The sequence below is a fragment of the Furipterus horrens genome, unplaced genomic scaffold (assembly GCF_987537825.1).
Source record: "Furipterus horrens unplaced genomic scaffold, mFurHor1.1.pri manual_scaffold_3, whole genome shotgun sequence".
In the NCBI taxonomy this organism is placed as follows: domain Eukaryota; kingdom Metazoa; phylum Chordata; class Mammalia; order Chiroptera; family Furipteridae; genus Furipterus; species Furipterus horrens.
In genome coordinates this window covers 202,345,392-202,596,903 of record NW_028327173.1, presented here as the reverse complement: position 1 = coordinate 202,596,903, position 251,512 = coordinate 202,345,392, and the positions used below count along the sequence as shown (strand labels likewise).

At 48.9% G+C, this 251,512-nt stretch overlaps 1 protein-coding gene, 1 long non-coding RNA gene and 1 pseudogene across 8 annotated transcripts; all 3 read left to right on the top strand.

Annotated features, from left to right (window-relative positions):
• Nucleotides 1-17,102: 17,102 nt before the first annotated feature.
• On the top strand, nt 17,103-19,313 carry LOC150017163 (uncharacterized). The gene is made up of 3 exons (XR_016510095.1): nt 17,103-17,603; nt 18,321-18,553; nt 19,195-19,313. It is a non-coding gene; the product is annotated as an uncharacterized LOC150017163 (long non-coding RNA).
• An 8,527-nt stretch (nt 19,314-27,840) lies between these two features.
• TTC7B (tetratricopeptide repeat domain 7B) lies at nt 27,841-243,698 on the top strand. Of its 7 annotated transcripts, XM_090271290.1 has the most exons (23): nt 27,841-27,990; nt 51,007-51,161; nt 53,099-53,267; nt 75,377-75,507; nt 88,120-88,241; nt 88,901-88,924; nt 114,907-114,985; nt 122,893-123,065; nt 130,020-130,083; nt 133,847-133,984; nt 152,293-152,376; nt 153,361-153,465; nt 155,247-155,364; nt 157,421-157,478; nt 163,737-163,809; nt 166,434-166,594; nt 180,177-180,293; nt 185,735-185,832; nt 190,208-190,372; nt 192,985-193,035; nt 201,905-202,045; nt 213,805-214,007; nt 242,748-243,698. In XM_090271290.1, the coding sequence occupies exons 1-23, from the start codon at nt 27,870-27,872 to the stop codon at nt 242,967-242,969; spliced, it is 2,772 nt and encodes a 923-aa protein (XP_090127416.1). In that variant the 5' UTR covers nt 27,841-27,869; the 3' UTR covers nt 242,970-243,698. The 7 variants fall into 7 exon arrangements, with proteins under 7 accessions (XP_090127416.1, XP_090127418.1, XP_090127417.1 ...); XM_090271292.1 differs by lacking the exon at nt 88,901-88,924; XM_090271291.1 differs by lacking the exon at nt 88,901-88,924 and having other exon boundaries at nt 190,208-190,381.
• On the top strand, nt 101,804-102,788 carry LOC150017162 (protein kintoun pseudogene; annotated as a pseudogene).
• Nucleotides 243,699-251,512: the final 7,814 nt, after the last annotated feature.

The window sequence follows — 251,512 nt, the reverse complement described above, 5'->3', positions numbered from 1 at the left end:
TTCTAGACCCCCCTGCGATAGGCAAAAATCTGCGAAGTAAGAACCTTACATTTATTTTAGTATTTATATATATTTTAAGGCTTTATAAACCCTTTCCACACACTTACAAACCGTTCCCAGTCCCTTATTAACCTTTCCCACTCCCTTATTAACCTTTTCCACACTTTTATAAACACTACTTATGTTCTTAAACATATTCTACACTCTTAAACCTACATAACTTTAACAACATACGTATACAGTACCGAAAAATCCCGCGATATAGTGAAATATCCGCGATAAATAATTAAATATAATATTTTTAAAAATCCTGTGATACAGTGAGGCCGCGATAAGTGAACCGTGATATAGAGAGGGACTGCTGTAATTAAGAAAATGTCCATTTATGTCTATAGTTATGTTGAATATATTTGGAAATGTGTAAGTTAGCTCTTCAAGTCATTTTTTAAAACTGTGCATTCAAGTAGATAAAGTATTAGCAATAGTAGAAAATGATCCAGAAAAAATGATATAATTGACTCATTGTGAATGTTGAAAACTAATGAGTTTTATCTTTATATATTTTCCTTGCTTTCTCTTCTGGAGGACTTGACAGAAAATAAAATGAGTTAAACGTCAGGCAGAGTAAGAAGAGGAAAGGAGAAGGGTAATCCATCAGCTCATGAGCCTCCCTGAAGAATCTAGAATGGGCTTCTGAGAAGAGCTCAGAAACCACTCAGAGTAGAGCCCTACTTGCAAACACCAAGCCAGCCGCGTCGGGACCGGTTTGCAGCAGCTAGCCATTGCCCGCAGGTGCTCAGGGGACAGTGAGGTGCACTCGCAGATGCGCGAAAGCTTTCCTTTACTCACGTTGAAATTAACTAAAAAGTACTTCGTGTGAAAATGTTGAATGGAAGAGCTCTTTTGGTATTAGGAGTAAAATAGAAGTAGATATAAGAAAAACAAATATATACATTAAATTCTCTTCATAGCAGTTTGGAACTAGAGTCAGATCATCCCTTCTCTTCTTAGGGATTTTTACTATACCTAGTCTTCATGCCATCATAAATCCTGGCTCATACATATCCTCTATAACTATATCTGACTAAACAGAGTAAGAAAAGGGACGTACTGGAGGGAAGAAATTTTGAAAAGACCAGTTTCTTCTAACTGCTGTGCCAGATCCTATGGCTGAGTTAAATTAGCTATTTTGAAATTCATTAATTCTTCCAAACCCCTATAAAATAATAAGTCACTGAACCACTGGAACAGAGAATCAAGTTTCCCGAGTTAATTTCAACGTGCTTGTTTGTCTTGGAGTTGCAGATTCATTTACCCCTGAAAAATTGCCCTTTAGTTTTTTTGTACTGCTGATTTCTTCAGTAACTATGTGAATGGCTGCATTTTAAATATAAGGTAAGTTATTTTGAAGAAACTTAACTAGGATAGCAGTGACTTTTATTAAATAAGGGAGTTGCTTTTGTATCTCATTTTTTAAGAATGTGTTCTCAAATACTTGATAAAAGTGCACAATTTATTGTCTGCTTGTTCGCCTTGCCTGCATTTCAAACACCTGTTATTGTGATATTTAGTAAGATTGGCATGCCTCACAGTGGTGAAAACTTCTAGATTATTGGCCCTACACATGCCTTAAATCACTTGATTAGTTTGGGGGTTTGTGTTATCACACTTCTAACATCCTTTAAGATCTAAGTAGAAAAGTTAAATTCTGACATACAGCTTACACTTATCAAAATAATTGTCTTATAGATGAGTTATTATAACATAATGAAATATCTTAAAATATATGGCTTGACCTTTATTTAATTAATATCCCCCTCATGAGCATCCATCTTCATTTGATGACTTTATTTTACACTAAAATGAATGTTTCAGGCTCTAATTAAATTTAGAATTTAATATGAGTGATTATACAACTCAAGAGTGGAAACATAATCATAACAGGAAGTATACATCAAGTAAACATTTTAAGTATAATCTACCCAAAGAATATAGCTGCTACAGCAATATAAAGGTTTTATTGTCTTAAGTGACTTAACGCTCCAACTTGTGACATTCCTAAGAGAGAATATTTTCCTTAAGAGTAGTTACTTAAATTCTGTTTATATTGGTGGGGGATGTTTTCAAGGGGCAACAGTTTTCATCTTGAGAACATCGGTTCTCCTCATTTTAGTCCTCATCTTCAGCGTTTCTTACCTTTGGGCTTTTAAGGTATTTTTTCCATGCCCTTTTCTTTGTGTGCCCTGCTCCCTGGGAGATAATTCAGTCACTGAAGCTTCCCTTCCCCAAGGCTTTTAGTTTATGAATGTATGGATTAAGCAGGTGCCAGTACTTTGCTTCTATTGGACTGAAAAGGGGTAAGAAATTGAAGTGGCTCCCAAATGTGTCTCTTAGCTTCTTTATAAGAGTGCAGAATCCGGACTATTAATTGCCAGTCATTTCCTTTCCGTTATTACTTGCGAGCACGTGGTAAAACACTTGTATTTAGAAGGCAACTTGGTTTAAAAGAGAGGATTCTTGGTGGTGGTTCATCAGGCTTCATTTTCCTGCTGTAGTTCTGCAGGGATAGGTGGAAGGACATATACTATTTCTCTGGAGTGCTGCTTGGATTATCGTAAGGAGTGATAGGTAAATCAGATCGGTTGAGTTAGCATTTAATTCAGCAACTTTTCTCCAGACACAGGGAACTGGGATGATGCTTACCATTACGTTGTTCCCATGATCCTTCTCCTGCATCACATTTTTAATTTGTACAGTTCTATAAAGTTTGTCTCTTCACTAAAGGAATAGTCCATTTTCATTCTTCCTTCCCATACTCAGCACTTGTTAATCTTTTCATTTATGTTTTGAAGTCCTATATTTAAAAAGAAGAAAACAATGAAAAGATGTCATGACTTAGAAAATGAAATATCAGTTGTATGAACAAAATACTGTGAATCTATTTTCTAACATTTCTGCTTGTGGCTGGATTGGAAAATTGTTATTTTTGTTGTTGCTTTGTTTTGTTTTAAATTCTGGTAAGACTGAGGAACTTGACATCCTTAGCTGCAGTTTTATTTTTAACTTTTGAGGAGGCAGGTCATGTCAAATGTACACTGTTTTGTTGGAAATGGATGTGTGATAATTCTCATTAAAGACCTGTTGATTATTTGTAACAGTTTATTTTAGGTACTGTACTGCTATCCTATTTGCTCAAATTATAAATACTGGTAAAAGGGGAGAATAAATGTACAATAATTACCATTCTTTTGATGAATATAAATATGCTACATTACATATTAAGTTAATGCTTTAGTAGTATAACTTTGGAAAAATCCCTAAAAACTTTACTGGCATGAATTAAAAAAAAAAAAAAAAGAGCAAGAGAAAAGCACATATCCATACACTTGGAGGAATTTTTAAAGGACTGGCATTCTAATGAATAGCAGGTAGACTTCTGTCTAAACTGGTGTGCATCCTGAAGTGTGGAATTGACAGCCTGTTGAACATGATCTGTGCTTCAGTGATCTATGTAGCTCAGTAAATTCCTCCACAGCTTCACATAGAGATAAAGTCAATGGATGATTTAAAAATGAAAAATGTTGTTTTTCTTCTCCTGTGTGGGCCATTGAAAGTGTAGTCCAGCCCCAGTTCAAATGAATGCTGTTCCCCCCATTGCCGTCTCTGTCACCTTCACTGACTTCACTCACTTTTTCTTGCACTGCTGTTTCTGTGATCCAGTTGTATGACCATGCACAACAATGTACCCACACTGAGATTCCACTCACCACTTCTTGTTTTTTAAAATTTTTATTTATCGATTTTAGAGAAAGAGGAAAAGAGAGAGAGAAACATCGACTTGTTGTTCTCCTTATTCATGCATTCATTGGCTGCAGGGCTGTTCCAGTGCAAGAGATCCTTCCGATCACAGGCCACACCGGTGTCACCCAAAGCAGGAAGCTGGTGGTGACCATCTGCATCACCACTGTATTTCCCCACAGTGGCTTCTCGCCACTGTGTCCCGGGTTCCCATGCGAGGGCACCGGGTTTATTCATTTGTCCCTTCTTACAGGAGACGTTTTTGAGCTCCTAGCCAGGCCAGGTACTGTCCTAGACACAGGCAATATAGCAGTTTATAAGATAAGATCTCTGCCACTTTGGGACTTACAGCCTCTTATTTTATAAAAACGCTATTGAAGGGTTTCTATGTTGGCCTAATTAAAGATTTTTCTTATGTGTGGGTGAGAGAGAGACAGGCTGAGACCAGGACCTTTTGCATTCTGACACCTTTCTGTTTTATACAAATATTTTCAGCCTTTTAAGTAATTCTGCCTTCCCTTCACACACAGGCATCAATACTTGGCCCAGCTTTTGAAAGCTAAGACATTAGCCTTACTTCCCTATCTGTGAGTTCTTCGGCACTCAGACAAAACAAACACCTGAAAAACTTGCTTTCCGGAGCACACATGTATGACCATCTGAGTTCAAACCCCAGGAACTGACTTATGGAAAACAGACTTAGCTCCGAAATCATCTTCCTATGAGTGTGAACACAAGATCTGCTAAAGAATCAGCCTGCTTATGGTTCCTCGTTTGTACTTCAGTTTTTAAAAAGCATTTCACATGCTATGAAGCACTTATTAAAGGCTTTGAGACACCAGTCTTCCAAAATAGGTTAGATGTCACTGTTACTGAGAGAGAAATCTAATCTGAGCACATGTCCCTGTTAAGATATTACGGTCAAATCAAGACTTTTACTCCTCTTCGTTATTCTCTCCCACTTCAGAAACTTCGCATGTTCCCGAGACGATCACTTGCACTGCCTATTACAGTCCATTTCCTTGTGATCAGAGGCAGTCAGAGACCTGGCACCGCGTCGTGCACAGCAGGTCTGTAGACACTAGGATACACTCAAGAATCCTGAGCACGTGTGGCTTGGTGTCCTTGGAGTCACAGCCCTTCAGAATGGCTTAGGGACCACCAGTGAGGGTGGATGAATCCAGACACAAAAAGTCACACGTTGTGTAATTGCGTGTATGTGACATGTCCAGAATGGCGGCCCACAGAGACAGGAAGTAGATTCATGATCTCCAGAGGATGGTGGGAGCAGGGAAATGGGGTGTGACTGCTTAATGGGTAGAGATGATGGGGTTTGGGGGTAAGGAAAATGTTCTGGAATTAAATAGCAATAATAGCTGTACAACACTGCTGAAAACCACTGAATTATATGCTTAAAATGGAGAATTTTATGTTAAATGAATGTTATCTTAATTTTTAAACACACACACACACAGAGCTAGGAAGGGCATGGACATTTTGAGGAGGTTACAGCGAACACCCTGCTCCTCCGAGAATACCACCCCCAGCCTCCCTTTCGTTGGCAGCAACTCTGTTTGAAGCATAACTGTTATTATGGTTGGAAAATCTCTTGCAAACAGAAATTAGTTCCTGGGGACAAAGCGAAATTTTTCCTTGTGGATAACACCAAAATTTCAACCTAACAAAGAGAGGTCACCTCCTCTGAATCTCCTGTTACCAGTATTAGGTAAGGTCTGGATGGCTATCAAGGTGCTATATGTTTTCATGGTGACCGCATCCAGTTCTTCTTCACTCTTATCTCTGCTCTAAAGGTCAGTCCTTTGCTTTTGCCCTCATTGTCCCAATGGGACCACCAGGCTCTTGTTTTATATCCACTCTTCTTTGGTGAATGCTTTTCTCAAATCTTTTCTTATCCTGCCTATATTAACGTTCTCTCAGAAGCCGTTTCATTTGTGCATTCAACTGAAATATTATTTTATTTATTCATGAAGTCATTTGGAGCAATTTTCTTTTTCTCAAACATAATACCACTGAAATACCAGGAAAGTATGCGACACACGACTTGGCCATTTTACTAAGTAATCAGAGGCTGAGTGTCTACCTTATAGCTCCACTGAACACAGTTAAAATTTTTATCCTTGGTAATTTATTTATACTCATTGAATGTCAAAGTTTTACCAACAGGAGGGTGAATGTATAAATCTTTTTATTCATCAACTGAAATATCACGTGAAACTTTTCTTTATTCTTGGCAAAGTATCAACTATATTAACTTCGAAATTTTCAAAATACTTATATAACAAATGTAGATAAAGTTGATATCAAATTGCCAATTGTTTTACATAAAATCTTTATGTGAAGAATATATATTACAGCACAATAAAATCAGTGCTTTTTATACATTTTGAATGATAAATGTTATGAAGGTATTTTTAAATAGTAACCAGCTATTGAAAATTCTTATTTACAATAGAATAAAGCATACTTAAGATGTATGAACCAGTGAAAGTATTTTGTATCATTAATCTAAATATATACATGTTTTAAAACAAGAATGGGCTGGGGAGATAAAGATTTGTTTATAATTAGTATTTTACTGAATCATTCTGATACATCTTTTAGATATTTAAGTAAAGTCAAAGTATTTGAATGTTTTTTTTTATTTGTGTCCTCGCTTTTGAGCCTAGTGTTGGCTTTTTAATACCAGAATATTCAAACTCTACTCACCGGAACTCACCTGAACTCCAAAAAAGTTTCTAAGGATGAATACATTCAGTGAAAAACGTGAGTCTTGGAACTTTTTAATTAGAGTTTAAGCTGGCTTATTTGGGGTATTATAAAACTTAAAAAGATAACTACTTGTGACTAATATACTAAATGTATAATCTTCATTATGTAAGCTTTAAAAATTAGTTTCTGCACTTGGTTTCATATTATGTTTTACATATGTTACCAGATTATAATAGTAAAGGCTTTTGTTTAAAATCTGCTAACATATTTAGGGATTTTGAATTATAAATTGACAATGTCAAATCTTCATTCTTGCATTACAATTACTTAAAATTAGGTTGCATTAATAGTCTAAGTATTACCTTAGTTTTGAGGAAAACATACTGTCCTATTTTCTAGTTACTTAACAATTAACTTAATTGTTACTGGATACTTAGTAGTTCAATATTATGAAATATAACTATATATGTGTATGTATGTGTATAAACACGTGTACCTGGGGCTTACACAACACCTAAACAGACCCAGTCCTTAAATTGAGTATCTGTCCTTCTGTGATCCACCTGTGCTGAAGTACTCTCTGTTATGAATGATTAATCGACTAAGAGGTGTGACATAGTTGTTCATTTCTTTTTGAATGAAAGCTATGGATACAAATATTTCAAACTAGTAATACCAGATCAGTTTCCCAAAGAACTAATATAACTGTAACAGGTGATAATATTACAGAGTTCCAGGATTATTTTAATGTAGCTTTAAAGTTAGTTAGGATTTTAATTTAATATGAAGGTTTCAGAGTACTAAAATTTGGATATTTAAAATATCCATAGCTAATAGGTGTTTGTATTTTAAAGATTAAGTAAGGAATGCATTTTATTTACCTGGTTGATTTTATCTAGACATAAATGTGATGCCCCCCCCCCCTTTTTCTTAGCTCCTTCATTGTTGGTGTCTTATAAGGAAGTTTTAGCTTGATTAACCAACTCTTTCTGCTGGGTTTAGGAGTTTCAAATTGGTTGGTTGGTTTTGGGATTTGGGTGGCAGCTGAGATAACCTAAGAAGTCTCTGCAATAAAAAACGATCATGAAATGATCTATATATGTCCCTTATATAGTCATGGCATTTAGAGGAATTTTTCAAAGGCTATGTTGGGAGATAGGCAAATTAAGCAGAACATCATAGTGAATTCTTCACAGTACATTCATCTTTTTTTCTTCTTTTAATCCTCACTGGAGGATATATTTATTGATTTTTAGAGAGAGAGAGAGACATCGATGTAATAGAGAAACACTGATTGGTTGCCTCCCATGCATCCCAACCTGGGGTCAAACCCGCAAACTTTTGGTGTAGGGGCTGATGCTCCAACCAAACGAGCCATCTGGCCAGGGCCAGAGAGAATTCATCTTACATATGGAATGATGGCATATTTAGTACTTTTTGCTAATATTCTGGGCTTCTTTTCATTGTGACTGCTTCAGAAACATAACATGTTCTTCTCTGATACGAGGTTCACTGGAATTTATTTTTGCTTAAAGATCAATATTTTTAATACGGGAGAATGGGAGTTGCACATGCCTCTCATGGCAGACTAAATCAGCCCTGTTCGTGGCCGCATTAGCTACCAACCGTACTGATGGCAGGGTTTAGTTTTTCACTAAATTTAGTACCTCACACTAAAAGTGCTTTCAGAACAGATCTTACGTTGGGTGGATTTCACATGATTGGACTAATACATAAATATTTGCTCCTTGGAAGGTGCTTAGACATTAGAAATTAATGGTTTGCTTATGAATCATGGTTTTCAGGAACGACTGTAGATGAAGTTTCCACTCTTAACTTTTTCATAGATGAATTGCTTGGGCATAATACTGTGTGTTTCTATATTCTGGGGCTCTTACTGAATAATACTATTGTTTTCTTTATATCGACCAACGTACTCTTAAAGTAGCTCTTTTTTGTCCGAAAGAGTGCCAGGACGATGGGAACACTGCGTGGTGGGGTTAGAGGCCACATTGAGTGTTGTACACACAGCGAGCCTCTTGTGAGCCCCGGAGTCTCAGGGAGCGGTGAGGCGAGGCGTGAAGCTTAAAGCCTGTGGGTCACGTCCAGCCCGGTCAGGGCCCCGGCTTTGCTCACCAGCACTCAGATGTATTCAGATTTTAATAATATCAGCATTCGAAGAAAATTACATCTGTCCTTTGAAAGAAAACATGCTTACCACCACCACCACCCCAAAAAAGTTCACTTAATTCCTTCTCTCTGCTCTCAGCCCTTGGCTTTTATTGAAGAATAAAATGTATCATGTATGACACCATGAATATTACTGATGGTTTAGCGAAAAGGAGGTGGGAAGGGGTTGGTATCATATTTCCGGACTGGTCACAGATTTGGTGACCCTGAGCAAGTCATTCAGCCTCTCTGTAAGTGGCAACAAATATACCTGTCCTGTTTTTGCCTCTGTAGAAATGGGAATAGGTATACCTGTCCTTCCCTACCTCACCAGCGTACTGAAGGATCAATTGAAGAAGAGGAAAAAAATCTACAAGGTGCATTGATCCCAAAGCTGGATAGAATGTAGATGTAAACAACGAGAACTCGGCTATATAGCAACTGAAGTTTAAAAGTGTCTTTGTTACTTATGGTCACAAATAGTAGTAAAAATGTGTGGTGTATAGTGTAAGTCTGAGTGTGGGTTTAAAATATATCATCATACTCATCTAATTTGCATAATATCTTGTTGTTTGAGCTGACTTTGTATATTTCATGGAACTACATGGTGGCTGAAATCAAACCATAGTCATAGCAGTATTCTTAGCATATCCCAGAATCTTAGGGTTTGGGAGACTCAGAAGTCACCCAGTGCAATTTTCTTCTGGGAACCAGGTTCCTTCCTGGTGACGTCCTTGACAGGGGCTTGTGTGGCCTCTTCCTCAAGACCTTGGACTGGGGATGTGCTGCTGCCTCACTGCTTTGATGTGAACCTTGGTTCAAGAACTTCTTCAAACTTGTCACGTAGTCATGTGTTGCATTAGAGGATGCAAGCCTTTTAACTTTTGTATTGAACACCATTCTTATTTAAAGGACAGATCTGTCGTATTTTCGGGGTTTGTTTTTAGCATGATTTTCCCATTTTCTCCATTTTCTTAATTATTTGAAAATATTTTCTTCCCCCTTCATTTGTATCTTCTTCCATTTAGTATTTACGGCAGCAAGGAGGGAAGGCAAGTCTGCTTTAAGAAGGGCTGAAACCACGGACTTCTGTTCTTACTGTACTATGGCAACTGCGTTGGTTACTGCCTCCTATTTAAAGGTTCTTCAGAACTAGAAGCCATTCCCTCCCATCTGTGCCTGGTAAGCAATGTCAGGAGCTCTGGGGTGGGGGAGGCGGATGGGACCGCAGAGTAGAGGCTGTGAAAGGAAGGGAGGGTTTGTTCTAGCATATCGGGTGTGGGGATTCTCTCTCTCTCTTCCCTCTGCCACTCCCCCCTGCAAACCCCCACCGTGTGTGTGTGTGTGTGTGTGTGTGTGTGTGTGTGTGTGTGTGCGCGCGCGCGTGCCCACCACCCCCACAGTACTCCCTCTGCCTTCGCCCACCTTTCTAAGAGGAGCCGTACTTGTTTTTGTCCAAGCTACCATGTTGGCAGGAGGCAGCCTTTGACCCGAAACCCGCAGCAGCTCTTATCTGGGTGTAGCTGCCAGATTACTCGTGTCGGGCAGCCTTAAACAGCTCCTTGCTGTCCAGTCACCCCAGCAATTCGGGGTCCGGGGTGGCCTTTCTGGCAGAAGCATCAGCCTCCAGAGTGGATGTGTTTCTAAACCGAGAGAGCTGTGCGCCGCGCCCCGTTAAAAACTTCACTGTTCCCACCTACGGGTCCGTGTTCATCTCTGGCCAACACTTCTCCAGTTTCAAAAGGGCCGCCTCTCAGGGTGTCTTTGCAACCATTTTGTTGCTGGCTCCGTCCGTGGCCTGATAAGCAGGAGCTAATTCGTCATTCCCTAAATAGGAGAGGAGCATCTATTATACTCAGACCCCCAGGCTGCATCTGCAGACGGCTGGGACCAAGTCCTCCTCTGTCTGTCGGCAAGGGAGGAACTTGCAGAAACTTGCTAGCGCTTTTTCTTTTGTCGGTCTTTGCCTAGCTTGATGAGGTTCTTTTTTTTTTTTTTTCACTTGCATATCTGTCTCTTTTTCTCGTCCACTCAACTTACCCCAAATTTTCCAATATGAAAAATTAAACTTAACAAAAAAGAAAGAAAAAAGCAAAAGGTACTCTTAAGCGAAGTCTACAGATCAGATTTGCTTTGGGAGCAGATGATTTCTTATTTTGGTTGTCAACCTCAATTTGGATGGCAATTAGAACAGGTTTTTAACCTCTTTGAACAAGCCCTTCTGGAGCAAAGCTTTGACAGAGTCGCTTACCTGGCCTGTAATCCGAATTTCATCTGCGTAGCTCTTCTTCTGAGTCTCTGGAAGAACATAAGACATTCTTAAGATGCAAGAAATAACATTACTCTCACATCAAGAATCAACTTTATATCTTTCTTTTATGCCACCTTCCTTTATCAGTATTAATCTACTATTAATTCTCCCAAAAGGGAGTGACTTTTTTTTTTTTTTGCTTGATACCTCCTACATTTAGTAGGTAGTAGCTTCTCTTTACCTGCTTTCTTGGAACCCATATTTATAATACTTGATGGTAGATTTTTTAAATGGATTCATCCTAGCTCGGCTAGAATCTTCAAGTAATTTATACCAAACTTTCCCTCTTCTGGGATTACTTAGAAGAGCTAAAAATTATGTGATTCTTTTGTTGCTGTAAATATGCATAGCTATATGAATGCTCTTTGAATGCTTTATCAGAGTGATGATTGGTATTGCTATTGATTAAAGGTAAACTAGATGGAGTTAAGAATTTTTATACTATTAACTATTTATTGAGAGTTTTTAGAATTCCATAGTTACTTGTCTTTAACACTTATGAGAGGCATGTATTTTTTTCCCTTCATGGTCTTAAAGTTAGTGTTCCCTTTTTTCAGGTAGGTCTGCATGAGCTGTAGTGCCTGGAAAACGCACATGTACCAAAACAGTGGATGTATTGTAGAAATGTGATGTTTTCTTGCTTCGCAAGTTTGCCAGGAAGCTGTAGGTATGAGTTTTATTTTTAACAAAGCAGTAAGGGCTTACTTTTTACCAGCTTCTCTGTATGAAAAGATGTATTTGTTCGACTTTAAGAAAAGAATAAACCTGTCAATAATCAAATACTTGGTATCTGATTTGGATTTGTGGTACGGGGGCTATTGGCGGGAAGGGTTCACTGTATATTTTTGGAATTAAGATTATTAAAGATACATAACAGTATGTATTGGTAGTTTTATGTCTTAGAAGAACAGCTCAGATTAACTTGCTTGAGCTAAAATTGTGTGCAGGTAACTGAACGCCATTTCCTATTCTCTTACCTGTGCATGCCTACTCCACCGAGGCTTGAAAGGAGAGGAAACTACCTCTGTACCGAGTTCTCTAAAGGTCTTTCTTCTAACTGCCCATTCATCGCGCTTTTTCCTGTCCTTTCACCTGACGGCTCCGGAAGAAACCAGCCCCTGGAAGAACATTAAGAACGGAATGCCTGGGTCTTCACCACCTCGACTCTTGGCCACCCACCCAATCTTCTGGGACTCAGACCTGCCTTAGAAATGACTCAGCCCCCAGCTACCTTAGCAATTATCCCTCACCTTTACCATCTGAAACTCACCTGCCTTCCATCTAAGGCCAGCTTCTCTCAGTCTTCCAAAAGAAATAGTCACCAAATTTCCTTATTTTGGAAGTAGCAGCCCTTGATGGGTTGGGCACAGGCCTGGGTACTGTATTAGTTACCTACTGCTGTGTAACAAATAATCCCAAAAGTTAATGGCTTAAAACAATAGCCATTTCTTATTTCATAGTTCCCATGGGTCAAGAGTTCGGAAGCAGCGTAGCTCAGATCAAAACCTCACATGGGATGCAGTCAAGGTGGAGATGCTGGCCTAGGGCTGCTGTCATGGAAGCCCTGACTGGGGCTGGCAGACCTGCTTCTTGAATGGCTCGCTCAGCAGGCAGTGTGCCACCTGGGCCTCTCCATAGGGCTGCCTGAGTGTCTTTACAACATGAGAACTGGTCTCCGCTAAGCCAATGATCTAAAAGAAGGCGAAGAGGAAGCCACGGCTCTTTTGCTGTCCTAATTTCAGCTGTCACAGGGCTTCCAGTCTCTCTAGAAGCCAGCAACCAAGTACGACCACACTTCAGGGGAAGAGAACTAGGTCCCACCTTTTGAAGGGACGCATACCAAAGAATTTGCGGACACATTTTAAAATCTCTGCAGGTGCAAATTCTGACTCCCTCATTCTACCAACCATGTGATGGTGGGCAACTTACCCTCCTAAGCCTCAGTTTCGTCTCTAAAATGAGAATCATACAATCTCCTCCAAGGGTAGTCATATGGATTTGAGATGTTTAAAAGCACCTAGAACAACCAAGCATGGTTGGTATACAGTAGGTGTTCAATAAATGGTAGTTATCATGCCCTGGGCGCTGGGAGAAAACCAAGGCTGCGGTCCGCCAACAGCACAGGTGGAGCTGGCCCCCCAGCGTGGTGGGGAGCGAGCGTTTGGGGGGACACTCCCCAGATCGTCCCAGGGTACCGGGAGCTCTCCCTGCAGTACCTCCTGTGCTTACTTCCGCTGGGCTGGGTCAATGAATTAGCCAAGGTGGGAGTTAGTGCGGAAGCACCAGCCTCTGAGCTAAGAGCCAAAAAAAGAAGAAAAATGAGCACAACAGTGCCATTTTTCAGTGCCTTTAGCCTAGCAGATACCACCTCCCCCCTCTTCTCACCTACATCGGGGAGCGGCCTCACTTGGGACTGACGCCTGAGAACTTTTCTCAAGACATTGTGATCTTGGGCTCTGCCAGCTAAAACAAAAGTTGGAGAGTGGGATAAGTGTGTCTTTACCTTAGAAGCTTGAGTGGAAACTTGGCCCAGGAAGCTTCATGTGTTTGTGGTTGACCTCGGACTCCCCGCATCTGGGCTGCTTACAGCACACTATTTGTTTCTAATTTGCATCACATTTGCAACATCAGGACGTCTTCTCTAACGCTTCTTCCAAACTGGATGCATGAGAAATAGCAGTGGGTTTTTTTATTTGCTGAGGAGGAAGCTGGTTTGTTCGTTGTTCACGATTTGGGAGCATAACTCTTCTTGCGATCTTAGTCCTTTCTTGTTTCTTAGAAATGATAGCCCGCCTACCTGCTTCTGGAGCCCTGCTCTCCGTCCCTGTCCCCTTCCCCTCCTTCTCTCTGGGCCCTGAAACCTCCCAACCAAATGGAACATGCTTACTTTCACCACAAAGAATTACCAGGGAATGGTAGCCAATGATTGGAGGGGGCGACAGGGAACAGGATTGCTTCCAGGGATGGTTCTCAGCCTCTTTCGTTCTTGGATCAACCCTCAAATCCAGGCACGGACTCAAACCTGGGCTTGGCTTCACATTTTGTTTCTTAAACTTTGTTCAGCTGTGTGGTGTGTGCAATTCTGAAATCTCTGAGCCAGCCCTGTGAATTATAATGACTAACCCAGGCAGGTGTTTGGCTAATTATAAAACAAAAAATAATCCCCAGTGTAAAACAAGGCGATACCAACAGCCGGGAACTAAGCTGCCACGCAGAGGTGTGGGGTGAGGGGGACAGCCTTGGACCTCCCATGTCCCAGACAGGTGGCTCCGGCTTGCTGCTGCCCCATCTGTTGACTTTGCAGAATGTTCAGCTGCAAATGATGCTGAGATCGGGTCAGGATCATAATGTATGGCAATAAGACAATGTATGTCAAGCATCCGTAGATGTTTCTAGTAATTATTAGTGTCTATTTTCTCTGACTTTCAGAGTCACAGATGATACAGCTGAGCAAAATCACAAGTCAGTACTTTCCAAATTGTATCTTGTGCTAGCTTGGGGCTGTGGCCGACCGTGACGTAGGACTCAGAGGAAACACAGATTAAGGCCACCCTGGGTCCCTTCACTCAGCAATGTGGTGTGCCCACATAGAAAACAGCCAAAACAATGGATGGACCAGCCTAGCAAATGTTAGCATCAGCCTGTGATGGAAAGTCTGGGAAAGATTCTGCCTCAAAATTCTATCTTCTTGGCATGTTTGACACCACCCCTCAATGCTTCCTGGAGGGTCAGACTTCTCAGGGCCTCAGTTTCCTCATCTGCAAAACAGGGATCATGTTATTGTTATCTTTCATTCACTGTCTCTTTGTAAGAGGCCATCAGGCTGCAGAAGACTGGAATATTCCCTGGGATAACTCTTTGTACGGTACATTCTATATGAAGTGTCTTGATAGTCTCAGAGTGCTCAAACACTGTAATAGATGTTGATAGATTACAACCAGTGAGGGAGGGTCTAAGGCCAGTAATACGCTGAGCAGCTGGAAGGGGGAGCCCAGAGTGGGAAGAGCCAGCATGACCTGAAGAAGCCGGGCGGTCTGGGCAGAGGGCAAGGTCATGGGCCTGGGTGCCATGTCAGCTTTGGGCCTGACCAGCGCCCCCCACCTTGGCTGTGTGGTTATCATGAGGATGAGAAGTGGGCAGAGTGTGCTGAAGTCAAAATTTCAACCCGACACCTGGGCCTGCCCGTGGTGACCCATTTTGGATGCAGAAAAATGCAGGGATGGGGATAATAATGTTAGCCGTTTCCTCGATCCGATCAGACACAGAAGCCATGTTTGAGTGCAGCCCGCCTGGAATTGCCACCCACCCCAAGCGTGTGAGCAGGTGGCACGGGCTGGTTTGGCGCGGGGCTCTGTGAGCGGGAAGTTGCAGGCAGCCTAACCGCGCTTCTGATGTTCCCTTCCTTGGGCTTGGCGGTAGCACACAGGTGTTCCGCCTGGTAGACCTTATGCCTTTGTGCTCACTGGAGATATTTCATAATGATTTTTAAAAGGACAACGAGGCTTAGTCCCACCAGCAAAGAGCAGCAGCTGGTGCTTGATCACACAACCCAGAGGAGAGGAACAGAGATACAGTGAGAGAGAGAGAGCCACAAGCAACTGGTTGGCATTTCAGGGGTTTTCTCCAAACTAGTCTTCAAACGCACTCTGAACAGCTGAGCATGTTGAACAGTGAAAGGCTCCTCCAGGATTAAAAGTTTAACCCAGATGAGCCCCAGGGTGAGAGAGCAGTGGTACAAAGTTCGGTTTGAGGACCTGTTGGGCTCACTCCTGCAGGCCACGAGGCCTCGGGGGCCATGGGCCCAGCACAAGTGACCCGCAGGACTGGCTCCATCCACAGGCCACTCCGAGCAGTGAGTTCCATCTGTGGGATGTCCCATCCTGACAGTGCCAGGGGTGAGGTGAAGGGCAGGGAGGGGATACTAAGATCTTTGCTCATCTGACCACACAGAAGGGTTTCCTGCTCTCCGTGTTCGGGACAGTCTTGCTTCTGTTCTCATCTCTCTGCCTGGGTCTGGGATTGTCTTTGGGTGCTGGCCATGTTCTCACATCCTTTCCCACGCCGGTGGACTTAAAAATAATTGATGTCTCACTCAGGTTCTTTGTTAGAAAGCAACAAAAACGACCTCTGAATAACTTAAGCAAAAAAGGGAATGGGTAACAGAAAATGGGACAACCAAAGGAACAAAGAACCGGGCATGGCAAGGGCAGGAACCTGGGCCGGCCCTCGGGGTCTGGGGAATGAAAGGTGGTGGATTGGTTCTTGGGGGCCTCAGTTCCGAAGGGAGTCGAAAGAGGCACGTAAGTGTGGGTGAGTATGTGTGTTTCATTGCTCTTTTACCCTCGTGTCCCTCCAAGCAAGACTCTGCTACCTGCGAGGAGGGTCCTAGCTGCCTGGTGGGTCACGTGCTGGCTGTGGCTGGAGGAGGGCCAGGCATCTCCCTGACAGGCACCCAGGCCCCAAACAGATGCTAGTCTGAGGTCATTCCTCAAAGCCAAGTGCGCACAGAACCAGAAGGTGGATGCTGGTCAGAGACCACATCAGGATCCGCGTCCCCAGGTCATTGGCTCCACCTTGTTTTCTAGTCTGACCTTTTTCACAATCCATCTGTCGCCCCAGCAAATCCCAGACTTCAGGAGGACAGGGACATTTTCTTTCTCTTGCTTCCTTAGGAGGGGCAGGGAGGGAGGGGACTCGGCACCATCCTGAACACTTGAGAGCTGCTTAATACCTATTAGGGAATTGAATTCAATGAAATGAAAGAAAAATGAAAACGCAGATCTTTCCAAAGTACGTTCTAGCAGTTAAAACATTTTTGTACTCAAGGTAAAGTGGCAAGGATTAAACACAGGGGTGAGCAAACGTAGGTTTACAGATGTGAGTATGCAAAACAGAGTTCATTCTTGTGTGATTGTGTCTTTGCATTACAACCGTGAACCTACTTGTGCCCACACCTCTGCACCAAGCCTGCTTTGTGTTTCGAGGCCTCTTTAACCCTGGAGACTACATTTTGCTCACCCCGACCTTCACCCCCTCAAAGTTGGGCCATTCCCTCTGGCGTTGCAGAATAATGGAATTATTTTGCCATTTACTGTCAAGACACTGCATCCAACAATGAGGGCTTTATTCTGAGATAAAGTTTGGAAAAAGGCTCAATAGCTGCCAAACATTGATTTCCATGTTCGAGGAAGAAAGAAATACAGATCGCGGCAAGCCACGGCTTTCCCTTCACAACTCGCACGACCGTGACTTGTCGCCTCTTGAAGGTCGGATGCGTTCTCCCAATCATGAGCACACTTCCTTCCTGAGAAGTGAGTAGGTGGCCCCTGTAACCTGGGACCCTACGCTCTCTCTGAGGAATCTTCACCAGGGGCAGCCCAGTGGCCGGCCTTCGTGGGAGCTTTGTTCACAATAGCCAAGAGGTGGAAACAGCCCTTGCCCGCAGCTGATGAATGGATGACTAAAATGGGGTGTCCACACAATGGAACATTATCCAACCGTAAAGCTGAATGACGTGCTGACTCATGCTACAGTGGGGACGAGCCTTGAACATGTTATGCTAAGTCAAAGGAGCCGGCTGTAAAGAACGCATCTGGTATGATTCCATTTATATGAAATGGCCAGAATAGGCAAATCCATTAGTGTTTGCCAGGGGCTGCAGTGGGGCAGCTAGGAGTGACTGCTGATGGGTCCAAGGTTTCTTTGGGGGTGACAAAAACGCAAATTGATTGTGGTGATGGTTGCATGACTCTGGATTAACAGCTACTGAACTGTGTACAGTATTCCCTCACTTATCACGGGTATTACGCAGCCCAGCTTGAGAGTCACTCACACACGTCCGTGTCTGTCCACAATGCCCAATAAGCCAATGGAGTCAGTTGCAGGTTACACAGTGAGGGGGAGCTGACACTAGAGAAGCGAGCAGAGCAAGCGATGGGCACAAAGTCTCAGCCACTTGTAGTGTCCACACGTGGAGAGACGGGCATCGATCACCAAGCCAGGCAGAGGTGGCAGCACTGTGGCGGCATGGAAGTCTGGCAGGGCTCTGGGCGTGACCCATGACGCAGCCCAGCTTGAGCATTGCGTGGTCAGAGCTCTGAGTTCTTAACAGCTCATGAGGTGTGGGGGTCCCATTCATATTGGTGTCCAGACTTATGGTTTTGGTGTTCCGGGCCCCTCCTAAGATGTTCCTGTTATATGTCATTACCTCAGTCTTGACAGAGCACTTGACTTGTCATGGCTGCCAGTGACTCCATGTTGGATTGTCAAAAGGGTCCAAAAAATCCCCTCTGCTCTTGCCTTACATGGCCAGGCACCTGCTGCACAGCCAGCAGCAGAGGCTGGAAATCCTTCTCGAGGCTGTTCTGGCAAGGACAGCGAGCCCTGCCACCACTACTGGACGTGGACACTCATGGGCACCTGCACCCACAGCTGCTGGAACAACCTTGACCGAAACGGGACGCAGCTGTCCCTGGACTCCAAGTGGCATCTGCCCCTCAGGGCTGAGGTTATCACCCTCATTGTAGCCACAGGGAGTCTGGCACTGTGAGCACCTGGCATTTTCAGTTTCTCCAAGAGGAGGAGGGTTCTGCCTTATCAGGTGGGGAATTCGCCAAATACAGAAAAGGAGATAAAGATCTAGGGGCCCCCTGACCAGTGTGGCTTGGTTGGTTGGGTGTCGTCCCGCAGACTGAAAGGTTGCAGGTTCAATTCCCAGTCAGGGCACATGCATAGGTTGTGGGCCAGGTCCCCAGTTGGGGGCGCGTGAGAGGCATCCACATATTGATGTTTCTTTCTCTTTCTCCCTCCCTTCCCTTCTCTCTGAAAAGAAATAATGAAAACCTTTTTTTAAAAAAAGATCCCAGGTGGTCACGAAGTAGGACAAATGGCCATTCTGCCTCCCATGAGGAAGGGTGTCTAATTCTGCTTTTTCTGCCCCCTGCCTTCCCTGATCAGCACTATCTCTGAGTTTGATCACAGTCACCCAGGTCGTCAGGGCTGAGTCAGCCATTTAACACATTCGTTGAGGTCCCTGGCTGAGAGCAAGGGTCCCACTTCCTTGGGAAAGCTCCTTAGAAGAGTGTTCTGCGGCCGTTAGGACTGTTTTCTTCTGGGCGAAAGGGTTAGCTTGCCTGACTGCAGCAAAACAGGGGCTGCAACACAAGGTGTCCTTTTATGTCTTAAAGGAGAAATCTACATGGCGTGAGGACCAGTGTAATACCTGTCATGTTCCTTCAGCAACAGACTCATTCCAGCCACCCAGTCTGCTGTCATTCATCAAAAAATAAAACAGCTTCCTGGAACAGACATTGCTGTCAGCCTCCTTCTGCTGACCACAGGCTATTCTGGGCAGTATTCTGAAAACAAAACTCACTGAGTAAAAGCTGCAACGGGAGGCACAAAGGTTGGTTTGACTGCCGTGCTGTGGGGAGAACCCTAGGCTGTGAGCCAAGGTCATGAGGGTGAGTGCCCCTGAGATGCAGCAGTGACCTGAAAGCTTAGTTTTCTTGTCCCCACTGTCCCGCCATGTCCCTGGTTGCCACATGACCCTGGGCAAGTCACTTGGTCTCAGTTTTCTTGTTTGTAAAACAAAGCTGAACCCCTCAGGAATCCTTGGACAGGTGGAAGATACAAATACAAACTGCAGCCACTTCAAAATGGAGCTGGAGCTGCCATTGGAGGAGCGGCCTCGCACATCGTACACCTCGAGCCTTTGGAATGTTAGACCCGGGCAAAATCAACTTTGGACTGGCCGAAAGCAACACCGAACTCCCAACGATTGTGCCAAGCTCACAGGAAAGCAGACACTGACTTCCAGACTGAAAATTACAGACACTCTAGAATTAGCACCACCATGTACAGCTCCAGAATAACTTCACTTACCAGTACCTATAGAAATGCTTTCCTTGACTTATTGATACCAATAGAAATTCCTTTCTTCTATTCATGTAACGATTCCCTTTTCCTTTCTCATAAAAATGCCCTCTAATCGGAACACTATTTGGAGTTCTGCCCGAATCACTGCTTCCTAAATAGCAATTCATTTGGACCTCAAACAAACGCTTGTTGCCTCTCACTTTGGCCTTTTGTTTTTAGGTTAACATTGGTAAAGAACAGGAATCCACGTGGGTCCGCTAGTAGGCATGTTCATTTTCAGAGAACAGGGCCAGGGAGTCTCCTGCAACCTGAGGATGGAGGGCAGCAGGGCCTCAGGAAGGTACGGAAAGTGATGTTTTCTTCAACAGATGTTTATTGATTTATCGCTATATGCGTCAGGCTGTGTTCAAGGCCCTGGAGATCCAGTAATGAACAAACCCATGGGTTCTCTGCTTTCGAGGAGTTTATGGTGAACCAGTAAGCAAATATGTGTGACAGCCTTGAAGATGACACAGGCAATGATGACACTGAGGCAGGCTCCTGTGCTAGAGTGTCTGGAGGATAGTCTGCTTTAGAGCGTCACTCAGAGGAAATGACATTTAAGAACATTCCTAGGCATAGGGAATGAAGCAGCGTGGGAATGGCCAGGGGCAAGAGTTCCAGGCAGGGAGAAGAGCATGGAAAAGCCTCAGGTGGGACCAAGTGTGCTTGCTGGAAGACCTGTGTGCCTGGGCCCGAGTTAGGTCTGAGAAGGGGGCTGGGGCCTGGAGGGCATCCCTGGATGGATTCTCTCCCTGACTCCCGTCTTTGGGCCTAAGGGTCTGCTTCACTCCGCTTCCTTCTGCAGACTGGCTTCCTCTGCTCCACAGGCCACGTGGCAGAACAGGGCTTCCCCGGAGTACCAAGTTCACCCCTAGGGTCTCTTTGCTCAATGGGACCACCTCAATCAATTTCTGGGAAAAGGCTGGTCACAAGCACATCTCTGGTCCAGTTACCTGTAGCTAAACCCATGGTAGCAACTGGGAGCTCCAGTGATTCTCAGGAGTTCCATGGCAAGAACAGGGCAGACGCCCCTAAATTATCTACCCCAGAAGCAGTCCCAAAGGTTGTAAGTGGATTTAAAGCAGTCCTCAAACTTGTGTATCAGAATCACCCGGAGGGCTTGTTAAAACACACATGGCTGGACTCCTGCTCAGTGCTTATGGTTCAGGAGGCCTGGGCTGGCGCAGCCTCTAAATTCGCATTTCTAACAAATTCGGATAATGCTTTAAATGCCTTGTTTCCCTTAGTGGGGTCCCAGTTTCTTCCACCTGTAGGTACCAGGCCTAGATTCCAGAGTCAGGCCTGGAGAGCGGGCCCTGAAGCCTGCCTGCTTCGTAAAATTAGCCTTCCGGACCCCACTGCACCTTCAGGGTGCGATAATCACCGTTTTAAAATGTTGCAGAGAAATGTCTTTGTTCCCAGCCTGAGTGGGGGAAATAAAAGATGATCAGCCAACAGACTTTGCTCAGCGTCCTAGACGGTTGGTTAGCGGTTAATCAGTGTGTTTTACTGGACTAAACAAACCAACCCTCCGCTTTCACCAAAGAAAATGAGGGTTTCCCCAGAATAAGTAAATCCGGCCTCTGGGGTGGGTAAGAGGTCTTTCTTCTGGGCATTTGCGTTTCTTCCTGCAGGCGGAGACCGGGCCCAACTCACTGCGGGACTCGCTGCTCAGGGTAAATGCCGGGACAAAGTTTGGGGACTCGCCTTCCCAGCTCTGACTCCGGGTCCCCGAAGGCTGCCCAGCACCCCGCCCCGCGGCCGGCCCAAGCCTTGCGAATCCACCAATGAAACGCCGAGGAACTCCATGACCTCATCGGTCCGCTCTCTCATTGGCTGCTGCCGCTGCCGCGCCTAGCCGACCCCTTTCATCAGAGCTCGGGAAAGCTGCGGGGGCCCCATCCCCTGGGCTGCAGGAGAGGGAGCTCCTCACCGGGTCTGCTAGCCTTGCCCGCCGTTTCTCAGAAGGAAATTCCGCTGACAAAGCCTGGAGCGGTTCCTTTCAATCAACCGAAGTACAGTACCGGTTTGCTGCGCTGACCCGAACTGATGCGCTGCCCGAGATCGCTGGTGCCTTTATCTTTCCCGTGCCTTCCCAAGTACCTGACAGATCCTACTTATGTCCCACGTATTCTAACCATGTATTTAAATGACTTTTGTCTTGCTTCTCAGTGGATAAATCTCTCAAGCCTGACCGTACTGGGAAATGCTAGAAATCGTGGCCCCCGCCATGAATTAACATGGGCATTAACTGACGCCCGGACAGGGGATATGACTTTCACAAGGTCACGCAGCAGGTTAGCTACAGAGATGAAAATCAGATCCAGCCTCCTAACTCCAGCTTCAGTGTCGCATGCCTCCCTGCACCCCGATCAGCTGCCTGAGAGCGAAGAAGGAGGCTGCGGTCCAGGAACCTTGGCTTGGGGGAGAATCCACATACCAATAAGTGGTAAACCGGGCTTTCCTCACATTCCACCAGCTGCCTAAGTCTTGCTTTGATAGGATGGAATCGTGGGTGGGAGTCCGGCAGCCTCCTAGAGCAGTGATCTCATTTCACGCATGAGAAAATCGCAGGGTGTCTGGTCCTAAGCCAAGTAATGATGGGTAGAGGCAGGACCTGCCCCAGGCCTCCTGCTCTTCTCATTCAGTGAGGACCTCCAGGTGCGGAAGGAACAGAATGCCCACGAGTCCCCAGGTAATCGTACTGCAAGCACCTGATTTGAGAATAAGAACACAATGGAAGTGTTTGCGAGCTTTTGTGGCTGGCTAGCCAGTCAGGTGATCTTTGCTTTGCTATTATTTAAATGCATAAGTGGATATTTTATCATAAGCCACTCATGAAGACAAGGGATTCCTATCACACAGGCGTAAACCAAAAACCAACCTGATTGTTGTTATGGAGACCAAAGGCTTTGAGAGGCAGGCAAGCGTGGAGATGAGAAGTGAAAATTCACAGAGATGGTCCAGCCTCATCCTGGGCAAGGGACACAGATTTAGGACCTGTGGGTATTCTCAGCCCTGAGAGGTGGTCTCAGGAATGGGACCAAGACAGCCCACAGAGCTTTTCCAGTTGATGACCTTGAGACTTTCCCTTCTCTTGTTCCAAGTCTGTGTTCACCAAACAGCCTCCTAACAATCATTTCAGCTTTGTACGCGTCCTGACACTAGGATCGGGATCTCCGGGTGTGGGATCCTGGGGAATGGCTTCCATCATACATGGAAGTTGGCATGAGTGTAAACAATGGTCTCTGATGAGCTTCATTAGTGGGAGAAGGTGGAGCATCCTGCAGCACCCACGTGTTTCTGGATTCACAAAGCTGGAGGCTACCCTAGGAACAGACTCTCCTTGAGTGGCGGGCCAGCCTCCTACACCTGGCTGTCCCTCTCAAATGGCAACAGATGGTAAATTAGAAACACCAGCTCAGTGCCTTCACTGAAGTAGCTCAACAACGTTCCCACTGGTTTGTCCCTACAATGAGAACCATGGCTCCAGGCAGCAGCAGGTGACCCTTGGAAAGAAAGTCAGGAGATCTTCAAGGGGGAGGGGCACAGAACCATCTTAAGCTACCCTCCGGAACCCTGCTCAAAACAACGGCACTGACGCAGCTTTTATGGACAGCAGCCTTATTTGTAAAGGCAAACCTGGGTGCTGAAGATATAAACCCGGAGGATGGATAATTCAAGTGTGGTAGAGTCCCGCAGGGAGTATTACACATCAGAGAAAAGGAGGGAACCGCAGCTACATGCAACCAAAACAAATCCAGGAACATAATGAGCAAAAGAGTAAGTAAAAGAACGTGGTGCCATCTTTAGAAAGCGTGAAACAAAATAATATCATGTGTAAGGGTATGTATTACACTCATATTACACTGGAGAGGACACTCCAGCGTCATCGCAAGATGTCGATTCAACACGGGAGGAGACAGATACCGTGTCACTCCCGAGTCGGACTGCACAGCCATTCTCGGCGGTGCAGATAGACTCTTAAGAAGCTACACCATCGTCTCTCGAGACGGACGGCTGCCGCCGCCGCCGACGACGACGACAAGGGGTGGCAGGAGGTGAGTTTTGTGGGTGATAAAACTACTTTTTTAAAAAGGCAAGGGTATAAGAAACACAAAAAGTCAAGCTAGTGATTCACTCCGGGATAGTCAGTTCCCTGGTGTTCATTTTATTATTTCATTACATGGGCACCTCTTGATTATACATGTTTTGGTAGGTAGCAAAGATTTCAAAATTAAAAACCATCCAAAGGCACTGGAGCTACCATTACTGCAGCCCCAGGCCTGTGAGCTGTGGCGTGGTCTCCAGGTCCCCCCCACCCCAACCGCAGCATTGCTGCAGCACCTGCCCACAGGGCCTGCTGCTCACAGCTCACGGCTCACGCGTGCTGGGCCCCGTGGCTCAGGCAGCCAGATGACAGGGCTGCTGCTTGGCATGGGGAGGTCAAGCGTTAGAAGTGACTGTTCTATTAGTCCACAGAGGACCTGTCTTTTCCTGCTTCGGGAATTCTGCCTGCCCCTCACACCTGACCCATCTGCTCCAGCAAGCTGATCCCCACTTCCCTGTGGGCCTCTCTGCTGGGACGCCTGGAGTCCACCTGGCCCACCCAGCCCCACCTCTCTGCTTATTCACCCACTCAACAAATATTCACTGAGCACCTACTATGTGCCACGTACCGTTCTCAGTGCTGGGATGCAGCAGTGAACAAAGCCACACAAAAATCCCTGCCCACATGGAGCATCCATTCTAGTGAGGAGAGACAGAAAAGAAATGCTAAAGTAATAAATATAAGTCAGGCGGTAACAAGAAGGAAACCACAGCAGAGTAAGAGGTTTGGGAGTGCAAGGTTTGCATAGCTGGTGAGGGAAGACCTTCCTGGGGGCGGGGGTGACCTTGGGGCAGAGACCTACTGGGAGTGGGGAGGATCTAGCAGCTATCGGGGAAGAGCCTTCCAGGTGGAGGGGAGACACAGGGGCAAAGGCCCCGGCCCTTCCTCTCACTGCGTCTGCTTCCTGAGCCCTGCCCCCCGCCAGCACTCTCCCTCAAGCCCTCTCCCTGTCTGCTCACCTCTTCTGCGAGTCTGGTCGTACAGGGAACCCAGGCTTTCGGGGGGAGAGAAACAGCAGGCGTCCAGGCCACAGAGGCGCCCCCGTTTGCACTGTCCTTGGCTCTGAGGCTGAAGTCTGGTTCCATGTCCCCAGCAAGCCGGTTTTTCTCAAGGAATTAGCCTGGAACCATCTTTCACTTAGCTTCTTTCCTGCCAGCCATTGCTAGGCCTCAAGGCTGGATTCAGCTATTGGCTGTGACTTTTCACACCCTTGTCACACCTGTAACACCAATGCCTGGAAAAAAGATGTTGGCTTAATTATTATTATTAGCACAAATGACTTCCTATTCCCTGAGTACCACCTGCAGTGCCACCTGCAGGTAAGCTCACCTGGAAAGCAATTTGGGGACCTTCTCCTCATGCAATCACTTGTCTCCCTGGTTGTCATGGTAGCTGCCAGAGCCGCCTGGGCAATGGGTGAGGATGAAAACCTTGCAGTCGTGGGAAGGGACCCAGAGACTGAGAGGCCGTGCTCTCTGGCTCTACACAGGGAGGACTCAGAAAGTTCTTTCCCTCTGCTGGGTCCGGCTGACAACGTCTGCCTGCCTTCGCTCCCAGCCCCTAGACCCCAGTGACCTCGGCGCTCAAGCATATGGTCTGAAAGAACTCTGATGGGTGTCAGTCACTTCCACGGTGGCCTGCACTGAAGGTGGAAGCCTCAGACGTAGTCACATTTGTATATTTCTTATTGGGTTAAACCCTAAAGGAAAACATTTGAAGGCTGATTCTAGGTCTTAGAGGTCTCCAGCTTCCTTTCTTCCTTCCTTCATTCATTTTCTCATTCAGGCTCCTACACTGTGCCAGGCCCTCCACTGGGTGGAAGGGGTACAGAAACACAGAATGACAGCTCACATTTCTTGCACTCTTAACATATACCAACACCATGTCAGCGCTTTACCTGTGTTTCCTCACTTAATTCTTAACCAGCTCTCTGGGGTAGGCATTGCGGCTGAGGAGCTGTAGGCGTGGAAGGCAGGCGGAGGTTAAATGTCACTGCCCAGGCGGCACAAGCTGAGTCGGGGTCCAGGCTCCACTGTGCCCTCCTGAAAGCACAGGCCTTGTTCTAGAACTCATCAGCCATCTGGGCAGGGAGAAGGACACCAATAACTTACACCACAGTGTGGCCACGGAGGTAGCATGAACACGAGCCCTTTTTGTGGCAGGTTCGTGGTGAGAAGTTCTCTCATGGAGGGACTGCCGCTGCTGTGGGATGGCACAGGGTCTGTCTTGGTGACCTTTGGGCTGAGTCTCAAAGAATGAATGGCATTTTGCTCGTGGACCAGAGGGGAGAGAACATTCCAGGCAAACGTCTGGAGAGACTGACCTCTGTGCTAGAATTAAGAGGACGATAGTGGGGCCTGCAAAATTTCTCCAGTGGAGATTCCTTCTCCTCACCTCCCTATTCCTTTTTGGTGGAACCAAGGGGTCCCCTGTTGAAACTTTACCATCCTATCTCCCCTTTCCTTGGGCTGCGCGTGGCATCTGAGGTCCATCAGCTCACCCTTTGTCACCCCGTTGGTCTTGCAAGGTGCCTGAAGGTTATGCTGGTCACATCAGAAGGCATCTCCTGGTCTTCCCTCTTCACATCTCCCAACGTCTGAATGTCAGCTTCCTTACTGGGAAGCCTGGGTCCTCAATATCTGTTCCTTCCAAGAACAGCCCCAGGGCCACTGGAAGGCAGGAAGAAGGTCCCTAGAAGGGATGATGCTGATGAGGACTTGGTGCTTCCTCACACCTGGTGTTGCAGACTGTCAGCTCCATCCGCCAACGGAGCTAAGCTCCACCAAGGCAGGGATTTGGTCTGTTTAGATCCCTGGCACCTAAAACAGTCCTAGCATGTGGTAGGTGATCACAACGCTACTGAATAGCCGAGAGAATGCACAGCTGGGACACCTGCCCCCAGCTCTCAGCCTGCAGGGCCAAGACAAGGAAACCCCACTGGTGACTTTGCATTCTGCTCAGAGGGCAAGGAAGCTGGCATCGGAGCCAGAGCGGTCTTTGCTTGGCTCAGTTCAACTCCGCAGACATGTATGGAGCCCCTCCTCCCTGGGCAGGTGCTGTGTCTGCCCGAGATGGATGACTCTCAGCACACCTGGAGCTGGGCGGCGGGCGGCGCTGCCAAGGGCAGAGGGCGGCCTGCTGAGGGGCACATGCCAACCCAGGCCCACAGGGAGCTACTGGAAACCTGAGATGGCAGGGCACGCTCAGGCAGGCCTGCCCCCCCACCCCCGCCTCATCCCAGGCCCCTGGCCACCAGCCCGGCTAGTGCGGTGACCTTCCCCCGGGTCGCTGCCCTTTCCAGACCCTCACGGCCCGCCCCATTGCCACGCCCAGCCTCTCCCTCCGTCCCAGTTCTCCCTCTCTCTCTCTCCTGGCCCCCATCTTGCCCTGACGCCCTAGCCCATGACCCCCGACTTTTCCTACCTCCCTCCACCACCCCCGGGCCCCCCACCCATTCCACCTCGGGGGTCGACCCCAGCCCCTCCAGGCCCCGCTAACAGTCCTCCCTCCCCGATCTCCCTCGCTACTCGCCCCTCTGCAAGCCCCCGGCTCCGGCCCCGCCTCCCCAGCCCCGACCCCCGCCCGCGCTGCGGCTCCAGCCCTGGCCAGCAGGGGCCGCTCCTAGCGCCGCCCGGGACCCCGCCGCCGCGGGCCGCCGCCCGCCTCCCCGCCCCTTCCCAGCCGGCGCTCCCGTTACGCCGTGGAGCCGGGAGCCGGAGCCCGAGCCCGCGGCGGCGGCGGCGGCGGCGGGCGGCGGCGAGGGGGCGCCCGGGCGACGGCGGCGAGGCTGCGGGGCCTGCGGGCGGGCGGGCCGGGCCGGGCCAGGCCGCGATGGCGACCAGGAAGGCGGGCTCGCGGCTGGAGACGGAGATCGAGCGCTGCCGCTCCGAGTGCCAGTGGGAGCGGATCCCCGAGCTCGTCAAGCAGCTGTCCGCCAAGCTCATCGCCAACGGTACTACGCGCGGGGCGCCGCGGCCTCCGCGGGGTGGGCCGGGACCCCGATGCGCGGCGCGGGGCGCAGGCAGGGGTGCAGATGGGCGGCGAGGGCGCGGGGCCAGGGCCTGGGGAGCCCGGGGTCCCTGGGAGTCACGCGGCGGCGCGTCCGGCGGGCTGGGGCTTGTGCCTGGCGCCCTGGAGTCGGCTCCAGTGGAGTCTGGTGCAGGGAGTCTGGAGGAGTCGCCGGCTGTACCTGGGTCCCAGGGGGTCAGGGGCCGGCCTTGGGGTTCTAAGAAGTTGGAGATGTTGGGGAAGGCTGCCCCCTGAAGACATGGGAGTGAATGTGGGGGCCGGGGGAGTTTCCAGGGTGTGTGGATGGTGTACTCCAGGAGTCAGGATGTATCTCTACGAGTGTTGAACAGAGACCCCCAGGGAAATAGGGTTGTAAACATATGGCGTTCAAGGGGGCCCAGAGGGACGCTCCGGCTTGGGGTGTGTATGGGGCGGTGGTGGAAGGCACGTTGAGATGTGTCCTGGGGTTCAGAGAGTAGGATGTCAAAGCTGTGGACCTGGAAACAGGTTTAGGAATATAGGGGAAATAGAGTCAGGGGAGTCCAGTAGGAGAATATTGTAGAGAAAGGTGGGGATGTGGTTGAAGAATGTCAGGAAATAGGGTTGGGTGGGTGAGGCGCTTGGTGCCAGGGAGGGGAGGGGTCTCAGGGAGGCACTGAGTAGCAACCTGGTGCCCAGAGTTAGTCCATGACCCCATTGACCCAATTGGTTCTTGTACCCACTCAAATCTCAATTGCATCCAAAAACCCCATTTCAGAGCTCAGCTCCACGTGGCCTTATTTGTTTTGGAAGCAAGTCTTGTTGATATTTGCTTGTCTTTTAGTGCCAGCCAAAACCACGGGCACCAATGGGCTGGAGAGAGGGCAGAGGTTTTGTCTCAGTTCATCTCCGGCTTCCTGAGGCTGGGTGGGCACACGCAACTGAGCAAATGAATGAATGAATGAATGGATGACCCTGATCTAAGGAAGGACATCTGCATGCTATTTTCAATCTTCTCACCTCAAACTACCCAGAAATAGAGAGAGATGTCACATGTCCCCTTCAAGACTGCTTTATATTTGGGCCTTTTATATCAATCATGCCTTGAAATAAGGACTTGGTTTTGTGTACTCTCAACTTGCTACTTAGGGCACCTGGGGCAGGTTTGTCCTGGGCGAATGCAGATGCCACGGTCCTGCCAGGGCCATGGAGGAAACACAGACCTGCCTGGGCTCAGCGTGGTAGAAACGCTAACTTAGGAAAAGGCGTTTGGGCCCATGGCGGCATGACCTTACCCTCCCTGGGAGGCTCACTAGCTTGTCCTCCTGCTTCTCTCCTCACCTACATCATTTTCTCGTTTCTTCTTGAGTTTGGACAGTCCTTCCTGGAGTTGGGTTTACGTGGTCGCTTCCCAGCCTTGTGGGTATGTAATACCTTCAGGGCAGCTGAAGTTAGGATGAAATGGGTTCCTTTGTGAGCCCCTGGTTTTTTCCTTCGGAGCCACTTATTTACTGTTTTAGTTCCTCATTCATTCAACTAGTGTTCACATGCCCACCTGTGCCGGGCACAGGCCATGGTGAGCGGCGCTGACCAAGCTCCCACTCTAATGTGCTTACCCTCCTCTGAGAGGGCAGACAATAAGCAAATGTGAAAATCTGTATACAGGACAGCATCAGATAGTGCGTGACGTAAAGAAAACAGGTGAGTTAATGCAATTGAGGATGATGGGTAGCGGAAGCAGGGCAGCTCAGAGCACAGTGAAATGAGGGGTGAATGGGCTTTTGGTGGCACAGGCCCAGCTGACCTTCATGGCCCCCTGGACTCGGCTCCCTTCCGAGGGTCTCGTCCCTGTGGCCTAAGCTATAGCCATTAATGGGTCTTGGGGGGTAGTGAGTTGTGTGGGAATGGTGGTCCATGGATGTGTGCAAGGCTGGTTTTGGGAAACTCATGAGAGATACCATATTTTTCACTCCATAAGATGCACTTTTTTCCCCCCAAAGTGGGGAGGAATTGTCTGTGCGTCTTATGGAGCGAATATTGCATCACAGACCGTGATGTGTGTTACCTGACCTGTCAGTGGTGGTGACAGCTGTTAGAAGAGGAAGCGGTGGGCCCAAGCGAAACCCCTGGGAACACTTAAATGTCCCACTTTGCTGCTGACTCTCAGGGTGTCTGGTCAGTATGAAGATGGCGAAGAAAGTGATATCAGTGATTGTGAGCCACTGAGCTTCATAGATTCTGACACTAGCGATGATGAGTTCTTGGGGTTCCCAGAAAACTAGAAGAGTGAACCTTAAAGTCTCTCCTCATTTGTTAATGACAGTGATGATGGTTCTTAATACAGCAGTCCCTCTCTATGTCGCGGTTCACTTATCGCGACCTCACTGTATCGCAGGATTTTAAAAAATATTATATTTAATTATTTATCACAGATTTTTCACTATATCGCGGGATTTTGCGGTACTGTATGCGTATGTTGTTAAAGTTACGTAGGTTTAAGAGTGTAGAATATGTTTAAGAACATAAGTAGTGCTTATAAAAGTGTGGAAAAGGTTAATAAGGGAGTGGGAAAGGTTAATAAGGGACCGGGAACGGTTTATAAGTGTGTGAGAAGGGTTTATAAAGCCTTAAACTATATATAAATACTAAAATAAATGTAAGGTTCCTACTTCGCGGACTTTCACCTATCGCGGGGGGGACTAGAGCATAATACCCGCAATAAGTGAGGGAACACTGTATTGCTGCTGTTGACTACTGTTCACTTTATATGGTTGAAATATTATTCTGTTATAGTTTATTAAATATTTTAGTACACCATTTGGTTCAGAATTCTTTTTTTTCTTGTTTTCCTCCTCTGAACCTAGGTGCATCTTAGAGTCAGGTGGGTCTTACAGTGTAAAAAATACGGTAGATTCCCGCCCCGGAACCCACATGGTGAGCAGCAGCCACTGTTGACAAAAGGTTACCTAGACTTCAAAAGGTCAAAGACACTGCTCAGGAAGACTTAAAAAAAAAAATAGCAAAGAAAAAATAGAAACAAAAGCAATTATTGTGGCTCTTCTTTGGGGTTCAGAGAGGTGATTGGCAGCTGATAGGGGCTCCCTTGAACCAACCAGTGGTGGGACTTCCTCATGGCTTTGGGGGCATCAGCTCCCATAGATACTCTTGGATGCACTAGACCTCGAGTTCTGGGCAGATTCGGAAAGATTGTTTTTAAGGTTTTATTTATTTATTTATTTATTTAGAGAGAGGGGAAGGGAGGGAGAAAGGGAGGGAAAGAAACATTGATGTGAGAGAGAAACATCGATCGGTTGCCTCTCGCACATACCCCGACTAAGACCAGGCCCGAAACCCCAGCCTGTCCCTGACCGGGGGATCAAACCGGTGACCTTTTGCTTTGCAAGATGACACCCATCCAACTGAGCCACACTGACCGGGGGGAGATTTGGAAAATTTCTTAAGCCGAAGCATTTGCTGTTTATTATTTGAAAAGTGAGTTAATGTGCTTATCCTACGAAGACAGTTACCGGGGAGGCAGCCGTAGGCAGAAAAGAGCATTCTTTGAAACCAGCCAGACCGGTGCCTGAGTCCCAGACTGTCACTTACTCTGTGACCTTGGCCAAATCCCTTAACACTCTGAGCCTCAGTTTCCTCATTTTAGAATGGGGATTAAAAGACTATGAAGGGGTTGTCAGGAAGTTCAAAGGAGCTAATTTCTCCCAGGGCTAGCCACAGGGCCTGACGCCGTGGTAGGCAGGCCACTCATTCATTCATTGCACAAATACTGAGCATTTGCTATGTGCTCCTCTCCGTTTTAGGCACTGGGGATATGTCAATGAACGAAAGAGACAAAAATAACAAACATCCCCGCCCTTATGAAGCCCACATTCTAGTGGAGAAGGGGCAGAGAGACAGGTAAATAAATGCTGTCACTAACACTGCCAGGATGGCAGATGGGGGAAATGCCATCAGAGCCTGAAGAGGGGAAAGCGCTTTGGGAGTGGGGAGGTTGGGGCACAGGGACAACTAGTAGAAAGAGAGTGGCTGGGGAAGTCTTTGCTGGGAAGGCAACCTCTGAGAGGAGACCTCAGGTCAGGGAGGAGCCTGTCCAGGGAGGGGACTTCAAGGGCAGAGGGGTGGCAGGGCCAGATCACATGGGGCCTCGCAGGTCATGGTTCAGGCTTTGGCTTCACTCTGAGACGGGAGCCACCAGAGGGCTCTGAGCTGAGGACTCCCTCGTTCTCAGGGCTCCTGCTTGCAGCGTGCCCCCCTCCCCCAGTAGCACCAGTTTCTAATGGGACGGGAGCATGGCGGTCCCTCTCCGTGAAGGGCACGACCTAGTGGCACTTGCAGAGCATGCTGCTCCAGCCTGAGGTTAAATGAGTTCAGACAGTTTAGTCAAGAGGTGGATAAGGAAGAAAAGGGCAAATGCCCAACTGAAAAGAGAATCCAGATATCCGTTTTCTGCCTCATACGCCACCATAGTCACCATTTTAATCTCTTCATCTCAAAAAACTAAAATGTGTGGCAGCGATATGCCAGGGCCCGGTGAGTCCCAGCAAGAAAGCGATCTCACAAGTTAGGGGGGAAAAAACGCCACTCAAGTCTAGGCTGTCGCTGCCTGAGACGTGGTCTGGGCGTTGGCAGAGTGGGCATCCTCTGAGGCCTCACCCCAGACCTACTGGATCAGACTCCGCATCTTAGCCAGGTACCCAGGGAATTCATGGGCATGGGGGCAGTCCGAGGTGCCCTGGCCTGGAGCTGAGGTGGCAGCCTGCGGGGGTCGGGGACAAAGATGGAGAGCCACACCTCAGAACCACACATAAGCTTCTCGCTGGCTCACAGGTAAGTCCTGGCTCTGAGAGGGCAGTCCCAGCTGCTCTCTCTCCCCAGGTTACCCTCCGGCCTCCCAGCAGCGAGGTTCACAGCTATAGGAGGAAGTGCAGTGATCTGGCCTCTGGCGCTCAATTTGGTCTCTACCTATGGCTGGCTGGGTGACCTCAGGCCAGTTACTAACCTCTCAGAGCCTGAATTTCTTCACTGGTAAGACAGAGTGGCTGTGAGGATTGCATGAGTTGACACAGGCAAACTTCGCTACATGTGAAATGCTGCTGTTCACTCCGGCTGGCTCATTATCTCTGAGCGAGGCAGCTGCATCCTAGGTATCACCTGGTTGGGGAAAAAGAGGAGACCTAGAAATGACACAGCTGAGCTTGTGCCTGGACAAGACTTGCACATGTCAATGACAGTAACAGGCATTTTGGAGGCCTGTGTCAGCCGCAAAGGACAGCCACTCCCTTTCAAAGGCAGTGTCTGCTTCTCCTCCCTTCCCCAGTTGCCAATCTTCTTAGGCACAAGCTCAGCTATTGAGCTCACTTAGAACAGTTGGGCCCCAGAGGTAGTTTCTCCTTTAAGGGATCATCGCCCTTCCGATTAGGTGTGATTTTTGAGACATTTTAAATACCTCTTGGTGATGGGTCAGTAGGGCAATGGTGCCTGAACAAAGATAATTTCTGGGGCAAAGTTTGGTGACAAATGCATTTGGACCATCGAGTGGGAGTGAAGTTCTTGCATTTGCCAATAGCTGATATTCCGAATGGTGCTTTCGTCTCCAGCCCGTGACTTCCTTCCTGGAGGCAGGCTGGCCTCCTGCACCGCTCCCAGTCTCAGACCTCTGGAGCCTTCCCTGGTGGACCAGCCCCAGGGTCTCCTTTGGAAACAAGGCTGAAGTTTAATTGAGTGTCTCCTGTGGGGTGAGAAGGTAGCACTTCTGTTTAGAATGACTTCTTCGGACACTCCCAGAGTACCGCAGTCTCCTGGGAGTCAAACCGCCCTCCAAGGTAGGGAAGGACACCAGGACCTCTGTGACCCTCCATCCTGACCTTCCCAGGACAGCCATCCTGCTTTCAAATACCGTCCTGCTGTCCTCTGAAGGACAGACTTCTGTGGTCGACCATATGTCCTGCTTTTTGGATTCAAAACATTCACTACTTTGACAGTAAAATATGGATGGTTCTCAGTTAGGCATTGGAGCTCAGGGTCACTGTAGTCAGGACAGAAGGACTGTGACCTTGTGGCTGCACAACTTGGGCCGAGATTGCTCAACTTTTCCCCTGGCCTCCTGGGTGGAGGAATTTCAGGCTCTGAATGCGGAGAGAGGAGGATTTCTGACATTCAGTCCCTTGACCAGCCAACCTTTCCAGCACACCCTTTCCAGCATGCCCTCCCTTCACCCTGGCTGGTAGGGCCTCCTCTACCTCACCTTGCGTGTTGTCTTTCCTCCTGTGCTTGTGCTGTTCCTCTCTGGAGGCCTCTCTGCAGGTCAGAAGCCTACCTGTCTGTCAAGATCTGGTTCAGATCCGTCCCAGCTGTTCTTCCTTTACAGAAAACGTTGTGTGCCTCAAAGAAGACAACCATACATTGTTAGAGCCAGATGGGACCTGAGAGATCACGTTGTAGAGCAGTTTTCAAACTGTGCTGTCAGGGAACCCCCCTGGGAACATGCTTTTAGGCCCTGGTGGCTCGGTGGGCCAGCATCACTCACTGGCGCAGTGAAACTTTTCCTTAAAGTTCCCTGTGAAAGGATGGCTAATATGCTCACAAGCACATTTGAAACTCACTGGTCTAGTCCTACTTCCCCTCTGTCTGAGAAAACAGACCCAGAAGGGAAGGTGTCTTGCTTAAAGCCACTGGGCAAGCGAGTGGCAGAAGCAGACAGAGTCGGTCAGGGCTCTGACTCTGGCCTTCAGCTATTTCAGCTTCTGAGAAACGCTCACAATGAAAACCGGGACACAGGACTTGAGCAGCAAAGCGAGGCATTTATTTACGAGTCTGCAGAGTTGGGCGCACCCTCAGCCAGGAGAATGTGAGCGCCAAGTAGACAGAGATGGCTGGTTTTATAGTAATGCGATCAGCTCCCCTTCCCTAACGTGATTAGCTCCCCCTCCCCTATCCTTCTCCCCCGTTTCTCCATTACTGGTTACTCCAGAGTTACAATCTAACGCGATTATCTAAATGCCCCTTTTGTGATTTGTAAATATGCTACTACTGTCAACTCCCTTCTCCCAATTTCCCTTAGTCTGGTGATGACTATCTTTCTCCCTTCAGGATGTCCCTTAAGACCCTCTAATTACATTTGTCCTTTGTTACTAATGATTTTCTACTGGTTTGGGAGTCACTATGTCCTTGTTTCTTACAAGCTCAAAGTGCGGTTCTGCAGTTTCCTAACCAAGAGGGTGACTTCATCTTGAGAAGCCCCGTTTGTACTATGGTGACACGCATCCAAAATCCCTTTTCTGAACCCTTGGGGCCAGATATGATTCAAATGCAGAAATGTTCAGAATATGGTACGTATGTGGGCAGTATGCAGCACTCCCAGTGGGGTTGGGGCAGCACTTCAATGTAAAACACGTTTGTGTGTTTTCTGCATCGAAACACACAAACGGTCATGGCAAAAGGGATAAATAGCCTGTGAATAGCATCGTGTCTGTTCAGTTGAGGTTTTGCCACCCAGGAAGTTAACAGCAGCAAAAACCAGCTTTTGGTGTTTAGAGAATTCTGGGATTCGAAAATTATGGATAACAAAATTGTAAACCTGTGATAATAGTGTAGGGTGGTTGTAAGGACCAAATGAGAAACAAAACAGCGAAAAAGCACCAAAATGTGCTGCCTGCAGAGTAAGCCCTCCTGCATCTCATGGCGCTGGGTGTCGTCTCCCAATCCCAGTTCAGGGCTGTTTCCCCCTCCCCCACATCGCCTATCTGGGCGTGTGCTTTGTGTCCTCACTCAAGTGGTCAGCCTTACAGGACAGGGCGTGGTAGTTCTGCTCTAACGTGCACGCCCGTAGGCTCATAGCCCATTCTGGGCGTGCTGTGTTGAACTTGCCCACAGACTTTCTGGAGGAGAGGTCCCTGAGCAGTTGGAACAGGCCTTAAGGAAGTAAGGCGGAGGGTCTTCCAAAACGGGGAGGGGGCCAAAGTACAGGTGAGATGTGGTGGCCTGCAGGGGCTGGTGTTGCCTTTGGGGCTGCTGACATCAAGTGAGCTTTGGCCAGCCAGAGGCTCCCCGGTTGTCAATCCAGCTTTCTCTACCTCCACTCACCTAACTCCTTCCCGCCTGAGCCCCGAGTTTGTTCATCGATCAGCCCTGCCATGTACCAGGTGCCATGTGCCACATGCTTCACTGGTGGTGGGTGGACCCTGGCTCCAGTGTGTTCATCCCCTTGCCTGTGATTGGTTGAGGCACGAGTATGTGGCTTAGTTGTAGCCAATGAGACATCAGGGACATTTGCTGTGGGAGGGGCTCCTGGGAAAGAGTTCCTGCTGCTTAAGATTGATATATATATGCTTAAGAGGGAAAGAGAATAGTCTCTCTTTTTGCCCTGGGAATTGTGCATGTTTTTGAGGCCTGGCACTGCAGCCATTGGCAGGCCCTCCGCCCAGGGGTGAGGCTGAGCCACGGAGGGTGGTGGCACAGAGACCAGAAGAATATGGCCCCTTGTTACATTGCTGACCTTCCCTGGACTTCCTGTTACGAGAGATAATAAGTTCCTTCTTGTTGAAGCCACACAGAGTTGGGTGTTTTGCCATTACTTGCTGCTGAAGTCCTTCTGGCTGGTACACTTCTTTACTTACCTGGAGCACCCCCAGCTGCTGGTCGGTCTTGCACTGGGCACTCCAGGAGGGATGGCCTTTGCTCCCAATTCACACTGACCTCACGTGGGTGGATTCCAGGCCCTCTGGGTGACCTCGTGCTTGGCAGGTGCTGGAGGGTTGCAGGCCTTTGACTTGGGTGAGAGCCAGTGTTTCTCATCTGAGAAGCCAGAAGAAGGGGAGAGGTTTTTTCTGAGACCTCTCAGAACCGTTCCCATCAGCCGCCAGGACCAGGCTGAGCAGTGCGGGCAGCTGGATTAGGTAGATGCCACATAAAAGATGAAGAGAAGCCACAAGCCACTGGTAACCTCATGGTGCGGCAACAGGTCCTGTCGCCCTCTGGGTTTGTCTGTCCCTGCTCATCAAGTGGAGCGATGGTGGAGGTGCCAGAACTAGGCAGGACATGTTTTTTGGTTCTTTCATAGGCCTGCCAGACCCAGGCGTTTCTCCTCTGAGCGCCCTTGTACGCATTGCTTGCTTCTCAGACTCCTTAGTTTACCCCACTTCATGGGTGTTACGGGAGTGGCAGTAGGGAAGGAGAATGAACAAGCATTTCTGAGCTTCTGCTGTGGCCCGGGTTCTGGGCATGAACACATGGATCCATGTGTCATCCCGGCACCTGCGTGAGGAGTGGGGTCGGGGCTCGTCATTTCCATGCAGAGCTTGTGTACACTGAGGCTTGGAGATGTTCATTGAGCCGGATTCCAGCTCCTTCTGCCTCCCTTATGTTTTTGTAAACTTGCCGGATCCCGGAATCAGCAAGGTGGCTTGTTAGAACCCAGATTGCCCCAGGGCCGGACCCGGCGGGTCTGGGGCCGTGAAGCCGACGCTGCTGGCCCGTGGCTGTGCTTTGAGCAGTGCAGGCCATAGGGAGCCCAGGCGATACGGATTCCCAGACCTCTCCTTGGAGTGGTGACTCCCTGGGTCCCAGACGGGGCCTGGAAATCTGCATGTTTAAATTGAGAGCCTCAGGTGATTTGTGTGCTCAGACAGGTCTGGAAGCCCCTGCCCTCAACCTCAATCCTGAGCACTCAACAAGCACCTCCTGGGAGGGGGGCCCTGCACCAGGAGAAACAGAGCGAGCGGGTCACCTGCCACGGGAAGCTGACAGCTCGGGGTAGTCACTCAGCCTCTGACCAGCTGAGTCACCGGGAGGCTGGTCAGCACCTCGGACTCCCAGGCTGGGCCCCAGCTTCTGCAGGTCCTGGTGGGCTTGGGTTCAGGAAGCACGACTGTCAACTAGCACCCACGTGATGGTGGCGCAAGGAGGTCCAGGACCAGCCTTTGGCCATGGTTGTCCAAGGGGTGGGACAGAGTGTCACCTGCAGCCTGAGGAGAACAATGACGGCATCACTTACAAGGCTGCAAAGGTGCACCTCGGTGACGGGGGAACTGAGGCAGGGCAGGCTTATGTGGCAATGGTTAAGGCCTGGCAGAGAGCCGGGGGGAAGATCGTGGGCAGAGCATGGCTCACTCATCCTAGTTGACCTGAGACTTACGTGGTTTTAACACTGAAAGTCCCACATCCCGGGGACCTCCCCCGTCCGGGCCAGCAGGGCGGTAGGTCGCCGTTGGGCAGACGGAGGTGTTTGCGGGAGGAGGCAGTGGACTCTGCTGTGTCTGACCGGGTTTGATTCCATCTGCCACTCACTGCTCCTCTGGCCGAGGCTAAGTCGCTTATCATCTGGAAGCTTCACCCTTTATCTCAAAGCTTCTTTTGAGGAGTGAAGGTGATAACAGCACCCGCATTATCAGAAGCACCCCAGCCGAATCAGGAGTATTGTGTGTGGAAGGAGGGTCCAGGTACTCCGCCCTTTCCAGGAAGAGAGGAAGCGGGCAGGACCTCCATAGAACAATGACAGCAAAGATGGGCTGCAGAGTGGGGCTGGGGTACCTGTCGTGCGGTACTGCGACTGAGGCCCGAAGCTGATGACAAGGTATTAGCTGGGTCACAGGACTAGTAAGTGTACAGCTGGGGCTCAGCCAGGTCTGACAGAGGCCCTAGGCCTCCTCTTGTGTCTTTCATTCAGCACGTCAGTGAGCCACAGACAGGATGTGGGGTGCAGTGGTGTGTGATGGGGACACAGACGAAGGAGCCCGCTGGGTGGTCAGTCCCATGAGGTAGGGGTATTTTCCCTCTTTCATCCACTGCTAAGTCTCAGGCACCAGTAGCATGTTTGACACAGTAGCTACTCAAGTAATTGTTAAAGTGAACGACTTGGCCTCTGCCCTTGAGGACTTGAGTTGGATTCGTTTACTCATGAAACGCCTGCTGAGCACCTACTGTGTGCCGGCCCCCATCCTGAGGGCCAGGAAGGCAGTGGTCACTCAGGCCATCGTGTGCTCCAGTCCAGTGCCCAGAGCCTTGGCATACACATGGTCAGGGCTGCAGTGGCGGAGGGACAGGGCTGCGGAGGCCCAGGGGAGGGAGCATCCACCCAGGGCGTGGTCCCACGTCTGAGTCCTGGTGTCGTCCTGAGGGTGCCTGCCCATGGCCCTGCCTCCTTGGGCTCTGGGTGAATTCTGGTGCTGGATTGCTCTTTGCTCTGACTGCCTGTGACCTTCTCATCCTGTTTCCGGTGCAACTGTAGGGTGGATACTTGCTGAGGGGCCCCTCCCAGGGCAGGATTCCAGCCCCCCCACTGCCCTTCCTTGTCTTCTCGGCCTGCGCACGGCTGGCTCGGCCCCTTTGCCCTGAGCCCTGGCTCCCTTGAGGACCTGCTGTCTCTGGCCTTGCACAGTCAACGCCTAACAAGAGGCAGTGTTTTCTCTCAAGCTCGCCAGCCTTGGAGGAGGGCCCAGCCCATGAGGGGTGGCTGGCAGGGGGGCCAGGTCCAGGGACCTGCAGCTAATGCCGCTTCTCTTTCCATGACCCACCAGGCCGAGGGAGTGAGCTGTCCACTGAGTCCTGGGCCTGGAGGCCTGGGAATGCTGCTCTCCCAGTCCCTCCCCAGCTGCCCAGTGGTAGCCTCTCTCTGCCCCTGCCCCCGCCCCGCCACACACAGCGATTGTGTCCAGGCTCCCTTCTGCCTGGAATCACACTGGGAGGGGTTCCTCTGGCCAAGCTCAGAACCCCGACACCCTTCTGACTATCCCTTGTGGTCTTCCCACACCACCGTGCCCAGGCTCGGGGTACCTGTGTCCTCTTAGACCCTTCCTCTCCAGGGCAGGGACTGGACTAGGGCTTTGAATTTTCAAGAGGTACTTATTGACGGTGTGGGTGCACATTTAACCTGTCTGCGTGGAGCTGGCTTCCGGAACGAGCCACTTCCAAGCCTTCTGGGCTGGCCTGATAACATGCCCCCTGCCCCGTTAGAGTCACTTCCTGTGCTTCTGAGCTCTGGGGATGGGCCAAACCAACTGCAAGCTAATGACTTTCAAGTTACCTTTTTCTCCCTTAAGCTCAGTGTCTCTGGGGGACGCGTGTGTATGCATGTGTGGCCAGCGCAGCAGAATTACTGTCTCTGTTCCCCCGTTTCCCTCTCCCGTCTCAACCTTCCAGCTTCTGCATTGTGTGTGGACAAGGGGAGGAGGCTTTGGCACGAAGCCTAGACTCCAGCTACGAAGATTTTCTCAAAATATCATTTCTGCCAACTTGCTCTGAACTCTTTAATCTTTGACTTTTGCCACCTTTGCCTTTCAGTCAAGAATTCCAAATAGCCAGGCCAGGCCCTCTGAACTGGGTCACAAGGGGGCCCTGGGGTAGACATGACAAGGCCTGGGTCTCGGTCAACAATCAAGCTCCCACTATGCGCCAGACACCCCAGGGACATGGAGAGACTCCCAAGACTAAGGTACTTGGTTGGGCCCTGCCCTTGAAAGGGAGACATACCTATTGATTCATTCCGGAAATCTGTCGGAAACACCCGCTATGTGCGAAGCCATCGAGGTAGAGCGTGAATGTGAGAGCGAGGGGTCAGAGGTCAGGGAGCCAGGGTGGTAGGTTCCAAGGATTTTGGCTTTCACTCTGAGTGAGATGGGAGCTATTGGAGGGTTTAGAGGGGAAAGGCTAAGGGAGTAAACCCCGACAGAAAATCCGGAGCCGGAGTCCCTAAGGCGGTTTGACGTTGTAGTCAACACCGGCAATTCCTGCGGCGCACCTGAAGCCAAGCTGTATTGACTCCGTCTTTCCCTTGGACCCTTCAGCTGTGAAGAGAGGGGGGGTCTGCTGCATGGGCAACAGCAGACCCTCCATATCACCCTGCCCAGGCTCTGTAGCTTCAGCTTCACTGGAGAGGACACTCCAGCGTCATCACAAGATGTCGATTCAACACGGGAGGAGACAGATACCGTGTCACTCCCGAGTTGGACTGCACAGCCATCCTCGGCGGTGCAGATAGACTCTTAAGAAGCTACACCATCGTCTCTCGAGACGGACGGCTGCCGACGACGACGACGAGAGGGGAGGGGTGGCATGGTACAACTTACATTTTACAACAGATATGGGGACAACGAATCGCTCTTTTCTAGTTGAGGTACATGTCCTTCTCTTTTCCATCCCGTTGCTTGTCAGTGCCTGTACCCCCGCTAAACCCAGCTCTGCCCCCATGTGTGCGGCCAAGCAGCCTTGTCAGCCACCGGCACCTGGTGACCGATGACCTCAAAGGCTCTGCCACTCTGCCAGTATGTCTGTTCCCACTTCCCAAAATGTCCGCTTCAGATATTCTTTTCTCTTCTTAGACTTCTTACATCCTCCCAATGGCTTCCTCTTACCCTCGTTCGTGACCTTGCCTCATTCTTTATTGAGGAAATAGAAACAATTAGGAAACCCGCTCATTTCTGACCACCGTGTCTACCCGCTTTCCCCCTGTCCCTGCCTGGAGGTTTCAGCTCCTTTCAAAGGGTGACAGCCCCTTCCTTCGCCTTTGCTCAGAGTCCCCTCTGTTCTCGCCTTCTCAGGACGCGGCTGCCGCAGCCACCTCCTCTCTCTCCTCGGTCACACCTCGGCGTCTGTCCCCTTCCGGGACCGCTCCCTTCGGGAGACGCAGGGGCCCTGGACTTTCCTGTTAAAACCTCATTCCCCGCACATTGCAGTCTAGTCACCGCCCCATCTCTGCTCCTTTTCAGCAAAGCCTTTGGAAAGAACCGCCGTGCCCTCAGCCCATGCTGGCTGCGCTTGCGTCCCTTGCACACCCCCGAGACCCCCGATGCCGAGGTCACCCCCTGATGTTGCCTCCCCGTTGCCAAATCTCATGGCCGTTTGTTCTCTTCTCTTCCTTGATATTCCAGTTGCTCGTAACCCATTTGACCTCTTTCTTTTTCTGGAGACTTGATTCTCAGTTTCTGTGACGGACATGGGCCTGGTTTCCTCTTCCTTGGACCTTCCCACTCAGTCTCCTCCAGATTTGACCCAGACCTCCATCCACCGACTTGATTTCCGTCCTTGGCTATCGAATGTCATTTAACTTGGTCAGAACAGAACTCTTGCTTTTATCCCTCTTCGCCTTCGTAAATGGCCAGATGGTACCACTCTTTACCTGCAGCCCACCATCTAATTCGTCCTTAATGCCTCTCCTTTCCTGCTCCCTGGTGCACAGTTTCCTGTGGGTATGTCACAGGTTTCCTGGTTTCAAACAATGCAAATTTGTTTTCTTACTATTCTGGAGGTCAGAGTTGGAAATGGTGTCATTGGGCTAAAGTCAGGTGTCAGCACGGCTGTGTCCCTCCTGGGGGCTGTGCCCTTCCTGGGGGCTGTGTCCCTCCTGGGGGCTGTGCTCTTCCTGGATGCTGTGTCCCTCCTGGGGGCTGTGTCCCTCCTGGGGGCTGTGCCCTTCCTGGGGGCTGTGTCCCTCCTGGGGGCTGTGCCCTTCCTGGGGGCTGTGTCCCTCCTGGGGGCTGTGCCCTTCTTGGGTGCTGTGTCCCTCCTGAGGGCTGTGTCCCTCCTGGGGGCTGTGTCCTGGCCTTTCCCAGCCTCTGACCCAGCCATGTTCATGGCCTCTCCTCCCTCTTTGAAGCCAGCAGTTTCACTTCCTCCAGTCTCTCTGTGACTGCTGCGTCCTTTGCCTCATCTCCTCCTCTGACTCGGACCCTCCTGCTTCCCTCCTCTAAGGACCAGTGCGCTCACCCAGATATCCTCCCATCTCAAGATCCTTAACTCCATTATAACTGCAAAGTCCCTTCTGCCATGTAAGGTGACATATTCGCAGGTTGCAGCAATTGGGACATAGACATCTTGCGGGGGAGGGTGCTAATTCTGTTCACTGCCCCTCCAATCCAATCCGCTAGTAAGTCTTGTTTATTTTACTTCCCAACTGTCCTCACTCGGTCTTTTCTCTCTCTCTGGGCACCATTTCTCAACTCTCACCCCCTTGTCTAAGTGTCTGTCCCTGCTCACCAGACCTCTGCAGTAACCTTCTAACCACTTCTGCTCTTGCCTCCGCCCGGCTCCAGCCCTGTGTTCATTCTCCACACAGCAGACAGGGAACTTTTCAAAACCTGTATCAGTGCATTTCATCCCCCTGCTTATGCCCCAAGACCTCCAGTTGCACTTAGAATGAATGCCACACTCTTCACCACAGTTACAAGAGCGTCGTGGTCTGCCTGGACCCGCCTCGCTGCCTGCCCTGACCCCGATCGGCTCCCTCTGCTCCAGCCACACTGGCCTCCTTGCTGTCCTTGGAACCCAGCAGCTGGGTTGCCACCCCAGGGCCTTCCATACACCGAGACAATGCTCTTCCCTCAGCCATGTGCTCAGTCTCGTCATCCACGTCTCCTCGGGGACTCTTTCCCTGATCTGACCCGCCCCCCATCTCATGTGCCACCCAGCCGCTCATTGTCATGTTTTAGTTCTTGACACACCTCTGGCCCCTGTGTGGCCCTTTCCTGGTTGTATGGTCATCTCACCTGTCCAGGAATGTCAGCTCCACGAGCGCAGGGGCCGCCCCTGTCTCAGTCACCGCTCAGAGTCCCTGGCGCTTGCAGGTGCGGCATGAATGCTGGCTGACGTGTGAGTGGGCAGCGCGCTGTGAGGAACGGGATTCGCTCAGGCGAAGCTGCTCCAAGGTGACCCTGAAATGCATCGCTGCCTGGGATTGGGCAGGAGAAGGGAAGGGAAGGAGGTATAGCGTGTTCACACTGGCACCCTCTGGTGACAGATTGCCACGGCTGGGGAGGCCGCTGAGGGCTGGAGAGTGTGCGCGGGAGAGGCTGGTGGCCCAGGGGCAGCGGGAGATGGGCTGTCGGTTGGAACTGCAGACTTACGACTCCTTCCCTTGGTTCTGAGGTGATGGACTAGGTCACGTTCCGAACCCCTCTGTGGGTGGCAGACCAGCGGCCCCAGGCTCAGAGCACACTGTAACATGGGCCATCTCGTTTTAATTTCCCGTTAGTTCTGTGTAGGTAATGAAAGTACCTGGCAGTAGCGATCAAACGATATAAAACGCTAAACCGCCTTCCTGCATCATGTCCATGGCCTCTGGCTCCCTTCCACAGAGATAACCACTCTTAGGACTTTCCTGGGGCCCTTCTAGAAATAGGCTGCGTAGCTGTACATCTATAAGGTTTATTGTTGGTCTTGTGGTTTATACACAATAATGATATACCGTACACCCTAGTTTGTGTGTCTCTTTGAGGTTGTTACCTACTGTTATGTAACAAACCACCCCAAAACGTAGTGCCTTTAAACGTCCACATTTTATGATTTTTCACGATTCTGGGCTTGCCAGGGCTCGCTTGTGCGTCCGCGGCCAGCTGTGGGTCAGCTCAGTGACGTGGCCGCCCCTGGCTGGGCTTCGCAGCTGACCTTGCAGCCTCCTCATCCCAGGCCAGCCCGAGCATGTCCTCATGGTGGCCACAAAGAAGCCACAGGGAAGCAGAAACGGGTGAGCCCTTTCCCAAGTCTGTGTACTGTCCTGCTGATCAGAGCAAGTCATGTGGTCATGCCCAAGGTCAGTGCGAGAGGCCACGAAGCCTGTGGACTCAGGGAGCCTGAAGACCCGGGGCCATTAGTGCAATCTGGCCACCATGGACTTGTGTTTAGATCTGTTCCATTTGTTTAATGGGCACACTATGTCCCATTGCATGGGGTGCACCATGATCCATCTACCGGGTCCCCTGTTATCTCTGTCCTCTGCTCTTGTATGTAGTAAACACTCCTAATGTCCATCTTTGTGCACAGGAGTGCACGTGTCTATGGGTTAAGCTACTAAAACAGGAATTTCTCAGCCAGATGGTCCAGGCACATAAATTGTTTCGTAGGTGTCGCTAAGTTGCCCTCTGTACACACTCCTGCTAATTTATACTCCTACCAACACCCATCCGACAGTGTCTGCTTTCCTGTCGATGGTCTTTGCTGGGCAGGGCGGTGACCAGTTCTACAAGCATTAAGGTACCTGTGACTCACGAGAAGCTGAGTGAAGGGAAGGATGAAGCTCATGAGGCTCTGCAGAGACTAAGAAATGGAGAACCTGGCTGTCTGTACTGGGCAACAAAGGGGACACTGAAGAACCAGCTCCTGCTTGAATAGGGGTTTGTTTTTTCCTCTTGGATCGGAGCCCCAGCAGGAATGGTTTGAATAGACCTAAATGACTCTCTATTGACATATAAACTGAGTTGTTGAGTTTTTTTTTTTTTTTTTTTTTGTATTGATATCAAGTACTCCCTGTAATAGAGTAGAAATCCTAGTTTTTTCTCCAGCATCTGATAAAATCTCTGTGTGTCAGCGGGTTACCCCCCAAGGGAGAGGGCTGTGACGAAAGGGCAGTCCCTTCAAGTGACAAAGGCCACAGCCCATCCTTCCCTGGGGATCAGAGAGCTTGAGGCATTGAGCTGTGCCAGCCACCAGGCTTATGGGATTGGGGACTGTCTATCTGGAGATGAAACGGGGGACCAGAGACCCCTACTGGGGGCTAAAGCCCATGCTGTTCTCAGGGGTGGTCTCTGTTCAATTTCAGGCTTCATCTCACTATAAGTCACTGAGGACCCGATTTCTGTGACCTCACTTACCCCCCTAACATGCTCATGGGAAAGCAGCCCCAGGCACCCCTGAGCCCCGCCTCATCCCGGTTGCCTGGGAATCCAAGCAGGGGGAGCAGGAAAGGGACTCAGAACCTGCCTGTCTGGCCCTGCAGCAGAAGGGCTAAGCCACTAGGCCAGGGTCCCACGGCTGGTTGGGAGGGACACGGGGCTCCTTCTCGTGATGGTTTGTGCCTGGCAGGCAGAGCAGACAGTGTAGGGAGACTGTATGGGTTCCAGTCCCAGCTCCAGGACAGACAGACTCTGTGACCTGGGGCATGTGGTGCACCTCTCATGCCTGGTTCCCTGTCTGCGAGAAGGGGAGACCATAGTCTCAACGCCCTTGTGGTGTTCGGATGACTAACAGGATGCTGGGAATGCGTGGCACAGCACGTGGCATTTAGTAGGCGCTCAGGATGGCTCGGCTTGTCCCAAGTGGAGCGCAGCCTCACATCCTCCTGCTGGATTGCAGGCCTCATGAGCCAAAGGATTGCGTCTGATAGGGCTTTCTGGCCCCACCAGACCCAACATACCGTTCTGGGAAATAGTAAGTCCTAAATGAATGAAAATAGCAGGAATAGTAACCAACCTATATCCAGACCTGCTTTGTACTGTGTGCATTACAGACGTTATCTCTGATCTTCAGACAGCTGGGTGAAGAAACTAAGGCTCCGAGGAGTTAAGTAACTTGCCCAGTGCCACACAGCTAGTAAGCAAAGGAGTTGGGATTCAAGCCCAGAGCTGCCTGAGGCCAGAGCTCTTTCTTCCACACCGTACTACTCAGCTTCTCCATTCTGGAAGGTACATCCCTGCTTTGCAGTCCTGCCGCTCTGCCTGCGGCTGAGAATGCCCAGGTGCACTCTACTCTGTGCCCGGTGAGTGTGAGCAGGCAAGCAGCGGGAAGAGATACTGAGATTGCCTGTCTTTCCCGAGGCAGAAATCTGATGTAAGTGTTCCCCGTCCCCCTGTTGCAGCTGGAAACCCCAGGCAATCCTAGGGCTGATGTTTGTTACCCAGTCCTCAGCGATCACTTCTCTCTGTTGCCTGATGTCCAGTGTCTTGAAAATTGGTTTTATTTAGAAATATATTTTGCACAGTTTCGTGGTGGTTTCTGATGGGAGGTTAAAGTTGGTGTGTCTTGGCTGGAAGCCAAGTTATACTGTATATTTGACTCTTTCCTCCATCTGACATTAATTTTCTTGTATGCCCTGAGGTGTCTTTTTTCCCTGTGTCTCACTGTCCTAGCATGTAGCAGGCACACTACTGGGCAAGAACGGCTGGTTAGGTGACATCTTTTTCTTTTGCTCCTGGTGGATTCTGCACGGTAACCCGTGGGGCCCTTGACCAGTGCAGCCAGGGCCGTGGAGCGTTGGGCAGGCCACCGAGCTGCCTTTGTTGTCAGGACTGAGCCTCGCAGCCTCCGTATAATTGCTCTGGCATGAGCTCCTTGATGGTTTAAGATCTCTGCCCTCCTGGTTGGGAGAGTGAGTGGCAGGGATGTCACCTTTTTGGAGGGGAGCAAAGAAGACACAGTTTGCTTGAGAGATTAATTAGGGCCTGGAAAATTTTTTAAAAATGATTTTGTAGCCACCATGCTGAATTTCAAATTAGGTGGTAAGCTCTTGGCTCAGGGTGTGCGGCTCCTTCCAGAAACGAGGAGCTGGTCCTTGCCTACCTGGCAGGAAACTCCCACGACCATTCCCCGCTCCTCTCCCTGCCCTCGTGGTTCAGCTCTAAGAAGCCACTTACGAGGTCCCCAAACAACCAGGCTATGCCATGCCTTTGCATATTCTGTTCCTGCTGCCTGGAATGCCTTTCCCTGCCTTTTCCACCTTGCAAACATACACCTCTCACATTCTTGGTGGAGGCCTTCTCTCCTTCCCCTGCACCCATCCAGGACTATGTGCATCTTCATTAAAGCCCACATCATGTTCATTGGTCCTGAAGGCTAGAACCTCCATGAGGAGAGGGATTTTGTCTCTGATCCTGAGGAACCTTTCCCAGGGCCCTCCTGGTGGTTCTGATGGAGCTGGGCTCTTTCCCCACTTGGGCAGCCAAGATTCTGGTGCATTTCCCCAGGGTCACGAGATCATTTAACTAAAAGGATGCAAATCCAGCCCTGGCCGGGTGGTTCAGTGGTTGAAGCATCATCCCGTACACCAAAAGGTTGCAGGTTCGATTCCTAGTCAGGGCACATATCTAGGTTGTGAGCTCAATCCCTCATTGAGGCGTGTACAGGAAACAGCCAATCGATGTTTCTCTCTCTCTCTCTCTGTCTCTCTCTCCCTTCCTCTCTCTCTAAAATCAATAAAAGAACATGTCTTGGGGAAGATTTTAAAAAAATAAGCAAATAGTAAAAAAGGACATAAATCCCACATAATACAACGGTAGTGGTTTTTATACTCCTCTCTAGCTATGCTGCCCTTCGCTGAAATAAACATGCCTGCAAGCACAGATGTAAAACCAATGGCACAGGAGAGGTGAGGAGTCTGGGGTCCCACCATAGCCGTCAGATGGGTTGTGTGGGATAACGGGGGAAATGGGGAATAATGAGGAATAATGTGGGATAACGGGAGAAATGGGGAATAACGGGAAATAACGTGGGGATAACGGGGGAAATGGGGAATTACGGGAAATAATGTGAGATAACTGGGAAAATGGGGAATAATGGGAATAATGTGGGATAAGGAGGGGAATGGGGAGTAATGGGAAATAATGTGGGATAACTGGGGGAATTGGGAATAATGGGGAACAATATAAGATAACGGGAGAAATGGGGAATAATGGGGAATAAAGTGGGATAATGGGGATAAAGGGGAACAATGTGGGATAATGGGGAAAAATGGGGAATAAATGAGGAATAATGTGGGGTAAGGGGGACTGAGGAATCCTTAGCTCAAACATACAGAGGGTCATATGCTGAGGTTAAATCACAGAGTTCCTAAGTCACAGACTGCCAAACTGGAATTTAAATCTAAGGCTCTGAACCCATTGTATTTTATTTTATTATTTGGAAATTTAAGCTACACAAGAAAGAAATTCAGTGTACACTGATAATTTTACCAATCAGAAGTTACCACTGTTAAGGTCCCTGTTTTCAAAGAAAACTTACAGTGTTTTTTGTTTGTTTGTTTGTTTGTTTAACAATAATATAGAATGATTCTCCTCATTAAAAATAATTCAAGTTACGAAGATGAAGATTTTAAAATTATCCCATCCTATCATTCAGAAATTCCTATCTTTTACTCTAATAGTAATCATTCTAGGTATCTATCTAGGCACAGGGACAGATATAAAGATAAGTTGGCATACTTTTATGAGCAGCAATCAGGCTCCAGTCTAATAAGACAGCTCCTGACCAGCTGAAATGTGGCAGGTCCGAATTGAGCTGTACTGTGAGCGTACAGTACACACTGGGTTTGGAAAACTTAACATGAAAAAAGAATGTAAATATCTCAAAAATTTAAAAATATTGATTGCTTGTTAAACTGATAATATTTTAGACCCATTCAGTTAAGTAAACTATATTATTAAAATTAATTTCGACTGTTTATCTTTAATATAGCTACTAAAATTTAAAAAATAACATGTGGCTTGAAAATATTTCTGTTGGACAGTAGCACTCTATTTTTAAAAATAAGGTATTGATAAGTATTCATGGGAAAAGAGAGAGCCTGGAGGAATTGTCAAGGCTCCAAATAAACGTTTGACCATGTGACATCTCTTTTTTAAGAGTCCAGTGAAGTTTTAAAAATATTGGTGTCATGTGTTTTTTTTCTTTAAACACAGGTTACAGGGTTTTGAAAGACGAGAACATGGCCCTCTGAGGCTCCTCCCGAGTTTTGATATGTTATGGTTTTTGCGTCGTATCGGTTGATAAGAGATTGTGTCTGTAACAGTAATGCTTGTAGGCATTTGGCGTTACTGTGCATGTCAGTGCCCTGACTGATACTCACCAGCAGGCTTTGCCCGCACAGCCTTTGCCCTGAGCCCAAGAGTTCCTCCTTACTGGACTGCCGCTCTTCTGGGGGCATGCGGTGTGTTGCCTTCGCCCCTGGCGGGTGTTCCGCTGGGTCCTGTCCACTCAGGTGCACTTCGTGGCCCTGTGCCCTCTGCAGGCATGGCCCCCTTGCCTTCTGGGGGAGGACTCTGCCAGGGATCCTGCCTGATGTCCTCAGTGATTTCTTGGACAACTAAAGAGTCCTCGAGTTCAGTAACTTAACTCTGCCGGTTTTGGTGCATCTCCCAGGATCCCAGGTCTTATCCCTGAGAGGTTCCTTTTGGCTTCCCAGTGCACACACACAGGCACTGCTGAGAACTATTGAATACACATTCAGCAGCTTTGGGTCACTGACCAGGGCACTTGGAAAGGCTCTTGTTCCAGCTCTTGGCCTTTGGTGGACCTACCCCCAGCCACCAAATCTCAGTCCATTTTAGATGCACAAATAATAGACATATCTGTTTTCTGTTTTCTTTTTTTCTAGGACCAGAGTGTTAAAGATAAAGATAAAGTGCATTTTGGCCACTAACCCCAGTTGAGGTTCTTTTTCCTGCACCCCAGTGGTAACTGCTCACAGGGTTTGAGGTATATTCCTCCAGACCTTTTAAAACTGCTTTTATATTTCAATACAATTATGTTCTGTCCTATCACAGAAGAAATAGATTGTGCTCAGGCTGGTGTATGAATGGTTTGGGTTTGTCCAGGACAACGTGGATGTGTGGATTCCAAAGAGCAGCTGCTGCTGGAGTGAGCTTTTCATTCTGTTAACAAATCGGCACAGACGTGAACAAAGTTATAGCTGTAGGTGTCATACTCTTAGGAATTAAGCCTTTATACAGACCCTCCCCGATATCCGTGTCCGTATGGTTTTGACTTTTAGACACAGACTGCCTGCATTCAGGTCATTTTGACACAATCGTGTTTTAAGGCTCTAACTGTACAAGACATCCTACCAACTCCTGTCCATGTAGAAGGCCACGGAGCACAGAAGAGCTAGGAGATTCCACTGCATCACTCTTGGAAAAGACATCATGTTGGGCTTTGTGTGTGTTTTGTAAAGATCATATTGAATAAATCACAAGACAACTTTGTGTTTTTTCTCTAGAGCTCTCTGTGTGTTAATATGTATTCATCTTTCTAAGACTCAGTAATTAAGTGACTAAGGATGACAATGCGTGAGCCACCATCTGTTCGAGTACTTACTACTGGAACATTCTTTACTAACGAACGGCTGCTCTGTGAGGTGGTGCCCACTTGGGCCTCGTCAGAGGTTATAAAGTTCCAGAAGGGCCTTGCTGGGGGTGTGGAGCAAGGCGGTGGGTCCCAGCGCACAGACCATGCCTCGCCCCCATTTACCTTCTCACTCTGTCCTTTGTAGATGACATGGCAGAACTGCTCCTCGGGGAGTCGAAGCTGGAGCAGTACCTGAAGGAACACCCCCTGCGGCAGGGGGCCAGTCCCCGGGGCCCCAGGCCTCAACTGACCGAGGTCCGCAAGCATCTGACCGCCGCCCTGGACCGAGGCAACCTCAAGGTACTGTGGGCCCCTGGGATGAGGGGGCCGCTGGGGAGGTGCTGGCTCCCCCTCGCCTGAGCCGTGTGGTTGTGGATGGTGCCCACGGACACCTGGGTGGTGTTTGGAGCCCATCTCCGTGCCATGCTTGTCTTCTTGGACTCAGGCCAGCTCCTTGTGTGATCCATGCATTAACTCCCAGGCAGGCTAAACGCCGTGTGGGGGCTTCCAGCTCAGAAGAGTCTCTCTGATGGGAGCCTTCAGGGACATATTATTTTGAAAAATGGCGCTAGTCTTCCCGAGGTGCTTGGAGTAAGCTGTCATACGTGACCCAGAGCCCAGCCTAACACCCAGTTCTACTACAGGAAAAAGAGGTTAATGAGGAGGGCCACTTACTGCACCCTCTCCTGCCAAAACTGGGTGGTCCATGCCTGTCCCAGGCCGCGGTGGCCCAGAGCCATGTGGGGTGTCATACTGGTGACGGCAGACCCCGTGCCTTGGTGTGGCCGGGAACCAGGACAGGAACTTCCCTCCACCTGAGCGACAGCCCTAGGCCTCCCGGCACAGGAAGCCCAGCGCCCTGCCCTTGTCTGCATCTGCCCTGTTTTCTTTCTCTGTTTATACTCGGCTTTCCGCCTCCCTCTCCCATCCTCCCTTTCTTGCTGCTTTGGGACCCCCTTTCATCTCACCTCCCCTTGCCCTGCGCGCCTCCCACCCTCCTCTCCAGGGCTGCCTGTGGTCTCTGCTCCCTTTCAAAAACTGCCCAGAAGCGGAGGCCACCGCAGCTGGAACGGCTGCTTTGCCATGCTCTGCCTGGGCACCTGTGCGGGCCTATCCTGGCCCGGCTGTAGATTACGGAATACGTGCTTCTGCGAGCTGCGAGGTCTCGCCTTGTATAGCTCAGGTTCCGAGGAGAAGGCCTGGGAGAGGGTGATAAATCTGTTTCCTTATATAGATGGCTGGGTGGCCTCTGCCGTCTCTGCTAGGGGTGGGGGCAGGGGAAGCCAGGAGTCTGAGGCTGGCGGGTGTGGCCTGGGGAAGCTGACCTCTCCTGCCGGGACAGGGAGAGCCCATCAGAGGACAGTTGGAGCTTGCAGCCTCTGGGGAGGGGACCCAAGGCCAGTCACCTTAGCGAGGTGGAATGACTCAGCGAGAACAGTTTGCCCCTGGAAAGAAAGCAAGTCCTGATTTTTGCACCAATTGAGGAAACCTCTGACCTTGGGAAATTTGGGTTACACTCCCAGCGCAGTGGGCGGGACCCCTAGGGTGCCCATGGAAGCTTCCTTTTTGGAGACAGGTGCTTGTATGTTTTGTTCACAAAGCATTCCTTCTATTTTTGCCCCAGCCCAGCCCAGCCCAGCCCAGCTGCCTAAGGCGAGCCTCAGCGTTTTTGTTTTGCTTTGCAGCAGCTTTATTGAAATACAATTCACATGCCCTATAATGTACCCATTAAAGTGTACAATTTGGTGGATTTTAAAATATTCACAGAGTTGTGCAACCTTTACCTGAATTTTTGGAACATTTTCATCTCCCCCAGAATAAACCCCTGACCTTTAACAGGCTCCCCCCACTCCCACCCGCCCAGCCCTGAGTGCCTCTGTGGAGGTGACCACACTGGCCATTTCATACATTCATAAGCCTTTTGTGACCAGCTTTTTTCACTTGGCATGACGTGTTTGACGCTCATCCCTGTTGTAGCCATGTCAGTGTTTCCTTCCTCACTGTGGCTGAGGAACACTCCACTGCGTGGTTTAACCACATTTTGCCAATCCCTCTTCCATGGATGGACGTTTGAGTAGTTTCCACTTTGGGGGCCCTGTGAGCAATCTCGCTGTGAACGTGTGCGCGCGGCTCTGTGCGGCGTGCCGGGCTTTGCGGCCACAGGTGGCTGGACCCCCAGACAGCATCCCCTGTAATAATGTGGTAGGAAAATGTGTTTCCTCTCCTTTCCCTTCTAGTCAGAGTTCCTGCAAGAATCCAATCTGATCATGGCCAAGCTGAACTATGTGGAAGGAGACTATAAGGAAGCTCTCAACTTCTACGCGCGGGTGGGCCTCGATGACCTGCCCCTGGTGGCCGTCGCTCCGTACAGGCTGCGGTTGATGGCAGAGGCCTACGCTACCAAAGGTGGGCTGCGTCGTCTGTCCCTGGGAGGGTGGCCCGCAGGGTCGTGCTGTTTGGAGCCGGCAGAGCCCCCCTGGAGCCTGCGGTTTGACCCCTGTGCCCTTGGCAGGTGATCAACTCTGACCGCTCCCAGCAAGGCCCCCGGGTGGGCCCCACTGCTCACATGGCATCATGGGAAGCCCAGCAGCACAAGGTTGCCTTGCAGCCTGGGGTCTTCAGTTATCACTGGAGAATATGAAGGAAAAACAGTTCAGGAAACTTTCCTGATAATTAATGTGCAGCGTAAGCAGGGACTTTTCTTGGTAATTAAGATGCTGCAGAACATTTACAGGGCTGACCACATTTCTATTCATTACTGCCACCTCTGTGTTAATTAAGGTTGATATATATGGTAGGCACTGTAACAGCCAGTCATGCCATGTTTAACTGGGCGCCCCAGGGCCCCGGGGATGGAAGGAAGGGTGAACATCTCCCTGGTCATCAGGAAGGAGATCGTAATCTAATGTGAGAGAATGCTGTCCGCAAAAAGAGAAATGACAGAGAGGCAGGAACGCATGTTCTTTGACTTTTTCAAGTTGCCACTTCATCTTCTGTGAAGTAGGTATAATCACATCCCCTTCGTAGTGGTGAAGATTACATTGAATAATGTATGCAAAGCGTTCAGCACAGGACCTGGCACATACTAAATGCTTCCTCGGTGGTATTTTAGAATGTCAGCCCCAAACAAGGTAGCAAGTGGTACAAGTTGGGAATGGGCAGCAGCTTCTCAGAGGAGAGGTCACTGCAGGACAGTAGGCCAGGAAGTCTTCCTGGAGGAGGAGAGACACTTTGGACTTCTAGAGGCCACTGTAAGTGGACCATCTGAAACAACTCTCCTTCCTGCCACCTGCTGTCCAAACTGGGCATTGTGACTGACTGTGGCTGGCCCAGAGGCCAGGGCCCTGGGTGGCGTCACCCTTCAGTGGATTGGCCACATGTGTAGTGCCAGCTGTCTGATTGGGTGTCCTCTATAATGCTGCACAACGACCCAGCTCGAGGCACACTCACAAGCTTTGTGATGTATGTGAACAGTCACCAAGTTTCCTGGGGAACCCCAAATACTGCCAGGTTCATCTAATTAATCTTCCAAACCTTCCTGTGGCTGCGGTGAAAAGATGCTGTCACTCTTGACAGGGCATGCTGGCAGTTTAATGGGCACAGTCCTTTCAGGCTGTCTCAGGGGGTCCTGAGGGCGCCTGTCCTGTCCTGCATCTGTCTGAGTCGTGGGGTGTGTTGGGGTTTGTGCCACACGGCTGCCCTCTTCTGTCTCTGGTGCTCACTGAGCCACCTCCTTTGCCTTGGGCTTGTGGGAACTGTGTTACTGTGTGTGTACACGTGTGTGTGTGTGTGATTTCAGGCCAGGAATGATATTCTACAATGAGAGCGAAGCTTCCTCTGGCAGTTTCTAGTCGTCTGATTGACGTGGGGCCTGGTAGATTGTAGCCAGGAGTCGGTTTGCTAATGGGAGTTGGGGGGAGGCTCCAGGGCTGCTCAGCATCAGGAGCTCAGGTCTTAGCGTCCGCCTGAGAGAGCCTGTCTGCAGGTGGCACTGCCAGCCTTGCCTCACCGCTGCCATGCAAAGGGAGCAGGGGATACAGGAGACTTGGCCCCTGCGTCTGGCCCTGGGTGACATGTGGCTCGCAATGGGTCCCCAGCCATGCAGCTGAGGCACCTGGCTCTTGGGACACACTGGCTGGCTCATGGGAGACCTGGCCTGGCTAGTTTCTAACTTCTGTAGGCACCCGCGGAGTTACATGTGTATAGAGAGAGGGAAGGGCCACTTTTGCCTGGAGGAAGTGGCCTGCAGTCCCTGGGACGGAAGCCCTGAGAGCCTGGGGGGCCAGGTGGGAGGCTGAGTGTGCTGATAGTTGTGAGCACCAATGGTGAACTGCCTGCCTGGGCCCAGCTCCCACCCCGCAGTGTCCTGGCCGAGCAACCCTGTGCAAGCTCTTGACGTCTCTGCCCCAGTTGTCGGGTTGTCGTGAACAGTACATGAGATGGTGCGTGTCAGATGCTTAGAACAACACCTGGTTCATAGCGAGCATCATGTAAACGTTAACTTGCAAGGTTAAGTGTTTAGTAGGGGAACCAAAAAGTGACTTAAAATAACATAAAACTGCCCCTCCAGTTCCCAGAAATGCCCAAAGATAGGCCCGTTCTCTGAGGATCAACCGGCTCTCGGCTGAGCTGTGTCAGAATATGTTTGGTTTTCCTTTCTTCACCAGGTCCTTGAGAGTTTCTAAGGGAAGCTTGCCACCAAGGGCCTGATGAGCGTCAGTGTGCAAAGGACTCTTAAATCGGAAGTTAGGAACCACTGGCCTGCGGGCACCTGGGGCAGGGTTTGTTTAGTCTGTCCTGTGTTTCTAGCACTTCTGAATTAGACAGTTGCTAACGTTTCCAAATCAGGAACAAGTAACAATTTAGTTTTCCGTCTCCTTGGGAAAGACAGAAAGAGTTCTCCCTTCATTCTCCCAGGGCAAGACCAGGCTGGAGCTGAGCGCAGCTGCCCCTTGGATGGCCATGCACCCCGCCACCGCCCTCCCCTGGGCCACCTGTGTACTGCTGTGGGCGGTGGCATTGACCTGCACACGTTTGTGGCTCTTGTAAACTTCTCCATGGTCTCCTGAGGCCTGGGAATGTTAATGAACTTCTGCATCGAATTCTTCCAGCTATGAGCGGAGCTCTTCTGCTGGCCAGGTGGTTAGCATGATTCATTGGGAATCAGAAGCCACCATTATTCAGTTATGGAGAACCTCCTATGGGCCAACACTACGTTAGGGCGCTTCTGTCTCTCTCATCCTCTAAACCCCACGTGACAGACAAAGGAAACAAGACTGGCGAAGTTACCAGGAATGATGTCAGCGCCTCCTCTCCGCCAGGCGCTGTGCCCTTTACATGGGTATCTCAGGCAATTGTCGCAACACCCTGCGAGGTGGCCGCTATTATTCCTTCCATTTCACAGATGAGAGCACCGGGTGCAGGGAGGTTAGGTAAGCTGCCGAGGGAGCTGCAGCCAGGAGGGGGCAGAGGCACGACCGGCCTCAGAGACTGTGCCAGGGCCCCTGCTCTGAGTGGCAGATGGGGACTTGGACTCAGCCTGGAGCGCGTTCAGCTCCCGGTCCCGTGTTCTGATCACTGTGCTCTGTCGGCCTGTCGATCAGAACTCTGTGGGGCCAGTTAAGGTTCCTCAGGCAGGAAAAGGGTCACTGGAGAACATCCTACACTTGCCCCCACCCCCTCTTCTCAGCCCCACACCCCATTCCTCCACCGTAACTCCTTGCCCTTGGCCAGATTTCTGTGAGTGCTGTCCCTCAGGCTCTACATGTTCTGTCTTCTCTGAAGCCCTCTGGGACTCCCCTGTTCAGAGCCAATCCCACTCAGCACCACCATAGCACAGGAGAGTAGGGACACTTGGAAATCATCGGAGAATTAGCTGTAACACTGTCGGACACCCCTGCTAGTGAGTGCGCACCTCTAAAGGGAGAACGCTTGCTTCTGTTTGTTTGCCATACCTTAGCACAGTGTTTGGCATGGAAGTGGAGCTCAATTATTGAATGAAATTTATAAAACTTCCCTTGCTTCGATTTCCTCCAAGATGCCCATCGTGCAATTCAGGTGATTCTGGGTGTCTTTGCTTTAGCCTGCCATGTTCAGATGTTGGGTTTTTTTTTTGTTGTTTTTTTTGTCTGTAAATAACATTCTGAGCATATTTTGATGATTCAGAGTCATTGCTGCCAATTATGGAACACCTGTAAGAGCACGCTGACATCTCTGTAACAGCTCCTGACATGGGTCTCTTCCCTAACGGTGGTACATTTCAGTTCATTTCCATTCCCAGGCAGCTCCTAAGTGGATCTCAATCCCTCCCTCATCCCCCCAACTCCTGCCTCCTATCTCTTAAACTTAAGTCAAGAAACAGAGTGGGAATAGCTTCTGGTCGTCGTCGTCGGCGGCGGCAGCCGTCCGTCTCGAGAGACGATGGTGTAGCTTCTTAAGAGTCTATCTGCACCACCGAGAATGGCTGTGCAGTCAGACTCGGGAGTGACACGGTATCTGTCTCCTCCCGTGTTGAATCGACATCTTGCGATGACGCTGAAGCTACAGAGCCTGGGCAGGGTAATATGGAGGGTCTGCTGTTGCCCATGCAGCAGACCCCCCCTCTCTTCGCAGCTGAAGGGTCCAAGGGAAAGACGGAGTCAATACAGCTTGGCTTCAGGTGCGCCGCAGGAGTTGCCGGTGTTGACTACAACGTCAAACCGCCTTAGGGACTCCGGCTCCGGATTTTCTGTCGGGGTTTACTCCCTTAGCCTTTCCCCTGAAGAGGTATGCCGCAAGGCAGCGGAGGTTTTTTGGAGTCAGAGTTTTCCTTCTCTGATGTACCCTGACTGGAAGATCGAACCAGCGACACTTAGCTCGCAGGCCGACGCTCAATCCACTGAGCTAAACCAGCCAGGGCATAGCTTCTGGTAGTACTGGGTTAATCAAGGGAGTAAGAGATCTTTGCCCTGGGTGCAGACAGAAATGACAAGTGGGTCTCCAGGATGCCGGGTGGCCATAGACGTTCTTCCCACATGGGGAGGCTTGGCTTGGGGATACTGGACACGTGGCCACCGTCTATTTTGGGACCTATATCTGCTGGGCATTGGGTAACTTCCTGCAGCTAGGACAGTGGGAGCTGGAAGTGGCTTGCCTTCCTGGAGATGGCCTTTATACTTGCCTTGTTGTGATAAAGGCACCAAAATGCATTGGCTGCAGTATGAGGGGGTCCTGTGAGAGTCCATCTGGTCAGGGCTGGTGGGGCAGCTGTGTTTTCAGAGGCTCCTAGTCCTCCCCCATCTGCCGCGCGCAGTCCAGCTCTGGGCGATTGACGCTGGGTTGCTGGAATGTTGCAGCTCGTGGAAAGAGGAAGAGAGCCATGCCCAGGGTACGCGGAAGTGACACATCAGTCTGCTGACAGTTCATTGGTGGGAAGTTACTATAGGGCCACAGCCACCATGAACCTCTGTTAACATTTTAGAGTATTTCTCTATTCTTATCCTATGTGTGAATTTTAAAAATAAAAACGTGGTTATCCTGCGTGCACTGCTTTGCAACCTGCTTTTTCCACTTCACTAGAGATCATAAACACTGTCCGTGACAAAAGGCACATTTGTGCCTCGTTCCAGCAGCTCTGCAGAACGATAGTTCATCGTGTGCTGAGCTCTATAGCAAATGGAACCCAAAGCCTCTATTTTTGGACTCATGGGTGGCTTTCAGTTTTTCACTGTTGTACATAAGGCTGTGACCGACGCCCTCCCAGCCTGGCCTTTGTGCTTGTTCCTAATGCTGTCCCTGGGAGGGCTCACTGGAGGTGGAGCGTCTGGGTCAAAGGGAAGGGTTTCCAGACTGCCCTGCAGAACGGCTCTACCTGTGTTGCGTGCTTTGCTGCCGCCGTGGGGGGACCAGCCAGCCACCTCTCATTCTGGCTGACACCGAATGGAATCCCTTGACCTGAAAGGGAACATGTATTTTTCAGTTTTTTGTTGAGTATGGGCTGTCTGGAAAATAAAGAAAAACATAAAACAGGATATAAAATGAGTCACGATACTGCCATTTGCACTCGTTAACCACTTCTAAAGATATATGTAGATAAAAGTATATGTACCATCTATATACATGATATATAAATATCTTTATATCTTTAAATTATATGTATTTAAGTATAAAATTTATAAATATATAAAGATATATTTATATAATGTTTTATATATGGTTAGGGTTATTCTATACATACTGTTTATATTCTATTTTGTCACTATATGTATACATATGTGTGTCCAATTATATTTCCATGTCATTAAATATTTTTGAAAACACTTTAATGACTGCACAGTGGTGTGCCCAGTGGATATTTTTTGAATCAGTTGTCTGTGGAACAAATGTGTTGTTTCAGTTTTTCATATTACCAATATACTCTATAGCTTTTTTTAAAAAAAGATTTTTATTTAGTTTTAGAGAGAGGGGAAGGGAGGGAGAAAGAGAGGGAGAGAAACATCTATCACTTGTCTCTTGCACGCCCCCAGCTGGGTGCCTGGCCTGCAACCTGGGCATGTGCCCTGACCAAGAATCCAACCTTTTTTTAAAAAAAAAAAAACTCGTCCTATTTTTTTAAAATAATTTATCTGTTTGTTTGTTTGTTTGTTTATTTATTTTTTGAGAGAGGAGAAAGGAGAAAGAGAGGGAGAGAAACATCATTGTGTGGTTGCCTCTCACTTGCGCCCCCAACTGGGGACCTGACGTGCAACCTAGTCATGTGCCCTGACTGGGAATCGGGAATCCGACCTTTTGGTTTGCAGGCCAGCGTTCAGACCACTGAGCCACACCAGCCCAGGCTCTATAGCTTTTTTACAAAACAGCTTTATTGAGATATTCACATACCATAAAATACAACCCTTTACAATGTACATTTCAGTGGTTTTTAGTACATTCAGAGTTGCGCAACCATTACCATAATCAATTTTAGAGTGTTTTCATCACCCCAGAAAGAAGCCCATACTCATTAACAGTCACTTCCCATTACCTGATTAATGCCCCCGCCCTGGTCAACCACTAATCTACTTTCTGTCTCTATAGATTTGCCTATTCTAGACATGTTATATAAATGCAGTCATACAATATGTGATGTTTTCTGTCTGGCTTATATCATTTAGCATAATGTTTTCAGGTTTCTCTTATGGTACAATTTATATCATTCCTTTTTATGGCTGAATAATATTCCATTGTATGGATATACCACATTTTATTGAGACGTGCACCAGTTGATGGGAATGAGGTTGCTTCCACGTTTTGGCTATTATCAGCAATGCTGCTATGAATACTGGTGTACAGAATTTGGAGTAGATATATGTTTTTATTTCTCTTGGTTATGTAGTTGGGTCATGTGATAACTCTGTGTTTAACTTTTTGAGGAACTACAAATTGTTTTCCAAAATGCACTATTCTGAAGATTCCGGTTTCTCTGCAACTTTGTCAACACTTTATTATTTGTTCTTTTGATTACAGTCATCTTCGTATGCGTGAAGTGGTATCTCACTGTGGTTCTTATTTGTGTTTCCCTAATGACTAATGATGTTGAACAATTTTTCATGTGCTTATTGGTCATTTCTGCATCTTCTTTGGGGAAGTGTCTATTCAGATCTTGTCCCCACTTTTTTAATTGGGTAATTTGTTTTTCTATTATTGAGTTATAATAGTTCTTTATAGAATACAGATACAAGTCCCTTTACAGATACATGTTTTCCAAAATAATTTCTCTCATTCTGTGAGTTGTCTTTTTACTTTCTTGATGGTGTCCTTTGAAACACAAAAATTTTTAATTTTGATTAATTCATTTTTTATTTTCTATTATTTTTTCTTTTATTGCTTTGGTGCTTTTGGTATTGTATAAGAAACTGTTGCCTAATCAAGGTCACAAAGATTTATTCCTGTTTTCTTTGAGTTATATAATTTTAACTCTTACATTTAGGTCTATGTCTACTTCAAGTTCATTTTTGTATATAGTGTGAGGTAGGGGTCCAACTTCATTCTTTTGCATATGGATATTCAATTATTCCAGCATCATTTGTTGAAAAGACTATTTTTTTCCCCATTGAATTGTCTTGACATCTTTGTTGGAGTCAATTGAACATGCACATGAATGTAAGAGTTATTTCTGGACTCTCAATTCTATTCCATTAGTCTATATGTCTGTCCTTATGCTAATACTACATTGTCTTTATTACTGTAGCTTTGTAGTAAATTTTCAGATTGGGGTGAGTCCTCTAGCTTTTTCTTTTCTTTTTTTTTTTTTTTTTTTTTTTTTAAGATTGTTTTGGCTTTAATGAGCCCCTTATAGTTCCATATAGATTTTAGTATCAAATGGTCAATTACTGCAAAAAAAAAAAAAAGCCTGCTGGAAATTTGATAAGGATTATACTAAATCTGTAGATCAATTTGGAGAGTATGGCCATCTCAACAATCGTAGGTCTTCCAGTCCATTAACATGGGTGTCTTCTTTCCTTTCTTTCAAAAATGTTTTATAGTTTTGAGTGTATAAGTCTTAACATTCTTGTTGTTAAATTTATTCCTAAGTATTTATTCTTTTTGATGCTATCATAGTGAAATCTTTTAACCTCATTTTGAAATTGTTCATTGCTAGTATATAGAAAATACAACTGATTTTTGTATATTGATTTTTTACCCTATAACCTTGCTGAACTCATTAGCTCCAATAATTTTTTTTGTAGACTCTTTAGGGTTTTCTATATATAAGATAATGTCATCCTGTCATCTGTAATTAGGATGTTTTCTTTCTTCCTTTCCAGTCTGGATACCTTTTATTTCTTTTTGTTGCCTAATTACATTGCCTAGAACCTCCAGTACAATGTTGAATAGAGGTGACCAGAGCAGAGGTCTTTGTCTCAGGGGGAAAGCTTTCAGCCTGTCGCTAGTAAGTACGATGTTAGCTGTGGGTTTTTCATAAATGGCCTTTATCAGGTTGAAGAAGTTTTTCTATGTTCCTAGTTTTTGTTTTTGTTTTTTTTTTTTTAGTGTTTTTATCATGAAAGAGTGTTGGACTTTGTTAAATACTTTTTCTACTGAGCTAACCATGTAATTTTTGTGCTTTATTTTTCTACTGTGGTGTATTGTATCTGTGGATTTTCACAGGTTAAACCAGCCCTGCATTCTTGGGATAGATCCCACTTGGTCGTGGTACATAATCTTTTTATATGTTGCTGGATTTGGTGTGCTAATATTTTGTTGAGGATTTTTACATCTATGTTCACATGGGGATTGGTATATTTCTCTTGTGATGTCTTTCTCTGGTTTGGGTACTAAGGTAATGCTGGTGTCACAGAGTAAGCTGTGAAATGTTCCCTCCCCTTCCATTTTTTGGAAGTTTGTGAAAGATTGGTGCTAATTCTTTAAACATTTGGTAGGACTCATCAGTAAACCATCTGAGCCTGGGCTTTTCTTTGTAGGAGGTTTTTTGTTTGTTTGTTTGTTTTAATTACTGATTCAATCTCTTGCTCCTCTTTCCTTTAATAGAGTTTAATAACCTTTCCTTGTTCTGCACTTTCTTCTACATGGCATCTTTCCATTGGAGCCCTGAGCCTCCCGGTCCTGGCCAGCAGTCCTAGTCAGAAAGGAATTAGGGTGGATGACTTTGAGGAATAGTTTCTGTTTTCTTCTACAGTAATACCTTGAGTAGCAGCGCATCCCATGTTATGAAGTAAGCTCAGTATAGTCAAGGGAAGTAGCATTTCCTATACAGCAGTCCCTCTCTACATCACGGCTCACTTATCGCGGCCTCACTGTATCGCGGGATCTTTAAAAATATTATATTTAATTATTTATCGTGGAGTTTTCGCTACATCGCGGGATTTTGCGGTACTGTATACGTATGTTGTTAAAGTTACATAGGTTTCAGTGTAGAATATGTTTAAGAACATAAGCAGTGTTTATAAAAGTGGGAAGGGTTAATAAGGGACTAGGAACGGTTTATAAGTGTGTGGGAAGGGTTTATAAAGCCTTACAATGTATATAAATACTAAAATAAATGTAAGGTTCCTACTTCGCGGATTTCCCTCTATTGCGGGGGTGGGAGGAGGTGGTCTAGAACGTAATACCCATGATAAGTGAGGGATCACTGTATTTGCAATGGATCAGCAAAGCCAGCCTGGTGGATGAGTCCTATTTTTTCTGCAGGAAACTGCCAGCCACTGCCAGGCTTTAAGGAGGAGGACTTAATCAAGTTTATAAGTGAGAAAGATCTTCCTGGCACAGAGTGGAGAATAGATTAGAAGGAATTAAAGATTATGGGGAAGGAGGCTGATTGGGGGGGGCGGTGAGCTGGCTTTGGGCTCTTCCCCTCTGTTATTCTGCATTTCAGGGGGTCTGACTTGGACGGGCTGTTTCTAGGGTACTCACGTCAATTCATTTCTGCCTGGGTTTGGCCAACAGGAAGAGCTGGTGGGAAATTAGAGGGCAGGAGGAGAGGGAATCCAGGGTAGTTCTCTTTCTTTACCTCAGGCAGCACCTTTGACAGCAATTTGGTCTCTTCAGTTGCTCCAGCTTAGGTCATACAAACCCTCCTCTGCGGTTTCAGCTTCCTTGAGGGACCTTCTGCTGGGTTCTGTTTTCCACCCAATGGCTCCAGCTTCCGGGCTCTTGTAACTCCGCCTCCGCCCTTTGTCCTTTCCAGCCCCAGGGGCGTTAGTGGCCTCCTGCTGTTGCAGAATTCTGGGATGCGATGCCATCCCTGTTTGTCTTCTCATCTGTTTCATCCCTGGGTAGACAATCCTATCCATTGTCTCATTTATTTGAAAGAACTAGGTTGGTTGCTTTGTCCTAGTTGGACCCTGACAGATGTTGCAAAAGCCTGGATTGCAGGAGGCCGTGGGACAGTGTGTGTGTCGGGGAGTTGGTGTGGGAAGGTGGTTGAGAGAGGGGTTGAGATGCCGAGGCTTTTTGCTTAGCTCACTGAGCAGGCGGTGATGTAGTTAAAGCAGGTGAGGAGTACAGGCAGCGCCAGGCTGGGGCTGAACGTGATGATTCCTCTGTGACCACAAGAGGGCGTGTCGGGGAGCTGGTCTAATTCTGGGGCTGCTGCTCTGCATAAGGGGCTCTACCTAGGCTATTGGTTTTTTGGTTTCAGGATTTAGGAATTGACTGTGTGTCGGTTTGGTTACAACCCAGGGTTGGCTGAAGCTCACTTGAAGGACCACAGAGAGTGAGGAGGGCAAGAACCGAGGCCCCAGCATGTCTTCCTGCAGGCAGAGTGCCTGCCAGAGCTCCGGGCTCATGAAGGGGAGGAGGGATGCAGTGACACAGAGCTTTCCCCTGGGGACCACAGGGAACAACATACATGAGCATGTGGACATTTGTGGCAGATATTTGTTCTCAAGTAGGTTGAAGTTAAAATGTGGTGAAGGCAGTAATAGACAGTGGCTTGAATGCCAGATTCAGTCGGTCTGAGGTTTAACCTACCATGGAAAAATCCACACTGTGGTAATCAAGAGTGAATATCCCTCTGCCCCAAAAGTCATCTTGTCCATCATTGTGGAAGTTTGGGCTCCGGGTGAGCCCTCCTGCTAACCACACAAGTCTCAGCATGGCCGTGCCCTGTCCCAGATTGTGGAGGATGTGCCACCCACACTGCTCCTGGCCGCCTCCTGCCCTCGCTGCCACCAGGCCCACTCCCTACCTCTGCGTGTCTTCTCCCTCCACACCTCTTCCCTGAGAGGAGTCCACCCTCGGTGACATCTGCTGCAGCTCTGTTGTCCACTTCTTTTCTCCTTCCTCTGATCCATTTCTATTTATAGTTAGTACCATCCAGTTTGGCACTCAGTTTTTGTTGAATTATTTCACATCTGTCACTTGCCTCTCTCAAACGAGATTGTATAATTAATTCATTAAGTCAGCAAATAAGTGAGTGCCTGCTCTGGGCTGGGATCCGGGGCTGTGCCTCATCCAAGCTGCTTGCTCTCTATTCCTCGCTCACACGAGGGACAGTGCCTGCTGCGCAGGGTGGTTCTGCAGACATTTGCCCCCGGCACCCAGGGGCACACTACTGAAGATAAACTGTGTCCAAGCAACAGACACGTTGCTTAAGGGAAAGTGAAATGTTTGCAGTGTATGCTGAAGTCCTCTCATTTTCAGATGAAAACAGATTTTGTTTGGGGCCTGATATAAAGCAAATAATCTTGTCTGGAACTCCCCTCTACCCGCACTCAGCTTCCGGCTGGGTCCTCCCAGTTTGTGGGCTGTCTTTCAGTGTGTTTGGCTCTGAAGAGCCCGTCTCCTGTGGCTCGTATTCTCTGAAAGCCAGTGACTGCTCAGACCTCTTTAATGTAGTTTTCTCCCCTGCATTGTGCGCTAGCTGCTGTGTTTTTCACTCTTGGGATTTGGGTCCTTACTTGGGGCCAGGTTATAAAAAATTCACCTAGCCCGGACTCCCATTTCATGTTTTAAAACCAGGACTCGTGACTCCTAGTTCAGTGCTCATCTGCCACCCCCTATAACTTAGCGTCTATCATTTTCAGATCATGTCTGGTGTTCGTTTTCTTCCCCCAAATGTTCCTGATGCTTTGGGAATGAAAAACGTATTCACATTTGGAAAGCTCAGAGCTCTCTGGGGGCGGGAGTGGAGCACAGACTGTTCTATGCAGAAGGAGGGTGTCAGAGCTGGCTCTCCCGGCTGTCCCCAGTCACCCTGGGGCTGGGGCAGAGGAGCAGGAAGCTGGGTTGGGCTGGGGCTGGGCCTCCAGGGCCTTGACCCGTGAACCAAACAGAAATTCCTTGTAAACACCCTCTAAACACTTGCCCCTTAACACCCTTAACCCTCACAGCAGTGCTGAGGCAAATGAGTAGGCTCCCCATTTCACTGGAGGAGGGAAGGGTGGATCCCCTGTTCCAGCCCCAGTTCTTTTCCTCCGTGCTGTCATGCGCTAGCCTTGCAAATTGCGGCTGGCGTGTCCTTTGTGTAGGCACCTGTAGGTGCCGAGACCGCCGCAGCCCGCTGGGAGAGGCCCGGGCGACCCGGGGGCTGCGAGGTGCCCGGACTGTGCGGAGTGGCTCCCAGAACCCGCGTGCACGTCGCAGGAGGTCTTGGCAGACGTCTTCTCCCTGGACAGCACTCGAGCTTCCGATTTACACAGTAGGGTTCTTTGGCATTCCGGGCACGTCCAAAAACCGGGATTCCACAGAAGGCCGCCGAGCAAGTCACACGCCAACAGCCCGGCCTCGGGCCGCACCGGCTGGGCCCTGCTGCCAGCAGCCCTCCGAGGTCGCCCCCGGTGTGCCGGCCGCGGCCGCCAGGGGGCGCGGGAACCGCGTCCTCGCCCGTGCGCTCGCGCATGCGCACAGCGGCGCGGGCCCCTGCGTCCCGCCGCTCTTGCCCCCGGAATGGGGGCGCCCAGCTCTCGCAGGCCCTGGGATTTGGGAGGTCAGGGGTCTGAGGAAAAGGGCGGGCCTGATAGCCTTCTTTATTAGCTTTGGATCAGTGAGCCCCCTAAGGGAGTCCGGGGCTGTTTCTAGAAGGCTGTGCCTTCCGTGTGCCTGGCTGGCTCTTCTGGGCGCAGAGGCGAACCTCCGCCATGCGCACGGTTATCCTCTGCGAGGACTTCCACGGAGGCATGCAGACACTCAGTGCACTGATCACTTGAAAAGAGAAAAGGATTTACAGGTGTCTATTTCCGGTAGTGGGGCTTTCGTAGGGGCTGACATGCCTCCTTTTTTCCATGGACCGAAAAAATCCGTGGTGATGAGCGCTGCAGAAGCCCAAGAAGGATTTTCCCGGAGTATCTCTCGGTAGATGAATGTTCAGGCCTTGAGGCGACAGGGTCTAATTCTGGCCTTTATGGATTGGATATGTGCTAATGACCACGACCTTCTTAGGAATCCTGAACCGCAGGACAGACCAGTAACCGCTGTCGTGCTTCCTCTGGGGCAGGGGGACCCTGCAGTCTGCTGGGGCCGTGTCCGCTTGCTGGAGCTTCTGGAGGGAAAAGTCCACGTCCTGCTCTGGGTAGCGCGGGCCTCGGCAGCTCCGCACCTGGCTGGTGCTCCGCGAGAAGTTTTGGAACGGAGGAGGGACGGGCGCATCTCTGCCCTGGCAGCTCTCATCCTTGGGCAGCGGGCGCTGCACTTGGCACCCAAGGGATCTCCTTGGGTGATAAGTGCAGTTTTTTAGGAAAGAAACCAGAATCAGGACCCAAGTGTGCATGGCATTATGTGTTATTGAGGTCGAGGGTCTGTGCTGCAGTGTTAACTGTGCTTGATTCAGAGTGGTGGGATTATGGGTGTTGGTTATTTTCTTCCCCAGGCTTCTCTGAGTTTTTCAGAAACCCCTCAAAAAACTGAGGATTGCCAGTGCCCTAAGGAAAGGTGGTTGTTGATATTAGTAGTTACATTATCCAGTACATACGGTACCTATTATATGCCAGGCCCTGAGCTAAGCCTCAGATTGATCAGTTGGAGCAAATGCTCTTACTCTCATTTGCTTGCTGTGGAAACAGAGGCTCCGAGATGCTGAGTAGCTGTTCAGAGTCACGGGGCTCATAAGTAGAGAAGCCAGGCTTTGAATCCAGGTCTGTCTACCCAGAAGTCCATGTATTTTCACTTCTTAATATTTTACCCAGCAGTTTGGGAATTGGATGATAGGTGTGATTTTTAGCACAAAGATTAAAAATAATAAAACAAAAAGAAATTGAAAAATCCAGTAGAGGAAAGAGTTCACATTAGAAATTCATCTTAAAACTAAATCAATGAAACAGGATCGCCATATGACCTACCAATTCCATTCTAGGTTTGTATCTGAGAAAATGGAAAATATACGTCCACCCAAAAACCAATACACGACTATTTATAGTAACATTCTTTGTAATATTTAAAAAGTTTAAACAACCCAAATGTTTATCAACTGATGAATGGATAAATAAGTGTATTCTATTCATAAGACAGAATATTACTCAGCAATGAAAAGAAATGGGGTGTTTGAAACTAGATAGAGGTGGAGTTGTACAGTATTGCAACTATAATAAATGCCGCTGAATTGTTCACTTTAATGTGGTTAATTGCATGTTATGTGAGTTTTACCTCAATTTTTTTAAAAAAGGAATAAAGTTCTGATACTTGCTACAACAGGTATGAACCTTGAAAACCTGCTCAGCGAAAGAAGCCAGATACAGATGGTCACATATTGTATGATTCCATCTCTCTGCAATAGCCGGTACAGGCAAATCCATAGAGAAAGTGGATTAGTGGTTGCCAGGATCTGGGAGGAGGGTGCACTGAGAGTAACTGCTAATGGCTATGGGATTTCTTTTGGGAATGATGAAAATGTTTTGGAATTAGGTAGTGGTGATGGTTCCGCAACTATGTGAATATACTGAAACCACTGAACTGTACACTGTAAAAGGGTGGATTTTGTGGTATATGAATAATACCTCAAAGCTGCTATTAAAATATACACTTATATAAAAATAATATAACAAATGAATAAAATGTTCCCACTTGGAGACCTTCCAGCCTACTGTTACCTAAAGATAATAGTGATGCAAAGAATAATTTTAAGTGTCTGTTATGTGCCAGGTACTATTTTAGGCACACAGTATTTTACATATAAAGTCAGCCATGGATTAGGAACCAGGGAGTCTGGCTCCAGAGCCCACATTCTTAGCCACTACCTGGCACTCCTTTACATATAAAGACAGACAGACAGAGCAATCAGAGGGATGGGACAGTGTAAGAGAAAAGCTACGAGCAAGAACTCAGGAGTCAGGGTGTCTGGTTGGAGTCCTAGTCTGCCACCTACTAGTTGTATAATCTTGGGTGAGTCACTTAACAGCACAGAGTCCTGTTCCCTCATCTCGAACACGAGGGTGACAGTAAATCCTCCCTCATTTTTGTGAAGGTTAGAAGAATTATGTCGAACGCTCTGTGTCTGGCATGTAGCTAGCACTCACTACATGTTATTGCTATTACGTGGTTACTAAGCAAAGACTTAAAGAGTACATTCACATTGCAAATTCTCATTTAGTGAGCATTGCAGGTTGAACGAGCATCTCATTTGCTCACAGAATTGTGGAAGGGCCATTGAGAGATGTGCTCTAGCTTGTGAATGTCTAATTCAGGTCCTGGCATGCCCTTCTTTTGACTGACGCGAGCGTGTGTGCGCGTGCGTGTGTGCGCGTGCGTGTGTACAAGACAGCAATTTCTAAAAGCACGCCGAAGGGCCAGCCGCAGCTCCCAGCCCAGAGACCACCAACAGTCACAGAAGCTCTGTATTGACAGGGACTTCTCAGGAGGTCTAGGGCAGCTGTAGCATCCCCTGCCCCCCGCCCCCCCGCCCCCCAGCATTTGGTGGTTTCCATCAGCTGTCTCCTCTCCATGCCCTGTGGGGTCTTGTCCTCTCTGACCCCGGTGGGAGTGCGGCCATTCTCCAGATGGGACCCCAGGAGCAGCAATCTGAGCGCTGTGCCTTGAGCATCTTGAATCTCTTTTCCCGAGTTTTTTTTTCATCCTTGGAAATTGAGATCCCTGGAAATAGTCCTAATGCGTTTGAAGTCCATACCACAGGGCTGGGTCACCTGAGATGTGGTATAATAATAAAGTTTTTCTGGTATTTCCAGTTACAAACTCCCCGGGGGGTCATGTTACAGCCGAGCAGCGGGGTGTACCTGTCCTGCGCCTGGCTTCCAGAGATGCAGTTAAGAGAAATGAGGAAACTGCCCCTAAGGTTGTGGTGCATAGTTCACAGAATTATAATTTATATAGCCTTTTAGTGTGGTGCATAACTTCATAAGAAATTAATTCCCTGTTCACGTGAATGCGATTATAAACTCAAAATATTTTTTTTGACTGTTAATCTTCTAAAGTTACGCAGCTCAAGATGGTGCCCCTGGAGTTCAGCCCTTCGGAGGGCAGACAAGGAGCGGGGGACCATCATCCAGGGGGCTGCCCTGCGCGGGGCAGCTCCTGGTGGGAGGAAAAGTCACTGCTCCAGGGCTCTGGACTTTGATTTCTCTGCCTTTACAACATGAAACTCATTTTTATTGTCCTTGCTGCTATCAGGCCCTGAAGATGCTGTCAGCTCTGGGAGTGACACAGGATATTGTGAGCAGGGTTTGAAGCCAGACAGACCAGGGTCCAAGCTTGGCTTTATCACTGACCAGCTGTGCAGCCCTCAGTTCAATCTAATCTGTAAGGTGCTGTTAGCACCTTCCTTGCAGGGTGGCTGTGGCGATTGTAAATGGTGCCTGTCAAACCCTCAGCAAAGTGCTAGGTGCTGAGTAAGGCCTTGATGAAGGAACCTTTTGTATTATTGAAACTGTTCGGTCTTCTGTACCCAGACTGGGCTCCCAGCTGAGGGATCCTGAGAGGATTTTGGGTTTTTGGCAATGAGATGTGTAGCTCTGCACTTCCTCAGCCAGAGCTCCAGGGATGGATGGCGCTTGGGGAAATTACAGGGAGCTCCTTTCCACAGATGGTGAAACCGTGGGAGGAAACAGGGTGGAGCCTGGTTTGCTGCATTGTGTTCTGTAAATCACACCTAAACAGTACACCTCTGCAGCGCAGCGCACTTGGACTTGTAAACTGCCTGGGTTCCTCAGCCGGTCCTCAGTGGCCTGGCACGCCTCCCCCTGTCACCCCCCAACCCCCCGCCCAAGCTGTTGACACCCCACCTGCCCATGGGCATCCGTACGGCACCTGGGCAATCCCACGCTCCAGCCTGCATCGGACTCGGCAGGCCTGTTTCCTTCCAGAATGCTACCGCGGGCAGCACACACTTGCCCCGCTCCTGGGCTCCCTAATAATTCCCAGTGCTGGCCCCCGCTCATCACACCTGAGGCATACCTCTTCACTTTGCCGAGACTCTTTCCCGCATCATTGGCAGGAGATAGCACCCATTCGACAGGACCAGGCCAGCCACTGCACACAGATGAGCTCCAAAATCATTTCCAAATGATTTTCTTATCAGTAGTTTATTCAAAATGTGTTACCCTTCATAGAAAGGTAACATCTTTCAGAAGTGACTCTCTGTGGGGATTCCCTCCTGTGGCAGTTTTGGGTCCAGCAGCTACAAAGCAGTCTTTAAGTCACAGCAAGTGCTCAGCGCTCCCCCCACCCCCTTTTTTTTAACCAGTGCTTTGAAGTTGGCCTTGATGATGGGACAGGCAGTGCTTAATTTCTACTCTTTTTTGGTTCTAGACATGCAGAGCTTATTGAGATGTTCATTCGGTATTGCTGTCACACCAGTTATTTATTCAGTCTGCTTTTTGCTTTTTTTTTTTTTCTTTGTCATGCATTTCTCTGGAAAAAAGAAAGTAACTAAAGACATTATTGATGATAGCTTTCCAAATTGACAAGGCGGCATCTGACATTTTAACGAGGGCCAGTTTGGGCCGTGACCTTAGCACTCCGCTTCTCAGACAATGTTGATCTGATCCCAGACACTTGAAATTTTATCGTCTCGTCCAGAGGTCCTGTAAGCAGCTTTTGACAGAGAACAATATATCCTGGAACTGAACTGCATGGCCGCGAATTCGCTGGTGAATCAAGACTCATCTATTGCTCTGATGTGTGCCCAGGGGCACATGGGATGAAAGCCATAGCACTGGGGAGAAGGAAAGCGACAAGTTCATCATACAGAACCTCCTACCCAAGGATGGACTCCTTGCTGGGGACCCATTTGCCAGCTAAGACCTTGGGTGTCCACATATCTGCCTAATTAGAACACAAACCCATAGAAGATACCAGTCTCTTCTCACAGTGAATGGTTAAGTTTTATAGGTTATTTGGTATTCTTACTGACCATGAATGGTCATAGATTGCAGCCCTAGATGACTAGGTTTCAATATTTCAGAATTCAAAATGCAGATGACAGTCAAACTGTTGTGGATTGGATTTGGCTTTCCTTTGATCCAGTGGGCTTGGCAGGTCCTGAGGGCCTGGGTCATCTCAGTGCGTCTTCGTGCTCGGAGTCCCCCTGCAGGGGTACAGAGTGCCGGAGAGCAGACCCGTGTTCTCCCTGGCCCGTGGACACACTGGAGAATCTGTTTTCTTTATATTAAGTCTCTGATATCAGTTTGCACAGTCTTTGGTTGCTTCTCACACAGCAGAAGGCAGATAATGAAACAGTTTCTCTCTTTGCTGTTTTCTGGTGGTTATAATTTTGCACAAAGGAGAACTTGGAGCCCATTGTGGGAGCTCCAGTCAGGAGCTTGCTTTTGAGTGGTTCTGGAGCTATTTTGCCAAATGGTGAATTTGTTCAGTTTATCTTTTATTCTTCAAAGAAAATTTGCAAGAGATTGTAACAGACTTCACACTGGAGAGGCTGCTTAGTGATTTCATTTGCAATTGCATAAACAATTTTGGTTCCAAATGAAAGGGAATTAAGCACCTAGGACATTAAAATGGTTATTGCAGCTATACTCCTTATGTTCAAAAAGTTTAGTAGAGGCATGGAAGTTAAAAATAGACCCAAATCACATGTCTGGGTAGGAAAACTACCCTGGATGTGATTAGGCAGATTAGACATTGAAGAAAAGATTAGTGAACATGAAGATGAGAGCAATAGAAACTCTCCAAAATGAAACAGAAAGAAAAATTAAAAAGGAAGTGGAAAGAGCATAAATGAGCTGTGGGGCACCTTGGGGTGGCCTAACATGTGTAATCGGAGTCCCCTAAGGAAGGAGGAGAGTTAACAAAAGAATTTTAAGAAATAATGTTGGAACATTTTTCCAATTTTATGAAAACTATAAACCCTTAGATCCAGAAAGCCCAGAGAAGCCCAAGCACAGGAAGCATGGAAAAGACTAAACCAAAGCACTTCATCATCCAAACTGCTCAGCAGCAGTGATAAAAGAAAACCTTAAAAGCAGCCAGGAAGAAAAGACACATGATATACAGGCGGATGAACAAACACACGAGCGATGGCAGGGTTATCGTCAGAAGCCACGCAGGAGCGGCTACGGGGGATCAGACATTTAGAGCTGGGGTCAGGGGGCAGAGGAAGCAAACTGCCCACCCCGAATTCCATACACAGTGACGATATTTCTCAAAACTGAAGGCTGAACAAAGCCTTTTTCAGACGTACAGTGACGGAAAGAAATTATCACCAGCTGAGCTGCACCGTAAGGAAGGTTAAAGGAGTCCCTTTCGGGAGAAGGAAACGTGAACCTCCGCAGAGGAATGGAGAGCCCTGCAGGCCGGGCTGTATCGGTGGCTTCACGAGTATGAGGTTTTCCTTCTTTGTTAAATGGCTTTAAAAGATAATTGACTATCTCGACAAAAATAACAAGCATGTGGGGTGGGATTTATAACCCATTAACAGTAACATGTATACACGAGACTAAAGACTGGGAAGAGGGGTGGAAATATGCCGTGATACAGGCGTTATACCGTGTGTGAAATTACTTCATGTCACTCGAAGGGGGCGGGGCTGAGGGAAAGTGTCACAGCAGCCACTGACAGGCAGGCCTACGACCTCAGTGACTGAGAGGACAAATAGGCGGTCCATAGGACAGAGAAACCTTGGAACAACACAGTCGCTTTGTCAGTAAGATGTGTTTGTTAGCTATGTCTGACAAACATATTCTTACTATACAACTCACCAATTGTGTTTCTTGGTATTTTACCTAATGGAGTTGAAAGCTATGTTCACACAAAGACCTGCACCTGAATGTTTATAGCAGCTTTTTTTGTAATTGTCCCAACTCAGAAGCCATAAAGATGCCTTTTAAGAGATTAATGGGTAAATGGGTTATTATTTAGCAACAAAAAGAAATGAGTGATTAGGTCACAAAAGGACGTGGAGGAACCTTAAATCGGCGTAGCTAAGTGAAAGAAGCCTTTTTGCAAAAAACGTTGCATACTATGTGATTGCAACTATATGACATTCTGGAAAAGGCAAAGCTACAGAGACAGTAGAGAAATTAGTGGTCGCCAGAGGTTCAGGAGGAGGGGTGTAGAGATGACTACGTGAGACAGGGGACATTTTTAGGACAGTGAATTTACTGTGTACAACACCGTAATGGTGGATATTTGAACAACATTATCACAACATTTATCAAAATTCACAGACCTGCACAGCACAAAGAGTGAACCCAAACGTAAATGATGGACTTGAGTTGATAAAAAATTAAATAAAAACAATAACAACAATAATATTGAAACATTGGAAAAATGTGTAGTTTGTTACATGTCGATCTTACCCCTATAAAGCTGTTGAAACATGTCAAAGTCTCTGGCTGAGCTGCACCCACTGTGACAAAGTGGTGACCTTGGAGCTTGCGGGTACATGGTCCTGAGTTTCTGACTCCTTGTGAGTTGAAGTGGTTTCTCCTCCTTCCTGACAGTGTGGCCGTCTCCTGTGGTTTCCTACAGACCAGAGGGACTGTCACTGTTTAAGAGCAACTTGGACGAGGCCATTGTCAAAATGACGCACAGGAGGCTTTGGCTCGTTTCCTGTGTCTGCAGTGTGTCTGACCCCCTCTCGGCAGTGTGTCCTCTCTGAAAGTCAGCGGCAGCCTTGATGGGTGCTGCGTGGGAGGCCAAAGGCCCGGATTCTGGTTCCCGTGGTGCCATGAACTGACCTGCAGGTTTGGGGCAGGCCGCTTACTTTACTTCCCACGGCAGACCTCAGCTTCTTCATCTGTAGGACTCTCTGTGGCCCCTTCCAGTTGCAGACCCCGTTGCTGTCAGTCGTAACCCTGCTCCCACTTTCACATGGAGCGGAATGTGTGTATACGCCTATCCCAGGGCACTTGATGCAGCAGGAGCCGTATTCTGTATCGAGGTCATGGAGACCCTCTGTACAGAGTCCCCACTGCCTCCGGTTGTGGGTAGAGCCCCACTTGCTCCAGGCTGGATGCCCAGGGCAGGGGCAGAGGCAGTGCTGGGTTCCGGCTGCAGCTGCTCCCCTCAGCGTTTTAGTTATTTCAACCTTTCCTACACCCCAGCCCTGACGTCTCTCTCGGCTGAGAGTATCTCCTCCATCTGCAAAGAAATGCCCACAAAGCGAAGTTGTGGGTGATTTCTTAGCCCAGGACTGAGAGGTGGTCTGTAGTATTACCACTGCCACCGCAAACTCCGGCCTTGGAGTTGGAAGGTTTTCCTGGTAACTGAGCCTCCCGAGAGCATCTAACATCTGTTTATGTTCAATTGGTTGAATGTGCGTTTTGAGATAGAAAATATTCTTTAGGTAGTATTGTTCTGTGAGCCTAAGTTTACTTAAAAATTCTTTAAGGGCCTCGGGACATAATTGATAGAGAAACTCCGTTAGGTGAAGAGGGTCACGTGATCAAGTTCTCCATCTGGATATCAAAAGTCAAGCGGTGCTTTGTGCCTCTTCTGTCTGTAACTATGGATATTCTTTGGGGGCTCCATTTTGATGTCCTGTTTGTCCTTAAAGAGACAGAGGACAGAGAATCCGCTTCTCTGGCAGTCTGTGATTCCCTGGGACCACTTTCTGGCCCTCTAGAGCAGTATTTTAAACATTAAGCCCCGTGAAAAGCAACTAACCCAGTTTTTCTATTTGATGTTTTTTTTAGGACTTTGTTTAGAGAAGTTGCCTATTTCCTCTTCTACCAGTAATCTCCACGTGGACCGGGACCAGGATGTCATCACCTGTTACGAGAAAGCGGGGGACATTGCACTTCTGTACCTCCAAGAGATTGAAAGGGTAAGTGAGGACCATGTATTTGCTCCCATGGGAGATTTTTTAAAAATCTCAAATCAAATTATAGACAGCTGTAGTCGACCTCTGGGAACCCTTCAACTTGCCTGTCTCTGGGCGTGAAGCTTTTCTTACTCTGATGGTGAGGAGAATCAAGTGGGGATTGGGGTGCTTGTGAAAATGGATGGGCCAGTGTTTGGGAAGCATTTAACATCCTCTGGACAGACTGACAGCGCGCATCTGTTTATACCCCTGCCACCCTGAAGCTGGCTAATCACTCCTGTTCCCTTCTGCAAAACGGGTTGACCTTCATTTGTCCTTGTGTGGACTGCCTGTGCATCATGGAGAGGGTGACACCAAAGGTCCGCTGGGGACTCTCAACCGACCTACGTGGAGCAGGTTGTGGACCCCCTGAGACCACCTGGGGGACAGTTCCTCCCAGCGGTCACCGGTTTGCCTCTGGCCTGGGAGATGGAACCCAGCAGCTGGCAGGGGGGCCCCTGGGCAGAGAATGAGTGAACAAGAGACTCCCAGCTCACACCCGCACGCAGGGGAAGAGGGAGGCAGGACGGGGCCTGGGACCTATGTGCCACTTCCCTGTGTATAAGGATCGCTGACTTCCGGCTCTGCTCTTCACAGGTCCTGCACTTCTCAGCCCCAGTTTCCCCGTCTGTAAACAGAGCTTAGTAGTAGTTCCTGCCTCATGGTGTTCTTGTGGGGATTGTAAAAGGTCATGGAAACAAGGCCCTGAGCCCAGGAGTCTTGACAAATGTCACTTATTTTTACTAATAGCAATAGCTCCTAGCAATCTCTGCCCCCAGCAGAGATTTCTGGAGTTCTGACTGGGGCTTGGCATCAGTGTCACCCCTTCAGACCCAGAGATACATCCTGCGAGGTACTTTGAAACAATTGGAACTCCTGTGAGACCGGAAATGACCTCAGTCTTGTTTCCCATCAGTTTTATAGGTCCTCTGTCTCCATAAGGTGAGAACAGAGAGGGGCTCCCGAAGTCTTGTCAGTTTTTGTTATTTTATAATATACGGACTAGAAGTAATTTTTTTCACAAATCTTTGTATGTTAACTTATGTGATGAGAATCAGAATTGCCTGGTAAGAGGCAGGAGATGATATTTGTCCTGGCTTGCACCAAAATGGATTGTAAATCATGGCTTGTCATGTCTGGGAACATACGGGGTCTGTCCGGAAGGTATCCAGCCATATAATATGAAAAATAGAGACATTTATTGAAGAAGATACAAGATACAAGAAACATTACACACAGGACAATGACGCCTCAGTCCCCTTCAAAGTAGGCACCTTGGGACCTCACACAGTTCTTTCTCCCAATTGCCATCAGCTGCCCCGTCGTATTTTTCAGAATTTCATCAACAGTCTGAAATCTCTTCCCTTCCAAAGGGGATTTTAGTTTTGGGAAAAGCCAGAAGTCGCAGGGCACCACATCTGGGCTGTAGCAGGGCTGAGTCACCTGGGTGATTTGATGTTTCGCCAGAAAAACTCTGCACGAGACATGACGCATGAGCAGGCGCGTTGTCAAGATGAAGCTGCCAATCACCAGTTGCCCAAAGCTGAGGCCTTCTGAATCATCCAAATAGTTTCTGCGGAGGAACGTTCAAGCTTAACACAAAATTTGGTGCAGATTCATTGCTCTATACGCTCCGTCATTTTGAATGTGATGGCCACACGGTACACATGCTCACTCAACGGCATCTACCACCCCCACTGACTAGTACAGGGAAGTTGTCATTGTTCACGCATGTGCACTCCAGCCCACTCTCCTTGGCTGCCAGGTTACATCGATGTCCCGTAAATAGTTCCCATTATATTAACAATGGCTGGACCTTTTCTGGACAGACCTTGTATTTGGCCATCTGAAGGCTGCTGTGAGAAAGGAATTTTTTTGTTATTTAGAATTTATGATAGGCTCTTTAGAGAAATGATCATGCTTTCAAAATCCCCTTTACTTCCACTGCCTGCCTCCTGGACAGCCAGTGACGGGCAGTGGGGACATCTGCACACCCCAGCTAAGCTGTTCTTGTTCACCCCACGGCCCCCACCACTCAGGGGCCCTTATTTTGCACCTCACCCTCCAATCATTGTCCAGCCCTGTCATATTGGGGCTGCCTTTTCGGGCTGGGAGAAAGGAGGTTCATCTGTTTCGTGTGCCTTTCATGACGCAGGAAATGGCAAACCTGGTTTACTTCCTGTCACATTCCTTTTATAACCACCTGTTCACCACTGGGTTCTTTATCCAGACTGTCAAGGAGACCCATACACCCATAGGATATAAAACAAGTATTTTTTATGGGTTTGGGGAAACAGTGATCATAGGATGCTAGCTTTGGGGAAGAAAATGCAGGCCCAGAAAGGAAGAGCCCAAGGGCGCAGAGGAATTTAGGGTCAAAGCTAGAATGACAACTTAGCCTTTTCTTGACCGAGTTCAGCGCTCACGTCCGGGTCCCGGGCTACTGTAGGTTCCCACTCCCTTCTCTGTAGAAAGTGCTCTGTAAGGGTTTCACCAGGCGCACCATAGGTCTTCACAGCGTGGGGGCGGCTCCCGGCCCTGAGGGGACTTTCACGGCTCCGGCTCTGATTTTTCAGCCTGACTTTTCCTTCACGGGAAACTGCTTTAAGCCTCCCCAGATCCAGCAAGTTGAGAAGCTATTGGCAGTGAGAGAGACAGAGTGAACCCAACATCGATTTTTGACTGTAGGAGGAGCTCAAGAAATTATCTGTTGATTGATGAGAAGTTTGGGAAAATTACCTTCCTCGAGTGACCTTTGGACCTGGTGAAAGTTCAGGGGCTTTTGAGGCAGGATAGTGGGTGCTATACAGAGGAAACCTGCTTGGACTTAAATTTTTTTTTTTTTTAATTTAAGTGACTTTTAAGAATTATGCTAAATTAAAAACTGAAATTTTAAGGAAATAGAATCTGAAATAAGTGTAAGACTGGGGTGAAGTTAGGCAACTAGTGCTTTGACTCTCTGGGTAGGCGGCCCGCTTAGAAGAAAAGCTCACATGCTCTGCCCTGTGTTTGTGCTGCTGGGTGGACGCAGTCAGTCCTTCAGTGGTTTCCCCTCCTTTCCCAGCCATTCTGTAGAGAAGGAACTTCTATTTGCCGGGAACTTTGGCACTTTGCTTATTAGTGTTGGCTCTTAACTTCATGCACTAGCAAGAATAAAATTTGGGGAGGACTTTTGAGGACAGCTTGGAATATCGTGGCCAGTGCTTCTTCATCATCTGCGACCACCGAATCATATTTCTAAGGCAGCGCTGTTCTCTGGGTTTCCCTAATAGTGGGTATGTTTAGCGATGTTCCAGTTGTTCGCTTCCTGAGGGGCGATGGCTCTTCAGAGAGGGAGGTGACCTTGGCCTCCCGTGGAGCTAGGTTATTAATCTGTGGGAGACAGCAGAGCCCGGCAGTCAGGCGACTATTGGTATTGGGATCCTGGCCTTGCCACCTCTTAGCTGTGTAACTTTGGGCAAGTGACTCAACCTCTCTGTGCTGCCTCAAGATCCTCATTGGTAAAATAGCAATAATTGCTAGACTGTTGTTATCAGGATAAAGTGGTTGACTCATGTACTTCCCAGGGAGCACATGGCTGGCACACAGTAATGTTAGTTTTATTGTCATTCTCTGTTCCCATGGCGCCTGGCAGTGGAATCTTTCCTAACCTTAAAAGATTTTATATATATAGGTAAAAATCTGGAATATTATAAACACACTTTTATTTAAAATGTTAAAGAATTTTCAGGAAAGGTTTGCTTGTTTTTTCTTGGGCAGAAGATAATGGGACATTTTCCCCAGAGCCCCTATGTGATATCTGCGTTCCGGACCACTGTTCACTCCTGACTGATTGACCTTGGCACAGTCATTTATGTCAGCTTTTGTTTTCATGGTGGGTCTCACACAGCCTGACTTGTCTGGGGCTCGAGAACCAGCGAGTCTCCAGTGTCTTCCAGCCAGTACGCCAGGAGCTTGTCCTGGGCTCTGCTCCCCTCGGGCCAAACGCAGAGGCAGGGCCGAGGAGGATGGGAAGCCACGGAAGCCGTGTGCATTACGTATTTGCTCCGAGTTGTCCTTGTTACAGAGGCATCTCCTAATAATTTTCTCTGATAATTTGTTCTCTAAAGGGGAATAAAAGGTCCCTCTAAAATTGTGCCCATGAAATAATTTAATCAAACAAATCAAATTAGAGCAGATAGAATTAGAAAGGACGTGGGATGGCCTTGATTAGTTTATCTTCAGGTGGTGGCCTTCTGCCAGCACTAAATAACGTTATCTGCCCCGCAAGGAGCTTCTAGTGGTGCAAGACAGGAATAAAGATGACTTCATCCTTGAATATCATAATGCGAGCTCCGCTTTTGGCAAATGAAATCACGCTGCCCCTGTCCTTTGCGTGCATCAGCCAGCCAGCTGGTGCTGGCTTTCTCGAGCCGAAGCGGTGCCAGGGTGGAACTTTACCTTCCGCTGACAGTTCATTCCTTTACACCCTCTTTTGGGAAAGAAGGTAATGCTAAATTACGGGCCATCCACAGACTCGATACAGGCTGTGCGGCACTAGAGTTTTGAAAGAAACCGGACCCCCACGATGGCAGGGTCCAGCCCCAGTGCCTCTGTTCGGTGGTCGGCATGGTCATGCCTGGGTTTACGATGTCCCCCCAACAGGGAGGATTTGCAGGGCGTAGCTGAGGTGTTGGACTCAGAACTGGATGAGGTTAAAGTTATTGTGTGTGCTGAATTTAAACCAGACGTCCTACCTAGGAAAAGCACTTGGTGCTGCTCATGAGAAAGGCCGGGTGCGACTCTGGAGGTCCGCGTGGCTGCGCTTCTGGCTTTAAAGTGTGAGATGCTAGGAAGGGGACCGAGTCTCCCTCCCTGTTCCTTTCCATGGCAGCCACAGCAGCAGGCCCCGGTCCACAGCCTAACACAGCACATCTGAATGAACACTTCGTCAAAGAAGTATCCAGAAACCGGCTGCCAGCTGATTAGCTAGAATGGGAGACTGCACCGCACTTGAAACTGAGTTAGAGACAGTGGTTTGTTTTCATTTTTGTGTCTCCTCAGTCTTTGCCCTCATAATGTTACAGCACTAAACTATTTTTAATCTGTCTTTTTTTCAACTCAACATTATGTCAAAACCTTGACGTGTTTTCGGGGCTCTGTAATATTTCATCAGTGGACGGCCTCTGTGATATGATTAACTTACTGGTGGGCGTAACCTATTATAAATACTACTGAGATGCCCACTTCCTTCAGGTCGCCTTTTGTTTTGCTTTGCATTGTTTCTTAAGGGCAAGTTCCCAGAAGCGGGAGTATTTTTTAACGTTCTTGTTGCTACATAACGTGTCCCATTGCTTTCTATAAGTCATACCAACCTCTTCTACCTTTGGTGGGGCAGGAGGGTAGTGGATTTTTTGCAATATAGACAGCTATTGCATAAAAGTTGCTTTGCTGATTTGCTAGGTGGAAATGGTACCTTGCAGTTCTAGTTTGCATTTCTTTGACTCTCAGGTTGAACTTTTTTCATCTACTTGTTTACTAGTTATTTTTTCTTTTTATTACAACATTGTAAGATATTTCGACACCATACAATTCACCCATTTACAGTGTCTATTTCAGTGGTTTTTAATATAGTCACAGGGTTGTGCAACCATCACCAATATTTAATTCCAGAACAGTTTTGCCACCCCAGAGAAAACCCATTGACCTCCGATCTCCCCAGTCTCTATAGATTTGTGTGTTCCTGACATTCCCCATAAGGAGAGCCATACACCTAGTGTTCTCTTACCACCGGCTTCTCGGCTTAGCATAAGGGTCTCAAGATTCATCCATGTTGCAGCAAGTATCAGTACTTCAGTTCTTTTTTATTATCAAATAATGTGGCCATTGTGTGGATGTGCTACCTTGTATTTATCCATTAATCATGTTGTCATTTAACTCTTTGGCTATTATAAAATGTTGCTATAATTCATAGACAGGATTTTGTGTGGACAAACGTTTTCATTCTCTTGGGTATATGCTTAGGAGTGGGTTGGCTGCGTCAGATGGTAACTTTATGTTTAACCTTGTTATATCTTTTTGTCTCTTTATACTTTCTGTTCAAATCTGGGATGTAGCCTTTTTCTTACAATGTGAACAATGTCTTTATATCATAAATATGTTAACCCTTTATCATACTTACTCTGAAAGTGTCCTCAATCAGTAGTTTTTCATTAATTAATTTCAGTAATTGCTCATAAATTTTAAATGTGTACATAGTTGAATCTGATTATATTTTTATTATATTTATTTTATTGTTTTAAAGCTGAAATTTTGGGATAAACCCCCTCTAGGATTTAAAGAGTTTTTAATCATTTTCCATATTTAAAAAATAACTTTTCATTTCTAAATCTTCTGGGGATTTACTTTGGTATATGATATTAGGCATGACTCTGTCTTTCCCAAATTTCAGTGCCACTTTGAGATGATCTTATATCTCTTTTTCCTATTTTCTGTCATATATTTTAAGTCATTCAAAAAAGTGTTAGATACAACAGTAATTTCTGGCTTTCCTGTTTTGTTCTGCCATCTTATATTGCACCAATATGACTGTTTAATAAGAACTTTTTTATGATGGGTTTCAACATCTGAAAGGCATAGTATATGCTTATTCTTATTTTCAGAATATCCTTTGTCCTTTTCTGTTAGTACCTCTAAATGAATTTTAGAAATTTTGTTGAGTTCTAATTTACTCACACAAATATTTATTGAGTGCCTTCTGTGTTCTCTGAACTGGGCCGGACCCCAGAGACTCTAGAATTAATAGGAGCAAGTCCTTAGGAAACTCAGGATCTCATGGGGACACAGGAGGGGACGCTCAGAGGAAGCCACACGCCCAAAGAGGGGCTTTGGACCAGTGGGGGAGTTTAGGGTTGGTTCCCAGAAGAGATGATACCTGAGCTGAACTTGATGGCTGTCAGAGACAGTAATAGAGGATTATTAACCACAGCATTGAACTCCACTATAAAACCAGTGTTGATTCTTTTCATTTTTGTGAGCCCGTGGATATGTGGTAGAAGAACGGTTTTCGTTGTCGTTTCTTCCTTTGTAATATTTTCCATCTTATCTCTCTCATGGCCTCTCTCCAGACTTTCTAAAACAATGTGAATAAATAAAGGTGGTGGAAAATATCCTTATCTTGTTCCTACTTGAAGATGTCTCTTTAATGTATCTCCATTAAAGATTATAGTGTTTTTATTCTCATTAAGTTTCTCATTTGCAACCTATAACAGACATGTATTATTATCCTCATTATAAGAATGAGGACAGTGAAGATCTAAAAGGTCAAAGGAATTCTCCTCTAAGCTCGCCCAAGGTGAGGAGGTCAGAACCAGATCTTGAACCTGGGTCTTTCGATCTAAAATATCCCGCCGCTGCCCACTGGCTACCACGCTTCCTCAGCCACTGGGTGTATGCATTTGCCAGAGCTGGGTGCTGGTTGGCATCCTCTCACAGGGACATGTTCACCCACGGAGCAGTGGTGGCTTGCATGCTGCCAAATAATGCTCCCACCCAGGCCCTTGTGTTAGAGGCTCGTGGTGAGGAAGGGGTTGAGTCCGAGATGCTGGGACTTCAGGGTCATCCCCGAGCTAAGCTGTCTCTCTGCCCCCACACTTGCACCTTTCCCATTTACCACCCAAAGCTTCGCCGTGGGAGCCCTGAGCTCTCGTCAGCCTGCGAGCAAACGCAAACGGACAGGGCAAACGGGGAGGAGCCAGAACGCACAGTCAGCTGGCCCCGAGTTTCGGCACGAGCCATAACAACTGCTAGCCGTGGGATCTGAGCCACTCACTCAGCGGAGCAAAGTCTGAGTGTCCCCTTCAGTGAAGGGAGGATAATAGTGTCTCTTGGTGGGTTTTTGTGGGAGAACAAACGAGATCGACTCTGTGCCTACAGAGTGCCTAATGCAGAGTAGGTTACTTCTTGTTGTTGTTTTTCTTCTGTATTTCTGATTGGCCTTGCAAATCCATTCATTCATTCATTATTCATTTACTGCACATTTTATTTATTTACTACATGTATTGAATGCTTACCCTGGAGCAGACATTATTACCGGAGATACTAACGATGTCAGTAAATGAAAGAGATGTGGCCCCTGCCAATAGCCAGTCCTCAAGTTAAAAATTGCATTGATAAATACAGTGAAGGAGCAGACTAGGTCATTCTCTTGAGAGGGAATAACAGAGGCCGGCTTGCTTTATGTCACGTGGTCAGTGCAGGGCCTTCCGAGACGGTGACAGTCAAGGTGATACCTGAGAGAAGTGCCATGACCCAGACTGTGTTATCAAAAGTTACTCAGGCCCTGACCAGTGTGGCTCAGTGGGTTGGGCATCATCCTGCAAAGTGAAAGGTCACCAGTTTGATTCCCCATCAGGGCACATGCCTGGATTGCTGGTTTGGTCCCTGATCGGGATGCATACAGGAGGCAACTGACCGCTGTTTATGTCTGGCATCGAGGTTTCTCTCCCTCTCTTTCTCCCTCCCTCTCCTCCCTCTAAAACTCAATAAATAGAATCTGTAAAAAATATATAAAAATATTATTCAGGCTGCTTGCAGAGAGTGAAAGGGAAGGAAAGGAGCAAGAGAGGATGTGGAGACTCTATTTAGGAGGCTGTTGTAGAAATGAACAGGAAGTGGCAGTAGCTCAGATGAAATAATGGTTCTGGAAATGGGTAGATACGGACACATCTGAGAAATAGCTTGGATACACATGGTAAGAGGTTAGGTGTAAGAGTGTCGAGGTGTTAAGGCTCACTTCCCAGTGTCTGATTTGGGCAGCCGGGTGGATGACCATATTTATTAAAATGGGGTGATCGTAGAGGCTTCTGTTTTGAGTTCAACCTAGACTCCTAAGAGTGTAATGATGCTCACAGTTTTCCTGGGCAGGGGATGGAAGTTAGGTGGGACTTGCCTGAGGAAGGCATTCTGGGAGCAAGGAGGGAATGCCCAGAAGGGGCCCTAGGAGTGAGCTCTACCCTTGAGGTCCTGGGAGTAACATAAAAGCACAAAGGATAGGGGAGGGAATGGGCGTATGTTGTTATCAGGTGTTTGTTTATGAATTGGTATAATGTTATTTAAAGATGTACTGTGATAAACTAAAGAGCTATATTGTAAACACCTAGGACCACCACTAAAAAATAAGAAAAAAAGCTAATTGACCATTCGATAGCGGAAATGAAATGGAATCATCAATCAAAAAAAAAAAAAATAGAAAGAAAGAAAAAAAGAAAAAGGAGGAGTGGCACAGAATAAGAGAGAAAAAAGGAAGAAAGAACATAAGGGACAATAAAAAACAACTAGAAAGATGGTTCCAATCATGTCAATAATTACTTTAAATGTAAATGGTCTAAACACTCCAATTAAAAGGCAGAGATTTTCAGATTGGACAAAAAAGCAAGACCTAACTATATACTATCTCCAAGAAAACCATTTAAATATTAATATATAGGTAGACAAAAAGTAAAAGTATATACTATGCAAGCAATAATGAAAACAAAGTTGGAATGGCTGTATTATATCAGAAAGTAGAATTAGGAACAAAGAATCTTACAGGAGAAAAAGGGAGATATTAGACAATAGAAGGAGTCAGTTCATCAGCAAGACATTATAATCTTAAAACAGTGTTTACCTAATAATAGAGCTTCAAGATATATAAAAAAGTGTACAGAAGAAGAATTTATAACCTTAAAGGCTTACGTTAGAAAGGAAGAAAATCTCATTTAGTCCATAGGACCATGCTGAAACCATGTTCTGTTGCCACCTTCATTTTACCACTGAAGAAACTGAGGTCTAGAGAGGCTGTGACTTGCTCAAAGTGGCGGAGCTGGGCTTTGAACCCAGAGTGGCAGCTTGACTCCAGCGCATTGCTTTATACTACAGATCTGAGTTTGTAGACTGTGACTTGGTTCTGTGTGCTAAGAACGGACACAGTGATGAATGGCAAGGCAACTCCTGGTAGATGTGCTAGACTTCAGGGGGAAAAAGGATTGCTCTTTGCAGGCCGTCTGCGCAGGAAGAACAGCGAGGCTGGCTTCCGAGTCTCCCCACCGGCTTTCGGTGTCAGGAGACCGCAACATCGCCTGCCGTGTCTGGAGGGAGAGAACGCGTGAAGCCTGAGGGGTCCTACACAGCCAGGTTCTGAGGAGTGGAGGCAAGACACAGACATGCTCCCGCATCCAAGAATTCAGGGCCTGGAGCTCCCATGAGCCCTCTGGGCAATATTCTGCCAGCCAAGAATTGATTTAAAATAAAGAATTTAAGAAGCAGTGAGTACATTTTCATATAGAAGTGATGCAAAAGCAATTATGGGGTAGAACCTTGGGCACCGTGGCAATATTAAAAGTCATGTAACAGAAGTAAGAGGCTGAAGAGAAGGCGAAGTAGAAGGCAACACAAGTATGAATATGTTAATCTCCTCATCTTTACTATGACTCTGTAGATAGTGTATAAAGTTGAAATATGTAGGTTAAAGAATCACCTACTTTCTCCTCTCTGTCTCTCTTTCCCTATACCCACTCACACACACACATAATAAATATGAAATATTTTTAACTTTAGAGAGACCTCTTATGAATTGTGGGGGAAAATCCACATTTTTCTGAAGTTGAGTGATTACTTTGGTTGCACTCTAGTTTTTTCTATGAAGTTTAATTAAAATTAAATGTAATGGTTTAAATTTAAAACTGACATAGAACACAATCTGTTTCTGTAAAATTATTTTTATTTTTCTCTCCTATTGATACATATGTATACAGAAATATCTCGACTATTGTTCAAGCAATGTTAACTGGTTATTTCTGTAGTAGAATTTTAAGGTGATTTATGACTTTCTTTTTGAACTATACTAAATTGTTTTGCTTTATAATAATCATGGCATTCTTTGAAATTAAAAACCATTTTCAAAAGCACACGAAGGATAACTTTTAAAGGTTTCAGAGTTGGAGTCCAGGTGGAGATGCCGAGGAAGTAGTTGGATATGTCAGCCTGGAATTCAGAAGGGAAGCCTGGATTAGAGATTATGAATTCGGGAGTTGGCAGCATGTAGATGATTTTTTTAAAAGATTTTATTTATTTAATTTTAGAGAGAGGGGAATGACAGGAGGAAGAGGGAGAGAAACATCAATATGTGACATGCAAGAGAAACATCCGTCGGTTGCCTCTCACACGCCCCCACCCGGGGACCTGACCCGCAACCCAGGCATGTGCCCTGACTGGTAATCAAACCGGTGACCTTTAGTTTTGTGGAACAAGCCCAACCCACTGAGCCACACCAGTCAGGGCTGCATGTAGATGATTTTTGAAGCTCAGAGGGATGAATGTGATCATCTTGGACAAGTACTCAGGACCCTGCTCTGTGCATCTCCGTCACTCAGAGGGGAAGAGGCAGGGGGAGGGGCCTGCATTAAAGACCAAAACACGCATGCTTTCTGGAGGTAGAAGGAACACCTACCTCTCAGCACTTGCAGAGCCAAGTGCTAAGTTATGAAGCAGCCAGGCAACTTTGATAAGATGCTGGGATGCAGCTCAAATGCCCACGTGGATTTCATTCCAGAACATATTGTTCACTGAGTGCCTTCCACTGTTCTTTTCCCTAAAGCTTGCAAGTTAGAGAACTAGCAATTGCTTCATATCCATTTGGAGAATAATTGTAAGACCACTGGAATATTTGGGGTTTGGCTAACTTCTGGGTCTTTGAAGAGCTGCTGACTTTCAGCAAGCGTGGGCAGCGTTCGGAGAACACTAGTATGCTTTCTTCCTGGGCCATAGTAGCTTCTGTGCGATGAATGCTTTATTTGACTTGTGAGTTTAAAGAGAGTAGTGTCTGTAACAGTCGATATGTGGGCCTACTTCATTATAACCCACCCAGCTTGCAAGCCTTTCTCCTGATTAGTCGGGAGCATTTATTGCAAGGCTAAAAATGTAAACTTTTAAAACCTCATTATCTGTTGACAAGAGGTCGAGATCGAGAGACAGGAAGCTTAGGTTTTTCTCAGCTTGCGCCTTCAGAACAGATGACCCCCGCTCAGTCCACAGGCCTCACTTCGGTGGCCCGGAGACGTGGCCCTGCCTGGTTCATTTTTGGCCCGTGCTGATCACGGCGCTCCTCGGCTCTCTTTGGAGCTCATCAAGCTCTTGTAGGGCTGAAGCTGCAGTCTGCTGGTCTGTGGCCTCGGCCTTCGGTGCATGAGGACTATTTCTACCTGTTGCTGAGACCTGCTTCTGGGTCACTCAGCCTGTCAACATCCCGGCATTTAGGAGACCCGCTCCGGCCCTAACGCTGCCCCTGGCACCACACATGCCTCAGCGCCCTTCCCTCCGCAGACCCTGGTGCCCGGGGGACCACATGAGCCCCTGTGTTGCTTGGTTGCTTCCCGTCCCATGGAAGTCGCTCTCTCTGCCTTCCTAACGCTGGTGTGTCTGCACCAGGGCCTTTGCACTGACGTTTGTTTGCATAAGGAAGTTGATTTTTCAAGTTGTGCAGTACATTTAGCGACAGGGTTTGAAGGAAGTAGACTTGCATGTGGATCTGATTAGCTTTCCGATTTTCTCCCCTTCTAGGTAATACTTACTAATATTCAGAACAGAAGCCCTAAGCCTGGCCCTGCTCCCCACGATCAAGAACTAGGCTTTTTCCTAGAAACAGGACTTCAGAGAGCCCATGTCCTCTATTTCAAAAATGGGTAAGCCTTCTTCATTTTTTCTAAAGAAGGAGACTAGAAAGCTTTAGAATACTGTCTTCAGTTTAGTTATTATAGAAAGAAAACAATTTTAAATATGAACTATAATTGGAATTTTTAAAAAAAGAATGAACATAGGCTCGCTCTTCTCTTCTGCACCTGGCCCTCTCACTTCCCCATGAGATTTGAATGTGGGAGGCGGGGAGGGGGCTCCAATGGGAGCCTGAGTCGCAAGTAAGGAGCACCAGGACCAGAGGGGGGGATCTGATGGGAGCCGAGCTTCATGCTACCCTTCCCCATGGGAATGGCACTGTATAGCCCCCCTGCCCCCCCACCTCACCCCTGGGTCGGGGGAAGGTAATGAATGGGAAACCCTCGCCCCCCGGGAACATCTTCCTTAGAATGGCTCATCAGTTCAGAGACTTGGATTTGCCGAGTCTCGGCGGTTTTGATGGCAGCGAGCGCGGCTGTGATGCCCACAAGAACAACTCCCTGAGCTGCCTTTGAAGAGGGTTTGAGAAGGTCCCAGAGCCTGGATGCGAGGCACAGGGTTCTCTAGTGCATCTGATGTTTGTTTTCCTTTCTGTGTTGCTCTGATGAGAAATGCCACGATTCGGTTCCAAATCTCTTCAGCTGTCCCTTGTTTTGACATTGTGCTGCAGGATAGATGTGCATGAAGACCAACAGTAGGTATCCGGTTCTCCTGTAGCTCCCCCGGGCTGTGCATGGGGGCCTCTAGAGGCCCGTTCCCTTCCTCTAGGAAGTGGGTCCCAGTCTTGGGATAAATGAACAATGGAGTTGCTCTCTCTTCATTGTTATGAGCTTCAAACCTTGGGGCGCAGCTCAGGGAAGCGGGATTTCATCTTCCCGGCAGTCCAGAGTCACGTGTACCCACTTTCCATCTGTTGGGCGTGGATACTTATTTTTCAGATCCTAATTAAACTGTGGACAAGGCCTGCTTTGCTCCAAAGGCCACTGGTCCAGATTTCCGTAGTCACAGCAAACACCCCAAGGTTTGGAATGGCTTGGTGGCTTTGGCACAAAGATGTGCTCAAATCTGATCTCATCTGACATCGATTGAGATCACCTGAGCAATGGTGCATGCCCCCTGAGCTGAGTTTTGAGTTCTGATTTCTCTGCTGTGTTAAATAGAGGGAGGGAGGCATGAACATGGACTGTTTTTCTGGTGGTCTGTTTCTTCTCCCCTTCACCATAAATGGCGGTCATCACAGAGGACCCCTGACCACTGTGCCCCCCTCCCTCTAACCTGTGAGTGTGTGCAGTGGATGTGCAAGTCCAGAGACTGGAGTGAACTCCCCGGGCGCTGTCGGGTGCCACACTGACCCCTTCTTTTGAAAATGCTCAGTGTGGTGACTGATAAGGGTGGGCCAGGCAACACTTTCTCCTGTTAAGGCTGTTTGCTAAGGAGGGAGAAGCAGGGCTATTGGACTCTGACCACCAGCTATGAAACGTTGGCTGCCCACTGAAATCCAGCTAAGAAATACATAATGACCATGAGAGGTTTATTATTTATCACTGGATAGTGGATTCCATGCCGGGAATTGCTTACTGGCTCATTTCTCCTTTTACCCAAGTTCAAGGAGATTCCCACTGACGTAGCCAAAGTCCTGTCGCCCTTCTCTCTGGGCTCTAAAGACCAGGGGTGGCAGTGGGTTGGCTAGTCTACAGGGTCCTTGTGAGCTGCAGTGTCTGAAGGCTGGGATTGTGCAGCAAGAGATTACTTTTGGGGGAGGTGCAGGTGAAGGCCAGCTTTGAGATGGAATATGGACGGAAGGAGAGAAGCCTGTGGGAGGTTTTGGACAAGCCAAGTGCCATCAGGGCTACTCGGGACCCAGGAGCCACACCTGGGGGTCATTTGTCAGTGGACGCCTACAGCCAGCACCTCTCTGGTGCGAGTGGAGGCACCCGGAGGTGACTGCTGTCTCCAAGCACGTGGCTTCCCATAGTTCCATCTGATGTGTCTGCTCCTCGGTTGTCTCTCCTTTTCTGTTTTTCTGCATTTAAAAAATATGCATCTGCCCCTGACCGGTGTGGCTAAGTGGGTTGGGCGTCCTCCTGCAAACCAAAAGGCCGCCGGTTCGATTCCCAGTCAGGGCACAGGCCTGGGTTGCAGGCCAGGTCCCTGGTGTGAGAGGCAACTGATCAGTGTTTCTCTCCCTCTCTTTCTTTCTCCCTTCCCCTCTCTCTAAAAAATAAATGAGTAAAAGCTTTTTTAAAAAATCATGCATCTTGTAAGATACAATGGACATGGTTTGACTGATCTTCAGGGACAGGGAAATGCATTAGAGAAGAGTTTTGCAATAAGAGGTAGAAATTGATAAAGCACATCTTTTTCTTTAGAACTATACTTAAGGATATTCAGCTTTTTGGGTATCATCCCTGAGGACTTAATGAGTTACAGTAATAATCACTTGTGTTCTTTTATAATTCTCCATCTTTGTGAAGAGTGACCGCAAGCTGGTGACCTTGAGACTCTTCCAGAGAGAACCTGACCCGGGGCCCCTCCAAATCCCTTAGATCCCGGTGACACTTATGTACGAAGTACCTTTCCTTCGTCGTCCTTGGTGCTCACAGTGGTATCTCGTCGGTGGCCACTGTCGCCTGGGAGGTGGGCAGTGTAAGTCGCACTGCCCTATTTACCGACGGCGCACTGGCTTCCAAGTGCTGCCTTCAGTGCTTTCGGCCCTGCGCCCCTCTGTGCGGACGGGCTCGGTGGGACCCTCGGACAGTGGCCTCGGCCAGCGTCCCGCCTCTCGGCGAGGGGGCACTCAACCGTAGTTCGAGACTTGCCAGGGACGGCTCCCAGCCTCTGCTGACCAGTGTTTTCTGTCACACTCGTCCTCATGCCTCCTCTGCAGCACGTCGCCTCCCCCTGGGCCCTCTCCTCCCCTCCTTTTCCTCTCCCTCTCTTTCCTTCCTCTCCCCCTTGGTTCCCTTCCTGGTCGCCATCCAGCCCCACGTGTCCCTGGGCGCGGCCTGACTTGGAACGCACCCACAGCTGTGTTCTGCCACAGGGGTGGGTGGCAGCAGCAGGCCTGCGAAGGATGAAAAACAATCCTGCTCAGGCTCTGCAGAGGGTGCAGTCACAGGGCCTTCGGGTGCATGCATGGGCTCCTCCCCTTTGTCTGTAAATCAGGGCTGATCCCACCTCCCTCCAGCACGGTGGGAGCCGGGAAGGAAGCTCCAGGCAGACAGCAAGTGGCAAATGGTCATTTCCCGTCCTGGTGATGCCCGGCTCATGGCTAACTTTCCAGTGGGACATGGGACCGGGTGAAGGTCAGGCTCCAGCTGACGTGCAAGTTCACGAAGCAGGCTTTGGTCCCTGAGCCTCACGCCACCCGAGTTTTCAAGGAACGGCACTTACTTTACGCTACCGGTTAGGCGAAGTCTGCCCGTGCAGATGGTTACCGGTGGCTTGGATGACGCCTTATCACCCACGGCCATGCCAGGGTTTCAGAGAAGGAGGTCGGCTGACTGCTCTGACGTGCTAGTATTGGGTGCCCTTTGGACAGGAAAACAGCCTCAGCGTGGGGCTCCCTCAGCCTGCTAAGGGGAAGAGAAAGGTCACAGCCCCCCTCACCCCCGCTTGAGCCTTTGCAGCCAGAAGTGCCAGGGAAGCTTGCACCTGGGATGCTACTTCCTTCCTGCAGCGGTCACATCCTTGGGTCACTTCCCCCATCTAAGCAGGTGCCCCCCGTTATTTGCTCTCTCTGCACCCACTCATTTCCCAGGACTTGTTACAATTAGTAATTATATGCACCGGTGAACTTGTTTATCATCTGTCTCCCTCACTAGACTGTATCCTCGCTGAGAACCTGGATGATGTTTCTCAGATTCACCAACGGAGTACCGAGCACAGTTCTTGGCACGTGGCAGACTCAGTGAATACTTGCTGGGTGCTGAGCAAACCCACGGCAGCAGGTCCTGTGCCAAGTGGCCCACATACCCGTCGGGTAGAAGGAGGCCACTCCGGGGTGGGGGCGGTGGGCGAAGGTGTCTATGCAAATCTTGTGGATTCCTTGAGAATTGGTTAGATGGGGAGGGGACACGGAGAGGGACAGACTTGGAAATGCAGATGTCACAGGCTTTCCTTTGGACATGCTATGTCTGAGATGCCTGTGAGACGTGTCTAAGTGGACCCGTCAGCCAGGGAGATACGTGAGCACAGCGGAAGGGTTGGAGCTTGAGTTGTACACTGGGAGTTTCGGCAGATTGATTATATCTAAAGCCCTGGACTGGATAAGATCAATGAGGGACAGTGTAAAGAGAAGCAGACAGCCCAGGACCCCGCTTGGAAACCTGCAGGCATCAGATGTGGAATAAGGGGGGGACCTGTGGAGGGGCTGCCTGAGGCAGGGGGACACCAGGAGGTGCTGGGGTCGCCGGTGTCCGACCCAGTCACTGCCTTAGGGAGTTTACAGTTTGGTTGGGGACACAATAAATGAGGCGATAGGATTCACTCAGTGTCACACAACCGGTCTGTGGCCGAGCTGGCGCCTGCGCATCCTTTTCTGGCACCAGTCCAGTTTTCTCAGCACTCGGACCGTGTCGCCCATGCCTGGGTAGGACTCTCCTCAAAATGCAGTACCAAGCAGCAGAGCGCGAAGAGATATACGCTATTACACTTAGGAAATATGGACTTCCAAAAGCGAGTCTAGACGTGACTATTTAGGTAATAAAAAGTGTCAGCCCATTCTCTGTTTTGTTTAAATGTATACCAGGTCTGGCTCATTCATCCCTTAATGCCATCAAAACTTTAGTATGGGAACGACGGGAACTTTGTCCACTTTCAGTACGAAACTCCAAGACTGCAGTCAGTGATGAATTCTGGGGGATGGATCATTGCTTCCCGTGTACGTCGTAAGTGCTGATACTGAGTGAGTGTAAAGCGTCCTGTGCCATCTGAAAGCTTGGTCGGTGTGCGGTGAGGTGGGTGCCTCCGTGTCCGTCTGTCCTTGGCTTCACCGGAAGGACCGGGGGGTTCATTCTAGGCTTCCAAGGTGCAGGGGGCGGGTGGGGAGCGGGTACGACACCCGTGTACTCCGTTGTGTGCTCCCCACCTGAAGTTTAGTTTCCTTCCATTACCAAGTATGGGACCCCCTTTACTCACTTTGCACCCCCCGTCATTTTTCACATAAGCAATCTCACCTAGCAACATAATTGACATTTTGTCTTTATTAGGTTTCCAGGGGAATGGAATTGGAAAGTTAACCTGAGGTCAGATTCTCAAACAGAAGAAGAAAGTAATTTGTTGCCCCGTGGTCCACATTGCGTATTTTCTTACCTAACTTGTTTCCTGCCTGTCTCCCAATGCTGGACTGTAAGTTCCACTTGGGTAGGAGCTTTGTCTGGTGTGGCTGGGGCGGGGTCTTGAGCAGTGGCTGGTGTATAGTTGTCCGTGAATGAATGAATGAGTGAGTGAACTTTTCGTTCTCAGCTCAGGTGGCTCTGGCTCACGGATGCCTAACAGTTGTGTGTTTTCTCTACAATTAGTTAATGTGACATACATTTATTGAAAGCTAGATATATTCATTGAGCACTGTGCCAGGGCCTGGGGATGTAAGGATGAGCAGAGCCCCCTGGCCCGGCTTCATGGAGCCCACTGTTGTGATTACTGCGACTTGGTGGTGACGAGGGAGATTTTCATTGACCAGCTACGGTAGGTTTCCCTGCGTATGCGGGTGAAGGGGGCCAGGTGCCAAATGATTTTCTTGATCTCAGAATGAAATAATACATTTTCTGGGTCTGCTCTATCTCTGAGATTGGGGGGGGCGGGCAGGGGGGCACTTACAGCAATGGTGGCTTTAGTATAAGAAACTCCTTAAGCAGGCCTGGCAGACTCGCGGTGCTGTAGGCGTCCTGGCTGAAGCCTACTTCACACACATCTGGATGGGATTCCAGAGTTCCCACAGCAGAAAAGAGAAGTATCTTCTTCTGCGGTTTAGCTCCCAGGGCCTCCCAGGCCCACATTTAAAAAAATAATAATGTAGCTCTTCAGGGTTGAACCCTCTGGGATTGGAAGAAATTGGACACCGAAGCCCAGGAGAAGAGTGTGTCAGTGTGGCCTTTGTAGGCAGCCCCTCACAGGCAGCCCGTTGAAACGACACGTGTGTGCTGGGAGAGAGGAATTCACATCCTGTTTGGTGCAGAGGGAAGCCAGATTTCACCCTCGCTGACTGCGGGGAGCTTTCTTGGTAATTCAGTGACGTCTGTGCTGCAGAGCAGGTCCTGCTGCGTCTGCCCTGGGAGGAGGGTGTGGGGAAAGTGGGCAGCATCCCTGTTCTGCTCTTTGTTAGCCCAGGGCTTCCCTTCCCTGCCTTAGGTGTCAAATGCATTAACATTTTACATGAGGGCAGGGTGGGGGTGGAGGCCTCAGCTCTTTTCAGGGGATATCTTACCTATTCCTTTTTTAAAAGTATATTTTATTGATTATGCTATTACAGTTGTCCCAATTTTTCCCCTTTGTCCCCTTCCGCCTGGTACCCTCCTTCTCTCCAACCTTCCCCCCCCCCGCCGCCCACTTTAATTCATGTCCATAGGTCATGCATTTAAGTTCTTTGGGTTCTCCATTTTCTATAGTATTCTTAACATACCCCTGTCTGTTTTGTACCAACCAATTATGCCTCTTAATCCTGGGACCTTTTCCCTCATTCTCCCACTTCCCCCTCCCAGGTGATAACCCTGCAAATGATCCCCATACCTATGATTCTGTTCCTGTTCTGGTCGTTTGCTTAGTTTGTTTTTGTTTTTTAGATTCAGTTGTTGATAGTTGTGAATTTGTTGTCATTTTAATGTTCATAGTTTTTATCTTCTTTTCCTTAAATAAGTCCCTTTAGCATTTCATATAATAATGGCTTGGTGATGATGAACTCCTTAGCTTTACCTTGTCTGGGAAGCACTTTATCTGCCCTTCCATTCTAAATGACAGCCTTGCTGGATAGACTAATCTTGGTTGTAGGTCCTTGCTTTTCATCACTTTGAATACTTCTTGCCAGTCCCTTCTTGCCTGCAAAGTTTATTTTGAAAAATCAGCTGATAGTCTTATGGGAACTCCTTTGAAGATAACGCTCTTCTTTTCTTTTGCTGCTTCTAAGATTCTCTCTTTATCTTTAACCTTTGGCATTTTAATTATGATGTGTTTTGGTGTGGTCCTCTTTGGGTCCAACTTGTTTGGGACTCTCTGTACTTCCTAGACTCATATGTGTATTTCCTTTGCCAAATTAGGGTAATTTTTCCTCATTATTTTTTCACATAAGTTTTCAGTTTCTTGCTCTTCCTCTTCTCCTTCTGACACCCCTATGATTCGGATGTTGGCACTCTTGGAGATGTCCCAGAGTCTTCTCATTCTCTCCTCATTTTTTTGTCTTGTTTCTTCATTTTGTTCTGGTTGAATGTTTATTTCTTCCTAATGTTCCAAATCATTGATTTGAACCCCAGCACCCTTCCCTTCATTGTTGGTTTCCTGTGGATTTTCCTTTATTTCACTTAGTGTAGCCTTCATTTCTTCCCTTATGCTTTTACCATATTCAGTGAGGTCTCTGAGCACCCTGATCACCAGTGTTTTAAACTCTGCATCTGATAGGTTGGCTGTCTCTGCTTCACTTAGATCTTCTGGCGTTCTGTTCTGTTCCTTCATTTGGGCCGTATTCGCTTGCCTCCTCAATTTGGCAGCCTCTGTTTGTTTCTGTGTACCAGGTAGAGCCACTTTGACTCCCTGTCTTAGCGTACCTGCTAAGTTGTATGGGCGGAGTCTTGGGTATTCACCAGGGCGGGGTAACTGCTTCACCGCTTTGTGGCTCCTTGGGGAGGGAGGTGGTCAGAAAGGGGACAGTGTCACAGCTGCCTGAGTCTGGAGGCTTGCCTGGCACTCACCCCATTTCCAGTCACTTCACCCACTTTCTGTACACAACTGGCACCCCTCCCATTGCTGTCCTGGTGGTGGTTCCGAGCGTGGGTGGGTTCACATGCCTTCTGGCCCATGCAGTCCCTTTAAACGGACTCTCCTGAGAGACAGGCCATTTCTTCCGCCACCCCCAGCCCCCACTGTTTTTTACAGCCAGAAGTTAGAAGGCTTTATTTTTCCTGGCGTTAGAACCCTGCGCTGCATGGTCTGGCCTGGGGCCGGGATGGTTTCTCACAAGGTACTCCCTCTGTTTTTATCCATCATGTGTGCAAGTGGGACTGCCCGTCCAGCCGGCTGCCACCACCTCCTCACTGCCACCTTGCCGCTGCCAAACCACGTCCTCTCCGACCCGGCTCCCCAGCTCCACCCCTCCTACCTGTCTGGATGAGCATGGCTTCTTTAAATCCTTAGTTGTTGGACTTCCATACAGCTCGGTATTCTGGCAGTTCTGGGTGTTTTATTTTGAGGTTAGTTGTTCTCCTTATGGTTGCACAAGGAGGTGAAGGGTTTCTACCTATGCCTGTGTCTTGACTGGAAGTCTTACCTTTTTCTTTTTAAATCATTGTTTTTCTCACCTTTATTTTTCCAGAGGCATTTTTGGTTAACTCTTTGAGAGAGATGGAGCTAAAGGCCAGAGAGTTACTGAGATATCTTTGGAGGATTTCTGACTTTTTTAAAGGAGATACTATAACTTTCTATTGAAAATGAGAAGGGCCATAACTTTTCTTACAAACATTTGCCTTTATACAATGTTTGAATGAAAATACCTGTCATAGATCTGTACATCAATAAGGAAATATACAATAAAATTCTATGCTCTCATAGCAAAATGTTGCATTAAATTACAAGATTTAAAAAGTTAATGAATTATGTTTTTAAATTGATATTTGGTTTTTCCACCTTCCTCTCTATTTTAGGCTTGAATTTTTACTTTGTGTTCACAAATGACTGGGGTGGTGATTCTCTAGGCCCCGCACAGACACACTGCGTCTTCTTGCTGGCTGTTCCTGTGGCCTGTCTGTGAGGGCAGGTGCTTGGTGAGTGGGTATGGTAGCTGGTTCTCCTTTGAATCTGGCGAATTCACATCATAAGCAGCAATCTCTGAATGTTAGAAACAAGCAGTCAAAACATCAGGAAGAACCCAATGCTGTCTTTCTTCCCCAAAATACCCAGAAAAACTAATTAGCCAGACTTGGTAAAATCTCTGAATTACAGATTATTTTTTAAAAGATGCAGTTTTATTGCTTTTCAAGTAGATTTGGAGCTAGTTAAGAAAAACCACCCTGGCTGGTGTGGTCGAGTGGATTGAGCGCCGTCCTGGGAACTGAAGGGTCTCCAGTTCAGTTCCCAGTCAGGGCACATGCCTGGGTTGCAGGCCAAGTCCCCAGTTGGGGGCGTGCGAGAGGCAACTACATATTGATGTTTCTCTCTCTCTCTTTCTCCCTCCCTTCCCCTCTCTCTATAAATAAATACAATTTTAAAAAAGAATGAGATAAAAAGAAAAACATATTGCCTACTCATATCCATGAATGTTATTGAGAGGCTGCTAGGGGCTAGTCACTAGTGGAAGCGCTGGAGATTTGAGATGAATACAAAATGTTCTTTGAGCTCACAGGGAAGATAAGCGTGTCAGCAATAAGTAACACCTGGTGAAAAGCTGGGGCATGAAAAATGGGATGGGGTGGGGGTGGCGGGAGGAGAGGAAGGAGGAAGAGGCTACTTGCCTAGCTGAGTTTATCAAGTTTTCCAGAAGAATTGACATTTGAACTTGGCCTTTAAGGGAGGGGTAAGGTTTACCATATGACAGGGTTAAGATTTTCACATTTTAGGGAGGACTGGGGGGACAAGGGGGTTAGTTATGGTTGAATGCTAGATCTACCAGACTAGATACACATACGCTCCGAAGAGTCAGCATGGTCTCGTGGTCAAAGGGCACGGACTCTGGCTCCAGCTCCCTCTTGCATTTACTGTGACCTTGGAGACTTATTTAACCTGTTTCAGTTTTCTCAGTTGTAAACTGGGGATAATAATAGAACCTACTTCATATGTTGTTGGGCGGATTAAGTGACTTATTAATTATAGTGTGCTTGGACAGTGTCTGGCCCCTGGTAAGCACTGTACCTGGGCCAGATGAAGAAATAAACAAAACCGTGCAGAGGGAAGGGTTGGTCAGCTCCCTAGAAGGAAAGATGAGAGTTGGCAGCTGAAGTCTGGGAAGATGATAACAACAGTGGCAGCAGCGTTTTGGACCTTCTCATATGTCCACATAAAAAAGACACGGTAACCAGATAGGAAAACCAGAAACCCATGGACAACATTCACACCAAAACTAGATGGCAGGGTGTCCTCAAGAATCCCTAAGAGCAGGCTGATGGGGACAAACTGCCAACAGCAATAGACCAGCATTGCAATTTGCATCTGTGTGGGTGACAGCGAGACGCAAGGGGGGCGCATCTGATGGACCCGAGAACAGGAGACCCTTAAATAGCCAGCGAGTATTTATTGGCAAGCCCCTCTGGCTGGATTAGCAGCTGGAAATGAGAGGCCTTTGCCAAGTCCGGTCTAAGGGGCTGGGGCAGTCCGGCCCTTCTGACCCGGCAGGCCTCTGTGCCGGAACGGGGCCCACAGGGAGCAGAGGTGGCTGAGAGTGGATGAAAATTGACCAAGAAGTGACAAAAGAAGGAAAATATAGAGATAAAAGCAGGGGGAGTGGAGAGAGCCAGGAATTACTGTAAAGCAAGCTGCTGGGTACATATATTTTAGCCGCTTTATCCAGGTATAATTTTCACATCAAAAGTTCACATGTTGCAAATATACAGTTTAGTTGTTTTTAATAAATTTACACAGTGGTACAATCAACTGCACAAGTGAGCTTTAGAACATTTCTACTTTATGCCTATTTACAACCAAACCCCACGCCTACCTGCAGCCCAGGCAACCACTTATCTATTATTTGTCCCTTGAGATTTGCCTTTTCTAGCAATTTTACATAAATCGTAGGATCCGTAGTCCTTTGTGTCTTGCTTCTTCAACTTAGTAGAATGTTTTTGAGGTTCACGCACATTGTAGCATGTACCAATAGGTCCTTTCTTGTTATTGTTAAATAGTTATTCCATTGTGTGGATATACTATATTTTGTTTATCCATTCACTAATTGACAAACATTTGGATTGTTATTATGAATAGTGCTGCTATGAACATTTGCATACAAATTTTCCTGCAGATATATGTTTTCATTTCCCTTGGATAGATTTATAGGAGTGGAATTCATGGGTCATATGACAAGTTTATGTTTAACTTTCTAAGAAACTTCCAGGCCCTGGCAGTGTAGCTCAGTTGGTTAGAGCATCATCCAGATAGGCCGAGGTTGCCGGTTTGATTCCCGATGAGGGCACATACAAGAATCAACCAATGAATGCATAAATAAGCAGAACAACAAATCAATCTCTTTGTCTCTCCTCCCCCACCCCCATCTCTCTAAAATCAATAAATAGAAAAAAATATTTTTAATTAAAAAAGAAAAAGAAACTGCCAAAAACTCTTTTTCCAAAGTGGCTATACCACTTTACATTGATGAGAGTCCAGTTTCTTTCCATTCTCTTCAACACTTGGTATTGTCAGATTTTAAATTATAGCTAATCTAGTGGGTTTATAGTGGTATCTTATTGTCATTTTAATTTGCATTTCTCTAATGATCAATGATGCTCAGTCGCTTTTTCTGTGCCTGTCAGGTGTTCTTACATCTTCTGTGGTGAAACGTCTGTTGGAATATCTTGCCCTGTTTTCACTTGGATCGTCATTATCAAGTTGTATGTCACAGATGTAGGTTCTTCATCAGATACAGCATTTGCAAACATTTCCTGCCAGTATACGGCTTGTATTCATTTTAAAAATGATTTCACTTAAAGAGGAAAACTCAATCTTAATTTAATCCAGTTTTTCAAATTTTCTTTTTATGGGTTATCCTTTTGGTATCGTAGCTAAGAAATTTTTACCTAATCTAAAAACCACAAAGATTTTCTCTTATGCTTTGTTCTACAAGTTATGTAGTTCTAGCTTTTACATGTAGGTTTCCAAGTCTATTCGGGGTAATATTTGTGTATGGCGTGAGGTAAGGGTCTGAGTTTTGTTTTTTTTGTTTTTGTTTTTGTTTTTTTGCATCTAGATACCAGCTGCCTAAGCACCATTTGTTAGAAATCTCCCCCTTCCCTGTTAAATTTCCTTGACATGTTAGTAAAAATTGACTAATTGAACGTAAATGTAAAGATTTATTTCTAGAGGCTCTATTTGGTTTTATTGATTTATATGTCTCTTCTTAAGCCAATACCACACCGTCTCAAATATATAGCTTTATAGCAGGTTTTAAAATTAGATAGCATAAGTGCTCTAACTTTGTTCTTTTTCAAAGTTATTTTGGCTATTTTCAGTCCTTGACATTTTTATATATGTTTTAGAATCATCTTGTCAATTTCTACCAAGAAAAGCCTGCCAGGATTTTGATAAGGACTGCAGGAAATCAATCTCTAGATCAGTTTAGAGAGAATTGCCATATTAACAGTAGTGAATCTTCCAATCCAAGGTCTCTCTGGTTAGATCTTTAATTTCTCTCAAAAATGTTTTGTAGTTTTTATTGAACAGGTTTTGAATTTTTTGTTAAGTTTTTGATGAGTCGTCGTCGGCAGCCGTCCGTCTCGAGAGACGATGGTGTAGCTTCTTAAGAGTCTATCTGCACCGCCAGGAATGGTTGTGCAGTCCGACTCGGGAGTGACACGGTATCTGTCTCCTCCCGTGTTGAATCGACATCTTGCGATGACGCTGGAGTGTCCTCTCCAGTGAAGCTGAAGCTACAGAGCCTGGGCAGAGTGATATGGAGGGTCTGCTGTTGCCCATGCAGCAGACCCCCCCTCTCTTCGCAGCTGAAGGATCCAAGGGAAAGACGGAGTCAATACAGCTTGGTTTCAGGTGCGCCGCAGGAGTTGCCGGTGTTGACTACAACGTCAAACCGCCTTAGGGACTCCGGCTCCGGATTTTCTGTCGGGGTTTACTCCCTTAGCCTTTCCCCTGAAGAGGTATGCCGCAAGGCAGCGGAGGTTTTTTGGAGTCAGAGTTTTCCTTCTCTGATGTGCCCTGACTGGAAGATCGAACCAGCGACACTTAGCTCGCAGGCCGACGCTCAATCCACTGAGCCAAACCAGCCAGGGCCATATATATATATATATACACACATATATATATTTTTTTTTTTCTGTGACAAAAGTAAAGTACAGTGTGGAAGAAAAAATACTAAATTTCATTTAGTGTATTTCTGTTACAATTGTTTGAATTATTAATATTGGTGAGTAAAGTTCATCTCTTTAGAATATTTCAAGCATAAATACATCCTATTTAGTAAAACAACAGTTTTGAGATTCTGCCCCCCCTCACTTATATTTCTACAGTCTTAAGAATTACTTTTTGTGACAGACACAACTTAGTGAATATTTTGAAATTTTATTAAAGTAATGGTAAACAAAAGAAGCCAAAAACAACACAAAAGTAAATATATACAGATTGTATTAAAACTAAATGTTTAACTCTCATTGGAAAGACTATACATCTATCAGAGGAATCACAAAACTTATCTCCCTAATTAAGGGTCTTAAAGGGGATGTGAGCCCCCTCCGTTACAAATTGTGCTTCTCCACCCAAGACTTAGTTTATTACTCCTTCTTTTTGCAATTTGCTCCAGAAAATAAGTTGAGTATCAAGGAACCAGTGGTTAGCATTTCTTCAAACAATGCAGTGATAGAACTGGCCAAATCTGCAGTGTGCTATGGATACTGGAGAGAGTGGTATTATGGTTCATACAACGATTCTTTGGAGGAAAGGTTATTTGTAAATGAAGAAAATGTTAATGAATTTCTTGAAGACGTCCTGAGCTCTCCATTCCAACACACAACACCCCTAACCCCACCTTTAATTGAAGTTCTTCAGGTTACTGATAGCAAGATTCAAATTCAGGCAAAGTTGCAAGAATGTAATAACTCTGAGCAGCTCCAAGAAAAGGAAGAAAGAGTCAATGAAGGAAGTCATCTAACTGAAAAAGAAAATATAGAACATCTTACCACCTCAACAACTGAATCTGATTCATCTCTAGCAGTTAAAGTACTAGAAATAGACAGCTGTGGTTCCCTTGAATATTTGCAACAAGAGTCTCTTGATGTTTCCCAAATGCTCCTTGGAAAGTCTCAGCAACCTGAGTCAAAAATGAAACCTGAATTTATAAAAAAAAGTGCTGTTTACTCAAATGAAGAGAAAGTTAATTTAAAAGAACCAGTAATGAGTGAAGAAAAAGAATTAACAGTTCACAATATACCTGGTTTTGACAACATAAAAGAAACCGATATGCAGGACGGTAATGTGCAGATTATTAAAGATCATGTGACTCACTGTGCATTCAGTTTTCAGAATTCTTTGCTATATGATTTGGATTAATTCTGTATAATTTTAGAATTTAAAGGTCGAGTAAAAAAGTTTTGGACTCAATATAAATTCTATTTCTGTTTACTATCTTAAAACCAAAGATATTCAAGAAATTAAAATTTGCAATGTTGATTCTAATCGGGAAACTGGAGATATATTTTTTTGGCATGTATATTTTTTTTGATGAGTATTGTTTTCTTAATTTATTTTCAGATTATTTTTTGCTATTATAAGAAATACTATTGGTTTTTTTATATGGATATTGTATCCTGCAACCTTGCTAAACTTACTAATTAATTCTTGTAATTTTAAAGTAGATTATTTAGGATTTTTACATATGGGATCATGTCATCTGTGAATAGAAACAGTTTTACTTTTTCCTTTCTTTTATTTCTATCTATTGCCTGCCTCATTGTGCTTCCAAGAGCCCCCAATACTGTATTAAATGCGGGTCGTGAGAGCAGACATCTTTATCTTATTCCTGTCTGGTCTTAGGGAGAAAGCACTCAGTCTTTCACCATTAAGTATCATGTTAGCGGCGAGTTTCTTATAGATGCCTCTTTGTCTCCAGTAATATTTCTTCACTTAAAGACTGTCTTATCTGATATGAATATAGCCACTCCAGCCACCTGAGGTTACTTACTGTTTACATAGTATATCATTTTTACCCTTTTTCTCTCAACCTATCTGTATCTTTGAATTAAAGCATCTCAAATATCTGTTATTGATAGCATCCAGTTGGATCTTTTTTATTCAGTATAAAAGTTTTCGCCTTTTGATTGGTGTTTATTTAATCCATTCTCATTTACGACAACTGTTGATACGATTGGGTTTATACTTGCCATTTTGCTGTTTGTTTTCACGTCTCGTGTCTTTTTTGATTCTTTGTTCCTCCATGCTGTCCTCCTTTGTGTTAAAAAAGATACTTTTTTAGTATTGCGTTTTAATTTCTCTGTTAATTTTTTACCTGTATATTTTTTGAAAATTTTTATGCTGATTTCTCTGTGAATTACAGCTTACATCTTAATGTTTCTCTCTCACATCGATGTTTCTCTCCCTTCCTTCCTTCCCCCCTAAAAAAAAAAAAAAAAAAAAGGAAGAAAAGGAAATAGAAGTAGAATGTGGAGAGCATATGCAAAAGATAAGTTTTTTAACTTTTCAAGAATCATAACGATGGTGGTATTATTAGTATTGCTATTCTGAAACATCTTGTGTGACATAGAATAGAGAAAGTGAATACTTATAGAATGCTCTAATTCTGTTATCCCCTGTGTCCTTGAGAACCAGTATTTTTGGTATGGGAGAAAGGCAAAATAGGTTTAAGACAGAAAAACTCTGAATTCCTGAATTTGAATGATTGCATTGGAAATCTCAGTATGAAGTCATTGGTATCTGTGCATGTGTACATGTACGTATGTGGACATGTGTGTCTGTACACATACAAGGTAGGGCAAAGTTGGTTTCCAGTTATGAGAATACAAAACGAGTTTATTCTTGTATTATTATTTATTATTGTATTACTTTCCATACAAACAACTGTAAACCTACTTTTGCCTCACCCTGAATGTACGTGTGTGTGTGTGTGAGAGAGAGAGAGAGAGAAGAAACAGGAGGAGGGAGGGGACAAGGGAGGGAGGTCTTACTCAGTAGTAGTGAATATCCCTAATGCTTAGATTGTGATCTTGAAGTATCTTTTATCAAGAAAAGAAACCCCATCCCAGCTCTGGAGTAGGAAGCAAATAAGATGAGCCTGGGACATCTTTGCATGCCAGACTGCAAGGAAACTATCAGAGATTTCTAGGGTCATATTAAAAGAATTCAGGCCATCGATTCCCAGTCAGGGCATAAGCCTAGGCTGCACTCCAGGTCCCCAGTTGGGGGCGCGTGAGAGGTAACCACACATTGATGTTGAAAATAAATAAATAAATGAAATAAAACAAAATAAACTTTAAAAAAGTTATTTAAGAGGATTCAGGCCAAATATTGGACAATTTGAATTTCAAGAAGGGTAAAAACTGCAACAGACTCATCAAATACATTTAAATTCATGAGCTGTATTTTAGTATCTAGCAAAGTAAATAAAAAGAACCAAACATGTATCCTACCTTTGCTATATGAACTAGCAAACCAAATACCTGATAAAGCACCTCCTTGTAAAATTACTCCAGCTAATAAACAAAAATGCAGTAAGAGAACTAGGTTGTCACCATCTTGTTAACTCCCAGTGAAGTAATAATCAAATATCTAACCACTGAGCATCAAGGGCTGCTGACATCAGAGAAAGAGCGATGACTAGACACGGCGTGCCCCCTAATGGATGAGCACACCACTGACAAAGTCTGGCAAAGGGACCGAACCTGCAGGGGCCCCTCCCCGAAATCCAGCTGCCACCTGCAAGAGATGCAGAGACCAGAGGAATGGACTGAGCTATGCCATGACCGTATCGTTTTCCAGCCAGTGGAAAGCTCTCCAGCTCTAACAGTGCTGGTTCTTCACTGATAGATTCTAAGGAAAAGAAAGAGGCAGAAAGGGAACCTATAGATTTAAAGAGATTTCAAAGGTTCAACAAGTAGGAAAAAATAAATGTGGGCAAGATGAAACTCTAGTGCAGGGATACACACAGGAGAGATGGAGCCCTAAGGAAATGGAATGAAGCGATTCCTATAAAAGTTGGTTACTTTGGGATGGAAGGAGGGGCCTGTTAATGGGGATGGGGTGACAATGGTTTTTTGTTATTGTTTTTTTAAACTTGAGTGGTAGTTACAAGGGTGTTTCTTATAATAATTCCCTAAGTGGTATGTTTGGGTTTTTATGGTTTTCTGTATCTATATTTTATACAGTAAAAAGACTAAAAATAATGGGAGGGGGACAATAAAATGTGGGACAGAGCAGTGCCCCTCAGAGGTCAGGAGGGATCCCCACACTGGGGATCACAAGGTCAGGGTGCTAGTCCTCTCTGGGACTCTGTTTCCCTCTCTGTAAGTTGAAGACAGTGAGGTCTAGCATGCCTCACCAGGTTGTAGGGAGAACCATCAGGAATAATGGGGCTTGGAGATGGCCTGGAACTGGTTAGTATCGTCTCAGCAGAAGGTGATGATGATGGCTAACATTTCCTGAGCAATGACTGTCACTTTGTGTAACCCCCACAAAAGCCCTGTGAGCCCAGAAACGCAGCTGGGTCTTACTCTGCCCTAGCACGTGGGGACCTGGCCTCTGGCCTGAAGGAACCAAAAGTCTTAGGGGACTTTCTTGAGGAGAGAGTTAAAATGACTTTTAATTATCTTGTCGGTGGTTTATTAGTAAATGCCAGCTCCTGTGGATGGCTTGGAGGGGCTTGAAAATAGCTCATTCCCTGGAACAAATTAAATATTCGCCCCACGGATCACATTTGTCCCGCTAATGTGCTTAGCACAGCTTGTTTGTATAGCTGGGGCAGAGGCACTGCCGAGCTCACCGAGTGATCGGCTGTGACTTTTCCGCCAAAGTAAACGAGGAAGGATGAAAGAATCCGATTTCGAGCCTCGTCCTAGCGCCTTGCTGCAGACTCACTTCTCTGTTGTCCTCATGTTGTCAGCGTTAGCGCCTTTGCCTGCCGCTGTCTTACCTCGGAGGTCGGTGTCCTCCGTCCCTTTGCCATCCACCCCAACCGCGGGCCCATGGAGAGGCCGCGTCTGGCACTCCGCTCCCAGATTTCACGCTGCTCTCCTGGCCATGCAGTGCTTTTGTTCTGGTGTCACGGGGGTTAGTCACAGTTTCCAGCTTGTTGGCGGGCTTCTGCGTGACAGGGATCATCTTCGGCTTTTCTGGGCGCTGGATCGGATGGGGCCTGTGTTCAGATGCCAGCTCTGCTGCTGGTGGGTGGGCCGTATGATGGTCACGGGCACGTGACATCATTTCTCGGAGCCTTTGCTGTCTCGCTCATAAAACGACTTGTTAATCGAGATGAAAAATTTCACATAGTATATTCTAGAAAACAGTTCTGGTTGTGCACTATTTTCTTCCAAACCAAAGATACACAGACATACCAGTGGCTCTTTTTGGCTTCTTCCCAGTAAATGTTGATCTGTGGAGTGGAAGACCAGATGGTTGGTGGCGGGAGGTAGCAGTGGCTGGGAAATGGGGTGTCGGACATGATTTCGAGCACTGGGCCAGGGCTTGACAGTGTCCTCTCACTCAGGCGTTGGGGGGAGGCCTCCGTCCCATTGTGCGGACCAGGGCACGGGCTCACCTGGGTGAGGTCTGCTGCCCTCGCGCTTACGCTTCCCAGCGTGTGCCGAGCGCCTTGCGCATCTGCCCTTTGCCGTGTGTCCCCGTGTCTCACATTCCATTCTCCCTTCCTCCTCCCTGTCCCCTGATCGCTCTCGACCTTTGCCCTTCTCTTCTTTTTATCCGCAACCTACAGGTCTTTCCCAGGCCCGAGCAACGTTATCTGGCATGACTCAGGAGAATGTGTGAGAATCCCGAATGCCACCATGCTGCTGCCCACCGAGCAATACTGCTGTATTTCCCCACGGCCAGTGTCACAGTATCAGAGGCTTTTCTGCACCAAGCTGCCAGCAAAGCCTCGTCGCTCCCTGCTGAGTGGCCTGGTTTGGTACAGGACCCGGCAGGCAGGCAGGCCTGAGCCCCGCCCTGGGGTCGCCTCACTCCTGGTTCCCTCCCAGCCTCTCCCCTGCTGCCGGCTTGTCTCCTGAAGCTATTTGCACCAGTGACCCCTGTGTTTAAAGGTCTTTTTAAAAAATGAGTCCCTTGGACATTATTAGTCATAGCTTTTGAAATATTGTGCCCAGAGGTTGTTTTAGAAATGCAGTTCTCCTGTTTTCTGCTGATTGAAATGGAAGTGAACATTGTGCCCTTAACTTTTAGCTCAAGTGTTGGGGTGCGTTTGGAAGGACTGTTTCCCCTTGATCTCCTTTCTCTCTCCCCACAGCCAGTTGGCCAGACAACCAGGACAGCCAGAAGCCCCTTTATCTGTGTGGCTTTGCTGCTACGAATGGATTAATTTGAAGTCATATTGGTAGCAGACCATGTCTACCTCCTAGACTGTCTTTCTTCCACTTGATGATTGACTTTTAGAATGAATATTAAATTGGCCTGGTGCTCATCAGTGATCTGTGTAATGAACGGTGTCCCTGCTCGTATTATGAAGCCCGTCATTCAGAGCCCCAGCCGCTCCCGCTGTCCTCACGCTAAAGGTGCCTGTCTTCCAGCTTGGGCTGGGTCTGGAGCAAACACGTTCCTCGGTGGAAGTAAACCATGTTGGTGCTTGGCTTTTCTCTTGTCAGCTCCGTATTCCGCTCTCATAAAACCTTGGTGATTCAACCGCCCAGACCACCCATTTGAGTCACTTACACCACCTTTAGTGGCTCAGCCACCCACGTTTACAGTTTTGAGTGTGGTCTGGCCCTGTTGATTGACTCAGGACGATCTCCAGTGTCAGCTGTGTTAACTGAGGTAGAACAAGAAGGATTCAGTTGCCAACACCCTCAGCTCCTCTGCTCATCAGTGTTGCGTTTGGCCTTGTGGCCTTTGGTGGAGGCTCGGTACTCCTTCCCATGGACAGCGGCACTCTCAGGAGATGTCCCCATCATTTCCTGGGAGAATGGCCACAGAGTCCCAAAGGAGGAGGATTTTTCTATCCTCACCTGACATCAGCTGTCTTTTGTTATTGAGGCCACGATAGGCTTTCAATAAATAGCAAAGTGAATGAAGGATCCAACTGGGGAATGTGTTTTGTTTTGTTTTTTCCTTTACAATGAAATGACTCCAGAGAAGTAAAACAGACTTTCACGTGCTATAGATTGACTGGAAGATAGACTCTCGAATTCCAAAACTGAACAATGGCAAAGTTTTGAGGATAATAGCAGTCATAATGGCAAACACCGAAAAAGCACTTACTACATGTATTAACTCATTTAATTCTTGTAACCAATCTGTGAGGTGGGTGCATTTGTTATCACCATTTTACAGATGAGGAAACTGAGGCATAGGCATGTTCCCCCCATGTCAACGGCTAGTGAGTTGCAAAGCTTGGATTTGAGCCCACGCAGTCTTGGCTCCAGAGGCTAAGTTTAGGGATATAGATAAGGTTATGGATTTCCAGGTGGATACTCCGCAGAACATCCCTGATATGTTAGATGCTGGCTTTGCTTGTTAAAAATATATTATTAGATTGAGGAGTCCCACTGTGTTAAATACTGTTTGGCCTCTGGGGTTCAGCTGAGCATCATCCCAAGTTCACGAGGAAGATGTTTGTTGGCTGGCTAACTATGGCCTCCCCCGTGCACAGTAGGCCCTCAACATATATTTTTTGAATGAGGATTGATATCCTTTGACTCATTCCCAAAGGTTGGAAAGGACGAAGGACAGGAGCTCGACGAGCCTGTCCCGTTTCTTTTTACTCAGAGATGCGGGCTTTGGGCCGGTGGGAAGGAACAGCCAGAGGGCGAGTTGCCCTTTGGCCTGAGCCCCCGGGGCAGTCTGTCCAGCTGTCGTCCTTAGGCTTCCACGCACCGTATCAGAAGGACCCACGCGTGTCCCTGTTGCGACCCCCAGCAGGCTCTCTGTGCCTTTTTGGACTTGTGCCTCGGGTGCCCGGTGGCAGAGCCTGCCCCGTGCACAGCCTGCTGCCTGGCTGGCTGACCCAGACGCCCAATTTCCTCGGCTTTTGTCACGAGGAAGCCTCCGGTGCTGAGGTAGTCAGAAAAATGTTGTTAAGCCTAGTACAACTCTCATTAGGTTTGAAATGAGACTTCCGGAAGCTTTGCCTGCTTGTTCGCATCCCAGCGTGGACGGCTGTCACGCCCTCCGTCACTATATCGAGGCTGCAGCTGGCTCGCTCCGTGCATCAGGAGAGTCCTTGCTAACGAGGCCAAGGTTGTGGGTTTGATCCCTGGCCCCTGAGTGCAGCAAGCCATCTGTCTTCACAAATCCATGTCACTGGATACGAGCTGAAGAATGTGTACGCAGGGAACAGAAGCTGGAATCCATTCTGGGAAAAACAGCTCCCTAATAGCCAGCCAGAAGTGTCCTTGTGGCCTGTGCAGGGTGTCTTTTTCTTCTCCCACTTCCCAGATCGGGATATCTGGTTTTCATTTCAGGCTTTTCCAAATAGATGATCCTAACGGTCATATACATGCAAGGGAAGCAGTTCCCAAGCTTGAGAATGAAGGGAGACAGACCCAGAGATGCATGTTATCTTTCTGTTTTCCTAGGGTTTTCCTAGTGTTGACTGTGCAGAATACTGACGGGCCTGACTCACGATGTAAGAAGTATCTGCTTTACTGGTTGTCTTGGTAATCAAGAAAACTCTTCTCAGCCAAGAGAATGGGAAAGGGATCTCAGAATATAAGACTGTGCTCACTCTTTTCTTTGGGGGGAGTGGGCAGGTGCCCAGCTCACTGGGTGTCACTACATGCACGGAGAGGTAGGTACAAAGAGACCTGTGCTCTCAACACAGTCACAGTTTGGTAGAAGGACAGACGTAAATACAAAAATCAGCGTGTTGAGTGTCCCTTATGCTCAAAATCCATGCAGACTTGTTGGCAGCACCCAGGATGAGTGCCTTTGTCCTCCTGTAGAAGGTAGGAGAAGGTTCCCAAAGGTAGCCTTTGACCAGGGTCTTGAAGGATGACTTCAAGTTCCTTAGGACATTTATGCGCATGGGCGGGAAAGTTTCCCTGAAGTGCTTGGATAATCCTCATGTCCACATGGCTGTCTGCGAGCTGTCAGGCCAGGCCAGCCCAGGGCCGCCTTCACTTGGTACAGGTGGTACCCATGCTGCGAAGCCGCTGAGGATATAGATGTATTCTGTTGAAGAGAGTGCTTTGCTGTGCTGCCTGCCAATCATATGCAGTGAGGAAGAAGGGGGCAAGAGACAGGCAGAAAGTGTATCCCCTTGGGGTCTTGGTTCATTGGCTCATCGTAGTTCTGAATTTCATTCATTCCATGAATATTTATTGAGCACTTTCTGTTTGCCAGGCTCTGCTTGAGGGATGTGGGACATGTCAGGGAGCAAAACAAAGATCTTGGTCCTCAGACGCTTACATTCTTATGGGGGATGTGAAGCCATCTAAGTTCCCTGAGGCAGGGCTGGTGGCCTTTGTTCACCAGTGTGTCCTCAGGGACAAGCCTGGGACTTGGTACTTTAATCATGCAAAAAGCCAAAGGATTTCTTAGCTCTGAGAGATCTATTGTGTTGACTTGATCTATAATTGACCTTTAGTTATAAATTCTCAGTCACAGAGAAGGAAAAATAAAATAGTGAACATAGTCCCACAGGGTGCCTTTTCCTTATTACCTGGGGATTTGACATGCAGTCCAGAAAGTATTTTATTCACTTCAGAACTCTGAGTTTGCATAACAGTGACAGTTGATATTGAAATTAAGTATATTGCTGGCCTGACCAAAGTTTGAGGTCAGAAGATAACTTGGAAGGATAAAGTAAGGGGAAAAATTGTGTTTTCCCATCTTCCTCCCAAGAAATGAAAAGAGAAAGAACAAAACAATATCTGTAGCTTGCTGTTGAAGGAGCCACCCATCATGAGGTGACGTGGTTCTCATTCTCCAAGCGTTCCATCTTGAGTTTGATTTTGGAGCTCTGGCTTCCTTCCCATATACATTTCCCCCTTGGTTTGATGGGACCAAAGCCCAGATGACAGTCTCAAAGAGCTGAGACTGTGGTTCCGAGTTGTGGAACAGAACCAGGCACCTTGGTAGGCTTGTACCCAGGATGGAAATTGCCGGGTTCAGGGGGTCAAGAGGCAAGCCACGTGCTGGCCAGCCGTGCCCGCCCTGGTGTCCGCAAGGAGGTCTTGCTTTTGCCCTGACCCTCGGGGCCAGCAGACAAGCCCTGGAAGGAAGAGATTCAGAGGGAAGTGGATGAAACCTGGAAGAAAAGGGAGGAGAGAAGAAAAAAATGGAAATAGGTCAAGGGAGAAGAAGAATGTGCCCCCATGACAAGGGAGTGGGCTTTCCTGCCAGAGACAGAGTAGTTGGCTGCCTGCGGGACCCTGGCCGGAGCTCTTCCTGCCGGGCGGGGGACAGGCAGTGGTGTCGGAAGGTGAACACGTGATTTCGCCTGTTTGTCAGGCTGAACAACTGGCTGTTCCTGAAGGGACTTGCTGGCCCTTTCTCCTTGGTCACGGCTGAGCCGTTTGGGAATCATTCGACACGGACCGAAACGCGCCCAGATCAGAAAGGTGCGGGAGGTGAACCCCAAGTTCTGACAGCGTGCCAAAGTACCCACTGCTCGGGTTGTGGCAAGAACATTCATTCTGAGAATAGTTTACCATAATGAGTTCTGACATTGTGGTCCTGTCTGTCGAGGGTGCTGAAATGGAATTAAATGGCCTCACGTCAAGGGTCGGAGGAAACCCTCAAAGCCGGGGAAACTCCTTGGCTCGCTCCTTCATTTTAGAGTGCATCTCTAAGCAACAGTTCCCTCCAGATAATGAACGGATCTCAAGATTTTAGAATAAACTGATAGCTCGGAGACATGAAAGCAGTCTGTGGCTTTTGTTTATTTCCCTCGAACTGGATTATTTCATAGCATTTAGAATATCATTCTTGCAAGTTAATTTCCTTTTCTGTTCCTTTCTATCATGATGACCCATATAGGTTTAAAAAATAATTTTTTCTGCTGTCAACAGTGAAAGTGATTGGTTGAATAAAATAACGTAGCCAAAAAAATGTGTGAGTCGATGAGAATTGTATGTATTTGCATGTGGGATACTTTTTCTTTTTCTGATATTTAAAATGTGCAGTCTTTCACCTTCAGCTCCTCCTCCTTCCCACTGTAGTGTTGCTCTGTGGTCAGACAGCAGCCTCGTGGTGGCCGACGGCGCCAGGCTCCTGGGACTAGCACAGCCCCAGGCCGCTGAGACATTCTCGGTTACTGTGGATCCTTTGTTTCCAAGCAAGGTGCCTCCCAGTGTGTGGAAGAATTTGATTCTGAATCCTAAGCTCTCTCCAGAACTAAACTAGAAACAGTTTGAGAAAAAAACGTGTACGTACTTCCAAGGTATTGCTGCTTCGGGAATACGCCCTCAGCTGTGGGTTTGGTGCGGTGAGGTGTGGGCATCCCTTCGGTCCCAGAGACTTCCTGCAGCCGTCCACCAGAGGGCCTCGGTCCTGCACGGAGAAACCGCCCAGCGCCTCTGAGGGGAGGTGAATGCATCCATCGTTTCTCTTTGGAGGTAGCAGACGCATTACCCTCGGACACGACTGCTTCACCTGGGCCGACGGATTTTCTTTTCCAGTTGTCAACTGGTTCCTAGGAGTATCTCATTAACTGTGATCACTGGAATGCATGCAATTTGTACTCTGTGTGTGTGTGTGTGTGTAGTAATTTGCATATTAGTGATACAAAACATAGCCCTGAGCTCTTGCATTCATATTTTATTCTTTCTCCTAGAGTTGCACTTCAGTCTGAGAGCTTATATTTCTTTTGCCAAAGAAGGGGACAGAGCCCCCCGCTCGCTGTCTTGCTAGGTCTGTGATCCTGAGCAAGCCATGTCACCTATGTGCCATAAGGACTGGAGAGTGTTAGGTCATTTATATCTAGAAGATTCTGTGCTCCTGTGCCTGGATAAGTAACTCCTTCCACAGGGAGGGCACAGGGACGTTCTGAACGGCCAGTTCCTGTCTTCGAGCCTCCCCTGCGTTACAGGACTTAGATTTGATGCCGCCCCTTCAGAGCCCAATTCCAGCCTTTGAAACCTGGGTCTCTGATGATGTGGTCTCGGTCCTGCCCGTTTCATGCCGTTTCTTTCGTGCGTCATAGGAGCTTCGTCTGTGGCTCTGGGGTAAAATTAGACCACTCTGCCCTGCCATCCATGTGTTAGCTGTAGCCGTTTCCTTCCCCCCATGGTACTTAGGAGAACCGAGATTCAGTCCAAAGCAGACGTGCTGTGTTGCCTGTGAACATGGATCCCATAAAAACCAGTGAAGGGAAAAGCAAAGTAGATTGCATGTCCCAAGGCCTGTTACCTAATTTTTATTCACGTCTCTGTTAGATTTCCTCTAGCGCTGCTTGGAGTCCTGAGCACAAGCTTCTCTTTTTATGCCATCATAAAGCTTCTGATCTGCTATCACCTGATATGCGTGGGTGGGAGGAATATGGGAGTATTTATGTACCTGTGCCAATAAACTCTTATCTAAGTTCTGGGGCTGTTCTTGTGAATGAGAGTTCTGGGATGTCATGGAGGTATAAGAGACGAATTAATAGCCCTTGTGAGTGTTTGTAACATACAGAACCCACATTCAGTTTGATTTAATACCTTTGTGTAATTTAAAATGTCATCCAAGAAGAGAGCCAAGTGCCTGGAGCATCTGCCACAGCCTGCAGGGCTGGCTGACAGGTTTGCACCGGCTGACCCGCGCTGCGGCGTTTTGGAAAGATGAGATGTGTTCTAACGAGCAGGTTATAAATATCCCCGAGTTATGTCATAGGTGGGAGCAGCGCTCGATGTAAAGGGACTGGCAGGCAAGTGCCGCCCGCTGAGCAGACGGCTTTCAGAGAGGACACGTGGGACCTGGATACATTGACCAGGATGTTACTAAAGAATCATTTGTCCCTTAACGAAATGTGTCGGCCAGCATGTCCCTGGGAAGTGTGTGGGGCAACGGGATGAGATGTGCTCTGAGCACAGCCAGGCAGCTCAGGTTCCATGTTCCGACGGTCGCTTGCGGAAGGGGCCTCTGACCCTTGCTTCGCTGCAGCGTGCGGGGAGGAGGGTGGGCCTGATGGATTTATTGGGCAGTGATATATGTTCTCAAAGATGCGGAGCGGTTGCTCGGTGGAGCCCCTCGCTTCTCACACCTTTTATCTCAGTCTTGCCCACAAAACTTACAAGTTATAAGAAGCCTTTCCCCATGTTGCATGCAGTGCCTTGTGGATATTCTTCTTCCCCGTTTGCCACCCGCCTTTGAGATGAAAAGACAGATTCAGTGCTGCTCAACAGAGCAGGAAAACTCTGGAGCTGTTATAGGAGTGAAGAAAGACTCTTTCCAGATCTCTTGCTTTGTGCGCGGCGGGGTGGGGAGGGAGCCTCAGAATTTGTTTTCTTGGGAAAATTTGGTTGTAGAAGCACAAAAATCCATCGGTGCCTAGGTCAACTTTTTCAGCTGGAACAAAGAGGGACAGACATGTTCAGAATAATTGTTTGCTGAAAATCTAACCGACAGCTTTTATGTAGATAAAATGCATTGAAATAGGTGTATAAACTATTTAATATTAATGCACACCAGATGGAAACCCTGTCAAATTCTGTGTGCACACAGGAACTTGACAAGAGGAGTCGGGAGATTTCGAGAGCTCCTCAGAGCAGTCGAAACAAGAACCACTCAAAACCTGCGCATGGTAAGTGTGATCAGTGACTCAGTGAGGACATGTCCCTCCCCCCCATATATATATATATATAATTAAGATATAGTTTACCTACCATACAATTCACCCACTTACAGTCAGTGTTTTTAGTATATGCACAGGGTTGTTCAGCCATCACTAATATTTAATTTCAGAACATTTCATCACCCCCAGAGAAGATCCATACCCATTAGTAGTCAACCTCCGTTCTCCCCGTGCCCAGCCCCTGGCAATCACTAATTTACTTTCTGTCTCTACAGATTTGCCTACTTTGGATATTCCCTATAAATGGAATTATACAATACGTGCTCTTTCTTGTGACTGGCCTCCTTTACTTTGGAAAATGTTTTTAAGGCTCATCCATGTTGTAGCCTGTATTAGTATTTATTTCCTTTTTATTATTACCAAATAATATTCCATTGCATGGATGTACCACAGTTTATTTATCTGTCCATTACTTGATGGACATTTGGGTTATTTCACTTTTTGGCTGTTGGGAATAATGCTGCTGTGAATATTCTGAGGCAAGTTCTTATGTGGGTATATGTGTTCAGGAGTGGAATTGCTGGATCATATGGTAACTCCATTTTTAACATTTAGAAGAATTGCCAGACTGTTTTCCAAAGCGGTCGCACCATTTTACATTCTTTCCAGAAGTTATGAAGATTCCAAGTTTTTCAATCCTTGACAGCATGTGCTATTATTATCTGTCTTCTTAGCTGTGGCCATCCTAGTGGGTGTGAAGAGCTGTCTCATTGTGGTTTTGACTTACATTTCCCTGGTGGCTAATGATGCTGGGCATCTTTTCGGTTGCTTATCAGTAGTGCTCTCTGTTGAAACATGAGAAATGGATCCTGTAAGGCAGGTAGGATATAAGCCCTCCCAGACACCATTGCTAATGATTCATACATAATCCAGACAGAACAAAGCAGATCCGACCCTGAGCAGTACCTAGTTGTTCAACTAATTATATGGACTATAAAACTTAGAAGAGAAATATAGAATCTAGTTAAAGGAAATGGTTGAGCATCAGCTTGGCTCTCCTGTTGACTTGAGTTCCCCCTCTGCCTTTTTCATCCTTTCCCTTTCATTTCTGGGGTGCTTCCTTAATTCTACCATCCTGGCTCGCCCTTCAGAGCCACAGCCATTGAGTGAGTGTCTGGGGTAAGGCCTGGTGCTAACTGGAAGCAAGCAAATGCCACCGGTCACTGCTGATGTAGCAACCCCATGTAAGATTGCAGTTTCTTTGGTCTTCCGTCGTTGGTGCTGTGGTCCTCCCTTTATCATGATTCCTTTAAATGCTGTGGAAGAGGATGCAATTGGACAAGGCTAATGGATGCCTGTCATGGAAAATGCGGCTGTATCTTCATTTCGGTGTCTCCAGAGTTTTAATTGCTCACATACAACTCGTGGGGTAGACGACTAAGCCATAGACTTTCCTAGAATGGGGCGGGTGAGAGAAGATGGATTTCACACACACACACACACACACACACACACACACAGACCACCAGCTCACTTGGTCTTCAGTATTTATTTGCATATTGATGTGATTTATAGGTGCCTTAGGAAGTTCAAAAAAGTCATAATTTTTATCCATATCTTGCAAAATATGCATAAAAATTGTTGCCTTTTTTCCCTCAAATTGATCTATTCCCAGCATTCCATACAATTTCTCAGCTGGTCAATAAGAACAGCTCCTTCCAAGCTTTGGAAGCACAATGTAAGTAACTGGTAACACGAGGTCTGTCCGGAAAAAGACCAGCCGTTGTTAATGTTAACGAGAATGGTTTGCATGATGTCTATGTAAGCTGACAGCCAAGGCGAGTGGGCTGGAATGCACATGCGTGAACAATGATGACTTCACTGTACTAGTCAGTGGGGGCGGTAGACACCTCTGAGTGAGCATGTGTACTGTGTGGCCATCGCATTCAAAACGACTCAGTGAGTAGAGCAACGAACCTCATTTTGTGTGAAGCTTGAACAATCCTCTGTGGAAACTATTCGGATGACTTAGAAGGCCACAGCCATGGGCAACTGGTGATTGGCAGCTTCATTATGACAGGCATCCGCTCACGTATCACGTCTCGTGCAGTCTTTTGGCGAAACATCAAATCACCCAGGTGACTCAGGCCCCCTCCTGCCCAGATTTGGTGCCCTGCGACTTCTGGCTTTTCCCAAAACTAAAATCACCTTTGAAAGGTGAGAGATTTCAGACCATCCATGAGATTCAGGAAAATACAACGGGGCAGCTGATGACAATTGGGAGAACTGTGTGAGGTCCCAAGGTGCCTGCTTGGAAGGGACTGAGGCGTCATTGTTCTATGCACAATGTTTCTTATATCTTTAATAAATGTCTCTATGTTTCATATTACATGGCTGGATACCTTCTGGACAGACCTCGTATTGGCAAATATTCTTATAATTATTTTAAAAGCACATTGAAAAAGCCAGGCTTTCAAACTTGCTTAAATATTGATCATTTGTTCATATTGTTGACTCTCAAAAGTATAGATTGATTCATTAAGGAAATGGATGTTTTTTTCTTATTAAAAGGAGTGAATATTAAATACACTGTCAGGATCTGCCTGCTGCTTACTTCAATGTTATTTTTCAGAATTAGAGAATATCTTTCATTATAAGGTTTATGATTTTTAAGTCAATGTATTTGAACTTATAAAAATCCTGTAAGGTAGGATTCTGAATATACATCAGGTAGGAAGACAGGTTTCTTTGATGTTTTTCTTCTTTTTTCTGGGAATTACAGTTGGGGGGACTGGAGCCACCCCTGGACTTTTTCTGCTCTTACCTGGCCCGTGTTAACAGTAGGGAAGTAGACCTTTGCTCTTGGCTGATGACCTTCATGTGACCTAAGTTAAACTGTTTGTATTCTTTGAGTGCTTAATCAAAGGTGTGTGTCAGAATTCTCAGAGGAAACTTACACACACACACAGGGTGGGGCAAAAGTAGGCTTACAGTGTGCATATGGAAAATAGTACAGTAATTAATAAGTAATTGCACAAGAATAAGCTCTGTGTCTAGGGTACTCACAACTGTAAACCTGCTTTTGTCACCCCACCCCCTCCACCCCGCCCTCAGACACGTCCCTGTGCCCGATGCCTGGTTCAGAAGTGCCAGCCGAGGCGTTCTGGGGCAGGACCGGGGCACCTGGGGATTCCGTCTCCACGGTGATTCTTTGTCCGTCCTAGTTGAGACGCACTTTCCGGGTCTCATTTACTGGAGTCTTGGCTCACTCTGGGTATCAGAAAGCTTCTCCAGCTAACGCCATCCATCCGTGTTTTCATCAGTCTTAATAACCATGTGATTCTTTTTAAATTGGCTGATAATTGCAAATTTGTGATATTCTTCTGAGATGGAAAAGTTGCTTTGTCAGACTCCATCTGGTATGAGATCATAGCAGAGAAGGATTTAAAAGTACATGTACCGCAACCTCGCTCCTAGATAAATGCTCCAAAGCATTGAACATGGGTGTTCAGACAAAACCTTGTGCCTGAACGGTCAGCACTAGTCACAGCAGCCAGAAGATGGGCACAATCCAGGTGTCTATCAGCCAGTGACTGGATAAGCAAAATATGGTCCATCCATTCAACGGAGTGTCACTTAGCCATCAAGAGGAGTGACGTACTGACACCTGCTACAACATGGATGAACCTTGGAAACAAAAAGCCACACATTATATGGTTCCATTTAGAGGAAAATACCCCAAATAGGCAAATCTATAGACAGGTAGCAGATTCGTTGTTCTCAGGGTCTGGAAGGGCAAGGAATGGGGAGTGAGGATTTAAAGGGACTTGGGGTTTCCCTTGAGGATAATGAAAATGTTCTGGAACTAGACGGTGGGGATGATTGCTCAACATTGTGAATGTACTAAATGCCATTGGTGTATACACTTTAAATTATTAAAATGGTAAACTTTATGTTATGTGAATTTTACTACAATTAAAATGCAGACAAAAAAGTGCGTTTATGACCTGGCTGGTGTGGCTCAGTGGATTGAGCACTGGCCTGCAAACCAAAGGGTCACTGGTTTGATTCCCAGTCAGGGCACAGGCCTGGGTTGCAGGCCAGGTCCCCATTTGGGGGCGCGTGAGAAGTAACCACACGTTGATTTTCTCTCCCTCTCTTTCTCCCTCCCTTCCCCTCTCTAAAAGCTTTAAAATATACATATATTTTTTGAAAGTGCATTTCACAACCAAGTTTGTACATAAAAGTTCGAGTTTTCTCTCAGGTCCCCCTTCCTCCTTTCGTTCCTTTAATTCTGAATTCTTTTGATAGTTATTGTAACAGAACCCCTGAGCTGCTCCGATCGAAACAGAACCCACAGGCTGTTCAGTTAGGGGCCCGATTGCCCGCTACCAGAATTATAGCTCTCAATACCAGAGTTTAGTGAAAAGAAAAAGAAGTGTTTATTTAACAGTTATATAGATTTAGATTATTTGCGGATTTCTGCCGTTAAGTCTTATTTTCTTTAAAACACCCACAAACACATGATTCAGCCTCCCCTTACCAAATCAGGCCAGTTTTAGAAAAGTTAGAGAAACCGTTTCCCTACTTCCTAGACACAGTTCAGCTTTACCGGTAGCTGCCAATCATTCAATTCTGATTGGGGAGGCCTTTCTGTGTTGTGGTGCCCGCCAGCTTTTATTCCAGAACCGCTTGGATTCCCAGCCTTTCCTTTCCAAAACCACAAAGGCATCCCCTCCTCTCCAAGCTGCAAGGTGTTTTCTCCTATTCAAAGCAGCATGGTGTACCTCTCTTTTCCAAGCCGCATGGCGTGCCCTCCTTTCTAATCTGCATGGAGAACCCCTTCACCAAAACCATATGGAGAACCTTCCTTTTCAAATCCGCACGGTCAGCCCCACTAAAATGTCTGCCGCTTATTTTTAAATCCCTGACAGCGTCTTGTGACGCAGTTGGCATGGTCCCCAGTTCTGACCATTCACAGAACCTCACGCAGGCTCTGTGTGCTTTTTCCATACCATCCCCTGGTCCAAGACCCCTCCCATCTTCTGGGCCTTGTATGCATTAAATACACTTGCATAACAAAGACCCTAGCCACTAGCCCCAGGCATGTGAACGCACCCTGAAAGCTGCTTCCTTCTCCCCATCACCCAGCCTGCAGGCTCTGGGGGTTTTTGGACATCTCCGTTCTGTAACATTACCAGCAGTTTTTAAGCATTTAAACTGCAAGCTAAATGAAACCTCAGTGTAACAAAAAAGGTATGATAGGCGCTGGTGATCTTGCTGATGATTCCTCATATTTAACCTTCCTTCCTGAACTTCATCTGAGCTTTCAGTGAATGAAAACAAGCATCCCATCTAATTGGTAAGGCACTGATGAGGTGATGCCTTTATAATGTGCAATCACATCAAAACCTCATTTTCTAAGTCTCCCTGGAACGTTAATACCCTGAGGGAAAAGGATTTGCTCCAGCCCTGCTGTCTAGTAGCCGACAGGCAGACTGACTACAGGGCAGAAATTTTTATAATCTTAGAATCCCTCCAGATCCACAAAATGAAGGCCTTGTTCATTTTTGTTTTTCCCTTTAACATTTTGTTTCTCAGCTCTCGTGAGTGGAGGTAATTTTTGCCAGTTGACGCTTCCAGCAGAAAGGAGTCATTAGCTTTTATGACTGCAGTGAGATCAAAATGGAACTGGAACGGAAGGGTTAGGAAAACAGTTCAGGACTCGTTTAGGTCCTGGAAATTGTGTTCTTGTGAGAGCTTTACAGATGGCTCAGCTGGGGATGATAGGAGTGATTTAATTTTACGTGTTTATAGACAGTTAAAGCCAATGGGTCTTACCTGACAATAATCAGGGAAATCGGCCTTTGCACAGTAATTCTCGGCAACCACTAAGCTAGTGATTGGGTTGCACTTAAGTTTCCTTGTGGTGTTTTAAGAGATTTCACATGGATGCAAGGCTAGCAAAGTTCTCTTCTGGAGAGTACTTATTTAAAAAGGCCCTTTCTCAGGGAAGATGAGCCCTAACACCGGTGGGAAAGTGCTGGTAGAACTTTTCTGCTGCCACCTCCGGCTGGTGTGGGGTGGCCAGAGCCACCAGAGGGGCAGTGCTTCCGTTTTCAGAGGGATTTCTTTCTTTCTTTCTTTCTTCTCTTTTATTTATTCATTTTTTTACCTTCCTCTCTTGTCAGTGGAAATGAACACATATGCCTCAGTCCACAAAATACTTCTTGGTGGATGCCTTGCGCCCCTCCCCCACGCATTACACACAGTGCTGTCCTGGGCAGTGGGGCTACAGCACACCCCTCCCCCACGTGTCACACACATGGTGCTGTCCTGAGCAGTGGGGCTGCAGCACACCCCTCCCCCACGTGTCACACACACAGTGCTGCCCTGGGCAGTGGGGCTGCAGCACACCCCTCCCCCACGCATCACACACAGTGCTGTCCTGGGCAGTGGGGCTATAGCACACCCCTCCCCCACACGTCACACACACAGTGCTGCCCTGGGCAGTGGGGCTACAGCACACCCCTCCCCCATGTGTCACACACATGGTGCTGCCCTGGGCAGTGGGGCTACAGCACACCCCTCCCCCACGTGTCACACACCCGGTGCTGCCCTGGGCAATGGGGCTACAGCACACCCCTCCCCCACGTGTCACACACCCGGTGCTGTCCTGGGCAGTGGGGCTACAGCACACCCCTCCCCCACACGTCACACAGTGCTGTCCTGGGCAGTGGGGCTACAGAGTTAGGAGAAGCATAGCAACCTGTATCTAACTCAGGAGAAAATAGATGCCTATCCTGCTCTGAAACAAGGTCTTTCTTGATCAGAGGCCACAGCCCCTACTTTGCCTTCTCTACTGCCCAAGGCCCAGGGTCCCCAATCCCAGGGCCCCTCGGTGCTGAGTCCCAGGGAGGGGCCATGTAGGGCTGGCGATCGTGGTGCTCTAAGAAGGACGGCATCCTAAAAGCTACACTGGACATCGTCTTATCATCAGGGAGGAGAGTTTTCTCAGGGATAACATCGCCTAGGTTGGGTAGGTTTTCTTTTTCCAAGTTTGGGCTTTGGCAGACATCATTGGGAAGGTGATGAAAATATTTGCTGTTTACCTATTATTTCAGAGAAGGAAAACTCTGACTTCAAAAAACCTCCGCTGCCTTGCGGCATACCTCTTCTGGGGAAAGGCTAAGGGAGTAAACCCCGACAGAAAATCCGGAGCCGGAGTCCCTAAGGCGGTTTGACGTTGTAGTCAACACCGGCAACTCCTGCAGCGCACCTGAAGCCAAGCTGTATCGACTCCGTCTTTCCCTTGGACCCTTCAGCTGCGAAGAGAGGGGGGGTCTGCTGCATGGGCAACAGCAGACCCTCCATATCACCCTGCCCAGGCTCTGTAGCTTCAGCTCCACTGGAGAGGACACTCCAGCGTCATCGCAAGATGTCAATTCAACACGGGAGGAGACAGATGCCGTGTCACTCCCGAGTCGGACTGCACAGCCATTCTCGGCGGTGCAGATAGACACTTAAGAAGCTACACCATCGTCTCTCGAGACGGACGGCTGCCGACGACGACCTATTATTTATAAGGGCTTTTGAAAAAGAGCTTAACTAAAGGTTTCAGTCGTTTCAGGTGTAAAACATGTCGAGTGTTTCGGAGTGCCACTGAGGCAGGTGGCATTTGAAGGGCCTGAACTTGTGTTTTAAAATTGTTCAAATATCTTAGTGTAGCGTGTCTTTTTTCTTTGTTTCATCAACTGATAAAACTTCATCCAAAAAATTGAATTATGAGTCTTGAAAGGGTGTGTCACCCAACGTGATGACTGAAAAATACTTACTAGATGAGTGAATGAATGAATGAGTGAATGAACGATACAAAAGAGGCTCATGGCTCTGCCATTGCTCCTTTGTGTTCCCAGACAATAGCGAGGCAGTTGGCAGAGATCCTGTTGCGGGGCATGTGTGAGCAGAGCTACTGGAACCCTCTGGAGGACCCGCCGTGCCAGTCACCTCTGGACGACCCTCTCCGGAAAGGAGCGAACTCAAAAACCTACACCCTCACTCGGAAAGCCCGCGTCTACTCAGGAGAGAAGTATGGGAGTTGATATCCTCATTTTATAGGTTGCGGGATGGGAGGGGAACTTTGGGAAAATTCAAGGTTTGAGTAGAAGTTCAAGGGCAGATATTTTTTTCCCCCTGAAAAAAAAAACCCAGATGAACAAGCCTTGGTTACCGACTTAAGAGCAATACCTCATTACTTCTCACACTTTCAGTAAGTATCTGTGCACTGGTGGGGACATTTGAAGTAGGAAATGCTCTCATCTCAGCCATCACTGTTGGTCTTTGGGATTCTCAGTCCGTTTCTGAGAAGAACCCCAGCATTATAATAATACAGCAGTCAGGGACAAAGCTGCGTGTAAGCCAGAGTGAACCTTTCTTCTTTGCTTCAATTCCTTGGTCCTCTTGCTTAAAAATTGTTTTAAATTGAATTAGCTCTATGAAGGAGAATTAAATAGCATGCAAGTGATTGGAAGGCAGTGTCTCTTTAGAACTTCTTGGTTAGTTTAGGTATTAAATTGGGGACTTGATTAACTGTGAGGAAAACTGGCTAATGGAGCACTCTGGTCTCAGCAGGAAGGGCCGGAGACCAGGAGAAGGGCCAGTAAGGAGCCTGGGACGATGGTTGACGTGTTCTTGACCCTTCCCCTCAGAGCCTTTGCTTTTCATTGTTGCCTGCTCTTATAAGGAGAAGGCGTGGTGGCTTTTCAGAATCTCTCCATGGAGGGAAGGGGATCTTGTATGATGAATAAATGCGGAAACCCAGTCCACTTGTTGTCAAATTGGAAATGTGGCCAAGAGACCCCAGGGGCTGCTTCTGAGGCTCTGGAGGAGCACTCGGACACGGGGACTAGCTTCTTACCACAGGTGTGACCTCTGAAACGGGCTGTTGCCTTCTCAGAGGGGACCGCCTGTCCCAAAGCCCCTGCCTCTTCATCCTCTTAAGCTGACCCCGGCATCTCTCTCCCTCGTCATCTTGTTCTGTTTGCATTTCTTGTGTGGGTTCAGACAAGTGAGCATATGCTCCACTTTTTCCTGGGCTTATTTTATTTAGTTTTTATCCCCCTTGGTCTTGGCCTTGTTAAGCCATGAGTTTGCTTAATTCACAGCCTGTGTTTACTCTTTAACCCCTATCTGGATTCATAGCACATCTGTTCTAGCAATTCCCAAACTCAAAAAATGCTGACCCTTCTTAATGAACTATTTAGAAACAGATTTGGGTTCATTTTTAAAGTGCTATTTATATCTTAAAAATAGACCCTAGGATTTTTTTTTTTTCTGCTTTAGATGCTTCTTAATAGACAGGCATAGAAGGTCCAGGCATATTGAGGAGCTCAGTTCCTGCTCCCTCCCCAGGTCAAGTTGGACCCATGGAGGGAGCTCTGTGTCTGTTTGGGTGCTATTCCAGGGTGGCCTCACCCCTAGAAGGCAGAGAAGCTCACGGTGCTGGCCACTTCTTTGATTCCTGACCCGCTACGACTCTGTCACTCTTCTGACACCAGCTTCCCCATCTGTACAAGGAGAATTATAAAGGCAGCACACAGCTCTAGAAAATGCAGTTACCGGTTAAAGGGAGCATTTTTATACCAGGGCCAGTGATTGAGTCACAAACTTCATGTCACACATTTGGGGGTATTATTATTATTATTATTAAATTTATTGGGGTGACATTCGTTAATAGGATCATATAGATTTTGAGGGGTTTTTAACCATTTTATTGAGATGTAGTTCACAAACTATACAATTTACTTATTTAAAGTGTACAATTCAGTGGCTTTTAATATAGTCACATAATTGTGGTTTTATTACCATAATCAACTTTACAACATTTTCATGACCCCCAAAGTCAACTCAGAACCTCTTAGTTGTCCTGCCTATCCCCCATCCTTGGCATTTTCATATGAATTTTAGGATCAGTTCATTTCTGCAAAGAAAGAGACAACCAGGATTTTGATAGGATGCATTGAATCTGGAGATCAACTTGAAAAATATTGCCATCTTAACAATATTAAAACTTCTGATCCATGAACATACATGTCTTTCCGTTTGTATAGGTTTTCTTTTCTTTCTTTCTTTCTTTCTTTCCTTCTTTCTTTTTTATTTTGTGTGTGTGTGTGTAGGTTTTTTAAATTGCTTTCAACATTTGTAGTTTTCAGGGTATAAAGGTTTTATTTCTTAACCTTATTTCTAGGTTTGTGTGTGTGTGTGTGCTTGTATGTATGCTATTCTTTCTGATAGTGAATGGAATTACTTTCTTAATTCATTTTTGGGTTGTTTATTACAATAAATTCTATTGATTTTATATACCATTGTCTTGCCAACTGTTTATTAGTTCTAATAGTTTTTAGATTCCTTAGGGATTTTTAATATACAAGATTATGTCATCTGCAAATAGAGATCAGTTTTTAGTTTTACTTCTTTCTTTCTAACCTGGATGCCTTTTATTTCAATTTCTTTCCTAATTGCCCTGACTAGGACTTCCAGGACAGTGTTGAATAGAAGTGACAAGAGTGGACATCCTTGTATTGTTCCTGATCCTGGGAAGGGAAAAGTATTCAGGCTGTCACCATTAAGGACGATGTTAGCTGTGGGTTTTCATAGATGCCCTTTGTTGGGTTGAGGGAGGTCCCTTCTGTTACTAGTTTGAGGTTTTTTGTGTGTGTGCGTGTGTTTTTTTTGTTTTTTGTTTTTTTTTTTAACCATGGAAGTGTGTTTAAGTTAATCAAGTGCTTTTTCTGCATCTGTTGAGATAATTGTTTGGGTCTTGTCCTCTCTTCTCTTGGTGCGATATATTATAGTCATTGATTTTCTATGGTTAAGCCAGCCTGTGTTCCTGGGCAGATCCCACTTGTCGTGGTGTTTACTCCTTTTTATGTAGAACCAGCTTGACTTGCTAGCATTGCTGAGGACATTGCATCAATATTCACAAATACATTGCTCTGTAGTTTCCTTGTGAGGTCTTTGTCTAGTTTGGTATTAGGGTAATACTGGCCTCATAGAATGAATTGGGGGGTATTCCTTTTTCTTCTTCTTTTTGAAAGAGTTTGTGGAGAATCGATGTTAATTCTTTTAAAAATGTTGGTAGAATTCATCAGTGAAGCCGTTTGTTCCTGTGCTTCTCTTTGTAGGAAGATTTTCATTGCTACTGGAATCACTTTGCTTGTTATAGGTCTATTAAGACTTTCTATTTCTTCTTGAGTCAGTTCTGGTAGTTTTTGTCTTTCTAGAAATTTATTTATAGTATTGCCTTATAATTTCTTTTTATTTCTATAAGGTTGGTACAGTCACATCCTCTCTTTCATTTCTCATTTTATAATTTAAGTCTTCTCTCTCTCTCTTTGAGTCATTCTAGCTAAAAACTTTTGTCAAATCCTGTTGACCTTTTTGAAGAACCAACTTTTGGTTTTGTTGATTTTCTTTATTGTATATTTACTCTCTATTTCATTGAGTTCTGCACTAATTCTTATTCCTTTAGTTATCACCATTAATTATTAACTTTCTAGTTTTGCATGTTCATAATCCTACTCTGGTTTATTAGTAAAGAGAGGAAAGCTGTTGGCTCATGCCTGTCTTGGGGCTTCAGTATTACCAAGGCAGGAGTATCTGATCAGCCAATTCTCTCCAGAAAAAATAAAAGGACATTATCACCAATTCAGTTGAGTACAAAGCAAACTTTAGGGGGCAGGATCCTTCCAGTTCCAGCAGACCACAGGGACCATCAGAACAATTGGTCATAATAGAATATAACTGAAAAGCAAACGCTGCCAGAAAGTTCCACTCCCTGTCACTGTCACCTGGATGTGAAGTGGAAACAGGATGCTCATTCCCTCCCCATCTTGAAGTTTAAAAGGAAACACAATGTTGACCATCCTAGAGAGAAAAGAGGGGACCTCTTTATTTCCTTTCTTCTAGATACTTCTGTGAAAAATGTTATTGACTTTTGTCCTCTTATTTTTTAAGAAAGCTTTTTATTGATGCATATATTGAGACAAATACACAAATCAAAAGTATAAAACATGATGAATTTTTACTGAGTGAACACATAGATATAATTAGCATCCTGATCAAGAACTGGACATTGCCAGAACTCTGAAAGTCCCTCTCGATCCCCTCTCCCAGTGACGACCCCCTGCCCAACACTGACTGTCCTGACTTCCGTCACCATAATTAGTCAGGCCTATTTTTGAAATTTATATAAATGGAATTATACATTAACAACTTTGTTTCACTTCTTTTGTCTGACATATTTGGGAGATTTACCTATGTTTTTGCATGTAGTAAGAGTCTGTTTTCATTGCCACATAGAATCCCTTTTTATTAATATAGTCCAATGTATTGATCTAGTTTTTGAGTTGTTTCTCATATGGGGCCAACAGGAATAGTGCTGTGAACATTCTTATATGTGTTTCTTGGTGCACATATATGTGCATTTCAGTCAGTTATGCTTTTCCTTTCATTATATTCCAACTTGTAAAAAGTATCTGAGTTGGCATAGATAATTATCTATTCGTTATTATTAAAGGCATATTAGATTTCATAATTAGCACAAAATAAAGAGCGCGATTAAAAGCCACTATTGTGCCAGGAAGTGAATGATGACAAGATTTATCAAAAGTAGGCATGTCAGATGTTGTGCTGAAGGTTTTGTAGGCGTAGGGGGAGAACGGAGTGATCGTGGAGCACCAAATACAGGTCTGAGCCTCCTGGTGGCCAGCGCAGAGGTTTGGGGTAAGGATGAAGACACTGATTCAAGTGTAGAGACGGCCAGTCGGGTCAGGAAAACCGCGTGCTGGCGGAGCTGCAGCTGTGCGAGCAGCCAGCTGGGCCAGGTGGCATCTGTCCTCAGCCCCGGCGCACAGCGCACCTTCATGGCCTCGTGGGGAGGCCTGTCCTCTCCCCAGGCACTCAGAGGCCCTGTGCCCAGTGCAGTGTTTTGTAGCATTCGCCCAGCCCAGCCTTGGCACGGCTCAGTGGACTGCGGCTGATCCAGCTGAAGGGCCTTTTCGCCTTCGTCATGAGGGAATTTTGACCAAATGGACTGACAAAAAAAGGGAAGAATTATGTAAAGGTCTGGGTAGTCTTCCAGTCGGATCAGCTGATCCCTCATCGTCAAGAGGCCCTCTTAGTGCTCATTTGAATCCTTGTCTTCTCTCGGAACCCCGTCCTTCCCCGCAGACCTGGGACTGACGGGAGTTTTTGCCTTGGCGTCTTTGACAGTGCGGCATGGGGTGGGGGCGGGGCTGCAGCCATTGTTGGCTTTGATTGCTCAGCTCTTACCAGGCTGGTCGTGGTTCAGGGGCTGGAGTTCTGCAGGAATTCCCTAGTAATATCGTAGCCAGGCATATTAAAATGATAAAGACACCATAACGGGCTTTGGAGTTGATGTCGTTATTTACAAATGAACTTTCTTGTGAGTGAGAGGTCTGCTCAGGGCCCTCTGCACACCTAAATTGAGTCTGCTTTGACCCCTGGATGGTGCCCTTGACCTTAGGACATGCAACCTATCGTTGGTTTTATAATAGCCAGATATGACAGAGAGATGAAATGCAGGTGGATAAAACTGTATTAATTTATTTCGTACTATTGCTTCTACCACACACAGTAGCGTTCTTCCCCTGTTGAAGAAGATTTTAAGAAAGGGCTCTCATTAGCTGAGAGCCTTGGCAAGATCATGATTACTATTCATAAATGAGGATTCTCGCCCTTGTTCCCTCTGTCTTTTGTACAATCAGATAATGAGTTGGTAAATTCATCCAAAGTATGAAAAGGAGCCAATTCCAGAATCTCACTCCGTTTACAGGCCAGCCTTTTTGTAAAATTTTAGCCCTTCAAGAACAAAAGGAACAATTCCACAGGTGGTTTTCTTACCTCTGGGGAAGCCAGAGTTGTAAAAAGAGTGCTAGGCATTGTACTTTTCCTGTCTTGCTTTTTTCATGGTCTTTTGACACAATCCAAAAGTTGCCAGCACTTCAAAGAGAGCCAGTATTTATAATAATTTGGAAACCTTTTTTTTTTTTTTTTTTTTTTTTTTTTTTTGCCATTTTGGGGAGAAATTATTTCATCTCTTAAACGAAATCATTGTAATGTTACCCCTGGGAAGATGTAAATTCGGTCTTTATTTAGTCCTCTGTAGAACACCGGGGAGGCTCTTTGAAGCAGGTTCATTTTTATCACACTCCATTTCCACTTCGTGAGAAAGAGCTGAGTTTGGCCCAACTGGTGATAACACAATTCTACTCAAAGGAGTCTACCGCTTCAGAACAGGAAAACGTTGCTCTAAGTGTTTTAAAATGCTCAGAGCGTATGGAGAATGGATATTTGGGTTGCGTTTGGTTTTTATTGTTCCCTACTCCTGAGCAACATTGAGCTTAAAAGCTTTAAAGAAAAAAGTCCAAAATGTTAGAATTCAGCCAAATTCCATAAAATTGATGAATAAGACAGCTAGCTCTTGCATGTCACCCCATAATAAAACATGAGGGTCAAGTCTGATAGCTCACTACATTCTTACAGTGTTCTAGAAATTATTTGAACTCTAAAATTGCTTCCAGTCTCTGATCTCATCTAAAGGACAACATAAGATATGCCAGTTAGCAAGAAAGAAGTAAGAAGAGTGCTCTTTACCAAAATGTCTGCAATTTACACCTCCATAAGGGGTTTAGGATAGAGCTGGGATTATTAAAATAATGTCGGTTCGTGGCAGTCTAACTTTCTGTCTCTGTAATAGGCATTTATGTTATCTGGGCTTTTAACTTAGTTTTTACAGCTTTACTTCATTCTGTTGCCTGCTACTCAACTGCAGAGTTAGAATGTATAAATTCCATAGATCACCATAGATAAAGCAAATTAATTCAAGTGTTCAGATTATAGGTTACTTTGCATGGGTTCTATATAAAAATCTTGACGCTTTTAGCATTTTGTTCTGCTCATAGTCAAATATTTTGTGTTATTCTGAAATTGCCATGTTTCAAAGTTGATTTTCTTTATGCAGCATTTTTTGTCCTCAAGAAAATACTGAAGAAGCCCTGCTGTTGTTGCTGATTAGTGAATCTATGGTAAGCAGATGCGCTTTTACATTTTTCCTTCCCCTGTTCGTATAGCCCCTTTTTTGATATGGCTGCTCCGTCAGTGTAGTGACTTTTTTCCTCGCGAGGAAAACAGAGGGGCTACCTGGGGCGGGGGGGCAGTAGAGGTGTAAAAGGAGGGATGTCACCTGATTCTTGGACTGGGTAGCATATTCCCTGCTCACGCTGGAGCTTGGAGCTTCTCTTCCCTTAGCAGTCAGCAGGCATCTGAGTTTATTCCTCCATGCACCCAGTATTGATGGGACACTCACACAAGTATTCCGGTAGGTAAACTACAGCTCAAATGCTCACCAAAGGAACCTTACAAGGGGAAGGGAGGTCCCACTTGCCTTCTCAATTTGCCTTGGTGGGGCGGGTGGGGTGGGGTGGGGGGAGTTTGGGGAGAAATCACCTGTATGTGTGAATCTGTGGTCCTTATGGCAGGAGCCAGGTGGCATCACCCCAACCTTGTACACAGGTTCCTTCGCCAGGCTCCCACCCGCTCCCCAGGCATTGGGCAGTCCTAGGCCGTGAGGGTTACCTGTTACCTGGCTCAGATGCCAAGGAGGGCACGTTTGCCAGACCTTTATATTCCTCTGAAATGTTTTCTTAGTGTTTGGCCAGGATATCAAATTTTAGGCCTAGAGTTTCATTGATCATCATTTTATGGGTTTCCACTCTGCATATTGGGCGTGAAGGCCGTGCCTTGCAACGTTCAGGAGTAATATGTGTGACGGTGGTTAATACCTCGGCAGGTAAGTCAGTGCGTGTGAGCACCTGAGCAGAGCGGCAGACTCCGGGCATTGAAAGGACCTGGAGATCCCCATGGCCATTCACTCATGTTTCACGGGGGGAACCTGAGGCCCTGAGCAGGCCCAGTGGATTCATTGTGCGGTGGTCTTCCTAGTAGATCGTACTGCCCCCTCCCACGTCTCCTACCACACCTGGTGGGCAGGAGGACAGAGAAGGAGAAAAAAGAGTCATAACTAAAGCAAAGGAAGTGCTCCCCTTCTTGCCCAGGCATACAGTTTAAATGCAGGTCTGAAATAGACGCAGGTAAGAGACACTTAGAAACGGAGGGCAGGAAGAATGCCTGTGGGCCACGTGAAGGGAGGGGCAGAGCTTTGGGCCTCCTTGTCCCGTGAAATGGCCCAGGGATGTTTACAAGACCAAGAACTGCTTGAGTTACCACATCTCTTACTGGGAAGCTCTTTGACGTCATTGGCCTTCTTTCCTCTGAAGGAAACAGGTTGCCCCATTGGCTCATCTTTCCTTGACTGTCAGCTGGTAATCCAGTACGGTGTAATTTACATCCTCTGCTCCGCATTGGCATGGTCGGGGAGGGCACGGATGCAAGCAGGCCGGCCCTGGCGCTAGGTGACTTTCTCATCCCAGCGAGTCTCACTGTGCTCGGTCATCAGCTCTCAGGTGGGGGCAGCTCATGGCGGCCTCCTCTCTCACATTCCTGCGTTCGCCGCTGGGCTCTTCACAACTCAACAGCCACGTTTCCTCTGGGCGAACCTGGTTGGTTACGTTGTGCAGGTTCTGGAAGCGTGGTGGCCACACATTTTAGATTTCTTGGACAATGGATTGAAAATATTGACTTCTAGTGTCAGATCACGTGTTCCAGTTTGGAACTTGAAAACCACGGCCTGTTTCTAAAATGCTGTGTTTTGGGAGTGGTGGCTCCTTCTCCTGCTCCTTAATTGAAGTGATAGGAACTAATAAGGATCAAAGTTAAGATCCCTTTGAGACAGTCAGATTTGGCTCTGTGGTATTTAATTTCGGGGAAAAAGTCTCTCCAGAGGCTGGTGAAATCCAATGGCGGCAGTAAATATGAAGGATGAGGTTTCCAACCAAAATGATTATGTTCACTCTGTAAATCATGCCATGATTGTGGAGGTAGAAACTGGAAACCCTTTTTTCATGCTCCCTGGCTCCCTGATTGATTTTCAGCTTTTAGACAGAAAAAGGAGGTGCTTAATTTCAGAACCAAAATGAGAGTTGCCATGGTTTTTCCAGTGTTTGGAAAAATTGTATTCTTGGTTGGTTCTGATGTTAACTTAGAAGTATAAATTTGTCCATAGTCTCTCCACCTACAAGAACTCATGGGGAATTGTATTGCTTTCTCAAATCAAATGAGTCTTCCCCAGGAGGAAAGATCTATCCACACTATATTTGCGTAACCAGCACTGACATGATATTCTTGGATATTTATTATTTGTGGATCTGTTTGAGGTTCTATACTGTACCTTTTTAATCAAAAGGTACCCATAGACTTTCTCTAAAAATTAAAAAAAAAAAAAAAAACATTTGGTATAGCTTGAAAATTTCTTTTAAATAGTATTTTGTTTTGTTTTGTTTAGTTCTCTTCCAGGCATTGGTCTCAACAGGGAACATTTATAGCAAATACATAAAATGAGACCGCTCACAGCAAGTCCTGTTTCCCTCTGAGCTTCTTGCGTTGCCTTAAAAGCCACCCCTCACAAGAAAAACTTAGAATGAAATCTTCAAAAGCAGGCTTATTTCCATAAGAGGTGACTCACTTGGTAGGAAGTGGCCTGTCTTATATATTCTTATTTGTCTTTGACATTTAAGAGCAAGGAATTTTAAAGTGAGTAAGTCCTGATGGGCGGTTAAGAGCAAGTGCCTTGGGCTCCCAAAAGGAAAGCATTTTGTCTCATTAGTGAGAGCGAAGGGTGCGCACAGCCTTTCTGAATGTCAGGCAGGAAGATAAACATCAGCCTGCCTGGCCAGGTGCACCCGGATGCCTCCTGGGTCCACTTTCACAGGAAAAACTGAGGGTCCCTTTCCATACCCCTAGGGACGGATAAATCTGGAGACTTCCGTTCATTAGTAGGGAAGAAAAGAAGGCAAAATCGAACTTGGTTGGTTCTGAATTCCTTTCCAGGGAGAAAAGGAAAACGAGCTGGTGGTTAGCGTCTGTAATGCATGGGTGTTGTCTGGAGGAATCTGCAGAGAAATTACATTTTGATTTCTAGGTAGATGAGGCTAATAAGCTGGAATGTGCCTGTTGTATTTCTCTGCTAAGCAGAGGAGATGTGAAACAGGCAAGGTGTTCTCTTGAGTCCTCTGCAGTAGTGTCTTTAAAACAAAAATCTGTTTGCTTCCTGCTGTCTCGTGTACATCTGTTTAGTGTTTCCCTAAACAAGATTGATTATGATGAGTCCCTGTAGCCTGTTCCAGTGAATATGTCATACAGGGACCTGCATGTTGCTCTGGTGGTAGAGGACGAGTGTGGCATGTCTCTGCGGGGCGGAGGGAACGCGATGACACCATTTGGTGACGGGAAGCGTGGGCCTGGGAGTTTCCTCCCACCCTCTAACGCAGAGCAGCGGCAGCAGCAGCATGTGCACGTGAGGGGCAGCGGGGCCGGACCCGATGGAGGCGTCTGCCGCCCAGAGCGCAGCTGTGCCTGCCACGAGGCTGCCTGTGACCCTGAGCCGGGGAGACAGCGCCCTGCTTTGCACTGGCTCCTGAACCTTCCTGCCCACACCTGCCCACAGGATCACACCTCCAGGCCGCCACTGTTTAGAGAACACCATGCACCACGTGCTGTGGTGCTCTGGGGGATTTTGAACAAACAACCAGAGGTGACAGGCCCCTTACTCATTCCCGCCCTTGTCGCCCAACTGTTAGGGGCAGGAGGACCTGGATGGCTTCTGTACACGTGGTGGTGGCTATGTGCACGGGCCAGCTCACCATCTGCTTGTCTCTTCCGTGCTGTTTCCAGGCCAACCGGGACGCTGTGCTGAGCAGGATCCCTGAGCACAAGAGCGACCGCCTCATCAGCCTGCAGAGCGCCTCAGTGGTCTATGACCTGCTGACCATTGCCCTGGGCAGAAGAGGCCAGTATGAGATGCTGTCGGAGGTACAGCCCTTGAGTCTGAACGACTTCCAGGTGCCGGGCGGTACGGTGGGGCCTGGTCCTGACCCCCGCTCGCTCACGGGCATCCACGCGACTTGGGGTTTCGCTTTGGTTTCCTCCTCTGTGAAATGGAAATGGGGCTAGACAACTGGGTGGTGGAGCTCACTGGGGGTCACTTCCTACCAGTGGTCCGAACACCCGCCCGCCGGCTGTGAGTTTGCGCGTGAGGAAAGGCAAGCCTTTTTCTGGAGTTTCTCTTTTAGTGTGATTTCCACCATAACCGAACATCGTTCATCTGCTGTATTAATTTCCTTATAAAATAGGCTGCATTTATTTAAAGTATCAACGTGTAACTCCTGCTGAAATGGCACTTTTAGGCCATTTCATCCGACGAGCTGGTACAGGCTTTCACGCAGATGGTGTCTCCGTTTAGGGTCTTTTGCTTGTTCAGAGGAGACCCCAGCTGAGTACTGATCACGTGCAAGGTGCTTTCATCTCCTCCCCTCAGTTTCTAAGAGACGTTTCGGGGGGAAGCGTGACTCTTTCACAGTTCCAGAAGAAGCTGGCCTCCTGGGCTGTGCTTCTGCAGAACTGATTCCGTGGTGGGCGGGACTCATCAAGTAACGGGATCACTTTATCTTTTCTTCAGTGGAGTAAACAGAAAGAAAGAAAACAACTCACTTTGTTAAAATGCTCTCTTCCACGTTATTAATCTTTCTTTTTCTAAATTTATACGCATTGCAACAGCCTCTGGGCAGGAGGACAGGGAGGGAAACGCAGCGACAGATCGGCTGAAATCAGATCAGCGCCAGCTCACCCTCTCGCCTGCCGGAGCTTCGCCACATTAGGCTGGAGCCTCAGGAGCAGATGAGCCTGTGTGGCTTGGATCTTTTTTTAGTCTTTGGTTTGGTGACTATACAGGGCAAGTGGTTACTCATTCTTCAAAAAAAGCCCCTCGCAATCCAGCTAGATAAAGCAATATGTCCTGGTGTTCCTGTCAACGCCCAGTGTACCCCACACCCTCTGGGACTCTGCCCAGGCTTGAGATTGGCCTAGATTCGTCACCGCTCCGGGTGCTTTGATTTCCTGGGACCCTCTCCTCCTGGCCAGCTTAGTTCCTGTTCGCTGTGTCTGCCATGGAGCCCACCTGCGGGGACAGTGCCACCCAGCCCATGGCGGAGTTCATCGAAGGTGAACTTCTTCCCTCCAGACAAACCACTAAACACCTCTCTGGGTCCGGGGCCGAGTGTGGCTCACATGTCTGCTTCCACCCCATGCTGTAGCAGCGTAGCCTTTCCCCAGCATGAAGTTGGCCTCCGTCGGAAACAGGTGTGAGCAGCTCGTGGTGGCTGACTTGGTTACAGGCTGGATGACCCCTGCCCATGGACTTCTCGTCATGCCATGAATGACTCCAGGGGGACGGCTGTCACCTTCGCAGCATTCCTCTGCCAGCCAGCAGCTCCCTGGCATGTGCTTCCTCCTGGCTGGGACCTTGTTTTCACCCAGATGACTTTCATCCTGATGTCACATTTAGCTTCCATCTTGTGGTGATGACCTGACGCCCAAGTCCCCAGGTAGTCTGGGTGGTTGCCGGAGCCTTTGCAATTCAGAATTTCACAGCACGAGTCACATTTAAAACAATGGCGACATTGCCCAAGGTTGCCTGGAAGGTGCTAGAATAGACAGGTGGGGGAAATTTGTTGCGGTATATCCCTTAAAGCCTTTTGAATTTTGTACCATATCTGTGTTTTATCGATTGGAAACATAGATCAGTTGATAAAATAGAGGACATTCATGTCTTCAACACATATGTTTGCCACCCTCTGTTCAGGGCCAGGGACTGTGATGCAGGCTGGGACACACGAGCCAGGCACACTCCCTGCCCGCAAGCAGCCCCCAGTCTTCAGGTGGCAGGCCATTGCCGGCTGGTGTGGCCGTGGCTAGGGAGGTCTCCGCGGGGTCTGCATCTCGTAGTAAGGGATTTGAGTACCTGGCTTCAGCCTTTCTTGCTGTTTCTACTTAGTGTTGCAGCTGGAACTTTTCCCAGCCAAGCAGTTGATGGCCCTGTAGTCTTGGCTCTTGGCAGTAAAACAGGAAGTGAACATGTGTGGCACCTGGACACAGTGGTTCCACCTTTGGCCGGCTCCGCCACTGAAGGTCGGGCTCAGTCCCCCCCGGGCCGGGCACGGACCTTCTCGCCCTTGGTCTCCGGCCACATCCTATAGAGTCCTGCTTCCTTCATTTGCTGAGCTTTCCTTTCTTTCTTTTCTCTTTACTTTTTACCTGTCTTTCCATTTTTCTCAAGACTTCAGGTGAAAAGGCAAACTAGATTTTAAAGAATTTATATAACGTAAACATAATCATTTAAGTGTCCAGTTCAGTGGCATTGAGCATATTCCCACGGGTCTGCAACCATCCCCTCTATCAAATTTCAAAAGTTTTCATCACCCTGAAAGGAAACCCCGCCCCATTAAGCAATCGTTCTTCATTCCTCCACCCTCAGTTCCTGTCAGCTACCCATCTGCCTTGTGCCTCTGCATTTACCTAATCTGGGTGTGTCATATAAGTGGACTCATCCAATATATGGCCTTTTCTTCTGGCTTCTTTCACTTAGAACAAGGCTCACGCATGTTGTAGCATGAGTCAGCACTTCAGTCCTTTTTTTATGGTTGACTTGCGTTACAGCGTATGCCTATATCACAACTTGTTTATCCATTTATCAGTCAGCAGGCTCTTGGCTGTGGTGAAGGGTGCTGCTGTGGAGGGTAACTGGATTTTAAACTTCCTGTACTACTTCCTTGGGCCCTGTGGTTGTTAATGGTTGTCATTATTATCATTCAGCACGGTGGAAGGCTACGTTTCCCTGTGTTCATCTCCTGCACCCTCACTGATCTTCCTAAAACACAGAAATTGGCACGCCACCCCTCCATTAAACGTTTGACGGCTCCTCCTCTGTCCCCTTCTTTCTTCCTCTCTTTTTATTTTGTTTTGTTTTACTTTTTGTCCCATAATGAAACTGACTTCATTGTTTATGTTTCTGCCGTATGCAACAGCCCCGTGGACTCCTTGAAGGATCAAACACCACCTACAAATATAGAAAAGAAAAGTCGCTTGGAATCCCTGTCTCCTGAGTTAACTACCCACTGACATTTTAGAGACCATCTTTTCCTGTCTCTTTTTAAGAATGTACATTTATGTAAGTTTCAAGGGATGGGATAGTATCGCGCATATTTTATTGTGGCTATTGCCAGTCACTGTTCTCCCTTCCATTGGTCACTGCCCCCTCCCTGCCCCTCCCTTCCTCCACTACCCCCAGCCCAGGTCAGCAACCTCTCGCCCCTCCTCAGAGCCCTGGGGAGCTTGTGTCTGAGTTCTGCATCTGCCATTTTCCAGCTGCATCATCCTAGGAGTTACTAACCTCTTACGTCTCTGGTCCTACTTCTGTAAACCACAGATAATGATCATACCTGTCTCATAATTGTGAGATTATTCACTAATCCGCGTAAAGTGCTCAGAACAGAGCACGCAGAGCTCGTGCGACGGTGAGCTTCTGCACAGTTCCTACCGCCAAATGCCAGGGGTTACTGGCACCCAGGAAGCAACAAAGTATACAAAAAACAAAAAACGAACTTCCAGCCTAGTTAGCGCGATCAAATAGAAACACATGACAAGATAGCTAAATGGCCCTTGAACAACGTGGGTTTGAACTACATGGCTCCACTTATGTGTGGATTTTTAAAAATAAATACCTGTGCTGTTTTCCATCTGAAGTTGGGAGTCTGTGGATGTGGGGGGGCCAACTGTATGCATTAATCTACACCATTTAATATAGGGGATTGAGCATCCACGGATTTTGGTATCCACAGGGGATCCTGGAACAAATTCCCCACAGGTACTGAGAGACAACTGAGTTTTGGGGGAGTCAAAGTTTTATGTAGATTTTTGACTCCACAGGGTTCAGTGCTCCTTACCCCTGCATTGTTCAAGGCTCAGCTGCAATCGTGAAACTGGGGAGCACTAGGGATGTTACTTGCAGCAGAGTCTGCGGGGTGGGTGGGTCAATGGGAGGCTGTGTTGGGAATTACAAAGTGTAAGAGCTGAGGGACACCCCTCAACGTCAAGATAATGAAGGTGTGAGAGCATTTGGCCTGAGGGCCCGGAGGAGGTGAGGGAGAACTTGGACAGAGAGCTCAGGCCTCAGGCCCCTGCATCTTGGTGCAGGCTGCTTGTGCCCCTCGCTGGTGTGATCAGACCACATCATCCCTCGTCTGGCCTGGGAGCTGGTTCTCTGCCTCAGCGACACTGCACAGATCTTCCTTTACACAGGCCGACCTTTCGTGAACGGAAGGTTAACAACCACAGGGCCACTGAGGAGAAGGGGCCTTACGTCCTTCTTACCGTGTTCCCAGGCTCTCCTTTGTCCTGTCCCCAGCCAGCATCCACACCTCCATGTCAGGGCATGCCGTGCATTCCTCCTGGCTCAGCTCCTCTTTGCTGACCTGAGCCCCAAGGCGCTCTGCCCTGAAAGGGGACAGGGTGGCAGTGCCTCTGCTGTGGCTCCTAACGTGTCTTCTCATCGTCTGTCCTGCTGTCATTGACACCTCTGGGTAGGCTGTGCAGCACTGTGCAGACAGACACAGGCTTTTGCAAACTGTGCTCACAGGAGGAGCAGAGCCACCTTTGCAAGAAAACCATCCTCTCTCTCTCTCTCTCTCTCTCTCTCTCTCTTTAGTTGTATTTATTCAGGATGGAAGGTTCCATCCCCATCTCCAGATGGGCTGCGTTTGTGTCTGCCCGTGCTGTGCCTGTCTTTTTCCCAGGCATTGTTCGGCCAGAGACAGGGCAAGGGGCAGCGTGCAAAGGAAATGCAAACCAAAGGTTGATCACATCCTGATCCTGACAGGCTTCAATATAAGCACAATGTTACCGTATCTCCAGTGCTGTGAGCTGTCGCGTTTTTTAAAAAAGACTAATTGTGAGCTCTGCTGAAAGGTTTGTGTGGGAAGGAACCCTTTTTCCCCCTTCAATTTAAACAGCAGCACTAGTTGGCATGACAACCACACTATTAGAAGGAAAGCACCCAGCCCTGCTTCTCTTGTTTTTTAGAATGGACCCAAGCTGCAGGGGAGGTTTGTTTCTGAAATTTGACTATTAATGGCTCCATTTTGACAGAATGTTACGGGGTCCTTTTAGAAAGTATGCCTGTGTCCCCCATACATAAACATGGCAGCTTTAAAGACAGAAATGGTATTTTTGTCTTTCTTGTTGAACTCGTATTCACTTGTTTATGATAAATCTCAATAACATTATAGTTCTGTGGGTAGGACTGTCTGGCTAGTGCTTGTACCAAAGGGACATTTTTACATCCCTAACCCAAACACTTATTAATCAGGGAGTATTGTGAAAACCACTTGAGCATCTAAGTCTGCTTCACAGGCCTACCGTTTGTTAGTTTGCACCAGAGTTTGGTGTTTCAGGCAGCCGCGCTTGTACTACGGAAACCCAGCCTTGACCTCGGTGCCTGGGTCCCTAGAAGGCATCAGTGTGCCCTGACACAAACAGACCACAGACTTCTGAGAAACAAGGCGCAGTCGTTGGTTCACGGGAGGTGCGCGATGAAAACCTGCTGCTAAACCAGTGCTTCAAGCCATATGCCTTCTCGTCCTGCACCCATTTCTTGGATTTTTTAGATAAACGCAAGGTCATTTAGCTGGGAAATAAGCAGCAGAGGAAGAGGTGGGCATATACTGGGCAGAGCGTCTGTACAAATCTCAACTCTGGCCCAGCTTTGGGGGTTGGCCCGGTAGGAACCAGCTATGTCATTTTTACATGACAGGCCTACCCCGAAGAACCTCAGCTACTGCCATGGCCGCTGGTACCTACCATCCCACTATATGAAAGCATTTTTTGAATTAAGCACCATTGCTTTCTTCTTATGGTCCTCAATTAAAAAACAAAAACAAAATACAAAAAAAAAAGTTTTTGAACTTAAAAAAAATTCAATATGCCATTTTAACCTTTTTAAAGTATATAATTCAATGGTATTAATTTCACTCACAATGTCGTATAGCCATCATGAATCTTTCTAAATGTCCCATCCCCTCGAGTAGCAACTCTGCACCCATTAAGCAATGACTCCCCGCTCCACCTCCCCCCATAACCGCCAACCATGCAATGCCTGTTCTTCGTGTCTGGCTTATTTCAATAGCTTCATGTTCTCAAGTCTGCCATGTTGTGATAATATATCCAATGGCATGTATCAGACTTCATTCCCATTTTGGCTGCATAATGTTTTATTGTATGCATATGCCACATATTGCCTATCCATTTAGACAATGGATGTCGGATTGTGTCCACCTTTTGGCTACTGTGAATAATGCTGTAGTGAACACTGGCGCGCACATATCTGAGTTCCAGTTTTTAGTTCTTTTGGGTATATACACAGGAGTGGAATTGCTAGGTCATATGGTCATTCTATGTTCCACTTTTTGCAGAACCTCCAAATTCTTTTTTTTTTTTTTTTAATCGTGGCTGCACCACTTTATACTCCCAGCAGCAAGGCACAAGGGGTCCAGTTTCTCCATATTCTCTCCAACGTGTGTTATTTTGTTGTTGCTTTTCTATAATAGCCATTCTTGTAGCTGTGGAAGGGTAGCTCATTGTGGGTTTGGTTTGCTTTTCCCTAATGACTAATGAAGCTGAATATCTTTTCTTGGGCTTATTGGCCATTTGAGTATTCTGTCTGGAGACATGTCTAGACAGGACCTGCTCATTTTTAAATTGGGTTGTTTGTCTTTTTGTTGCTTAGCTATAGGGGATCTTTATTTATTGTGGCTAATAAACTGTTAGCAGATATTTTCTTCTATTCTGTAGTTTGTCTTTTCATTTTTCTGATGATGTTATATGATACACAAAAGTTTTTGATTCTGATGAAGTCTAGTATATCAATTTTCTTTCCTTCGATGCTTATGCTTTTGGTGTCATAGCTAAGAATCTGTTGCTAATTCCAAGGTCATGAAGATTTACTTCTATGTTTTTCTGTACGGGTTTGATGATTTTTGCTCTTATATCTAGGTTGTTGATCATTTTGAGTTAATTTTTGTATTTGGTGTCATTAGGGGGTCCAACTTCGTTCTTTTGTGTGTGAAAATCAAGTTGTTCTAACATTTGTTCAGACTCTTCTTTCCCCATTGAATGGACTTAGCACCCTTGTTGAAAATCAGTTGGCCATAGATATGCGGGTTTATTTCTGTGCTCTTCGTTCTAGTTCGTCCTTCTATGTGTTTATCCTACACCCTTTTGGTTACTGTATCTTCGTTGTAAGCTTTGAACTCAAGAAGCATGAGTTCTCCAACTTGGCTCTTTTTCAAGATTGTTTTGCCTGTCCCAGGACGCCTGCAGTTCCACATGAATTTGAGGATTGGCTTTCCCATTTCTGCAAAAAAGACTGTTGGAGTTTTGATAGAGGTTTCATCGAATCTCTAGGTCACTTTGGATAGTATTGCCATCTTAATATCTCATATTTTGATGTCAGATCTGAGTTTGAATTCTCAATTCTGCTACTTTCCAAGCCAAGCATGAACTTGAGGGGTGTCTTTACCTCTCTAAACCCATCCTGTTATGGAAAATACAGATATAATAGGACCTACCTCCAAGGGTTATTGTTATGATAAAAGAGATAGTGTATGCAAAGGTGTTAATAATCTGCTTTCTAAAGTAAAAGTCCTCTCTGTAATAACCCTGGCAGATGACCCTTGACCATGAGTAGTGTCTTCCATTGCACAAGGAAATAACTCAGTGTTAGAGTCGGGCAAATCCAGGTTCAAATCCTGCCACTGCCACTGTGTAACTTAGGGAAGGATATTTAGCCCCTCTGGGCTTCCACCTCAGAGACCAGCGTGAGGCTCAGCGAGAGGACGGGCGTGAGTAGCCAGCACAGCTCTTGGTGGAGCCGCGTGCCATTCCATTCCGTTCCCTCGCTCTTTGGTTATCAGAAGGGGCTCCTCTGAAACTTAGAGGTTTTTCTTGAACTTAGAGGTTCGTTTTGCAAGAATGACAAAGAACCAAAGTTACCTCCTCGTAACTTTCACCTGGTCTCTTTGGTACAATGAGGCACATCAGTCCTGCCTCAGTGACATGAAGTGCCTCCCGAAGTCAGTCTGGGGGTTGACAAACCTTTCTAAAAAGGGCCGAATACTAAATATTTTAGTTTTTGAGAAGCAAAAAACAAAATCAAGGATATTATATAGATATAATGAGAGGAAACAAATCTCCACAAAGTCTTTATTGTTTAAACTGACATGTAATAATGACTACAATTTTTGTAACACAGGTGCATTAATAAGAGGAATGGGATTGGCTTGGGGATAACCTTTCATTTCATTTGGATGCAAAGTCAGTGTGTCCTCCCATCCAACAGACGGCAAGGGCGCATCTATAAACAGTTCTCAGCCGTTGGACCTGTGAAAGTGGCCGCATTGGACTGGGCCCCCGGGCCACCGCGCATCTGCTGCGGCGTCACCTCCAGAGGCCTTGCATTCATTCCCCTGCACTCCTTAAAGGATGCTCAAAAGAATGGGTCCTAATACTCAGTCCGTATTTACTCCTTCGTCCGAGCATTCCCTGAGCGCCCACACGGTACCTGTCCCCCCGCTGGGCTGCTGCGCCCGGGGCTCTTTCCTTCGCTCCCTCAGTCCTTGCCCGGGTGAGGTGGCAGCTGTGGCTGAAGGGTTAAAAGCGGGTGCCCCCCACCCAAGCCCGGGGAGACAGACTGAAAACAGACAGAGACCGAAAGGTGAGAGGCAGTTAAAGAGGGAGGAGGTAGAGGAATGAAATGTTCACTACTTTTTTTTTTTTTTTAATTTATTTTCTTATTGTTTTTCTATGACCGTTCCATTTTTCCCCCTTTGCTCTCCTCTGTTCCACCCACCTCCCCCCCCCCCACAGTCCATCCCCATTTAGTTGTCCATGTCCATGGGTCGGAACGTCTATTTCTTGAACTTAGAGGTTCATTTTGCAAGAATGACAAAGAACCAGCCGTATCGGCAAAACAGCAGGCGGAGTGTGGAGTGTCAGCGGAGGGCCCCGGAGACCCTCGACTCGCACGCTAGCTCGATCAAGTGGCATCGTGGAGCTGAGCAGAGGGCACGCTGGAGGGCGGAGCCCCGCCTTCGTGTCTGTGATAAAGTCTGTGGCCTTTGAAACGCGGCCCAGTCTCTACACCTCCACCGTGGCCAGAGAAAATGGTGTCTTTTAATATAGGCATTTGCCAAAGCAATAAAGCTCTGAGAGTCCTCTGCTTGGAGCAGTATTGCTGTTGTAAAGCAAGGAGAGAAATGGGAGGGGGGCTTGGATGCGGGGTTTGCTCTGTTGTATGTTTAATTTAAGGGCAGAGAAATCTGAGCAAGCTTCAGTGGGCACCCTCTGTGTTTTCTCGAAACCTGGGTTGGGAGGGGCTTTTATTGGTCGCTGAGAGCCCCATAAGCATGCTTTTTAGAAGCCTTTCGTAGGCTCTGGGCTCTTGTGGAATAGAGCTCTCAAAGTCCACTTTAATTTACACTTTACATTTTTTAAAAATCTTTTTAGTTAATTCAGAAATCAGGGCTCTGAACCTGGGTTCTGTGTGACCCTGGGCAGGTCCTGTCTCCCGTCTGGGGCTTAGTTCCCGCATCCATAAAGTAAGAACGGGTCTAGATCATCTCAAAGGTTTCATCATTCTCTCTGATTCTGATTATGTCATTCTGTGGGTCTAACATAATGGTCCCAAATGTCTAGATTACTTCGTTTCTCATTGCTAAAAGTAAAGACACAATATATTATCCACGTGCTATGTTAAACTAAAAAAAACATTGTTACACAACTGCAAAGAATTACATTTATTAGCTGACTCATTAAGTACAAAGGACTTAGAAAAGAAACTCCTCCTAATCAATGGAAGGATCTATGTTATGAGAACTCAGCATTCGGCCAACCTGTCCACAGAGGCGAGTCATGAAGACAGCTCTCCGTGTTATTTGTTCTAGTTTAATAGGGATGAATTTTAGACTGAAGCTCCAGGCTAAATTTGAGGCGAAATCTGATTTATTTTCTTCCTGCCCCTGCCTCCATGGGTTTTTGGCTGCGGAATCTCACTCCCGAATTCCGAAAATAGACTCTGGCTTCTCCTCGCTGTGGTACAGCTGTCGCTGCTGTGCGCCCAGTTCGTGGGACTGGGCTTTGCAGGCTAGGAAGGTAATTGCTAAATCCCGTTCTTGGGCCAAGAGAGCTGCTCGTTCCTGCTGCCCCCTCAGAGATGGCTGATTTATGAAAAGCCAAAATAAAAGCCTCCAGAGGATAAGCCTTTGCTCCCGAAGGAAGCGTTTTTGCGCGGGGCCTTGTGACTACCACGCAAATGATCGGGATGCCATTTAGAGCCATTATTGTTCTACCGAAACATTCATGGCATTGAGTGAACGCTCTGTGGGCTTTAGAGAGGTGGCAGCAGCGTGGCGGTTACAGCGAATGGCCCTGCCTTTCCTGGCAGAAACACTACTGCCAAATCCATCTTCTTCTCTGGTGAGGGATGATTTGAGACGTCACCTGCTGTTTTGCTTGGGTGACTCAGGGACCGGCGGACCTGGGTAGGACACCACATCCCTCTTTCCAGGCCAACACCAGCAGTGAAAAGGGCCAGAATCTCCTCTCCTCTCTCCCTTCCCACTCTCCCCTGCCACCCACGGGCACCCCTCCCCCCGCTCCCAGAACTCCTCTTTCTCCCCTGCAGGCCCCGCTCAGGTAGAGCCCCAAACCCTGCAGGGTCTGCTGCTGCTTTGTTTCATGGAAACAACATCAATAGTAACATGTTTATAACATTCATTCTGTGCCACACACTCTTCTAAAGATTTCACCAGCATTTAAAAAATTTCTTCACACAGCCCCATAACCACCCGGTGGCCGGAGGGTAGGAGATTGGATTAAGCCTGGGGCGGTCTGGCCCCTGAGCCACAGACCGCTGTCCTCGGCCCCATGTCTGCCTCCACTGCCCCCTTCCCAGCCACCAGCCATGCTGGGCCTGGGTGATTGAAGCGGCCTCGTAAATGCCCCCAACATGCACAGAACACCTGTGTCTTCTTTTCTTTTTTATTGAATTTATTGGAGTGACATTTGTTAATAGAATTATATAGGTTTCGGTACCTGCGTCTTCTAAAAAGCTTATTTTGTCAGTACTTTTTTTTTTTTAAGATTTTATTTATTTATTTTTAGAGAGAGGGGAAGGGAGGGAGGAAGAGAGGGAGAGAAACATCACTGTGTGGTTGCCTCTCATACGCCCCCAACTGGGGACCTGGCCTGCAACCCAGGCATGTGCCCTGACTGGGAATCGACCCTGCGGCCCTTTGATTTGCAGGCCGGTGCTCAATCCACTGAGCCACACCAGCCAGGGCTTGTCAGTACTTCTTTTAGACTGGAACCATTATTAAAATGTAAATGCTCTTATTTATTTTTACTTTATAGCATATATTCTCTTCCCAATACCCCCACTCTGTTAAAACTGGAAATTTTTACTCCGTCACATACAGATATGATTAAGGTGCTTAAAAGGAATAGTCAAACAGAACTGGGGTGAGCAGACACCCCGTCTAGGGGCAGAAGTTATGGACAGCAAATGCTTGAGTTCCTGTTTTCCTTAGTGGCATCCTTTGGTCTTGGGAGAGGGCCTTCTGTTGTACTGAGGTACATTGACCTGAGCTGGTTAGGGACTTACGTAACCGTGATGTTGGCAGGAACATAGGGGAGGACATGTTATATATCAAGCAGTGTGCTTGGCAGTGAGATTTCAGGAGCATCTGGAGCTGCCTGGGCACTTTCTCAGAGTCTGCGCACCACTGTCTGTAAGATGCCAAGAGCCCACAGCGAGACAGGCCTCGGCTGTGATGCCAGAGCCAGGCGCCTCGGAGCTGGGGTGAACGGCCCGTGTGTAGTTGTTGCCCTGTGTGCCTTCACGCCCTGTCTCGTTACGGTTACGAGAAAGAGGCCCGCGCTGGGAGGGGTCTGTGAAAGATGCCGCGGTGAGTGTAGAGGAAATGCGTGACTCACGTCAACTGAGCACCTTTGACGTGGGCTGGGGACGTGGCATCCTCAGCTACGGTGGGGCTGGTGGGCATTATGGGATCTGAAGTTTCTTGGAAATTCTGCAAGCTGGAAAGGCTTCGGTCCTGAGTAGCCCTGGGGGTCCCTTAAAGGCTGTGGGAGCAAGGGCCCCGTTAGCAGTAAAAAACCTTGCCGGGTCTCAGAAGGCGTTCAGGGGACCTGTGGTGTTTTTAGGGGACTCCGATGTAGCTGCACGTGGCTTCATGCAGCATGAGTGCACCTGATGAGTTAGGTGCCAGCAGCATGTCAGGCAGCAAGGTGTCGTGCTGAGATCCCCCACTAGAACCAGACTGCCCAGATCCCGATCCTGGCCCCACGAGAACCTGCTGCGACCTTGCGCAGCCACGTGGCAGTCTGTGCTCCAGCCTCCTCGTCTGGGAATGGAGGGACATAATAGTACCTGCCTGGACCTTGAAGTGCAAGGTCATGGCTCCAACAGACTCACTGTCTAGCAGAGGCCCCCTTCTGGGTTGCAGGCTGCCAGCTTCTCACTGTGTACTCAGCAAGGGTCAAGGGGTCTCGCCCCTCTTATAAGGACACTAAACCTATTCTTGAGGGCTCTGCCCTCATGACCCAGTCACCTCCCGAAGGCCTCACCTTCTCACACCATCACACGGGGGTTGGGTTTCAACATGGGAATTGGGGAGGACACAAACATTCAGTCCATGCCACTTATTAAGGAAATAAATAACACACGTATATTCTAGCCTGGTTCTATAAAGTTATGCACTATTTTCAAGGGTCTCAGATGGGATCCTTTTCTAAAAGGAGAAAACATTTGTGAAACAAAAAATTATTTCTGATATAATGCATTATAAGTTTGCATTTTTATATATTAAATTTGGGTGAAGTCATAGATATTATGCAGTTTTCTTTCTTAATATAAGACTGTTAGGTTTTAAAAAAGAGATTATAGCTAACCTTTATTTAGCACTTGTAAGCCTATATCTGAGGTACTATTCTTCTATATATGGTAGTCCCTCTCTATAGCGCAGTTCACTTATGGCCTCACTGTATCACAGGATTTTAAAAAATGTTGGTCATTTAAAAAAAAAATGTTATATTTAATTATTTATTGTGGATTTTTCGCTATATCGCAGGATTTTGTGGTACTGTACATGTATGTTGTTAAAGTTACATAGGTTTAAAAGTGTAGAATAAATGTAAGATTCCTACTTCGCAGGGGATCTAGAATGTAATACCCATGATAAGTGAGGGAATACTGTATTAACTAATTTTGCTTATATGTATTAACTAATTGTCTTCTTGATAACTCTACATTAATTACTATTATAGTTCCCATTTTACAGAAGGAGTCTAGGTGTAAAATGGTTAATTGGATTGTCCAGATTCACACATTTCATCTGTAGCAACGATGCCTAGATTATTTCTAGCTACTATTCAGGTTGTGAATTCCTATTCTGCAAGGTTCTCAGGCAGAAGCTGCTTGTTGGGGGTTGTTAGGACAGGGACCTGAAGCATCTGGCTGGGCGTACCTTCAGGACCTTGGTTTTAGTAACGGAACCTGACTAGTTAACTCAAGGAGAAAAGTCAGCTGTCGAGGATCCGCAGAAGGCTGAACAGCGTGTGTGAGCAGAGATGAAGGCGGCTGGGCTCCTGCCCCAGGCTGCTCTGGGGGGCGTATACCAACCCTGCCGCTTCTGTGGCCCCCCAGGCCTGGCCACCGGAAGGAACAACCAAGGGTCTTGCCTAGCCTCACTAGCTGCAGGTGCAAAGGGCTGGCAGGGGCGCCTGAGTGGCCCTCCTTGGGTCATGTGACCCTTCTTCTAGTGCTCCCCTCCTTCATTCACCCTTACTTAGGTTTATTGCTGGGAAGCAGGGATGCTGCTTCCCTTCTATCTAGGGTGCCCCCTGCCCCTGAAATAAAAAGTCAGAAGAGATCTGTGGTGACAGGCAGCCAAAATGACAAATGCCCTCTCCTTTGGGGACTTCGTCTGAATGCGTCCCAAATTCCCTTGTAGCCCCAAGATTCTGAGTCTCCTCTACAAGAGCTGGTGTTGTCCTGCAGCACCTGGGATGGGTGCGTTTTTTCCCTGAGTATAACGACCATGTAAGCCTTTGGCACAAAAGAAAATAAGGATCTGCACTTATTTATGTCATCTAGCTTTTGGTTGAGAACAGACTGTTTCAGCTGCTGAACTCCTTTCCTTTATCAGGAAAACAGTTGGTATTTATCATTCCCCTTAACAAAAGGAGGGGGGAAAGCATTTAAACAGCTACGTGTTTCTGTGTGTGTATTGAATGCTTAGTGGTTATCCTGCAATGGATCGGTTGAGCAGAGCTGTTGGAACGAGCCTCGGCTTTTGATCACTGTTGACCCCTTCTCTCCACCTACCGGCTCCTTTGCCGAGTCTCGGGCAGTGCGATTCATTCTTGTCTCTTCCTTCATCAGCCCTTGTTCCCCTCCTGAATCGGGTTCCAAGCATACCGTTGGCTTTTCCTTACTCGGTATTCTCCGTCACCCCTACCGCCCCCATTTCTTCCCCGCCCCTACCACCCCACACCTGCATTAGGTCTCCCCCCACTACCCCAGCTTGCCTACTTGATCTTTCCCGGCAGCTGCTTTAGTCCTTTCCCCCTGTGCTTCTTAAAAGCACAGGAACAGATTTCTGGTGCTTATCAATGAAGCAGAGCAGTTAGGAGGGCTCCGGGGTCAAGTGCAGAGTCCAGCTCTGCCATTCAGTGTCTGTAATAGTGAGAGGGGTACCCGGATGTAACTCACACACTGACAGTGACTTCACCACATAGTGTATTTTGTCCCCCACAACGAGAAGTCTGGTGAGAGGCCGCAGCACCTCACCGCTCTTCTTCTCTTTCTGCGGCCCGGCCTCCAGTGTCAGCCTGTGCCCCAGGCGGAAGGAAGGGCTGGGGCGAGGGCCAGCTGTGCCCCAGCCAAGGGCACCCTCCTCTGAAAGTCCTAGGAGGGCCTCCCCCAGGGACTTCTGCTGGCATCACACGGTCCAGAATGGAGTTACAAGTCCACCCCTGAAACTGTAGCAAACATGTTGCAGTGTGATCCCAATGAGGGACCAAGTGCTCATCTTTCTTGGGACCTACAGGTACCCACCCTATGCCATCACTAGTAGGTGCTTATTAATGGCTTAGTACTTCACTTTGTAATATATTTTCATGAGAGTGGGTTTTCACAGTAAACCAGCTAGCATAATGTTTACTGTGACCTTTTCCGTAAATACCACTTACAATTCTGGAATTCTTTTCTCTCCGCTCCCACCACCTTGTTTTACATTTAATATGTCCTCCAGTTTCTCAGCTCCCAGCCACCATCCATTAATCCTGAGGATTCTGTCATTCTCCTCTGCTCCCGGCTGGCCGCAGAGCATCAGTGGAGAAAAATGGCAGCACATGCCCCAGCTGCCACTGCTCATCCACCCCAGTCTTTGAGGCAACCCTGATGTGAGCATCCTGTCCCTTCGGGGTGAAGTTTTCTTACTGTTTAAAGCTTTTCTGTTTTTATTAAAACCTCCTCTCCCTGTTCTTTTTCTTTCTTCCCAGCAACCACCTCATTCTGTCCTTACAGAGAAAACAGTGTCGGGGCTGAACAGCCTCTGATGGGTCTTCCTCCCTTACCTTTAGGAATCTGCATCCTTGAGAGAAGACCTTCCATCAGGGGCCCCTTTGGTCCAGAGGCCTGGCTCTCTCTAGTCTTCTGGGACCTCATTTATCACCTCGGTTTTTTGTCAGTTTCCTCTTTTGCTAAGGCTAAAAAACGTTCCATTGTTTGTATAAGAGTGCATCACATTTTGTTTATCCGTTCGCCCATGGATGGGCACGTGGGAGCTGTCCCAGGTTGGCTATTGTAATGGCCGCTGTGAACATGGTATACAGATATCTTTGTGAATTACTCCTTCCAATTTGTTTGGGTCTCTATGTCATACCACACAGTTTTGATTACCACAGCATCGTAGTAAGCTTGAAATCAGGAAGTGTGAGTCTTCCAGCTCTGTTTTTTTTTTGTTTGTTTTTTTTTTTAAGATTGTTTTGGTTATTTGGAGTCCCGCGAGATTTTTAGGGTAAATTTTAGGAGGGGTTTTTCTATTCCTGCAAAAAATGCCATTGGGATTTTGATGGGGGTTGCATTGACTCTGTAGATTGCTTTGAGTAGCATTGACATCTTAATGATATTTTTTTCCAGTCCATAGACATAGGATATATTTCCAATTATTTACCTCTTTCTAAATTTCTTTCATCTCAAATGTATTTTGTTAGATCTTTTTCTTGAGGCCCCAGGTTGACTCTGATTATCTCTAGTACATCACCACATGACACCTCAAACTTATCATATTCTATACCAAAGTCACTAGTAAAACACCTTTTCCCCCCATTTCCCCTTTATTCTAAAAAATTATGTCTCTCTCTCTCTCTCTCTGTCTCACACACACACACACACACACGCACACACACGTGCACATACAGGGGCTTTCTCTGCCAGGCATACAGGTCAGAGATTTGGAGGCCCCTCCTTCAGGCTCTACCTTCACCAGCCACCCCACTCCCTTCCTCTGGTGTCCTGTTCTTGCTGATTCTGTCAGACAGATTTCTTAGTTTTGAAGTCCCTGGATTATTCTATTTTATTCCTGGCCTGTCTGTATTCTGCTCTTACACATCCTGCCCCCATGATCTTCTAGAGAGATGATGTGATCATGTCCCTGCAGAAACCAGAGACTCCTCACTGACTGAGAGTGAATGATTTGTACATTACCCACCACGGGCAGGCACCGAGGAGAGAAGGGAGTCAGGATTCCTGCGTTTGGTCACTTCCCATGATGGGGCTGGGCTGGGCTGGGGCAGGAGGGTGAAGACTGTCACATTAGCATACAGGGCGGGGCAAACGTAGGTTTACAGTTGTTCATATGGAAAATCATATGATAATTAATGAATATTTCCCCTGGCTGGTTTGGCTCAGTGGATTGAGCGTCGGCCTGCGAGCTAAGTGTCGCTGGTTCGATCTTCCAGTCAGGGCACATCAGAGAAGGAAAACTCTGACTCCAAAAAACCTCCGCTGCCTTGCGGCATACCTCTTCAGGGGAAAGGCTAAGGGAGTAAACCCCGACAGAAAATCTGGAGCCGGAGTCCCTAAGGCGGTTTGACGTTGCAGTCAACACCGGCAACTCCTGCGGCGCACCTGAACCCAAGCTGTATTGACTCCGTCTTTCCCTTGGACCCTTCAGCTGCGAAGAGAGGGGGGGTCTGCTGCATGGGCAACAGCAGACCCTCCATATCACCCTGCCCAGGCTCTGTAGCTTCAGCTTCACTGGAGAGGACACTCCAGCGTCATCGCAAGATGTCGATTCAACACGGGAGGAGACAGATACCGTGTCACTCCCGAGTCGGACTGCACAGCCATTCTCGGCGGTGCAGATAGACTCTTAAGAAGCTACACCATCGTCTCTCGAGACGGACGGCTGCCGACGAATTAATGAATAATAATACAAGGATAAACTGTGTTTCACGTACTCACAATTACAAGCCTACATTTGCCCATCCTATACAGTGATGAACTTTAGGAGCACAGAGGAGGGAAACCCAAAGCTGGGGTGGAGGGGGAGATGGAACCGCTTTGAAAACAAGCTGCCATGTCAGACTCTCAGTGGCATGGCCACAGCCCAGACCTGCCTTCCAGCCTGATTTCCACCCTCCCTGCCTGTGCACTGCAGGCTGGGTTTATGCTGGACCCCTCGCTGTCACCAAGTGAAGGCGAACCCTGTCGTTCGTGCCTGTCCCTCCAGGAGTGCCACTTCCAAGTCGTAGCTATGGTTCTCCCTTCTCACTAATCAAGGCCCAGGAGGCCACTCCTGCGTCCCGTGACCACCGTCCAGTAGCGGTTTGTGTTTCCGCTCCGGAAGCACGTGTCAGGTCGGGCCTCACGTTCGAGCGTTTGTGCCACTTTCCTTGCGCTTAGATGCAAAACGGCTCGAGATCACGGATTGCGTTTCAGTCAATAGTGGGTTGTCCCGGCTTCCAGCAGGTGCGTCCTCCCCTGTGGGGACTCCGCAGGAGGGGGTTGGTGGAGCTTGTGTTTTAAGCACTCAAGGAAGGCCGATTTCCCAGGTCCTGCCTTAGTGTGCACAGCCACAGACGCACGCGTGGCCAGCGTGACCCTGGCAGTTCTCAGGTGTCTGCATTTGTCCCTCTTCCCACTTCAGTGCTTGGAACGAGCCATGAAGTTCGCCTTCGAGGAGTTCCACCTCTGGTACCAGTTTGCTCTGTCACTCATGGCTGCCGGAAAAGTGAGTCCCCCTTTGTGACATGCAGTTCTCTACGTCAGTGCTCAATGCCTTGGAATCCCGAGGGGTGAGGTAACACTTCATGAAAGTCTGAACCAACTATTTGAAACTGCCCTCTGGTCCTTTATAAATGAGCGTTCACATATAATTATGTGGAGGTCACGTGGACATTTCATTGAGAAGAACTCTGAAATATTTCCCTTTTTTGTAGCCATTCTAACTCCGTCACGTTAACATGTGGCTTAAACTCAGGCTGGTTTCTTCACACTGAAGCCCTTTCACACCTTTGGGAGTGTAAACTTATTCCTGAAGGGGGAAATCTTCCCATTCTCTTTAGCAATTTATTATATTAGGCGGTGTATGGTATTAGCTGAAAGCGTCAGCTTCAGTGTCCAGCTGCTGGCATTGTGGTCTGGGCTATGTGACGCAGGGCAGGTCACTTAGTCCCTCAGTTTCCTTTTCAGTAAAATGTAGTCACACTAGGACCTACTTCATAGAACGGTTATCGGGTAAACAAGATGTTACACACAAGGGTGCTTAGTATAGGCACCCCCATGTGGCACATACTCGATGAGGATCATTCATTTGGGCCTCTTAGTGAATCTGCCACTTAGTGAATTGTTAAGTCTGTGATATAAGATTATTTGGGCTACGTGGAGACAGAAATTTATTATGGTATGCTATAAATTGGACCGTTTATTTTTTATAATGATATGAGCCTCCACCGTCTTTATTTTCGTCTTATTTATACAATGGCTACGCAAGGACAGAAGGAAATAAGTGTGATTCCAGAGAAGCACTGCCACTTGTCTAAACCCCAGTTTATCCCCCATCACTCAGGAGCCCCACGCTCTGGCCCATGCGTGGGTGGCTCCCCATTGGAAAACCTCATGAAGAGGGCAGCTAACTAAAACCCCCTGGGAAAGCTTTTGGTGTTTGGTCCCAGCAAAGGTTTTGAGTTTCACAGAAGTCGTCTTCTTTGCCAAGTCTGCCCGTGCGGTGAAGGTGCTGAAAGAGTGCATTCGGCTGAAGCCCGACGACGCCACCATCCCCCTCCTGGCCGCCAAGCTGTGCATGGGCTCCCTTCACTGGGTGAGTACGGCCGGGCACTGAGAGGCCAGAGCAGGGGCGCCCCAGCCTCACAGACCCGGGGCTGCTCAGAGCCCGGACGCCTGGCCTCCTGGGCATCAGTATGTGCCCAGGGACCCCAGGTTTTTCCTTTCTGCGGCCACATGCCTCAAAAGTAGAAATGCTAAGATGGAGTTGGAATTCGTGCTCAGGCACATCTGGCCGCACGAAGGTGACGTGGGGCGGGAGGGGTACGCGCCGCTCCGGGGTCCGCCCTCAGCAGAGCCCCCTCCTCGGGCTCAGGTGGAAACCCAGCTCTCTTCATTCCTCTGCCTTCACGTCCGCTCTCCTCCTCAGATAGTCTTGTTCCCGTCTGATCTGGGGAACAGCCCAACTGGCGACAGCTTTAATGCCCCTCAAAAAATGCCCTTTCAGTAGAAAGTAGAAAAGTCAGGCTGGTTACTGAGATGGAGTTTTATTTTATTTTCTTAGACTTTATAAAAAGATCAGTGAGAAGAAGAATTTTTTCAAGACAGAGGGGCCTTGCTAAGGATTTTTATGGTCCTCGTTGCTTGATATCCCCCACCCCACCCCCATTTATTCTCACCCAACAGGACAAAAGTAAGCCTTGTGAAGAAAGCGTCCTACCTGTGTTAAATTTTACTTGGTAAAATGTGAGAGGAAAAAGACATTTTGAAAGAGCAGGCTGTCACCTGAAACACGCAGCCGCGAAGGTTTGGACAGCTGGGGGCCATGGGCGCAGGAGCGGCACCGGCAGCAGCTGGCAAGCGGAGGAGGGCACCCAACCCCCCTTCAGAAAGGACGGGTTCCAGCTGTGACCCCGCTATGCCCCATCCGGCAGTGGCGCTGAACTGTTCACAACTGTGGCACTCCGGTCTCCAACGCCTAAAATGAACCTACTCTTTTTTTTTTTTTTTTTTTTTTTAAGATGAATGCAACGCATTCTTCCTGTTTACATTTTTTGCCATTTTTATATTAAAACGTCTAACCATCCCAGAGGCAAGGAGAGTAATGAACTCCCGTGTCCTGTGTCCCAGTGTTAATAGCAGCAACATTTGCCATCCTTCGAAGGGACAAATCTCACTATTTCTGCCTCCGATGACTGTGCGCAGGTCTCGTGGTGGGTGTCCTTTAGAGGTGCACATTTTCTCCCCGGCTCTGCTGATGCCGGTCCATGGGCTGTGCATCGTGAAAGAAATAGAAGGAGTTTTGACATTTTTAACAGCTTGTGGGAAGGAGAATCCAAGCCTAAATGGATTCATTATGTTGTTAAAAAACAACAACGGTGTGACCGAAACACAAAGCATTTCAAGAAGTTCATTACTTACATATATGGAGTGGGGCAAAGGCAGGTTTGCAGTTGTGAGTCCATGAAACACAGACTTTAATTTATTTTTGCATTATTACTTAATTGTATTATTTATTTGTGTTACAACCATAAACCTACTTTTGCCCACCCCTGTGTCTAAAATTCAACTTCTGGGTACCTAGCACAACCTAATTACAGAACCGCTTGGTAAGAAGTGAAGATGGAAAAGGATAAGCCCCACCAAGTGTGAGAATGACTTTGGAAAAGGAGACAAAAGGGAAACTTTAAAGAGAAAAGGCAAGGTGGGAATCCTGAGGACTGTTAGGCTCGGAGTTCTACAAAATGGGATTGCCAGAGCGGAACTGGAAGATGTCTCTGACTCGTCAGGAATCTGGTTTTGGCAGCCAGTGATTACGGTAACTCACGTTAGAAATTCTGCAGGTTATTGTTATTTTCAACTTGTCTGGTTTTTCAGTTGGAAGAGGCTGAGAAGTTCGCCAAAGCAGTTGTTGATGCGGGAGAGAAAACGTCCGAGTTCAAGGCCAAAGGCTACTTAGCTCTGGGGCTCACGTACAGTCTGCAGGCCACTGACGGTGAGAGAAGCCCCGCCCCGGGGCGCTGTGGACACGGGCAGGGCAGCCCCCGCGGCTCCCTCCGTCTTTGGAGTGCGTCTGGGCTGGGTCATTCTGGTGTGCCGTCCCGTGGGGCCCGGCTGCTGCTGTCCTCATTGCTTGGACTGCTTGGAGAATGGGAGGGCAGGGACCAAGGCCTTGTGCAAGGGCTCCCGAGTCCTCCCCAGGTGCATGGGGCTGGCGGTGCACAGGTGACCGGCTGGCAGGTGCAGGGCATCTGCCATTAGGTGTAAGATGACCAGGGTACCTTGAGAACCCATTCACCCAACCCAGCCTGTGCCTGCCTGTGCCCCAGCACTTGGTTGGGTTGTCCTCATGTGAAAGGATGCTGCGTCTTAAGCACAGGAATATAGAAGAGCTCAGGGCCAGCCGCCTCCAGGAAGCTCCCCTTGATTGGTCAGGACCTGCCCCCTCTCCATGTGTACATTCTAATTCACAGATATGTACGCATGCTGTGTGACGGCTCACCAGATACCCACACAGTGATAGCATACGTTTGGGGTATACTCGGAGTTTGGTGGACAGGCTCTGGTTAAAAAGTGTTTTGTATACTTAATGAAGTTTTCAGTTATATGTCTGCAGAAAGTATACATTGATAAATTGTTTTTTCTGAACTCTACTCTTATTCCTTTAAAATGTATTGTTAAATATAACAAGCATATTAAAAATTCAAAAGCAAATGTGTAATTGAATGAATTAGAAGACACATGTCTTTGTAGCCACCACCCAGTCAGGAGCCAGAGCCTGGCAGCCCCGGAGCCCCCCCCTCAGGGCCCCCTTAAGAGAAAAGACTGTCCTGACTTTTTATAGCACTCACTTGCTGCTTCTTTCTTTATAGTTTTGCTATAGTATTTTTTACAAGTTATCCCAAATTTTTCTTTCCTCTGCCTTAAAATTTCACATACCCTGAAGAAGTATTGCATAGCAGTGGATTTTTAATAATAGATTTTTTTGCAAACTTTTTATATACATGTGAGATAATGGAAATCCCCAGCACATTATTTTAACTATAGTAGACTCTCAGTGAAGTATAAATTTAATGCCATATGTTTATCCGTATAGATTCTGAATTTGGACTCTACCCTAATTAGTCCTGTTACACTGAGAGAGGCGCTTGATCCTGATGGCCTCACCTGGCATCCGTGATTCAGTTGGGCCCCCTCTGTGGTTCCCTCTGGCTCAGTCACTCTTGTCCTGTGAGCCACGGGTTACAGACACATCCCACTCTCTGGGGCAGCCTTCGACCATTCTCAGTGTGATGTCGGGATGGGATCTGCCACGCTGCATTTGTTAGATAAGGGCCTCCTCCAGTTCCAGCCATAAACAGGTTCCTCCAGGATGTTTCTCTTGCCCCAATAGGAAGTACCTTTTTAGTTCCTGCAACAGACTCCAAGGGATCCATTTCTCACATGCTCTGCATAGGGAAAGTGTTGCCTCACGGCAGGATGGCCTCGCACTTTTGAGCTGATTTTCCCGTTACAGTGTTGGAGTTGCCTGGTTGGTCCCTGTGTTCATATCAAGGTATTGAAAGTCCTTGCACAGTGTGAATTAAACTGGCCTTTCATGGCATCAGGCTAGTGCCCTTGGCCAAGGATCATAGCTCCTCTGTGCCAGAAGGACCTCTGAAGGCCGTCTAGTCCAACCCCATTGGTGCTTGATTGTCTTCAATGCCATCCTGGTAGAGACAGGCTTCACCCGAGAGTTACATGCCTGCACTCAAGAAAACAGACGTGATCCTCTCTGGAGTTCCTGGGTGGTCTTTCAAAGATAGCCCCCTATGCCTGGGGGCACTAAGAGTGACCACCCAGCTCACACTGTCCCCTCGGCATCGTTCCACATGGTGCCCAGTGAGTACAATGGCCTCGTCTTCCACAGTGCCTGGGACAGGACTGAGCACACGGTACCCAGGATCTGTTGCCTGCAATCCAGCTGAATGCATAGCTTTTGTGATAAGCTTTGTATTTGTGCAAAACTCCCTGATCTTCCACACCTCTGACTAATTGAACCCTTTTCTCAGCTTCCTTGCGAGGGATGCAGGAGGTCCTGCAGAAGAAGGCGCTCCTTGCATTTCAGAGGTGAGTGGGAGTTCATCTTTTTGCTCAGCTGTACAGCATGACACCACAGTATGATAAGTATAAAAGGAAGAGATATTTATAAGGATTATGTAAACAGTGTTTTACCCCTGGGAGCCTTGGTCTGAGCACTGGTTATTCAGTATCAGAACTCACTGCATTATTTGTTGCCATGTAAATCTGCATTCTTAACCTGTTCATCTATTTGGGCGCATTTTATCAATTTATAATAAAGCCGTTCAGCTCCAAGAAGATAGATACTTTGTGCGTCTAGGGAGATGATTCCTTTTATTAAAGACATTTGTCATCCTCAAGAAAAAGGATCATTTTTTCCTGGCTTTTTTTTTTACCCTGTCAAGCTGCAGCTTTTTATATTAATAAATGAAAAGGCCAGATTTTAGGACAGTCTCTGAAACACTCTAGCACACCAGGCCAGCCTGTCCCCTCCAGCCCAGCCATGCTCCACAGTGCCCTGTGCTTGTCTGCATCCGTGCACCTTCCGTGAAATCCGGAGAATGCTTTATTCTCAGCAGGCACTGGAGCGTCACAGTGCTGACACATCCCTTATGTAACCTGGTCCTCACCCCCCCGCACCGGCGAGGGAGACAGGACAAGTAGCATGTTCGCTGCAGGTAACAGACTGACATGCAGGAGTGGGAAGAGTTCCCGGAGTCACATAGCTGTTGAAGTCAGGATAGAATCAGGGGTTCCTGACTCTGACCCAGCCTTTCTGGTCCCTGCCATCCACACTGCCCTAAGTTTATTCTTATTGCAGCTCTAATAAATCACTAAAATGAACAATTGCCTGAAAGTACAGGCCCATGATGTCGGATCTCTAATTGCTTATTGACCCTTTCACTGTGAAGATAACTGAGTTTTACTGCTTCCTCAGAGTTGTTTGAGAAACTCAGTTACTTGCACCAAAATGTCATGAGGACTTCTCAATACCTAATAACCTCTGTTAGATTTCTCTCCTGGCACTGGGGTTACCTGCAGACTTGTCCGGTGTACGCATTGCTTTTCCACGGGGTCATTCTCGCTTGCTTTCACTTAGCCTGAAATCTTGCATCTCATTTCTGTTTCCTACCAGGCTTGCCGATAGTGCCTTCACCTTGCCAGTCCCAGACTGGCTCATGACAAAGGGTGCCAGCTGACATCGCAAACAGGTCTCCTGTCTCTGTGCTGAGCTTTTGTTGGCAGTCTTCAGCACAGGAGTGTGGAAAGCATTTCCATTTCAAATGATTGGGAGTTGTGAATTCTCCAGTCCTGATTTGTAAAACACATGCATGAATGCCTAAGAAAGTGGTCATTACATCTCTTTCAATTTTATTTCATTTATTTATTTTTGGCGAGGGGGAAGGGAGGGAGAAAGAGAGGGAAAGAGACATCGATGTGTGAGAGATCCATCCATCACCCCCCACGGGGAACCTGGCCTGCAATCCAGGCATGTGCCTTTGACTGGGAATCGAACTGGCTGCCTTTTGGTTCACAGGCCAGCCCTCAATCCACTGAGCCACACCAGCCAGGGCCCTTTCACTTTTCTTAAGCCAGTGCATCTTACTGGCTCTCTGAAGACAGCCATGGTGATGGTCTGCCCTGAGCCATCAGAATTCCCAGCTTCATGTTATGTAACAGCTGTTCCATTGGCCTGAATTCCTTTTTGTTCCTTTTACTTAGGTTGTAATTTAAAGAGATCTCTAAAATATTAGTTCATGTGGGAATAAAGAGTAATAAAATCCTGCGAACCTACGTGATTTGTTGTGGAAGACTAACCTAAATTAGTATTTGTGTGAAATAAAGAATATTTTTCAAAGAAATAAAAATTATTTTGTTTCAAGTACACATTAACTAGGACTATCCTAGTACATTGTCAACTTGATTTGTAAGGAAAGATTTTAAGTAAATACAAATGATTTGTATTACTTCTTAAATGTAAATGGATATTTAAAAACCACTTGGATGAAAAGTACTTTTTTTTTTTTACTATGTATTTAAATTATCTCCCCACAATGCTCTTTACACTATTGTTTGGCAATTTTTGTTTAAAAAGGAAAAAGTGCCAATATAACATGTAAAAATTAACTCTTAACTTTTTCTGGAGTCAGAATTCAGTAGATTTGCTCTGTAGTGGATTCAAAAAGGTTCTTGAAGGCCTCCCACTTGCATTTCTGCATCTTAGTGTTGAGGTCCTGGGCTGTTTGTACTTAAGTTCCACCCAAGCAGCTGCACCAGTCCATTTGCCCCATACTTAAGTATCGTGGGAACAAAAAAAACCGAACCTGTTTGCAAAGCTTCCTGAAGATACTGAGCTGAGCTGAGTGGCTCCTGCTGTGCAGGCTCCCACCTGCCGAGAAAAGCCTGGAAGCAGCTGAGAGCCCGCTGCAGAGGCTGGGGCCCAGCATGCAGACCCCTGGGCTGCTCCCTGGAGGACAGGCAGCGTGGTGGCGCTCATGCGTGTCATTCAGTGTGATGATACCCAGTCGCACGTCATGGAGCCTCTCTCCCCACTAGGTGGAATTTAAGTCTGAGTGTAGTGTGATTTGTGTGTACAGAGTGACCGACCATCCCAGTTTGTCAGGAACTGAGCCGTGTCCCAGAACGTGGGACTTTCGGTGCTAAACCAGGGAAATCCCGGGTTGGTCAAGTCGGTCATCCTGTGTGTGTCACTAATGGGAAGTGCCTGCATGAGAGATCTGACCAGGTTTGCACATTTTTATCTTAACTGAATAATACAGTAATCACATGCCCACTGTAATCTGAACTGAAGGGGACTTCAGGAGAATTGATAAACAAGGCAGCCGGGTGATAGAGTGGAGAGTCCAGGCCTCAGAATTTCACTTCCAACCCTGTCTCTTTTGCTAGATGGTTTTGGACCAGATGCTTAATAGTAGATGCTTCGTAAATTATAGTTATCCTTGTTACAATATGTATCTTAATGACCAGGGTCAAAATTGATCAGTCTTTTCTATATTGTTGGTTCAGTTCGAGAGCCTGTTGGGGAGTCTGGAGAGCACTGGGGTGGACCTCAAGGTGTCCTGGGCTGCAGACAGGTGGTCTGGGAGGCCCATCCCGTGCTCTCCAGTAGTGGCCTGGTGTGCCTGTCTCAGGGCCCTGCTCCCACTGCATTGTAATGGCCACTGTGGGTCTCCCCGGGCTCTGTGGGGGGAGAAGGGATGTTCCTCAAGGAAAGGCGCTTGCATGGTTCATCTCAGCAGCTGGCACAGGCCTGGCATCACATAGGTACTGAAACAACGTAGGTGGGTGGGTGAATGGATGGATCGGTGGGTGGAGGCTAGATGGGCGGCCTGCCGACCTAGCAATCTAACAATTCTTTATTTGTAGACAATAAATTAAATAAATGGGTATGGAGTTGCTTTAACAAGGGAGGCAGTTGGGGAGCATCCCTGCAGTTTTTCTCTGCAGCTCTACCAGATAGATGCCCGCCGTACAGGAACGGGATTTATGGGCTGCTTTGTGTTCATGAACAGAGGTCAGCAGGCTTACTGTTCTCAGGAATGTGGATGTCTTTCCTCTCACCTGCATCGCTTGGTGACACCTGTCGAGCAGGTGGGCTGTGGGCATACCACCGTGGTTTTGCCACAGGAAAGATAGCTGCTGAGTTGTTCTGCACGACTGAAGCAAGCCTTCTAGAGTCTCATGTGATCAACACCATGCACTTTTTCTTGTTTTGTTGGGCATTCTCTATTTTCTTTCTTTTTTTTCTTTCCTGGGCTAAAGTGGGCAGTTTAACACATTAGCCAAATTACATAAGTGAGTTTTTTTTTAAATGTCTGTGTTTCAGTTGTGCCTCATTAGGAATTTGGCAGTTGGACACCCACTGTTAACCAAGTTTGCAGTTCTTCAGATGTTGCCCTAATCCACCCAGAATTGCCACGATCGTTAGCACTTCTGGTTTGATTTTTTTCACAGTGCTGTGGCTAACAGTTAATAATCATTTGCTGAGGCCACGGGGGCCTGTGGTCAGAACTATTCTTATCTATAACCCTGAATTCACCAGACCATTGCCAGCTTTCCACTCAGTTGGTGTTGGGGAGAGGCAACCACACTCTGATTTAACCTTACTTGTGCACCATCTAGACTGGACTGAGAAAATGATAGCTCTGAGGAATTCTTTTTTGAGGGTTGTAGAAGCCTGGCTTTTTATCAGTTATGAAAGAAATGAGATAAAATAAAGAATACTAAATAATTCAATGTCTCTTCATAACTGATTTTGTATTCATTTTCCCTGAATAATTGGAAGAGACAGAAACCATGACATCCCAATCTTATTTCTTATGAACACCAAAGGGAAAAATTCTCTGATGTACAGATTCATGGAAAAACCAATACGGATGAAATAATAAAAACAGGAGCACTCTAGCAGAAACAAGCCATGAAAAGGGCAACACGGGCAAAGAGGCTGAGGCCCTTATTCTAAGGCGAGGAGTCCTCAGGCTGTGTCTTGAGGCACAGTTACTGGTGAAGTAACCAGGGAGGCGACTTCAGGTGCTCTGCTCGTAAGAGCAATGAAAGGACAGGCTCCCTTGCCCCTCAACCCCCACCATCCCCCTTGCCCCGCAGGCCCTCGAGTGTGCTACCGCGTTTGCCCGACCAGCGTCCCAGATTGTTGGACAAACACCTGGAAGACTTTTTAGCCAACCACCACCCCCCCTCCCACCCCGGAGCAGAAGGACACTGCCATGAAAGCCGTTGTGACGGAAGAGAGCCATTCGCGGCACGTTTGCCGCAGGTGCCTCCCTCATGGTTTGGCTTTCCTCTTTCTCCTGAATTTGCTTTCTGTGGCTAAAAGATCCTGCTTTAATCACAGAATGTTGACAGAACGGCATGAAGGTGTGTTTACTATCTGGGCCCCACTGTGTTTAATTAGCCTGCTCCACAGTGCCTTTTGAAGAAAGTGTAAGTTTCTTTTCTCTTCCCTCCAGACTTTGAACACAGAATGATGTCATATACAGCCTTATTTTGAGTCGCTCTTGGTGAAATACAATTGACTTCCACATAAAAGCAAGAATAACCACGTTTGCAAATAAATTCGGAGGCCAGCACAGCCTCTTCCCTTCTGGCATCAAAGGCTGGTTAATAAAACTAAACCCAGCCCTGGCTGGTGTGGCTCAGTGGATTGAGCACTGGCCTGCAAACCAAAGGGTCACCGGTTTGATTCCCAGTCAGGGCACCTGCCTGGGTTGTGGGCCGGGTCCCCAGTTGGGGGCACACGAGAGGCAACCACACATTGATGTGTCTCTTCTCTTTCTCCCTCCATTCCCCTCTCTCTAAGAATAAATTAAAATCTAAAAAATAAATTTAAAAAATATTTAAAAAACAAACAAAACTAAACCCAATGTTTAGCCACAGTCTTACATGTCAGAATCACATGGACAAAATAAGCAAGCTGCATGGGGCTCAGTAGCCTCAGCAGACTGAATGAGTATCCTTCTTTTCTTCCTAGAGTTAGTCCAGCGGTTCTCAACCTGTGGTCACAACCCCTTTGGGGGTCAAACGACCCTTTCACAGGGGTCGCCTAAGACCATTGGAAAACACATATATAATTACCTATTGTTTTTGTGATTAATCACTATGCTTTAATTATGTTCAATTTGTAACAATGAAAATACATCCTGCATATCAGATATTTACATCACGATTCATAACAGTAGCAAAATTACAGTTATGGAGTAGGAACGAAAATAACTTTATGGTTGGGGGTCACCACAACATGAGGAACTGTATTAAAGGGTCACGGCATTAGGAAGGTTGAGAACCACTGAGTTAGTCCATCAAAAACCAAAACCTCATTTTACAAGCAAAGCCAGGTCTTGATTTTCAGGTCGTCCCTCTGAAATCCAGAAGTTGGGATGAAGTAGCGCTAAGGCCAAGCCAAAACTGAACCAAAGCCCCCGTGGCCTCGCGGTGTCCCAGCACGACGCCTCTTCTGCTCAGCGTGCTGCGCAGGTCAAAGCTCGGCCTGTGGATTCTTCACCTCCAGGCTCCTCCTCCAAGCCGGGCACCCCTGGCCGCCACTCCAGAGGCCAGACAAAACGCAGAAACATGCTACTGTGTCATACCAACATACAGAGAAGGGAAAGTGCATCACTTTTGTTTGTGAACAAAGGTGGAGAGTTTAAATGAAACAGTCAGTAGTTAAATAGGTGGCCTTGGCATAAAAATGCAAATGTGAACACTTGTTTGATAGGGAAAGTAAAAACAGCTTCTCCCGTGTGCTCATAGCTGTAAATACTGTTTCAGGGCCCACAGTCTGTCACCTACAGACCACCAAGCAGCCTTCTACCTGGCTCTGCAGCTCGCCATCTCCAGACAGGTCAGTTTCTCGAATATTTCCTAAACGCGGTGCACGTTCTTTGTCCGGCTCCTTCAACGCTTCAGTTCGGGCTCGTAGCTGCTCCTCCACACGCCTGAGGCTGGCCTGGAGCCCGGGGCCATTCTCACAGGGCGCTGCCTCCTCACAGCGACGACCCTGGTGTCCTGGTCCTGTGTGAGCATCGGCGGGGAAGACGCGCCAGGCTCTGCTGTGGGGGCTGGATGGCCACGTGGACACAGCACAGAGCACATACCCTGAACCTAGGAGTCATCAAAGAGCCTGTGTCCCGTGTCCCATGCCAGCAGAGCCCAGTGCTGAGCCCTCAGCATCTAGTCACTGGTTGGGGCTTGGGTGCCATAAGGGTAGTGGTGATTGACAGGAAGATGCCCGCAGGCGTAGACAAAAGACACCAGTTCTTCTAAATATGTAGAAGGTATGAGCAATTCTACACAGTGGCTCCTTGAAATAGGAGAATCCACAGTGTTAGCAGAGGGACAAACTTTGCTGGCCTTCATCTTTGGCAGCTTCCAGAAGCTGCCTTGGCCATTCCCATCCCCTCCTGTCCCCTCCCAGCTGTTCTGGAGACTCTGGCCACATGTCTGCCTGCCCACCAGGTGCAAGACACTGGTGGTAACCCCAGCACATTCCTGAGTGCTGACTGGAGGGTGAACGGAAGGTCACTTCCCCAGACATGCCATTCCCCTGGCAGCCCGGGCAGTAGGCATGCATCTGACTTCCCGGAGCAGTGGCTCCCATTGGTGACCTGGGGGCTGAGAAGACCAAGCTCCCTCCTCCGTCAAGGTCCTCTCACCTGGCGTGGTGTGGCTCACAGCTGGGCTGTGCATGAGCTGCTGCTGCAGCAGCTGAGGGCTGGTGACCGGCCACCTGGCCTCTCTCCCCCACTGGGACCTCTGTCCCCTCCTCCGCAGAGCCTCTTCCTGCAGCAGCCTGCACTTCTCCTTCCTCTTACCCAGCTCTCCCATTGAGCGTCTTTCTCACTAGACTTGAGGTTCCGCGAGGGCGGGAACCTGTGTCGGTTACTGCTGTACCCTGACACCCCGAACACTGCCCAGCAGGTGGTCGGCACTCGGGAATACTTACTGGATGAAGGACCCAGCTTTGAATTCCTTCAAGTCAGCTTGCCCTTCAGGGCATCGTTTGAACCCTGTGCCAGTTTGTCCCTGAGTGCTTTGGTCATCCCTGCACATGGACACTGTGGGTGTCCCCGGCCTTTCGGCCCTCCCCCCTATACCGGGCTGGGTGCCGTTCACACCGTCCGCACTCACGCAGAGGGGTGGATAAGTACGTGGAGCCTTGTGGGTGTCAGCAGTCTTTGTGGGCAGGCAGCATGACAGCACCAGACCTCGGTGGCAGCGAGTCCATGCTGACCATGGGCAGGGCGCCTGTGACGCTCCTAGCTTCAGAGCCAATGCTCTTTGACTAGGAGGAGAGGGTGGGGGCGAAATCAACATCCAGCGCCCCTCTCGTCTCCGAAGTTCAATAGCTGGGTGACCTTACTCAAGTGTTTATTTCATCTCTGGACTCAGCTTCGTCTTGTAAGTGAAGGTTTGGGCCGATCTCTCTTCTAGCTGTAAGAGCCATGATTCTATGGCTCAAAGCAGAAGGCCTCCATAGTCAGCATTTATAATTAAATCCATCAAAAATGGGCTTTCAGAGAGGGAAAAAACAAAGCCATGGCTTCCTACTAAGGAGTGAGTGTCTGAGGGTTTGGGAAGAGGCAGGAGGGCTGAAAGGGGCTCCAGCCATGACACTGAACTTGGGAGGGGAGACCAGAGGGGCCCCAGGGCGAGCTGTGTAGGAAGCTTCAATCTCAAGCTCGCTTTCAAAATCCAGCTTCAAGTTCTAATTCTCCCTAGCTAATGCTAAACCTGCATGGAATCTCCAGCGTCCGGTGTTCGTCATGTGTGCATTTTACCAACGGTTGTGAAGAAAGTCTCGAACAGCTGTCGCATGTTTAAGGTTAAGCCTGTGCCTGGTCCTACTTGAATTAAATGTGGTATTGCCATTGCTTCTTGGATCGAGTTATTTGGGCTGTAGCTTGGGAAGGGGCGGGGTCTCTGTTCGCTTGTATGTTTATATGTTTCCTTGATGTCTAATGGAGAACGAGGGCAAAGGAAGTTGGAAGGAATCGTAGGTGCCTGATCATTGTTAAAGGTTTCGTCACTTACTAAGCACTTTAATTTCGGTAATACTTTAAAAAATGAGAACAGTTCCGCAGTTAAATTCCACTAAAAACCTCCAGCAATTTATATGTGCCTCCATTTAGTGACGTTATCTTAACCATGATCAAAATTAGATCGGTTTTGTGGAAAAAGAGAAAGGGTTTAGTTAGGGGAAAAGAAGAGTTGGTATTGGCACTTACGCAGAGGAACAGCTTTACTTCATCGATTAGACTGTTGCTTGAAGATGGTGCCTCTTCATGTCTGTGGTTAATATCCTGCTGCTTTCGTGAAGACTTGGCCTGAAATCTGAGTGTTGTACAAGGCGAAACGACGCTTGATAGTTACAGAGAAGCAGATATTGAAGAAATGCTGGCTGTGTGTGTGAGTGTGTGTGTGTGTGTGTGTGTGTTTAAAAATTCTTTTGGGTTTGTTTTAAACCAGATACCAGAGGCTCTAGGGTACGTCCGGCAAGCCCTGCAGCTTCAAGGTGACGACGTCAACTCTTTGCACCTCCTGGCCCTCTTGCTGTCCGCTCAGAAGCATTACCACGACGCACTCAACATCGTTGACATGGCCCTGAGTGAATATCCGGAAAATTTTATGTAAGTCATCCTGGCTTTTGTTTCTCACGACTCAAAAGTTATTAAATTTACTCTTACCAACTTCCTTCTCTTAAGTTCTTCATAGACATCCTGAGGGTAAATAGTAAAAAATTCCCTTTAGTCCCTTTTCTTATTCCTTGAAATTTGAAACAGATATGCAGGTGACCCTTGACTAATGCAGGGGTTAGGGGTGCCGATCCCCTACACAGTTGAAGATCTGCAGAGAACTTCTGACTCCCCAAAAGCTTAGCGACTAACAGCTTAGCCTACTGTTGATAAAAGCCTTATCCATAAATATAAATTGTCAGCGAACACATTCTTTGTATGTTATCTGTACTATATGTTGCATTCTTACAATAAAGTAAGCTAGAGAAAAGAAAATCATATGAAAGAGAAAATACCGTTACAGTATTTATTGAAAAAAATCTGCATAGAAGTGGACCCCGCAGTTCAACCCCGTGTTGTTCAGGGTCAGCTGTCGTCTGTCAGGTTGTCCTTAGGTTAAAACACTTTTTCCACTGTTCCCATCGGTACCCTTGGGGCCCACAGGACGATCTCAGACGATTGGGGATGAACATTTTTATTTTAATAGCTATACATTTTTAAATGGACCTTAGAAAAAATATAACTGCATATCAAAGTACGATTTCATGGAAATTATTGCTCAGAGGGAGAGTAAGAATTTTTTGAATGAGTTGCTTTAAAGTCAATTTAAATAAAAATATTAAGTAAATACTAATAGATCCACCTGGGTGTGGCAAACGTTATCGTGAGCAAACTCCAGGGACTGAAACGGGGGAAACGTTGCTTTGGAGCCTGTCTGTCCCGCGTGACCCCGGGCTTCCACCAGTTTCAGGTGATTGTTCTATTTTGGCAGCTTCGATCAAGATAACCAGACCTCTTTCTGCCTTGGTTTTATTCTCTAGGAAATGGAATTCCTTAAATCAGTCGCTCAGGAGTTGTACATAAGCTAAGAATTGTCATGATAAACTGCCATATGGTTGAATTACCTACTTATCTTCCTGTTCCCTTGGACTCCGTGAATCCAGGCTTGTCGGTTAGGCTTTGCTGAGAAGACACTGCCTCTCAGGCTACTTGGTTCCTATTTTCCCCTCCGTGGAGTAGCTAGGTAACCGGTACACAGTGGCCAGAAACAGTAAACAGTCCTGTGAGCTGGCAGGTTCTAATTGTCTCAGTGGCGGGGGCAGCATGGGGCGGTGGGGACAGGAGGAGAGGGAAGGGGTGGGCCCAGCGGCTCGGCGGGATCGCTTCACGTTCAGAAATAAGTGCAGCTGCACATTTTAAGTGGCTCATCTTGGTCTCGGGCTTGATTTCTCTGCCTCATCACCTCACTGTGTTTTCAATCAGTGAGTTTCAGCAGCTCCCCTTGGAAAATCCGTTCACACATTTCCATTACAAACATGTCTTTGTCTTCAAGTGAAAAGAGCACTTCTCTTCTCCCCAACGAGAAAATTCTCATTATAATCCAGGAAACCTCTGAGCAGAGATTTCTTTTGTAGGTTCGGCTACTTATGCCGAGTGAATTAAAGAGCTTGGCTGCAGTGTTTACTTCTTGCAGATCTCAAACTAGCTCTTTTGCATACCGAGTATATTTCTGGATTTTATCTGAAGCTGGTTAGCCCATGGAACCTTAAAATAGGGAAAGTACTTTAAAAAACCTTCGGTCCTTTACCCCTCAGTAAAGTAGAACCTGATGCAATTAAACTCAGTTTCTCTGATCAATATTTATAAAGCAGGCTTCCCTGCCCCCCACCCTGCAACACCTTCGTTAGATGTTAGGCTCCTGCGTGCGGTTCCTGCATACACAGCCTGGGGTGTCATCCACAGCGCGCTTATTAAACTAATAGCCACGCCACACTGTACGCAGTAAACGGTGGTGGCTAATACGGTAATGCCTCCGAGTGACAGCAGCTGACAGCCTGTTCAAGCAGTGTAAGGAACAGCAGCGGAGACATTTGAGGAATGCAGGCCTGTTATTTTAATGTTAAGCCGTAAGCTCAAAAAAGCAAAGCAGATGTCAGCAGGTCTGCGAGCAGCCGATGACTTGTTTGCTTTTTAAATATTTGTATTTCTTCCTTTGTGATGAGAAACTTCTTCCCAAAGATACTTTCTTAGAAGTGGGACCGGGTGCGGTCAGTAGATCCCATGCTCTGTTCCCAACCTGTTCCCAAACATTTCAACACCAACCTGAGCAAGACTGTGTGGGCACCTGTCGTAAGGTGTTCTCTGTTGGCTTGTGCCGGCTCGTCACCAGCAGAATTGCAGGCTCTCGGAAGCCGGGAAGCCATACCTGCCACAGACCGCATACTTGACGTGTGGTCAGCACCTGCTGGAGGGAGGTGACCCCCTCCCCACTGTCCAGCTGTGGGACCGAGAACTGACTCGGCTAGCTTCTTAGCCTGGTGCAGAGAATTACAGAACTTTCTGGTCCCCGTGAAGCTTCTCCAACATACCTAAATACCAACTTTTGTCGTTTCATGGGAGCAGTGTGGAAGAACACAGAGAGGCCAGAACTCCAAGGGCATGTAGCTGTCTTAGCCAGTGCATTTAAGGCATTGCAATCAGTGCCTTAATTGTAATCATTCCATGGTAGTCACTCAATAATTCATAGGAATTCTTATTAGTATTAATACAGTGTTTTCAAATGCAGTATTTTAGAATCTTTTAACATTGTTATTAAATATTAAGTAGAAGCAAAAGGACTTTTTGTTAAATATATTTAAAATAATGATGCCCTGGCCGGTGTGGCTCTGTGGATTGAGCGCCAGCCTGCAAACCAAAGGGTCGCTGGTTTGATTCCCAGTCAGGGCACAGGCCTGGATTGCGGGCCAGGTTCCCAGTGGTTGGCATGCGAGAGGCAACCGCACGTTGATGTTTCTCTCCCTCTCTTTTTCCCTCCCTTCTTCTCTGTCAGGGCAGCCTTGCTCTGAGAAATCGCCAGGAGACCACTGTGGGAGCAGGCAGCGGGTTTATTCAGGAAAAAAAGGGGAAGGAGGTAGAGGGGAGAGGCAGCTCTTGGACCAACTCGAAGGCCGGTAGGAGCAAGGAGAATGGGAGCAAGGGAATGGGGACTCCCAGCCCTCCATGCAGGCCCATAGGAGTCCCCCCTGGACTTCTGTAGGCACACTTTTTACACTTGCCGACCACACGTTTCACCGAGGGTGAGTTGGTCCTATCATCATTTTCAGTAGCGCCTCTGCATCCTGTTGCTATCTCCTGACCAGGTCAGTTAACATATCCTGTTGTCTGACCAGGTTTGCACCCTGGCTGCCCCTATATTCTGACATTCTCTCCCTAAAAATAAATAAATAAAATCTTAAAAAAAAATGATACAACTAATGTTTGTATACCCCTTCTTCATTTAAGAAAAAGAACATTAACATAGCCTATGAATTGCCTGTGTACCCCTCTGTCCTATCCCCTCACCTCTCACCTCACAGGTTAACCACCGTCCTGAATTCTATGTGGAGCCTTGTCTTGTGGTTCTATACCTTGTATGTTTGTGCTCCTAAATAATAAAAATTCTAACTTTGCATGTTTAAAATTTTTACTGGAATCGTACTGAATATATCTGTATACCACTTGCTTTCATTGCTTAGCGTTGTGTTCCTGAGGTTCATCCATATTGCAAATAGCAGCCATTTATTCATTTATACTTATGAATAGCTTTTCTTGTATAAGTATACCAAGATTTATTTTTCTAGTCTCCCGTAAGTGGGTACGTGGGTTGTTTCCAGCTATTATGAGCAATGCTGCTGTAAATATTCTCACACACGTCCCCTGGTGCCCATGTGCCAGCGTTTCTTTAGGTGTATACCCAGGGTGAAATTGTCGAGTCACAGCCTGGCCGCTGAGGGAGGCTAGGCTGGGGCCGCCACATTGAAGCCCACCCCTTCCCCACAGATGGCAGGCAGAAGGTACTTTTCTTTACAAGGTCTCAGGCTCTCCTAGACATGTCATTCAACAATACAAAGCATGGCGTGTCATCTTCAGAGTTCATGCGGGCGCTTCCTGTACACCTCTGGGTGCCCGGCACCTCACTCAGGACCCGGCACACTCTGGACACGTATTAGTGTTTGTTCCCTCAGTGGCAGCTGCCAGTGGCCCTGCTGAGTAGCCTGGTAGCCTGTGTTCGTAGCTCAGCACGCATCCACCTGCGTTTCCTCTGTGGTCCATTTTGGTGTTTACTCTGCCAGGTCGCACTAGGTGACAGAATGATGATGTGGCCCCACTACAAGGGCGTCACATAGAGCGCCTGCTGGGGACCAGCCACTGTGAGAAAATATCAGACAGTATAAAAGGTGTATGTCAGTTCATTCGTAGTGACCGTTTGCATTTTAGCGTAAAGTTTACTATTTAAAAATAAAACCAAAGCATCGGAGAGCAAAGAAGAGGAAGAAGAGACTCTCCAAATCTGTCCCATAATTATTCTTGTGGGAACCCTGAGCTGAATACAGCTGGAGGGGGTCAATAACCCAACTGGAGATGATCAGACTCACTGTCCTCTGAACGTTTCCCCCGGTTCATGGTTGGCTTGCTGCCAAGTGCCCGCTAGGCGAGGAAAGCACAGTCCCTGCCTTTGCGCAGCTCAGAGTCACGTGGGGGATTCCTCGGGAGGGTGCCAAGTGCCTCAGAAGCAACCAAGATGACTGCTGTGACCAGCGCCACCTGCACTGTCGGGGGTAGGGCTCCCCATTAAAGCTGAGAACCCTGTAGACAGAGGTCCTGCCTCTGGTGTCCCTTGGCACCGCTGAGACAAGACAAGCAGAACAAAACCCAGCCCTTCACAGTGTCCTAGATGGGAACACAAGGAGGTTAAGACAGAGACGGCGGGACATGCAGAACAGACCAGGTTTACAGCCGCAGGCTTCTGGGGCAAGGACTTGGGGACCCGTCAGCCTCCCATGCCAGAGGGAAGCGTTGTCCATCTCAGGTCCCAAAGAGCTGGCCCAGCTTCCCAGCACCCTGCGGGTTTCCTCCTTCCTGTCTTAAAGAACTCTATGGATCCCTTCAAGGGCGTCTCCCATCTGGGTGAGTGGAGGAGCCCCATCTATTTGACACCTGCCGTTGCCACTGAAATGGGTCCCAGGGTCTCATGTCTTCACTTGAGCCCCCATGCTTAGACTTGGGAACATGGGGAAATCCAGGCCAAGGGAGCTGCATTGGAAACAGACTGGGACACCTGCCAGAGAGATGGCCTTGGGGGGCGGGGGGGGGACACAGCAAAGCAGTAGACCCTTCTCGGGTCACCCCCTCCCCCTTTAGAAATGACCAGTGGCTTTGTGGTTCAGGAAGAATAGATGATTCTTTTCAGAGCCGGAGTAGTTTGATGGGAAGACTTGCCATCAGCTATTTCCTTGCCAGGTGGCCTCTGACACTCACTGCTCACCAAGCCGCTCAGCATACCCCAGGGCAGGCTCTCTGCTTCATCCTGACTTCGCCCCCTCTGGCCCCAGCTCCGCCACTGAGACAGCCCTCAGGAAACCGTCCCGGCCGTTGGTGTGGACTCCTGGCTGTTTGGTGGACAGCGCTAAATGGAATGACTCCCTCCATAGACGCGTCACACTCGGGCACGGGAGCAGGTCTCTGCCGCAGGGCAGTGTGACTCCTGGGTGTTTCAGCTCAGCCTACCTGTCCCGGTCATTCCCAGCTTCGCGCTGGCTCTAGGATGCTAATCGGATTACCAGCTGAAGCGGGAGCAAAAAAAATGAGCCAAACTGGGGTTTCTTGACGTGATTTATTTCAGCTAAATATGTCCGTTGTTTTATTCTAAAAATATCGCTAGGAGGATGGGGGAGTATTCCAGATTGTTGACACTTTGACTGAAATGAGAAGCAAAATGTAACTGATACAGGATCTCACAGGAGTTCCTGCCTGTCAGAGCGAGGAGACCAGGAGGCACTGCCGAGCCCTCTGGGGCTCGGACATCTGCAGCCTCCCAGTCAAGGATGAGGGGCTGCTAAGTTCTGCAGAGCCGGGGGCCTGCTCCTGTACTTTCTTTTGCTGAGTGAGTGTGGTGTCTGTTTTCCCAGGAACCAGCAGATCTGAGATCTGGGATAACAGTCACAGTGACAGCAAGGCCATCGTGGAAGAAATGCTGAGTGACCTGCCCAGACCTGCAGGCACATCAGAGCATGTCTCTATCGTGAGCAACCGTGGGCCTTAAAAGTAGTCAGATCTCTAGAACTTCCTCAGTGGTTCAGAGAGCCCAGACAGTGTGCCACCTGGGTCAGTCCCCCAACGGGGCTTTTTCCCTGGAGGGGACGCTCAGGTGAGAAGGGCCGTGCTTGTCAGATGACCTGTGAGCTGGTGTCTGCTGGTAGCGTTCCCGTGGGTCTGCGCACATTTCAAAAACGCTCCGGTTTGATTACCAGAGTGCTCTGGCACAACGCCAGACACTCCTTGGTACCTGGAGCCTGGCTCCCGTTTCCTCCCCTGGTTCTGAAGACATGAGTTTTCATCCCTAAGGATCACCCCCCACGGAAGTGATTGCTCAGTGCTCTGCAGACTCAGGACGTGCCCTCTGGGCCGGTGACAGTGACCCTCCCTGGAGACACACAGGGAAGGCCTGGACAGGGTGACAGCACAGCCATTGGAAAGCCCACCAGGGACTCCTTCCAGAAAGAAGGGACGTGTTCTGTTCCGGACCACGGGTAGGATGCCCTTCATGTGTGAGTTTAACATAAGTGGTTATCAGAATTCCCACTGGATTTAAGAAAGGAATACTCCCAAAATTCTTATGGGAAAGAAAGAAATATACGTAGAATTCCCTAAGTGTAGGGGCTATGGGAACTCTTTCTTGGAGGTCTTTCAAAAAAAATCAGACCATCGGAGGTTAGGAAGGAGAGTTAGAAGCTAGTTAGGAACTAGTGTGGGCTTCTTGAACTGAAATTTGCACATAGATCAGCTGGGAACCTTGTTACATGAAGCTTCTGACCCGTTGGGTCTAGACTGGGTGGTAACCTCACCAGCTCCCAGGGGACGCTGAGGCTGCCGTCCTGGACTACACCCTGAGGAGCAAGGCATCGCAGGACCTCTCAAGGCCTTTTCCAGCTTTTGGCTAATTGGAAAAATTCCTAGGTTTTTAAATAAGCCAATGAAGAGCATGTCCATACAGCAATTAGGTAAGTCAGGTGAAGAAATTGGGTGTTTTCTGGGTAACAGCTGGGCAGGTAGGTCATTCATTCAGGTGACAGTTACTGAACACTTACCGTTAGGGAGACCTCAAGCACTACTCTGCTAGTCTAGTGGGAGCCATCACAGGAACGGGCTCCGTGCCTCCCCCTTCCTTCCGGCTGCTGTCAGAGGGTCTTCAGGGTGGTCTGAGGTCTCAGCTGCGGGGCCCGCACAGCTGCAAACCCGCTGGTGATGGGGTCCCGTTCACCTGCGTCAGGCCAAGCAGCCCACAGGCTGCGCAGGTATTGATTTTCAGTGACAGTGACGCAGCCCAGGATCGGAGGCTGCTTGTTGCGGAGAACGCCACCTTCTGCATTTGGGCTGCTTGGGAAACCCACCCAGGAAAGCAGAGGCTCCAGGGTCAGCACACAGTAAGCCATCAGAAATATTGATAGCAATGAATTGAGGTGGATTTCCTCCGTGAAAGCCACGCTGGAACCTGAAAGAAACCCCTCCCTCCCCTCTGAAGAGCTGGTTAGGTGTATCTGATGACACCCACCCAGCGATGGGCCGCTTCTCCATCCTTTCAGCCTTTGTTCCCAGGTGACTCACCCGGCTTCCAGTTTCCCTCTCCCCGCTCCTCGTCACCTCGCGCTTTAGCACAGCCCTTTCATTTCTCCTACCGTTCTGCTCTGTGGCTGCCAAACCATCTTCCCAAGGTAGAACTTTACTGCACAGGCTTGCCCTGCCCCACCTATTATTTCGTTTACCTGGTGAAATGTGCTCACCTCCCTCTGGGTGTTTGGCAGCACCCCTGCTGCGGCCCTCAGGTCAGGCTCCCCGGGACTGAGAGTCGGGATGGTAGTCCAGGCCCCCGTGGCAGATACCACGTGCTCCTCTGCACAGCTGTTTTGCATGCCTGCCTGAGTTCACCAGACAAAGGGCAGGTTCCCGGCATGCTGAGCCCAAAGGCATACATGCATGTGCACACACACACACACACGCACACGCACGCAGATCAGCACAAAACACCAAATGTTCAAGGTTCCTGTGATTTCACTTCTGAGTCAGCTGCCTGGAATACAGCACTTACAGATCTGCTAATTGTTGAGGGTTTTGTGTATTAAGACGCGTGTTTCTTCCCGGTTGTACTTGATGAGTGCGTTTTTATACTGCCGCATCATACGGGAGGGAATTATTACTTGAGTACTTCTCTAAACTTTTCTAATTTCTTTTCCTTGAGAGGTCTTCATCAGAAAGCTTTGTAAGACATATTAGGGTTCAGAGTTTGGAAATATCTACCCCTGCAGCTCCGTCTCGGGGGCCCAGTCTTAAATCCCACACTCCAGACTCCGTGGCTGAGCTCCTGTGGACACCAAGCCTCCCGGCCTGGGCTCTGGCAGTTCTCCTGTGCCTGCCAGCGCGGCCTCTCCCTGCGCCTCTCTCACCTCAACTGTGAAAGGCCCGCTGCTTCTCTGGTGTCTTCATGACCTCCGGGCAGAATCTAGCTCCTTCCTCTTGTGCTGCCAAAGAGCTTTATTCATACATGTTGTGTTCATCCCATATCACGTGTGTTTGGCTGTGAGCTTTGGTGGGAAGATACCATGTTTTATTCCCTTTTGGAGCTTGGGTGGCATAATCAGCGCTTTAAAACTGATTGACAAAAGGATGAACAAATTCATTATCAGGCCCTGATGTATAGGTAGTCGCCTGTACAAACATGGGACGACTAAACAGATTACAAAATAGATTGTACATGTGAGACGAGGAAGGAGGTGGATTCTGCCTGCAGGTGGGGGTCGTGGAAGATGTCAGACAAGGAGACGCTCACAGTTGAGTGGGAGGGGCGCTGTCGAGGGGACTTCCAGGCAGGCAGGTGGAACACCATGAGCACAGCCAGGGACATGCAAGGATCCACAGGGAGTGCAGGAGGGGTGTCAGAACCGGGGCACGAAGTGGGTGTCGTACAAAGCTCAACTAGACTGATAGGCTAGAGTCGAGTGCCTCGTGGTTGGGACGGTTCCCAGGGAGTCAGGCAAGTCTTCCTGGGGCTGATCAAGACACATTAAAGAGGCCATAAGGTGCCCAGTGACGTCACAACGCCACATGCCCCAGAGTTGCACCAGGACCGTGACATCTTCTTCCTAACCCCTGCACTAAACCAAACATGGCTGTTATTTCAAGAATTATCTGGGGGTTCTTTAAAATTTTCAAAGATAGGGTAAAATATCATTTCTGTTACTTTTAATAAAAAGTAAAACCTTGATTAACTGGATCTTTCAAATGACTATAATTTTATATGCGCCTGACTTTTATGTGAAAGAGGCAAGTTACAGAAAAGCACAGACAGAGGGTTAGTATTGCAAGAACCGTGTTGATGTATACGAGGAGCAAGACTCTGCAGTCGAGACTTCTGTTCTGCAGCCCCACTCAAGTTCAGAGCCGTCATCGGTCCCTGAGCCAGAAGTCACACCTAACATTTGTACTCGGGTCTTGCCTTCTAATTGGACTGTAACTTCTCTGAGAGCAAGGAGCTGTATTTTATACCACAGTTCATTCCACGCAGTAGCTAACAGATCTTTGCATATTTAGGGTGTTAACTCTATGGCAATGGGTTAGAAAATGCTGTAAGTCTTCATTAGTGTCAGTGGTGTGGTTAGACTATTTTAAGTCTTTCTCCTCGGTTTCTTGTTCCGTGCCTTGGAGTCTCACGGGTTTGGGTTTCCGTTTCTGTTCTGCCGGTGACTTGCAGCATGAACTCGGGCAAGGACTTAACTCGCAACTTAACTTGCACGGTTCTTGTAAGAATCAGTGATTAAATATTTAAAGTACCTGACAGCTGCTGCTGTTATTACGTCATTTGTCTTGAAAGCAGATGTTTCCTGGCCATAGCTTATTATTCCATAGTTGAGAGCTCTCACCTTTTCTGGAATTGTATTTCCATTTGGAAACAGATAACTCCCTTTACTTAAGACTGGCTTCAGCCAAGGAGGGCTATTTGACCTGAATCCTGAAAGATGAGTAGATGCTTAAAAAGAAGAAATGGTTGGAAAAGGCATTCAAGACAGAAGAATGAGCCTGTGCAAAGGCCCGGGGGCATGGAGAAGGGCAGCACATGGGAGAAGATGATCATGCCCAGAATGAGGGTGTGCACAGTGGGCGGTGGGCAGACCACGGGTAAGCACATGGGCAGGAGCCAGGTCATGAAAGGCACTGCGTGCGAGGCCAGATTGGGGCTGTCCATGGCACGATCTGATTGATACTTTAGCAAGGTTCTCCTGTTCTTTATTTATTTCCTGTAAGTTTTCGGTGAGTCTCTAAACAAAAAAAATTTTCAATGAGGTTAATGAACTGTGAGCCAGGGATAGGGTATAGGAGTAGACCACTTTCCCAGCAGGTGGCTTCTTAACTTAGAGAAACATCTGAGTTTGTGGTTGGACTCGGAGGACGGGGCCAAGAATCGGTCTCGCCCGGCACTCGCCACGGCGCTCTCCGAACAATTCATAGCTCCACGTCCTGAAACCCCGTCCATGCTGGTTTATCCCCAGATTTGTATAACTTGTTCTCCTCAATAGATTGAATCTGTAATACCTTTGGACATCAGCTGTAGCCAACGAACGCTAGTCTTCATTTGTGTCCTCCTCATTTCTGTAACACACACCCAGCCGGAGGTTTTCTAACAGTCTTCAAGTGAGCAAGCAGGGTTTGGCAAATCGGAGGACAGGTGTCCCTCGTTCTGTTGTTGGCACTGTCTCGGCCTCAGGAACAAGCTGAGGGTTGGGGAAGATGACAGGGAGCAGTCTCTGAGGCAGCGCCTTCCTCTCCTGCCTTTGCTCCTTTGCTTTTCCTCGCCTGACTGTGCTTCCGGATCCTTTTCTCTGCCAGTCTCTCTCATGCTGTTCCTCTGCTTCACTTCCCATCATTTGTGTTCAGAGTCCCACTATTGTTCTTCCTGTCTGGTTCCCTTAAACCCAGCCCACACCTTTTCAGTTCCATATCCTCAGTCAAGTGTTGGAAAGCTGTTATTTCATGTTAATTAGAAGTTCTTTTTCCAGCCAAGAAGCCTTGCACGGTACTGTGCCCGCAAGCTGAGGCTTAGGACGGGCTCTGGCATTCAGGGACAGGGAAAGGACTGGCGGATAATTGCTCTTAGAGCCACAGCCATCCGTGCCTGTGCAGGGAAACCGTCCCCACCCGCTCAAGACCCTCCCTGGGGCAGGCACCCTCCAAGCGGGGATGAGCCAGAGGAACTTGGGATGCCTCCCAGAGAACATCACCACGGTCCTAGGTGGGGTTTCCCCTGGCCAAAATTACTCTGCAGCCAGCCCTCACCCAGGGGAGGTCTCCGGCCTCCAGGAGGTCTCCACCAAAAGTGGACAGGTGACCCCCTTTGGCAGCTTCTCCTTCCATGGTAACACGTCTCCTGGTTGGCCCCAGTTTGGTGGGAGATTCTGGTGGAAAAGTTCTACCCCTTTGTGGGCTCATGGAGACATCTGCAGGTGTCAGCTTCCGGCTCCTGAAAACCCCCTCCAGGCACCCTGAGTGGCTGTCATGCTTGTAGGTGGGCCTGGAAAGGTCTCAGGGAATTTCCACATCCTGGGATGTTTTTGAGCAGAAGCCCCGGTCTGTCCTCCTGTCTGGGCTCCTCTACGCCCAGCAGCTTGTCAGTCAGAGCCTGCATCCCTCTCCTTACCTGGCTCATAGCATCATCAGGCTTCTACAAACTCAGGGCACCCCTGGGAGCCCCCCGTGTCCCCTTGGGTTTCCTGTGTTCCGTTCAGAGGGGGTGGTTGGTGCTGACTCATCCCTGAGCTTGGGCAGCGGCTGGTTAGGACCAGCCTCATTCCATCTGGAGCCCACAGAGGAAAAAGAGGCTTTCCTCCTGCAAAGTGCCTTCAGCTGAGGTCGTTACAGTGCGCGCGTGCTTGAGGAATTCCCCTTTACACCTAACCTACGTCACTAGAAGCATATTTCTTTCTCATCTGTGATCTACAGAGCAAGCAGCTGGTGAGCAAAGGCTGATTTAAGGCCCGTTGACCTCCAGGCACAGTCCTGGGCCCTGTGGGCCCTGAGGCCAGAGAGAGATGGGTTGGGGTCCTTTTGCTGAAAGGGAGATGAACACCCTCTACTGAGAAGGGATGTTACAGAGACGACATCAGTATTGTCCGCAGAGAGGGCCAAACACAGGGCCAGGCGCGTAGGAGGCCTTCCGTAAACAGTCGCTCCTCACTCTTGTTTGCTTCTTGTTAACAACACACATCCGCTGATCTGATACATACTGAGCGGAGACTATAAACGCGTAAAGGTGGTATCAGTGGAAGACTCATCGGACGCGGTGGGGCTTCAGGCGAATTTAGGAAGAATTAAGGAGAGACGTGGGTCAGTAGAGATCGAGACTGAGGACGTGGCACGTATATTCACAGAGTTAGGATGAAGCATAACCTTTGGCCAGGAGTAGGGGGTCCACTGGGATGACATACGGAACGGGATAGTGCAGTAGGAGTGGCCAGCGGGTAGAGCACCGTATAGTACCAATGAGGGATTTTGACTTATTCTTACACAGTAAGGGCTCATTGTCGTTTCTTGGGCTAGGAGTGAAAAATTCGCTTTGGAGATCTTTATAAGACAGGATCTTAGAGCTGGGCAAGTCGGGGGTTAGGAAGACCATCAGGGAGGGGTCTGGGCTCATGCTGGGCCTTCTTGGGAGGGAGTGAGGAGCCCAGGACCAGGAGAGCTGATGTCTGCGGAGAGACATAGTAGGTTTTCCGGATGGGTAACTCGCAGGGCCAAGAAAGAGAGAAGGGTCTGAGTTTGGTGCTCAGAAGGTCTGGATGGAGGGGCAACAAAAAGAGGAGCGGGGTGGTGGTTATGGAGTGAGTTGGTGAAGTCCTGGCCCCTAAGTAGCAGGGTTGGGGGAGACCTGAGGGGGGAGGGTGTCGGGCAGGCGCCCCTTCTGCATGTGCCCTCAGTTCCAGCTTTTCAAACCGTATGAGATCTGCTCACCGTCTCGTGATGAGGATCGGTGTTGGAGATTACTTGTAGATATGCACATCAGCTAAAGCACATGTCCTGTGTAATTTTGTAAATAAATCAAGGTTAGCTTTTAATGAATTTTTGAAGTTTCGCAGATAAATTGGTTTCGTCCCTTGAAAGCACGCTCTTAATGGCGTCCCTGTGTTCTGAATAGAGTCAGCCCGACCACAGACAGTCACGTGCCTGCGTTTGCCTTCATGGTGGGACTTCGGCGAAGCCACGGGTTGAACTGGAAGTCCCGGAGCCCGTGGCCCCGCTGCCACGGCTTCCCTGCATTGGGTGAACCCTCTGGACGCTCCACTCTAGAATGAGCGCAATGGCTTCCGAGTCTGAGCCAGGCCTCTCTGTTCCGCTTGGGTAGAAACCGTCTGGTTTAAGCTGTGCTGTTGTCCCCTTTGTGTCCCCCCCGTAGACTGCTGTTTTCCAAAGTGAAGTTGGAGTCGCTCTGCCGGGGCCCGGATGAGGCGCTGCTCACCTGTAAGCACATGTTACAGATATGGAAGTCCTGCTACAACCTCACCAATCCCAGGTAAGAGACCAGCAGGGCCTGTTCCTTGTGGTTTTTGTACAGGTCCCTGCCCATCCGTTCCATCTCTCATTGGCACTTATCAGGCATTTACTCTGTCACCTTGTGCCCTTCCAGGTCACCACATGCAGCAGGTAATAATGGGGGTGCTTCCTGTGCTCCATCTTTAAAGGTATTTTTCCTCCAGTTGCTGATGAAGCCGCCAAATCATGAATTTCTTATTTTTTTTAAATTATTTGTTTGTTTGTTTATTTATTTTATTTTTAGAGAGAGGGGAAAGGAGAAAGAGAGGGAGAGAAACATCACTGTGTGGTTGCCTCTCACTCGCGCCCCCAACTGGGGACCTGATGTGCAACCTAGCCATGTGCCCTGACTGGGAATCAAACCAGCGACACTTGGCTCGCAGGCCGATGCTCAATCCACTGAGCCACAGCAGCCGGGGGCTCAAATCATGGATTTCTTTTGTTTTTGTTGCCACAGTGACCTGCTAGGTTCAGTTCACCATTGATGCCTATCTGACAATTTATGGATATATATTCCATATATATATCGTCGTCGTCGGCAGCCGTCCGTCTCGAGAGACGATGGTGTAGCTTCTTAAGAGTCTATCTGCACTGCCGAGAATGGCTGTGCAGTCCGACTCGGGAGTGACACGGTATCTGTCTCCTCCCGTGTTGAATCGACATCTTGTGATGACGCTGGAGTGTCCTCTCCAGTGAAGCTGAAGCTACAGAGCCTGGGCAGGGTGATATGGAGGGTCTGCTGTTGCCCATGCAGCAGACCCCCCCTCTCTTCGCAGCTGAAGGGTCCAAGGGAAAGACAGAGTCAATACAGCTTGGCTTCAGGTGCGCCGCAGGAGTTGCCGGTGTTGACTACAACGTCAAACCGCCTTAGGGACTCCGGCTCCGGATTTTCTGTCGGGGTTTACTCCCTTAGCCTTTCCCCTGAAGAGGTATACCGCAAGGCAGCGGAGGTTTTTTGGAATCAGAGTTTTCCTTCTCTGTCCATATATATATATATATTCCATATATATCAGTTATATATCCAGATCGGATTCTTACAGTAATACTTAAAAAGACCTGCATAGACAACAGGGCCACCTCCTGCTAAGGAAAGTAGGAATTGCTATTGGTATGAAAGTGTTATTTTCAAAAAGTAAAAGTCGTGACTCACACAGGAATTAAGCATGTATCAAAGATTTTATTTATTTCATTAACTAAAGAGAGAATCAGTAAAATGTTAAGGTCAGTTCACAGAAGAATTTGAAAAATAGATACACTGAAATGAATTTGCAGATAAATGCAAAACAATGTCCTATAGGACAATAAAATATATTGTTTGGGGTTATCTTTTCTACAAGGTGGAAATTGATTGTATCTTGACCGGATGAGATTCACTGGCCTTCCTCTGGATTTCCTACAGGCCCCCTCTGCCCTGCAGAGCTGTGCCAAGGCCTAGTCAGGCCAAGTCAGTGCAGACAATCTGGGGACGGTAGACTGTCAACCCCAGGAGGCCACTGATAACCTGTTATGGCCATTTTCAAGTCCTGGGCAGCTTTTCCTGCTGCGTGGTGAGAGTGCCAAGTGTGCCCTGCCCTGTAAAGGAAGTATTGGAATGAAAAGGGCTGTAATGATTCCAGTGAATTCAAACAACTGCTCATACATTCAGAATATTTTTCAAGCTCATAGCGAGATGGGTGGACAGCCCCCACTATGCTCTTAAAAGTCAGGGGCCTAAAAGTGTATACAGCTCAAATCGTGAATGTGTAGTAAGGGTGTGGTTTGCCCTGTCCAGCCCACCAGGAGGCAGGCATGTGGTCTGGTGGCTGTGGTCTGCAGCTGCCAGCCGGGGGAGAGAAAAGGCAGGGTGGACCAGCGGGGAAGCAGCAGAGTGCAGGTGGGGTTCCATGTGAGATCTTGTTTTACCAAAGTTTCTGCGTTTAAAAAAAAAAAGGTCAAGATCGGGGGCCTATGAAGGGGATAGGTCCTTGCGCAGTGACATGAACAGACATGACCACAGGCCCCGTGGGCAGCGCAGCTAGAAGGGGGGGAGAGCCACGTGACCCGCTGCAGAGCTGGGGAGCAAGAATTAAATGAGTGCTCCCCTCCGAACCATAGCCCGTGGCACATCACCATCTTCCTCTAGATGGAAAGATAATCTTCCCTTTTGTGGGTATGTTCTGAAAATAAAGATCATTTTAATTTTTAAAATATTCCACTTTTCTGAGTCTTTCAACAGAAATAGAAAATGCTCGTATTTATGTTCCCAAAAGCCCCTCACTCCCGGCATGTCAGAAGCAGCAGCTTTGGGGGAGCGTCTGCCACCAGCCCAGCTAACGAGTGATGCCCCCGGCCGCCGGCTTCCTTCCACTCGGGCGCACGTGCCTTTGCCTGTGGCCCCTTTAGAAGTGAGAAAATAAACCCATCAGCTTCCACGCTGCCAGTTTTCCCTCAGTTCTCCACACCTCACCCACCTCCCCACATTTCCTCCCACTTAGCAACCAAGAATATTGAATGTGAGGAGAAAAAAAAAAAATAGCAGGATTGGAAAGCTTTTTAAAAATACGTAACCAAAGGCCTGGGCTGTGTCCCTGCTTCCTCCGTTTCCTGAAGGATCTTTCAGGGCCAAAGCAGGGAGGGACCCTGGCTCCAGGCGCAGTCTGGATAGGGGGACCCATCCCAGAACTCCTGCCTCCAGCTACTCTCAAAGCCTTCCTGTTTGTTTGTTTAACTTTACTTTCTCTGGGATATAAATAAATGTTTCTCCTGCAGCCCATACCTTTGTACAAATTTATACATCCTCCCAGAACGGTTGGGGAAGACATGACCCTGGCAGTAGAATAAAGCATCAAGAGGGGAGGGCTGGGTCTTGACCAGGGACGGCGCACGTGGCAGCTCTCCAGACACGGGCAGCTCTGGGCCCAACAGCCTTGAATCTACGATCAGGTCACACGGGATTGTAGAAAAGGGTAGAATAGCATGAACAAGTGCATGAGAAGTATACCTGCTCAAAAACAAAAAACTGAGCAGCAAGCATCTGGGTAGGAGGCGGTTGGTTTCCACCTGGAGAAGGTCCACGCTAACTTCCCAGCTCACGACGTCCTTGTTTTGGAGCCTGATCAGTTGCAGGGGTGGGGAGGGAGCCTCTGCTCAATGGGCCAGCTTCCCATGGCTTCTCACCCCCTCCCAGCTCCATCCTGAAGCTGGCATGGGCCTCCAGAGCACAGAGGAAGACGTGGGCAGTAACGGGGCCAGACTGAGAACAGACCCGGCTCCACGGGCTCTGCGACTCGTCCTCCTCTTTATTTTTGCTTGAAGGAAGACCTCCCTGAGCGCGCCTTTGAGCCGAGCCTCAGGCAGCTGGCAAAGAGCATCCACCTGCAGTCGGAGAGCAAGCTGGTGGGTGGCATTCCCTCGAGTGTACATTTGGCGAGGTGTCTGTCATTTCAGAAGCCTGGATTTATTTCCTGCGGCCTGCAGTTTCGCTTACATTTAGGATAGAAATCTGTCTCGTGTTTTGCCTTCTCAGTCTCAGTAGTCTAAGGGGCCTCTCTGCTTGTGCCCTTGCCTTGGCCACTCAACACAGCGTGACTTCCGGCTGGAGTGCCCCCAGAAGGCCCAGCAGCTGCCCTGTGCCGGCACCATGCGGGGCCGTCTATGTGTGATCTTCAGCCCTGGGCCGCTAGCCTTGCAGGGTCACTGCTGTTCTTCCCACTTCGAAGAAAACAAAATCAAAGCTAAATAAGGCTCAATAACTTGCCCAAGTGTCCCCATCCAGTAGCAGAGGCAGGAGTCACACCCAGGTCTGTCCAACAGGAAAGCTCCCTCCACCGTGCATTCTGCCTCTCTGAACTGACAACCGACTCTTTTACTTTTATTTTTATTGTTTAACCCCTCTTGTCACTGCCACGTGGACCATCTCCATCATGGAACCACGTGACTAGAAGAACGTTTTTTTCTTCCTAATTCTTATTTCAATCACTCACTAGCATTTAAAGTTGCAATATTCAGATGTTTTTGTAATATTCGTGTAATGTTTACATTAAAAACACATACACAAATAGACCAATGCCAGAAATATTTAGTCAGCAATGTGAATAATGAAAATCTGTGTGTATTTTTGTATTCTGCTCAAAGACATTTATTGTGGGAATATTTAATTAGAACAGTTTCCAAAAAACATGTACCCAGTAATGTAGTAAGTATAGGCCGACGAGTCATCTTTATGGAAGCAAGTTCTCTTCCGTTTCCTGTGGATTTCTCGAACTCCATCACTGAACATGCAAACCGTGTTACATTTCATACGAAATCTTGTTTGTACCACTTTTAGCAACAGCTGCAACGAGGAAGGAAATTGTGTCCTTTATTGTAGAATTTGAACTTAACAAAAAGAAAATCACTCTTAGAGCTCCCAGATTAATACAAAAATGGATTCAAAGAAAAGGATTCAAGACTCAAACTTCAAGAGACAGATAAGCTTCCTTTTGGAGCTTCTGTGATGGAATACCATGATAGAGGGAAAAAGAATTGTTTTTGCTTACAAGCTTCCTAGAACTTAAAAAACAAAATCAAGAGTCCGTAAGAGCCAAGGCCCCTGAACTGGGTTTCATCCCAGTTCGGCCTGGTGGGGCCTCCCATGTGGGGGCAAGCTGCAGAGGGGATTCGGTGCAGGAAGCAGGCAGGGGTGTGGCCTGGAGGCAGCCCCAAATTCTGCTGTGTCCCCTCCAAGGCCCCTTCTCCAGCTCAGGACCGCTGGGTGGGGCTGCCTCTCCCGCTCTGCCTGTGACCTCCCACCTCCTTGTCCTCATCTGCTAAACAGAGGCATCGAACACACAATTCATCTGGGACACAGACGAGGCCACGGCTGCGATCATTCTTTGAAAAGTAGAGGCCAGGGGTTCCCAAATCCAGCTGTACGTTAGACCCTTCTGGGGAGCTGTGAGGAACGCTGACTGCCCCAGAAATTCTGATTTCTCTTTGTTCTGGAGTAGGACCTGAGCATCAGTGTTTTCTGGAAGGGCTCCTGGTGACATCCCTGTGCAGTGGGAGCTGAGAGGCACTGGCGTGGAGCGTCCTCAGTTCACAGGGACTTCGAGGAGGGGGGGTGTGGGCTTGATGCCAGTCAGTTTCCGCATAAGGTGGATGGAGAACCGGGCTTGTCGTTTTCATCTTTATATTTTATAATGACAAAAAAAAAAAAGAGGCTAAAATTAGCATGGGCCTGTGGGTGTGGTTTAAGCTCTGTTTGTGATACTGACTGTTGAAAGCAGTCCAGGCCCAAGCTGCTCCAGGAAGCAGGATGCTTTGTAATAGATGAAAAGGTGCCAAAGACCATCAAAAACTGCACCCAAAGGTACTGCTGCATTTCAGGAGTTGGTATTGGTTAATTCTGTCTCCTCCCACCCACCCTTCAAATGACTGACATTTGTATCTGTTGTTTTGCAGTGATTCTGGACGTGGGAGCAGCCTCTTAGATAGAACCATTGCGGACAGACGACAGCTCAATACAATCACTTTGCCAGACTTCAGTGACCCGGAGACAGGTGAGAATAAAGAGCCAGAGGGGATGGAATGGTGTCAGCCCAGGTGTGAGGCCTGTCCCCCTAGTGATGGGGGACAAAGACAGCCAGGGACTGGGGTTGGGAAAATAACTCACGCAAACCGGTTAAACTCTCAATTGAGGTGCATTGTCTCCAGCGTCTTTTTCAAGTGTGTTCATAGTGGGGGCAGTAATATTACATGCCCAGCACAACTCCCTGAGATCTTTCTATTTTTTCCCCGTGCTCTTAGAGCCTAAAATCCGAAACTAAAATTAGATTGTTCCCATCTCTGTTAAGCTTCCCCTGCTTCTCCCTCTCGCTTTAGATTTCTGCCCGAGCTGAAATCCAGGTTTTGATTTCTGATCTGTTGCACCTACAAACACATACATCCAGGAAAAGACCCTGTAGGGAGGCAGGTGGGTTCTGAGCTTCAGACGGCACTGTCCCCACGGGGAGGCCAGTAGCCTCTGAGCGAACAGTTAGTTACACGCTTTGTCGTTTGCCTTCCCACGTTGGCCTAAGCACAGAGGAGTAAGTGTACCTCTGTGATGCCTATTAATCCACACAAGCAATTCTAATAGTAATACCGACTCTTCAGTGGCAATTTGGAGCACTTAGACCCACAAAACCTACAGAAATTCGCATCACGTTGAGCCTCAAAGGTAGTTCCAGGGCATCACTGGGAACCTGGTTCTGCTGCTCCTGCCACTACCCGGCAGGGGCCCGTGTGCAGCTTAGTCCCCGTCTGGGTGTGCCTGGCCTTTTATAGGCTGGCATTTTGAGAGGAGCCTCCAGGTTCTTCTGTCCTTGTGCCAGGTCCCAACTCCTGGCCAAGCCCTTGCAAAGGAAGCAAGGGAGCAGCCCAGGCATGCACGGCCATCTCCTGGAAGATCTCCCCTCAGTTGGGATGGAGGGGGTAGGGCCTCAGGAGCCGGATGTGGTCCTCACCCAAGCCCGACCTCACAGCTGCCTGTAGACTACCTCCCTGTGCTAGGCTCCCCTTTACATTTCAAATCGGCTTGAGAAGCCCCATCCCAGGACCCTAGGTCACAAGAACATTGGGCCTTGGAAGCAGCATGAATTGCCAACTAGTGCCGTTCAGCGTGGCTCTGGCGGCCACTGCTCGTAACACAGACTGACCAGCCCCACTGACTCTCCCCCGGTGCTGGCTCCACCCGGGGGTGACCAGCAGTTCTTGGTGGGCCTAGACAGCAATCCAGGCGGAAACAGACCTAGAATAACACAGTGATGTTCTGCTCGGGGGTCCAGTCCGGCCAGAGACATTGGAACTGCCCGCGTTGCTAGCGTGGGAAGGTCGGGCTGTCAGGACAAGTCCCTGCAAGGCAAGGCTCAGACATGGGACAGAAGAGAAGGACCTGGGCTTACTATGGCCCCTGCAGCACCTGCAGCAATCCTGGCTGGTTTGGCTGCTGTGGTCACCCAGTGCCATCTTCCTCCTTTGCCCCCTCCACAGGATCCTGTGAGGGCAGCCCCGTGAAATTCGGACCCCTTTACCTCCACTGGCTGGACTTTAATTTCCTCCAGCCTTTTATGCCACATCCTGAATGCAGGCGGTGGCGGGATTAAGTGTGCCCCTCGTGATCCATTCTCCCCTCTGCCCCTGGGGACATTCTCCCAAAGCCCTCACGGGCCTCCTTCTCTGGTTAAACCTTGGGTGCCATCGCGTCTAGGTGAGATGCGTCTGCGCGGCACAGTTGGGGGGGTCCCAGTCCCCTAGTCCTTGGTGGCGTTTATGCCCCGCCCTCTCACTCACTCTGGGAGCGCAGGGGTCTGGGTTGCTGGTGCAGGTACCCCCGCACAACAGGAGAAAACCACAGCTTCCCAGGCGCTGCCAGTGCCCCGTTGTATTGTTGATGATGATGAGATGCCACCCGCAGGAACCCCCCCAGGCCGCCTTTCACCGGCCCCGCCCCCACAGCCCCGCCTGGGTGGTCGGCAGGCCACCAGCTACTTCCCTAGGAGGCCAGGGAATCTGAAAAGTGGAGGCCATGCTAGGCCTCCTCAGCCATGGAGTAGCCACCAATGCCAGTGAGACATTCTGAAATGACATTCAAGTCAGAGACTGAAAAACTAGGAAGGCTCCACGTAAAAATGGGAAAGAGGCCTCCAGCTGGATTAACAAAGCGCAGTGGCAGGACGGCAGGGGGCCGGCACTCCGACTGGTACGCCCGCGTCGGGGGGCGGGGGGGGGGGGGGGGCCCATCTTGTCAACAGCCCACAGGTCCTAACTCTAATTCGGAAGGTCGACAGAGAAGGTTTGCTCCCATCCCTGCCCCTCCACCTTCTCTTTCCCCACAGGTTACCATTTTTGTTAACTATTTTTTGTTTACCCTTGCAGTGTTTCTTCATGCAAATAAGCATAGAGGTCATTTCCCCTGTCCCCTGACATCAAAGATAGCGTAGTGCGTATGCTGCGCAGCACCTGGCATTTCTGTGTCACGGCGTGTGTCCTGGGGAGCCTCCACCTCCATCCACAGACATCCTCATCCTCCCCTGATGCACAGCCTTCACGTTCCACGCTCCCCCACCCCCGGTCCCAGCCACCCCCTTCTCCTTGTCGTGGTTGTCGGCTCCCGGGGTGCGGAAGGGGACGGGCTAACTGTGAGTCCCCACTGCAGCGCTGCCCACTTAGGGAAGCCATGGGCTGTGGAGACAGTGAGGACAGGGACCGATCGGAGGTAAAAATGGTTCCGAATCAAAACAGAAGTGACTCTGAGATCAGCGGTGGTCTGAGAGAACCCAGCCCTGGCAGGGGGACAGCTGTCCACAGCGTTGGTCCCTGCCCCACCCGGGGCCTTGCACTCTTCCCAATTCCCCAGTTTAAAGGCGCAGGCATCTGCCACCAGCAAAGCCTGACAGTGAGGGCGCAGGATCCTGCCGGCTCTGGAAAACCCGCTGTGTGGGTTGACTCCTTTGGGAGACCACAGGCCCTCTTCAGTCACTTGTTATATTCCAGAACTAAAATGTATTTCCCTTTTTAAATTTTTCTATTGTGGAAAATATTCAAATACACCAGACTACAGATATAATATATTGAATCCCCCTGTACCTACCCATCAGCCTTCAGCAATGAGTATTCTTGTTTCACCCACCTCTCCTGTCGTATTTTAAAGCGAATTCCAGACATCATATTTCACCTATTAAAATTTCAGTATATATGTCATACAGATAAGAACCTTTAAAAATATAACCATAATACCATTATTATACATCTGGGTCACTGTAGACTACAGGTTCAGTGCTCTTGGTGGTTAATAAGTTAGAACATGGTTTCTACCTCTGAAATTGTCCACATGCAGACTGTGGAGTCATGTAAGGGGACCCACGTCTAGGAGCTTTGGACAGGCCAAGGCCACGGCAGCTAATCGAGGGGAGGTTGGCTCTATTAAACGGATGTGGCAAACTGAAAGAGTCCCCCTTAAAGAACTTTATTCCCCTTCCAATATCACCCCTGGCTCTCCTTCCCCCAAATCTGTCACTGAATGGTCCCAGCCACTGAAAAAGAGGAATCAGATGGGGTGACAGTCGTAACTTTGAAGCCATGAATCACTGTCTTTGGAATAAGTTGGTAGTTCCTTAAATAGAGGATAAAAGCTTTTTTTTTTTCCTTCCTTTGGCCTCCAAAACAGGATGCAGAGTAAGGGGATTTATCTTTAATCATTAGTAGATACAACTGGACACCTATCCAAAGCAAACTAATTCTAACTTGAAAGTCTGGTTCATTTTATGTAGGAAAGTTTTAATTGTCCCTTGGTTGCCACATGGCTGTCTCTGTCCCCTGCTGTAAGACATAACGGTGGTCCTAGCTTCCATTCCAAGCACCCCACCAGCCCCGCCAGCCGTGGGCCAGCTCAGAAAGCTTAGTCCTCCACTGTCACGACGCTGGGACGGTGACCTGTCATTGCACCTCAGTGTGTCTGCACCTAGGAAAACACAAATAAACCGTATGTAAGTGCTTCTCATAACAAACGAATCTAGGAAAAGTCAAGTTCTAACACTTTGCAATTGAAAAGCAAATAGTTTCCTCCAGAATGTCCTGGGTATTCTAGGTTAAAGATGTGTTCTTTCCAGTGGATTGTACTGCTGAATCTGTGCCAGGTAAAGCCGAGTTATTTCTATTCCATGCTGTTATTGCAGAACAATTAAATAACAAGTGGGAAAAGAGCAAATTTGTTTTCTTCAAAAAACACTGGTATTCTCTTGTCAAGTAGAGGAATGATTGTGTATTACATGACCTCATTTTCTTTGCAGCTTATGTGAGTATATGAAAAGCTAGCTTATTTTTCCTTTGTGTTTCTAAAGTTTTTTGTTGTTGTTGTTGCTTTTATCCTTTTTTTTTTCTCTTTCACTTTTTTAGTGTCAGATTCCTCCTCCTCCACCTGTTCTCTTTCAAGAACCGAATCTCCTCTCCACCTGTTTGTATCTTCTCATCTCCATTCTCATCCCAAACCCGATACCTTTGTGTGGCCCCCAGCCGCCCGCTCATTCAGTGACCCGGGTCCCCGCCAGGATCCCTCCCGGTGTAAACATGGTTTATGGCTTTTCCTTTCTTGTTAGATCTGCTTCATGTGCCTGATGTCTCATTCTCTGATAATCTTCCTAACTGATAAGCTGGATAGGAAACTCCATCAAATTTATCTGAGAGAAAAATCCTGCTAATTTGAAAATCCAAAAGCTGTCTGGGGCAGGAAGAGAGGCTGGTGCTCAGGTTCCAGCCTCCTCCTCACAAAGTAAGGAAACCTGTTTTAAGCAGAACACATCAGGCTTTTCTAGAATATTGTTTCTAACTCTTAGGTACTTACTTCTGTGCTTTCCTGGAGTTGATATAAATGCATTAAGGTTCTGAGGGGTTTTTTGTTCGTTTGTTTTTTAAGGCAAATGAGAACAATTGGCAAACAATTTATTCTAAATATTTCTGGTTTTCAACTTAGAAATTAATTCAACAAGTATGTAATAATCAAGCTAGTTCTCTAAAGATAATGGTTATATATGCCCCTTAACTATGCAGTTCTCGAACTTTACTGTGCATTAAATCACAAAAGGGCTTTGAAAACTGTAGTGTAGATGCCCTGGGCCCCATCCCAGAGTTTATGATTCAGCAGGCCTGAGGCGGGGCCCAGGAGTCTGCATTTATAAAATACCCCTATGATTCCCATGCCAGTGGGTTACGCACTGCATCTTGAAAAACAAGGCTATAAATTATTTTCCATTTGCATGGAAGGAAATGAAACTATGCATAAAAATTGTACAGTATTTTAATCTAATTTCATGTTTAAATAATACAGAAATTTGAAAGTCTGTTTTAGGGTGTCTGTGAACCCAGCAATGAAAAAAAATATGCCTTTATTAAAAATGAAATACTGGTTCATAGAGTCCTTAAATGAGACCTAATATGGATTTCACCAGGAGAGTCCACCCTTGTTTCCTCTGACTCGCTTATTTAATGTCCATTTTACTGGCAGTGCCAGAAACTCTAATCTTTAGATCCATGATTTATAAGGGCTTATCTTTTTTCCAAATGCTCAGTTCTATGCTGGACAAAAGCTCACAAGGGAAACTACTGCCAGAAAGAACTGTTTCCTCTAATGCGCTCATCTTTCGATGGCTAACCTGCTGTGTTACACACACACACACACACACACACACACACACACAGGACAGAAATGAGGCTAGCACCTAAAATAAATCATCCAGACCAAGACACACTCTGACCTTACTTGTCTGCACACAAAGTGTTCAGAACCTTGCTTTAATGACAGTCCCAGTTTTATGAAATGGAAGACGAAGATAATGCTTATAAAGTGTTTGTGGTTTGGTTTTTTTTTTAATCCTCACCAGAGGATATGTTTATTGATTTGAGAGAGAGAGAAAGGGAGAGAGAGAGTTCGATCGATACGAGAGAGAAACATTGATTGGTTGCTTCCCATACACGCCCCCACCAGGGATCAAACCCTCAACCTAGGTGTGTGCCCTGACCGGGAATCAAACTCTCAACCTTTTGGTGCACTGGGACGATGCTCCAACCAACTGAGCCCCCCAGCCAGGGCTATTTATGTTGCTTTTAATCCACTTCTTAAAATAGATTTTTTTTTCCCCTTAAAACAATGCCTATGGGCAATTGCCAACTTCAGTTTTTCCATAAAAATTGTTTTTTACATTGACTTTTACCCAGCTTTTTTGTCATAAAATGGGATCTTACTGTTATGGAATATATTACTAATGTTCCTACTGCCTCCCTCCACTTCACTCTTGTTTGCACAACAAACCCACTGACCTCCTGCTAGTGTTTATCACCTTGCACCCCAAGGACCTGTGTTCCTTTAAACCTGTGAATTGGTGGTCCTGACTCTTGTCCAGTGAGGCACCCTGTATTGATTAATTAGTAAAATGTTAGGGTGATGAGCACCCGTTGGGCTTCCTGCTCAGTCAGTATATCCCAGACAGTGCTCAACTGTTCGTTTCTTTGTGACGTTATGAGTCATCGTCCCGTCCTTAGGGAGAAGCCAGCCAGGAACCAGGTGTTTTAACAAAGACTGAAGCACCCAAATCATTTCCCCCCATAGATACAGTGTTTAGTTAGAGAAAGGGGAAACATACCATACATCTGTGATGCAGGTAGAATTTCCTGATTAAAATTGTTATGAATTTGAATCCCAAGTCTTTTCGTTAGGGCAGACAGCCACGACCTGAAGTTTTGTGAATTTCTGCCTCCAATCCTTGGACTTCATAGAAAGGAAAACTAGCCAAGTCCTACAAACTCTTGGAATCATAATCAGGGTTAATGTGTGGAAAGATCCGAAAACTGCTTGTCTGATTATTTTTCCCTTCCCTTTGGAATTTCCTGCCCTGGAAACAAAACACATTACATGAACTGGTCAGCTTTCATGTGCTGGGTGAGCACTTCAGTGTAGAGGGGAAATGCCCAAGTTGGCCTTTCTTTGGTTTAAAAAAAAAAAAAAATCATTGTTAGTGGGAAAATATGTTTCATTCTTGAATTGGAATCTGATTCCAGACAGCCAGACTTACAGTTGGAAGGTTATTAGAACTCTACTTGCTTCTTTAGCCTTAATTTTGATTTTTTTTCAAATGTTTTGTTTCTTGATTTTAATTTTCGGTTTGATTTGTTGTTCCAAGGCAACTCTCCAGAAGTATACTTTCATGGTTTCCCCTCCCTTTTTTCAGTTAGTAAGTAGCTTACCAATCTATTAACCTTTCTGAGGGCCTCAGAATCCCGCTTCTCCATCATGGAATGTGTGCTGCGGCTGCCGGCTGCTGAGATGCTGCGGACATCCAGCGGCCACCTGCTTGCCCACCCCGCCCCCTGGGGCTCCTCTCCCCCGCGATTCCGATGCTTCCGCCGCAGCTTGGACCTTAAACACCGAGGAGGCAGTACTTGTCTAGGAAGGACGACAGAGGAAGGCCAGGCAGGAAAGCGCCCAAGCAAGGGCGTGAGTAGATGGGTGGGCAACCCCGCGGGTGTGGCTCAGAAGTGTGAGAACCCCGGTGTCCCCCACCGCGGGCCCTCTGTAAATTTTGGGCAGAGGGAACCAGTGGAATCTTGAAATTCCTTTCCAGTTCGACCATTATCACTATGTAGAAAAGTAATTCTAATCATTAATTTTCCTAAAATAAGCTAAACAGACATCATAAACCTTAAACAACATCTACACAAATTTAAAGGAGACTAAGCAGTTCCTTGGGTATAAGACTGGCATTTTAGGTGACATTCTTTTAAGGCATTAGTGGATCATCACGTTTTCTTTCCAAAGGCTGTTTTTTAGACCCCCGATTCTCCCTGGTCAAATATTTTTAAAGACTCACAGTTCACATTAGTGCATTAAAGGCTCTGAGAAGTCCTGCAGTTTAAAAAAATTCAAGATGCTCTTAACTTGGACCCAGGGTTCCAAGCTACCCTGTGGAATCCCTGTTCCAAGGACCCATCTTGGGAAATGCTTGTGCTCATGGTGATTTAGTGCATTTGCGATGATCGGAAACCTTTCCTGCTTGTGGCAAATAAACCTTTCAGGGAAGTGATTTTTCCTCTGAATTCTAGCTCAACCTACATGTGACTTTATTTTGTCTTTTAAAAGTCCATAGTAGAAAACAGATGTTTGGTATTAGCCTCACATTAGAATTCTTCAGGAGAAAAAAAAGAGAGAGATTTCACTGCCAGGCTCCTTTCAATGTCAGGCTCCTTGGATACATTAAAAAGGCTTACTTTTTAGAAAGTGAGATTACATTAAAATTCCCCCGCAGTCCTCATTAGTTAAAGTGGGCTTATATTTGTTTTTGAGGCTTGATGTATTTATACAAGGGACTTATATTTTCTACTTCCCACAGGCACAGCTCCAGTTCTTTCAAAGGTCAGGAAGCCTGGGTTCAAGGGTCAGTTCTGCAGGGGAACCCAGGCAGCGAATTCGGCCTCCCCAGTCCTTAGTTTCCCCTTCTGGAAAGATGGAAGTTCACGTGTCCTCATGTTCACACAGGCCTGCGTCTGTGGTTGGCCAGCAGCTGGGCCTGATTACAGCCTCAGTCGGTGTCCTTCTCCCCAAGTTGCGGTCCAGGCAGGTGGGGTTTCCGGGGGGAAGCTGCCCAGGGCCTGGTCCACACTGCCGCTGCCCGCCACTCCTTAGACTGCTAGACCCTTGCGCCCCCGACTCGTGGGCTCTAGCAGTCACCCTTTGAGAAAAAAAGTGTTGACATTTTATTCTCCTTTCCGAAAACGTGCTGAAGTCAGGAACGCCAACTTGGGCTCTCGACTTAGTTTCTCGTATCACTGCTTCTGCTGAATCTGCTGCTCCTCTAGAAATATGTAACCAGGAGGGGAGAATAAACAGATCAATGAAAAAACACACCTCTCAATGGAAATAAGGTTGAGAAATAAATTCAAGGGAGTAAGGTTTTTGTCTTTCTTTTATGCCTAGCATCTTATTATTGACTTTGCATTTTCTAACACTCAAAAAATGGATGTTGTGATCAGGAAGTAACTAGTCAGGTGGTATACTTTGCCCTGTGTCCTCACCTGATAGAACTAAGTAGCTTTTTTAAAATCTCTCTATGAAAAACTTCCTCTGTGGCTGACGCCGCTGCATTCGAAGGCTGGCCATCTTAAAGGTTCAGCCCTAATGATTCAAATATAAACCTTTTCTTGCTACTTTAATTCAAATCTCCTTCATTAGCTCTGTGGTGCCTTTCTTGAACCAAGATTGGGTGGGATTTCAGGAGATGGACAAGTCAATAATAAATGGCTCTCAGAGAAAAGTTGAGGAGTCTCTGTCCAGTAATTAGGACACCGCCCAGACCTGGGAGGCTATTCCCAGACGCTGCCCGCATTCAGAGGCAAGCACAGCCTTCCCCGGGCAGAAGGAGGGGCACTTCAGCCTCAGGAACATGCAAAGCACCGGAGGGTTTTGATGGAGATGGGGCACCTGCCCGGTGTGGTCCTCCAGCAGGTACTGTCTCCAGCCCAGGGCCCCGACACCTGGCATCTTCCTTGCATGCACGTGAACGGCGTCCCTCCATGCTTCCGTGTGACCACCTGGCCCCGCCTGCACCGCCAGCAGCCTGCCGGGCCACCCCTGCATGCCTGCCGGTGACCACACACACCCGCCTCTCCCTGCCTCGGCGCCATCCTTCCCCAGAGCTTTCCCCGGGAGGAACCTTCCCTTTCAGGAGAAGGCACGTTTTGTCAGGTTTAAACTGTGCTTGATGATTCTGTTCAAGTCAGTGGGAAATGGGGATCTCGTCTGGGAACAGTGGGGTTGACTGTCCTGATTGACTTGGTGTCTTAATCTCTTTTCCCCTCAGTGAGAAAGGAAATTATCTGCTAGGCTGGTGACCAGAGTTACTTCTCAGAGGGACCCACAGCAGGAGGCCTGCTTGTCCGTGGGAACTGGGTGGGACCAGGCAGTTGCCCATAAAGCAGCTCCAGCCCTATGTCCCCCTCGCATTAGTGGACACGCTACAAAGAGGGGAGGTGGCAGCCTTCGGAATTAGAAACATGGGAGGGAGGTCCTTGACAGTGGGGTTTGAGGAGGCCACCACCCCAAAGCCACCTCCTTGGGGAGACAGGACGCCCTCCAGCAGAGATGGGAATTGTCCTGATGCCCACAGGGTGTGGCCACGGGCCAAGATGGCTAGTGTTTTTTTAAAAAGGCTACAGAGAAAATACACCTAATTTGAGAGCTGTGGTGAGTGTGGGCGCTTATCTGTCCTCCCCTTTCAAAAAATCAGAGGCCATCATCACTAGGTCCTCAGCCGCCCCCTCCTCCAGCCCCGAGGGCAGCCTGGTTCTCAGGCGCACAGTTGGCGGTGTGCACGGGTCACGGGGCTGCCAGCAGTCTGCAGCACCGGGCTGATGTGCTCCGGAGCCCTATCTTGAGAGACAAATTCTTTTCCTGCTAAAAATGAAAATGTTTAAGCACAGCTCTCTGGCAGAATGCTTAGTCATTCAGATTGCTCCTTAGTAGCCAAGGTCTTTAAGAGGTGAATTGCTGCCTTTTTTTCCTTCTCGTTTTAATAGTTTTGGGGGCACAGCTTCTAAGAACTGGAAGCTGAATAGACTCTATTGACAGATAACATTGAATCACTTCAGGACCGAGGGAAAATACGTAGAGATTCATGGACGTGCCCGATACCGGAGCAGCTGTTTCTATCCAGAGCAGACGTGGGGAGGGCAGGTGGCTGCTGGGGCACCGTGTGGAGGGACTGTGGGTGAGGGGCAGAGAGAGGGGACTTGGGGCGGGGCCACGTGCTCCGGCATGGTCCCATATTCATGCACGTGAGGCTCCTGAGTCCATTTCTGGGGCCGAGAAGCCAAGAGCAGCCAGAATCCTGAGCCCACGTAGGAGCTATGTCTGCTGAGTTTCCTTTGGTGGAGGATGTTTTCTGCACATAATGTAGCAGCTGCCCCTTGTTTCTGGACCGTGATGCTTGCCAGTCATGAGGCGGGCAGGGATTCATTTGATACCTAGTTTGTCTTCTACATGCTGTGAAGATAGGAGGGGAGACGGGAGGCGGACATCCTTCAGACTACAGCCACTTACTTAGTGCCACCGTCACAGCCCAGAGGACAGCTGGACTGTAAATGTGTGCCGTGTGTTCAGTGACCTGCTTGTGAGAATACAGGGCCATCGAACATAACCAAGCCACGTGGTTTATTATGCCTTTGGCTTAACAAAGTCACTGGTTCTGGGATCCCTTTGAATGGTGAACTCTGAAGGGCGGGCTGCGGTCCGTGTGACCGCCGCATCCGAGGTCCGTGTGGAATGCCCCACAGATGCCGCGTGCTTTGGAAAAGGGACTTTTGTACAGGCTTCAGCTGCAGAGGCAATTTGAGCTGACTGTTCCCAGTGTCCTACTTGTGACAGGATTTCTCAACAGGCTTCGGCATATGATAGGAGCGTGGGTCAGGCATCATTGGGAGGGATTCAAAGCTTGACTCACAGCTTCCTGAGGTCAGTGGCCTCTGTTTCTGGTCCTCTTAGCCTGTGGGGCAAGGCTTCTGGGCCACAGGTCCTGGGTCCTCGCTTTGCCTGTCCCTCCCCCACCCCCATACACAGTGGTCCAAGGGGATCTCAGATGAAAACCCTGGATGTAGGGATCAGAACAGCTCATGAAGTGGCATGCTGCCCTTGTAGCAGGTGTCCGGGATAACATTTCCTCTTGGGCATCTGGGTGAGGGAAGAAAAAGCAGTCAGCTTGAAAAAATACAGACCTCCTCAGCTTCCTGGCCTCTCATGCCCCCTGGGCCGTTCGGGCAAGTAGGTCACAGAGCCTGGGCCAGGTTTTAGGACATGCTCTCTCTGCCTGATCAGCTCCGGGTTCCCGTGGTTTCCGAGCCCCTGGGTCCTGTGACAGAGGGACCTGCCGGAGCATGACAGCCGCTCAGCCCTCAGGGTTACCACGGAGACAAGCGCTTCTGGAATGAATGAGAGGAGTAAGATGCACAGTGGCCCGGGGCACTGTCCCTGGCTTACCTATCAAGCCTGGTTGTTTGGAAGCTTATTTCTCTGGCTCAGATTTCAGTTTAGGAGTATGTCCTATATCCTTCCCTCCGATTCCTTCTTCGAGCCTCCATTTGGAAACTTCCCTTGGGGCAATAATCCTCTTCTCCCCGGTGGATGCTGTTAGGAACACTTTGCTTTGGAGAGAAGAAAGGCTGCTTTAAAAATATGTAGGTTAGACTAAGCACTTCTAGCTGGTCGCGCCCATGTATCAAAATTCAGTATCTATTTTGACATGTACAATTTCAGTCCTATGAGACAGTAAGACACAAGTTATTTTGATTATACTTTGATTTTTTTTAATCAGATACATCCATCCTGATTCATAATGATGTTTAGCCCTTTTTCTCCTCTCCAGATTCTAATCCAATGGAAGAAATTGACTTATTGTGTCACTGTTGCCAAGAATAGTAGATGTGAACTATTAAATAACCTTACCATTATTGTTAGCCCCCCGCTATTATTAGTACATACCTGAGTGCCCTAATATCCATCCCTAGCTCAGAGCATTAGAATGTCGCCCAGACCTGGAAGGCAACCTTTGTGACACGTGCAGAAAAAGGGACTGACTAGGAAGGGAAAAGTTATTTATGGTAAAGCTCAGTCATGCCCCATGTTTTAATGGGTTTGTTATCCTGGAGGTGGGGGGCATCACTCAATGAGGTGCCACTGTGTGCCACTGTCACATTTCGCCCAGGCTGTTGGATGTGGTGGCAGCCACACTGAGAGGCCCTTTCAGACAGGGAAGCCCTGGCCTCTGCGCCATGACTAGGGAAGCAGAGTAGAGCATCCCAAAGTGGGGGCCGCTCCCCCAGATGTCGCACAGCGACGTATCTGCTGTTGGGATTCCCTCCCTCGTTCACTCCGCAAACATCTATTCTGGACCTACATTGTCAGCCCCTGAAAAGACCAAAGCGGAATGCATGCTCCCTGTCACCTGGAGCCACGCACAGTCCAGTGGGAGAGCCAGTTCACGTGAACTTGAGACAGTGGGAGCTGCACAGTGTGCTACCCACCCCCACGGGGCCGGGCTGCTCATAGCGCAGCGGTCGGAGAAGAGAGCAGCGCGCGCTGGCCTTCCCGGAGGAGGGGCTCTCAGAGCTGGACTGACAGGCTAGACCTGGAATCCCACTCGCGTCCCAGTCCTCGTTTTGCTCTCTGTTGGCTGTATGACTTTGGGTAAATCATATAAGCTCATTCAGTCTCAAGTTTGCCTCAAGAAATTGTTTCAAGATTAAGTGAAATAATATGTGCAAAGTGCTAATCACGACACCTGAAACATGGAATGTTCTCTAAAACGGATAACCACCACAGCTATCATCGTCATCGTCATCGTCATCATCATCATCATCACCATTTGCCAGACCTTATTCACAGTGAAACATTTTTGTGAGAATTAACTGTGCATAGATACCACAAAGGAAGGTACTTAGGCAAAGGTTCTAATTAGTTCATTTGTGGACTAAATAAACAAAACAGTTAATCCAAAAAGCAAAACTAGCCCCTCTAAAAGTCATTAAATTCTTGTGGCAAAGGAGCCATAGAACCTGGTGGAGAATTTACAGGAGTTTTCTAGAACAGTCCTTTGTTATTTTGAAGTTAATTAATGACTAAATATTTTAATCACACCTCCATTTGCTTTCTAATGTGGTAAATATCCATAGATAGGACCCGCGTAAACAAAACCTCTTCAGGGGTCCCCACAACATTGCAGAGTCTGAAGGGATTGTGAGACCAAGAAGCCTGAGACGCACTGTCCCCAGGTTGCTGAGCTACAGGGAAGCTGTAGAGCCCAGGCCGGTTGGCACAAGTAGAATCCGCCTTCAAGCTGTTCTTGACCGAGTGGTAGTAACATCTGCTTCCTGTCCCTCCAGGTCAGTGGGTCTCAGTCTCAGCTGCACCTTGGAATCCATTGGGTGGTTAACAAATGGATGCCCAGCCCCACCTCCAAAGTTGGGGATCCAGTTGGTCTAGGATATATCTACGGCACCATGAGTTTTTAAATCCCCAAGTCATTCCGAGGTGAAGCCAAGGCTGAGAACCACGTGTTCAGGAAAGTCAGTGGGAAGGTCAGCCAGCTTTGTAATGTCAGGATATAGCAACAATAACCTCCTTTATTTAACTGATAGTTGCTACTAAAAAAACAAAAATCTCAGGGAAATCATATCAAGTCCTAGTTATCAAAGTTAAAATTTTTTTTTTCCATGGAAGGTTAAAAACAAAACAAGACCTGAGGAAGAAAAACAAATAGCATCCTAATCAGAATTGCCATTGAGATATTTTGAAGTAGTCAGACACACGTTGTCTAAGCAAAATCGACCTTCTGCCCAGCTCTGTCAGTTCCCTGCACCAGAACGGCACCCATCAGGGCCCTTTAACTGGGCCTCCAGCCTCTGCTCCTTCCATGGCAGCATTCATTGTGGGGAGCTCAGCAGTCCTTCCCTGGGGTGCTGTGCTCTAGCTTGTCCCCTTGCAGGATGTTTGTTTCTTTTAAAATGTCTCCTGAGACATTGGGTCCATGCCAAAAGGATCCTTGAAATTCAGAACCCAGGGATGTTTCCCAAGTGTGGACCCATATCAAGGACAGTCTGCCAGGGGCCCCCGCGCTCATGGAGGTTTTCTGATAGGACCAAATTTCCAGGACCCTTTGGTGTGGACCAAATGTCTCCCTGGGTGCTTTGTACAGGACCAGATGGGCTCTCTCTGTGTGGGTGACCCACACAAGGCAGGTTCCCCATCTGGTTGCCATCCACCTCCCATAACTCCTGCACCAAAGCCCCGCAGGAGGAGTTGCGTGTATGTAGAGAAATCCATGTTCCCTTCATGCTGGAACAGTCAAAACACAATATGGATGGCCGGCCTCTCCGGAGACGTAACCTTACGATGAAAACATTATGGCGCCTTTCAAAGCCCCACAGAAATTATTCGCATGCTCACAACTTTGTCTCATCCAGAGTATAACCAGCTCAGTTTATCTGAGTAGCCAGCACCTGTCTTCATATATTATCAGTGTTTTAACCATGATGAGTCGATAGTCACCACTAATGATGTTTATCTTCATATGAAACTTTATGATGAATTATAAATTACGAGCGTTGCTCGAGAAAATAAACATCAACAGTTTTCAGTTTGAAATAACGGAGACTCCTGCTCTGAGTTCTGAAACCATGCCGTCCGGAGTGAACGTTGGGAAGAGGCAGGGAACAAGCCCCTGTTTAAGGAGGCAGTCTCCGGTCATCGGTCATCGGGGCCTCTAGCAGGTCACCGTGAGGAGGGATGGGTCCTTGGACTCCTTTGGCTTCCGAATGAAAGTTCTCTTACCAGATCCTTTGCGCTCTTTGTCGCCTCCTTACCTTCCCGGTCAGCAGGGTTTCCGTGAGGGTCAGGCAGGGCAGCCTCGGGGTCCAGGCGTCTTCGCTGTTAACTTATCCTCACCTCGTCTCTTATTAGCCTTAATGATCGAGAGCTGCTTGTGCAAAAGACAGAAGTGTGCTTTTTCTGCAGTTAAGTCATGTTCTAGACTACGGTTTCAAACCTAGGGGTGTTGCCCACCTCCGGAAGGCCAGGGGATGACGTGGGAAGCTGCCGGGTTTGTCTGAAATGGGCCCCATTTACTCCCAAGATCACCCCAGGAGACGAGTGCAGTTCTTGCCTCTGCCCCCCAGGATCGGGCCCTCACAGGGGAGCTTTGTAAGTTCACTCAGTAGGCTTCACTTAGGCCACGCTTAGCAGGTGTGTCCCGGCTGTGTCCTGGCCCCACGCCTCCCCGCCCCCGGCACTCACACGTGCAGACTGAGCTTCTGGAGGGAGCGCTGAGCTTAGCATGAGCTCTGGTTGTGGACTGAGAGATTCGCAGAAGCAAAGGGCAGAAAGTCAGGTTCTGGCCGCCACGGTTGTATTTCTTCACGTACCATAAGACTCAGCAACGTGACGGGAAAAGGGCCGTCTGTACGTCTTGAGCTCCTGTCTGTGCGTGGTAGGGGCGGGCGGGTGGTTGGCTGGGTCTGCCCTTTCACTTCTGATGCCGTCTTCCCGCAAACCTCCCACAGGCTCCATCCACGCCACATCCGTGGCCGCCTCGCGAGTGGAGCAGGCGCTGTCCGAGGTGGCCTCGTCTCTGCAGAGCAGCGCCCCCAAGCAGGGCCCGCTCCACCCCTGGATGACGCTGGCACAGATCTGGCTCCACGCAGGTACCGCCCTGCCCCCAGGGCTGGGGTCCCCACCCCTCCCCCAACCTACAGGGGGGCACTTGCCTCTTCAGCCCACAGCCCCTCATCAGGAGAGAGCAAAACTTTTGCAGTCACACCAGAATGTTGCTACAGTGGCCCCACCCCCAGTCCACAGAGGATGCGTTCCAGGGGCCCCAGAGGATGCCTAAAACTTTGGTTGGTATCAGACCCGCCCTGTACTGTGTTCTTTCCTTTCCATACATACCTACGATAAAGTGTAATTTATAAATTAGGCATAGTAAGAGATTAACAACGATCACTGATAATAACATAGAAACACATTACGGCTTCTCTTCGGCACACCTGAATTGCCAGCCTCGCTACTCTCGCGCTTCGGGGCCGTTATTCAATAAAACAGGGGCGACTTGAACGCGAGCACCGCCACGCTGCAGCCAGCCGTCTATTTGAGAACCGGGATGGCTGCTAAGCGACTAATGGGCGTGTCGTGTATAGAGCGTGGAGATGCTGGACAAAGGGACAATCTAGTCCCAGGTGGGATGGAGCAGGATGGTGCAAGACTTCATCGTGCTACTCAGGATGGCGTGCAATTTAAAACGTATGAGTTCTTTATTTCTGGGGTTTTCCATCTAATATTTTTGGACCGCAGCTGACTGTGGGTCGCTGAAACCGTAGAAAGTAAAACTTTGGATAAGGGGAGGTACTGTACTTCTTTGCAGGAACCATGAGTTACTCCTTATCTCCCCATCCCTCCCCTGCCCCAATACCCTGACCCAGAGCCGGGCACAGAGCAGGCATCTGGGAAAGATCTTCCACACTGGACTCTAGGAATTGCAGGGAGCTTGTGATGGGAGGGTGAGGCTTGGGCTGCAGCAGTGGCCGGAGAGCTATGCCCCAGACTTTTTTTGCAGGAGACAGCACAGCATGGTGTCCCAGACCCAGAAGTCTAGAAGTCCTGCAGACTTGGAGGGGAGTCCCAGCTCTACTACTCAGCAGCTGTATAGACTTAAGTTAAGAGCTTCCTCTCAGCCTCCGTTTCCTCATCTGTACAGTGGGATTAATAGCGCCTGTTTCCTAGGGTTGATGAGCACAGTACCTAGCAATTCTGGCAGTGAATTCTTGGAGCTCTTGGGAGAGGGGGTGGGCATATTGATGACACAGGGGAGGGGCAGTGTCTTGGATGTCCCCGCTCCCCCTCTGATGGCACTCCTGGAAATCCACAGAGAGGGAGGCAGGTACCGCACCTGCTGAAGTGAGAACTGACCCAGGAAGCAGGTACAAAGCCCCACCGGAGTTTTACGTGGCTGCTTTTCTGTGGCTGGAAATCAAAAATAAATCCAGCATGCAAGCAATTTTAGCAACAAGAATCCCATTCTACAGAGACTCCGAACAAGTGAAAGCTGTTCATTTACTTTTTATATTTTTATATAAAAGGTAATTTCTGTTCCTCATGTTTTACCACTCAACCAACCTACAAGATGCTACCAGGGCCTTCCCAGGCTTGACTCTCTGGGGCGCATGGTAAAAACCCAAATTTGGCTGGGAAAGTGCTTATTATCCCCCATTGTCCATCTGTTTACTCCTTTTCTGCCAAGGCTAATTGTATGATGTTCGACCTTGTTTGGCACCATTGGCGGATCTTTGTATATGAAAGCACGATTGGGATACCTGGCTTTGGCATGTCACAGAGGCAAGCTCAGCCAGCCTCTGCTGTGGGGGCATCCTTAATTGAGCTGTAACAGCAACCATAAATTAAAAAATTATATTCTTCTAAACAAGCAAGGGATGATTCATGAATGTGCTGATTGTTCTTCCTGCGCGACGCTTGCCAGCACTGGGGCTCTCGCGGGTCCTGGAAGCGCTGACGTCAGGGCAGGGGCACAGCAATGCCTTCTCCTCTGCTGTCCTGCAGAAAAGCCCAGTCCCCAGTCCAGGTGCCTGTCCTGTTCAGTAGCCTTTATGAGCAGTGACTGCAGAAAACAGGAAAAAAAGGGCTTATGGGTTAGTGTTGGCTGGGAGAGACTGGCTGAACCTGCAGGGCCAGGGTGGGGGCAAGGTTGTCTTGCACATTGGCCACCGAAGTCTAGTTTTGAAGGGCTAACATCCAGAACACCGGAAGAGCTGAAGGTGATGCCTCTGGGCTGGAGTTAGCTCCCTTGACCTCACAGCACTTATTTCATGGAAAAGTTAATGGCCTGAGTGAGTGTCAGCTAAGTTCCAGGACAGCTTAGCCCTGTGGCTTGCTGCCCCTCGCTCAGTTATCCAGGCTCCGCTCCTCATTGCATGGCTGGCCAGGGCTCTTGGCAGGAAACTCTGTAGCTGCTCATTAGAACACTGAAGAACAGTTTGGAGCTGTCCTTGAATTTTTATATAAATCACATAACCTCCATTTCTCATTGCCTAGTCTATAGGACATAGTAAGGCTCTCATTGCTCATAACCGGATGTGGTTTTTAACATGCTACACATTGGCGAAATTGAACTTATGGAAAACAGATGCCATATCTGCCTTACTCTGGGCAGAATATGCATAGCACTTATGTGCGTATAGTGAACATTATACGTAATATGGATGAGTGGAGTGAATTGGAATCTATAGGATCTGTGCCATATTGACTCCAACCAGCGACTTTGTTAGAGTTAAGATTTAGAATCATAGCATGTATTCACATAGTCCTTGAAGCTGTTAGTTCAAAAGGAATTCACTGAACAGACAGCCCCCACTGAACTGTGAAGTATTAGCACATGGTTTGAGCTTTACTTTGCTGAGAGGCAAACTAAAAGTGACCCCCATTTTTTTGACAACTGACGGAAACCAGGTAACACTTATGTCCGTCATCAGCTCTAGCAATACTGGCCGATTCTGTAAGTTTTGCCAGCTTTAGAAAACACTAGTTAGGTCACGGTCTCACACCCAAGGCCATGGTGTTTCAGTGGCGTCTGTGGGTCTCTGCTCTCGTGGTGGTCTTCTCCGGTGAGCGTGGGGGGTAGCACATGATGGGAGCGATGGCCTTGCTCCAGATTTGAGGCTTGTAGGTAAGTCATTCTGAGATGACTTCAGGTTTTCACCCGAGTGTTTGAGAGGGGCCCTCGGCCACTTGTATGTCCATTTGAATGGCAAAGAGATCAGGAATAGGACACTTGAACCTCCATCTATTCTGTGAGGGAAAGGGCCAGAGGCCAGTGGGGAGCACACACCCAGATGGACCTGGATGCTTGGCACAGGGTCCCTCCCTTCTGGTGTGGTGCGACCCACACCCTGGGCATCCTCTGCGCCCTCTCCCCTCAGCACTTCATCCTCCTGTCCTGGACACCTCAGACCCCGGTACCTCAGGCTCCAACAGAATACCTGGCAGCCGACCTGCATGGGTTGTACATATTTCTTCCCCTGGTCTGTTGGCACCTAAGTGACTATTTTATTTCAATTATTTTTGAAGAAATAATGCATGCACATGGGACACAGTTGAAGAGGCACAAAGACGAGGAGCCCAAAGGCTCCCTCCTGTCTCGAGCCCATCACCCTCACCACGGGCACCCACTGTCCGTAGTCTGTGCCCCTTCAGAGATGCTGCACACTGGGAAGTCAGTGCTTGTCCGCACGGGAGGCTGGCTCTCACTTTCAACAGCTCCGCGTGCGAACCCATTGTGCGAATTTACGGAACTTAACCAGGACTCCCTTGATTCACGTTGGGATTATTTCTAGTATTTAGCTGTTACAGACAATGCATCAGTAAATATCCTTCTATACACTGTTCTACATCTGTAAGATAAACTCCTCAAAGTGGAAATGATGGAGCAAAGGGTGTGGACTCTGTAATTTCGATAAACTGTGTTGGGTTGCCTTCCATAGAACGGTACCAATTTACGTTCCAGGCAACAGCGTGTGAACAAGCACTTTTTCTCATCCTTGCCAACGCAAGCAATGGAATGTCAGTAGTCTGTTCATGACGTCTGCCCATTTATCTTAGGCACTGAGCTTTTCTTTTTGATTTGTGAGCATTAGGTATGTGTCAACGAAATTTGCCTTGTGTCTGTGATATGTGCCAGAAATACTTCTCCCCCTTTTTATTTTGTTTCTGTTTTTTGGTTTTTTTCCGCCAGTTTTTAAAAAGTGCATTTGTTGATCTTTTCGTTATGACTACTGGGCCGCATATGATATTTAGAAAGCAGCTGCCCATTCTGCAGTCTCTTTTCCTGAAAGTTCCAAGTATCTTCCAGTGCGATTTGTATGTTCATCATCTTACAAAGAAGGTTGGGGGTTCTTTCCTCTGTTTTGCATGAGGAAAGTCAGGCTAGATGGAGGTTAGCGCCCCTGCGGCAGGGCTGGAGGCCGTGTAGAGCCTTTGATGTTTATTACACCTCAAGACACCTCTGACTCTTGACCCAACTTCTTCTTTAGAATGTAAGCCTCTTTGTTGACCATTGGAAATACATTCACAGCGATTCAGAGTTGAACCAGAGCCTCTCCCAGGCCCAGCACCTTCTTGGTGCCCATCTTTCATTTCCACACTGGGATGGCGGCTAAAAATGACTTTGCAGTAGGTGGTTAATTTCTGCTTGTTACTTACTAATAATTATAGCTTTCACTTTGGCACCTCTCACAGTCGAAACCAACGGCTATTCTTAGATGTGCAAGATCAGATTTTCTGATTTCTGCTGGGAATTTGAAGCCGGACACTCTGACAAATCCCTCGGCCCTGGCCTGGCCTGGCCCTCTCGCCTTTCCCCTACCGGGCTCCTCCCACCCTCCAGGAGACCACAGCAGCAGGGTGGAGGGACCACCCTGTGGCCTGGCCCCCTGGCGAGGAGGCAGCTCCCAGACAGGTGGTGCGTTGTCGCTGCACAGGGAGCGCCTGTGGGCGGGAGCGCTCCGTCCCCGGGGGTCACACCTGCCTGATGCAGTGTCATCCTTGATCAGTCAGCGACCCCAGACCTGCCTCTTCTTCTGCCTGGGGGTGGGTTTTAATTAATGGTCTACAACTTGCAGGTAGCCCACGTCTACCAAGGACTGTGCACGTATCAGACGTTATTCTGTGAACTTTATCTGTCTTAGCTCATTTGGTCCTCGTGATAGCCTTACGGGGCATACATACCCTATTCCCATCGTTTTACAGATGAAGCAACGGAGACACAGCTGTCAGGGCACTTGCCTAAGCGGAGAGGCCAGAATCCAGACCCACCCAGCGTGGGCCCAGAACCCCAGTTCTCACAAGGGGGGCACTCGTGGGTGGACACGGTTTCCTTGAGCATCTGTTTTCGTGCCGCCATCGGAGCGGCACGCTGGGGTCGCTGGTCATGAAGCCAGACAACGCCCCATACAGTGTAAGATTCAAGGCAAAACAAGGGCAGAGACTTACTCCGCATTGTGCCCGGTGCTGGGAGGAGCAGAGTGAGCTCCCGTGAGAACAGGGAACAGAGGTCTTCCCCCCGCGGGAGCCAGCGGAGGCCTGGGCACCAGGAGCAGAGAGCCGAGGGCTGGTGAGCAGTCGGTCCAGACGGCGGCGGGAGGCCCAGGGTGGCAGGCGCCAATGCCTGCGGACCACCGCGCTCCAGGTGTTAGAGAGATGGCAGGGCCCCAGGGGAGGTAGGGTCTGGCCAAGTTTTGTTTTGTTTTTTTTAAGTATATTTTATTGATTATGTTGTTACAGTAGTCCCAATTTTTTTCCCTTTTCTCTCCTCTGCCCAGTACTCCCCTACCCTCCAGCAATCCCACCCCCCTTAGTTCATGTCCATGGGTCGTGCATATAAGTTCTTTGGCTTCACCCTTTCCTGTATTATTCTTAACTTCCCCCTGTCTATTTTGTACCAAACAATTATGCTTCTTAATCCCTGCACCATTTCCTCATTTCTTCCCCTTCCCCCTCCCAGCTGATAACCCTCCAAATGATCTCCACACCTATGATTCTGTTCCTGTTCTGGTTGTTTGCTTAGTTTTTTGCTTTTATTTTTTAGATTCAGTTGTTGATAATTGTGAGTTTGTTGTCATTTTAATGTTCATAGTTTTGATCTTCTTTTAGTTAAGTAAGTTCCTTTGACGTTTCATATAATAATGGCTTGGTGATGATGAACTCCTTTAGTTTTACCTTGTCTGGGAAGCACTTCATCTGCCCTTCCATTCTAAATGATAGCTTTGCTGGATAGAGTAATCTTGGTTGTAGGTCCTTGCTTTTCACCACTTTGAATACTTTTTGCCAGTCCCTTCTTGCCTGCAAACTTTCTTTTGGGAAATCAGATTATAGTCTTATAGGCATCCCTTTGTAGGTAACTTTTTTTTTTTTTTAAGGTATGTGACTTTATTATTTATTTGTTTGCTTATTTATTTGTTTATTTTTAGAGAGAGGGGAACGGAGAAAGAGAGTGAAAGAAACATCACTGTGTGGTTGCCTCTCATTCGTGCCCCCAACTGGGGACCTGATGTGCAACCTAGTCATGTGCCCTGACTGGGAATCGAACCAGTGACACTTGGCTCACAGGCCGACGCTCGAGCCACTGAGCCACAGCAGCCAGGGCTTGCTAACTCTCTTTTCTGTTGCTGCTTTTAAGATTCTCTCTTTATCTTTCACCTTTGGCATTTTAATTATGATGTGTCTTGGTGTGGTCCTCCTTGGGTCTCTCTTGTTTTGGACTCTCTGTGCTTCCTGGACTTGTATGTCTATTTTCTTCACCAAATTTTGGAAGTTTTCCTTCATTATTTTTTCACATAAGCTTTCAGTTTCTTGCTCTTCTCTTCTCCTTCCGGCACCCCTCTGATTTGGATGTTGACATGTTTAAAGTTGTCCCAGAGGCTCCTAAACCTCTCCTCATATTTTTCAATTCTTGTTTCCTCATTCTGTACTGGTTGACTGTTTTTTTTCTTCCTTATGTTCCAAATCACTGATTTGAACCCCCGTTTCCTTCCCTTCCCCATTGGTTTTGTGTAGATTTTTCTTCATTTCATTTATCATAGCCTTCACTTCTTCCCTTATGTGTTTGCTATACTCAAGCATATCTGTCAAGCCTGTGAGCATCTTTATCACCAGTGTTTTGAACTCTATGTCTGTTAGGTTGGCTATCTCCTCGTCTGTTAGGTTGGTTATCTCCTCATCGCTTAGTTCTCCCACTGGAACCTTGATCCATTCCCTCTTTTGGCCATACTTCTCTGTCTCCTCATTGTGACAGGCTCATATGTCTGTTTGCCTCTGTGTCTTAGGGAGACCTGTCACACCTGTTACATTGTAAGGGGCGGAGCCTTAGGTATTCATCAGTACAGGTGACCTGTTTCACCACGTTGTGGCGCTATATGTGGGGGACGGGCCTGAGAGGGAACAATGCCACTTGCTCAGCACTTGTCCCCCCTCTAGGCACTTCTCCCACTTTCATATGGGACTGGTGCCCCTCTAGCTGTTGCCCTGGCCATGGTTCCCAGAGTGGGTGGGTCTGCGAACGTTCTAGGACTGTGGGGGCCCTCTAAACAATTGGACTCTGCTGAGAGACCAGCAGTTTCTGCCTCCACGCCAACCCCCACTGGTCTGCACAGTCAAAAACAATGAAGCTTTACTTTACCCGGCGCTGGAACTGTGAGTTGTGGGTGTGGTCTGGTCTGGTGCTGGGAGCGCTCCCCAGGTGTCCCTCCCTAGATTTTAAAATGTGTGACTGCGCTTTCTGCCAGCCTGCCGCTGCTGCCACCACACCACGTCCTCTCCGCCTCGGCTCCACCCCTCCTACCTGTCTGGATGAATATTTCTTCTTTATATCTCTGTTTGTTGGACTTCCATGCAGCTTGATTTTCTGGAACTTCTGGTTGTCTCTAGTTTTGAGGTAGTTGTATTCCTTCTTAGTTGTGGAGGGAGATGCAGCGTGTCTGTCTAGGCCTCCATCTTGGCCAGAAGTCCCAAGTCTTTTAACTTAATCTGAAAAGCATTGACAAGCTATTGAGGGACTTCAAGCAGGAGAGTGAAAGGTTAAGACAGGTTTTTAAAAATCACTCCGCTTTGATGTGGAGAATGGAACGGAAGCAGCGAAGCAGCAGCAGAAAGAGCAACGGGAAAGTCAGGAGCATCGGCCCATGTGGAAGAGGAGCGCAGCCTGGGTGAGGTGTGGAATCAGTGGGGGTGGAGGGACGTGGAAGCCTGGGATGCACTTGAGATAGAACTGATAGGACTTGCTGTTGGATTAGATGGGTGGAAGCGGGGAAGGAAGGGGAAGAATCCTCCGTCTGGGGCTTGTGTCGGTGGACAGCCGGTGGTTCCATCTTCTGCCGTGGGAAGCCTGGGTGAAGAACTGACATGTGGGGTCAGTAGGGAAGAGAAGCCGAGTCCTGTTGGAACTTGGAAGTGTCAGGTGCCTGAGAACAGGCCAGTGACAGTGTCAGGCAGTTGCTAAATATTCAAGCCCGTACTCCAGACTGGGCAGGAAGCAGAAATGTGGGGTGGGCACTGAACACAGGGCTGTGTGATGAGAACGACTAAGGAAGAGAATCTCAATGGAAGAGGGAAAGGGCTGGAACAGGGACATGAGCACCCGCCACCCAACATTTAAAATCTTGTGAGGGTGAGGAAAGGCCCAAAAAATGGAAGGGAGTGGTCGGCATGTCCGAGCTGTGCCTGTACCCTGAGCCTCTGTCTCAAAGGGTCCTGGTAAAATGGAGGGGCCGGACCCGCATCTCCCAACTGCACCGGCTCAGCGACATGGGGCTGCGGGCTTGGGTGGGTCCTTCTAACTCTAGTCCCTTTAGTTCCCTCACTGCAGTCTTGGAGGGGTGAGGCTCCACGAAGCACGATCCTCACCGTTTTCAACCGCTCTGGGCCACAGGCTTCCGCCTCCTGGCGGTCCTTGCCGCTGCCCTCAGAGAGATGCGGGCCAGCCCCAGGCCCCCTCTGGCCAGTGCACAGCCCCATGGAAGCTGACTGCCTTGCTCACGGCCACAACCAGGCCCGGCGCAGGGACCAAATCCTCCGGTTCTCACAACACCGTGGCTTACAATCTGGGTGCTCTAAAGCCCTGGGGTCCCCAACGGTGCCTCCGAGGCTAGGAGGGGGGACCAAGCCAAGAGGAAGGCAAGCTGCCCACTCTTTTTTTCTTCAAGATTTTATTTATTTTTAGAGCAAGGGGGAGGGAGGGAGAGAAGGAGAGAAACATTGATGTATGAGAGAAATATCTATCAGTTGTTTTCCGCACACCGCCAACTGGGGACTTGGCCCGAAACCCAGGAATTGAACTGGCGACCATTCAGTTTGTAGGACGAAACCCAATCCACTGAACCACACCAGTCAGGGCGCTGCCCACTCTTCAGATCTCTTTGAAAAGAGGAGGCTCCGTGGGGAAAAATGGTTTGCAAATCACTGCGGGACATTGCGTCCTACGTCCTTCCACCTGAACCTGAAATGAGGCCTTCGGGAGCAGCCGCAGCCTTTGTGTGCCCCGTCTGCCTCGGAGCACAAGCCTCACTGGCGACAACTTCCGTGCCACTGAAAAGAAGTCCTTGGAAGCCAGGATCTCTCTCCCCTCCTTCTGATCATGACTCAGCTCAGCTCCGTTTCCATTTCCTCATCACGTGAAGGGAGCAAGAGCTCAGACATGTGGCTGATGAAGACACATGGTGAGGAAGATCCTTGGTCTCAGGGGGGACCCTCACAGAACAGGACTTGCATATGCATTGTTGGGGTGTTGAAGGCTCCCACGCCCTTGAACCTCAGTATAAAAATTCTGGAAGCATTTAGTCCCCACTCTCTCAAGTTGGCTTTTTAAAAAATTCCCTAGTGATCTTATCTAGAAGGTTGGCCCAGTGTGTCTTACCCACCCGAAGACAGCTCTAGGCCCTGGGGATCTTGGAAATGTACATAAGCCCCCCAAAAGTCGAAGCAAGTCAGGAACAAGTGTGCAGTGAAAGGAGCATTCCGGGCACTTCTCCCGAGTGGCTGCCGCGCTCAGGGATTCAGACCCACAGTGGGTGCACATCCGGCTCGTTCTGTCAAGAATCTGGAGGGAATCATGTTACTGAAAAGCATCAGCCAGCTCTGCGGGGTCACCCGGAGGGTGTTCATCTCCCAGGGGGGATGGCTTTGCCTGGGTCCGAGCTGAGGACAGACCATGTTGTCTGTTTCTGCGTGCAGTGCGTGCTACTGAATCCCAAGCGCATGTGAGGCAGACATGCTGCCTGCTCAGCCGCCTTCAGGGCCCCGGAAGCTGTGTTCCAACGGCCTGAGTTCCCATGTCTGAGAGGCACTGCAGCCTCTCCATGGGTCCCTGGGCCAGCCCATCATCATCTCAGTGCTGCTGCCAGGGGAGGGGAGGGGGGTGTCGGACAGAGGGGCTGCTGCCAGATGGGTCTGTACCACGGCGAGACTGCATTCTCCAGGGCTTTCTCCTGGCTTGAGAGTCATTGCTGATGTGAATGTGGTCACCGGGGAATGGAGCGTGCTCGGGGAAAGGGCCATCCAGGCTGGTCAAGGTCCGAAAGTCAGCAGCGTAAACACAGACCACACCACCTGGGCTTCTTCAGTCTTGGGGCTTGAAGCTGGAGGTGGGGACATAGAAGGGGACCCGCAGTGCTTTTCTGCAGGGGGACAACCCACCCAGAGCTCTGCCTGGGAGGCTGGTCTGGCAGCAGCTGTGCCGCTCCGATGGCAGGAGGTGAGGGGCTCCAGGGAGCCTTGCCTCCAGGGCACAGCTCATTAGGTATGCGAGGAAAATACTAAAACTTCTCTATTTCTTCTTATTGTGTCCCTCTTCTACTTCTGTTTTCCTGTGCGTTATATCATGCACAGTATATCAACGTACATATAAGTGACCTACAGTTGTGGGGCAAACAGCTTTCACTGCCAGGGGTGGAGGCCGGAGGTCAAGGCCCAGACGGGTGAGGAAGAGTCTGACCTGGAGGTAGAAGGGGTCAGTGGTCCCAGGGCGCAGCAGCCAGCTGAGCAGGGCGCTGGACAGTGATCTCTGGACAGACACGGCTGAGGAGGGGGAAGCGGAGTCCGATGGCCCCGCACCGGGAAGATGATGAAGCAGAGGGAGCGTGCGTGGACCTGGGACACAGACACGTGGCACTTGGCATGCGTGATGGGCTCTTTCGGGGATGCCTGGGCTGCAGGGCATCCAGGACCCTCCACGTAGAGTTGGAAGAGTGGAGGCCTGAGGCTGGAGGAGAGGTCACTTTCCTGCTTTTTAGAAAGTGGCAGCTTGGCTTTTCCCAGGCTTTGCTGACGGGGTACAGGTAACAGTCTCCAGGGTGCGGTAACCCTCCCTGGCTGGCGGACAGGGTTTGATAGAGCAGCCGTGTGATTTCACGCCCACAGACGTGTGAGCCCCAGCCTTAGCGGCTGCCCTTGCCACACCTCTGGCACCAGGAGGACAGGCTGGAGGGCAGGGTCATTGCCCTATGAGGGGCTGTGCGCCTCTGGTTTGCTTGTCCTTGGGCTCACTCTGGCCCTTGACTGTGCTTCAGAGCTGAGGGCAGTGTCCCAGGTACCAGGTGTTCTAGGTAGGCCCTGAGGGTGCGTGTCCTGGAGGGGGCGGGGGTGCACGCAGGCCTCGCTGTCCTTGCGGTGGTGGTCCCCTCCAAGACTCCATGGCATGAGTCCCTGCGCAGCAGTGGGCGTCAGCCTGCAGTCAGCCCCCTCCGGTGGGGCATTGGCTGGCTCTGGGCCCTGTGCATTCCACATGGGCCCCTGCCAGACTCCTGTGGGGGGACGGTAAATGTCCCCAGTCAGGGTCACAGTCGTTCATGGGGCCTATGAAGGTCAGTGAAGCAGGAGTCATCTGCCTGCGCTCTCTCCCCCACAGCTGAGGTCTACATTGGCATCGGGAAGCCTGCAGAAGCCACGGCCTGCACCCAGGAAGCCGCCAACCTCTTCCCAATGTCCCACAACGTCCTGTACATGCGTGGCCAGGTTGCCGAGCTCCGCGGAAGCGTCGACGAAGCCCGGCGGTGGTACGAGGAAGCCTTATCCATCAGCCCCACCCACGTGAAGAGCATGCAGCGGCTGGTGAGTCTGACAGCGGCGGGACCCCCGCTCTATGATGGGGCTGCCCTTGGAAGCAGTAGGTAGTTCATGACCCTCAAACCCTATTCTGGTTCGAAGGCTAGAGGCGGTTGGCCAGCGGGCACCGCTTCTGCTGTCATAGGTGTCACTAGGGCCCCTGGGGGCCCTGCCGGAGGCCTTGTGCTGCAGCAGGGGGGTTGAGGCAGGGGTCCCCTGGCCACCGTCCAAGCCACCCTGTGGCTCAGGATTTAATGAAGACATTCTTCTGGCCCTGGGCACTGTCACTGTTATCTTGGTCTGAACTGCTTTTAGCAGCGCCCTTGGGGGGAGTCCACCCCCTGGGGAGACTTCAGTACAAAAGTCAGAGCCCTTTACAGACTGGTAACTCTCTTACCTTGAGGGAGCCAGAGACTCCAGCTTGTCCCCAAGGCCGCTGGCGAGTAGGGCCACCCTGTCGTCCTGTTGTGGGGATGGGGGTGGGGGGAGGCCTGTGGCACCGAGGACCCAGGTAAGTCACTGCAGTGTCCACAGTGTGCAGTGCTGGCTCTGCAGGTGTGCACCCACGTCACACTCTGGGTGGCCAGGCCAGGCCCTGGGGCTGCCCCGCTGCGCTCCCCTGTCCCTTGCCTTGGAGCCGGCCACTTGACTACTTCAGCTTCCGCAGGTGGGAGAGCAGACTGACCCTCTCTGGAGGGTGTCTCCTGTCAAGGACATACACTGAGTGCGGCTGCTACAGGGCCATCAGTCTGCTCTTCTGTTCCTGTGTGAGTCAGGTTCGAAACGCAGAAGGAAACCAGGTCCATGGAGCAGGTGGAAAGCTGTCCCGCTTTCTCCGGGTCTGCGTGCCAGGCGGAGGTTCTGAATTCTTGTTTGATGCTCAGCGGTAGGACATCTGTGATTTAATGAACCACAGGAAAGGAAAGCCTTGCAATGAAGCACAGGTGCCCTCTGTTCTGACCGCCCGTGGGAGCCCAGGGTCCATAATCAGGAGTGTGAGGTACGTGAGAGTGAGCACTGGACAAAGAGTCCAGGGACAGAGTTCTGGTCCCAGCAGTATCAATGGCTGCGCTTTAACTTTGGGAAAAGCCCATAAGCTCTCTGCATTCTTTCCCTTCTGTGAAATGAAAACGTTCAACTAGCTAGGCTGTGAGTTTCTGGCAGGTGTTAAGAGGATATGGTTTTGTAACTAATAAGTAAAGTGTTGTCCGAAGGGTTCCAAAGCCTTTGTTTTCTTGCCCTTTCTCATAGTGACATTGTAACATGTAGAGGGAGCTGAGCAGTAGCTGCTGGTTCTCAGCAGGAGAATGCCCAGGCCCGAGCGCCTGGCACTGTGGGAAGGGTGTGTGCTTCCCAGTCAAACCTAGGTCCCAATGCAGCCCCGTCCTCACTCCTGGAAAACCGTGGGCTTGTTGCTTGACCTCCAGGAGCCTCAGTAGTTCTGTGAATTGGTCTGTGACTTACCCAGTCCATTGGTGAGAACTGAATGAAATGATTCACATGAGAAGCCTCACAGAGTTCCTGGCACCTAGTAGGTGCTCATTCAATAGAAAACCAACGACAATCATTTTCAATTTTAAAAATAAATCAGACTTTATAATAATTACAGCTACTTAATTTTTTTCCACTTCCCTTTATGAGCTCACTACAGCTTTAGAACTTTACACATTATCCAAATGCTACTAGTTTGTTTGACTAAAAATATTAATTTTTGTCTCACTATCGTAAGAGGCATTTGTAAGAATTTTGAGGCCTCCGTGGTCTTTCTAGAGTGTTGCAGGAGAGGTATAATCCATGCCGTGTGCCCAGCGTTTTTACTAAAAGTCAGCGTGTTTCTACCTCGGGGCCAATGAATTATTCAGGGAGGTATTTCTTATCCATCCCCAAGGGGAGCACACGAGACAAGATCACAGAGGAAAATCGCACCAGGAAAGTTTTCTGTTTCACCCTTGGAGCTTGTCAGGACACCTGAGCCCCTGACAAATGCCAGGCGCGTTCCTTTGAAAAGGGAGCTGCCACAGTGGGCCGGCATGGGAGGGCTGGAGAGGGAAGGCCCGGTGACAGTGGCCTTGCTGGCCGGATCATGGGCATCAACTGCGCCTGCTCCGGCTCAGAGACATGAGCTGCTTTGGAGGTCTCACCAGGAAAAAATAGCGATAATGATCAACTCTTAAGACTTTTCTCAGTGCATTGTGGTGTATTCAAAAACTATCCCACCTGGAGGTAGGCAAAGACCAGGAGTTCAGGTTCCCGCAGTCTGAAATTGCCCAGTGACTGGAGTCAGTGTGACCCCCACGGGGTGGCTGGGAAGGCTTTTTCCGGGTGACCTTGGGAGCAGTGCGTGCTGGCCATGGAGGGACAGCCCTGGGACTCAGGCCCTCCTGCCCTGAGATGTCACAGCCCCCACTCCTGCCCTCCTCCCCAGGCTACGCGGGAGAGCTGGGTGTCTCTGGCTTTGGGCAGAGGAAGGGAGGAAGACAGCCAAGGAGGGGGCTCCAGGCTGCACTGGCCTGGGCTAGAATCCCAGTTCTGTCCCTCACTGGCTTGGGGACCTTAGGAAGTTACTCACCTTCTTTGTGCCTCAGTTTCCTCAGCTGTATGAGTGGGGAAGAGGTGAGCACCACACACAAATTAAGCATGGGAATTGAAAATCTCTTGCTGAGTCACAACAGATCCTGCCTGGCCCTCGCGGGCACCAGACTGGTTTGTCAGCCCCTGAGTGTAGAAAAAGGGCCCCGCAGTGAGGCCAGAAGCTGTCTTTTTCACCAGGACAAGGCTCAGGGAAGAGCCAGGGCCCTGGACTTATGTGGCAGAGGGAGGCAGGCCTGGAGTTGGCACTTGCCTGGCACTCAGGGAGTGGGCTGTGCAAGGGAGGTCTGGGCCGGGCCCCTGCCACGTCAGCTCAGGACTCAGAAGGTCAAGGCTAGAAGGCGTTTGAAGAACATGCACTCCAGAGACCACCAAGAAGTTCCAGGAGAAGGAGCCACAAGAGCCTATCATGGTTCATGGAAAAACCCAGAGGAGGGAAGTGTGTCTGGGTGACCACACATGCGCACGGGGAAGGAGAGGATCAGGAGGGGCAGTCGGAAGGGGCTCTTTTGAAGGAAGGAGGCCCCAGGTGGGGGACCAGGTAGCTCGTGGTGACAGCAGCAAGCTGTGAACGAACGGTCAGAAGCTCGGGCTCGGTCCATGAAGAACAATTACGTGTTCACTTCCTGGGTTGTGAGTGGCAGCGTGTGCCAGGTTGCCCAACCCAGCTTGGAGGAGAGGTACGATTTAAGCAGAAATGCAAACACATTAGTATTGTTTCAAAGCAGGAAGGACTCGGAGGCAGATGGTAGTCATTCCAGTTAATAGAAGGTCAGACTTGACAAGAGAAATTAAATTAAACCCCAATGAAAACTGACAATTTTCTAACAGTTTCAGCCTTCATATGTGTTTAAATTCACATATGGAGAGAAGGGAGGAGAGAGATAATGTGTGTAATGTTAATAATGCGTTAGCACAAGACAAGAGAGGCGGAGAGCGGAGTGTGGGCGGGTGAAGGGCGCCGTGAGCCGAAGGGATGAGGAATCACAAAGCAGTGTTGGCAAGGGGAGGAATTCATAGACTGATCAGATTTTTTCCAGAACGTCTAGAGGCATATTTTCATATCATCTTTGCCCAAGTGTATAAATTTACATATATTCGCGTGCTAGGTTTAAAAGCCTTTCGCTCCCAGTATACAAAATGAATTACCAAAGCAGAGAGAACCTTTTCCCCGCCAGTTTTCCTGTGGCCTGGAGTCGGGGAGCGGCTCAGGGGGACTCAGGGCAGAGCGCATGGCTCCCCTCGGCGACGCTGCCCCAGCCAAGGACAGCCACGGAGACTCGGGGTAGCCGAGGACAGAGTTACCAGGGCAGGGACAGGCTCTGCAAACAGGGACATCTGCTTGTCCTCTGATCACGTCAGCCTGGGCTTTTGAGGGCAGCGCCTGAGATGTGAGGGGAGAGGGGAACAGGAGCTTTCAGGGAGAGACAAACGTGGAAGGGAGCCAGGGAGGTTGTGCGGAGGGGAGTTGATAAGGCTGGAAGGAAAAGGGTTGCTGAGAAATGAATTTGTCCTCGGGCGTGTGAGCACGATGCTCCAGTCCGCCCACGCTGCCTCCCCCCCCCCACTCCAGTTGACAGGTTGGCAAAGGTATGGAACAGAAGCAGATGGTGGGGTCATCAGGGCTTGGCGGCCTGGATGGCGTGTGGAGAGAGGGAGGCAGACGTGTCCAAGGCAGCTGTGAAGAGGGCCGGGCCCAGGAGGCATGGATGGGGAGGGGGCAGCAGAGGCCCTGGCCACCTCTGCAGTAGGGAAGGAAGAGAACGGATGGGTGGACCTGAGGGGTGGCTTTCAGCTGAGGCAGGTCTGGTAGAGCAGACATATTCCAGGCTTGAAGTCAGAGGTGGGAAAGGAGAGATCAAAAGCGCTCAGGGGCCATTCCCGTGAATGTTGACGTTCCCAAGGCGAGGTAGGGGGCCAGGACAGGGAAGCGAGCCATCGTCATGCACGGAGGCTGGCTCGGCTGGGCAGGTTGTGAGTGCCACCCCATTGGGGGGGACTTCCCGAAGAAAGGGGACGATGATTGGGAGGGAAGACATTGGAGGCAAGGGGTCAGAACCAAGCAACACACCCAAGGAGTGTGGCTGAGGCCTGCTTGCCCCAGCAGGGGGTCGGCGGCTGGGGGGAGCACACAGGACGGGGCTGCAGGAGGGAGACCACAGTGAGGTTGCTCAGTGTTGAGGTTCCCCTAAGGGGCCAATAGAATCACAGCGTGCGCTTTCTGTCTGGAGCATGATGGGTCCAAAGTGCTTGTTTCTCTTCTGTCCGTGGCTGGCAAGACTCGAAACCCCTGAGTTCCATCAAGAGGGCAGAAGGCTGAAGGCTTCAGCGCAGGCCGTCTCCGAGGCTCTTCTCCATGATCTTCTGTTTTCCGAAACATTAGAAACCTGACATCAAGTGTGAAAACTTTGGAAGTGGTGCTGCAGCTCTGTTCCAAGGGAGCACATTAGCAGCGAAGACTGCCAGAGTGAAGGGCTGAGCTGTTCGGAAAGCTCATTTTATTAATGAACTGCCCGTGGCCCGCAGCACTGATGGGACTTCAGACAGACACAGCACAGGGACATGTCTTAGGGATTGTCACTGCACTTTAGGCTGTTTTAACACCTCTAACGTTTGATCCTGATGTTTGATCCTGTTGATTCATCACAACCAGCTAACCAACAACGTTGCCCTGAGCAGAAGGCTGGGCTCCTTTTAGCGTCTTCGAGCCAAAACTTCATCCCAGAGAGGGTTTTTGAGCTGAGGAAAAGCACTGAGCTCCGGCCTGCCTAAGGCAGCTGGCACTACTAAACTACAAGACTTGGTGTTTTTCTCTCTCCCATCTTTTAAAGAGTTCAACTTTTTAATGAGATTTGGGCAAGATTGCTGTGTCTTGTATTTTATTAGTTAACAGCACGTTTTTCAATGTGTGCTGCATTGGAGGAGAGACTGGTGTCTGTGTGTCTGATTTATCCATCAGTCTCGTAAGGGAGATCTGGGGCAGCGGGCAGCCCAGGGCACAGACAGACAGGACAGGGTTACACACCTTTCCTTTGGAAAATCCAGTCTTGAAGAGGGGGCCTTTGATCCCTTCTGTTCCTCTGGATAAGACCCAGGTACAATTAAGCTAATGAAATAGAATTGAGATACCCTTCCCCTTTCAAATGCTGATCTTTAGAAGTGGATCTCTTTCATCCCAAGTATCAATTTTCTCTCCAGAGCATGGAAACAATGATTGGCAGGAAACAGAACTTGACCGTAGTCTAGTGAGAAGGCTCTTTCATCTGTTAATTGTATTTTATTTTCTTTCAGGATGAAAAAAATGCATTTAAAATTAAGGACAATTCTTTTCTTTGAAGAAAGACTTATGAAACGTTTAGATGCCCGCCCTTCCCATGCGTCTGTATGCTTGTTGATAGCTCTCCCTGGGAAGTGTGCAGGCCTTAATTTCTCTGACGTCCGTATGCCCTATAATTGGTGTTTCACTCATGGTGCCAGTGAAACAGTAGAGCATTCTGCTGCGTGCCTGGGTCCTTCTTTATTTCACCTCTCTCCCTCCTTTTAAGGGACCTCCCTGTGTCTCAGCTCCTGTGATAGCCTGAGGCCCTTTTAAGAATTATTAATTCTTGGCATGAACATAACTTTAAACCTCTACAAAGAAATATGAACTCCCCTATGACATTATCAGATCTGTCTATTCTCACTCTATGAAGTGAAATGGAGAGTTTCTTCCTTACCGACGGGAAAGTGGCCCTTGGTGACTTGTCCCAGTCACATGGCAGGTTAGCAGCAGAACTAGACTGGAAGGTACTGGGACAGGGTGGCAGTAGTGTCACTGGATGATAGGACCGCACAGAGGTTAAGAGCATGGCACTGGTGCCAGCCTGCCTGGGTCTGGGTCCCAGCGTTGTCACTGACTAACTGTGTGGCTGGAGATGAGTTCCTTAATCTTTCTGTGCTTCCATTTTCTCAGATGTCAAATGGGGGTAGTGAGTGTGCCCCCCTCCCCCACCCTATGATGTTGTTGTTTGGGGTGAATGAGTTCAGACGGGCCACAGAGCCCTCCATAAACCCCAGCTATGAATGTCACTGTCACTCTCTCACTGGCCAGGAACCATGCTGTCATCCCTGTAATTTAGGTCACACCTGTAGCGGAAGCCCGTCTGTGTCTTTTTGACAGTGAGCAAGACATCTCCTTCCTAAATGAGCTCACCATGGGCGTGGCTTTCCTTCTGCTCTAGCACAGCCAAATTTTAGTGATTAGAGAAGCTGAAATAAGAATATATCATTCATGGCATGGGGTTGGCCAAAAGCGGAGTACTTTTGCTTGTATTACTTTCTGACTGTTTCTGTGGCGACTGTAGCCCAGGTGGTTAAGGTACAAAGGAATCGGCGGTGGCCTCAGCTGGCATGACTTGTCAGGTGGACCCCGAACGCATCTCTTCTGCCTGGGCTCAGAGGGGAGGCCGACCCAGCCAGACCAGAGCTGCTCGGGCAGACTGAGGCTGGGCCCCCAACCTGAAGGGCAGGGGCTGGTCTGGGTAGCAGGAAGGGCAGAGCCTGTCATGGAGCCTAGCTCAGATGCTACCTTCTCTCCCCTCTGACTCTCCTCTGTGGAAGCACTTGCTGAACCAGCGTGGAGTTGTTTGTTCACGATCCGTCTGCCTGCTCCTGGGGGAAGGTGCCACGCCTGAGACAGCACAGCGGTCTGTGTAGATCACAGGTGGCAGGTGGGCAAGGCGGGGTCGGGGAGGGAGAAATGAAGAACAACAAGTACAGGTGAACTTGAACTTGACAGCTGTTTTTATTCCTTTTTTACAAATGGCTGCTGTTTCCCTTAAAGAGCTGTTGAGCAGATACCATCGGAACGTGCAGTTTTTGAATAGTCAGGGTAACTATTTGTTTGTGCACAGGCCTTTGGGTGTTTGTTGGCTCGGCCTCGGCATGGTCCCTTTTGACCCTGGGTATAGGAAATAGCGTCAAGGTGGCCCTGGAGGAGGCGGCCCGTGGTTTCGCAGGAGGCCAGGTCCGAACTTTCTGAGAGAACCTTCCAGTGCAGCGGGATCTCCATGTGCTACAGGTTGGATCTCAGGCAGGACGCGTTGGGCTATCTGTCGGGGCTCCATCAGGGGTGCTTGGCACAGCCAGGTCCCCAGGCTGACCTGCAGCACCTGTCCCAAGGGCCAAACACGGCAGAAGGCTGGGGTGCAGCCCTCTGCTCAGGGGCCCTCGGTGGGGGCAGAGACTACCCCTCTCCAGTTTAGACCCTCTGTCCTGTTGTCCCCAAGCACATTCTTTCTTGCCAGATCCTGTACCCCATTTTGGGAATGTCATTATCACCATCCTTAGACCAGGGACTGCTCTGGAACGGTGTCCAGGAGACCCTGCTGGAGTCTGCAGTGGTCTTCCCAGGCCAGCACGCAGCCCCTGACTGCTTGCTCTTTCTCCACATGGGCAGCAGGACAGTGAGAGAGGCCCCGGGCGAGGGTGGCAGCTGCCTGGGGCCGGTGTGCCCAGTGAGAGAGGAGGACCCACCGGAAACTGACTCACACTAACCATGCCCGTGGGAGACCAGAAATCAGCACGGTCAGTTATATAGAACTAAAGAACGGTACCTTTCTGGGGTCAGACCCCTGTGCTCTCTCTCTCCCCCCGTTTCCCCAGAGGAGCTCACTCTCTAAGCTGATACCAGGCCCCAAGGCCTGACCCCTGGGCAGATGGGGCACCGAGGCAGACAGGTTGGGGAGGCACATGCCCAGGGACTGGGGCTGTGTACCTCCGGGCAACGGTCCCTTCCTGGGGCTCCATGCTCTCCCACCTGTCACTGTCCCTTTAGACCAGAACCTCCCGCCAGTGTCCTGTGGTTACAGATAAGACAAGCAGGGACAGCCTGGGGCCTTGGGAGTGCCAGGAAAGGAGGGAACCTGTCACCCCTGGCCTCATGCAGCCTGGGTCTCTCACTCACCCCCGTATGCCAAACAAATATCATTAAGCATAATTTCCTGTTCTGTCCCCTAAGCCCCACTCGCTCAGGTCATACGAATGTTTGCAGTGGCCTTTCAGTCAAAGACCCCCACCCGCAGCCCCATCATCTCTCCTCAAGGACATTCCCTTGTACCTCTGAGTTATTCTTGGCCCTTCTTACATGGGTCCCTCCATAGGTCCTGAGCTTGGAGCCCCAGTCAGGGCGTGGTCTTCTGATCTTGGTCCCAGACGAAGGGAGCCTCTTCTTTTGCCCCCAACTCCTGCCCCGAACCCGGATTAAAGCGGCTTCCCTTGTTTCCACAGCACGAAGACACCCCTGCTTTCACAGCTGACTTGGGGTGGGACACCTCTGGGGGGTTCGGGGGAGGGCCCACACTGCTCTAACTGGGCTTCCCTAGTTCCGGCAGCCGTCCTTGGGGGCAGAGGGCAGCAGTAGCCAGAACACAAGCCGCCGAAGCTGGGGTCCGAGGCTGATCCCAGCAGAGAGGACATTTGAGTAGGAGGAGGTATTAAAAAGTATTGGGGCAGGGGGGATAACCAGGTAAATAAAAGGGTTTTCAGAATGCAGGCCATACCCTCATATCCTTTTGGAACTGCGTATTTTTAGCTTAAAACACCCTCTGGTTGTTGGGCATGTGTGTCTCCCTGGAGCAAAAGGAGTGTCACCGGGGGCTCGGGGGCTGCCGTGGTACATCCACATGACTCCCGTGTGGCTACGGCCCGTGTTCATGCCAACCCCTCCCCCGAAGCAAGCACCCCCACCCCAGACAGCATTGCCCGGTGCATGAGTAGTCTCTGCAGACATTTTCTGCTTGGATTTTGGATTCCTCCCACCTCTGCAGCATTGTCTCAGCACTGGCCAGGGAGCATGGGCACCAGGCCACCCCCGCTTTCCCCAAGGACTGAGCTCTCAGACCCAAAAGCAACACAGCCCCAGTGCAGGCAGCGGAATGCAAGCCACGTCTCTAGGTGTTCCTTTGCCGCAGCTGAAGGAAAAAATTAATTCTGTGTTTATTTCTGTTTTCTCTTTTGGAGTCTTAGGTGACTAATTACAGGCAGTGCAGTTCAGTGTCTCATTAGTAATTATGATGTAAAATTATTTGAAATCTGACATACTCTCTGCAAACCATTTATTCTTAGAAATTCTGCCCATCCTCCCAGTACGATATGACACTTTGCTTCCCCTGCCTTCTTGCCATGCCGCAGTCACTGCTCCCGGCTTGGGTCGGGTCTGAGCCACGTGGCCACCGATCAGCTCTGACTGACTCCACAGTGGACCCTGGTCCCGGAGAGCTCCGCCCTTGCTGTGGTGGGAACCGTGGAGGGCTCCTGTTTTGTGTCCTGAGGTCAAGCACCACCTCCTGAGCTTGTCTCATTTCTCTTTTGCTCCCAACTGGAGTAAAGTCTTGGTCTGTCCTCTGGCTTCTTACCTTGCCTGGAAGTGTCTCTCCCTCTCTGCTGTGTAGCGTTCCTTCTCGCAGCTGCCCTGAGCCCCAGATATTCCTGGATCGCTGGCTTCAGCGCTGATTCTGAGCCCAGCTGGTTCCGAGAGAGTTTCCAGGTTAGCCTTTGGCACCCCTCCTGTTACCGAGGGGGTAGGGTGAATCCTTGCTTAGGGGGAAGGAATGACAAATGTTCCAGTGACAAATGTACCCGGAATCACCAAGCCTCAAACCCTCGGGATCCGGAAAGGTCGTGACTTGACTTAGAGCCATAGCAGGCCCCTCACCCTGCACAGAGCCACAGAAGCCTGCTCCGGGGCCCCGTCCTCAGAGACCCCCTGAGCGTGTCTGGGGCAGGGTTGGCAAGAGCATGCATGCTGCTGCCTCAAGAGGAAGATGCAGGTGTGCAGAGGCTCCACCAGGGGACACTGGGTTAGAGCAGCGTCCAGAGTCCAGAGGGAGCCTTGCCCTCCTGTGCTTCCCCGGGGCCTCGGCAGCCTCCTGGGAGAGAACAGACCCCAGTCTGAGCTCTGATCTGGACCCCAGCGTCCAGAAAGTGCCGAGTCTCCGAGAGCTTTGGGAAGGCCCTTTGAGAGCCCCTTGGCTACATGGTTCCTCTGCCAGGGTTCCCGGGAGTCCAGACCACTTTGCCCTGGGAGTGGACTCCCCTCCCCCATGGTTACTTCACCTCTTCCACATCCCATTGGGCCCACTGACCAGGCAGAAGCCTGTCCCCTCCTCCAGTCCACTCACTTCCTTTCCTCCTCTGCTGGGTGTTGGCACACCTGTCTCTGAAAATAGCTGTGTAGGTATTGGCTTCTTTTCCAGCCATTCCAAACATCAACTGGCTAGCCACCCAATGACTTGGGAAGCAGGCAAGGACCGAATGAGTGAGCACCTGCTCCATGCTGGGCAGCGTTCCAGCTTTTTCTTCAGCATTGCATCCGGTCGCCATTTGCTTGGCACACAGCCTCTTAGTGACTGTGTAAGGACCCAGTGAGGTGATGTACATCCCATGCGCCGGCCCTAGCGTGGTGCCAGGTACTGGGCTAGGTCCTGAGGACATGAGCAGGCTGCTGCCCTCCGGTCCTGAAAGTCGAGACGGGGAGCCATAAGTGGAGATAAGTAAGGAGAAGAGAAGTCGCAGGGACTCTGATAGACAGGTGTGCCGGGCACGGGCGATCTTTTCTCAGGGGTGGGGGACAGAACAGGTTCCACGGGACGCGTGACCTGGGGGCCACGTTTCAGCAGCTGAGCTGGGATGTAGACTCTTCCACAGCTGGAGGACAGATGGAGTTTTAGAACCAGCTGTTGGTGAGAGGCGTGGGACACCCGGGGTCGTCTGACTGTGAGCCAGGCAATAGGTGGTACTGAGGCCCAGTTGCTTTTGTTAGGCGCGATACGGCTGGGTGGTTCTGTCAGAAGACACCCTTGTGTTTTAGATTCCTGCTGCGGTATTAAGGGTGGAATCTTACAATGCCCATCATTTACTTTAAAATACTAACCCTTGCTCCTCAGATAGATAAAGCAAATATGAAAAATGTTCACGGTTATTAAATTTAGGTGATGTTGATTATATTAGCCTTTCTACTTCTCTTGAGGTTTGAATTTTTTCACAATAATGTTTGAAATAAATGAAGTAACGCGATCAGGTTTCCATTTTGGAGCAATTATTCTAGAGGCTGTGCAGGACACATCCGGTGGAAGCCAAGTGACAGTGAGACTCGGCGGATAGCAATGGACAGTCCAGGACAGGAGACGTTGAGAAGGCAGATCAGTGCTGACGGCTGGGTGGGGGATGGCGGGATTCCAGGGTGCCTCCCTGGAAGGATGAGATCCTCACCAGAATGAGGGGATGCGGGGGAGGAGCGTTGAGGGAGGAAGGAGGATGCAAGTCTGGGTCACCATGTTGAGATGGGGTGACTGAGTCCATTCAGGGAGAGCTGCCCCTCAGCCTATGGCTGGGTCGGGCCATTTCTGGGACTAGAGCCATGGTGGGGGGCACTGGCCTGTAGGTGGGAGGGCATGAGACCACCTGGGATGTGACTCAGAGAGAGGAAGAAAGAGGGGGTCTAGGACAGAGCCCAATGAGCACCGACATTTGAGGAGCAGGAGGGAAATTTTACTAACGAGGAAACTTAGATGCTGACAATGTACACAGTTTTTCCACATCCACCCAGCTAGTCCCCACTGTAGCTGGGATTTGGGCCTGGGAGTCTTACAGGAGCACGCATGTGTGCGCGCGCACACACACACACACACACACACACACACACACACACACCCCTGGGGATCTGGTCTTGCAAAGAGGTCAGTCTTGATTAAATCCATAATTGAAATGCTGGCTGATGTCCTTTCCAATGACGCTGAAACAACTGGCCCACTCCCCACAGGGCAGCCTACGGGATCCGATGCTGCCCGCGTCTTTCTCCACAAATAAAGGAGGGACGTGCCTCCTGTGTACAGGAAGCCAGCCTCTCCCCTGCAGGCCTGCGGTCCCCACAGCTTCTCGCAGCCTCTGCAAAGGCAGCGGGCATCCAGACAGATGCGTGGGGCTGAAACCAAAATCCCCTGTGGGCATCTCCCAGAACAAACGAGAAGCAAAGTTCGCTTCTTCCTAAAACAACATGCAGTGTTTCCAGGCCTTGCAGAGCCAGGCAGGTCAATTGAGTTATAATTGGCTCTCTAATTAGAACTCCCACAAGCTGTTACGTTCCTCACCTGCTGCCTGGCACCTTCCATGAAGATGACAGACCTGCTTCTGCCTTTGGAAAGATTAAAGAAAGATGGCTACAATCTTGCCTTTCTTGTGGACAGCAGTCCCCTTCGGCCACCCCCTACCCCCACCCCAAGACGCCCACACCCACCAGTGAGCAGGACAAGGGACACAGCGCGGTTTATCAGTTCACAAGAAAACTAACTGTGGGGAGACCAGGCTCAGCAGGCCGCGTTGCTGAATGACCTTTTGGAGACTGAATGGGGAGGCGACAAAGCCCCCAGCACCATCGTCCCAGATGTCACAAATGTTCTGAGGCTGTTTCCATGGCACCTTAAGTGTCCCCAAGGCCAGTTGCTGGATGACAGAAGAAGGAGTCTCTTCTCTCCCTTTCTGTATCCTCAGCCCCAAAGAAAACAGTATTTTTGTGCAGAGCCCCACTCAGCCATCGAGGTAGCGGTATGCGTGGGCCACCAGGACGGGTGGGCTTCGGCACCGGCACCGCCTGCATGGCCCCGTGGTCTCTGCTCTGCTCCTGCCGCTGAGACAGATGCAGGCAGTGCTGGCCGGATCCGCAAGCCCCCTCCACTCATCTCTTCCCAGCTCCGCCCGCGGTGACATCGTGGGCAGCTTGAAATCAGTCATGGGGGTGGTATTTACACCATGGAAATGGGCAACTGCTACACATCAGGGCTTTTTTAATGTTTTCAGAGAGCCGGTTTGCCCGCACACCAGTGGACTCACAGATCCACATGACTTAACAGGGGGAGGGGAGGAAAAAGTGGTGGTCGGAAACAGTGGACATAGAGGACACGTATCCCTGACTCGGGGCTTCTGGGGTGGAGGGTGTTTGTGGCACAGGGACAGCAGAGCTCACCTTGCCACTCTAGGTAGACACACAAGAGCTGAGTGGAGGCCCAGGAGGGGAAAGAACAAGACTCAGACTTGCCTGGGCAGGTGGCACAGAGGGGCGCATGTGTAGGACACATTTTTTGGAGCAAAAAAAGGTTCACGTTTAAATTCTAGCTCTGTCATCCTTTGTCAATTTGCATGACCTTGGACCTGTTACCACAGGGCTGTCATGAGGGTCAAATGCAGTCTGAGCACCTGCCCAGCACATGAGCTCAACCTGGCAGCTGTTAGTCACGTGCCTTTCATTCTCCCGAGGCAGGTGGCTGTGAGAATCACGTGTGATGTGTGAGGCTCCCCCAGAGGAATGCAGGATGGACACTGGGTCTCCCCCATGGCCCTGCCCTTCCCCGTTCTTTAGGAGAAGGAAAAGGCTCACTTCTCAGCAAAGCCTTCCAATCGGAGAGTGGGGGGTTGCCCAGCTGGGTTACAGGAAGGCTGAGACCCGATCTCCTCAGCTCCTGGGGCAGGTGGAGTCCCCAGGCAGGTCCCCACTGGCTGCAAGTGGCCACCTCTGTGGACCCCAGTGATCAGTACAGCGTCACCTTTCCCAAGTCCTCACAGTGGGAGAGTCACGTAGGCCTGACCTCAGGAGCAGTGTTCGTTGTGACTTATTTTCTCCTCCAAGTGGCTGGTTACTCCACTCGCGGATCCATTTTGGAGCTTCCTGCACAGGGCACTTGGCTTGGAGCAGACTGTGCCCCTTGTTAGCTGTGGCCCATTAAACTGCAGGTGGCGAGTGACGCCAGCTCAACACAAGCGCCTCTGTTCAGAGGAGGGACACAACACTGCGCTCGACCCACCAGCACTGACTGGTGCCTGTGAGGACCCAGCTCTGACCTTGACATTGATCTGCTCCATGTCGCAGTGGTTAAGAGTTAGAGCTCAACTGTGGAGGCAAAGAACATGCCAGGCTCGGTCTCTGCTCCATTTCTGCAGCATCCGTGTGGTTGCCAGTGGCAGCTGCCCCAGCCCTGAGACCAGGTGGGAGGGCAGGAGGGCAGCGGGCCTGGGGAGGAAGTTTATGACAAAAGCCAGGAGTGAAAGTCCCCGTTTCCAAGCAAAAGGCCCGTTTTCCTTTTCCTCACTGAACCACAGCTTTCCCACGCCGTGCGCAGCACGAGGCAGTGAGTGTGAGTGATGAGCGGTCAGGCAGAGCAGGGCCCTGTCCCGCGTGCCCCCACCCACCTTCCTGCCCGGATTCCATGCTGCGAGTCCTCTTATTTGTGGGAAAAAATTTTCCAGGACTTATCAATTCCCATCCTCCCTCCATCACAAAGTATCTTATCATTTCTGTCTGTTCCTGTTTAAAATGGAAAAATAGTTTGGTGCCAGAGACCGGCAGGGAGGGGAAGGTACTCGCCAAAATGGCTGCATTCCCTGTGGCAGGTAGTGAATCACGTGGCCTTTGTGACCGGTGGGTCGAGAGAACGGACCCTCTCCAGCTTCGCAGGTGCAGAACACCCCCACGGCGGGGCTCAGGTGGGCAGCCCCAGCAGGGACTGTCCCCAGCCGGGACAGGGCACACTTTGTCTTTGTGACCCTGGTGGCCACTCCTGGAACGGGCATTCTCCATGAAATCCGGACGGAGCCTGCGTCCCAGGTGGCCTTCAGGGATGGGGCCTGGGCGCCCCGTGTTGAGTGTCTGCCCCTTCATTTTCTAGGTTGAGAAAGAACCTTCAAGAGAGAAGGTCCTAGGGTGGACAGTGGAGAGTGGGCCACAGAGCAGGCCTGGGGGGGGGGGGGGGCGTGACCTCTCCCGCATGTCCTGCCCCAGGAAGGCCAGGACTTCTCGCTGGAAATACTGGGACAGGCCTCTGCTTTCAGTGGCTGGTGATAAATGGCCAGGCCCAGGTACTGTGCCACCCCTCACCCCCTCCCCTTCGCCCCATCATCGGACAGGTTGATACAGAGGCCTGAGGAGGGTCTGTCAGGCTCATTTGAAGGGATCCAGCCTTGGACCTCAGGGGTGGGGCCAGGGTCTCTAGGACCCTCCCTCTCTTGGCTTCTCCCAGGAAGCCCCACAGCTCAGCCCTGCGGTGGTCACGAGTGAGTCGTTTTTCTGGCCATGGAGAACCAGCACTGCCCCCACCAGAGCTCTGGAGTCGGGTCTCTCCCCCGACCCCAATACCAAACACGCCCCCGCCAGCCTCGGAGGAGCTCCGTGGCCACCTGGGCCGCTGTTCTCGCCTATGAAGCCCGGTTCCAGGGCCCCGGGGAGAGGCGGAGCCTGCACAGGGCCCGTTCACTCGCGGCTCCCCAGAGGCCCGCCCCCCTCCCGCCGGGCCTTGCAGGGCTGGGGTGCAGCGCCCACGGTCTCTGCACGCACCCCTTGGGCAGCGGCAGCCTCCCTGGAGGGTGGGAGGCGCGGCCTCGGCTCTCAAGGGGGATCAGCACCGAACTTTCCACTGCGTGGGTAGTTCGGCCGTGGGGAGCACTGACTTCCAGGCCGCCTTGTGCTGTCATCTCTGCAGGACTTGTTGTTGGGGAAGGTGGATAAAAATAAATAAATAAGTCACCTAGGGAGACGCACAAATAAGTCAACAGGAGCCTCTTCCGTTACCAGTGGAAAGTGTTACCACCCGCAGAAAGCGTGGGCTGGGTGTGGTGGACCCCACAGCACCAGGCCAGACTGCGGCTTTCTCTCTGCTAAGAGCCAGTAGCTCATATTCCTCCTGTTCACACTGAGCCTCTGAGCTAATACTCACTGCAGCAACAAAGCTTGCAATTTACATGGCAGACTGGGGGAGGGAAGGCTGGAGACTCATCGAGAATGTCACCAAGAAGAGTCTCAGGCTTCAGAGTAAGGAGGATGCCCAGCATCCCCACATCTTTCTGGGACCCCGAGGTTTCCTCCTGTCCCCCCTTCACCCCTCGCCAGGGCCTCCCGCCTAGCTTGAGCTGCACAGAGGCCAACCTGAGAGTCCTTCTCACTGATGTCCCTTGATGTTGCATGGGACTGGGCATCCCTTGGTGTTGCGTGGGACTGGACGTCCCTTGGTGTTGCATGGGACTGGATGTCCCTTGGTGTCGCATTGGACTTGCTGAGCCTGACGTCTCCATTGCTTCCGTGAGGTCATGCACCATGCAGAGCTCAGGAGGAGCTCACACTGGTGTTTCTGGTGTGTTCTTGCATTCCTGGATGCCTTGCCTCGGGCTGCAGCCTGAAGGGAGCTCATCGCATCGCCTGTGAGCCTGGTATCCCAGGATACTGCCTGCAGCATTGTGGGAAACCCAGGCCCTGGGACATTGATGAAAGTGATTCAGGGGCCTGGGCTGGGGCTGGGGGTGGGGCCGGCACTGGGGATGAAAAGAGAGAGCAGCTCCCAGCCCCTCCGCTCTGCTTTACACGGAGAAGGCAGGCACCTCCTTAGTACTGTACTCTAGGGCTGAGTCCAGAGAGGCGCTCAGACCTCTCGTGACAAAGTGAAGTTTGACCAGTTGCCTAAATGACCTCGTCTTCCAGGGGGTTGTTGTCAGGGGAGGAGTGCAGGTGGAATGCTGCTGGGGGCGGGGAGCGCAGGGCGGGGAGCTGGCTGCCTGTCCCATCCTGCTGTCTGCAGCAGCGTCCAGACTGCGGGGGGACTGCCGTTTGCATCCCCTCCTGGCCCCCATCAGAGGGTGCTGGGTAGGTGGGCCTTCTTCACACCACGCAGGTGCGGTTATCTCCCCAGCCAGGTCCTCCAGGGGTCACCCGGGTTCCGGAGCCCACAGTCTGGTGCCCCTGGAGTCTGGCAGCCACCATACAGAGCTGAACAAGGAAGCCACATCCGCGGAACTTCTCCCCCAAGGAGCATGATTATTCCCTGGGCGGCCCAGCCATGAGTCAGGGGGTCCAGAGCCAGCTGACCAGCAAAGCCCTCTTGGAATTGTCTCTGAGTTCCCTCAGTGCCCAACACCCTCTCTGTGGAAGAGCTCCTGGTGGTCTCCTGACATGGAGCAGAGAGCCCTGAACACCTGGACCGCTGGGTTCTGAGCCACTTCGTTGCATTCCCACGTGCTCAGGTACCGTCCAGAGGAGGCGCTTCCTCCAGGAAGAACTAGACGCGCAGGGCCAGACAGCTGCTCCCATGAAGCTTTGCAGAGGCAGGGGCGTCGGCTCCGACTTGGGGTGGCAGCTCCTCCTCTGTAGCTGCTACGTGGCCATGAGTTCGTCACCCCGACTCTGGGCTTCAGCCTTCTCATTTGTTTAAAAAGAGGGGGTAGGGTGGGAGCCTCTTGTTATCTCTTCTGGAATGTCCTCCTTACCCTTCTTTCAAGGCCTTGCTCTGCTCCAGACGCTGGGCCTCCCCCCACCCCCACCCCGTGAAAGAGCCCTGCCCAGCCCACAGAGTCCAGCTAGGGCAGGACCCACGGCAAGCCAGCCCCTCCAGGCCCACGAGGGCAGGGAGCGTGGCCGCAGTGACAGCTTGTGCCACTGGGATCCCAGCGCCTGGCTTGGCTCTCCGTATGTTGGTGCCAGAACATGCACACGCACTCAGCGAAAATTTGTGGAAGGAAAGAACTAAAAACAGCTTGGGTTGTAGCAGAGTGAAGGGGCCCCCACCTGGAAACCTGGGACCCAGGGTGCTGGCCTCATCTCACCCTGTGATCTTGGCAGGGTGCTCTCCTGCTCAGGGGCCCCGTTTCCTGCCTGTGAAATAAGAGCGCTGGTCCTTCGGGGGACGTTCGTGTGTCCTGCTCTGCCGTCCCTGACCACCCACCCTCTGCGTGCTGCTGCAGAGAGGTGACAGGGCGTGGGGCTTTGGTCCTGAGAAGCTGCTGGCAGACTGTCTGTGGTCCTTCCCCTAAATGTCCTCCTGATCCCCAGCGACTGTTTTCCAAAAGCCACCACAGCCTGTGAATACTTTGGCACTGACGCTGAAGCAGCCTGTTTCAAAGAAATTAGGCCAGAGGAAATCTGGGGTCAAGGGGCCCGAGTCTGCGTCAAGTGCACTTGAAGCCAGACTGCTCATCCTCGCTGCTGCTGTTCACTGCCTGGCAGCTCATCGCTCTGCTAATTGCAGAATAAGATCTTCCAGAACATTCCAAGCCATTCTGGAAGAAAGCAGCTTTGAAAGATTCTGCAAGTCAGATGCTTCTTTTTTTTAAGGAAAAAAAAAAGAAAGAAAAAGGAAAAGCCACACTCACATTTTCCTGGGCTTAATACTGCTTCATCTGGACCCCCAGTTCAGATACTACGTGAAGTCGCAGGACTCGGTGAGGTAGGGGGTGGAGGTGGGGTTCTGAATTTGCCAGTTCTCTAAAGCCCTGGAGTGAGCGGAAGGGGTGCACAGGGCTGTTCTGGAAGCTTTCTTCAGATCCCGAAGGGCTGTCAGGTAAAAAAGGGAGGGGACTTCGCTGCATGACTCCAGAAGACCCAGCAAACATCAAAGAGTGGAATTAGATAAAAGGTCTAATTAGGGCTCCACATTTGTTTAAACAGATTTTTTACTTATTTTTAGAAAGAGGGGAAGGCAGGGAGAAAGAGAGGGGGAGAAACGTTGAAGTGTGAGAGAAGAGAAACATCTTTTGGCTGCCTCTCGTACGCCCCCAGCTGGGGACCTGGCCTGCCACCCAGGCACGTGCCCTGAGCAGGAACCACACCAGCCACCCTTTAGTCCAGAGTTACACCCAACCCACTGAGCCACACCAGCCAGGGTGGGCTCCACAATTTTTAAAGTATATTTTATTGGTTATGCTGTTATGGTTGTCCCTAGTTATCCCCTTCGCTCCACTCCGCCCAGTACCCCCCCTCCCGCCCTCCAGCAATCCCACCCCCCTTAGTTCATGTCCATGGGTCGTGCGTATAAGTTCTTTGGCTTCACCCTTTCCTATATTATTCTTAACTTCCCCCTGTCTATTTTGTTCCTACTGATTATGCTTCTTAGTCCCTGCAACCATTTCTCCATTTCTTCCCCTTCCCCCTCCCAGCTGATAACCCTCCAAATGATTCCCATACCTATGATTCTGTTCCTATTCTGGTTGTTTGCTTAGTTTGTTTTTGTCTTTTAGATTCAGTTGTTAATGGTTGTGAATTTATTGTCATTTTAATATGCATAGTTTTGATCTTCTTTTTCTTAAATAAGTCCCTTTAACATTTCATATAATAAGGGCTTGGTGAAAATGAATTCCTTTAGCTTTACCTTGTCTGGGAAGCACTTTATCTGCCCTTCCATTCTGAATGATAGCTTTGCTGGATAGAGTAATGTAGGTTGTAAGTCCTTGCTTTTCATCACTTTGAATACTTTTTGCCAGTCCCTTCTTTTATTATTTTTTCAAATAAGTTTATAATTTCTTACTCTTTCTCTTCTCCTTCTGGCATCCCTATGATTCAGATGTTGGTATGGTTAAAGTTGTCCCTCATTTTTTTGCATTTTTGTTTCTTCTTTCTGTTCTGGTTGAATGTTTATTTCTTCCTTATGTTCCAAATCATTGATTTAAATCCCAGCTTCGTTCCCTTCACTGTTAGTCCCTGTATATATTTTTTTATTTCACTTTGTGTAACCTTCACTTCTTCCTTTATTTTTTGCCATACTCTATGACTTCTCTGAGCATCCTTATCACCACTGTTTTGAACTTTGCATCTGATAGGTTGACTGTCTCCATTTTGTTTAGTTATTTTTCTGGGGATTTGTTCTGTTCTTTTAGTTGGGCTATATTTCTTTGCCTCCTCAACTTGGCAGCCTCCCTGTGTTTGTTTCTATGTATTAGGTAGAGCCACTTTGACTCCCTGTCTTAGTAGCATAGCCTATGTAGCAAAGGCACCTGTAAATTGTGTGGGGCAGAGCCTTAGGTAATTGCCAGGGTAGGGCCACCCACTTCACTGCTTTGTGGCTTTGTTTGTGGTGGGGGCTCGGAGAGGGGACAATGCCACTGCCTGACTTCTGGCGATCTGCCAGCACTCACCTTGTTTCCAGTCACTTCACCCTCTTCCTGTCTGCAATCAGTGCCCTTCCAGTTACTGCCCTGGGTTTTGCATACATTCTAAGACTATGCAGGCCCTTTAAGCAGCGAAAAATCCAGCAGTTTCTTCCACTGACCCAACCCCCCTGCTTTTTACAGCCAGAGGTAATGGGGGTTTATCTTCCCAATGCTGGAACCCTGGGCTGTGCAGTCTGGCCTGGGGCTGGGATTGCTCACTCCCAGGTTATCCCTCCCAATTTTTATCCATCACATGTGAACGTGGTATAGTAGTCCCTCGCTATATCACAGTTCACTTCTCGCGGCCTCACTGTATCACGGGATTTTTTAAAATATTATATTTAATTATTTATCACAGATTTTTCGCTATATTGCAGGATTTTGCAGTACTGTATACATATGTTGTTAAAGTTACGTAGGTTTAAGACTGTAGAATAAGTGTAAGGTTCCTACTTCGCAGGGGGGTCTGGAACGTAATACTTGTAATAAGTGAGGGAACCCTGTACCGTCCGTCTGCCACTGCGGCTTGTCCATGCTACGCCGCTCTTCTGTACCACGCCACCTCTCTGCCCCTCTCTGCAACTCTGCCCCTCCTACCCATGTAGATGAATGTGGCTTCTTTAAATCCTTGGTTGTTGGACTTCCATACAGCTCAGTTTTCTGAAGATTCTGGTTATTTGTTCTTGAGATCTGGTTGTAACTCTTTCTATGGTTGCGCGAGGAGGCGCAGAGTGTCTGCTTACGTCTCCATCTTGACCAGAAGACTTGGGCTCCACGTTTTTAACCGACAGTTCACTGCCCACTAAAGGTGAGGGCTTCCCCGGGAACTGGTGAGCTCCCCATCACGAGGGTGCAAGCAAGAGCAGGAGGCTGCCTGTCGGGGATGGGAGCGGGGGCTTGCATGTTGTAGAGCAGAGGCCCAAGCCCCCCCCCTCCTAACCCTGAGGACTTCTGCTTCCAGAGCTAGTGGGCTGCTGGCTGAGAAAAATAAGAGGTTTTTGAAACATTGGCTTTTGTTTCCTTCTGAGTTGAGTTCAGTGCTGGAAAGGTCTGGTCCCCAGAAAGCACATTTCTTCAAATAAAACATCTGACCTGGAAAAGGGGCCCCATGAGATCGCAGCCTCCTGCAGCCGTCAGATACCCTGAGTGAACAGGGGTGCGGGCCACCCCTGGGTGGGTGGAGGGAGGGAGGGGCTGGGGTCTGTTCCTCCTCCCCTCTGGAATCCTCAGCACCAATTCACAGCGTGCCTTCACGAGGAGTCTCCTTTGTGCCCAGGCCACCGCCCCTCCCCGCCCCCACACTGCCCCTGCTTTGGTTGCTTCTCCCTGGGGTACCGCACCCCCATGTTTGCCTGAGGACCCCGCGGCATCTGGTTTAGTAACTTGCAGAAGAGTAAGGGAAGAAGCCACCCCGTGTTTAGTTCTGACGTCTGAGCAGAGAGAGTGGGAGACATGGGGGACAGAGGGCACAGGGGGGGTGGGGGACACTGGGAGATTTCCCTGTGATGCCTCCAGCCCCGTCACAGACAGAGAGGCGGCTGCCATGGGGGTGAGCGCGCCCCCTCAGGAGTCCTTCTCCATCCGGCTGGCCTCGGTCAGAAAAAGCTGCTCCCCGATGTAGTGTCTCCAGTAACTGATCCTTTGCCAGGAGCCACTCAGCGGTGTTTTTCCTCCTCTCCTGTACCCCCTCACACTCTTCCATCCGGGTGCCCAGAACAGGACGCCGGCAGCCCTTAGTTACTTCGATGGTCAGTGTTCTCTCCTGCTCTCCGCACCGCCCGCCCGGACCAGAGGCAGGGTGGATGGGTCTTGGCAACAGCGTGATGCCGGTGGCAGCCACATGTTGCTGGAGAGAGCCACAGCATGCGTACCCAGACACCCTACTGGGTGGTGGCTTAGAGAGGCGCAAAGTTGTCGGGAATGGCTAGCTTGATCTTTGGGGAAACTGTGTCAACTTGAGTAAAATGGCCAAAACATAAAGACCAGCCCCACCCCAATCCCTACCCAAAACATCTGACCTGGCGAGAGGAAAATGGAGTCACACCGACTCCCAAGGGGTCCCTCTCCAGGACGGCCTTGACGCGCTCTTGACTGACCCAGTGACAGAGGCTGAGCTGCAGGGTGTGAACCCACCGCACAGTGGAGCTCTGGTGGGCGCAGGTATGTGGGGCTGCAGACGCCCTCGGCCTCAGCCGGGACACCTGGGATCGGGGTCCTCCGGAGCCCCCGGCCTGGTGAAACAGGCCCTCCGTGGCAGGCGTAGCCGGCAGGGTACACACACTCGGCCCCTGGCAAGCCCGTGCGATTTCTAAGCACTCAAAACAAACACAGTGAGACAGAAAACAGAGTCCAGTGCGGACCAGGCCTCCCCAGAGCAGCTGGCGTCCAGGTGGAGAGGCTGGGCTCTGCCCCCAGACATCTGCGTGCGTTTCCAGCTCCTTTTCAAGGCATGGTTGCAAAGCGGGGCGGGGCTCGGGCGGCCCCCTCGGCTGCACCCACAACCTGCTCTTGCTCAGGCTGCCGGTGCCTCTGGTGCTTGTCCGAAGAGAACAGCGGGAGCAGGGGAGGCGGGGGCTGCCCTGGGCCTGGCGTTCCCGTAGCTGCTCCGAGGAAATCCTTTCAGAGCCGCGTCTCCTGTGGTCCTCTCGGGCTGGCACTGGTTTGCAGCCTATTTACATTCTGATTTTAAAGGAAACTGTTTCTGAGGGCACCACCGCTACCACCACGCTCCCCTCTGATCCATCGCGTCCTCAGGAGGGAAAGTGCAAGCACCCAGAAAGCGATGGCGGCCGCAGTGTGCTGGGCTCTCTCCTTGGGGGCTTCTGTTTCAGCTAATGCAGACTTCCAGGCCAGCCAACCAAGCCACAGCTCCTGGGAGAGGGCAGGAGCTCGTGTGGGGTCCCTCTTCCCTCGTGCGTTCTGGAAGGCCCGGCCCTCCAAGCACTCACAGCAAAGCCTCGTGGGGGAGCAGACACGGAGAGGAGCCACCTGGATTAATGCAGTGCCTATCCACAGCACTGGTGCGAATGCACTTTTTAATCAGGAAAACATATGATCTGTGGGTTATAATCCCAGGCACACTGAAGATCAATGGAGCCAGGCGGGTCTGCACATTTATCCTGCAGGCCTATTTGGATTTTTGAAGGAGCCTCCTGACAGCTCTGCCCTCAGCCCCCACTGCCACCCTGCAATGGTGTAGCTTCTACCCCAGGGTGGGACAGAAATATCTTGAAGTGCTCCAGTCCCTATCCCAGCCTTGGTGGGGCCCTGCCGCCTCTGCAAAACCAGAAGCCAGGCCCAGAGCAGGGCCCGCGCGGAGGGGGGTCTGCAGCCGCCGCCAGACCCAGCGTGGGAAGCACGAGGGAGTTGTTCATCTCCATCTTCCTGCTGAGTGTTTGATTTCCGGACCATCGTGCCTGGGAAGAAGCAACAGCCACAGAGAGAGAGAGAGAGACCAGAGCTGAGCCGTGTGACTTCTTTTTAGTGGTGGCTTAGCTTTGGGAAGGACACTTTCTCGCACAGACAAGCAGCGGTCCGTGACATGCCCTTGAGCCCAGAAGGGCTGACTTGGCACTCAGGCAGAGCACCATGGGGACATCTAAATCCCCCAAAGGGGCCTTTGCCCTGCAGCCCCACTGCTGACCTGACCCAGCTTGATGTGTTCCCCAGGGCCCGGGCTGCAGCGGGAAGCCTGGGGCACGGCAGCCTGCATGGGGCTCCTGCACGGCCACCCTCAGCATGTGGCACTGTGCTTAGTCCTTGGGCAACAATTACTGCAAAAAAAGAAAAACCATGAGAGGGGAAGATGCTAACTGTCCTCAAACTAGCCAAGTCCATTTTGTCTCATTTGAAATAACGGTTTAATTTAATCTCTTATTTCCAATGTGATGCAACACCAAGATCATAATATGCAAAGCACCTGATTATAATAATTATGAGCTAAGCTTGGGAGGCTGTCTTCCTGTGTGTCTGAAGAAGGGACTAAGAAGTTACCTTCTCTCCCAGGAAGGAAAGAAGGCCTCATGTTACAAGCAGAGTTGCAGGAGTTCATGTCTCAGCTCTGCCACTTAACTTGCAGAAGTGCCGTAGGCAGGGCTTAGAGGCCAGCGAGAGGGAGGTCTTGCCTGCCAGTGGCCTAGCCCAACACCTGGCACCTGGCAATGGCTTGGTCATTAGGATTTTCACGGGGCCTGAGCTTTGAGAGCAGGCCTATTGCTTGCCCTCTTCTGTGTCCTCAGTGCATGTCTGAGATCTGGGCAGTCACTCAGTCAGTTTGGGGATTTTGCTCTTAGGGGGAAGGCAGGTTACTGTGGTAATGAAATATGTCAGATGTTGAAACCTGCCCCCTGCCCAGCCTAGGGGGCTGGGAGCGGAGCCGGGTGCCTCTGCGTAGCGCTGCCTGAGGGGCCAGTGTGATCCAGGCTCTCGGGTGAACGGGGACCATCAGGGCTTCGGGCAGATGGAGTAGGACAGATGGCCCTCAAGCGGGGGGCCAGGGCTGGGATGACTGAGGCTGGGGAGGTGGGCGGGGGCTGGGGGCTGCGTCCTACGTATCTTCCTGGGCTGTCAGACCAGCCAGGCTGAAACAGGCAGTTCCGTGGGAGGAAGTCGGGTCCAGCTGGTGGTAAGACTGGGGCGGTGCCTACCCCGGGAGCCATGCCTTTACTCTTCGGGCAGGAGAGGGAGCAGGGCCTGTAGCACTGGAAGGGTGTCAGGGTTCTGGTACCTAAGAGCGCATCGCAGCCAGGGAAGGCCTCTCGCACAACAGAGTGGCTTGGGTGGCAAGGCAGTCCGGGCATCCGGGCACGTCTAGGTCCCGGCCCACCTCTGGCCAACCTGCCGGCAACGCTGGCAGCAGATGTGGCCCAGACCCCAGCCGAGCCTGTTCGGGCTGCTCTCACTAGGTGACGGATTTCTGCGCCGCTCTAGGCTCGCTGGGGCACGGCGGAGAGGCCGATTGTCCCCTCCCTTGCCTAGCCGGAGCTAGCAGCCCTGACAAGTCTAGGATGTCTCCCTGTGCAGCTCCAGCTTTCAGAATTAATTCCACTGAACAGATTGCTGAGGACGCTTCAAGGTCATCTGAAAGTGGCAGCCTATTCCCACATTCAGCATATAAATTCAGGTATGGGCTGGAAATTTCCAGGCCCACAAGAACCCTAGAACCTAAAGAACCACAAAGACTCTTAGTTCAGGGGGTCATGGGTTGGGTGGGCCTTTGACTGGTTCTCTGAAAGCTTTTAGGGGGCAGGTAGGCTTACCCCCTGCCATATACCCTATGGTAAGCTACACCCAGATCCAGCGGCCTGCCTGTTTCTAAACAAAATTCCCAGCAAAAGGACTAGCATGCTTGTCTCCACCCTAGCAGGGTGGGGGCAGCTTGCTGCACCTCAGAGTTGTGACCCCCGGGTCTCGCTAGGCCAAGGCCCTGCCCCTCCTGGGTTTCCACATCTCATTGGTCCACTCACTGGCTCACAGGACCCCCTAGTCCTTTGTACCTGTAGCCATGCCATAGCCAGCCTGTGCGTACCCACGGGAGGCAAGGAGCCACCCAGTTCTTGTGCGAATCTACGGGATGCTCCCAAAAAGCAGGCCTGAGCTGGAGAAAAGCTGTGCCCTGGAGCCGAGCAACCGGAGGAGTGACAGGTCTGCAGTTGGAGGGAAGAAAGGGAAGACACAGCAGGACAGGTGCCCATCTGCTGTTGCTCTGATATAACTGGGTTAGTGCCTGAGGGGCTCTGGGCTTCTCTCTTAAAGTGGAAGGCAGGCCGCAGTGAGCTGTGGGGAGACCCAGCGGGGAGAACAGGGACTTCGGCCTCAGGCAGACCTGGGCTGGCCTGCAGTTCCACACTCATTGGGCAGGGCACTTAGCCTTCCTGAACCTTGTTTCCTTAAATCTTACCTGGCGGTCCTGTGACATGAGCCAAGAACAAGGGCCCAACATAGTGCCTGACCTAAATCATAGTCCTTACCTGCAGCCAAGTAACCTAAGAGGCCTCCCTCTGTCTTCACATACGGCTTGTCCCCCATCACCCATTTGCCAAGCCCACACAGTGGGTTTATTCGTGCTTCGTAGAAAAAAGCCGGTGTGTATGCAATGCTTTAGATGCACAGAGAAAGCCATGCCATCTAGGGATAGGATGGGGCTCCTTTTGTCACCTTCCCACGCTGCCACCACCCAGACCCCCTCCAACCCTTACTTCTCTGTTGGGTAAGTTGGAATGTTCTCGAGTGGGCTCGGACTGATGGTCTCCCCGAGGAGAAAGGAGGCAGGAACTCACTAGCCCTCACATCCTGTTGATTGTAACCTGGGAAGGTGGCCTCCCATTCTTTCCACTTGACCTGCAGGCTGGGAAGCGAGGGTGGCAAGCTGTCAGATGTTCTGTAAGGGACTGGAGTGGGAAGAGGACACCCACCTGAGGAGATGGTGTGATGGCTTACCACCTCCACCACCGTGGGTTCCTCCCCCGTGGGTTTGAGGAGGCCCCAGGGGGTGGGAGGTGCCGCTCTAGCCCAACTGCTGCAGCAGCTGTGTGCCTGGAGTCAGAGTTTACTCCCTGCAGAAGGGGAGAGGAGCACCTAGTGCGTGGGGTGTCTCTCCACCGCGTCATGGGTGCTCAGCTGTGGGCTCTTTCCCCAGCTGCCCGTGCGGAATTGCTTTGGGGGTCCCCGATGAATTACATGAACTGACACAGACACTTAGAACAGTGCCTGGTGTGTCACGGATGCCGTGAAAGCACCTGCTCCTATTACTGTCAGGAGCTGTCCTGCCAGGGAGCCTCAGTCTGTACCGGACATTCCCCTTCTCCGTCCTCGGCGCACAGTTCCTTCATCCCCCGGGTGGATGGAGAGAGAGGAGAACACTCCGTGCAGATGGGGAAGCGGTTCTCTGTGGTGGCCTTGTGTGCTGGGGGCCCCTGCTGGTGGCCCCTGCCCCGCTGACCCTGCCTGGCCTTGGGAAGGCGGCTGAGACCCAGCGGCTCACACTGCAGAACCACAAACCCGTGCAGTCTGAGAAGGGCAGGCTGCAGAAGCCAAGGTGGATCCTCATTGCAAGCACTGGCTTCCGGCCACTGCTCTTGTTCTAAAGCTTTGGGGAGGGAGCCCTCTGCTCAGAACGGCCCGGATTAGGACCTGGTCCTTCCCCGCCAAGCCCCGACCCCCGGGTCCCGGGTAGGGGAACGGCGGATGTTTTCTTTCAGTTTTCCTCTCAGAGACGAGAGCTGACCTTGGCGTCTGTGTGCCCTGGTCAACCAAGGGCCGCCTCTGTCCGCCCAAGGCCTCCTCCACCTCCTCGCTCAGGAAGCCTCCCTGAATGGCCTCTCCCTCCCGGAGTGGGGAGGTTGGGGGGGGGGGTGTCTGGAAGAACAACTCCCAACAGCTTCACACACTGCTCAGGGGCACGCATCTCCCTGCCTGTGCCCTGCCTTCCTCACAACAGAGCTCTTCCGAGTGGACCCCACCTGGCCCCTCGGCACCCACGGTGGCTGCTGCCTGGGCGCCGCCGCACCTGCTCCTGCTCTGAGAGCCACCCGCTGGCCCTTGCCCCTTGGTCAGGTACCGGCATGAGGACATTGGGGATGACTCATCCGTGCCGTCTGAGCCACAAAAAAGGAAGTGCAAGGCTTTGTGGGGAGATTTAGGATGAGATTTACCACCTTCTCGGGTGAAGAGACCAAACCCCGGAAAGATGTCGGCTTCCCTTGGAGGAGCATCCCGTGCTGTGCAACAATTCACTGCTTGAGGAAGGCAGTGCCTCGCGCAGTGAGTGGGGAAGGGATTAGCTCATTTGTGGCCAGCAAAGTGAGCTAATTTTTAAAAGTTCTGTTCTAATTGTTATGATAATAATGCCACAAATGGCATTTCTTTAGGTTTAAAAAAAAAAAAACGGGACCCTTCTAGGCAGGCCGGTGTTAGTTGGTACATGCAGGACTGTGGCCGTTCCAATTGGTTCGCTCCTGGGTGTTCAGTATTCAGATGAACCATGTGAAATTGCCATGTTTATCATTCAAAAATGGCTAAATGTCCGCCGCTTCATTTGGTCCACGTGGCTGCTTTGACTCTTGTCCCTGAGTGCAGGAAGAACTTGACCTTACCATGTGCTCAGCCTAAAGGAGCTCCATGCTACCTCCAAGGAACTTCCTAAACTCAAGGACAGACAGCAGCCCAGAGCTAGAGACTCCTTCTGACTGTCTGTCCGTCTGTCGATCTGTCTGATGCCTACAGGCCCTGATCCTCCATCAGCTGGGCCGCTACAGTCTAGCGGAGAAGATCCTTCGTGACGCAGTGCAGGTGAACTCGACAGCGCACGAGGTCTGGAACGGGCTGGGTGAGGTCCTGCAAGCTCAGGGCAACGACCCGGCGGCCACCGAGTGCTTCCTGACGGCCTTGGAGCTGGAGGCCAGCAGCCCCGCAGTGCCCTTCACCATCATCCCGCGCATGCTCTGAGCAGGCGCCTGCCAGACGCACTGCCCGCGGTAGAGGAGGCCCTGCCCAGGGTGCCCGCGGCCCTGGGTGATTGTGCGACTGGCCACAGTGAACTAACCAAACAAGCCCCAGATCATGGCTCCCTTCCCCACGTGCGTTTCTGTTGTCTCCCCAGCCCAGTGATCATTTCTGAATCTACCGGCATTGTTCAAAACGGATTATGTGCCATATTTTGTTCGTTGACATCTGAGTTTTAATTAACCTGATTATGGAATTAATCAGAAAATGTAGAAGAATATATTCCAAGTTAAAATTCAGTGGCAGAACAGATTATTTTTATCAGAGCTGTACAGAAAGCTGTTCTCCTCCTCACCATGCCTGTCCCACCCTTGGCCCGAAACCAAATGTGAATCTTCTTTTTCCCACCTCAGTACTAGTCCAAGCCAGGACACCAGCTGACAATTTCTTGGTTTTGTTGTCAATAATTGTACCATGTGATCAATTACTGTCTTCACTTAGAACAAAGCCTGAGTCCAAGAATATTTATATTTTACCAATATATGCCTGTTACAAGAGAAGGAAATATGAGTTATTTAAGTTTAACTTTTTTATGTGAATTCAGAGTTTATTTATCAATGGAAATATGTACAAAGAAGCTTCAAATGGAATATTTACCGACATTCCTTATACATGACAGACACTTGGCTAAACGGGAAGATGATGTTAATAATAAAATGATTTTTAAATGGACCTGTGGCTTGTGTCGTTAGTAAAAGCCCACAGACCTGAGAGAGCGTAAGGCTCAGTTCCCGGGGCAGGGAGCTGTTTGCTCTGGGGGCCGCTCTGGATGGGTCAGCCCTCAGCACCAGGAGGCCCTGCCCTGATTCTAGTGTGGGAGTCACCTTTCCCAGCACCCCTCCAGTTCTCTGGGACTGGAGCATGTGACTCAAGCCTGGCCAGTCAGCATCCAGCATCCACTGGCCTTCCCGCGCCAACCCAGCGGCGCCCCTTCCCCAGCTCATCCCAACACAGCCAGTGCCGGCTAGGATGGGCAGTAAGCCTCGGCTGAAGGCCACCCCATGCCCCGCTGTCTCTGTCTTTCATACCTCCCTGCCTCCCCAGCTCCCTCTCCCAAGGCGTCCAGTTGCTGCTCAGCTCCCTTTCCTTGTCTGCCCCAGACTCCCTTTGGTTCTTCTCTCATGGCCTACGGGGTGGGCGTTGTCCAATTCGGAGGCGCCAACCACGTTGGAGAACTGTGACCAATGCTGTCAGGCCCCTACAGGGTGGCCACATGGTGGCCAGGCAGCTCTTAACCATTACCTGCGCCTCTCCCTCCGTCCCCACCCCTCTCTCCAGTTCCTCTCCCTGTCCTTAGTCTGAAAGCACCAGCACACCCGACAAAAAGCCCCGGAGACCTTGCTTGGGTCTTGTTTGGGGAAATCAGGCAGTGGGCAGGCCGTGCTGAGCCGGAGCATCCCATCTGCACCCTGTGTGCCCCACCCCCACCCATACATAAGCAGACAGGCCAGTCCTCAAGGGGCCGACCCTCAGAGCTCCTGTTCCTGCCACCGGCCTGCCTCTCCTCCCATAGCCACCCTCACTTCATTTCCTGTGGCCCTGCCCACGCTTCAGCCAGATGGGACCAGGAAAAGGACATCCTGTGACTGTCTCAGACAGGCAAACACCTCCTCCGGAAGGTCGTTGGGGGCCAGGCTGAGGCCCCCTCCTCAAGGCGATACCCTGAGACACCCATTCCAGCCCTGCGCGTGCCTGGAGGCAACCCTCGGGGTCCTATGAGGACAGGCACCCCTGCCCAGCCTGCCTTCCGGGCTGAGATGTGAGTCAGCAGGCAGCTGAAGGAGTCGGAAGGGGCCACCAGGCCACAGGGCCACCCGTGTGGCCTCAGAACCAGGCTGCAGCAGGAACCCTCCGGAAGGCTCCGGCCCAGAGCAGGGCTGATACGGGGAGGATTGGGCAGGTCGTAGGGTACCTTCTGTAGATCTGTCTGCAGCCAGGAGCTCCAGATGGCAATCTGGGCTGCCCCAGCCTCCACAGCCCTCCCTGCCTCCCCATCTTCTGCTGCATGACCCCTGACCTCTGAGGACAATAGGGTTTCCTGGTTACCACAGGCGCTGTGGGTCACACCGATCTGGCTAGAATCCCAGCTCTGCCTGGTCACGTCACCTCCGATGTAAAAGGGCTTCCAGCTCCCCTCTCCCAGTGGGGGTGACACTTCCCCTCACAGGGCTGTTGGGCTTGTAATGAAGCACGGGGCCTGGGCCCAGGGGTGCCCTGCAAGGACCTGCCACGGGTGAGCGGTCCAGGGACACAGCAAGGAGCTCTGGAGCAGGGCAGGAGGGGACGTGCTGGCTCTCCTCTCCCTCTTCCCACACACAACTATTTGCAGCTGAGCTCGAAGCCACGCAGTGACACCCACCGCGCTTCATTCGTGCGCGTGGAGGAATAGGCCAGGGGTCTGGGCTGGGGTCCTGCCCGGCCCACCGTGCCAGGCCTTCAGGGGTGCCGCTGATAGCCTCTCCGCCCCTTTGCCTTCTGGGCCTCCTCGAGTTGTCCTCAGGCCCTGCGTCCAGCCATGACGAGGGAGGTGGGACCCAGCTCAGCCCGCATGCGCCGTGGGTGGCTCACGTCTGCAGCTGGGCTCCAGCCATGGGGCCAATTGGCTGGAGTTTGAATCTGGGCTGGACGCCCACTCTCTGCGGAACCTTGGGGAGGGCTCACTAGTCCCGAGCCTCAGATCCCTCGACTGTGAAATGGGCAAACCTGGATGGCTGCAAAGATTCCGAGCGTGGAAAGCACAAGCCCAGTGCTCAGCAGCACGTGTTAGTCAGGGGACCCAGGTTTGGCATTACCTGACTCCGGTGCACGTATAATTACTCTCAGGCCAAAGACAAGCCTTGCCCTCCCACGAAGCACCTAGGAAGGTGCAGCTGCCGGGACGGCAGGCCCTCCCCCCAAACTCCCCCGGGGCTTCCTGGGCACCCAGCCTGGCATGAAACCCAGCAGTACCTGGGCCTTCCTTCTGCTGTTAGTTCCTGTGTATCAAGTACCTCCTGTGGCCAGTCACAGGGCCCCTGGCCTTGTGGAGACAGACAACAAACAGGTGTAAATAAATAATTACCAGGTCGATGGAACTCCCGGAGCAAGTTTTAAATGATGGGGGGTGGGGGCGCTACTTTAAATTGGAAAAACGCTCTCTCAGCTGAAAATATTAATCAACCTTAAGACCTCTCGAGGTTGTTGTTTTTTAAATATGGTTGTTCAAAGGTGACTGGGTCCGTTTTTACAAATATTTTCATGTAGCCAATAGCAGCCTTAAAAACAATAAAATTAAATTTAAAAAATTAAAAAGCCCCTGTGTGAAAAGGAAGCTAGTTTATCCACAACTCTGCCTTAAAAAAAAAAATAATAATAAACAGGTTTCTCTCTTCTGTGATTATAAAATGCATGCCCACCATGTTAGTTTCTGGTGGCTGCAGTAACAAATTGCCACAAGCTTCGTGGCTTCACACAACATACATTTATTAGAGTTCTGCAAGTCAGAATTCTGACAGGGTGTCACAGGGCAAAAATCAAGCTGTCAGGGCCTCCTTCTGGGGGGTCCAGGGGAGAGTCTGTTCCTGGCCTTTTCCAGCTTCCAGGGGCTGCCACACTCCCAGGTTCACGGCCCCTCCTCCATCGTCTGTCCCATCAATGAGGGATCTTCCCTCTTTCACATGTAAGGACCTCATGAGCAGAGCCCAGCCGGTCAGCTTGAATGGCTGGATTCTGTCTGGTAGCTCTGCATAGGGGCAGATCGTTCACACTAGTGAGGGCTGTGGACTGGTGCCCCAGTGCAGGCGTGTGGCAGACAGATGCTACCATCTGCAGGTACACCGCAGGGCTGGGCGGGGTCCCAGCTCCCTGGCATCTCAGAGATGCATCTCACTGAGAAGCATTCTCATGAAACGTTCCCTCAAACTGACCCCAGAGGATTTTAATGGCAGGATTCAGAGTTCAGCTTCCCTTCTGGTCAGATCAGGTAATAAGGTCCTTAAAGGCATCTGGACACAGAACTGGCTTGAGGCTTTGGGCCTGGGCTCCTCCCGCAGGGGTAGAAGCTACCGGCTCTGCTCCTAGAGTTCCCCGTACCGTACCACTAGCCAGTCCACACTTCAACACCCTAACTTTAGCCCCTTCAAAGGAGGGCATTTCTCATATGCACCCTTATTTTATAGAAGGGAAAACAGAGACGCGGGGTGATGAAACATAACCTGTGTTCATTCCACCCAAGATCCATTTGATCATCTGATTCCATGGCCCATCCACGGGCACCCTACAGGAACCAGGGCAGAAGCCATGGACATTTTTAATGTCCTTGGGATGTATTAGTACATTGCCCTTCCACCTGATATCACACCTGTAGGGTGTGACTGTGTCTGCTCACTATGGGGCCCTGGTTCCGGAGTGACCATTGGAAGGGTCATGTGTAGCCTGCTGAAACCCCACATCTAGCTTCCTCCAGCCTTCCTACTGGGTGGCCCGCCTTGGGGGCATCGGATGCCCACAGCAGGGGAGCATGGGGTTGTCTGCCCGTGGGCATCCTGCATTCTCACTTCCCTGGTTTGTACAGGTAAGCAGGTTGTGTCAGGTGTCCTGCGTGGCTGTCTACCTTGTCCATAAAGACCCCTTGTCACTTACAGAGGTCCTTGTCATTCATTCAGCACACCTCACCTACCAATAAATGCCTAGTGAGCATTGACTCTGGGCCTGGACATCCTTCTGGATCTCCGCCCTGGTCCAGCGCCCCAAAGCCATTTTCTTTCTAGTTGAGGTGTGATCATAAGTGAGTCACCTCCTCGCTGGGCTTCAGTTTCCTCACCTGTAAAAACGGTAAAAAAGGGTTTGACTAAACAACCCCCGATCCTTTGTGATTTTAAACATTGCCAAGTGTAGCGATTATTGGGATCTCTCCAGAGGAACAGTGGGAGGGTTGGGGATTAAGTCAAGTGTCCGTGTGAGGCGCCTGGCCTAGAAGATTCTCAAATAAAAGAGAGGCTGGGGAGCTTGAACACTTGAGGGTGGGCTGGACTTAGTGACTCCCATCCAAAGAGTAGAGTTAGGAGAGGGGACATCGTGGTGTTCCAGCAGAGGAAGCTGGCAGTCACCACCTTAACTGGTGACCAAGGTCAGCATCCGTGGTGAATCCCGTGGGCAGCATGGACCCTGGAGGGATGGCATGAGAACGTTCTTCACCTCTGTGGTCTTCCCCAAAACCCACAGCCCCGGTCCCGTCATGAGAAAACAGCAGTAAAACCAAAATGGAGGAACTTTCTACAAAATATCTGACGGATGCTCCTCAAAACTATCAAATCGCATGTAAAACAAGCAAAGTCTGAGAGGGAGACACTAGCCAAGTGGTCTAGGGAGACGCGACAACCAAACATAATGTGGTACCGTTTCTAAGATAGAGTCCTGGGCCAAGAAAGGGGCATTAGTGTTATCAACTGATGACATCCGAATAGTCTAGAGCTTAATAATGATGGACCTGTGACAATTGTACCAGATAACATAAAGGGTTAATGTAAAGAAGAAACTGAGTGAGCAGTATATGGGTATCTGTATTATCTTTACATTTTTCAGTAAATCCAAAATTATTCCAAAGTTGTTGTTATTTTTTTAATGTGAATTCTGGGCCAATAAGCACATGAGATGATGTTCACCATCATTAGTCAGGAGAGACAGGCAAGTCAAAACCACAGTGAGGTGACCCACTGGGGTGGCTGTAATCAGAGACAGACAGTGACAAGTGTTGGTGAGGACGTGGAGATACCGGACTCCTTGCAGATTGCTGGTGGGAGGCACCAAGGGCAGCCACTTGGAAAAACAGTTTGGCCGTTTCTTAAAAAGTTAAAGACAGAGTCACCCAGCAGTTCCTCTCCTAGGTGTATCTATCCCAAAGAAAAGGAAATATCTGCCCAGACAAAGGCTTGTACAGAAGCGTTCAGAGCTGCCTTATTCACAGCAGCCCCGAACTGCAAACAGCTCCAGTGTCCACGGCAGATGAATGGATACACAAATCACAGATATGGGGTCCCATCGGCCGTGAAAAGGAATGAACTATTGCTACGGACAACAGTATGGATGGATTTCAATATACGGATGATGAATTAAAGAAGCCGGTCAATAAAAAGAGAAGATACTGTATGCTTCCATTTATAGAAAACTCTAGAAAATGCCCACTAATTTACTGCAGGGACAGAAAGCAGACTGGTGGTTGCGGAGGCCAGGGGGGGCTCAGGCGGGGGGACGGGTGGGGGGTTCGCAAACAGAATAAGGAGACAGTTAGTGAGGATGGGCGTGTTCACTCTCCGTTGCGGGGGTGGCTTCATGGATGTCTACATACGTCAAAGCATACCCGGTTGTACACTTTAAATATGTGCAGTTTACATGTGCCAATTATGTCTCAATAAAGCTGTTGTTTCGAAGGACGGGGACAAGGCTTCACTCCTGGCCTCAGTCTCCCCCGCTGTAATGCGGGGTGATCGTGTGTGCCCCGCACCCCCTGAAAGCCCAGGCCGAGGTGGAGGCCGACGTGAGCCTGCCCACGCCCTGAGCTCCCAAACCCAGGGCTGGCTGGCTGCAAGGCCCTGACCACTGACCCTTCGGGGAGGGGGCAATATAGGGCCCCTCCCATGGCGGGGGAGCCACTTACTCCGTCTCTTTTTCTCTTCCTGAAGTAAAAGAAACGCATGATGCTACATGTACTTTGGGGATTTTTCAGCACAATTATCTAAAAATAGCCTGGGCCACCACAGCCCGCTTCCTTTTTAGGAAGGGTTTCGGCAGCCCAGCCGGTCCCGACAGCCGGCTCAGGAAGTGGCGGCTTGGCCGAGTGAGGCCTGGGGCAGGAGCCATGGACCGGGGCCACAGGGACCCTTCCCTTGCTCAGGCCAGGCTCACCCCCCATCACCCACCTCCTGAGAGCCGCCTCGCCATCCTCGTTTCTCTGTGGGTGTCGGCATCCCTGGGCTGGGCCTGGAGCCCAGTGCATTGCAGCTCCTGCCCCAGTGCCCTGCCTGGTGCTCAGTGCCTCAGTTTCCCCATCTGGGAAAGCAGTGCTCCACTACCTTGCCCCACCTCCTCTCAAAGCCGGGCTGTGCCCACTGGCCCAAGGGTGTGGCCTGGCTTTGGAAACTGTACTCACCTGCCCTTCTCCAGGACAGAGCAGACAGGTCAGGCGTGGGAAGGCTGCTTCTCACCGAGGGCCCCCCTGAGCCAGGTGCCAAGCCCTAGTGTCCTTCGTCCCCTCGGGGTGTGGGCCGGAGCGCACGCTGTGCTAGGAGGGTCATCCCAGGACAGGTGGCAGTGCCCAGGCTTTCTAGCAACATTTCATGATGCATAATTCTCCCACAAAAAACAATGAAGCTGGTACTCATTACATTACCCCCTGTTAGGGATTGTATTGCAGTCCCCAAAAGTTCTATGTTGAAGTCCTGCCCCTCAGTAAGTACCTCAGAATGTGACTATTTTGGGAGATAGGGCTTTAAACAGGTGACAGGTTATATGAGATCATATGGGCGGGCCCAGATCCAATATGACTGGTGGATTTGGGAAGCAGGAAAAGGACAGGATGACACCGTTACACACAGAGGAAGACCATGTGAGGACACAGCAAGAAGGCGGCCATCCACAGCCAGCCCTGACGACACCCTGAGTTCGGACGTCCAGCCTCCAGACAGGAGGAAACACGTGTCTGTCGTTGAAGTCCCGGTCTGCGGCGTATGGCCATGGCAGCCCGAGCAGACTAGTATGTGCCCCATTCTAGAGGCAAAGACCGAGTCTTTGGAGAAGTTCAGAAACATTTCAGGCTCACAGGACTTGAAGCCGGGACTGTCTGACCCCCAGGCCATTTCCACCCAGTTCCCTGGAGAAAAGAACATTGTTCCCTGCCCCGAGAAAGCACAAACCTGCGGGAGTCCTTGCCCCCCCAGGGGTCGGGGTAGGACGCAGACCCTCCACCTGCCTGCTGGGGCTCAGCTGCCCAGCGTGGGGCCAGACCCAGCGCCCAGGGCCCTTTCCCTGCCACCTTCCTGGGGCTCCCTGGTCCTAAGCCTTGTGGGGTCCACGCTCTGCTCCTGCCTGGGGAGCCTGTCAGGAAGGGTCCCCCCGGCACAGCTGCCCCGTCTCGCCCCAGGAGGACGGAGTGTGGGTGGACTAGGAGATCTGCAGCACAGCAGCAGCCCGAGGTCCATCAGGACCCAGAAAACTGTGTCATGCCAGCCCTGCACACCCACAGGCAGAAGTGACAAAGGAGGGCAGGGAAGAGTCTGGGCTCGGAGCCAGTAGGTCCGGGGGGATCTCCACCTCACTGTTATCCAAGGACAAATCATGTGAAGTACCCCAGTTTCCTCACCTATGAAATGGAGCCAGTGCTCCCTGACTCACAGAAGGGTTAACCAAGGCTCCCTTTCCCTCCTCCCTCTTCTCCCCCCCTCCCCTCCCCTCCCCTCCTCTCCCCTGCAGATCGGAAGGCTGGATTCTCCTAGGCCTCAGGTTCTCGTGTA

Excerpts from the sequence above, each read along its gene's own strand:
- TTC7B (XM_090271290.1), top strand. The coding sequence starts at position 27,870 with ATGGCGACCAGGAAGGCGGGCTCGCGGCTGGAGACGGAGATCGAGCGC. Across the intron at positions 88,242-88,900 it reads GTCCTCTATTTCAAAAATGG|GATAGATGTGCATGAAGACC; the intron begins GTAAGCCTTCTT and ends ATTGTGCTGCAG. Across the intron at positions 123,066-130,019 it reads CGCGTCTACTCAGGAGAGAA|CATTTTTTGTCCTCAAGAAA; the intron begins GTATGGGAGTTG and ends TTCTTTATGCAG.